The following is a 288,358-nucleotide window of genomic DNA, read 5'->3' on the forward strand; positions in this document are numbered from 1 at the left end:
CAATAACTGCCTTACAAATTTTTCACAAAGACCTTTGCATTATACAGCTCCGTAAAAAATGAAGAGACCACTGCAGACCTTTTTCTTTCCTTTCCAAAAAAAGTGAAAAAAGGAAGGTTTTTGCGTGAGGAAGAAAATGTTAGGGTTAAAAAAAAATGTAACGCCTTCTGGTTCCTCAATTCAAAAATTAAGTGGTCTCCTTAATTCTTCTCCGGGAGCTGTATATTACAAATGTGCCAACATTTGAGATTATTGTGGCATAAGCAAGTTTCATTCTTATGGCATGCAAGAATCGATCATCATCGTCTCCAGAATCTATTTTGTTTTTGTTATAAGGGATGATCAAGCTCATCACAATGCACATTCACCATCATGTTAGGTTGTTGTAACTTATTTTATTCGAAACCAAATTAACTGAATTAATTTCTATTAGGATTGAAAGGTCCAAACAACTTAGCATTGTGTGACTTCCTATGTATACTATGTATATATGAACTACATTTTACATGTACTTTGACGAGGCTTAATGCAGAGCCCTCCAGAATTGTTTTATCCATTGGCAAAGATTTTTTTTTTAAATAAAGTTTTTAACATTTTATGTAACGTTGTAATACATTGGAAATAAATACATTTTCTTGAAACATCACAACTATTGGCACCCTTCCAAATTCTTCTGAACCTAACAAATGGAAGCATCATCCGTATATTACATTTTTCATTGTCATAGGAAATCTTAAATGGCAACAACTCATATGAATCTATCAATATGGGAAAGGTCCCCCATGCTAACATTATTTTCTTATATACATTTTCTCTAAATTTAAGGTTAGATTTCTCTCATAGTTTTACAGTACGATCAAACATTTCCATAGCCTTTTTGGGCCAATCTTTACCAATCATTCTGGAGGGCACTGCATCAGCAGAAGAGAATTTGCAACTGTTATGCTCCTGATAATATAGCTTATCCATTTACAGTACTATATTATTCCCTGCATGTATCCTATACCATTAACTACCATTAACTCAAACACTCATGAATCTTTACTGTAACTATTTAAATCAGTCTTTTTTTGATAAAAAAAAATATCCTGGCTGGTAAGAAAAACTGTATGTATTTTATTACCTGATGAAGATTACGTTTCAAGTCTCTTACTCAAACTAGTAATACATTTGAAATAGTACCTCAGGGATCAAGCAGCTTGGGTGATCAGCAGCTGGTCAAACATTCAGACAATGAGAGAAGGTTCAGGGAGGGAAATTGAAGATGCACACGAACTATAACACACAGGGAAGACGTCACCAAAGTGTTGTCTATTCACACATATTTAAGATGCCTGGAACGAGCTGCATCTGTCCAATTTATTGATGTGTAAGAGGATTGCATTCAGCTTCTGTGTTCTAGAAAACCCATTGATTTTCCAAGAACCTACAAACTTGATGAATTAAAGGCCTTGTAAAAAATATATATGATGATGATAATAATAAACTAACAACATTTATTAAAATTAGGTATTTATTTATTTGGTTTATTAATGGTTTATCAATTCATTTGGTAGTGTGGCACAATAACATGCCGGATGGTACCTCTCTTTAGCCTGGAGGATCCAGCGTCCATGATTCCCAAAATAACCTTTGTCAGACCACAGGACATTTTTCCACTTCACCTCAGTCCACCTTATATTAGTTTGGACCCAGAGAGAGCAGCTGCAGGTTCTCATGAATCTTTTAATGATATTATGTACCATTGTCTTTCCAAAGAGTGGTGAACCACTCCCCCTTATTTTGAAAGAGAGTGTTTTATACCCAATCATCTTACTGACCTGTTGCCAATTTAACCTAATTACACTGCTCCAAAAAATGAAGGGGACACTTACATCACACATTGGGTCTCGATGAACGAAATATATTAAAGATCAAAATCTTTACTGTATATTGTGTAATTCATTGACAAGAAAATGATGTAAAAACAGTCAATGGAAACCAAAATCACTAACCGTTTGAGGGCTGGATTCAAACTCACACCGAAAATCAAAGTAAACCATTGAAATCACAGGCTCATCCCAGGAGATGTTAAGGGACCAGAGACCAGCAACCTACTATTTATGTAAGGTTTGTTGTGACACAGGTCTTACGGACTTACTTGGAAAAAGACAGCTCTTTGTTATTAAACAAATAGTATTTCTTCAAACATAATATGCTGCTTTTTAAAACAGATTATTATAAACTGCTTTTGAAACAGATATCTATTTTAACTTATTTTTGTATATATATATTGGTTTTTGTTAGAGACAAATTTGAACACATTCTAAAACTGCAATTAATTTGAAGGATAGCTGCATTACATGGTGGTACATAATAACACAGATGGTCTTTCTTTTTGGCTTTTGTCTCCTATTCATTAATGCAAGGTGAGTTTACTAAGGCGGTATGGAGTTCTATTGGCGTGCTAGGTTTCCATTAGCTGCCTGCTGGATACCTGCTCTAAACACTGTGCTTATTGAATACACTAGATACAGTCATGGTGCCTAATGAGACAGAGAAGAAGCAAGGTCGGTGAGCTATTGACAGGCTTCTGATCCCATCCTCTCAACCTCACTTATATCCCGGTACCACATATTGTCTACAAATACACAATCCCGATCTGCAGGCAGTGCTTAGGTTAAAAGCTTTCCTCGGCTCTGCCTTAAATTTGTCGAGATAGGGCTTGTGAAGAAGAGCGTAGTCTACGGTCTCGCACACTGCAGTCACTCCGGAGCTCACCTGGGGAATAACAGTTGACATGGGCTCTGTTCAGGCCACTGCCTGCAGCTGGAGAGGGTAAAGTGTGAAATAATGGTATCTGTACAGAACAATCTTGTCGAAAGTGAGTACCAGGCAGGCGTTAGTACTGATACCAGCATTTTCAGCATAACAGGCAATCACCATAATCAACATGAAATACATTGTCAGTATCAATATCAGTAACATGTACAGTTTTCACGACAGCAAAAGTCAAACTGGATAAGAAAAGTATGTGCATAAGTGCCACAAACAGCTTAATTCTCTTTTGTCTTGTGAGACCGTGTAACAGACAGGCTGACCGAGGTCTGTTGAACATGATCCAGTGGCCTCACACAAACTAGGGTGCTGCACAACATGTTCCTAAAAATAAAAGAAACTGAACTAATTACGCTCTGTTGTTGTTTATGTGCTGTTTGTGCTACCATGTTTTATTCATAAGGATGCCAGGCGACTACGCAATTTATTTATTATCGCTCTGTAAACCTCATTTCAAGCGAGAGACCCGTTGAGCAATTGAACTGCATTCCTAATCCCAATGAATGTGTTTTCTACATATTAAAAAGTTAAAAAACTGAAAATCTCTGTGAGAATGAAACTTCAGCATAGCAAGTCAGTTATAAAGGGGTTTCTAAGTTTTACCTGCCTTGAACTGCCACACCACAGCAAGCCAATCAGCTAAAGCAAAAAATTCACAAGAACCAAAACTTATTTTGCCAGAAAATCTTTATGTTAGAGAAGACAAGAGAAAAAATTATGAGATCACTTTGTGTTACGTGAATGGCTGGACGACAATATTATAGTTTTTTGTGGATTGTTTTCTCCATACAATTGCAGAATGTTAGTGGCCACAATTCTGTGAACAAATGGCAACAGATCAAGCACACAACCTGATGAAGTGAAGTGAAGATGAGATGTTACTAATCTTTGTGTATTTATAAATACTATTAGATTACAAATACAGGTCAGGCAGTGTTTGTTTGTGGATAGTGAATTACATTTGGGATTTTTTTTGTTTCAGAATATATATTTTTTTTAGTTTGTATCCTTTCTATTTGGCTGCGTTGTGACAAATGATAAAAATATTTAATTGTGATTAATCAAAAATTTTGAATGTTTCAAAATTTGAACCAAAGAACTAAACATAATGATGTGCAGTATGTTAGACATGATGCATTTTATTGTTATCTATGGAAATCAGTTGACTTGCCTCTGCGTACACCAACACAGACACAGTAACATGCATGAATTGTTTTTTGCCAGATATTATTCATTGGGGTTTAGCTTTTAAGTCCATAGTGGATAAACAAGGGTGAAAAAAAATGGGGTCATTATAAAATAGCTGTGAGAACTGTCTGATACTTATGTATTAAGATTAGTTTGAGATTTTCCAGTGGACAACAACATTTATTTGCAAGCAACTCATAAGCGTAAAGTTTGTCACATCGACAGAGCACAATCCAATTGTGAAAACGTACCTTTCCTTGATGACCATGCATGATATCATCCCTGGTTTTGAGCGTTTTGTAAAACATATTTTATAGTTAGTGTTTCAAGCCATGTGTACGTACAGTGATGAACCGTGTTGGTTATGCACAATACATCTTTTCGAATTAAGTCCAAAATGATCAGACCATAACACATTTTTCCAGATGGTTTTGGGAGAATGTGTGTTCTTGCAAAAATTTACAAAGACTATAATTTTTTGTGAGAATCTGTCTTGCCACTCTACTACACAGGGAGTGCCTTGTTCCAGTCAGAAATTCCCACAATTCCTTTAAGGTTGCCATTGACCCACTGCTAGCCTCCATTATGAGTTTTCTCTTTGCCCTATTATACATATATAAGGACATCGTGATTTTTACAATGTTGTGGTGGTGCTGTCTTGCCCCCACTTCTTAATAATGTTCTTAACAGCGGTCAATGTACATACACTCACCTAAAGGATTATTAACAACACCTGTTCAATTTCTCATTAATGCAATTATCTAATCAACCAATCACATGGCAGTTGCTTCAATGCATTTAGGGGTGTGGTCCTGGTCAAGACAATCTCCTGAACTCCAAACTGAATGTCAGAATGGGAAAGAAAGGTGATTTAAGCAATTTTGAGCGTGGCATGGTTGTTGGTGCCAGACGGGCCGGTCTGAGTATTTCACAATCCGCTCAGTTACTGGGATTTTCACACACAACCATGTCTAGGGTTTACAAAGAATGGTGTGAAAAGGGTAAAACATCCAGTATGCAGCAGTCCTGTGGGCGAAAATGCCTTGTTGATGCTAGAGGTCAGAGGAGAATGGGCCGACTGATTGAAGCTGATAGAAGAGCAACTTTGACTGAAATAACCACTCGTTACAACCGAGGTATGCAGCAAAGCATTTGTGAAGCCACAACATGCACAACCTTGAGGCGGATGGGCTACAACAGCAGAAGACCCCACCGGGTACCACTCATCTTTGCACGAGCTCACCAAAATTGGACAGTTGAAGAATGGAAGAATGTTGCCTGGTCTGATGAGTCTCGATTTCTGTTGAGACATTCAGATGGTAGTGTCAGAATTTGGTGTAAACAGAATGAGAACATGGATCCATCATGCCTTGTTACCACTTTGCAGGCTGGTGGTGGTTGTGTAATGGTGTGGGGGATGTTTTGTTGGCACACTTTAGGCCCCTTAGTGCCAATTGGGCATTGTTTAAATGCCACGGCCTACCTGAGCATTGTTTCTGGACCCATGTCCATCCCTTTATGACCACCATGTACCCATCCTCTGATGGCTACTTCTAGCAGGATAATGCACCATGTCACAAGCTCTAATCATTTCAAATTGGTTTCTTGAACATGACAATGAGTTCACTGTAGCTGAAATGGCCCCCACAGTCACCAGATCTCAACCAGATAGAGCATCCTTTGGGATGTGGTGGAACGGGAGCTTCGTCCCCTGGATGTGCATCCACAAATCTCCAACAACTGCAAGATGCTATCCTATCAATATGGGCCAAAAATTTCTAAAGAATGCTATTGCAGGCACCTTATTGAATCAATGCCACGTAGAATTAAGGCCAGTTCTGAAGGCGAAAGGGAGTCAAAACACAGATATTAGTATGGTGTTCCTAATAATCCTTTAGGTGAGTGTATAATGCCTTTGAAATGATTGTATAGCCCTATATATATATTTTTTAGCTCTTTTTAGACCATTGGCTGTTTCTACAGTATGCAACTTAGAAACCTTTATGAGAATCCTGATATGGGGATCCTGTGAATCCTGATATGGATTTTATCCTGATATGTTTTGAAAAAAAAAAAATTTGATGTTTGACTTTCATTTAATTGCTCTATTTTATATTTTAGACTTATTTTATTTACTTGAACTTTGAATTAGGTTATGTCGTTTGTTTTAAAGTATCATATCACCGCCATGGGATGATTTATTTGTATCTATTATTATTAAAAAAAAAAATCAGATTTTCAAGCGTTTCTTACATTTTTGTTTCACACAAATTTTGAGTAAGCACTTTTTGCAGTGTCGATGGCTCATCGCATATGACCCCACAAGCAGAAGAAGCCGGATATGAAGGATAGGGGCTGGCATGGTAACATCTGGTCCCTGAGTTGTTAGGGCCCGTTGTACATACTGCCCACATTCGTGGCATTGTATTTTGCCCACCTTTTTTTTTTCAGCTTTTTGATGTGCCACACCTGTCTAGTGGATAGATTGTCTTGGCATAGTAGAAATGCTCAGGGATGTAAAGAAATGTGTACACAACATTTCAGATAAATATATATTTTTAATCTGGGATCTGTTATTTCAGTACAGTTTATGTTTACTGTTGGCTATGGTGAGTTTGTGACATAACCGTCGCATGTTGCTTCAAAAGTGTGTTTATTTCTTTATTTATTTCTGTAGTTTCCTTCTGTACAAATCTTCTGGCACATCATGTGCCCTAGCGTGCCTTTCATTATTATATTGTTGTACTGGTTTTGTAAACTCAGTAATGTTGATATATTTGCTGAAAGAAGCATTCTGAAATGTTTGGCCACTTGTTTTTAAAGTGACACTGTTTAGCCGAAAAGTGTCCCGGGAAATTGTGTACTATGTCATGAATGGATTTGTGCCCCGTATCATTAAAATTATAGTGATTCCACTTATAGATTATACATGTACTGTAATATACACCATATTACACAAGCAGGACCCATGTGGGAGGATTCAAAAATTACTCTTTTACACTTTGAGAGTCCCAATTTCCATTTGTAGATGTTCTATAGATAGTATTACTATCAACACATTTCTGTTGATAAGAAACTGCTTGCTAAGGTTAGTGTTAGTTTAAAATAATGGTTAGGGTAAGAGTTAGGGTGAGTAGATTGTTAAAATGTTACTAATATTCGGTATATAATCTGTACAGCATCTACCGAAACACTTCTTGGCCCCTCAGTGCGTTAACAATTGTTAACTGCAAAAGTCCTGAAATGCATCTTTTACTGTAATACAATGAATTACTTTTAAATATGAAGACTAAGATATTTCTTTTTACTTTAAGTTATTGTTATGAATCAAATACTGTATAGCCAAATTGTCTGTGTACTCTAGTACATTCAATCAAAGTTCAGATTGAACCCCATTCTAGAACTGCAGGCCCTGCTACGATCCCCCTTGGTTTTCACTGCTCTCATTACCCATTGTCTCCCTAGACATCATGCCCTCAACCTTTCCCCTCCCTCTGTGGTACTTCCAGAGTGGAGCTTTGGATCAGACCAGACAAATGTTGCGTGTGTCATAGCTGCCAGGCACACAGGCAGACAGGTGGAGGGATGGATCCATAGTCTCAGTGTCATGCCAGGCTTAAAGGGGGACTGCAGCCAGTCTCCGACATTCTCCGGCTTTAGGAAGGAAGAGCTTGATCAATAGCCATGTTTGTGGAGAAGGCAGACGGGACAAAGAGGCCAAAGCGTTTATTTTGTTGGCCATCAATTTCACAAGGGACATGCACCCATTGTTTTGCAGGACAATGTGACAGAACCATCAGTAAAACATAAGCCATTTAAAGTCTGGTATACTTCAGAAATGTAATAATGTGCTACCCAGATAGTACAACGTTTATGTTTCTGTAGCGGCGTCGTGTATTGGATGTGGAACGTGAATATGCTGGGACCCTAAGACACTTGCGCATGATAATGATCAAAATATCAAGGGAAACCATAGCTCTCGACTTGAGATCAACATGATAAAATTATAAGACATGGATAATGACCACAATTTACCTACACATCTCACAAACGGACTGATAATTTTATATAGTTCTTCCCAACTAGTCATGTAATATATTTTCAAGCAGTGCTTTGGTAAATTCTTGAAGGATTACAAATGAGTCTTCTTTGGACTTTGGCTCCTTTTTGTGATTTTTGCTATCAAGTAATCCTAGCAGTTTCAGTTATGTTGAGGTTGGGGCTTTAATTTGTCTAATAGTAAGAGTATTTAATCTGCAGACCTCTGCTCCAGTATGGTTTTAATAGTATTTTTTGTGTGTTTGGGTCATAATTGTGCTGAAAGATTCCACTGTGCTAGAAAAGTTTGCCACAGAGAATTGGGGTAACATGTGTACCATTTGTAAAGAAAACATGAGTGAGCAGGCAAAACATGTCTTTTATTTCTTATGGGGTTCACGTTCAACTGTAGGTCATAACAGAATGGCACAATCATAAAACAAAACATGGCAGCAAAGAAAAAAAAAAAAATTTGACCCCTGTTCAAATGTTAATAGTTCTTAATAGTGTGTACTGCCCCCTTTAGCATCAATGACAGCGTGCAGTCTTTTGTAATAGTTGTCTATGAGGAACCAAATTCTTGCAGGTGGTATAGCTGTCTTGGCAAAATGCCTCCAGGTCTTTTGTCATCTTACATGAATCACATGTTTGAGATCACTCCAGGGTGGCTTGGTGATATTAAGGTCAGGAGACTGTGATGGCCACTCCAGAACCTTCAGCTCTTTCTGCTGTAACCACTGGAGGGTCAACTTGGCCTTGGCCTTGCAGAAGAATGCAAATTGTCTACCAGTATTTTCTGATAACATTCTGCATTCATTCTGATGCAATTATAAATGCCTTCTTTCTAGCAACTCGACCATGCCGCTAATTTTTGTTCAAGTATCATCATATTGTGCACCTTGAAACAACCACATTGTCTTTTTTCAGACCAGCCTGTATTTCTCCTTAGGTTACCTGAGGGGTTTTCTTTGTATCCCAAATAATTATTCTGTCAGTTCTGGCTGAAATCTTTCTTGGTCAACCTGACCTTGGCTTGGTATCAAGAGATCCCCAAATTGTCCACTTCTTAATGAGTGATTGAACAGTACTGACTGGCATTTGCAAGGCTTTGGATATCTTTTTATATCCTTTTCCACTTTATAAAGTTCCATTACCTTTTTACACATGTCTTTTGACATTTCTTCTCTGCTCCCCATGGCTCAGTATCTACCTGACTCAGTGCATCCACTTGAGAGCTAAGAAACTCATTGACTATTTATACACAGACACTAATTGCATTTTAAAAAGCCACAGGTCTGGGAAATAAACCTTTAATTGTCATTTTAACCTGTGTGTGTCAAATATTCAAGGTTATATAAACTTTTGATCATGGCCACACTTATATATTCCCCTGAGAAAGATCAAAACTCACTCTTCTTTTGTTAAACATTCAGGTTTGAGGTTCAATTATATTTTGGAATGACAAAGCATTGTGATTGTTCAACAATAAAATAAATCTTGAGAAATACGATGTGCCTAATAATTGTACATGCAGTGTATGCTTCAACATGTGAATTTATTCAGTGGTGGTCTTTTTTCAGCCTTCTTGACCTTGGCCATGTCTCTGAGCATTTGACACCTTGTACTTCTGGACACTCCAGGTAGGTTGCAGTTCTGGAATATGGAGGATAATGGGTTCCTGGTAGCTTCACGTTTAATTCTTCTCACGTCTTTTGCAGTTAATTTTATTATTTTCTTGACTATTGGCAACAAAACGTTTGAGGGTCCGGTGGTCACGCCTCAATAGTTTAGCTATTTCAAGAGTGTTGCATCCGTCTGAAAGGCATTTTACATATTATGACTTTTCAGTGTCAGTTAAATCTCTTTTTTGGCCCATTTTACCTGAGGTCATGAAGTTGCCTAATAATTATGCACACCTTGATATAAGGTGTTATTCACTGTTGCCACACCCTCCCTCATTACACAAAAACATATCACCTGAAAATGATTAAATCTAATGAGCATTCAAGTTTATATGGTTTGGAGTTGGAAAACGTGCATAGAAATAATAATATGATCAGAATACACACTTGCCTAATTAATTGTGCACCCAGTGTACTAACTCAGCTAACTAAGAACAATTGTCACACAATTTCTCAGTAATCTCACAAATTTCTCTCTTGCAACAAAGTGACATCATTCGTTCAAAGTTGTTGGTATTGTCACCTTCTTTTTCAAAACCTGAGATTGTCATTTGTTTGACACTAAACCGACACAGGTTTTGTTCAATATTATGTGACAGCATTTTAAAAAAATGGCGTGACCAGAATTGTTTTGGAACACTACATGAAACATTGTTCCGATGCAGTGAGTGTGTGTCGAGAAGATTGGAACAGTACTGCGCTTGAGTGCCGAGCAGCCCATCACTACTTCCGATTTACTGTTAATAAATGACCTCCAGGGCCAAGAACACTGGCACTGTGGCTGTTTTTTCTTTGTCAATAAAGTGGGCAAAAAAGTGGTATTGCATTTTAAATTGTACTAATTTAGCAGACGCTTTTATCCAGAGATAGGTGCAACAACCACACACTTTAGTAGTGAGTGCATTGAAATCATTCAGTAATCAGCAAAAGTTATTGCTGGAAAGAAGACCCTACAAATAAACATAAAACACAAGTATTTCAGGTATCATTTGGAGTGCAGATTTCTATAGGATATGCCGATAGTGAGGCGCAAGCAGAGTAGGGATTTGGCTAGGAATGATTGGTACCAGTGAGTCTGACGTTGTGCATGCAGAACAGGCCAGTTTACCAGAGCATAAAGATCACTGTGGTGATTACTGTTGGAGACACTTGACTGAGTGGATGGCATTGTGAAAACTACATCTAATGTATCGAGGTTGCTGTTAACGGCAACCCTGTAAATTACATTACCAAAGTTTAGGGTTGTTAATTTTTACAACTGGGTGTTTTGCATCATGGGTGATGAAGGAGACTTTGTTTCAAAACAGAAAATGTATTATAGATTGGATTTTCAGGGGTGGTGGCAAATGTGGGCCTGGAAGGAGAGTGAGTGGTCAAACCATATACCAAAATAGACTTGTGGGTATCCACATATCAGATCCATTTAGGCTGAGAATGTTTGTAGGGTGCGCCAGGACAGGTAGGTTCCAGTTGAAGAGTATGCATTTCTGTTTTACTAGAATTGAGAGGTAGTTGGAGATCAAGGAACATGTGTTTTTATTGAAGCTATGATGAAGGGTAGTCAACACCAATGTCAACGAGGGGCCAGATGTGTGCTAAATAGTTTTATATTTGCCAAGGTGAATGAGAGTGTAACCAGTAGCATGTGCATTATAACTGACATGTAACAAATATGAGAATCTATTGATTCTGAGAGTCTGAGGCTGCTGACTATTGATTAAGATGAGGTGATTATTAGCATAATGAGATGAGACTGGTCAGGTCAATAAAAACAGCTTCAGAGTACTGCTGGCAGTCTATCGCAGTTATGATGGAGCCTATAGCTTTGTGCCAGAGACTTTTTTAGTGCTGGAGTTAGATCTGCTCAGCCAATTTCAGTGGTAAACCAGGGGCTGTAGCAAATCTTTTTATCTAATTTTACTAAGCCTAGCATATTTATTAACGGCAGTGAGGAGGTTTTGAAAGGCGTGATAAGTCCCATTCTATGAATCAGAGACCTTTTGAGGAGGCCTGTGTTTTAGCTAACCTTTGACAATAATGATAGGAGGGTGTTAAATGTGGTACTCTTGCAGACACAGACAATGGTAAAATGATCACTATGTGTAGGTGATGACCGGTTGGACTTTGCATTGTAGGTATCTTGCCCTTAATGTTTCCCTCCCGAGTGCAGGTAAGGGCACAGATAACAGACAGGTATGATTGCTATTTAATAGGATTAAATATATTTGCACAGACGCACAGTGATGTGACATGGACACTAGGTTATAGCTTGCCATTGGTTAAACTGAAAGGTGTGTATGGGTGTGTGTTATAATAAAAGGAGAACATAAATGCTGTAGTTGATGACAAGGGTAGGCTTAATATGCTTTCAATTACATAGGCGATAATCAGTTACATGTTAACAACATCACTGTCACGTTCGGTCGTAGTGAAGTAGGAGTCAGACTCAGGGGGATAGCTTGCTTCCTTTTACTTAGTAGTTCAAGCAAGCTTAAGAATGGCCTAAACAGGCAAATACAAAAGCTGTGCGATGAGCTGCGCGACATCCAGGACCCTGGGGGGCGACACAGAAGACGTGGTGCCGGGCGATCCGGTGAATCTATTGATTCTGAGAGTCTGAAGCTGCTGACTGTTGATTAAGATGAAGTGATTATTAGCATAATGAGATGTCACTCTGGTCTGTCGGGTGCTTGAACAGCTGCTGGAGCATGACTTGTACATCAACGCTGAGAAGTGTCTTTTCTTCCAGGATTTCATTTCCTTTCTGGGATAACGCTTTCCCGCATCTGGGGTGGAAATGGAGGCGGACCGCACGGGCACAGACCACCATCCTTCCTCTGCACAAAAATAAACTTGAGGCAGGTGAAACAGAGGGGTGTGCGTACCCCTGACGCAGGGATTCCGAAACATACGTCTCCATAGCCTCCGCATGTGACAGGGGATACACGTGACCCCTGGGCAGCACCCAACCTGGTAGGAGGTCAATGGCACAATCCCAGGGCCGATGGGGTGGCAATTTAATGGCCTTGGATTTGGAAAAGGCATGTGATCGGTTCGAATACTCAATAGGAACGGGACTGTCGGAGGCACTGTCTGGAATTCCACCGTGGTGGCCCTCAGCGAAACCGGAGCACACCTTCCCAGACCCTCATGCGACCACCCCTCAATGGACCTACAGGGCCAAGACACAGAAGGGTTATGCAGGGACAACCAGGGAAGCCCTAACACTACATGACTGGAGGGAATGGATATGACATATAGAGAGATTTGCTAAGTGTGTGTGTGTTGGGTTGTCATGGCAACAGGGATGGTGGCCTGATACACTAACCCGGACCCCAGGGGTCCACCGTCCAAAGCACGGATGGGCTCGGGTTGTTTCAGTGTGGTGATTGGTATGCATAATGAATGTGCTAGAGTCTCGTCTATGAAATTCCCTGCTGCCCCCGAGTCTATGAGGCCCTTAAGCGGGGTGGAGCTGGGAAACCCAGGGAAAGCTATGGTGATAAGCAGTTGTGATATAGACAGAGGGGCTGAGGACTGTACCTGGGATGGTGCATGAGTGCCTGTGCTGCCGCTGCCCGGACCCAAGAGGCGCCGGTGGCAATAGGCCACATAATGCCCCCTTCTGCCACAGAAGTTCTCCCGACGCCTCCCAGGTCCCCTCTCGGTCTCCCAGACTCCCGTACTGCCCACTTCCATGGGCACAACCCCAGCCGGCGGGGGGGACGGTATGAGCGCGGAACTCCGGTGTGCCCTCTCGCCTGCAGGAGGCTGTCCAGCCGGATGGCCATGTCTACCCGCTAATTGAAACCAAGCGTGGTGTCAAGGCATGCCAGCTCCCGCCAGACATTCTCCTGCAGGCTGCACTGGAAGTGGTCCATGCGCGCACGCTGGTTCCATCCCGACCCCGCGGCCAGGGTGCGGAACTCCAGGGCAAATTCCCTAGGTCCAGGCAGCGAGGGTGCGGTGGTGGTATTCGGGGCAGACTCCTCGCTGTCCTGGGCCTGGTTGAGGCAGCTGGCCACTTGGAGAACCAGGTTTCATTGCTGACCCGAGGCTCTCTAGCATGTCCCCGTGTTCCTTAACTCATGCTATGACCCCAGAGAGCTTGGGCATCCCCCGCTGACTTCATCGTGGGTGGGTTATTCTGTCACGTTCTGTCGTAGTGAAGTAGGAGTCAGACGCAGGGGGATAGCTTGCTTCCTTAAATTCTGTAGTTCAAGCAAGCTTAAGAATGGCCTAAACAGGCAAAGACAAAATAACCGGGCAACAGTGAACCAAGTGAACTTAAGTTAGAACCAAAACAGATTTGTTTGGCAGGACTAGTTGTTTGGCTAAGCACAGGCTCAGAAACAACCCTGACAAATAAAATGAACGATACAACAAACAATAACCAACAAAACCCCGACCTAACCAACGGACAGATATACACCTACACTAATGACATAAGATAAAACCGGTGGGCCTGGTAATGATGCAGGGGGAGGGGCGGTGGCTTCAGAAAGCCGGTGAAACCAACTGCCGGAGCCCAGGCGCACCAGCAGGGAGAGCCACAGGGGAGGGAGTCATGACAATCACCAACATAATAGCACTACTAGGATCAAAGCATACCCTCATGAGACCATACAAAACCGCATTATCATCAATTGCATGAAGATCATTGTTTTTTTATTAGTATTTATATACTTAAGTAATTACATACAACAACATATCTATAGTTGCAGGACCACATAACAAGGGCATACTATATGGTTAAAGCTAATCAGCAGTATGTTAACAAGAAATTGAGATGGCAAGATTCCTGTTGTTAGCTTTCATAATTTGCGGTAATATGCATCATTAGCACATTAAAGAAATACAAAGTTAAATTGCTGTGTGTGCCCCTGAGCATGGAAACGTCAAGGGAAGCAAATACATATATTTGTACTCACATCTCTCAGGGACGCACACTGAACTGAGTTAACTCGATGATGTCTAGTGTAGAAGACCACGACGATCTAAAACTTTCCTTGACTACGACTTCACATTTACCTCAAAGTTAGCCAACCCCCATCATGCGCTGCTTCTCTTTGCTCTTTGGCAGAGTAACAGTCCTTCGGAATTACAATATAATTATGAGCTCATTTTTATTGTATTTTTTTTTGCAGAAAATTGAAGAGGTGTACTGGGCAGGCATGTTAGTTAGGTTAAAATCAATGAAAGTGCTCTTAAAGTACTCAGATATTAGGTTGTATCTGGTGGGTTCCTGAAGGATTTGATAGAGATTTAGGGCATTAAGCTGTAGCTTAACATGGGAAGAGCATTGAGCATGTGCTAGTTCAAATCACCTTATAATGTGAATTCTGAGGATGGGTGGGGAGCATTTAGTTCACAGAATGCGGTCTGGCAACTAGGAGCCGATGGATAGGAGCCAATCAGAGCCTATAGTATGCAGTCTCACTTAGTAAATCGTTTTTTGAGGATTTGATTTTTACCAGTAGATGCTCAAAGTGTTTAGGGAAAAAACGCAATAGGAAAAAAGATCATCGCAGATTCTCTTTACAAAATATGGCCAACCCAACATCATTTTATTTTTCAAATTTTGGTGCTATTGAATGTTATACTGTTCACACATACAGTTAGGTCCGGAAATATTTGGACACTGACTCAATTTCATTATTTTGGGCCTCTACGTTACCACAATGGATTTGAATGGAAACAACCGAGATGCCATTGAGGTGCTGACTTTCAGCTTTAATTCAAGGGGTTGAAAAAAACATTGTATGAAACGTTTAGGAATTGTAACCATTTTCAAACACAGTCCCCTTATTTCTTGGGCTCATGTGTAATTGGACAAATTAACACAATCATAAATACATTTTTCATTTTTAATACTTTGTTAAGAATCCTTTGCAGGCAATGACTGCTTCATGTCTGGAACACATCAACAAACGCTGTTTTTCCTTTGTGATGCTTTGCCAGGCCTTTACTGCAGCTGTCTACCCAAAAATGTAAGCAGAAAGACTGCACTTTAAGCCCATATTCATTATTTAACTGTAACCTGAATGTGTTGGTAATCAGCCAAAAATAACAAAACTTGTGTCAGTGTCCAATTATTTCTGGACCTAACTGCATGTAGTGCAAAGTGATATGACTCCACCAACAAAGTTGACTTTCTCCTAAACCTAAGAGAAATTCATACAAAACATATATTTAGTTCACACTTGAGTATGGCTATGTTCTCTGCTGTGGGAGCCTGCGGGGCTAAAGGATGCCTTGCTCATTCATATACTACAAGGTTATGAAGAACATGATTAACTGTTATGTAAAACGTGTAATTTCTCCAGGAAATGATGGGTGAACCAACAGATCTCTCTCCTGATGTTTGTATCTGCTTATGCAACAGCACATGAGTCACAAATTCATCTATTGAACCAGAGGGAAGAACATATCTTTCTAAAGGGAGGCTCTAAGCATTTTAGATGTTCTGGTCCATTTTTCTTTTTCATTTTTCTGTAGTGGGAGTTTAATCTCATTCTTATTGACATATCCCCAGGCAGGGGTTGTCAGAAAAAAATGTAAACAACAGAAATTAGGACAGAGTGATGATTTAATGCATTTTTTGGGGTTTATTTGGGATGGTGTGTTTTTCCTCAGCTCTCTTTGTTTCTCTCTCACTCCCTCTGTCTCTCCACAGACCATATTTACAGAGATTATTTCATTTTATTTTCTTGGTTTTGGCCAAGCTGGCTGTGGGGCAGAGGCAGCTTTAATGGACTAATCCCCAACAAATCCATTAATAGCCTGTCAGTTCATCCCAGCCATTCCTCACTCTTAAAATGAATTGGTGCTAGTTGGAACCAATTATGGTTTCTCTGAGATATACTGTATGGAGAGAGTTTAGGATCTTTAAAAAACAAAATAGTGGGATTTATAAAGAACTTTTCCACCCAAGATCCTTTATATATATATACAGTACAGGCCAAAAGTTTGGACACACTTTCTCATTCAATGTGTTTTCTTTATTTTCATTGTAGATTCTCACTGAAGGCATCAAAACTATGAATGAACACATATGGAATTATATACTTAACAAAAAAGTGTGAAATAACTGAAAACATATCTTATATTTTAGATTCCTCAAAGTAGCCACCCTTTGCTTTTTTGATAGTGCTGCAAACCCTTGGTGTTCTCTCAATGAGCTTCAAGAGCTAGTCACCTGAAATGGTTTTCAGGTGACTACCTCAGGCTGTGTAAGGGCTATTTGTAGACCTGCACCAGGCTTGGAAGACTGAATCTGCAATAGGTAAGCAGCTTGGTGTGAAGAAATCAACTGTGGGAGCAATTAAAAGAAAATGTAAGACATACAAGGCCACTGATAATCTCCCTCAATCCGGGGCTCCACGCAAGATCTCACCTCGTGGGGTCAAAATGATCACAAGAACGGTGAGCAAAAATCCCAGAACCACACGGGGGGACCTAGTGAATGACCTGCAGAGAGCTGGGACCAAAGTAACAAAGGCTAACATCAGTAACACACTACACCGCCAGGGACTCAAATCCTGCAGTGCCAGACGTGTCTCCCTGCTTAAGCCAGAACATGTCCAGGCCCGTCTGAGGTTTGCTAGAGAGCATTTGGATGGTCCCGAAGAGGATTGGGAGAATATCATATGGTCAGATGAAACCAAAATATAACTTTTTGGTAAAAACTCAACTCATCGTGTTTGGAGGAGAAAGAATGCTGAGTTGCATCCAAAGAACACCATACTTACTGTGAAGCATGGGGGTGGAAACATCATGCATTGGGGCTGTTTTTCTGCAAAAGGACCAGGACGACTGATCCGTGGAAAGAATGAATGGGGCAATGTATCTTGAGATTTTGAGTGATAACCTCCTTCCATCAGCAAGAGCATTGAAGATGAAACATAGCTGGCTCTTTCAGCATGACAATGATCCCAAACACACTGCCCGGGCAACGAAGGAGTGGCTTCGTAAGATGCATTTCAAGGTCCTGGAGTGGCCTAGCCAGTCACCAGATCTCAACCCCATAGAAAATCTTTGGAGGGAGTTGAAAGTCCGTGTTGCCCAGCGACAGCCCCAAAACATCACTGCTCTAGAGGAGATCTGCATGGAGGAATGGGCCAAAATACCAGCAACAGTGTGTGAAAACCTTGTGAAGACTTACTGAAAACGTTTGACCTCTGTCATTGCCAACAAAGGGTATATAACAAAGTATTGAGATTTTTGTTATTGACCATCATTTATGGTCTATATGAGGTAGACAGTATATGTGTATATGCATTAGGGGTGGAGCCGAACCCGAATACGGTATTCGGAAAGCCACAAATAACCTGTTTTTTACAAATACTTATTTCAAACAAATACTTGTCGGGGGAGGGGAAAAGAATAAAAGCGGTAACTGACACAGGCTGCTCCACACATCTCCATTCTCCACACAGCAACAGAGAGCGCTCGGCTGAGCGAAAAAACTTAACTGCGTCACAATTTTGTTTAATAGATTTTTGTACCTTAACTGGGTTCCAAAGGCAATTTATAACTTTCACGAAGCGGAGTTTGATCGCGATATTATTTCATTACGCTGCACACTGAACCAGCCCTAACGCAAAAAAACCCCGGCTATTTTGAATTTTACTCGAATACAAATACAAATACATTTTCCCCCTTAACAAATACAAATACAGATACAAATACTGGCTGCTTTGCACACCCCTAATATGTATGTATGTATGTATGTATATGTGTATATGTATATATATATATATATATATATATATATATATATATATATATATATATATATGTATGTATGTGTATATATATGTATGTATGTGTATCGGTATATATATTTAAATAAGCACAGAGGAGCTACAGTTCATTGAGGGAACCATGAATTCCACTGTACTGTGACACACTAAAGCAGAGCATGATCCCTTCCCTTCGGAGACTGGGCCGCAGGGCAGTATTCCAACATGATAACGACCCCAAACATACCTCCAAGATGACCACTGCCTTGCTAAAGAAGCTGAGGGTAAAGGTGATGGACTGGCAACGCATGTCTCCAGACCTAAACCCTATTGAGCATCTGTGGGGCATCCTCAAACGGAAGGTGGGGAGCGCAAGATCTCTAACATCCACCAGCTCCGTGATGTCGTCATGGAGGAGTGGAAGAGGACTCCAGTGGCAACCTGTGAAGCTCTGGTGAACTCCATGCCCAGGAGGGTTAAGGCAGTGCTGGAAAATAATGGTGACCACACAAAATATTGACGCTTTGCGCCCAATTTGGACATTTTCACTTAGGGGTGTACTCACTTTTGTTGCCAGCGGTTTAGATATTAATGGCTGTGCATTGTTATAATCAAATATTAACAGAAATGTGAGTGGTGTACTCATTATAACATATAATGTTTATATGTATGTAATGTCTATATGTATCTGTGTATATATATATATATATATATATATATATATATATATATATATGTGTGTGTGTGTGTGGGGCTACGTTCACCTGCTTTTTCATTTCAATGCCCCAAGGTGGTCCATTAACTGTGCTATAAAAGTAATCTAATAAAATCCCTGGTGTCTCATTGGTGCAGCTCTCTCCCATAGGCAAGCAATTTATATGCATTCCAAGCACTGGGCGTCTGGTCCAATGCACAGACCTGTGCACCTACTGGTTAATGACAAAGCAGGTAACTGAAGCCCTTCTTTAACAATATGATTTTTCGACACTAAACACATTTACCACACTTAAGATTTTTTTACCATCATTGTATCATAAAATCTATTTATATTTTAACAATAACAAGTTGAGCACCACCCCCTATACCTTAATGGCCAGGCAGCTTCTGTTATCAATGGCAGTGCTGCAGAAGACGGGCCCTCCCTGACAGTTTCTCCTGCTTGGATGTCACAGCCCCTAGTCACTGCCCTTGAATGAGTGGGCCTCATTTAGTGTGGTCAGGCTTGAGCGAGATGCTTATAACCTTTTAAATAGGGCTCCCAGCTGTTTTTCTGTACTGGTATGTGGTTGTAAGCTCTCCTGGTGTGTTGTACATTGTTCACTTGCTGAGGATTAATTTAGTTAGATAATTGCAAAGCAATGGTTTTATGCTAAACACAGGCTGTATCATTGTTCCACGTCTGTTTGTTTGGTGTCTCTCAGCCATGGCTTCAAGGGCTTGAAATTATTTTTCTCCCACACACGTATGGTCTTTGTCTGATCTGTCATCCCTCCGCATGACTGTGTCTGAACACTTTAGCCATTTTGAGACATCATCCAAACATGCTGAATGAATTCTCATACAAAATAAATAGCCTAAGCCTCTGATTAATTTCAGGCGTCCTCGCCTAAATGTTATTTGGGTGATTTACAAGCATAACCCAAGGCAATTCCAAATAACAAGCACTTTCATGGGGAATAAAGACATCTATACATATCCAAAGAAAGTTGCTGCAATTTGTATCCGGGGATGCATATGCTACTATGATAATAGGATTTATGAAAGCAAACATACCACGCATATCAATGGAAGGCTTTTGTCAGGCAACCATATTTCCCATTTAATGAGCTAGTAAGTTTGAATGCTTGTGTTGCTTATTGTTAGCATAAGATTACAGTATATGCATAGCAATGAGATATTGGGTATTTGAACCGCAGATGCTGACACGTTCAAAAGTGAATTGCCATCATTGGGAATTATATGATTATCATACTGAAAAGCAATTCAGCAATAAAATGGACACTGCAGAGATTTGGTTTGTCATTTTTTATTACCGCATCATTGCAGTTTAAACTCATTCAGGTATAAAAAGTAGGCATTTTTTATTTGTCACTTTTTATCATTGTCATGTGTGCATAACCAAAATCCATAGAAACTCCTGTGAATAGAGCTCAAGTGCTGTAGCCAATGCTCCTAAAATCCAATCTATTCACAGCATTGTAAAGATGAATGTAGTGCAAAGTGAACCGATACATTTTCTGAGAGTACACAAGAACCTGGCTGAAGGATGACATCGTAACTAATTTTACATTCAGATGACAAATGTTGAGCCTCTTATTCAGCAAAATGCAACAGTTCTCTGTTGTCAAATCAGGGCTTGATTGTTGTTGTCAACACCAGGTATTGAACGCTGACATCCAGGACCTGTCCATCTTACAACAAACAGGTTCATGGGAAAAAGATAACCACATCTGGATGCTGTATACTTCTTTTATATATTTTTTCAACTTTGATAAAGTATTTTCTGGAATCACCCTTTAACCTTGGGAATTAATAAGCCATTAGAAAAAGATCAAATAATTGTCAGATCCAACTCTCATATATTTTTGAATTTCCCCACTCTGTATCTCCTGGACCTTAACTACATGGTGTTGAATTGTGTTACATGTAATACATAAATTATATTCTACTTGATTCAGATATAATATGTATTAAGGTTATATTATCTATAGCATGGCATACTTTGAGTGCAAAAAATATCTACATTTTACATTGTCATCAGTGAAATAATGAAATTATAATAAGTAATAATGCAGATATCACTTTAAGGTTTTATCCTACTAATGATAGAACAAATCATAATCATGTTTATACCTAGAGATAAATAAAAATATGAACTATGTGGATTTTTACAGGAAACAGAATTCATATACCCCTTGCATCTCAATAACCGTTTAACTGTCCACACAGAGGAGCGGACGAGAAAGAGAAATAGAGAGGACAGTAAGAACTAGCCCTTGAGGGAGTGGAAGGGAGGGATGGGAGGACAACAAGAGAAAGAATACAGAAGGAGAGACTAACAATAAACCAGCAAACAAACAGCTTTTTATGTGTTCAGGCTACTGAAGCAGGACAGATGGATGTAGCTGAACATAATATAACCACAATATGTAGTTTAGAATTACCACAGCTATAGCCTTTCCTGCTTGTGCTATGTAACTATAACCAAGTGAACAATCACATTTTGTATATGTGTCCTAGGCTAGTGGTGGTGGACAGAGTGGCTTACTAAGTAGCTAGCCAGATTGCGTTTGAAGGTGTGTCACTTTGCAGGTCCAAAACAGCTCGTGTATTCTTCCCAAAGCTCGAAAGCAATGCCTATGCCAAAATATTCCATTCACCTGACAAGTGTGGCATTATCAAGAAGCAGATTAAACAACATGTGCTTCACTCACACGGGTGCACCTTGTTCTGGGAACACAAAAACAAGGCCCCTTGGTTCCACAATAAAATGGGCCATTTTGTTACACAACATAAGGCCAGAGCTAACAATAATTTTGAGGAAGTATGCAATAGGTGCCAGAGCGGTTGCCAGTGAATTGAATGCTAATTTCTTTGCAATGAGGCGTCCCTATCGTCGTTTTGTCAGTACTTCCAACCGGCCTAACAACCACAAACCACATGAAACCCTGGCAGTCGAGGACCTGCACATTCAGCCTCATCCCCTCTGGAATTATCCAAGACCAGGTACCCGGGCAGTTTTCAGAACTGTGGGTTTGTACAACAGAATCATTCATGCAATTCTGCCAATTGAGTTATTGATCAGGCATTACTTTTTTTGTGTTCTCGTGTTGTTTTTTCTTCTTCTTGTAAATTAGAAGTGTAACCTTTATTCATTTAAATAGATGGTCATTGATTTCAGTTTTGGGTACTTTTATTTTTACAGACGAGCATAAACAGTATATTTTTTTATGTCTAGGCAACAAAATCATGGACATGTGACTTGATACAACTGGGCATGCTTGTTGCATCTTTACAGCCTGGGGGCAAGGTTAGAGAACTTTTAACCCTATCCAGTTCAAACTTGACCAAAGAATGTTAGGTTCTGTTTTTTTTCTGTTTGGTTTTGTTCTTGAATGTTGTCTTTTTGTCATTATTGTTTACACCTGTGTCTTGTTAGCTCTCTATTTAGTCTGCCCAGTTCTATTCAGCCCTTGTTGAGTTACTGTGTGTGTCTTTCCTGCTGTTATATTTCTGACTGCCTGCCTTGTTCCTGACGTTTTTAATTTTTTTCAGTTTAGTTATTAGACTCTTCGTTGTTCGTGAACACTGCACTTGGCGTTCTGTTTACAAAATCGTTATAAAGATGTAATGCTCGCCCAACGGCAGCAGATGCCCATCAACAAAGCATGACATGATTTCTCGCTTTCCCACAATATAAATTTGCCAAATTTCATTTGCTTTTGAGGCAATGTCAAGTAAATAATCTGGGCAATAATATAATATGTGAGCTTGGTATAAGCCATACAATAGTATCCTGCCTAGTGCTCATAAGTTAGCCTTATCAGTGAAAAAGCAATAGATTAGGCAATCTAATCAAAATAATGAATAAATAAAAAAAATTACATTCTGTCAATACATATAATAGTAATATTTATTAACAAATGTTCTAACCAAATGTTGAGTTTAAAAGGAGTTCAAATGTAAAAGAATATTAACGCATCACTGTGGAATGAAACAATTCTCACTACTGGATGGAGTGCCTACACCTTTTGTCTAAAGGCAGTGTAACGTCAGAAATACCATCACTAACTAAATCCAACAAAACAAAGCGGAATGACTGAAGACCAGGGACGTGTTTGAGAACAGAGATACAACACCAATAGTATCTCACAAAATAAACAAAACAGATGGTCCAAAAAAATTCTGGTCCTGGTCCATGTAAAACCAAAGAAATCAGAACTTGAGGGAGGGCGTGTGTGTGTGTGTGTGTCAGCCTGTGGGCAAAATGATAAATCAATGTTATCTCAGTTTGAGTAAATATGTACAGTCTTTTTGTGACGACTGCGCCCTCTGCTGCCTCTCCTCCCCCTGCAGCGGGCAGGCTCCCGCGGTCGACGTCACCTGCCTTCTCATCGATTCCTCTCACCTGTTGTCTTGTTTAGAACACCTGGTCCTCATTCACATCATTCGCCCCAGAATTTATGTTCCCTCTGCTCCCCTGGTCTTTGTGTGTTATTGTCATTTTGAGCATTGTTGGGCTACGCCATTTTTGCTGTCATTAAAAGACAGTTACCTTCACGACTTCAGTTGAATTATAATCATAATAATGATTTACATTTTCTGTAAAAAAACAACAACCCAATGCAATTCTCTCAAGACCCCACTTGGGGTTGCGATCCCATGTTTGAATACCTCTGCTCAATCCTGTTCTGACTTCCAAACTGAAGTGTAGATTGTGAAACTAGATCACATGTTTCCTATTGCACCTTCACTCTTTACTCATGTCAGCACAGTTCTTTGATAAGGTTAATATACATCCACAATTAAATTAGAAAGAAGTGCAGTATAATAGGTTGACCTGAATAACTGACTGCAAATCCTTAAATACATCCCCTTCCCTCCCGATTTTAATTAACCATGGCCTAGAGAGAGCTGGGAAGTCAGTCCTTAAATAACTGGGAGCTGTTTTAAAAGTAGATTACTTTTCTGCTGAGTGCAATTATAGTGATTAGAACTGATTAGTTCTAGGCAAATTCAGAGGTAGCATAATTTCCTAACAATTTAATGTAATACAATATCAGGTGTCACTATTTACTTGGCTGAATTGAAATAGACTGGATTGAAATAGTTGTCTAATTTCCCTAAATGGGCTATTTGTCAACTCCTGTATTATTTGATTAGTAGTAAATGGTATTTTAAGCAACTTCCAGAATACGTATTTAATTAAACTCAGTTTTTCCTCCATGGTCAGACAAGGAAATCCATTTGTACAGATCAGAAACTTAACCATTTAGTTTATGTAGTGAATCATTTTACAGGGTAAATTAGTAAAAATATGGTTTTAAAAAACATTAGGAATAGTGTCCTATTAAATTTAAACTGTGGATGATTGATCTACCGTGTATTGAGTGATTCCATTTATAATTAATCTTACACAGACAGAAATGCCACAGAGGCGAAAGAGGACAATGGAATGAAATGTAGACAATGATGCATATTTTCTATTGCTGCTTCTGCATTTTTAGATACTGAAAACAATGATGAATTGTGACGATTGATCACTCCAATCACTGACAAGCAAGTGCATTCTAAACAGAGTAAACAATGACATGTCTACAAACTGTCCCAGACAAGATGCTCCAACGAAATGTAAAGTAAATAGGGAAAACATTGGGTTATTCGATGATTGATTGGCCTATGCATCCTGCACCAAAGTACATTGCTACATGGCCTAAAGTATGTGGGCAACCCCAAACTAGTGGATTTGGCTAGTCAGCCACACTCATTGCTGACAGATGAATATGCATACAGCCATGCAGTCTCCATTGACAAACACTGACAGTAGAATGGCCCGTACTAAAGAGCTCAGTGACTTTAAATGTGGCACCGCCATAGGAGGCCACCAAACTCCTGCCCTGTTTGATCTGCCCCAGTTAAATGTAAAAGCTGTTATTGTGAAGAGATAACATCTGAAGTGGTAAGCCACACAATTTCACAGAGCAGGACTGCAGAGTTCTGAATCGTGGAGCATGTATAACTCATCTATCTGTGGTTGCAACAGTCCCGACTTCTGTCCTTCCAACTTTTCTGGCAAAAGCTTGGGGTAATGTAGGCCAGCCCATCAAAGCTTTGTCCATGCAGAAATGTTTTGTCAGCGTGGAAGAACTTACAGTGGCCGGCACAGAGACCTGACCTCAACCCCCACCTTTGAGATTAATTGGAGCCAGTGGCTGCCCGCCCATTACTGCCGAACAGCCAGTGCCCCATTTGTGATTTTAAAATAAAATTGTCTGTGCATTCTTGAAAATTGTTCTCTATATCAGGTATTGCCCAGATGGAGCCAATGAGCAAGCAATATAGTCCTCAGTCACTGTTATAGTGGCGATGCCACAGGGCTAGAAAGAGATTGAACCAGATAAACATTAAATCGGCATCAAACAAGCTGCAGCATAAAATTACAGTGGACAGAGGAAATCAGTAAACTCATAACTTGGAAACTGTTTTTACTGGAATGGAAGAGAAGAGAATGGCGGTTAGGCTGCACACTTTGGGAATATTTTGCAAAGCTTAGCAAACTTTTTGCAAAGCTCAGCTAAATATTAAAAAGCTATGTTAATTAAAGCTAAAATAGGATTCAGTTAGAGTAGGCTGAAAGAAAATAGTCAACAAATTGACTGCCATGTTCAACTTGGCAGTTAGGGGACAAGAAACTAATGAATTCGAGATCCTAGCACAACGAAGTGGAAAAGGTCAGGGATGACCAGATGGGCAGTGACAGCAGGAGACATCATCAGGCAGCAACTAGATCCCCAACAAAACAGAGGATTTTGCACAGGGACAGCTATGAATTGTCAGGCGAGTTAGTCTTGAAGCACTGTGGCCCCATCTGAAGATAACCCTGGACAATGTCAACCAGACAGAAATAATTCCACTCTCTCACCAGACCAGAGGGACAACCAACCAATCACAACCACCCTGAGAGAGGGCTGAGAATAGCCCACATACATTACCATCACGAGTGTTAGGGAAGGCATGGGGATAGCAAGTGACTCCCCAAATGGCACTGGACATCTCAGTGGAGAGGGGAGCCCACCAAGCAGACACCGGGGATATATATTTTCTTTCTAGTTAGGAGAACAGCTTTGCAATATTATTATCTTGAAGTGACAAATATAATTATTATGAAGTTTGAAAGAGACAGTTATCATTTCAATTACAAATATTTCAAAACCTTGTCAATGACTTTATTTCCAATTCATTTTGCTATAATTCCTATTCAAAATCCTTTAATGTAAGTTTCATGGAAAAAAATGACATTTGTAAGTGAACCTAAACTTGTGAATGGTGTATATTTGTTCTGAATATCTGGGACCCTGCCCCAAAAGTGGCCAGCTGACACTTGGCTGAAAAAATTATGTATTTAATCCAATTAGGGCTCAGGTTTATGCTTACTGACAGCAGTATTTGGAATAGTCGTAAGTGATTGTTTGCACACACTGCAACAGTGTTTGGCAGTTACCTTTGTTCTTCAAGTCATGTCTACTGTAGCTAGTTGCGCAGCTTTGTTCAAAATGCCAGAATAATGTATGAGAGATGGATCATGTGGAACAGCTCCTAGTCACACCCCCAGACAGCTGGACTCATAGCAAAGGACAAGATTAGTCTGCTTTACAGTTTTATTGTAACTATGAATATAACTTTGATTAGATTCCAATCTCATGTTCTCACAAATGGGAAGAAATAAGCACTTACTTCATTTATATAAGAGTTTTGAATAGGGCCTGTAGGGAGTGAAGTGGTTTCAAATTTGGTACATTAATACCAGAGGAGCAATTGTACTTTTAGGGAGGACGACTTGAGGGCTTGGGGCACTTAAATCGCGAAGACAGGCAGGGAACGCAGCAGTGTTCCATTGTGGAAGACAGAAATACAGTTGAATTATTGCGTTATGCTGACTAGTGAGTGAGCGATAATGTTAACACCTCCCTGTTAAAATCAGAGTGGGCCTTAATGTCTTGTACGGTAGGTTATCTTTCTCATCAGTTTAACTAATCAATACAGTGGACTTTGCAAATGTAGAGATGTATTTCAATTGAATAAATGTACTAATATTATTATAGTGATAATTATAGTAATATTTATCAAATAATCAATCCACAAGGATTAGACTGTATGAGCCTCTCATATCAATTACTGTGAGTCAGTAGATATGGTCTTTATGCAGTTTGTGTTGAATTATTTTATAAATTGGTGGCAACATTCACATGAGTAACTTCAAGATGTGTCTCCATGCTATATGTGCCCAAAGGAAAGCATGCATAGGGAAGTGGCTTAAGCAGGGACCATATAGACAAATTGATAAATAAACATGTCTAATCATCTCTTAATAATGTACTGACAACCAGCCAAACCAGATCATATTATATCAAATCACTGTTTGTGTATGAGTTAAGAATTTTTGATAGGTGTAGATATCATTGCAATGTTTTCAACCCAGAAAAATTACTCATAGGATACAGAAATAAAAATTTCAATAATGGATGCATTCATCCAAAGCAACTTACATTGAAGTGCCAGACATGTAAAGCAAACACAACAGCTATGGTAACACATGGCTCTGGTGCCCATACGTTGTTGGTATTGAAAATAAATCAACTTGATTACAGTGCACACTGTCTGAAATAGCTAACAGCTAGAGAACTGTGTGTTCAATAATGAGGGGTGACAGCCTTGTTACTTTCAAATTCAATGGGTTGCTTTTTACAGGAACTATTTGCTCAAATGAAAATGTTCACAGTATAGAAACAGAATAGTCCAACTACCTCCAACTACAGTTTCACTGTTTTTAATGTATGTGAATGCCACCATCAAGCAGAACCTACAACTTCCAAACTGCTTCTGTTTAGACTGGATAAGCCTTCCAGGCCTTCTGGGACCTCAGGGCCAAGTTCCTTGAGGTCATCACCAGGCGGGCCAAGATTTGGATTCCAGCAGCCCCCTGGCAACAGGACTAACAGATGCCCTGCCTACAAAATCTCCATGATGACCATTCTATGTGAAGCATATGGCTTTATCTTTTCCCTGCACCAGTGTTCAGCGTTGGGTCATGGGTGTCATATGAGAAGTAAATATTGTATGGGAATGTCCATATCCATGTCAAACATTTAGTATGGCGGTTACATGAATACATTCATAATGTTAACCATATGGGCTACCTTATGCTGAGGATTTGATGTTCTTTTGTTCATGTAATGAAACAGGCATTGAACTTGATCAAGTGGGCCACAATGTGAATGTGCTGTAGGGGGAAAATGACAGATGAAACTTAACACAGCATATTTAACATCCATAAGACTGATAACTTCCATGTTAATACTGTCAGGTTCAAAAACACTAATGTGTAAGGCTCTGATCTATCTTCTATATATGCCACAAACCCAAATCAAAATAATCACTCAATACATCGAACTGGTCTTAACCATTTATTCAGAGGGCTCTAATACAATTGGAAAAACACATACATTTTATAGTCGTCAGTAGACAACTCTGAATACTTCCTCGTCTCACCCTGTCCTACTTCTCTTCCTTCATATTGGTTACACATTTCTGAGACGGTTATAATGTGACACATGGGGCGGGTTGCACTTTGTCTGCCCTTTTTCTACTTGGCAATATACGGGGAAAACAGGAAACACGTTAAGAAGAAGAAACAAGTGTGTGCAGTTTTATCACCCCTTAACCACAACACTGCTCTTCTAAACAGTTCATCAGGTCATTTCTACCCTTAGAAGTCTTATTTCCGGTTTTCCTGTAAATAACAAAAGCAACGCTTCTATTTTACTCTCTTATGCTGTAAGATAATCAATTCACGTTTGCTATGATCTATGATAAAAGAATAAGATATTTAAAAAATGTCCAACAAATACATACACTCACCTAAAGGATTATCAGGAACACCTGTTAAATTTCTCATTAATGCAATTATCTAATCAACCAATCACATGGCAGTTGCTTCAATGCATTTAGGGGTGTGGTCCTGGTCAAGACAATCTCCTGAACTCCAAACTGAATGTCAGAATGGGAAAGAAAGGAGATTTAAGCAATTTTGAGCATGGCATGGTTGTTGGTGCCAGACGGGCCGGTCTGAGTATTTCACAATCTGCTCAGTTACTGGGATTTTCACGCACAACCATTTCTAGGGTTTACAAAGAATGGTGTGAAAAGGGAAAAACATCCAGTATGCGGCAGTCCTGTGGGCGAAAATGCCTTGTTTGATGCTAGAGGTCAGAGGAGAATGGGCCGACTGATTCAAGCTGATAGAAGAGCAACTTTGACTGAAATAACCACTCGCTACAACCAAGGTATGCAGCAAAGCATTTGTGAAGCCACAACATGCACAACCTTGAGGCGGATGGGCTACAACGGCAGAAGACCCCACCGGGTACCACTCATCTCCACTACAAATAGAAAAAAGAGGATACAATTTGCACGAGCTCACCAAAATTGGACAGTTGAAGACTGGAAGAATGTTGCCTGGTCTGATGAGTCTTGAATTCTGTTGAGACATTCAGATGGTAGAGTCAGAATTTGGCATAAACAGAATGAGAACATGGATCCATCATGCCTTGTTACCACTGTGCAGGCTGGTGGTGGTGGTGTAATGGTGTGGGGGATGTTTTCTTGACACACTTTAGGCCCCTTAGTGCCAATTGGGCATCGTTTAAATCCCACAGCCTACCTGAGCATGGTGGCAGGTAGGCAGGACATGAGTCGCAGGGCTGTAATACATCCTTCAATGTTCTTCTTTACAAATTACAGAAAGCAAAAGGCGGTACACCAACCTGAGACCAATAACTACAACACAAACAATGAACCACACAGAGTGTGGAAAAAGACTGAACCTAAATGGAATCCCCAATTTGAGGCAATGCAGGACAGCTGCCTCTAATTGGGGACAACCAAAATTGACACACAGAGATGCCTAGTTGCACCCCATCCAGAATCTGACATTGTCTATGCAATCTCTATGTAAAATCCATTTTGCAAAACGTACAACCTCTTCAGTGGCCTGTTGGAATCATTGTAGTGACTTACTCTAATTGAGGCTGCATTATACCAATTGGTTGTCTTTTAACCTGAGTGTTCTTAGCCCTGTGCTCCAGGAGGTCAGTGTCTCCTTCCAGCACACGGAGGATGTGCATGTTTCCCTTGTTCACCACCTCTAGAAATTCAAGTTAGTTGATGTTGTCACAGTACTGTAAGTAAGCCTCCATTAAAACCGATAGTTGATCAATCTTCTTCTAGAAAAAAATCATATAGCCTACAGTACACAAAATCATAACTAAAACCCATAAAACACTTACTTGAACAGCTATATCCTTGATTGATGCAGGACCAAGTGTTTGATGCAGGTGACAGAAACACAGGCAGGGCTCATAATCTTTTAATGCATCTTCTTTTGGCAAATCGTAACTGGTGCTAAAATGATTTGGGCAAATCTACCCTGAGAATACCACAATCTACATGAGAGCGCATGAGTGAGTTTCAGTTATCCTTCTGTGTGTGCATGTGCCTCTAACTTGTCCAAAAAATATGAGTGAAAAAAATTATCGTCTCCAAGGACAATTCATGGAAAAATTCAAAGGCTATTTTTTTCATTAAAAAATAAAATAAATCGTCTCTTTGGGATTGTTTTTTATTGACTTCACCACGGCCAGTTGCATTGGAATAGTCTCTTTGGGCTCTGAAAGCTCATTGGTTGCAGTACCACTAGTCACCATTGCTTCCACTGATTTCCCACCATAACCCTGACCCCTTGGGGGGTCTTAGGAAGATGTGGGTATGTTTAGATTTTCGGTAAAATGGCCATACTCCATGCTATCAACTGGATCATCCCCTCTAAATCACTGATGCTTACAAATATATTCCTTAAAAGTTGACAGTTGGAAAAACAATACAATAACACTATTGGCTAAAAGTATGTGGACACCGGACCATCACACCTATATGAGCTTTTTGGACATCCCATTCCAAAACATGGGAATTAATATGGAGTTGGCCCCACCTTTGCAACTACAACAGCCGCCCCTCCTCTGGGAAGTGTTTCTAGAAAATGTTGGAGTATGTGGGAATTTGTGCCCATTCACATTAAAGAGCATATGTGAGGTCAGGCACCAATGTTGGACTAGAAGGCCTAGCTCGAAATCACTGTTCAAATTCATCCCAAAGGTGTTCAATGGGGTTGAGGTCAGGGCTCAGCAGGCATCTGCGATGCCTTTTGGGGGCTGAGTCACTGACTTGCTGTTGTCTCTCTGTTGCATCCATCGTGCAATTGGAGTGAACTCTGCTGGCAATACTCAGCCCTCATTTCAATGTGGTTGCGGTTGGTTGGTGTCCCTTTGGTTGATGTTTGGCAATGTGGGTGGATTTACTTCCTGTCCGTTGGGCCCTGTCCGTGGCCTCCCCCGGATAGGGCCACAGTGTCACTGGATCCTCCTATCTCAGCCCCAAGGTTTCACACTGCTATATTATTGTGCCAGAGAGTAGGGTCAGTTCTGCTTCTCCACTGTAAATTCTTGTAAATTTAAGTAATGTGCTCTCAAAATGTTCCTAGTCTCCTACTCCGTTTAAACTTAGGAGGACTTGGCCCACACCTCTGGAGTACCAGGCTCAAAAGTCTCATTGCTGTCCCTGTCCAAAGTCTTCCTGGTTGTGTTGCAGATCAAGATGATATCTGATGATTCCAGCTGCCACTCTGCTGACCATTCCTCCCTGGGTTGTCCCTGTCCTTGTCCATCTAGTCATGCTTCTGACCTGGATTAGTTTTTATAGACTCTGGACACAGCCCACATGCATTTATAAATTATTACTTCTCTTAAAAAGTTCACCCGGCACAGCCAGAAGTGGACTGGTCACCCCTCTGAGCCTGGTTCCTCTCTAGGTTTCTTCCTAAATGTCTGACCCTTTTAGGGAGTTTTTCCTGGCCACTGTGCTTCAAACACTGTTGTTGTTTGCTCCTTGAGACTTCAGGCTGGGTGTTTTGTAAAAGCACTTTGTGACAACTTCCGGTTTTATAAATTCATTTGATTGATTGAAAAACATTTGATTGATGGAAACGCATTTCATGAAGCTCCTGGCATATGTTTTTGTCCTGCTGTTCCTTCCAAAGGAATCTGGAACTCTGTGGGGAGTGATAGAACAGATGATGGGCAAAAGGTGGCCTCACTCTGTGAGTTCGCTTGCTCAACCATTACGTGCCTGGGCTGTTGTTTCTTCTAGACACTTCCACTTCACAATTATAGAGCTTACAGTTGACCGGGGCAGATCTAGTAGGGCAGAAATGTCACAAACTGGTTTATGGCAGTGGTGGCATCCTATAAGAGTGCCTTGTTTAAAGTCACTGAGCTCTTCAGTACAACCCATTGTACTGCTAATGTTTGTCTATGAAGATTTTCATGATGGATTGTATGCACCTGTGGTAGAATTTTTAGAGCAATGGGTGTGGTTGGTTTTTTACAGATATTTTTGATTAGTTGTAAAATTTATAGAATCCACTTGTAAGCAGGATAAATACTAAGGGCACTTTCATTGCTATCTCTAATACCAGATTAAAATGTTGCGCCTGCTACTCCAATAGTAATTTGTGCTCCGGTCACTCAGCCTATACTTTCTTCGGTTGACACTTATTTCAGTTGGCTGCTGACAACGACAAAAATTAGTTGAAAAGACCCTTAAGCTTGACACTCTTTTACACCTGACTCTTTCAAAAATAAAATAAACAAGCTACTATGATAATTGTGCCAGCTGAATCCCTTATTCGTATCTGTATGGGTTAACCTCAAACTGCCCCATCCCCTGACACACTTGCTTGGAAAGCCCTGTGATGGAAATTAAGGTTCACTGAGAGGAACTTCAGGGCAGGTCAGATAGAGACCCAATTCTCTTTGCACAAGAGTAATTATTCATTATACTTTCAAGCAGAGAGACACACTAATACAAGACCAGCAAAATCTCTGGGGCACAGCTCAGCAGCATTCCTCTAAATATTCATAAGGGGCGTGTCTATGTCTTCCACACAGAGACCCAGAAATCATCAAAACATTTGTCCACTTCAGGCTAGTTTCAACCAGTTCCTCTTCCTCAGTTGCACTCTGCACCCTGTTGTTTAGGTGTGAGATAGGGCTGCGCCTCAGCATCTGTAGAAGCTGTTAGCCACAGTTCCCTCCCTGTCCTTGGACATGAGGAGAACAGCGAGTGCTTGAGTTAAATAACAATCACTTCAGTTTAATAACTATCACTTGACCTAACATAACAGAGCAGGATGGCACCTAGTAATTTTCCACCCTGTCGGCACCTGCATCCAAAGTTTCAACAGTAGTTCAGCAAATTTCCATAACAGCTATCCTGTGTTACAGAGTTAGTACCAAATCATGAATGTCAGTCTAGTGTAAAATGTTTCTTTCAATGTAGGACTGCATTGAACAGCACATAAAGACTTTGTTAGGACAATCATATTGACTAATTATCTTAAAAGGAGTGTCTATTTGCACCCGGGTAAGAATAGCCACATGACAGCTAATCGGCTATTTACACCCACCCAAATAAATGACGCAATATGTGATGTGTAGCTATGTGCATCAATGGCAGCAGTCACTTAAGGATAAAGGTCAGTGTGTAGTGGGTAGGGTGTCAGTCTCAGGATCTTTAGGTTGTGAGTTTGATCCTCACATTGGGCATGGGTTTTAATTATACTGTACTTGTACTTGTTCAATGACTTTAAAGTTAAAAAAATACAAAAGTGGATAGCTATGTACCTCAACAGCCAAAAGAGTATTCAATAAAAAAAAGTAGGCTACATTAAAATATAACCTTTTCAACAACGTTGTGTTTTCTCGCTGTTTATATAATTAACTAAAATGATCCAATGTTCAAACTTCTATGGTTAGCTATGCCCAGCTAATTTATCAAATGTTAGACGTTAACCAAGTAATTTAGCAAGCATTAGCCAGCAATGATGAAGGCATATAGGAATTTTGCTAACTAGTAGTGTTTGCGCTAGTTAGCTAGCTTTAACTGGCTACAGCTAAACATGCTTGGGCACAACTGCTTGGGCAGTTAATGAAAATACTCTGCTGTGTTGCCATATAGCTATATTAAGTTTTTAACCACAAAAATAGGTCTAATGGTTTGATTTTAAACTGTAGTAACAAATTTGTGCAATTATGTTAGCTAGCTAACGTTAGATGGGGACATTGTGGAATGTGGAATTGCATATTATCAAAGGTTCATTTGATTACCAGAATTTGACTTGATACATTGATTATTGTGACATATATGATTAATAATTCCAAGGCCCAGAACAGATATGCATGTTTTGTGCTATCCAGCCAAGGCCGAAGTGTGAATATAGTGCTCATGTGCATCATGCAAAAAATTACTCACAACAGGTAGAACTAGGAATTCTGGGTGTTTTTTGTATTAGTGACATGCATACACAAGCTGTAGTAATAAACCTGATACTTACAGATGAATGAAATCATTTCCTCACCAAATCATAGGGTGCTTTCCATGTAATAGTCAAAGTAAATGTAGATCAATGCAATTAGTATTCGGTTGTGATTAGTTAGAGCATTTGCACTCGGGCAGTTGGCTACAGACACATGGGTACAAATTGTCTGCCATTATATACACCTGGGTGTAAATAGATACATGGGCTATTTACACCCCGGGTGCAAATATCATTGTTGGCTACAGACACCTGGGTGCAAATATCATTGTTGGCTACAGACACCTGGAAATAGCATCTGCCTTATGTAAACCAAAAGCTTCTGTATTTCTATATGAAAATGCTTTGGATTCACTGAAACATTGGTGTGAGTGTTAGAATGCAGCTGTTACATTTAGTGATTAAATAATAGAGAACCCGTTCAAATCAAGGGTGAAAATACATTCAGTATTTATTGGAATAATGCAGCTGAGTTGTCCTTATAAATGAATGTTCTAAAATGTTGTCAATGCAAAGATGGTTGCAAGCGGTTACATACATTGAAGGGTGTGTTTACCTAGCACAGATCACATTTTTATAAGAACTCCTGTGCCAAACGGTCAATATAAACAGTCTACATTCCTGAGGTTGGCAGAGTGTGACCTACAGAGAGAGAATCATTTGTCTCATTATCTAGGCACATTTAACTTCCAATGAAACATACAATCATATAGTTCGACATGGGGAATATTTTTGGACCCGCATCAGGCCCCTTAATACCAACTGAGCCACATCGTACCTAAGCCTTGTTGTTAACCATGTGCATCCATTCATGCCATGTGCATCCCATTCATAGTCAAATGAATACTTCCAGAATGAGAATGTGCCATGTCACAAAACACACATCTTCTCAAGCTTGTCCCTGGAGCAGGACAGTTTACTCCAATGGCTGCAGGGACAGTGTTATAATATTGAGTCAGAATGGACCAAAATTCCTAATGAATGTCTTAATCCTCTTGTTGAATCAATGCTGCAAATAATTCAGGCTGTTCTAGAGGCGAAATGTACTAGAAACGATGTGTACTTTAAAAAGAAGCAACTGAGTGTATGCTTTGCCAAGCCTTCATTGCAGCTATTTTGAGCTGTTACTTGTTTTGGGGGAGTTTCTGACTTCACTCACCTCTTCAACGTGTGAAATGCAAGTTCAGTCAGATTCAAATTAAGAGATGAACCCGGCCAATCTAAAACTTTACACTTTTTTTTCACTGATTAACTTATTGATTGCACGGGCAGTATGTTTTTTGTACTGTTGTCTTGTTGCACTTTCCCTCACAATGAGTTTAGTGGCATTTTCTTGTACTTTGGTTGTCAAGAGGCTTCATTACACTTCTGAAATTATTCTGCTGCCTCCATCATTTGTTACATCATCAATAAAGATGATGTAACCTAAAGTAGAGGCAGCCATGCATGCCTATGCCACTGACAGTTTGGGGTTGTTTTTCCTCTGCTGTGGTCATATTTCAACTGCTGTTGTTTTCCTTGGCTGACAAGATTGTTGCCAATTGCTGATGACACCAGTGGTTTCTTCTTTCTATGTGAGTTTCTCTTTTCGTTTAACATTCAAAGTGCTTGCTGGTCTTCTTGTCGCCGCCCTAGACTTCATGTTGGATTCTGCCAAAGGCCGTTTCCAAAGGCAAAAACAAATGATAAGACTGAGACTACACATTCACAACTCTTATGTGTTAACAATCAGTGCAACAGGAAACATCCGGTCAATTCGAAACACCTGTGAACTAAATGTTCTATTACTTATGCTCACATAAACTGAGGGGATGGAACTCAACAGTTCTGTTACTCTAAGTTGATAAAATATGTTGAAACGAACATTGCTTCATATTCATCTTTTAATTATATTTCACGTGCCTTGATGTCACTGTCCCAATACTCATGAGGGTACTGTATATAAGGCCACGAAATGTTGTGGTATTGCAGAATTCCAGAAGTTGATTCATGCGGTCCCCACCAAATGACACCACAATTAGATATATTGCCAGAAATAAGTCTCTATTCTCATCAAAATATAAACATCAGCTCCTGGAGTTTGTTGAACATCATTGGAACTTTGATTGGAATTGCATTATATGGTCATATTAGATAAATTAGCTTTTTGGCCACAAACAACAGAGGTCATGCAGAAAACAACCTTATCCACACCTTTAAGTATGATGGTAAATATGTGATATTGTGGGGCTGTGGTCTTCCAAAGGCCCTGGGAATCTAGTAAAGATACATGGCATAATGTACTTAAGACCAAAATCTTTCAGGAGGATAAAAACAGGTTTTTGATGGATCTTCCAGCAGGACAATAATTCAAAACATCATCCAGATAGACACAATAATGTCTCACTGACATCAGAAACCCTATCATGTGACATAAACCTAATTGAAAACATGCAGGTTGAGCTAAAGAGGAGAGTCCACAAGGTCTGATCGGGAGAGATTCCAAATGGATCACTGTTCTGGGAAGAGACTATGCTATCTTGGCAATGGGAGGGTGCAAAAGGTATTACAGGTTGGTGCTAATAATCATGAAATGTGTGCTGTTGAGAGTTTTTATTTTATTTGCTTAATTGTTAAGAATTTTACCTCAATTGAAGGTTTGATTTCTATCATAATTTGAATGAACTGATAAACAAAAATTACTTTTTTCGTAGTCTTTTTTGCTCATCTTTAAGAAGCGGTCCAATAATTTTATTGGGCACTGTGATGTGAACTCCCACAGTAGTCACCTACTACTAAAGTCAGGACAGAGTTTAACATTTTAATACAGTAATCAATTTAATATACAGATCTGGAAAAAATAAAGAGACCACTGCAAAATAATCAGTTTCTTTGGTTTTACTATTCATAGGTATGTGTTTGAGTAAAATGAACAGTTTTGTTTTATTCTATAAACTACTACAACATGACTCCCCAAAAAAAATATTGTCATTAGAGTATTTATTTGGAGAAAACAACAACTGGTCAAAATAACCAAAAAAGATTGCAGTGTTTTCAGACCTCAAATAATGCAAACAACACAAATTCAAATTCATTTTTCAACAGCAAAATACTAATGTTTTAACTTAAAAAGTGTTCAGAAATCAATATTTGGTGGAATAAACCTGATTTTTTATCACAGCTTTCCTGCATCTTGGCATGCTCTCCATCAGTCTGTCACATTGCTGTTGGGTGATTTTATGTCACTTCTGGCATAAAAAGTATAGTAGCTTGGCTTTGTTTGACGCCTTGTGACCATCCATCTTCCTCTTGATCAAATTCCAGAGGTTTTCAATGGGGTTCAGGTCTGGAGATTGGGCTGGCCATGACAGGGTCTTGATCTGCTAGTCCTCCATCCATACCTTGATTGACCTGGCTGTATGGCATGGAGCATTGTCCTGCTGGAAAAAACAATTCACAGAGTTGGGGAACATTGTCAGAGCAGAAGGAAGCAGGTGTTCTTCCAAAATGAACGTGTACTTGGCTTGATTCATGTGTCCTTCACAAAGACAAATCAGCCCGATTCCAGCCTTGCTGAAGCATCCCCAGATCATCACCAATCCTCCACCAAATTTCTCAGTAGGTGCGAGACACTGTGGCTTGTAGGCATCTCCAGGTCTCTGTCTAACCATTAGACGACCAGGTGTTTGGCAAAGCTGAACATTTGACTTGGCAGAGAAGATGACCGTACTCCATTCCTCTATGGTCCAATCCTTATGGTCTTTTGCAAACTTCAGCCTGGATCTTCTTTGCGTCTCATTGATGTAGGACTTTTTTCTAACTTTGCACAACTTCAGCCCTGCCCCTAGGAGCCTGTTTCGAACCGTCCTCGCAGTGCACTTCATCCCAGCTGCTGTTTCCCATTCTTTTTACAGGCACTTGGTGTCATACTACGGTTGTTGAGTGACATTCGAATGAGTTGACTGTCATCTTGGTCAGTCATTTTCCCCCTCTGCCAGTCTGTAGCTTTGTTGTCTGTTGCTTGACCTTGTTCTTATGAAGCACCATCTTTGACATTTTCAGGATGGAAGCAACCTGACACTCATTGTATCCCTCTGCCAGTAAAGCCAGAATTAAACCCTTCTTTTCCTCACTCAAAGCTCTTCTTTTCAACTCTGTTGAATAGTTATTTATTTATTCAAATTACCTTGGAGGTACTACTTGCACAGTTTTTGCCATCCAGCTGTTCCTATTGCAAGAGGATAGTGATGACCACAGCAGTGGTTTTTATACTTTTCCTCATTAAATTAGATTTGGTTCAGGCAATTACCTAATCAGTACCTTATTAAGTAAAATGAGGTGTGCCTTTGTTGGAATTTAACAGACACTGGAATGGAATGGCTGCCATACATGTAGAGATGCTGATTTAAGAAAAATTAGGAGTGTCTCTTAATTTTTTCCAGAGCCGTATAACTCAGAAATATTTCATATGTTTGAAAGTGTTATGGTTAACTGAGAAGAACACCTAAGCCCACAAATTATGGGCTTATTTATTTCATAATGCATACAAAATTGTAATCATTTAAATATGTTATCAAAGTTAGAATCCAATCTCAAAAAGCATGAATGGCTCAGCACTGGCTTGGTGAGAGCACATGTTAATCGAGCATATTAAATATGTGTAAATAGAGAAAATGTACACCTGCCTATTGGGCTATGGCACTTTGTCCCTTTTGATAACTGTCTGAAAAAATAAAAAAATTGAAAAGTTTATGAAAATGTTATGATATTTTTGAGTGCATAGCAGCTAATGACATTGTATTCTGATTTTTAACTATAATTAATTTACTCTCTATGTGGCAAACTCAATTATTCAAACTGGGATCTGATACTGTTGAATTATTGTTCAATGTTAGGCATCAAGCCAGGGAGGAAAGCTGCAATTTTGTTAGTTAATGTCTGTGTTGTCCGTGGTCTTTGCAGCCGATCCTATTTTAATTATATTTGGAGGATCTTCCAGCTTGCCTATCCTGTGATGGTAGTCCTAGTTCCCAGAGATTAGAGCTGATTCCCCGAGCCATTCACTGAAGCAGCCATGCAGACAGAGCGAGGAGAAAGAGAGAGGGAGTTGGAGGGAGGAGTCTTATTGTGGAATCCAGCCTTACCCAGGCTTGCTACCGGCTGAGTGAGTGGGTAAGCAAGAAACAGACCGTGTGAGAGACTTGGAGAGTGAGGAGGGGTGTGAGTAAAGACACTGATGCTCTGAGGTTGAGAATGGTATGGCACTTGGCAAGTGTGAGAGTGTGAGAGAGCGAGAGAAAGCTCACACAGAGTCAACACATCAACAGGAGTGCAGCAAAACTGACAATCGGAACCTCTGAGAGTGAAAGACAGAGGAAGGAAAAGAGGTGATTACAGAAGGAATACAGTACTGAAGAGTTAAAGCCATATCCCTTACACAAGGGACGCCATCAAGGGATTGAGGCACTCATCCAGAACTGCACAGAAGAGCTGATTTGCCCAACTTCAATTTCATACACTGCCCACTGTGTTAAAGGTTTAATCTCTTACTCTTCTGTTATGATCTTCTGGGTCATTGTGTTCCGGTGGATCTCTGGACATGGTAAGTTCACTGGCTCTTGCCCTTATATCCATTAAATTTTTCTTGTAGGCTACACTTCTGTTGTAATCTGTGTAAGCTTGTAACTGTATGTGAGAATTTTCCCTAAGCAGTCTCTCCTGTCAGCTGTCAGTGCTGAAGCTGTCAGTTCTGCTTTTTTTTCCCTAAGATCAGTCATTTTAAATGTTAGATACAGTACACCGGGGAGTAACTGCTAGATGAAATTGTATATTATATTTAGAGCTGTGAACAGTTGTAGTTTGTGCTACCCTGTCTCTGCAGATCATTATGAATTCTGTCCTGACAGACTGGTTAGATGCTCATTCTCTACCTTATTGTACTCATCAGGTATATTAATTGGATTGCTATCATCTCACCACAGAAACTTGCGCTTAAGAATGTAGATAATTCTGGAAAACACTAAACGATTCAACAAAATCTGCTAGTTGTTTTAATTATTGTAGATGGTGTGAAGAGTATGAGGATTAATTAATTGGTTGTTTCTTATACTTGCCACTAGGTGGTTGTCTTTAGAAAACAATACAACTCTCACTGTAAATAAACTTTGAGATGTTGGGCACATCATTTCAATGTGTGTTCTTTTGAGATGTGGCTGGACTGAGGGCTGGACTGCCTCTAGCCTTTTACAGGTCCTCAGCGAGGTTTGTTCACATCATGTACATAACACTGTAAATTGAAACATTACTGATTTAAAATCTCCAATAACAGCAACGCTGTTGCAGATCGTAACCAATAGTGTGCAACATATATGTATAAAGAGATTATTCTTTATAACCCTTTTATCTTTGGAGTGTTCTTCCTATACCACTTCATTAATGCTGAACCGGCCTTATTAACCTATGTATTCTGTTTAATAAGGATTGACTTTGAGGGAATAGTTAAGCATACCTGTATACATGGTGTTACAAAAATCCTGGTTTAAAGTTTATTTATGCTGGCTTGCAAAAGTGTCTGGAATTTCTACTGGAATTTAGCCAGAGTACATCTAACATGCAACCTTTACATCAACTGCAACTGTTACACCTTTATATTTTTTAGCTGATTGTGGCTAATTCTACCTGATGATAGCTGCTGAAATATTAAATCTCTCATAATACAGACTGGGAGGACATTTTCTGAGTTATGATAAAATAATATAATCCCTGGTAAACATAACAACCTTATTCTGCTTCCACTTTGCCTGTCCCCCGTAACTAATTCCAATTTTACAAATAATTTGTTTATATTGTTTGATAATGTCACCAGAAAGCACACAAGAAAATATTTTTTTAAAATGATAAGCGGGGAAATTATAACAACTGGTAAGAGCCATCTTCTAGTGAGACTCAGAGTGAGATGGAGAACTGATCTAAATTGTGCTGCTCTCAATCCAGCCTGTAGGCCTACTGTATGTAGGGCATCTTCCATAGCTCCATGGCAGTCACCTCATATGCCACTGAGTATGACATGTGTGAGGCAGGAGGATCCTAAGAGGAGGTACCCATGAAGGCAGTCACTGCAGTATGATTGAACACCATCTCTGCTGTCAGGCTGGAATATCTGAGTGCAGAAAGTCCCTGAAGAGGGAGCCAGTTTAAGAATAGAGTCTTACGCTGAATGTGCTTGTTTCTGTGGCAGAAAGTCTCTCCCAGCTGCTGCCTTTCTTTCCTTCCTTCATTCCTTCTCTCTAGACCCAGATCCCTGGGCTTATTATTCCAGTAGTTACTTGGATGCTAGGCTACTTAAGCAACACATTTTATCAGTCTGTTGGCCTGGGGTTTGTGCACAGTCCCACAGAGTAAGGAACTCCATTCCTCTCACACTCCATGTTTTCTGGCTTCATTCCTTAGCTCACAATCACACACTTCAGTCAACACCCGCCACAACACTAAGCTGTTTCTTAACCCTGGAAAGTCCGTTTTAGCACACCACAATCCTGTATTTCATTAAATACTATTAACTATCTGCCTATTCTGAGACTTAAACCCGCTTTTCACAGAACACAGGCTTTGATGCCAAATTCATAATAGCTTCAAAATGAAATGTTGAGCGAATGTCACATTTGGATCTGGATTTCTTTTGGTGAAATCTTTTAGCTTCAATAAAGAAAAAGACATGATACTCCACATAAAAAATCCCCACATACAATTGTGTTGCCTTCTTTGTGCTGTACCATCAAGGCTAGCATCACAAGTAACTTCAGTTGTCCATGCTCAGTTCTGTGTCATACCCAATCCAATAAACAATAAGGGTAAACTCTGAGGGTTATGGTGGTACTATGTAAAGATATTAATATATACACTGAACAAAATTATAAATCCAACACTTTTGTTTTTGCCCCCATTTATCATGATCTGAACTCAAAGATCTAAGACTTTCTCTATGTACACAAAAGGCCTATTTCTCTCAAATATTGTTCACAAATCTGTCTAAATCTGTGTTAGTGAGCACATCTCTTTTGCGAAGATAATCCATCCCCCTCACAGGTGTGGCATATCAAAATGCTGATTAGACAGCATGATTATTGCACAGGTGTGCCTTAGGCTGGCCACAATAAAAGGCCATTCTAAAATGTGCAGATCCTGAGGCCCATTGTTGTGCCATTAATCCATGATCATCACCTCATGTTGCTGCATGATAATGCACGGCCCCATGTTGCAAGGATCTGTACACAATTCCTGGAAGCTGAAAACATCCCAGTTCTTGCATGGCCAGCATACTCACTCACCCATTGAGCATGTTTGGGATGCTCTAGATCGACGTATACGACAGTGTGTTCCAGGTCCTGCCAATATCCAGCAACTTCGCACAGCCTTTAAAGAGGAGTGGACCAACATTCCACAGGCCACAATCAACAACCTGATCAACTCTATGTGTTGCACGGCATGAGTCAAATGATGGTCACACCAGATACTGACTGGTTTTCGGACCCCCCCCCCCCGGACCCTCCCAATGCAGTGAAACTGCCAGAAAAGTGGCCTTTTATTATGGCCAATAAACCTGTGCAATAATCATGCTGTCTAATCAGCATCTTTATATGCCACACCTGTGAGGTGGGTGGATTATCTCGGCAAAGGAGAAGTGCTCACTAACACAGATTAAGACAGATTTGTGAAGAATATTGTTGCGTTTATAATTTTTTTCAGTGTAATAAAGACCTTGAAAACATTGTTTTTCTCTGTTAAAATTTTCTCTCACTCCCAGTGGTTGGTAATTTATAGGCCTTCATAGTAGGATATTTTCAGAAATGTCACTTGGAACAATATCAGATGAGGTTACAGATCGACTCTCTGTTATAAATGGAATTTGACATTTGTGTATAATTGCTGCCAGTAGAAGTAACGTTTTGATAAAAACAAATACAATTAGCATTATTTTCTCAATAAATTGGCATGCATTTCTAAAAGGCATTGTATATCTACATATGTGTGTGTTGCTTGGAATTGTGCTTGACATCATTGTTCTGCTTAAAGATGGATTTCCTCCCAAACATCATATTTTTTTAACGGACTGTAGCAAGTTGTTTTGCAATTTTGCTGTATTTGCTTCCATTCTTCCAACAATTTTAACATGATGTAAAGTCCCCGATTAGAAGCAACCACACATCATGATGCTACAACTACCATACTTCACTCTAGAGGTGATGTGAATTGAAGCATGACAGTATTAGGTTCATGTCACACGTATGGCTTTGAGTCTCTGTCTTGGTCTCATCTGAGCACATCACAGCTGGGACACTGTCAGTGCTTTCAGATGGTAATTTTTGAGTAACTGCTTTTTCCTTGCCACACTCAAATACAGACCATATTTACTTACATATTCAATTTGTATTTTCTTCTATTATAATTTTATGATGATAAATAATAATGAATCCCTGCTTCCCACTGTCAGGAAGTTGAAGTAAAAGAATAACTTCACCTTTCAGCATGAAAACCAAGACAAACAAGGAATGGCTTGCAAAAATAAATATAATCTACCTGGACTGACCTTGTCAGAGGCCATACCTCAATCATACAATAACTATGTGGACTGACCTGAACAGGGTCAGTGGGACAGAATTGAACTCTGCCAAGAATAGTGGGATAGATAGACCTGCGAAATTCAAATGTACTAGGTTTCCAAACACACTTATTGCGCTAATCCAACCAAAACATGCTTCAACAAAGTATTAGTTCTGGGGTACACCCTTATCCAACCAAGGCATTGAAAGTTTTTTTTTATTTCTTATTATCTTTCAAAGTATGACGTTTTTTGTCTTAAATATTGTTTCTTAAAGATTAAATATGATCTACATGGTTTGTTTTGATTTCGGCCTTTACATCCAGAAAGGCTACTTTTTGCCAGACCGCGTAAGCGAATCCGGCTGAGATGAGCGTATGTCTCTTACTCAGTGAGTGAGTGAGCGAGCAAGCGACTGACTGGCTACCCATTGTTAAACAGCGCTGTGGTAAAAAGCGCGAACTGTCACATAAGCGACCGACATTCGATCTTTGCCACAGACCAAACAAATTAAGCATTAGGGTTTGTTCAAGATAGACAAAAGCTTTGCTGACTACAAGCTTCAGGAGCTAAGATATAATAAGCCTAAAATAAAACTGTTTTTCAGTTATATTGCAAGGAACAAACTGCATCAAAGGAACATGTTGCTTGCGATTTTGATTTACATAGGGTAGTTCACATAGTGCAGTGGAACCAGCCATGGAGTGATTGGAGTCATTGTTTTCATTACTGTATAGCTATAAGCTAGCCATCTACATCAATCTCTTTCTAATGTAACAAGTTGAATGTAATGTTATACCTGGTGTTGGTTTGGATGTTAGCTAATGTAGGGAACTAGTTTCAAGATCCGTGGAGTTTTGACAAATTGGTTTAACACTGCAGAAGTAAACAGACACCACATCCCTACACATGCTTCACATGCTACAACACCTGCTGTTTAAATAGCGTAGTGGTTGAAGACACAGTCAGCCACATAAGAAACTGCAGATCGAATCCAGCCAGGGGCAGCAACACACATCCTTCTAATCGCAGGCCTGCAGAACTAGGCTTGCCTGCTTCCTTTTCTTGTTTCAAAAAGAGTGTGTAGCCTTTTGATATCAAATGTAGTATATATGTAATTCTGAATAGAAGTGCATGAGGTTCTTTGAAGTGATGCGATTGCAGAATTTCCATGAATTCCAGTAAACAAGTATTTTTAGAGCTTAAAACTGCACTGTGGGATCTTAAGCATTTTAATTGATTCACTGTGTGTGTTGGTGTGTGTGTGTGCGTGTGTGTGTGTGTGCAATTTGTATGTTATGAATCAACTAAGATGCTTAAGATCCCACAGTGCCTCTTTAAGCCGTCAACAAAAACAAACTGTGTTTGCTGGAGTTCAATACAATTCTCGAAAGGCATCACTCCTTAGGTTCTCCAAAGACCCCCTCCCTTCCATTAAGAATTGCATCCAGTACCAGCCTATCCCCTAGCCCCCAGCCTTCTCTTCCCCTCTTAGCTCTTGGATCTCATTCCAAGGGGAGGAATTTATTCAGATTTGAAAAAGGGCATTATCCTGGATTACATGTCTGCTGGGCGCAATGTTAAGTAATTCAAGCAGATGTTGTTGTGATCATGAGGTCACCTACGGGGTGACAGTTAGCATTCACCCACACTCTTCCATCCACCCATCCCCCATTCCAGTAATTTTGCAGATGCTCTTATCCAGAGAAATTTACAATAATGAGTTCATATCTTTTTGTACTGGCCACCCACTGGAATTTAACCCAGAACCCGGTTGTTTTAAGCGCCATGCTCTACCAACTGAGCTTGATGGGTAGCCCTTCTGTCACTCATAGGGAGTGTTAGGATACAGGGAGATGGCAGAATGGGGATGACAAGCACACTGTGAAACTCGTCAGGATTTCTTGACAGATTATGTCAAAGAGATTAATGTTTTTCTAAAGTGCAGCCTAATGCACAGATAACTGCAGACTGTTATGCCCTCAAGGGGAAAGAGTGGAAACAATACTGCACAACACATACTCCAGTGGGGAATCAACATGAAAATTATGGTGTGATATTCAATACTGGGCCAGTTTGTATGAGTCCAGCCTTTTTAACATGAACTCATTGTCAAATACATGGAGTATGTAAATCACACCATTATTATTATTATTATTATTTACAAACTGAGTGCTTCAAATCCTGAATGCTGATACTGTACCTGAGGACCAAATACCATAGATATGATATCACATCACTTTTTGCTGCTCTTATTGAGTTGGTAACCAGTTTATAAGAGCAGTAAGGCATCTTGGGAATTTGTGATATATTACAAATATGCCACGGCTTAGCGCTGTGACCAGGCTCTCCATGATGACTTATGCCTAATAACTGCTCATAGCCGTGGTATATTGGTCATATACCACACTCCCTTGTGCCATATTGCTTAAATATACAGCTGTTCAGTTGTCTCTTAATTTTTTTCAGAGCCAAAGACCAATGGTACTTTTTTTTTAAGATTAAGAAAGCTGGGCCTACATTTACCCGGTTAAAATACTGTAAAAGTCATAGTCCCCAGGAATCTAGCAACCAGGATTCCTGGTAAATGAGAATGTAAATGCCATTCAGTGATTATCAAAAAGGGTCATGGGTGGCCAAGACTCATTGATACATGTGGGGAGCGAAGGCTGTGTGGTCTGATCCAACAGACGAGCTACTGTAGCTCAAATTGCTGAAATGGTTAATGCTGGTACTGACAGAAAGGTGACTGAACACACAGTGCATTGTCGTTTGTTTTGTATGGGGCTGCGTAGCCGCAGACCAGTCAGGATGCCCGTGCTGACCCATGTCCACTGCCGAAAGCGGCTACTACAGTGGGGAGAACAAGTATTTGATACACTACCGATTTTGCAGGTTTTCCTACTTACAAGGCATGTAGAGGTCTGTAATTTTTATCATAGGTACAGTTCAACTGTGAGAGACGGAATCTAAAACAAAAATCCATAAAATCACATTGTATTATTTTTAAATAATGAATTTACATTTTATTGCATGACATCACCTACCAACCAGTAAGAATTCCCGTCTCTCACAGACCTGTTAGTTTTTCTTTAAGAAGCCCTCCTGTTCTTCACTCATTACCTGTATTAATTGCACCTATTTGAACTCGTTACCTGAATAAAAGACACCTGTCTACACACTCAATCAAACAGACTCCAACCTCTCCACAATGGCCATGACCAGAGAGCTGTGTAAGGACATCAGGGATAGAATTGTAAACCTGCACAAGGCTGGGATGGGCTACAGGACAATAGGCAAGCAGCTTGGTGAGAAGGCAACAACTGTTGGCGTAATTATTAGAAAATGGAAGAAGTTTAAGATGACGGTTAATCTCCCTCGATCTGTGGCTCCATGCAAGATCTCACCTCATGGGGCATCAATGATCATGAGGAAGGTGAGGGATCAGCCCAGAACTACACGGCAGGACCTGGTCAATGACCTGAAGAGAGCTGGGACCACAGTATCAAAGAAAACCATTAGTAACACACTATGCCGCCATGGATTAAAATCCTCCAGCGCACGCAAGGTCCCACTGCTCAAGCCAGCGCATGTCCAGGCCCATCTAAAGTTTGCCAATGACCATCTGGATGATCCAGAGGAGCAATGGGAGAAGGTCATGTGATCAGATGAGACAAAAATAGAGCTTTTTGGTCTAAAATCCACTCGCCGTGTTTGGCGGAAGAAGAAGGATGAGTACAACCCCAAGATCACCATCCCAACCGTGAAGCATGGAGGTGGAAACATAATTCTTTGGGGATGCTTTTCTGCAAAGGGGATAGGACGACTGCACCGTATTGAGGGGAGTATGGATGGGGCCTTGTATCGCAACTTCTTGGCCAACAACCTCCTTCCCTCAGTATGAGCATTGAAGATGGGTCATGGCTGGGTCTTCCAGCATGACAACGACCCGAAACACACAGCCAGGGCGACTAAGGAGTGGCTCCGTAAGAAGCATCTCAAGGTCCTGGATTGGCCTAGCCAGTCTCCAGACCTGAACCCAATAGAAAATCTTTGGAGGGAGATGAAAGTCTGTATTGCCCAGCGAGAGCCCCGAAACCTGAAGGATCTGGAGAAGGTCTGTATGGAGGAGTGGGCTAATATTTAAATTTGGAATTTGGGTGTAATGTTGTCAGTAGTTTATAAAATAAAACAAACATTTTCATTTTACTCAAACACATACCTATGAATAGTAAAACCAGAGAAACTGATAATTTAGCAGTGGTCTTTTAATTTGTTTCAGTGCTGTATATATATTTACACTCACACACACACATACACACACACACACACACACACACACACACACACACACAAGGAAACTGATTTAACTATCTTAAGAAGTTGTTTACTGAAAATATTTCATGTTAACTTTTATAGCATTTTGTTCTATAAAAAAGTGCAAATATGATCAGTTTAAGGAAATACATAGCATCTTTTATGGTTTCAGAGCAATGTTCTATTCAGGTATAATCTATATATTCTTGAATGGTCCCTAATAGTGCAATAAGTGCTATAGCAAAGGAACAATTATCAAATTAGGTCTGTCAAATACATATTCAATAGTAAAAGGATACTTCAATATTAAATAACATAGGCCATTCAATTGCAAAAAGCAATATTCAAATATTTGGGTATTTGGGTCTGCCTGACATTTGTTGCACATCTGTTCTAAAATCCCCCCCCCTCCCCACTTGCTAACATACTCATTCTCTGTAAGACTTTAGGCAATGACAGCTCATGATTGGTTTTGTTGTAGTGGTGTTGCCGAATGGTGACAGAAATGTTAGCAACAGATATGCACATCAGTCCCTTCAAACAATCAATTATTGTTTTTGCCTAAAAATATCAATCCACATGATTTTATGCTTCAGATATTTTTGCTTCAAATTTTTCTTGCAGAGTGGGAAAAATGTTGCTCCCCACATCAGTATTCTTATCTGTACAAATCTGGAGTTATTACCTTGGCTATGTCACATGCCATCTTCTTCGCAGCATAGTCCTGCCAATATAATGAAGTGTATCTTGGAAGCAGCTGAAGCATTTGAGTAAACCACACAGTAAATGCATTAACATGATTTTTACAGACTGTGTTGGAGGGAGGCCAGAAGATTCATGTTAGTTTCAACACTGGAGGTACTTGAGGAACTGGGTTGCTGATCTGATTTGTGTTTTAGTGTTTTGAGGGACTTTTCTGGGGCAATGTAATATTAAAACAGTATAAACTCTAACCTCTTCCATGAAAATGTTTAATAAATTAGGTGGAATAGCTTTCAATTCAAAATAGTTAGTAGAATGTATGTTTACCATGTAGGGTTGAGAAGCTGTGTTGTCAATAGGCTCTTGGTCAACCAAGATTTTTCTAGTCAAGCAGTAAACATTATGCATTTTCTGTCTACAAGCATTCCTTTGCCACTTAGCTACTTGAATGGAAACACTTCTAACAAGATGACGTCATTCAAATCAAAACCATAACGTTACTGTTACCGTGACCCACAAACCATGATACATACCGAACCGTGGGCCCACTGTACCGTGGCATCCCTAGAGTGTATATATGAGCAGGCAGATGCTTGACACCTCACCTGTGAACTCTTCTGTGTGTCCTTCCTTGCTGTTACAACACATGTATCAATCTGAAAACAAATGAAGAGCAGCAAAATATAACTAGCTTTTCCCAGTGATTCCTTGCGTCAGAGAGTAAAAGCAGCTCACAGCCTCGGATAACACGAGTTGCCGTGTGGATCTGGATATGGGTAACAGAAACAGGCCTTCAAAAGAAACAGTACCCCTGGCACTATTGGGTTATAGCCCTTTGAGAACAGTGCTTTCCTTAACAAACATGAACAATTGTTCATAGACGTGATATTCTTTAAACAAACATTGAATCCCACACTGATGAAAAAGATATACATAACAATCATTATTCACAACATCCAATCTTAGTTTTCATATAAACTTTTGAAATCTGATGGCTACACATGCTTTGAAAATCAGGATACCCAAATAGTGTCAGGACCCACCTCCAGCCTGTTAATGCTTACAGAGTTTTAGTTGTTACCAAATGGAATTGGACATTTAAGCAAACTGGCTGTCCCACTAGAACTATTATTAGGCAATTAGGCATTTCAGGGACAGGCCCATTTAGTGATCATGACCAGAATGCTGTTATTACAGCCAGCCAGCGCCCAATCACCTAGTGTCTACAACCAACAGTGCCATGTTGACAGTTTTCTATTGCACAAACTGTAGGAGTGTTTGACATCAGGTTTAAGAAATACATCAGATGGAGCACTTGGTTTGGTCTTAGAAAAGACCCATTGCCCCTACACAATCTCTACACAAAGGTCCTTATCACTGTGCCATTATGGAGTTAGTCTAAACATTATAAATTGAATTAATTGAAGTTGGTATTTCATTACATTAATTATTTGGACTGTGCCACAAGATGTGTCAAGGGAACATGCTCTAGTCCGCAACCTGAACAATGCAGACTGCAATGTAATGGTCTCTGTCATACATTTTGACAGGAGAGCTGACTTCTACTAACTCTTTCCTAGATGAAGGAGAGATAAAAGAAACTTCAAGGGAAGGGGGGATTGTTGAAAGAATTTAAACCTTTTTCTAAAGTGTACACTGTTTGAGAAATAGCAGACTCATCAGTTTTGCTAAAATGTTCAACACAATTATGCTCATTGTTGAAAAGTAAGAAAATAATAATGGGTTGAAAATGACCTTGTATGACTTTTGAATGAAGTTTGGCAGTGATTAAAGCAGCATCGCAGGAATAACATACATATGTAACTACACTGTTAAAAAAAAAAATCACCATATAACACCAAGTCAATAAAACTTCAAGGATATCAATCTGTCCAGTTAGGAAACATAAGTGATTGTGAATCAATGTCACCTGGTTTGGGGCAAATGAAAGTGACAACAGGTGCACTGGAGAGGCAACAGCAAGACAACCTCCAAAAAGGGAATGGTTTTGCAGGTGGTGGCCACATAAAATTGCTCTTTCCTTATCCTTCCTGACTGATTCTTCTCTAGTTTAGTACCCGCAGCCTATTCAGGTTGCACAGGTAGTCCATCTCCTCCAGGATGGCACATCCATATGTGCCAACACAAGAAGGTTTCTGTGTCTCCCAATACAGTCTCAGGAGCATGGAGTAGATACCGGGAGACGTTAAACAAGGAGAGCTGGACAGGGCCGTAGAAGGGCATCAACCCAGCAGCAGGACCGGTATCTGCTCCTTTGTGCGAGGAGGAACAGGAGGAGCACTGCCAGAGCCCTATAAAATGACCTTAATGACTCGCAATTATGTTCACTCTTTACATTATGAGAAGTGCTGTTTACTTACCATCAGAAACCGGCCACTAGGGGTGGTCAGTTAAGAAGGTATTCATAGTTAAACAGAGAAGGAGTTTTCTAATGCATTGTGGTCAAGAGTTGGGTTTGTGTTTCCACAACAGATTTTCAGTCCGATAGTGGCAAATTCGTTTAGAGCAGGAGAAGATCATTTTTTGGGGGGGAAATTGTTTTGTTTAGACAAATGTCTTTCTGTTCTTGTAACCATAACCTTCATCCTAACTTTAACCTCAGTACTTTGATGCTTAACCTTAAAGGGCCAATATATAATAGTTTTACTGTACTACTAGCAGACATAGAAGTAGAAATGACCAGGTAGACATCTGCAGTAAATGTTTTAAGTTATTGTTTCAAATTATCTTTTTAGACAAAATTGCTCTGACTGCCTGTGGTATTCCCCAGTAAAAAAAAATCTCAATGTCTATCAGTTTGCAGTGAGTTGTTATCTAATTTTTATTATAGCAAATGTAATCGCAGTTTACAAAATAGTTCCATACGAACGTTCCTGAGCGGTATGGTTGGTAGTAACCTGATGTGAAGGGGAGTGCAGGATGGTGCACGCCTCTGGGCCAATGCTGTTTCACACTAGCATTGCAGAATAATAAACTTAGAAGGGTGTCAAGATGAACATGACACTGTAGTGTGGTATGTTCAGAGGTGTCACCAATAACCAATGTCCCTCCTCTGAGCCTAAACATATCCAGGTCTTGGTTTCCATGAAGAGCATCTTTAAATTATTAACACAATTGAATTAAAATGCATTTTCTGGAGTGGAGAAGGAGAAACTAGGGCTAACTGGACTTGTTTAGATTAAAGGAGACAGCACCACGTTAGAGTTCCCTTTCAGTCAGTCACACACGTGCAAGGTAGCAAAAACCGTTCTGTGAGATTTTCTGAACATGGACAGTGCATGTGAAGAGAGTAAAATCCGTGAGGTCAGGTGTACATTGGGTATTTATAGCACAGGGGGTGGGGCCACCGGTTGCTGTGCACCTGGAGTTCCATAACAGGTTTAATTGTCACCAGGCATGTGCATGCACATTAGTATTTCCTCTCATGTTGCACCTCATTCCCTCCCTCAGAGAACAAAGGTTATGTACATAAACAAATATTTGCAGAAAGAACAGTTGGATGTCCTGCATCCCAGAGTGTTTCGTCCAGATGGGCATGTTCCACGCTGAGTGGGGAGTTAATGGCTTGGAGTAGGTGGTTGGTACTAACCTGCTGCTGCTCTGTAAATGCAGGAAGGTAATTACTCTCTACTCTTCTCTCTTCTTCCATGGATAGCTATAGCTATACTGCCCTGATTGTTTCAACCCAAATAATTTGTGTTATTTGTTTGGAACAGCAGATATTAATAGTGTCTTCATTCCTACAGAATTCAGTAGAGAGAACTTTTTTTTTTTTACATGAGCCAAAGTACCAGCACAACATTAATGAGAAGTGCCTGTGTGGGTTCTGGCATTGTGCAGTAGTGTATGTACTGTAATTGTTCTCCCAAAAGCAGCTGTCTTTGCTTCTTCTCTGCTGTGCTCCTCTTTATCACCTCCACATTGGGAGAAATTGGGACATAGGTGACTTTAAGTGCCTCTGAGTTCTTTGATGGCTGCTAACCATGTATTTTATCTTAAAACTTACAGAAATAATAACACAGACAGTTCTGCAGTATCAAGGCATAGGAGATGAAAAAATAAAGAATGTTGTATCTCTTTATGTCCCTATCCTTTTAGGCTCCCTCGGGAAATGGAATCTACTCCATAGTTTCTCCACAAAATTATTTCAATCTTTTATTTGGACATTTGTTTGGAACCACTGCAGTCAGAATTATGCTTTCTCTGGGGTTTTATGTAATTCTCCAACCACTGATGATTTTTTTTCTCTCAGATCTGATCAAATTCAGAAAATACCTTTTCACAGCACTGTAGTTATGTACATATAATGTATATAATGTGGCCCATGTCATAAAAAAAAGTCAATTCTAAACCTGGAATTTATATCATGACTAACTAAGGTATGATAGTGATTCTTCTTATATATTATGCATATACAAACATCATATTATACATCCAGCCCAAAATGGGACATTTTACATTTTCTCTTTTTTTTTGCAAAGTTCCATACTTTAGGAAGTGATTGTCATTTGCCAAGCAGTTTTCCCAACTATTCTTTTAAATAACATGTTATATATAAACACTATACAACATACACATACAAATCAAACGAAAAGAAGCAAAGCTAGCAATGCAGCCCAGAGGGCTGACATCCATTTTGTCAATCAACCAAGCTCAAACTTCACTATCCTTGGGCTCTAAACAACCAGAACCATTAAGCTTCTAAGCGCCTGGATTTCATCATGCCTCGAGAGTGCATTACCTCCCGGTGGGCAGCCACCTAGAACACAAAAACAAGGGGCTTTAAATATGCAGCCTAAAGTCAAATTACCTTTCAATTAACCAATCAAATTATTTGTTAGGTTAAACCATGCAAGTAGTCACACCTGTGAAACATTCATCAGGCGTGAAGATTTGAACCCAGTCATACCCAAGTCAGGTTAAATGAAGCCCGAGCCCAGGCCCAGTGCAATTTTATTGGAAAGTAATGAGATTAAAATCTTAAAAAGCCAGAAAAAATTTGAATAATTAATAAGGCAAAGTAGCTTTTTTACTAACATGACACAGAATGGAAGTGATGAGAAAGAGAGAGGAACGAGACATAGCAGTGCAAGTAAATTTATGTCACCAAATAACAAACAGTTGTGAAGCTGCATTCCACAAAAGGCGGTTGCTGTGCATTTTGTGCATTCAAGCTGTTTGTATTAGAACAATACTGTAAGTGAAAGCAGGGTGGGAACTGAGGGACAAAGGTGTCTGGTGCGTGCACACATTTGCTATGTGCATGTATGCGTGTGCACATGTATGTGTGTGTTTAAAGGGACCACAGAGGCTGTGTAGAACCATTGAATTGCGAAAGGTGCCACAGTAGGTTTGTCATGGGGAGTGTAAAGCTGAGGAGAAAGGACACCACAGAGACAGACTTTCCCCAGGCAGCCAGAGTCTGTCAGCCTGATTAAATCATGTGTGCAGAGTGAGAGCTAGTAAATTGAATCAGTGCATGCTGTTGGGTGAGCGTATGACGACAAAAAAATAAATAAATACAAACATAAAAGTATTAACATGATGGTACATCAGATATGCACTTATACCTGGCCCCAAAGGCCCCCTAGGCCCCAGCGCACCAGTGTGTTCCCATTCCCCTGCCCCAAGGTACATAAAACAGGTCAAGACATCTTAAAGTTCACCAATCGCAACATGACAGGACAACTTCGACATATGGCCTGTGTGACAGCTAGTGCTGTGGAAAAATGAGTGATGCTGGCCTGTCTTGTCTCAGCGGAAGAAATATGAAAGCCTTGTGGCAAGATAAGGACTTCACCTCACAGCGGAGAGACATACTAAAAAACTGTTAGTGAACCACAAAACTATGGAAGTGTCTAAGATAAACTTTCAAATATGTCTGATTATGAATTTGCCAAAACAGCTACCCACTCAGAATGAGGATGTTTATTATTTTATGTTGTGAGGTATAGTACTAAAGACCACTGAGATATCTGTACAGAGAAAACCAGCAGTAAGGCAGTTTGATAGAATGAGTTTTTCCAAGATTGCTTTGCTAGTTAGAAGCTTCAGGATGTCACGTCCACAGCATGGCTATCATTTACAACATGGTGATACATTAACGTAGAATTTCTAATCATAGTTTCAGAAGCCAATGTAAAAAATGAGCCAACTGGCTAGTTTAGCAACTCATTACCAGTTCCTTTCCAAACATTACGTTCCATTCATGGCTATAGCAAGGCTACTTCCCCTGACCACTGAATTACATACTGTAGCTAAAAATGTGCTCAAACGAGAAACAGAGGGCTTGTGTAATGACTTCAATACCACAAAAGCATTCATGATAATTTGTTGCAAGATATAGTATATTTCTCAAAACTGAGAAAATAATCAACTGCGTAACCATAAATCTCTATTTTGGTTTCGTCACTCCAAATTACAGTGCGCTAGAATCTGTGAGGCATGTAAAGGATTGTTGCAATTTAAAATGCCGCAGGTGTGGGAAATGTCAGCAAATAACTGCATCACCAATGGATAATACAACGCTGAGTGTGTTTTCGACTTCAGGCAACTTACTTAAGCACAGTAAGTTATGTCACCCTACATCTGGTTGGCTAGCTAGCCAGCTAGCTACTGTTGCTTAACTCTAGTAATGAAGCCATGTATCTAACCCCAACGCGCGACTGACAAGATAACGGGATGTTGTAGACTTGCACAGGTGCATTCTTTTCATTTAGTATGAGTCTTGCACATAGTGCTAACTTTAGCTGTTATAAAAGAAAAACTGTATGCATGTGTTAGTCCTCAGAATGTGTGAAAGTACAGAGTGATAGCACACCAACATCATGGTTCACCTACATCTTTACTATGTTAGAAGTGTATGTACTTTTTATTTGGCAAGTATTGGTCACCACTTGTCAACCTTTCATCACACATCCAATCAGAGATATAATTATATCTACTGCACAACACTTGCACTTCTGGCTTTCACAGGTTATTTGAGAAGGGTTCCCAAGATGCTTTAAGTTTAAAACAAACTGAAACATTGGATCTTTTTATCAGGAGTAATCCTTAATATAATGTGTTTGTATTTCTCTTTGTTTCCCTCCTACTTTAGCTTTTGTTAGTGTCCCCACACAATGTCCTCCAACGTCCCTCACACTAAACCTCAAGGAAAATAGTTGAACACTCTGCAGTTCCTTTACAGTATTTTTAGAATGACATTCCCTAATATTCAAAGAACTATAATGTAGTGATCTTTGCTGACTTCTACACTACCTGAATCTCAGTGTTCTTACCATTGATTTGATACTGTTACTTAATTCCACAAAAAAGATCCATCAATCATGTGACATTACCCTGCTTCTCTGTCCTTCTTTTTTCAGCAACGTGTTTTAACGACCATCCTCTTTGCCACCACCACCACATTATGGCCTATCGTTGAACTCCTAAAATAATCTGTCTCCAAGTCATCAGGAACTAAGGATTATTTCTTCACAGAGAAGACTATAAATAAAAAAATACTGTATAGTAATTAATATTGCTTTTATTATTATAATTATATTTTGTTGAATGAACCATCACGTTGTCAGTATGATTGTACAAAATACTCTGTATATATTAAATCCCCATGAATTCAAATTAGTAATTACATACTGGAGTATCCTTGTATTCAAAAATATAAACTTTGCTTTGAGAATGCCCGATGTCATCCTCCATTCACTACTGTCAATGAGCAATTACAGTTCAAAAGTTTGCATACCCTTGGAGAATTGGTAATATACAGTGGGGAGAACAAGTATTTGATACACTGCCGATTTTGCAGGTTTTCCTACTTACAAAGCATGTAGAGGTCTGTAATTTTTGATGATAGGTACACATCAACTGTGAGAGACGGAATCTAAAACAAAAATCCAGAAAATCTCATTGCATGATTTTTAAATAATTAATTTGCATTTTAGTGCATGACATTAGTATTTGATCACCTACCAACCAGTAAGAATTCCGGCTCTCACAGACCTGTTAGTTTTTCTTTAAGAAGCCCTTTGAACTTGTTACCTGTATAAAAGACACCTGTCCACACACTCAATCAAACAGACTCCAACCTCTCCACAATGGCCTAGACCAGAGAGCTGTGATCATCAATGATCATGTGGAAGGTGAGGGATCAGCCCAGAACTACACGGCAGGACCTGGTCAATGACCTGAAAAGAGCTGGGACCACTGTCCCAAAGAAAACCATTAGTTACACACATTAAAATCCTGCAGCGCACGTAAGGTCCCCCAGCTCAAGCCAGCGCATGTCCAGAGGATGATCCAGAGGAGGAATAGGAGAAGGTCATGTGTTCTGATGAGACAAAAATAGAGCTTTTTGGTCTAAACTCCACTCGCCGTCTTTGGAGGAAGAAGAAGGAGGAGTACAACCCCAAGAACACCATCCCAACCTTGAAGCATGGAGGTGGAAACATTGTTCTTTGGGGATGCTTTTCTGCAAAGGGGACAGGACGACTGCACCGTATTGAAGGGAGGATGGATGGGGCCATGTATCGTGAGATCTTGGCCAACAACCTCCTTCCCTCAGTAAGAGCATTGCCGTATTGCCCAGCGACAGCCCCGAAACCTGAAGGATCTGGAGAAGGTCTGGTCAACTTCTCTGTAATTGCAAACAAAGGTTTCTGTACCAAATATTAAGTTCTGCTTTTCTGATGTATCAAATACTTATGTCATGCAATGAAATGCAAATTCATTACTTAAAAATCATACAATGTGATTTTCTGGATTTGTGTTTTAGATTCCGTCACTCACAGTTGAAGAGTACCTATGATAAAAATTAGTGTGGAAACCTGCAAAATCGGCAGTGTATCAAATACTTGTTCTCCCCTCTGTATGTACTATTTTAAAAGAAAACATGGGTGAGCAGGCAAAACACATTTATTAAATGTTTTATGGGATTCATATTCAACTGTAGGTTATAACAGAATGGCACAATCATAAAACAAAACATGTCAATAAAGTGAAAAATGAAATGATCCCTGTTCAAAAGGCAGGATAACTTTAGTTCTTAATACTGTGTATTGCCCCCTTTAGCATAAATGGTAGCGTGCAGTCTTTTGTAATAGTTGTCTATGAGGCCTTGAATTCTTGTAGCTGCACATTCGTCTTGGTAAAATGCTTCCAGGTCATGAAAAGGTCGTCATGCATGAACTGCAGGTTTGAGATCTCCCGAGAGTGGCTCAATGATATTAAGGTCAGGAGACTGATATGGCTACTCCAGAACCTTCACCTTTTTCAACACTAATTGCAATTTAAAAAGCCAGAGGTGTGGGAATTTACCCTTTAATTGCCATTTTAACCTGTGTGTGTCACCTTGTGTGTCTGTAACAAGGCCAAACATTCAAGGGTATGTCTTTTGATCAGGGCCATTTGGGTGATTGCTGTTATCATTATGATTTCAAAAGGAGCCAAACAACTGTGATAATAAATGGCTTCATATTATCACTATCCTTAAATAAAAGACCTTTGTATTTGCATGATCAGTCATATTTCCAAAATCAATCCCAAAATTGCACAATTTCTGCCAGGGTATGCAAACTTATAAGCACAACTGTATAACCACTAACATTAGCTAGATGTTCAAGACTCATACTGAATGAACCAACTGCAGCTGTGCAAGTCAACAACACACTGTGGGGTAAGATTAGGGTTGCCACTTTCAATGTGGAAAATGAAGGGACACCTTGCCAGTGACCCAAAACCCAGGGGACACAAATGGGGGTCCTCCCAAATGAGAGTGTCAGATGCTTCTTTCCCTGTATTCTGGTGAATTTCTATTCACCAATTTGTATGCATTTCTATTCATCATTTTCAAAGTCCTCTGCTACTGTGAACATGAATGTAATGGATATAGAGTAAAGAAGAGTAAAGAACAGTTGCATCAATTATATTAAGGATTAAAACATCAGATCATAGACATAGACAAGATGTTTGGTCTTTCAAAATAAACTATTTGGAAGACTTGGAAGAAGTAAGAACCCACCCTCCAGGAAGGATGAGGTAGCCTAGTTTTGTCTGTTGCTGCTCCCATGCTCTGGAATAGTCTCCCATCCCACATTAAGTCCCGTTTCACCATTGACAAATTTAAATCAAATTTAAATACTCAAAAAATGTTCTCATGCTTTTAGTTCAGTCTGTTGTCCCTTGGTTTTTGTCAAGTCCACTCATTATTTATTTTTAACGTCCTCTCACTGTGTTTTAATCTGTTGTTGGTTTTATTTGATTTCTCTTAACTTCTTATTGATTTGATTTTACATATTTACATAATTGTGTTTTCCATTTTAGTCTTGCCCGTATATGTATTATATGTACTATTGTATTCTATTATGTATGGTTGCAAAAATTCTTTGCCCTCCAAAAATAGTTTGGGTAATGCTTCCCAATACTGTACTTCACTAATAACTGTTGAGAATGTAGGCTAGCTCTCTTGCCTTCAACTGCTGTTGGGAATGTAGGCTAGCTCTCTTGCCTTCATCTGCTAATCCGAGATCGAAGATGTGCTTTAAGTGTAACTACTGCAGTTACTAGAGCTTTCAAATTAGATTGACAGCTCAGTATTTTGCTAGTATATAGACTATTTGCTTTCCGTCCTTCGTGCTTTAGCTACTATTCTATGTTTATAGGTAGGACAAATGTGCCCGTCCATGGCAATCAAAAGCCCGCCCAAAACGTTTGTTCTAGCGCCTGCATGTAGACCTGTTTTGAGGCAGATTTTAATCCATCTTTGTGTCAACTACTGTTGTTTATAAATGTGCTATATAAATAAAAGTGACTTTCCACCAAGTGGGTTATTGGTTACATTTCTCTCACACATACACACACAGCTTGTGCGTGCAGAGGGTCGTATCTTCTGCTTAGAGAACTGTCAACTTATCTGGGAGAACCGCACTGCTGCTGTTACCGTGCGTCTTAGTCTCCGTAACCAGGGCAACGACGTTCAGTGACAGACAACTCGCCTGTCATTCTGATTAAATACTTTCCCGCTATGTTTCATGAAACTTATTTCGGTTTTCCTATTTTTCGTGGCAATCAAAGCTTAATCAGAATTGATTGAATTGATTGAATTGATGCTGTAAGGGACAGTGCATTTTATTTTTCAATACGGGCGATCCCGTATTATACGGGATGGGTGGCAACCCTAGGTTAGATACCTTCATTACTTTAGTAGCCTACTGGCTAGCTAGCCAACCAGATGTAGGCTGACATAACTGTGCTTAAGTTAGTTGCCTGAATGTCGAAAACACGCTCGGCGTTGTATTACCCATTGGTGATGCAGTCAAATTTACACAAATAAACTTTATTTCAGGAAAAACGTGTCCTAGCTACGTATAGACTCCAATCTACCAGGCCCCAGTCCGGATATTCCATAAGTCCCACCAAGCGTGCCTTCTGACTGAAACCACGCACACGAGATCTTGTTGACCGAAGGAAAATGTGTCTCAAAAATGTGTAAATATAAAATTCTGATCCGTAAATAAACATAAGATTTGTAAATGTAAGTCAACACTTGTAAATGTTAAGCAATAGTAGATTTGTGTTTTATTTGCGAAATATGTTTTTACATATTCACAAATTGCATTTATATTTGTATAATATTGATACAATGCTCGTTCTGTAAAAAAAATTCAGGGCGGACACCGATATCATTACACCATGGCCTTCCCATTTTGGAAAACCGAATGTATCATATATTTTGGAATGATACATAGGTTGCCCCGTTCAGTTCCATTTTAGCCTAGAGAGACTGCAGGAAAAATCTGAAAAACTCAAAACTGAAATGATTTATGAATGAAAAATGTCTCTATGAACTAGGGTCATGCTAGATAATCTGTAAATAGGCCCCAGGTTAAAAAATAGCAAACTTTTCCTATAGCAGTCATGAAGGTACACTTTTTATACAATTTGTGATACATTTGATACATTTGTGATACAATGATACATTTTGAGATTTCTGTCAGAGTTTACATGTAGCCTTAATGACTTGCAAGAGCAGAACAATGAAGAAAGTTACGCTAGACAGTGAAGAAAGACAGAAACATTAGACAAGTGGAGGAGGATAGGTAGACACCATTTAATCATCTCCATTAGTGGACTCCATTGCCTGGGAGGAACTGGGGCTTTTGATTTAATGTCTGAAATAAACCCTGCTCCTTGGGAAATTAAACCTGATGATGGAGATCAGTGACAATGTTGGGGGATAATCACGCCCAAATCACAGCCATCTGCTCTCAATCTCCATCCCAATCCACATGCACCACCATCAATCCCTCCTACCAAATCCTTAAATCCACCTCAGTTTAGGGCTGTCCTAATCTGCATCCCCACCTTCCCCTCCCAGCCTAAGAAAAGCCACTAAATATATGCTCTGATTCCAACACCTTGTAGCTCTTTTCAAACATCGGAACTAGTCATGCTAGTTCATGCTAAAATCAACACAACTAACCTTACTGGGTCTTATTTGTCCCACTGCCATGGAAGTTAAAGAGGGCTATGTTTCATTCACAAAGAATGCTAGTGATGGTTTTACAAAAGCGAATGATGGTGTGTTTTGCTATAATGATTTGTGACAAGTGTTTTGAATATTTTTGTTCATGTGCATCAGTCCAGTCTTAATGGAATAAGGGAGACAGCTGAATAACACAAGAGAGAATCACTCCAGCAGAAACCAGTTTAAAGCAATTTGATGTAAATATGTTTTGTTAGGCAATGCGTTTCTAGCTAGCTATCTGTCAAAAAAGTTACTTATTAAAATGGCACATACAGGGGTAGACAAATTAACAGAAACCCCACATTGAAATAGATTGTTACTTTGAAGTAACTTAATCACAGTTACAAACACAGCTGCAGAGTTCACATTAGGTTGATTACCAATTAGCAATACACACGTCAGCTATGAAAAGAGGTCTCACAATTAGCAACATTTGGCAAATAACCAATAAATAGCCTGTGCCTGAATTCCAAGCACATTTGTTGTTGAAAAATGGTGCAATATCCCACTACACACAGTTCAGGACAGCATTCCAAGGACTAGAGCTGTTCTGAATGCAAAAGTGTCTCCTTATCAGGTCCCTGATATTATTGTTAGGTGTTTGTTATTTTGTCCACCCCTAATATTAGTGCTTTATAAATAAATAAGTAAATATATATATATATATATATATATATATATATATATATATATATATATATATATATATATATATATATATATATATATATATATATAGTGGCTTCTACAGGGCTTAAGAGCCAGCAGTGTCTTCTCCGGGATAGGGAAGGGACATCAGGGCAAACGGGGGACACCTGGGGAAGTAATTGCCTGTCTCCATGCCCCTATAAAACAGGTGCAGTCAGTGAGCTGGGGGAGAATGCCCAACGGATGTGTAAGGCATGTGGGAATGCTTCCCGTTAGGCACCCTGAGCCGGAAGTGCTGTGGCAGTGTGTTATTTTTAGTTTGCTATTATGTGAGCATCCCCATTTTGGGAAGTATTTTGAGTTTTGAATGATTGCCAGGAACACAAATTAACACAAGAGGATTGAAATTTGACTTGTTTCTTTCCACCGTCCCGCTTAGTTTAGAAAGGCCATACTTAGGTCCTGTCACTATAAATTAGGGGTGGGACGATATGAGAATTTCATGCCACAATTATCCTGGCCAAAATGATCCCAATTTACGATTTTATCCCGATTAATAACAATGCCAATAACAACTCTGGTTTCTACCTCAAAACGGCTGATTAGATATTCTTCCATTACATAAATATTGTTCTTGTGAATAATTAACTAATACTCTAAAAACATGTAAATCGCTACATATGGTATATAGTTGCCAACTTCATTGACAATACATTGCAGAGGATGTTTAGTGGCATTTAGAATTGCCATTTGTTCTGCATTTGCCTTCATTGCACATATATACATTGCACATCTGTATGTTACATAGGTAACATAAATTATACCTAATACAAGTACATTTTCTGCCCTCTTCTATTCACACTTCTTGTTAGATGCTAATTGCATTTCGTTGTACTGTACTTGTACTTGTTCAGTGACAAAGTTGAATTTAATCTAAAAACAATTTAGATATGCCCTCCACCAGTTAAATAAAACAAGTAGTCAGGAACACTTCAGTGACTGGCAAGAGATTTTTCAAGTCACTTTTCTGAGGATCAGAATTCATTTTTTACCTGTACTGACCAGTGGGTGCATGCACTTCTGTGAGCATTGTATGTGCCTTATTAGCGAATAATAGGCCTATTTGATGTGTCGACTCTTTATAATAACTTTATAATTCATTATAACAGCTCCCTGTTATGTTGTGCACATTGTTTATTGTGCAGATAGACAATGTTATTTGGGCCCGCGAAAAGTTCTATTTGTCTTCTCTTGTCTTCTCTTGTCATTTTCAGTAGGAAAACATTACCAATTAGCCTACAATATAAACAAAAGTATAATTAAATAGACATATACAGGTGCTGGTCATAACATTTGAATATCATCAAAAAGTTGATTTATTTTAGTAATTCCATTCAAAAAGAGAAACTTGTATAATGTATACATTCATTCCACACAGACTGATATATTTTTTGGCTCACAGAATCCATGTTGCTTGAACTCCAGTGTAAGGTTTCCACAGTCAGTGATGGTTTGGGGTGCCATGTCATCTGCTGGTGCTGGTCAACTGTGTTTTCTGAGGTCCAAGGTCAACGCAGCCGTCTACCAGGAAGTTTTAGAGCACTTCCTGCTGCTGACCAACTTTATGGAGATGCAGATTTCATTTTCCAACAGGACTTGGCACCTGCACATAGTGCCAAAGCAACCAGTACCTGGTTTAAGGACCATGGTATCCCTGTTCTTAATTGGCCAGCAAACTCGCCTGACCTTAACCCTATAGAAAATCTATGGGGTATTGTGAAGAGGAAGATGCGATATGCCAGACCCAACAATGTAGAAGAGCAGAAGGCCACTATCAGAGCAACCTGGGCTCTCATAACACCTGAGCAGTGCCACAGACTCCATGCCATGCCGCATTGCTGCAGTAATTCAGGCAAAAGGAGCCCCAACTAAGTATTGAGTGCTGTATGCTCATACTTTTCAGTTGGCAAACATTTCTAAAAAAAAAAAAAAAAATTCTACAAGTTTGTTAACAGTTTTTTTCTGTATGCATCTCTCGTAGCTTCATGCCTTCTAGGATAAATATCATTGGTTTGCTTGAGCTCAACAATTGTTTCAACAGCTTATTTTCTGCGGTAATGGAATGGACAGGTATTTGCATATAGCGGGAAGTGGAGACCTGATCAGAAGCTTTTTTTGTAGCCTGGTAAGCAGTGCCGGCCCTAGCCTTCTGGGGCCCCAAGCAAAATTAGATTTTGGGCCCCCTCTCTCCTAGTAATCTGGGGCTCACTAGCAGTCTGGGGCCCCCTGGCAGTCGGGGGCCCTAAGCGGCTGCTTATGTTGTTTGTGCCTAGGGCCGGTCCTGCTGGTAAGTGTAGTGGTTAGACTAGTACTGTTTTTAAGGAATTGGAAAACTAATTTATTATTTTATATCATACAATCTCAACTCATAACAAAATGTATTAATTTAATTTCAATGTTTATTGTAATTGACAATATTCTTCTATTTAAGCTAGCAGAGCCATTCGGCTTCATTGACCATACATTGCAGAGGATGTTTAGTGGTGTACGTGAGATGTGATGTGCACTCCACTTGTAAAATAAAACAAGCAGTCAGGGAAACATATACATAGTTTAGACATTTTAAATGTAGACATTTTATATCACACCCACCCAGCCAATTGTTTTTTGGCTAGTGCCAGCTATTGAGCGAGGTTGTTTCATGGTGATTGGCTCTAGTTCCAACTGAGCCCTGGGCAAATGGGGCAACTGATGGAACCATGATTTTCACAGCATGAACCAGTTGTGGAAAAAAGGCTTCAATCACATCTCTGGCCCAGTTCCATCAATGATCCTACTATCATTAGAACCACCATTTTGAGGACCACCAAGCTTTTTAGGACATTTAGGGCTGCCTTTTAGCTCAGAAATGTTTTGGAAGCGCTTTGAACCAGTCGATCATCCTTGTCAGCAACCTTCTTGGGCCAGTGAATAACCTTCTTTGAAAAGCAGAATTATATTTGACAGTTCAATAAATATGTATTTTAAGTTATTTTAGCAGTTTTAAAAATGTTACTCCTCTGTAATTATGTCCTTGTGATTTAATTTTCTCTGTTACCAGTCATCTTAATTCAATGTGGTAATATCATGTGTGCTTGTTTTGAGCATTACATTTTGGTTTTACTGTAGTTTTCCATACAAAGCATTTCATTACAGAGAACAATTTCTTTGCTTGATTTCTTATTTAAAAACACAATACAATAACCTCAAAAAATGTCCCACATTTCAACATCACTAATGTCATGACTGACTGTACTATAGGATACAAATTTAGATGAGCACTATAGAAGGAACTAGTCAGTAAGCAGCTCTTCTCTGCAAACAGATGTCACCCCTCTCCTTCCTGCTAAGGCATACAATCGCTGATGGATAAATACAGAACTTGCCCACTTAGTAGTTTTATATAAAATAAAGCAGCCTAGTCTGCTTTTGCACAGGATTTACTAATGCAGTTAGGTTCACATTAGCAGCTTTAGAGCTCACAGCATAGTGCCAGCTGCATTGACTATGGTGTCTGTGATGAATTATATGTATATTTTTACCAATTCTGGGGAAAGAGCTGTAACATAGGTTAAAATTACAGTAATTCTTTAGTATGTATGGGAGTTTTTAGATGATATGGTAATACCTGAGACAAGTTGAATGTCGGAAAGGGACATTGTCGTGCACGGAACGCATGAACATGGCTAGATTTGGAGATGCTGAAATCGTATCTCAACATAAGATTGTGCAATTATTAATAAATTAGGGAACTGAACATAGGTCAACATCTCCCTGTTTAAGGGTGTTCCATGGATGTAACCTGAAATTTTAAGTTGCCTCACCACAGCAAATCCACAGCACAAGTGTGATGGTCAAATATGTCGCCACATGTTCCATGGCCACAGGAAGATGTTTTGAGCTGGGGGTGCTGTTATTGCTTGATTGTGTGGCCATAATTATGGAAGTCTTAAAGTATGACAAACGGGCTGCCTACAGTGCCTTGCGAAAGTATTCGGCCCCCTTGAACTTTTCGACCTTTTGCCACATTTCAGGCCTCAAACATAAAGATATAACATTTAATTTTTTTGTGAAGAATCAACAACAAGTGGGACACAATTATGAAGTGGAACGAAATTCATTGGATATTTCAAACCTTTTTAACAAATAAAAAACGGAAAAATTGGGCGTGCAAAATTATTCAGCCCCCTTAAGTTAATACAGAAGCTCGTCAGCACCCCCTGCACACCTACGTTCCACGGTTATGATTGCATCCTAGAATCTGGTACCCATGTGCTAAGCTAACACATTCCCAAATACACAACAACAATGTGTGTTTGCACCACATTATGAAGGCAGTCACGTCGCTGAGTTCATCAAGCAACCAGGAAGCAAATTCTGGCCATTGTGACGCAAGTGCTAACCGACATCTCAAATCCAATCTACATCGCAGGATATCCGCAAGTCTTAAATTAATTTATCTAAATAAAAGTCCTGGAAAAGTCTTAGATTGTCTTATTTTGTCTATTTAAAGGGCTTAAAAAATATTCATTAAGTTCTGTTAGCATTAGGCGATGCAAGAGGTTTGTGAAAGCATTTTTGCTCTGGTCCGGTGCAAAGAGGAATCCCGATTTCAGTCAGATTGTTAGATGTCTGCAAGACACATGACGGTTGGCTGCTTTTCTCCCAACACTGTTGTTCATGGGATAGATAGCTAGCACCAAGCTAGGTAATTTAGCTTGCAACATAGTAGACATTGGCTGTTAAACTTCCGGTAGATTTCTCTCCCGGCATTTCTCTGTTCTGTTTGATCATCACAGACAACAGTCCCACGGAGTACAGTCAGTAACGTTATTGTTAGCAGTAGGCTTCCCGCTCTAACAACTGTGGGTACAGGCACTTACAGACAGATCGCGATAAGTGACAATTGATCCGAGAGCAAATTCTGCCTATGGGGTGTACACCCATGCGGGTGTCCCATTATCTCATTATAATCCAGTTGGGCACTATGAAGAGAATTTACTTAATAAAAAAATTAAATATGCATTGTGTGATGGGATGGGACGGAGTTGATCGTTTAAAATACAATCAACTTTTGGAAAGCCTATTGATTACATCAGTGAAACAGTCAACTAGAAGCTTGTTTGCTGATGTCTTCCATCCACAACCTCATCAAACTGGCACCACACTAAATTCATGCTACAGTAGATTCTTCATACAGCAAGTTATTAGGAGACATCTAGCCAATGTACTTGTTATTTACGTTTGTATGTTGCAGGATAAAAACTATTGAGATCTGTTGAGAAACCAGCTCATTCTCAATGAGCTGATCACAACCTGGCTCTCAATGCAAAGAAAACTAAGGAGCTCCTTGTGGATTACAGGAAATCTAAAGGCTGCAGTCACGCCCCAGTTCTCATCGTTGGACACACACTCCACCTCAGTGCCAACTTCAAATTCCTTGGTGTCCAGATCTCCGAGGGCCTCTCCTGGTTCCTCAACACCTCAGCCCTGGACAAAAAGGCACGGCAGCGCCTGTACTTGTTCAGGAGGCTGAAGAAGGCCTGCATGTCTGCCAAGATCCTTGTGAACCTTTACCGCTGCACAGTGTAGAGCCTTTTGACTAACTGCGCCACAATGTGATTTAGTGGTTGCTTTGTAGCTGACCGGAAGGCCCTGCAACGGTGATGAAAACCGCTCAGCACATCACGTGTACCCAACTCCCATCGTAGACCTCCAGCACAAGCGGTGTCTGCGCAGGGTGCCTGGCATCAACATCCATGCCACAAACTGTTTGTTCTCCACCCATCAGGCAGACAGTACAGGTCTCTCCATTCTCTCTCCAGCAGGCTCAGGAACAGTTTCTTTCCATCTGCTTTAACCCTGCTGAACTCTGTGATCCATCACTAACCATACCCACCCTTTGTACTACTGGACTCTGTCACGGCCTTACAAAGTCTGATTAGAAAGTTTTCAGGTGTCTACGGGTATGTGTCATTGCTGCTATTCCTGTATTTCATTTTGCAGATACCGACTTGAACCTTAAAATGTTCAAGTCGGCATTTTAACTTCCACTGTACTTGCATTTTCAATTGTTACATACACATGTCTACCTATGGAACGTCATTGCTGCCATCCCTGCATTTCAGTTGCACATGGTACCCTACTCCTTCAATTGGCTTCGATTGCAAATTCAGAATGCCATTGAGAACTGCCACTTGTACCTACTTGTACATACATTACACTTAGTACTTGTAAATGTTCTGCTCTCCTCTATTTGCACTTCTAGTTGGTTGTACTGTTCTTGAATTGAATCTAATCTAAACCATATGGAAACCTTTAAAACTTAAGAAATTCTCTTGAATGAATAGGTCCAAACAATTGACTGGGACTATTTATGAACACATTATAGTTCTAGGTTGAACATGAAGGCGTGCTACTCTCATGGTTTTTAATTCTTCATAATTTCCTTATGAAGATGCACACACAGAGAGGTGAACAAAGCCTCACATTAATCAAATCAATCAGTCAAATGTATTTTATTAAGCCCCTTTTGAATCAGTAGTTGTCCAAAAGTGCTTATACAGATTCCGAGCCTGAAACCCAAAAGATCAAGCAAAAACAAGAATTGATGCACAGTAGCAAGTATGAGTAGGGTCGGCTTGGGGTGATAAGAGTAAGCCAGTAACTCAGTCCCCAAATAGCATCGGGGAGAGTATGTCCCTTATTCCTGGGGAGGGGGAGCCCACCAGGAAAAGGATGGTTTGAAAATCTAGTTCCTTGCCATTTTATCTTAACACCCTTAGGCCAGACTATACTTAATCATAGACCCTTCTGAATAGATTAGTCTTCAGTAAACAAAGGCCTCTCACATTAATTGGCAGATCATTAAACGATATTTGAACTCAGTGGGAGATTGCCTTGCCTCCAGCAATTGGTTTTGAATTTTTAGGTGTAGTAAAGTGGCCTGCGTCTTGTGACCATATGACCGTATGTGTAGGTGTGTACAAACTGACCAATTCAGACAAGTAGGAGCAAGTCCATGTAATCCTTCGTAGGTCTACTGTAAAGCGTTCATATCAGCCTAGCCTTAACAGGAAGGCTGTGTATAGAGGCTATTATTGAAATTATGTTTTTTTCATTTTAGTTAAGATCCTAGCTGGTGTATTTAGCTCTTATTGATGTTTATTTAGTGTCTAGTGTCAGAGTAACTGGAGAAGTGCATTGAAATAGTTTAATCTTTAAGTAACAAAAGTGTGGATTAGATTTTCTCCATAGACAAAAATGCTATTTCATTATTTAAAAAATCATACAATGTGATTTTCTGGATTTTTGTTTACAGACCTCTACATGCTTTGTAAGTAGGAAAACCTGCAAAATCGGCAGTGTATCAAATACTTGTTCTCCCCACTGTAAGAGTTGAGGAACATTGTCGGAGCAGAAGGAAGCAGGTGTTCTTCCAGGATAACCTTGTACTTGGCTTGATTCAATGTGTCCTTTACAAAGACAAACCTGCCTGATTCCAGCCTTGCTGAAGCATCCCCAGATCATTACCAATCCTCCACCTAATTTCACAGTGGGTGCGAAACATTGTGGCTTGTAGGCCTCTCCAGGTCTCCGTCTAACCATTAGACAACCAGGTGTTGGGCAAATCTGAAAATTTGACTTGCCAGAGAAGATGACCGTACTCCATTCCTCTATGGTCCTATCCTTATGGTCTTTTGCAAACTTCAGCCTGGCTCTTCTTTGCTTCTCATTGATGAAGGTTTTTTTTCTAGCTTTGCACGACTTTAGCCATACCACTAGGTGCCTGTTTCGAACCGTCCTCGTCATGTACTTCATCCCAGCTGCTGTTTTGCCATTCTTTTTGTAGGTCACTTGATGTCATCCTACGGTCCTGTCATCCTTACCTAAGGTAATCTCGGTCAGTGGACAGTCGTTTTCGCCCTCTGCCCGTCTGTAGCTTTGTTGTCCCCAATGTCTGTTGCTTGATCTTGTTCTTATGAAGCACCATTTATGAAATTTGTATCCCTCTTCCAGTAAAGCCAGAATGTAACCCTTCTTTTCCTCACTCAAAGCTTTTCTTTTCAACTCTTTTGTCATGCTAACTAGTTATTTGTCTTTATTTTCACCAAACGGAAAATCTTCCTTCAGTTGGCACTCCGCAGGTTTTAATTTTGGACCCTGGTGGTTGTGATGCTAAACGTAATAAGATGGTGATTCAATATTCCAGGATTATTAGGAAAAAGAGTGATATCCACATTATTTATTTCAGAAGTTCCTGGTATTAGTATCGCAGTGTGTACATCACGAAACATGTTGGACAAAACCCACTGAGGCAATAATGGCTCCAAAGACAAGGGTCATTGGACTCCTCCTGAATATTGAATTCACTAAAGACTTAAATGTTCTCTGCCATGACTACAAGGCCCTATAATAATTCTGGGCACTCTGAGCAGCATGCATTGCTTTCCTGACTTAAACATGTAAAGACAGCAACCCAGCCATTGGTTGAGTGTACATTTATATTTGGTGTCATAAATATTAGAAACACCTCCCCCTTTGCAGGATGCACAGCTCACTAGTGTAACCATGGGGGAGAGGCCTCATTTAGGGCAATACATTCATCAGGCTTGAGCCAGGTTTCATCACATCCAGTTTATGTTTAACAATGATTCATCCACTGACTGTGGTAGACTTTGAAGTATGCGATCTAACATTAAGTAGTACTATGTTGAGGTTCACGGAATTAATAATCGGTTTTGTTGATTACTGAAATGGAAGAGGGCAGAACTCTGTTTTGAGCCAGTAACTCTGGATTCTCCAGAGTGAATATGCTTTAAATCTCATCACTTCACCTAGCGGGGAGGGGGCCAGAGAAAATGACTGGATGCCACCATCTTTCTAGCTAATCTTTCTAACATAAACGGTGCCAAGATGGAACACCAATATCTCTATACACTCTATATTTGCTAGTTTTAGACTTTGCCAGCACTAACCCCAGATTGGCCTCTATATTGGTAGCCCAGCCCCCTGGTAAACAGTGCATGATCAACGTCTGATTCTCCAGTCTAATATCGTGGGTAATGGAGTCACCGATGACTCATCTGTTCAGTTTTTCAGGGTAGAAACTGAATGCCACTTAACCCCATAAGGGACGACTCAGGATCAGTCTCCTTCATTTTAAAATGACAACAACTTCAATAAAAAGGCACAATGCTACTTAGCTTTGGTCAGGGTTGAGTAGACCCATCAATGTATAGATTGTGTCCTGGTGTGATTTTCTTTTAATGAAAAAGTAAAAACCTTGGTAGACTGATAAATACAGACGTTAAACTACATTTGTTTATAAATAATTAAATCAAAAATGTTTGGCAGATGGCCATGTAGACACCAAAACCGGAAGTGAACAGGAACATTTAGTGTTGTTTTCCAAACCGTACAATATCTAAGGTGTCAACATTTGAATTCATGTAACAGCATGCATTAAAGCAATTAAATGACTATCATTACCAAGCACAGAGCATGGATTTACACAGAAAAATTGCAGTACTGGGAAACTGCATTTGACTGATCCGACATAGTATATTTTTATATTGGAATTATGTGAAAAGGAGGAATTTTCATAGATTGGATACTGTTTGTGATGGTAGTTGGGAAGGAGGGGATATAAATAGGAATATTACAGGACAAAACCCCCAATAACTCACATACTGTAGCTCAGTAATGGTAGTTGGAAAGTAATGTATTCTCTATCCGGTTTTATCATTTTGAGCATAGATGAAATACAAGTTGGAAATTTAATTTACTCAAGAACTTCTTTTACCACTTCTCTACCACTGCAATGTCTGCATCAAAGAAGGCTATCAATGTTCCTCTTCAAAGGTATTCACAGCTCTCTCTTTATTAATTATGGTGGGAACATTTACCTATAACAGTTTCTTCAACTATGTTCAATCTGAGTACAGTTTGTTTCAGGTCTATGGAGGAACATAACATTCACACCACCCTGAGCTCTTCTGTTTGTTTACACTGGTGCTGTAAAATTCTCCCATATCCACATCCTTTTCCCTTTTTCAGCATTGATTTATGCATTATTAATTCCCCTGTCTGTGCTGGGTGATTCATCTAGTTTATCTGGATTGGAGACTGAGCCCTCTTTTAGAGTCTGTGTGTGACAATGGGGAGGGCCTCAAAGCCTGCAATCATGCAGTTCATTAGCAGATGGGCTGATTGTTCATTACAATTAGTTATGATTCAATTAGACAAGGTCAACAACTTCATCAATCACCATGGCTGGGCCAGCCATGCTGTTTCCGAGGTTAATGTATGATGAAGCTGGATTGTTGTACATTTACTTGTTGGGGTTTTTAAGTCACAACAGGGGAGAAAACAGTATGTGTATGTATCTGTCATTTGATGTATGCCAATAATGTATTCTGGTGTGCTAGTGTTGTTGGCAATTGAGTAGTCTGGAAACTTTGCCATGAATGATGGATTAGGAATGTGTATGCCTTTCTCATTTTTCTACTGATCTAAGACATAAATTCATAGCACAGTAGATTGCCCTCCCACCCAAAAGCTGTTTCCGAATTTCCTAATTACTTGGTAAATACCGAAGGCATGTAAGCTTTATGTGGATGACTTTCTCCTACTAAACTGCTACTCTCAATTAAAAAAGAGATTGGTTTCATTGGATAGAGCCTGGTGATTAATCAGTGTGAGTGTGCACTCATTTGTGCAAGTGCGTGTGCATGGAGGCATGTAGTTTCGGGTGGTTTCTCTGATGAAGGTCATCCTAGAGTAGAATCAGATTAAGTGATTTGTGCCCATCAGAAGCCTATTTAACAGCCTCTCTCTCACACCACCATCTATTGACTATGGTCTTGATTCAATCAAGAATTTACTGAGGTGTACCGCTCCAACACTTATTGCTATTGTTATGATACACTGCAAAACATACTCACATAAAAATAAATACATCTAATTACACTGAAAAAAATTATGAACTCAACACTTTTGTTTTTGACCCCATTTATCATGAGCTGATCTCAAATATCTAGGACTTTCTCTATGTACTCAAAAGGCCTATTTCTCTCAATTATTGTTCACAAATCTGCACTTCTCCTTTGCCGAGATAATCCATCCACCTCGCATGGTATTTTTATATGGGCTGAAGTCAAATAATATTTCATGGATGACCGTTGATATTAGCTGTGATTTTTAATAACAGTACAGTCACAACAAAATAACATGGCATAACACAGCAACAATGTTTAGCCATTTAATAACCAGAGGTCCCTCCATACAAATTAGTTATGTTCAAGAATAGCATATCAGGACTGGCATATCAGAAAACCGTTGCTTTGGTCTTACTGTGACACCCCACAGCCTTCATATACAGTCAAAGCATCAAGAGTTATACTTTTCTACTGATGTTTTGAGGAATGTGAAGAGGCGAGGCATCTGTAAACATTTGATAAAATATGGCTTTACTATTCAATATTTAAAATAGAGCGTTTTATTACGGCTTGAAAAGGGGTGTCTCCCCTTTCATGTAATCGCCCAAAACATAATCGCCCAATACATATACAATTTTCCTCCTTTCTTCTCTATTCCTCCCTTTCCTCCACTCTCAGCATTTACCAGCAGCATGATAATGGCCCAAAGTTCACTCTCTCCACTTGCTGCCGCTCAGATTAATCTGAGGCACTCGCCATGAAATTAGGAATCGATTATTGTAGGACGCTTCTGCTTGGTTAACTCCATTCAGCGCTATTCACTCACACACTCCGCCATCCTCTTCCCCAGGCCAGGCATTAATTCTCTAAAATCTGTGCAGATGACACGTCTGTTAAAAGATTTACACTGGCAAGCCTTTCTTCGCCTGCTTGTGTCCTTGCTACCCAGTGCTCAGGATTCAGGCTCCACAAGCCTCCGGAGACCACTGAATGGAAGAACTCTTTCACAAGAATTCTTCTGTTTTACACATCTCAAAGTGGACCATATTCACTGTATTGCTCACCTACACAAATCTTAACACACTATGTCTACAGCAGGTGGACAAAATTACGTAAATGCCTCACAATATATGAAGCACCTAATGGAGCAGGGTCATCACTTGCCTTCAGAACAGCTTCAATCATTCTTGGAATGCTTTCATACAAGTCCTGAACTGTGTGTATTGGGATATTGCAACATTCCTCAAGAAGAAAAAAAAGAATTCAACTTGAGCTCCAGAACGTCTCCTAAAGGTTCAATTATGTTCAGATGTGGTGATTTGGGTTCTCATGAAAGACATTTGATGGCATCCAGGTGTTCATAAAACCACTCATGAGTTTCTTTAGTATTGTTTATGTATTATCATCCTGGAATATTGGAGAACAGCTTCATATTTATTGGCTGTTACAAGGCCATGCAGAGCAATCTCTGGACCCAGTGACTCCCACGAGATGGCTGCCATCAAGGATCCTCCACCATGTTTAACAGTAGGAAGAATACATGGGCTGAAGGCATCCTTTGACTTTTTCCAAATGTAAACCTGTCCTGATATAGGAAATTGGGTGAAAGATGACTAAAAGGTTTTCCCATTGCTCAGGGGTTGACGTTTTGTGCTCCTCTCACAAAATTATTCTTTGTGCGTTGTCCTTGGATACACATGGTTTTCAAATGGCAGCATATAACATTTGGTTGAGACTGGGTCAGAGAGACACTGATTCAATTTTGTGGTAATTTTTGAGGCTGTGCTTTTGGGGCATTGAGCGACTATTCTGTTAAGTCCATCTATCCCAGCCAGTCAGACCCAACTTAAGACCACTGTTCCTCTTTGCCCGTGGAATTCATCCATGTTTGTCATATTTTGACATGCGACACTTCCCTTTGTCACATTGAGTAATTTAGCATTTTTTTGTAGGCGATGCATCATTTGAAACTCTATTAGAGGCTTTGTATATTTAATTGCTAATTGGCATTCAACCTAATACAACCTCTGCATCAGCATTTATAATTGTGAGTTACTTACAAAGTTATAGTCCTATTCCACGTTATTCTGTTATTCTGTCCAATCTCTGTATATGTAACTTTATTTAGAGGAATTAAAACAATAAAGGATGCAGACTGACCCCTTAACGTTTTTGAATACTCAATATAAACTGAGTAGTAAATATCCACTTCTAACAAGTAGGTCACTTTGCATATGATTCAGGGGGGCGATTATGGTCTGACCAGTTTGATGCAAGTGTTTACAAGGCCATATTTACGTTATCTGAATTTCTAGATGAGTCAATAATCATAACACAAGATTTTCCTCATATTTTAAGTGTAAGTTGAAGATAAGATGATATCAATGACATTTTTTCATTGCTTGCTTTTTTACTTGTTACATGGGGGAAGGGTAAAATGTAGGCTCCACAGACAGTGGTTCAAACTGTCAATTCAGCATGTTAACAGTCAAAGCATCCATGTCCACAAAATGAAGGGTGAGGATGCCATACTTAGGAATGCAAGACTGCATGGTGTTGGTGAATACTGGAGTCCTGATCAAGACAGTTTCCCAACTGGCTGCAAAACGGTATTATTATAATGGTGTTATTGAAGTCAAAAGAACCACATTCTGACAAGACTGTGGTATTGTGCAAGGTAGCTCAGTTTCTTGACACGTGAATTGCAGAGTATAGGCATGCTATACTCTCTCTGTAGCTGTACAGTATGTCAAAAAATGAAACATTAAATGAGAAATTGACAAATTCCTCTCTTTAGTGTCTCCAATGCAATGCAGAAACAATGTATTTATAACTATAGATAACCTTAACAGCTGCCTATGTGACAACTAGATTGCTCATAATGTTTAGTTATGAATTCCTGCTTTTATAGCCTATCTTGCCTGTGGTATAACAGTAATAGGTTTTGTATACTGTTTTGTATACTGTCCTAGGCCATTTAGCCCTGCTGGACAGACAAAGCTTCCTATGTTTAGGTTTGAGTTGACAATTTACCGTGGCATGAATATATATCAATTAATTACATATAGATGGGAGTTTTAATCCAGTTATTTGGGGACTATCTTTTTAACAGTGTGCGTCGCTATTGCTTGAAATCACATGTAGCCATGTAAGCATTTAACTTTGTTTTGAAGACTTGTTTTGTTAAAGGCTTATTCTAAACTGTATAAAAAAATATCCTCATCAATCCACTCAAAATACCTGATATTTACTCAGCAAAAACAGGTTTAGAATTGTTCCTAAAAAGCAGAAATATCTAATTTACATAAGGATTCAGACTAATTTACTCATTACCTTGTTGAACACCGTTGGCAGTGATTGCAGCCTTGAGTCTTTCTGGGTATGAAGTAGAGAGCTTCTACCATTTGTCTCTGCAGATCCTCTCTATCTCTGTGAGGTTGGATGGGGAACATTGCTGCACAGCCATCTTCAGGTATCTCCAGAAATGGTTGATCGGGTTGAAGTGTGTGTTCTGGCTGGGCTACTCAAGGTTATTCACAGAATTGTCCTGAAGCCATTCATGCATTGCCTTGGCAGTGTGCTTAGAGTTGTTGTTTTGTGGGAAGGTGAATCTCGCCCCAGCCTGAAGTCCTGAGCACTTTGGAGCAGGTTTTCATCAAGGATCTGCCTGCTTTTTTGTCTGTTCATCTTCAGTCCCTGCCTCTGAAAAACATCCCCACAGCATTAAGCTGCCACCACTTTGCTTCACCGTAGGGATGGTATTGCCCAGGTGATGAGTGGTGCCTGGCAAATATACATTACAGTAAACACAAAGAAACCTTTAATACAATGAAAACTAAGAAAACATCTTGTGTTTCAAAATCAATTAAGTGTTTTTTGTGGCCTCCATTAAAACACAGAATTGAAGTAATTCTCTTTGTTAGAATGTTTTTAAATATTTCTCTTCTTCCAGGTTTTGCCATAACTCTTCTTTTGGCTTTATCCGTGTTTTCTGTCTTCAACTTGTCCAGCGTCCTCAAATGTCATTATGATATTTTTTCTAACCATATCAGAAGATATGAATTACCTCACAAGACAATATGGTTTGTATTATGTATTTTTAGAGATGAGTTTGACCATATGGGTAATTAGTAGCGTTTCAATAGGTGAATAGCCATTCTAGTCATGCATGAGCACTGAATATGCGAAGTGGGATTTATCAATGATGATTTTCTCCCGGAGTGCCTAAAATGGATCGTTTAATGAATCCCACTTTTTCTTTGCGTATGCACGTTCTTAATTCCATTAATGAGTACAAATGTAGGATATTTTCTGCGCAATATTGATAAATGAGGACCCAGGACCATATCAAGCAGTCGCTTGCTGAAGCTCAAGTTTACCCTTCCTCTCCTCTCTGCAGGCCAGCCACACCAATTACCAATGCCATGGAGGAATTGTTATATCATACATGGTAACAGCATTTTTAAGCTGCTGAATTTTTTTTGTGTATTGCAAAATCTTTTTGAAGAATAACTTGAGAAGTTTTAGTGATTTTACATTGGTTTGAACTGTGTATCATTGGAGTACTGCCTACTGTAATATATTTTGTCAAGACTTGTGAACCTCCCACACTACACTGTTTGGCCAGGAATTAAATGTAGGCTTTCTTATACCAGACAAGGGTAATTATCTTGTCGTTAGAGGGTGAAATTTCCATGTACTTCAGGCCCACAATTAAGCTTCTTGGATTCCATGACTGTTGTGCATGTGTATATGGCCAAACCATGTTCAGCTGCCTTTATTCTGCATATTTAAGAGCAGGGAACCATATCAAATTAACTACTTAGAAATGTGAATCAGAATAAACCATTGCATTCAGGGAATATGTGAGCTTTCAGAACTCAAACACTTATTTGGTTTATCTCCCAAATTTTTAATAAGCAATAAAGCTAACAGATTAGGACCCAGCTCACATATATTTTCGAAGACTCACTTTGCAAGCCGCTTGAATCTCAGATATCTTATTTCATTTGGTGGAAAACTACAGGTATCTCATTCTTCTTTCAGCACAAGATAAAATGTACTACTTCAGGAAAACAAAATATTTTCTTCTGTTATCTTCTCTTTATCAGGAATTATGTACACCCCACTCATCCCAATTATATGTGGTGGTGTCTATTTTAAAGCACTAACCTTTCCATTATCGGTAATGAAGGTATACTTGCAAAGTGTATGACAGATTAAAAGGTAGAGATGAGCAATTGTGTGTAAATAAACAGTAACATCTTTCATTTAAAAGCATTAAACAAACCCTACCCACAAGGTTTTGCATGCTGTTATTAGTATAAAATCTTGATAAAAACAGAAGAATATGTGGGCAAAAAATAATCTAAAACAGCTGATGTAACAAAGTGGGAACCATGCTGGGAAACGGAGTGCCAGAGGTGTGTGTCCAGGGAAAAAGGCCAGGTTGTTCTCATTCCCTGTCACATGTTGACACTTTCCTTGTGTGTGCCAAGCAGACACCATTCTATGGCCTCATTTCCAATGACATTTGCAAACTTGAAAAAGCCTGGGTGTCCATGTAAAACATCACAGAAAGACTTGCATGAAGTGACCCATTCCCCCCACTTCGTTTGAGGGTTGTCAGGGTAAAATTAGGTTGGGAGAAAAGCCTAGGTTTATTTTTGACCTGTAGTTGCTTGAATATCATTTGATGTAGATGAGTTTCCTGTCAAAAAGTGCTCTGAATTCTTCTCATATTTTTTTATTAGATTTTTCCAAAGAGCTCTTTACTTTTACTATAAGCATGCAACCTATTTCAATAAGAAAAAATTATATTCACTCAGTTAAAATTGTTCTGTCTGCTTGGCAAGAATTCGCTGAACAGCCAGTTGAAATAGAAATGTACTCAAATATGCATTCTCACATTTTTGTAAAAGTGGTTCTGAAAATGTGTATAATGTCATGCATGTGCCAACATGTGCCCCATGTAATCAAAACCACTCATTCAAATTTGGAACATCATTGTTGTTTTTCCATTCAGAACCTAATATATACAAATAAAAATAAATAAACAAAAATGGCATTGAAAATTATTATAGACTCATTGTAATTTATAGCCCAAACTTTGCCTGAAATCATTACAACAAAGATCTTCCAATAGCCATTCCTGCACCCCTGTATTTTCAGTTTGAGCCACTCTTGTGGGAACTGCTCCAATTCTTTAAGTCGCTCCACAGGTTTTCAATGGGAATTAGGTATGGACTCATTGCTGGCAACTCCCAAAGTGTCCAGCATTTTGCCTTGAATGCCAACAGGGTGCTTTTTGAAGTGTGTTTGGGGTCACTGTCCTGCTGGAAGACCTATCACCTTTGACATAGACCCAACTTTCTGTCACTTGGTTCAACATTCTGCTCCAAAATGCCTTAGTACTCTCCTGATTTCATTAGGTGCAAAAGAAATCACTGAACGTGATCCATGTTTGACTGTGGACAATACGTTCTTTTCTTTGAAGGCTACATTTTGTTTCTGTCATACCTACAGTGGATATAAAAACTCTACACACCCCTGTTAAAACGCCAGGTTCTAGTGATGTAAAAGAATGAGACAAAGATAAATAATGTCAGAACATTTTCCACCTTTAATGGGACCTATAACATGAACAATTCAATTGAAAAACAAACAAAAAACTTTAAGAATAAAAAAAAATAATAATCCCAATACCTGGTTGCATAAGTGTGCACACCCTTAAACTAATACTTTGTTGAAGCACCTTTTGATTTTATTAGAGTACTCCGTTTTTTTAGGTAGGAGTCTATTAGCATGGCACATCTTGACGTGGCAATATTTGCCCACTCTTCTTTGCAAAAGCACTCCAAATCTGTCAGATTGCAAGGATATCTCATGTGCTTCAGATCTGGGCTCTGGCTGGTTCATTCCAAAACATACATTTTCTTCTGGTGAAGCCATGCTTTTGTGGATGTGTGCTTTTGGGTCGTTGTCATGCTGAAAGGTGAACTTCCTCTTCATCTTCAGCTTTCTAACGGACGCCTGTAGGTTTTGTGCCAAAATTGCCTGGTATTTGGAACTGTTCATAATTCCCTCCACCCTGACTAAGGCCCCGGTTCCAGCTGAAGAAAAACAGCCCCAAAGCATGATGCTGCCACCACCATTCTTCACTGTGGGTATGGTGTTCTTTGGGTGATGTGCAGTGTTGTTTTTGCGCCAAACATACCTTTTGGAATTATGGCCAAAAAGTTCAACCTTGGTTTCATCAGACCATAACACATTTTCCCACTGGCTTTTGGGGGACAGCCGGGGCTTGGATGTTTTTCTTTGTAAGAAAAGGCTTCCGTCTTGCCACCCTACCCCATAGCCCATTCTTATGAAAAATATGGGCGATTGTTTTCACATGCAGCACACAGCCAGTACTTGCCAGAATTTCCTGAAGTTCCTTTAATGTTGCTTTAGGCCTCTTGGAAGCCTCACTGACCAGTTTTCTTCTCATCTTTTCAAACATTTTGGAGGGACATCCAGTTCTTGGTAATGTCTCTGTTGTGCCATATTTTCTCCACTTGATGATGACTGTCTTCACTGTGTTCCATGGTATATCTAATGCTTTGGAAATTATTTTGTACCCTTCTCCTGACTGATATCTTTCAAAAATGAGATCCCTCTGATGCTTTGGAAGCTCTCTGCGGACCATGACTTCTGCTCTGAGATGCAACTAAGAAAACTGAACTTAATTTTTGATTAATCAGTGTCACTTTAATTGATGGCAGGTGTGTAATGACTTCTATTTAACATGAGTTTGAATGTGATTGGTTAATTCAGAACACAGCCACATCCCCAGTTATAAGAGAGTGTGCACACTTATGCAGACAGGTTATTGTAAGGTTTTTAGGGTTAGGGTTAGGGTTAGGGGTTAGGGTTAGGGTTAGGGTTAGGGGTTAGGGTTAGGGTTTAGGGTTAGGGTTAGGGTTAACATTTAAAATGTTTCCCTCTCGAAGATTTCAGTTTGTTTTTCAATTGAATTGTTCACATTATAGGTCACATTAAAAGTGGAAAATGTTCTGACATGATTTATCTTTGTCTCATTCTTTTACATCACAAAACCCTGGCATTTTCACAGGGGTGTGTAGACTTTTTATATCCACTTTATAGACAGTGTGCTTTACAGACAAGCTCTAATTTGGTCTCATCTGCCCACATTTGTAAAAGGATTATGGCATGTGTGTTTTGGCAAAATAGGGTCTAGTGTCTTTCTTATCTCTGAATCTCTGAAGGTCAGCTTGAATCTGGCAACATTTGCATTTATTAATAAATGAAAATTAAGAGAAATTGGGAAACGTAGCACAAAACGGATTTAATAGAGTTTGCACTGTTTGCTGAGTTGGGCTTTGAAACCAACATTCACTACATTCCAGTGATGCAGAAGATATTTGACAAAAATGCCTTGCTTCCTTAAGTAAAACCACACAGAGGCAAAAGAATAGTAGTAAAGCTGGTTAACTCAATGTTGTGTTTATTCCCCACTCTTTCTCTCCATCTCAGCCTTACTCCTTTCTCTTGAACCTGGCTGCTTTTATGTGCATGTGCCAGGATGGTGCGCAGTGGTTGAGGTAGTAGGAACAAAGTTAAGTCTAATGGCTGTGATGGGAAGGAACCACTGTTGAGATGGTTCAGAAGTGGAGTTGCAGAATTTGATTTATTAAGTGCAGATCCCCACCTGACTGTTGGTAACTTGTCAGTCCCCATATAATGAATGGTGCTTACATCTTTCTGCGATATGACTGTCTTTTTTCCCCCTGGACAGCTGGAAGTTCCTTTACCTATTCTGCAACAAAAGTAGTATTCGTAATTCACAACCTGAACCACTTCCCACATTTGCTATCTGGTGAGAAAGACCCAGTTAATCCTTTTTACATCCTTTCTCCATCCTTTCTCCCATTTTATTGTATTTCTGTAGAATTATGTAGAGTCATGTCAATATCTGTATAGTTTTCCTATATATAGAGTCAATCACCAGAGATATGTATATTATGCTTTCACATGTGAGTCAATGAAAGAAGAATGGCTTTAAACACAGGGCTTTTAACCAACTGTTGCGCTGGATAGTGTCCAGTCACACATTTCCTGAGCTTTCATTTTAGTTTTTAACCCCCTTTTCCTCCATTAATTAATTTTGTCAAAATCAATTGTATGTAACGGCCTTTCTCATCACAACCACTCCCAACAAATGTGATAGAGCTGCAGGTCACTCAGCTTGGTTTGTACAAAAGAGCACATTAGGCTGCTGGACCACTTGGAGTTTTTATTAAAATTAATGTGCTGACGTGAACCTAATCCTGAGGAATTTTTTCAATATTAGGAGCTAGTTCTTATTATTAAATACATATTCATAATGAGAAACAACAAAGCACTATCTGAAAGCTTTTGCAATTAATGTGCAAATGTCAACCTAATCCAGGGATATTTGCCAATATCTCTTGACCTGTTGGAATCCTGAAACACATACTGAGATGCTACGAAGGAGGAAACAAGAAAGTGATTGCACTAAAACAGCTTTGGTCATTTCCAATTTGAGAGACTTACAAATAGCCAAAGGCACAATTCATGAAGGCTGGTAAAATATATTCTATCAAGATAATAAATTAACAATGGCAAGCATGTTCAAAGTACAGTGGATACGGTATCACTGTATTTGAAGTGTTAATAATAAACTAGACGCAGAATGATTCAGGATGCATAACATAACTCAAATTGTCTATTAGAACAAACTCTAATAGGCAATAACTTATATGAAACTATAAGAGGCAACTACCCAGACCTGCTGTATTAGTTTGTCATGTAGAGTCATAGAAAATGGGCAACAATTTATGTAACACTTGCCAAAGCATTGTAAGCTGTGAACAGACTTCCCAGTTGCTCCAGGAGCTTTAAAACACACATATACACACAGACACATTACAGAACAAGATAGAGAAGTACATCTGTATAGTATTTGACCTACAGCCTAGCTTCTGGTCATACATGAACATATAACACCCAGCATGAGCCCAGCTTACTTGAGGTCGCCCTGTCCAAAGTAATCCCTATCATTAACACTCCCCATCCTCCAGTATTCGTTTGTCTTCATCCAAATAGGATGCAACGCATAGGCCTAGAGGATGTAGCACAGCATGTTAAATTAATACATTAGCTCTGGGCACAGCGCAATTGCACACTTTAAATGTACAATTCAAAAAGATTATGTTGTTCTTCTGTCAGCGTTGAACACATTTATGAACTATTGAATTCACAATACACATCTTTGTATGCAACATCAATAATTAAACACAGTCAAAACTATTCATGGGTATTGCATGTATGCAGAGATTGCAGTTGTTAGTTTTTACACTGAACTTTGTGGCCCAAATTGAATGAGACGGGTCATGATTCATCACTTAATTAACTCACTCTAGTTGTTCTGGATGCGTGGGAGAGGGAATTTGTTATAAGAATGCAACAGAGTTACAAAACATACGTGGCACAATCAGACAGCTCTAGTGTCTATTGTTTTGCTAAGTATTTAGTCTAAAGGGCAGTTTGTCATTCAGGAGAATCAGCTTTTAAATAGCCTCAAACAAAAATAAAATTTTTGTCTTTTGATATAAAAAGTGACTTGGATGTGGCTCTCTGTAATGACATGAAGGTCACAGTTTGGGAGTTCCATTTATTATGTTTTTATCTCTCTCAACTTAAATCCAGACAATTTTCTGTCAGAAATTGTGGGGCTTTCAAGTGTTAATATCATTTATTGTGGGTAGAATAAGCAATTTTGGCTCATAAATATACAGTGCTTTGCAAAAGTTTTCTAATCCCGGACCAATATTCACATGTTTTTTTCACATATATTAATGCAGGGGTGGTGTGTCTTGATGCAGGGGCATTAGGTTTGGATTAGATTTCCCAATGTATGTATGTATTTGTGTACTCTAACTTCTGTAGAATGTTCTTTGGTTTTCATTTTCTTAATTCTTAACCGTGGGATTCTTTGCTGTGATCTTTTTCTCAGATTTAAATGCTTCACAGGTGAAAGAAAATGGTATGACTGTGTCCTCATTAGGGCGATTTCTTTCATCTGTGTAAATGGGAAGATTACATAGCACAGGGGTAAAATATGCAAGCAGCATATTTAATTTTTATTTTCTTACAAATATTAGCTACCTAACATTATACCAATTTTACCTAACAATAATATATTTTGAGTCAGTGTTTAAAATAACATTGACATTAAATCTAATGTCAATGTTCCATTTGTAATTAGATTAAGGGTTTTAATATTATATACACGCATAATATACACTGCTCAAAAATCTATGGGACCATGTAATCATCACAGTACAACATCAAGTCAATTAAACTTCAGGGATATCAATCTGTCTAGTTAGGAAGTATAAGTGGTTGTGAATCAATGTCACCTTTTTTGGTGCAAATGAAAGTGACAACATGTGCACTGGAGAGGCAACAAGACAACCCTGAACAAAGGAATGGTTTTGCAGGTGGTGGCCACAGACAATTGCTCTCTATTCTTCCTGACAGATTTTTCTCTAGTTTTGTGTTTTGCTAATGTACTAATGTCACTACTAGTAGAATGAGGCGGTATATATACAGTGGGGCAAAAAAGTATTTAGTCTGCCACCAATTGTGCAAGTTCTCCCACTTAAAAAGATGAGAGAGGCCTGTAATTTTCATCATAGGTACACTTCAACTATGAGAGACAAAAAGAGAAAAGAAAATCCAGAAATTCACATTGAATTTATTGGTAAATTCCTCTGTAAAATAAGTTTTTGGTCACCTACAAACAAGCAAGTTTTCGGGCTCTCACAAACCTGTAACATCTTCTTTATGAGGCTCCTCTGTCCTCCACTCATTACCTGTATTAATGGCACCTTTTTGAACTTGTTATCAGTATAAAAAACACCTGTCCACAACCTCAAACAGTCACACTCCAAACTCCACTATGGCCAAGACCAAAGAGCTGTCAAAGGACACCAGAAACAAAATTGTAGACCTGCACCAGGCTGGGAAGACTGAATCTGCAATAGGTAAGCAGCTTGGTGTGAAGAAATCAACTGTGGGAGCAATTATAAGAAAATGGAATACATACAAGACCACTGATAATCTCCCTCGATCCGGGGCTCCACGCAAGATAATACATTTTATTTATATAGCGCTTTTCTTAGACTCAAAGTCACTTTACAATGCAGGTAGGTTATAAAAACAGAACAAAACAAAACAAACAAAACAAGTCAAGATTCAGACACAGATGAGAAGGGAGGGGGGCGTGGGGCTACGGATAGGCAGAGGTGAAGAGATGGGTCTTGAAGTGGGACTGGAAGATGGTGAGGGACTCAGAGGTGCGGATCTCTTGGGGGAGGGAGTTCCAGAGCCTGGGAGCTGCCCAGGAGAAGGCTCTGTCCCCAAAACTGCAGGGGTTGGATTTATGGATGGAGAGGAGACCAGCTGAGAAGGATCTGAGGGACTGTGAGGGTTGGTACGGGGAGAGGAGGTCAGTGAGGTATGAGGGGACCAGATGGTGGAGGGCTTTGTAGGTGAGGACCAGGTTTTTGTAGGTGATCTGGTGGGAGATAGGAAGCCAATGGAGTTGTTTTAGGACTGGAGTGATGTGGTGCCAGGATTTGGAGCGGGTGATGAGTCGTGCTGCTGCGTTTTGGACCAGTTGGAGTCGGTTGATGTTGGTAGAGCTGATGCCGAGGAGAAGTGAGTTGCAGTAGTCCTGTCGGGAGGAGATGTAGGCGTGAATGAGTCTTTCAGTAGCAGGGGGTGTGAGAGAGGGTCTGATTTTGGCGATGTTGCGGAGGTGAAAGACGGAGGTTTTAATGAGTTGACGGATGTGAGGCTCAAGGGAGAGGGTAGAATCAAAGATAACGCCAAGGTTTTGGGCCTGGGGAGATTGGGAGATAATGGTGCCGTCGATGGTGAGAGTGGGGTTATTGGTTTCGCTGAGTGTGGATTTGGAGCCTATGAGGAGAAATTCTGTTTTTGAGTTTGAGGAAGTTGTGTTGCATCCAGGTTTTAATAGCTGACAGACAGGAGTTGATGTGGGAGAGGGGAGGATTGTGGGGGGATTTGATGCTGAGGTAGATTTGGGCGTCATCGGCATCGCAGTGGAAGTCCAGGTTAAAGTGGCGGAGAATCTGACCAAGAGGGAGGATGTAGAAGATGAAGAGGAGTGGGCTGAGTACGGAGCCTTGGGGAACACCTTGAGTGACTGGCTGTGGCAGAGGTGTGGTTATGGAGAGAGATGAAGTGGGATCTGTTGGATAGGTAGGAGTGGAGCCAGCTGAGTGCAGTACCTTCGATACCGAGGTCTTTGAGTCTGGTGAGCAGGATGTTAAGGCTCACGGTATCGAAGGCTGCACTCAGGGCGTCTTTGTAGGCAGTGAGACAGAGTTTATAGGCTTCATGATGGACTGTGAGGGATGATTTCTTTGTCAGACGTTCAAGTTGGCGGCCAGTTTGTTTCATTTTCAGGTGTGTACCAGGGTGAAGAGGTGTTAAAAGAGACAGTTTTTATTTTGAGGGGGGCCAGAGTGTTGAAGGAGGTAGATAAGGTGGAGTTGAGGTGGTTTGTGAGATCATCAGGTGAGGTGAGGGTTGAGTCCAGGTGGAGAGTGGTGGAGAGCAGGTCAGAGAGATGGTGGGGATCGATTGATTTAAGGTTGCGGAAGGTGATCTCTCTGAGGAGGCAGGGGCGTGGGGATGGAGAAGGGATGGTGAAACATATCAGTTTGTGATCAGAGAGAGGAAAGAGGGATGGATGGAGGTCGAGCACCAGTTGGTTAGTGGAGCAGACCAAGTCGAGGATGTGTCCTTTTTCATGGCTGGGGGAATGTGACATGTTGGGTGAGAGAGAAGGTTATCCAGTAAAATTGTGAATTCTGATGAGAGCTTGCAGGTGGGGGAGTCCATGTGGATGTTTAAGTCACAGAGTAGCAGCAGACGTGGAGAGAGAGATGAGGCTAGTGTGAGGATTTCAGTAAAATCAGAGAGGAAGGAGGGATTTGGTTTAGGTGGCCGGTAAATGAGGATGACTGTCGTGGAGGAAAGAGCTTTGAAGGCTAAATATTCAAATGATGATACTGTGGGGAGGGTGAGTTCTGTGATCCGAAAGTTTTGATTAATGATAACAGCGAGGCCACCTCCACAGCGGGAGGGACGGGGTTTGCAAATGTAGTTGTAGCCAGGGGGGGATGCTTGGTTGAGGGAGAAGAAGTAATTGGGTTGTTGCCAGGTTTCAGTGAGCAGAAGGAAGTCCAGAGTGTTGTCTAGCATTCGTTCATGGAGGGCAGGGGCTTTATTGTTGAGCGATCGGGTGTTGAGGAGGGCAAAGTTGGCATGGTGAGAGGGTGGTGGGATGGGGGCAGGCTGGAGAGATCTGATGTTGTCCTGGTTAGCAGTGCATGTGGTCGGTGGGTGTGGGGGTATTGCATTTGCCGGGGGACAGTGAGCGGATTTGCAAATGATTGGAGAGTATGATTAAGTGTATATGAAGTGCGGAAGGCACTGTAGTCCAGTCCGGGTTTTCTGTGCAGCCAGATGGTGCATTCAGCCTTATGTGATCCAGTGGGTGCAGTATTCTGATAACGTGAGACAGGTGTGACAGAGCATGCAGGTGATCAGATGGATGGAATGGATTGTCCGTGGTGGAAGAAAACAAACTTGCGGCGAGAACTTCTGTGGATGTAACGGGGTCGACGTAGAAGTCCGAGCTGTTTGATGACTGGGATGCAGGATGGAATGGAGTAGTTGACGAGTTCGACCAGTTGCAGAGTTGAATATTTGAACATGATGCTGGGCGGAGGGACTGAGAGCTCCGTGGTAGCGGTTAGCCGTGGGCTAGGGGCACAGAGGTGGATAAATGATGCAAGTGCCAGAATGATCCACGGCATGACAGGAGGAGATGAAAGTCACGGCTTGCATCTGGTGGAGGTTGCCTGTGTAGATATATTGATTGTATAAGTTATTGAACTGTTGTAAGCAATGAAGCAAAATATTAAGTGTTTGTAACATGAGCTAAAACTGAAGGTGCAAGTAGGAGAACAGGAAATCCTGTTCAAGCTGTTGCCGGGGAGAGAAAGATTTAGCATGTCTGTCTTTGACAAAAACAGGAAACAGGTTAACGACACACACACATAGTCTGGAACTGAGTTCAGAAAAGACAGACAGAAAACCACAAAGGGCAAAGATGACGCTTGGGGCTGCATTTACACATATGAGGTATAGAACATAAATTGGACCAATGGCACACTTGCTTTGCTAACTTAACGCCTCTATCTTTTGGGCGTATTTGAAGTATAAATAATGCTGTTTTGACTGTTGATCCTTGGACATTGTGGGGCGACACTCTGTCTCCAGAAGCTTCTGTAATAAACGGATGATACGGAATTGGAATTGACCTGACTCCTGGTGTGTTATTCTCCTTTCCAATAAACCAACTTGGGGAAGTGTTAGACTTCAACACCTGTGAGAAGGAGGTCTGCAATCGGGCCGCTGTAGCAGGTAGGATTAGCCGCCACGCGTTTGGTGAACGGGGGCAGCCAGTTAGCGGCTAACTGACGAGGCGACGGTCTGGTCGAGGAGCACAGGTGGCTTCGGGAACCAGCTGAGAAGCTGTCCAGAGATACAGAGGCTGTCCAGAGGAAGGGGTACAGCGAACACAAACAAACAGGAACACAAGAGTAGCAGACGGAGAAGCGGCGAATAAGCAGCGCCAGCATCCTCTCACACCTCTGACATAACGGTAATTACGCTGTTGTTGCATGTGATACGTGTGTAGAGATGTGGTGTCTGTTTGATCTCACCCCCGTGGAGTCAAAATGATCACAAGAATGGTGAGCAAAAATCCCAGAACCACACTGGGGGACCTAGTGAATGACCTGCAGAGAGCTGGGACCAAAGTAACAAAGGCTACCATCAGTAACACACTACGCCGCCAGGGACTCAAATCCTGCAGTGCCAGACATGTCCCCCTGCTTAAGCCAGTGCATGTCAAGGCCCGTCTTAGGTTTGCTAGAGAGCATTTGGATGATCCAGAAGAGGATTGGGAGAATGTCATATGGTCAGATGAAACCAAAATAGAACTTTTTGGTAAAAACACAACTTGTCGTGTATGGAGGAGAAAGAATGCTGAGTTGCATCCAAAGTTTACCAATAAGTTCATAAAAAACCTACAATGTGATTTTCTGGATTTTTTTCTCCTCATTTTGTCTCTCATAGTTGAAGTGTACCAATGATGAAAATTACAGGTCTCTCTCATCTTTTTGAGTTGGAGAACTTGCACAATTGGTGGCTGACTAAAAACCTTTTGGCCCCAATGTATATATTTAGGCACATCTCAAAAAATTTGAATATCATGGAAAAATCAATTTATTTCTGTAATTCAAATCAAAAGGAGACACCATATATTCTAGATACATTGCACATAAATTGAAACATTTCAAGCCTTTTTTGTTTCAGTCTTAGTAATTATAGCTGACTGTTCATGGTAATAAAAAAAACTGCATCTCAAAAGATTAGAATAAAAACCTTATAATACAGAAATGAGAAGAGCTCTAATCAGCTAATTAATTCGAAACACCTGCAAAGGTTTCTTAAGGTTGTTAATTTATGCACTCAATACATGGTCGGGGCTCCTTTTGCACAAATTACTGCATCAATGCGACATGGCATGGAGGCAATCAGCCTATGGCTCTGCTGAGGTGTTATGGAAGCATAGTTTGCATTGATAGCGGCCTTCAGCTCATCTGTGTTTTTGGGTCTGGTGTATCTAATTTTCCTCTTGACAATACCCCATAGATTCTCTATGGGGTTCAGGTCAGGCGAGTTGGCTGGCCAGTCAAACAGAGTTATACCATGGGCAGCAAACCAGTTACAAGTCATTCTGGTACTGTGGGCAGGTGCCAAGTCCTGCTGGAAAAGTACATCAGAATCTCCATAAATCTTGACAGCAGATGGAACCAAGAGCTTTAAAATCTACTGGTAGACGGCTACATTGACTCTGGACTTGATAAAACACAGTGGACCAACACCACCAGATGACATGGCATCCTAAATCCTCACTGACTGTGGAAACCTCACACTGGACTTAAAGCAAATTGGATTCTGTGCCTCTCCACTCTTCCTCCAGACTCTGGGACCTTGATTTCCAAATAAAATGCAAAATGTACTTTCATCTGAAGAGAGGACTTTGGACCACTGAGCAACGGTCCAGTTCTTTTTCTCCTTCGCCCAGGTAAGACACTTCTGACGTGTTCTCTGGTTCAGGAGAGGCTTGATACTAGGAATGCGACCATTTCCTAGACATGTCTGTGCGTGGTGGCTCTTGATGCACTGACTCAAGTCCACTACTTGTGAAGCTCCCCAAAGTTCTTGAATTAGCTTTGCTTGACAATCCTATCAAGGCTGCGGTCACCCTGTTTCTTGTGAATCTTTTCCTACCACACTTTCCCATCTAGTCAACTTTCCATGAAGATGCTTTGATACAGCATTCTGCTGTATCAAACAGCCAGACCTTTCAGCAATGACCTTCTGTCAAGTCAGTAGTCTTCCCCATGATTGTGATTGTGTGTACTGAACCAAACTGAGTGATTGAATGTTCAGGGAGTTAATTAACTGATTAGAGCTCTGCTCAGGTCGACATTTCTTTTTTGCCAATTTTTTATTCTAATATTTTGAGATACTGTATTTTTGTGAGGGAATATATTTTGTACGTTTCTGCTGATTTTGTACGTTTGCCCACTGACTGTCACAAACAGGGTGGTGTAGTGCAGTGTTGCATGGACAAGGAACCAGGTGCAGGCAGGGGTAGTCGGTGTTGACACTTTAATTTATAAGAAATAAACAAAACACCGAGCACAAAACACACAAAGCAAAGGGCTGACTAAAGCAGCAAAAACGACAATAAGAAATGACACAACTACTTACAAATACCGGCAACACACACGACATCCAAACACGACAAGAACAATGAGCCACAATGTGGGGAGCAGAGGGGAAACATATATACACATACAAACGAGCTAGATTGGGACCTGGTGTGGAAGATTGGAAACATGTGACAGTCCGGGATGTGTTCGTGAGATATGGGAACTTGTGAAAACATGGCACGGTGGCGCTGCTGCTCACCGCACCATGACAGTACCCCCCCCCAAAGGCCCGGCCACCGGACGGGCCAAGACAAACCCCAGCCCAAGGGAGGGGGGGCGGGGCAGCGCAGTACCCCCATCGGCACAAACCCGCCGAGGGGGCGGAACAGCCGCGACTAACCAGGGTGGCGGAGCCGTCGGGACAGGAAGCGGTGTGCGCCTAATTGCCAGCCTACAGCCTGGCCAGCCTGCACGGGGTCGAGGAGGCCCCGGACATAGAGGGGGCGCCGTCGGGGCTTCCCTCGGGCACCCACTCAGCCCCCCCCCTAAAATTTTCCTGGGGGGACCTCGGGCTGAGCGTTGGGCGCCTTGCCCTCTTCTGTGCTTTCCCAGACGAAGGGAAGATGTCCCTCCGCAGACGGAATGGGTACCGGGCCAGCAGCTCCTTCGTGCTGGTGATGGCCCGTTGTCTGCACGCCTCCGCGAGTACACGCTCGACACGCTCCACCGTAAAGGGAGCTTCCCGCTCCATGTCTCGGTAGAGGAACGTGCCGAGCATGCATGAGAGGAGGCGGCGATTCCATAGGTGGTCCTCCTCCGTCATAGCCTGCGGGTTCCAGATTAGGTGGCTCATTCTGTCACAAACAGGGTGGTGTAGTGCAGTGTTGCATGGACAAGGAACCAGGTGCAGGCAGGGGTAGTCGGTGTTGACACTTTAATTTATAAGAAATAAACAAAACACCGAGCACAAAACACACAAAGCAAAGGGCTGACTAAAGCAGCAAAAACGACAATAAGAAATGACACAACTACTTACAAATACCGGCAACACACACGACATCCAAACACGACAAGAACAATGAGCCACAATGTGGGGAGCAGAGGGGAAACATATATACACATACAAACGAGCTAGATTGGGACCTGGTGTGGAAGATTGGAAACATGTGACAGTCCGGGATGTGTTCGTGAGATATGGGAACTTGTGAAAACATGGCACGGTGGCGCTGCTGCTCACCGCACCATGACACTGACAAAGAAATGATCAGTCCATAATTTTTATGGTAGGTTTATTTGAATAGTGAGAGACTGAATAACAACCAAAAAAATCCAGAAAAACGCATGTCAAAAATTTTATAAATTGATTAGCATTTTAATGAGTGAAATAAGTATTCGACACTTCTGCAAAACATGACTTAGTACTTGGTTGCAAAACCCTTGTTGGCAATCACAGAGGTCAGGTGTTTCTTGTAGTTGGCCACCAGGTTTGCACACATCTCAGGAGGGATCTTGTCCCACTCCTCTTTGCAGATCTTCTCCAAGAAGCTGACGTTTGGCAACTTGAACCTTCAGCTCCCTCCATAGATTTTCTATGGGATTAAGGTCTGGAGACTGGCTAGGCCACTCCAGGACCTTAATGTGCTTCTTCTTGAGCCACTCCTTTGTTGCCTTGGCCGTGTGTTTTGGAATATCCATCCACAATCCATTTTCAACGCCCTGGCTGAGGGAAGGAGGTTTTCACCCAAGATTTGACAATACATAGCCCCGTCCATCGTCCCTTTGATGTGATGAAGTTGCCCTGTCCCCTTAGCAGAAAAACACCCCCAAAGCATAATGTTTCCACCTCCATGTTGGCCGGTGGTGATGGTGTTCTTGGGGTCATAGGCAGCATTCCTCCTTCTCCAAACACGGCGAGTTGACTTGATGCCAAAGAGCTCGATTTTGGTCTCATCTGACCACAACACTTTCACCCAGTTCTCCTCTGAATCACTCAGCTGTTCATTGGCAAACTTCAGACGGGCCTGTACATGTGCTTTCTTGAGCAGGGGTACCTTGCAGGCACTGCAGGATTTGAGTCCTTCACAGCGTAATGTGTTACCAATTGTTTTCTTGGTGACTATGGTCCCAGCTGCCTTGAGATCATTGACAAGATCCTCCTGTGTAGTTCTGGGCTGATTCCTCACCGTGCTCATGATCTTTGCAACTCAACGAGGTAAGATCATGCATGGAGCCCCAGACCGAGGGAGATTGACAGTTATTTTGTGTTTCTTCCATTTGCGAATAATCGCAAACCAACTGTTGCCACCTTCTCATCAAGCTGTTTGGTGATGGTCTTGTAGCCCATTCCAGCCTTGTTTAGGTCTACAATGTGGTCCCTGACATCCTTGGACAGCTCTTTGGTCTTGGCCATGGTGGAGAGTTTGGAATCTGATTGATTGCTTCTGTGGACAGGTGTCTTTTATACAGGTAACAAGCTGAGATTAGGAGCACTCTCTTTAAGAGTGTCCTCCTAATCTCAGCTCATTACCTGTATAAAACACACCTGGGAGCCAGAAATCTTTCTGATTGAGATGGGATCAAATACTTATTTCACTCATTAAAATGCAAATCAATTTATAAAAATTTTTACATGCATTTTTCTGGATTTTGTTGTTATTCTGTCTCTCACTGTTCAAATTAACCTACCATTAAAATTATAGACTTATCATTTTTTTGTCAATGGACAAACGTACAAAATCAGCAGGGGATCAAATAATTTCTTCCCTACACACACACACCATATTCCACATTTACAGCTGTATTAAGGCACTGCATTGTGTTGTGCAGGGACACCCCTTGCCATGAGAGATTGGCCTTACACATCCCCTCTGGCCATATTCTTTAAATATACCATTTAGCAGATGCTTTTATTCAAAGTAACTTACATGTCATTACATAACATTAGACCTACTTCTCTGTGGCCCTGGGAATAAACGCTATTCTGGTGTTTTAGTTCTCGATGTTGACGATGTTGTAAATGCTTTGTGAAAACACAATGTTACATTTATTTAATAGCCTTGATAAATCAGTTTATGGTGCAAATTCAGAACAGTGTTGTATCAACAGCATTTTTGAACTTGTGTGTATAGCCTACTACAGTGTGTGAATTGCTGAGGTCATTATGTAAAGTGTAGTTTATTAAAATTATAGAAGAATTCATTTTGAAAAACCTGAAAAATGATGACTATACAGAGGGGGAAAAAACATGCCACCCTCTCAAAGCCAAATAAATAATATTGTTAGATAGTGCTTTTGTCTGGGGTGTCTGTATACATGTGTGCTAGCTGCAGATCACTATCATCACACCACCTTTGTCCTTAAAAAGACTGTCTGGCGAATCCATTGCCTCTCCTCCCCTGTCAGATTTTTTTTTTCAGAGAGGCACACTTGCAAATTAAATGTGTCAGGCTTTCATTTTGATAGATGTGTTTGCGTGCAGAGGAAAGAAAGAAGGGGCTGCTGGATGTGCAGGGGCCTTTGCACAGGTAAATACTTCTTCAGTGATTTAGATTCTTGGCTCTTTCCTCTACGCAGGCCAGTTATATCTGGATTATTTAGTTCTCCCTGAGGAGAGGATGTGTGGCACTTTGTTTACCACATTTATATATCCCTCTCCTACTGAGATGGCTGTTTGAATTCACATGAAATGGAACTGGAGCTTTTAATCCTGACACTGAGCTAGTAACAGTTAAATTCCTGTATGTGTTTGAATGAAGCTACAGCCACTAACAAAGTGATTGTCAAATTTCAGCCTACCACCTACTATAAACATCACTTATAAGCACAAATAAAAACTGCATACAGTATTTTTTAGTTTATAATATTGCCATGGGTTTTCAGCTATCAAAATTAAAATTTCCGGTCCAATATTACAGCCACTAAATTATTGATGCTGGAATAAGTTTGGACATACCTGCAAAGGTAACTATTTTTTAAGTAATTACTTAATTATAAAATATATAGTCAAATAAAAACTTGATGACGTTTTTATAACTTTTTACTGTTTAATTTGGTGACACATCTTTCCTATACAACCCATTTCACTTAAGTACAATAAAACCCTGAAATGAACATTTGAAATGAACACAACAACAAAAAGTATATTGAATAATATCAAAACTTACAATGAAGAATTAACCTTTAGAAACATATCCCTGAAACAGGCCTTATCTGGGTTGTAAGTTTCACACTGTTGATGTCAGATAGTTGGCTCTGTTTAAAGCAGAAACCTAAGCTATGAGTACATAAGTATTATAAATTACACTACGTTAACATTAGGGATGTGGATTAGACAACATTTTATTATTCGAATAGCATTCGGTTAACTGAATATTAAACTGTGCAAATATTAAACAGTGCAGATTATTTTTACAGACTGTTACAAATGTATATACAGGAAATAATAAATATGATAGTGATTTTACAGTCTGGGTGGTCCTTATAATAAGGTCCCGCTTCCTATGCTCCTCCTCTGCTGGTCTCCTTGTCACCCCCCCATTGCGCCTCTCCACCATGGAAGGCCGTGCTTTTAGCTGCTCTGCACCCAAATTCTGGAATCCACTCCCCCTCACATATGACAGGCTGACACAGTTACCTCATTCACAACGCTCCTCAAAACACATCTATTCCGTACTGACCACAACCTTTAGCCTTTTCTATACTTGCCCTGTGCGTATGTTTGATTTGTCCCCTGATTTTAGACGTATATTTTATCTGCACTGTTGGCTAACTCACTTATATAGCCCCATTTTTATGTAAGATATCCTTGAATGATTTGAAAGGCATCCCCCAAATAAAATGTATTATTATTATAAATATCAGATTTCCAGGAATTACAAAATCCAATCAATGAAATGTATTCATTAGGCCCTAACCTATGGATTTCTAATTACTGGGAATACAGATAATGCATCTCTTGGTCACAGATTCCTTAAAACAAGACATGGGTCTGGATCAGAAAATCAGAATCTGGTGTGACCATCATTTGCCTCATGCTCCTCGACACCTGGCTATGATTGTGTTCTTCAGTGGCTGTGCAAAGTTGTTGAATATGGGCAAGAACTGGAAAACTCACACTTACAGTGTTGATATAGAGCATCCTAAACATGCTCAATGGGTGATGTCTGGTGAGTATGCATGCCATGTAAGAACTAGGACATTTTCAGAATTGCGTGCAGATCCTTGCAAGAAGGGCCTGTTCATTTTCATTCTGAAACATGAAGCGATGGCGGCGGATGGATGACTAGACAGTGGTCTTCTGTTTCTTGTGCATGCTGTCTCTGTGCATTCAAATGACCATGGATAAAATAGAATTTTGTTTGTTGTCTGTAACTTATACCATGAGTCAATCTGTTTACAACTAGCAACATGAGGCACGCAATGTTGAAATCAGCAAACCGCTTGGCCACACAACGCCATACTGACTGGTACAGTTGAAACTGGGATTCATCTGTGTTAAGCACACTTCTCCAGGGTGTCAGTTGAAGGTGTCATTAAAGGTGAGTATTTGCCCAATGAAGCTGGTTACGATGTCAAACTGCAATCAGGTCAAGACCCTAGTAAGGAAACCAAGCACACAGATTAGCTCACCTGAAATGTTTCTGAAAGCTTGAACCGAAAGTCTTCGGTGGTACAAACCCACAGTGTAATCAGCGGTCTAGGTGGCTGATCTCAGACAATCCTGGAAGTGAAGAAGCTGGATGTGGAGGTCCTGGGCTGTCATACTCTAAAACAACGTTGGAGGCGGCTTATGTTAGAGACCTAAATATTCAATACATTGTTAAGGGCTCTGGTGGAGATTCCTGCTGGAGATTTCCTCAAAATGTGAGATGTCTGTGGCATTGTGTTGTGACAAAACTGCATTGAACAGGTGGACCTGTTATCTTAGCAAATGAGACATTCTGATTAACATGCATGTCAACAAAAACAGAACATTTGAGAGAAATAAATGAGTGAATGGAACATTTCTGGGATTGTTTATTTGCACTCATGAAACATAGGACCAACACTCATGTTGTAATTAAAATGTTTGTTCAGTGTGCCTATTTTCTCAAATATATCGTAGAACAACCCAATTTTTTTAATTCTGTTTGTGAATATTTTTTATTGATATGACAAACGTTCTCGTTTGCATTGATCACGGCCCTCCTCTGGGCACTGACATAGTTTGTCTCACTCCTTTTCCCACCATCAGAGTGATACAGCTCACTTCGTTAGTCTGATAGGAGATCCAGTGGCCCCTCACTAACCCCTACTGCCTTAATGTGTTTAAAGCAGGCTGCTTGAGGAGGGTTCTGGGGTGTGGAGTAAGATGGAGCTGTAGTCGCATCCACCGGCCTGACACACTCTGGGTAATTATCAACATGATGATTCTGGACTGCGAAGTCATTTGCAAGTGGAGCATAAACAATAACATATTGCAGCAGGTATTAAATGGCATCCAATTTAGTCCAACCACAGGGACTGTTCTGATTTCTGATTACAACAATCACTGCATGTGTCGCTGGGTCAGATGAGTACACGGAATGATATTTAAGCACAAGTGGCTAATCCACATTGTAATTAATTTGCTCTTTCTGTTACCATGGCCCCATTTAATTTACTGAACAGATGAAGCCAGTTCACAACAGTCAAATATTAGAGATTGGAAAATACACTGTTTAAAGACTCCATTACCAGAGAAATAATGTTGAGAGACACATACACATTCAAATTAATGGGGGTGTCCAAACATTTGACTGCTACTGTATATTTTATTATACATCCAGTGTCAAAAATGATATGCAATTGTGTCCCAGGAAATCCAAGAGATAGGGTTAGGCTAAGGAACGATTGTAATGATATTTTTGTGGCAGTAAATCATAGATACACCATTGGTTGACAAGATGTTCAATTTAATATAGTTATATTCAGTGGTAGCTCTGTGTCCTTTGCGTATTGATGTGCTTTAATCAGGCCGCCTATGTAGTCACTTTGCCTCTTTACATTTATTTAATCTATAATATATTTAGATTTGTAAACACTAAAAAGGAATTTAGGACGCTCGTTCCACTTCAGTGAGTCAGTCATCTTCAGCAATGCTATTTCATTAATTTGCATAGATCAATATTCTGAGGGGAAACACTCTAAAGCCTGAATCATTTACACTTCCTTGCTCAGTGCAGGTCGTTACTTGAAACGGTTCCCTTACTTGCCTTTTGGGTTCTCTGATTCCTCGTCATCTGAGAGTTACAAATACAGTGCTGATACCCAGCATTTCCACATGCAAGAGAAATTAAAGATCCATGTACATTATTCTTCAAATAAATGTAGACATACTGGAGGTTTACAGCCTTTCAATAAGAAACTTTATCGTTCCATTTATTATTATTTATTATAATACATGCACAGGGGGCCAAAAGTTTGTAATAATATACACTTTTATTCACCAAAGTGGCATTTAACTGATCACAGTGAAGTCAGGACATTAATAACGTGAAAGTTTACAATTACAATTTGAACTAATTTTCTCATCAAAAAATACTTCACATGCAGCGATGACAAATTGCAGATCCTTGGCATTCTAGCTGTCATTATTTCCATATACTCTGGTGAAATGTCTTCTTACTTCCTGTAGCACTTGCTATAGATATGGCTGGCTTGTCGGGCACTTCTCACACACCTTACAGTCTAGCTGATCCCACAAAAGCTCAGTGGGGTTAAGATGAGGCGGAATATGGGACTGTGACAGTTTTTGCATAACTTAGAAGTATGCTTAAGATCATTATCCTGCTGCATTACGATGTTAGCCCCTATTAAATTCTGACCACAGGGGATGGCATGGCATTGGAGAATGGAATTATATCCTTCCTTGTTAAGGGTTCCTTGCACTCTGTATACATCTCCATCTTTTCCAGCACCAAAGCACCCCCATACCATTACATTGTTAAGCATTCCTCCAACATATTTTTGGTTCCTCTTCATCTCACATATTTTGTACTGTTTCAGCCAAGAATTTCAAACTTTAAATCATCGGTCCTTAACATTATTTTCCAATAATCTGTTGTCTAATGTCTTTGCCCACTCTAACCTATTCTTTTTTTTTTCTGTTTCAAAATTGTTTTTTTCTTTGCAATTCTTCCCATAAGGCCTGCACCCCTGAGTGTTCTCGTTACTGTTGTACATGAAACTGTTGTTGAGGGGGTAGAATTTAATGAAGCTGTGAGCTGAGGACATGTGAGACATCTATTTCTCAATCTAGAGACTCTGATGTACTTATCCTCTTGTGTAGTTGTACATCTGGGCCATCCACATCTCTTTCTGTCCTTGTTAGAGTCAGTTGTCCTTTGTCTTTGAAGACTGAAGTGTACACCTTTGAAAGAAATCTTCATTTTTTTTTTACTATTTCAAGCAGTGTATAGCCTTCATTCCTCAAAACAATAACTGACAAATTTCTAGAGAGTTTATTTGGGCAATGTTTGACTAAATATTGACCATAAGCCAGTCTATTTCATACTTTGCTGTGGCACCTCAAAAACAAACACAAAGGCAATGTTAAGCTTCATTTAACCAAATAGCTTTCAGTTGTGTTTAATAAAATGGGAAGTGATTTTGTAGTACCAAATTAGCAATTTAGCATGATTAGTCAAGGATAAGGTGTTGGGAGTGTTACCTGATGGAAATGGGGCCTGTCTAGATTTGATAAAACTAACTTTTCAAATAGTGTTGGTGCTGTTTTTTTTATATGAGTAATGTCCCAACCATAATTTGTGATCAGTTGAATGCCACTTTGGTGAACAAAAGTACCTTCTGAAACAAAATCTCTACATTATTCCAAACTTTATCTCTTTGCCATATGAAATTGTATATAAAGCCCTGTCTCCAAACAGATTTGAGTAGATCTTCTCATAGGTATCTGTTTCAAGCCATTCTGCTTTTCTGCACACGCTCATCCATGTTGGAAGTCACTTGTGTGAAGGCATGCGAGGGTATGTATACTCACCAGACCTCTGTTAGTTTTGTATGGAATGACAAAGGCATTGCTTGATTCTGACTCTTTTCTCTTTGTGCCTGGCGTCAAAACCACTGTAAGGAATCCTTTGGTAAAGTAATGAAATCTATTGTATTCTGCAGTTAACTTTGGTAAAACTGTAAAGTACTATACCCCCTGCATTAGCTTTGCTCAGGGTTAAATGGGACTACGCTCTCATGTGACGTCACTCTACTCCATTCTGCTGTCTTCATTTTATGCTGGCTGTGAACCTTCGTTAGGGATAGGATGAATGAAAGTGAAGTTCCGAAGCACCGTTAAGTTTTCCGAACTCTACTGTTTGGATGCAATGTACCAGAAGCTCCTTTCAAAGTACAACACCACGTGAACAATGGTGTTCGAAGCTTCGGACGTCACAAAATAACCTCTTGAGTTCCAACCTGTGCAGTTTTCACATTCGAGTTCCAACTGTGCTGTTTTGAAACCGAATCTAGGTTAATGAAATCCGATCACTTCGACGGCTGTCAATAGGAGCTTGAGACACGCATAGTGAATGGAAATTAGAGATAATTATTTGAAAGAGCAAGTAAGTCAAGAGTCATAACATATTTGTTATTTGATAGTAGTCATTCAGTCATTTGAAAGCCATACAAGAGAATAATTTGGAGTGTTGGTTAGCTAGTTTTATGAGAGTCATACAAAATTTGGTAATTTTGAGGAATAGACAAGATAATGAATAAAAGTGTTGCTATAGGTTCTTGGAAAGGTTATTAGGATAGTGTATTAGAGAGCAATGGAGAATGTGTTTATGAATGTGTGTATATTTGTAACTGAAGGCCTTTGCGACGACTTGAGTTGTGGACTCATTGGCTGGAATTTTATTGCTTTTTATTGTTATTTATGTAGTCATTACACATTGCCAAACTACAATGGCTACGGTCTGTGTCCAGGCCCTCAGCAATCTGTCATGCCTGAAAAGGTCTAAGCAAGAACATCCAAAAGTTAATATTGTCATCTGTTCTGAAAGCTTCAGTAGTTTGTTGGCTTAGATGCAAGATGGCTGACAATAGCATCTGGAAAATATGTTGGCATGTAGAGATTACAGGTTCAAATCCCAGGTTAGGCAACTTTTTATAAATGTTTTGTTTTAATAACTCACCTTTTAATAACAACAACAACAGCCTACTGTTCTAATGGAGAGCTTTTGAAGGACCAAACAATGCTTTAGAACTAGTACAAAATCAAAACTAAAGTAGGAAAGAGTAATAACACACACGCACACACACAAACACCACAGAGGAAAATAATACCAGTATTAGACAGGAAACAAAACGAGGGAAGGAGGTGTGGGAGTGAATGAAGACATTGACACATCTTTACACCTTCAAAGGGACGTAATCATGTGATCAATGACATCCGAACTTCGCCAGGCCAAGTTCTTTTCAAACCTGAAAGCAATACTGCACAGTGCACCAATGACCAAAGAACAAATACCAAAGCAACACGCTTTGATATTTCTAATTCTGTGGCACAACCGTACTATTCCAGATTACTGTTCAAATGGTTAGGGGTTTGATTATTCCACAATACGATTACGGGTAATACGATTTTGTTGAACACAAAATGTCAGCCTTTTTTCGTCATCAAATTCCTGTTTTTTTTAGGTTAACCTTTTCAATGGTCTTTATTATTCCTTACCATTGCTTCAAATGCACCGATAACGACAGAGAAAAGGGCTGGTGGCTGCGATCCCCACAAAAATATGTACCGCTCTGGGTTAAATACAATGTCTATATCAAACATGTCATATTACATTTTGTCCAGCAGATGTCCCTGCTGTGCTCTGTAACAGAAACTTTCGAGCAATGAAGTGTTTTTTCGAAACAAGCCTCAATGGTTCAGAAAGCATTGGGTTCCCATCCCTAGTGAAATCCTTGTCTCTCCACTCGGACTCTGCATGATTCCCCTGCCGATACTTTGGCCGCTATATGCAGCAGGTGTCCAATCAACACCTGCCTCACACCTGTTCCCCATTGTCCCTTTTGGTGCCACTAATTACCTAGTGGCACATCAGTCCACACACATACTGTCCATCACCCCGCACATAGTTCACATATCACCCCACATATATTTCCCACATGTGATGAAATCATTTATTTTTGGTATATAATAAGCCACAGTAAGACTCAAATAAGAATGTGGCAGTCAGCAGTTTCCATCTTACTCATCACTTTCTGATTGGCTATCAAGTAAAAAAAATAGAGTTAGGTGAATCAAGTTGGCCTCTTGGAGTATTGTTCAAGATGGATTCCTGGCTATATGATCCTGGAACACATACCATTCTCAGTTGGCGTTTGGGTAGGGGCCATATCATTCTATGGGAGTAAATAGTATTTCTCATCTTTTGACATGTGAATACTGAGAGGTGTGGCATCAAATGGAGCTGTATTTCTGACTTTGATCATGTATTCCATTCAGTGTATTCTGAGCCAGCCACGTCATACTACTATACCAGCTATTAGTCTACAACACTTACAATAAAGCTCAAGTTTTAATGAAGCAAGAACGGCCTTGTTATGCTGCAAGTCTGCGCTAGTGATTTGTGTTTTCGTGAAAACATCTGCACACAAAAACGCATGACAATGTGTACAGTAGAAGTTCATGCTATAACTTACAGGAAAAGAGACAGAGATAGAAAGAGAACGGACATGCGGGAATAATGACAAAGGAGGATCCTGGAGAGTTGGAAATTGAAGATTGCAGTCCATTATTTTTCAAACAATATAAAACAAATGCATTGCTGAATTTTACCTATTGATGTTTTAAAGTGTGATTTGAAAGTTTGTAAATAGTGTCCACGCTACAAATACAACCCTATTTCCCAAGAAGTTGGGACACTGTGTAAAATATAATGAAAAACAGAATGCAATGATGTGCAAACCATTTAAACCTTATATTCAAAAGAAAATAGAACAAATGTAACATTAGGTTGAGACTGAGACATGTTTTTGTTTCTTGAAAAGTATATCAGGTCAGTAACATGATTGGGTGTAAAAAGAACGTCCCAGAGAGGATGCGTTTTTCAGAAGTAAAGAGGGGGGAGAAAGAAAGAAGAAACCAGATATAAACAAGAACAAGAAACACTGCCGCATTCTCTGGGCCCAAGCTCATATAAGATGGACTGAGGCAAAGTGGAAAACTGTCCTGTGGTCTGACAAATCAATATTTGAATTTCATTTTGGGAATCATGGAGGCCGCGTCCTCTGGGCTAAAGAGGAGAGGGACCATCTGGCTTCTTAACAGCACACAGTTCAAAAGCCAGCATCTGTGATGGTGTGGGGTACATTAGTGCACATGGCATGGGTGACTTGCACATCTGTGAAGGCACCTTTAATGCTGAACAACATAAACAGGTTTTGGAGCAACATTTGGTGCCATCCAGACAACTTCTTTTTCAGGGAAGGCCTTGCTTATTTCAGCAAGGCAATGCCAAAAAGCAATTTGCACATATCACAACAGCATAGCTCCATGGTAAAAGAGTCCAGGTGCTAAACTGGCCTGTCTGCAGTTCAGACCTGTCACCCATTGAAAACATGAAACAAAAAATACGACAAAGGAGACTCTGAAGTGTTGGGCAGCTGAAGTCCTATATCAAGCAAGAATGGGTTAACATTTAACTTTCAAAACTACAGCAGTTGGTCGCCTCAGTTCCCAAACACCTACTGAGTATTGTTAAAAGAAGAGATGATGCAACAGTGATAAACATGCCCGTCCCACCTTTGAAACGTGTTGCTGGCATTCATTTCTAAATGGGTATGAATATTTCAACATCAAAAAAATCTCAATTACAACAATTGATTTGTTGTCCTTGTTCTATTTTCTATTAAATATAGGGATGAATGATTGACACATCATTGCATTCTGTTTCTATTTGCAGCTTCCCATCCCAGCTTTTTTGGAAACAGGGTTGTAGTAACCTAGGCTACACTGCATAATAAAACAATCCCAGTAAGTAAGTTTGTCTTTTGGGTGGACTGACTGTATTGTTTAGCATTAATAATGATTGGTTTTATGCTCAGTAAACTTTCTATCCAAGCGAAGATGCTTTCTTGTTAGGATATCGGCCAAAACAGGTATAAGCTTATTTTAAAATATAAATGAAATTGCTTTCTAATAATGTTGCATTAAAAATGCTTTGTACCATGTGCAATGGTCAAAATTGCAGCACTATAGATACTGATCGTTCAACTATTCTTTGTGAGTGTCGATGCATTGAAACCCTTTTTTTTACTCCAACATGTGGTGGGGGATCCAGCAACATAGCGCTATGCCAGCGGCCAGTGGCGTCTTTAGGATCTTTTATGAATAGCCCCGGATCTCAAATTGACCAAAAAATATTAATAATACAAAAATATCCCATGATCTATTCATCTATAAATCCGATTGCGCATCATGACAATGTAGACGTGTAGGCCACTAGCGTGTACATCCACATTTTCGGCATTTGCATTCATACCCCTGTACTTTCTGTCCCGGGTGGGGCGGGTGGTTGGGCTAAGCCCTGAATGTATTGTGATCCTAGCAACGCCTCTGCCAGCGGCTTTAGTGCTCACATTAACTGATGACAAGCCTAGCAAAGGTTAAACCGCTCCTATTCATTCATGGCACTGATTACGAAAGCAATGACAAATTGCCCTGCCCCTTAAACCTACTTGAACTGTCAACAGCCAGCAAGCATCAAATTATTAAGTCAACAGTTTACAGTAAACACAGAAAGTACATAAAGTAGACGGTTCAAGCTAGCAGGATACAGTAATAGACGTCATTAGATTGAAGACATGAACATACCTCCCTTTAGTAGAGAATAATTAATCATGCTACATATTATCCAACCATGGTGCTCAAACTTAAAACCACCTAATATTAATACAAAAAAGTTGTTACAGTTTTAGTTATGCAGACTGCACCATCTATAAACTACCAGACGTCCCTTTTTTACAGATAGAGGGGTCTAGTGATGGCATAAGAGTTAACACATTTCATGATGATTACCATGATTGTTAAAGGTCTGCATTTTGAAAAAATCTTCAGTGATGTCATTGTAGCCTAGTATTGACTGGACAAATATATTTTAACCATGCCATTCCAAACACCTCCAGCAAAAGTAATATGAGCAAAATACAAACACAGTGGAGTACCATACAGGAGAACAACACATCTTTAGGGCCTGTAATGAAGAGACTCATTCCAAAATGGTATGATATGTTGTCTTTTGTTCCCATTATCCCTCAATATGGTAAACATAAGAAGGCTGAGATCCTAAGGAGGATCCTAAATGAACAGCCTACGTAGATCACCCCCCCCCCCCCACCCCCCCATGAAGATTTAGAGCTTTCACAGGCATGGTAAACAGCTATGACTTATGGCAGATCAGGGTGGTGGGTGGGCGTTTGGCAGCGGTTTGATGTTGTTTTGGATAATATAGTGCTGTCTCACTGTCAATGGACTATCGTTAAAGACATGATTAGCATTACATACCTTCTGTTCATGAATTTGCATTAGCATTTGAATGTGAATCAGTGGAAGGAAAACACATAGAGATAAGGAAAACAACAGAAAAACTGTAGAGAGAAATGAAATGACACCGTAGCTTTAGCCTTGGGCCAACGAGCACTGACCTCCGCCATGAGTGCATCAGTGTAGACAGTGGCCAGACATCAGAGACACTCCCTAAGGTCCAACCTGTCCACAATGCTGAGAGAGAGGAGACCAGATGCTTGCTCACACCCACCCGCTGTCATGGCTAACACAACACCATATGGTATCATATCACTCACAAAGCACATGCAGCCATACTGACTGACTGACTGAGACAAGTTCCTCCAGTGGGCTTTAATCTCAGTGGGATGCCCGGCACCAGTCAGGAAAGATATGATACCAGAACAAACACAAAAGCACCAACATCAATGCATAGCATTGTTAGCCATCCACTCCAATATAAACTTCGAAGCTGAATCTCCTTCATCCCTTTTCAGGATTTTGTGTATGCTTTCTAACGAATGTTGCAGATTGTAGAAAAGGCTTGTATTGTGTTTGGATACAGAGCCAGTTTGTTATGTAAACTTTTGTGTTATATTGTGAACTAGACTCTGATGTCCGAATGGCTCAAAATTCCAGCTTTGCTTGAGCAATTTATATTATATTTATCTCCCTATATACACTGATGAGCCATAACATTATGACCACTCACAGGTCAAACAAATAACATTGATCATCTCCTAACAAGGGCACATGCCAAGGTCTGGGTAGATTAGATGGTAAGTGAACAAACAGTTCTCGTAGTCAACAGAAGAAATGGGCAGGAGTGAAGACCTGAGCGACTTTGACAAGGCCAGATTGTTATGGCCAGACGACTGGGTCAGAGCAGTTCTGAAACAACAAGGCTTGTGTGGTGCTCCCAGTCAGCAGTGGTGAGTACCTACCAAGCGTGCCGCACAAGCCCTGAAAAGTGAAGCCAAAACGTCTCGATCGCCCCCTGGTGAGTGGTCCCAGTATAGGTCATAATCCCCGCCCTCCCCATGTTATTCAATGGGACGCGAGACCAACTAAACAATTAAATTACCCTTCAAATATATTTTTTCCGAAGCTGGTTTCTGTCATTTACTGTAGTTTGTATGACGCTAATGTAAATTCAAGATTTTGTTTTTAAAATAAGTTTGTTTTTAGTTAGTTATTTAATGCTCTAAAAACGGTGGTGTGACGTCGTGATTCACAGCTGTGATTGACAGCTATCTGAGCCGAGGAGCCACTGAATCTTCGGAGGACTGAGGAGATTGGAACTTTACATTTAATCTCAAAATTTCTATAATTTATATAATTTCACACGGACATAATGGGTTGTTCTGCAGTACATTGTGCTAACCGATCTGGCATTTCCAATCGATCTTTGAATTTTTTTCGGTAAGTTAAATTTACAAGCTATTTAATTAGTAAATAAATGTAATGGGCTAGCTAACGTTAGCTAAAAGACAACAAGCCTCGTTAATAGCCATGTTAATAGCTAGCAGGTGATCGTTAGCTAGAAGTTACCAATTATTTTTGTATTAGGCCTATTCTAAATTAAGGTTAAACATGATGTAAGTTAGGCTATAACATATCGTCTAGGTTTAACAAGCAAAGGTTGTGCTGTACTTGGACTTGCGATTGATTACGGTATGCGCATTCTGCGAGGGAGAGTGAGGGCGGGGCACAGAGGTGGGGCCGTTGATTTCGCGGCTTTACGGCTTTACTTCCTTCTCGCTACTGCGCATAACTACTGCGCAGAACTGGTCCCAAGATCGCTATCTGCGCAGACGCAAGTCCAAGATGTCAGCGCCGTATCAGGACACTGGTGGCTTCATTTTTCACCAATGGAAAAGAGCGAAAGGGCGTCGTCCATTTTATATACAGTCTATGGTACCTACTGACAATGATCCAAGGAGGGACAAACCACAAACTGGCAACAGAGTGTTGGGCGCCCAAGGCTCATCGATACGTGAGGGAAACAAAGGCTGTCCTGTCTGGTCCGAACTGACAGAAGTCTACTGTGACAGAAGGTTTAAGTAATAAAAAATATTAATGATGGTTACAGGAGAAATGTGTCACAACACACAGTGCATCGCACCCTGCTGCATATGGGGCTGCGTAGCCGCAGGTCAGAGTACCCATGATGACCCATGTACACCGTAGAATGGGCCTACAATGGGAATGCGAGCGTCGGAACTGGACCTTCGAGCAGTGGAAGAAGGTCGTCTGGTCTGATGAGTCCCGTTTTCTTTTACATCATGTAAACGTTTATCTGGGGAAGTGACAGCATCAGGATGCACTGTGGGAAGACAACAAGCTGGTGAAGGGAGTGTGATGCTCTGGACAATGTTATTCCCGGGAAACCCTGGGTCCGGGCATTCATGTGGACGTCAATTTGACATGTGCCACCTACCTAAACATTGTTGCATTGGTATTCCCTGATGGTAGTGGCCTCTTTCAGCAGGATATTGCGCCCTGCCACACTGCACACATTTTTGGGAATGGTTTGTGGAACATGATGAAGAGTTCAAGGTGTTGCCCAGGCCTCCAAATTCCCTAGATACAATTGAGCATGTAAAATGTACTGGACCAACAAGTCCGATCCATGGCAGCTCCACCTCGCAATTTAAAGGACTTGAAGGATCTGTTGTTAAAGTCTTGGTGCCAGATACCTCAGGACACCGTCTGCACTGTATTGGCGGCACCCAGCAACAGCATATTAGGCAGGTGGTAATACTGTTTTGGCTCGTCAGTGTATATTCACTTGAATGGGCGTGTCAATATTTTGAATGGTACTGTATGTATATGTACAGGGGAACTTTTATAGCATCCACCCAATTTAATCAGTATCTTTTCAGCTAATTGGAAAAGAAGACCCAAGGAAACAAACAAATAAATCACTTCATTTGAAATGGCATCACACACTGTTGGCTTTCCCTAGATTTTATGTATTCATAAATTGGCCTCTGACTTGAATTAATTCCTATATGGTAATTAATCCATGCATAATCATATTCCACACCATAGAGAGAAAAAGTTTCCCTCTGCTTACATAAATGTCCATGATCTTATTATGCAATAAACGTGGCAATTCATTTTATGGTAATAAGAGACAAATTTTCCCAAGGTTATTTGCAGACCTAATTTTGGTCTCTTTCAGTCTGTGATGTAATGTTACAATGCAATAAAATTATTTTCAAATTTTCAGATGAAGTGATAATGGGGGAGACATTCAGGATATTTGTTCATTAGTCTGTATTTTTACTTGGCAGATGCTGGATCGGATGAACCATTTGTAAGTGCATGTGCAGGTCCCCCAACACTTTCATCATGCTGTTCCATCATTAATTGTGCATACATAATTTTTAAATCATCCTGAAATGTTGCCCAGGAAAATCTTATGAAAAAGGATAGATTTTCTGAGCAATTTGGTCTAAAATGTTCTGTGGAAGTAGAACTTATGTTAAAAGTAATTTAACAGTGCATATTCACAATTCTTGAGCCAACTATTGTCTTGCTATATGCAAGCTAGTTCACAATATGCTCAGCAGTTAGTTTAACAACCATAACACACTCTTTAAATTTCAGGTGAACACATCCATACCTTTACTGTAGCTCAGAATAAGCATTCAGTGAAAGAATCATTATTATCTCCATGTTTGGGCTTCCTGTTAATGAATAGTTGTGTGATCTCTCGAGTACTGTGAGTCTAATGCTTTGTGGCAGGCCCAGCACTTGACTGTCCAAACACATTGTTCATGCCATGTCACAGACACAGTAAACAGTTAAACCTAGCTCCCACCTTTATATGACAGTAGCTTATATCTCACACACACGAAACACACACACCTTTCCTTGGTCTAGCTAGCCTACATATTTCTGTTTTTGCTACTGAATTCAAAACTACCAACTCTCAAAAGAGTTAAGAATCAAAGTTTATAGTCAAAAATGCCTTTTTTGCAGGGATAATTCCGTGGGAAGAGAATTGGTCATTTGAATAATTTTGTTATTTGAATAATTTTGTTAGGAAATATATGGATAATGACATTTCACTCATATTTCATCTTTCATATTTTTTTGCCGGACCGCATAAGTGGAGCCGGACTAGAAGAGTTTGAATTATGCATTAGGATTTGTCAGTTTAACGTTAGTCAGTTTAACACAATGCTTAATGTTGTCTAGCGAAATTTTGAATCTTTGCATGATGTTCATGTGTGACAAAATGATCTAATGTCGAGATACTATACCGACACTTGATAAGCGTGCAGTTTTGTGGTGTAGTGGCTAAAGACATAGCTTCTCATGTGGGCGACCCCGGTTTGAATGCAGTGCGGGCAACAACATTCGTCACATTCAATTGCGGGCCAGCTGAACTCAGCTTTTCTGGTTACTCATAGAAAGTGCTCCTGGTGTTTCTTTTTTCTTTCACAGCTGTCCCTACAGTAAGTATTCTTAGAATATGACATTTTAAAGAACCAATACAAAATAAAAGGAAATTATTTAAATGGGACCGGCAATGTAAGATCATTACCTGTTTTGATAACACTTCGTATTAACATGACCTAATAACTACTAACTGGAGTAACAACACTGAAGGTTTTACAATTGCGGAGTCAGTTAGTACACAGTGTAAACAGGAAATGTAATGTTTTTTTTAATACATGAAAGTCACATTGAAATAAAATAATAGACCTATTGTGTCCATTTCAAGTGTGTTCTGAATGAGAACTGTCTTCTGCTTTAGTTCATTAAATTATTACTAGATGAACTCAAACACATAGCTTAGATGTGCCACATCCATAGATGCACCATAAAATATTTAGTCACCTAATTTCAACAAGTTACTTCCTACTTTTAAATGGTGCTACTGCATATTTGCTTTGACAGTTTTAACATGGCTGAGCATTCATTTTTTATAACTGTGTAACAGCAGATGCTGCAACAAGCATATCCTTATCAATTGTGAGCCCCCTGGATTCCGTTCCCTCACAATAGATAAAGAACCAAATACTGCCTTGCCCAAAGCAAAAGCTGAAGCTACAGCTGCTATGTACGATTCCACACAAGCTTTAGATTCAGTGGCAAACCATGACTACTGGAGCTAGGCCTTCAGCTACGAAAAAGATCTGACGTCATACATATATATAGAGAACTCGGATATGGAGCATGATTTGAAAATGTTATTTTGCAGACCTATGTACGAGAAGCAATTCTTTCATAACAGAGTTAAACGGTCCTAAACCACGCCTCGGCTGTGGCTCACAAAAGCAGCACACAGAGGTTGCAAATATCGATATCAGGAACCACGTTAGAAGAAAATACCATCGCTTCAAAGACAGTCACTCAAATAGTGACGTGAATAAATTCAACCACACATCTACTCACATTGTTTTAAGACCAGAGAGAAAAAGGTGCTGTATTCTGTTCTCCAGCACGCAACAATAAAAATGTACCATTACAACATGTCATGTACCCAGTGCTTCCAATTGCAAAGTCATTACCCTTGTTTTACCACATACTCTGTGATGAAGTTGAAAGAATATTTTACACATTGCATTAAAAATGATATGAATGGATAGCAACAAAATGCAAGCTGTAGATAAAAACAAGTCCACTCACCATTAAGATTATAATTTAAAAATGAAGTCCATTCTCCTGTCATTGTGAGGGCCTTGAGTCCTCATACAATTGTCCCACCTATTACAAGACAATTTGTGATTGGTTGATTCTACTGTCATTCCAAAATGCTACTCTGACTGAAGTTAATTCCAAAGACTTTGGCTGGTGCCTTTTATTCAAAGCTTGAGGGCCTAGCCAATGAGCGTTGAGCCCAACTAGATTATTTCTACCAAGAGACTATCAAAGAAACTTTTGGATTGAATATTTTTCCCCCTGGATATTAACCCCTCCTTTTTCCAACACAAATTGAAGAAAAGTAATAGGAAGATCATTACAATTAAGACAAAAAAAGATTAAATCAATGAAAACAAAGTTATAATAGATAAAAAATATATACAGATTTGTATCTGTCTTTAGGCCCTGACGGTTCCCCACTGTACTGTTTAGATTATATAACAGAATCTATAAAGCCTAAAGCAGTATCTCCTGTCACAGTCTTTTATTTCAATTTGAAATTAGTGTAAATGGCGTACAAAGATTTGGTAAACACAGAACATTCAACATTGAACGCATCACATTGAACTGGCACATTTCCAGTGCTCCTTTGAAACAATTTTTTAAATGCTGCTACTCAAAAAGCACTTTGCTGTTTCCAGTGGAAAATGTATTTTATGGCTTATAGGAATCTGGAATAAAAAGTGACGACATTCACAAAGGTATAACTTAACATGAGCTCACTCATTCAAACCCAAACTCTATGCAGTATTCGTTGACGTTCTTTCTCTAGTAATGCTTTTTGACATAGTGAAATCTTACAGTATACATTTTTGCCCTGTAGTATCTCTGTATACATGAAATAAGAATACCTGCATGCAGGGCAGTTAAAATAAGTGCACCAAGCAGAACAAATGTGAAACGATAATACTTTATAATTATTTTGTAGATTTTAGAATTCCAAGAGATATCAAACTGTACTGGCTCAATCTGCTATTTCATTTTTTCTTTACTTCCTTGTGTCAAACAACCTCCCAAGCACACCAGTGAGCTCATTTACTAAGCAATTACAGAACGATTAGTGTTAGTCGTCATACATTTTAATAAAAATAATGTTCCATTTACAGTACATGGACTCCCACATTGTTCCTCACAGCAGCAGCTTGTAGAATATGACATCGACAAGTTTGGCCATGCCATGCTAAATGGCTGGAGACCAGCACAGACACTCTCCAGTAATACAAACTGGGTGAGGCAGGTGGCAATTAGATCCCATAACATATATTGTAAATTATCAGACAGGTATCAAATCTGGCATACATTTAAATTATTGGGAATTCATAAACCAGAATATCCTCTAATCCAGAGAAAAGGACATAACAGGATGGGTTTCTTTCCATAAATTCCAAGGTGATGTTAAATGGAACATTAAAATTACATACATGATTTATCTTTAGAAAGTAGTCATGCTAAAGGGGTAGTTCTATCATAATATAATGGACTTAAGCCATGATTTACCTTCTCAGAGGGCATTTATGTTGTCATCAATGTGTCTTGCTCCTAATGTTTTTTGTGGTTTGCAGCTTTGTCTCAAAATGTCCTATCCCCTCTTCTTTCCATCCTGTCATCATTCTTCACAGGTCAGCATGCCCTCAATCCGCCTCCTCTCAAAATGGATTATCAATTCACTTAATTATAACTAACCCTTTAGTCACAGAACAGACAGACAGAAATCAGAGAAAAATTATGTCCAGCTCATTGCAGACAATAATAAAGTTGACATTGACCCTTTGTTGTCCTTGAAACCAGCAACTGTTTAGCTACTGTATGGTAACTCTATCCTGAAGGACAGAATGGCTTAACAGTCACACCCACCCATCTGGAGCAATCCAGCAATGAATATTAAAAATCAGGTGGCAAAAAGAAGTTACTACACGGAAACATTAATGTAGCAGCAAACCCAATCGTTCCTCTTCCCTCAGGCACATACTCTTTCAGATGATTTTTTAAAACTACACATGGCTTCCCTTCACCAAGAGAAAACATTGTAGTGTTACATCCAAACAATGTACAGACACAATGATGCTGCCTAACCAACCTTGCAGGGAGAATGGATGCTCTTCTGTTCATATTATGTTGGTGGAGGACCTTTCAGCCAGGCCCTGGGCTAACAGATGCTGGGGAGGAGTATAGAGACTGACTGGCCACAGAGGGGATGGAGTGAAGAAAGATACAGGCTGGAGGAGAGATTAACTACTGGTATGAGAGAGAAGAGAGACCTCAGCGGTAGAGCTTGGCTATAGGGGGAGAAGAGATTTAGGAGACGCACATCAGCAGTTACCAGCCATATATCTGCAATCAACCAGTTCCCTCTCCAGTCAGTGATACTGAGATTAAATCAAAGGGAAAAGGACCTCCTTCTAAGCTTATCTCAATACAACGTTGCAACTACATTGTAGTGTGTAACTACAAAAAGAACAAGGCCATACATATTTTCGAAGAATTTGCGCTTTCTGTACTTGCTTTGTGGTAACTGAGTCCTCTCTGATGGATAGTTGGTTCCTATTCTTTGGATTTCTTAGGCTTGCTCTCCAGCTCATTTGATGAGCCAACTAACAACAGAATCTGTAAACACTGCATAGGCAAAGTGTACTCAGACCCAAAGCCCCAGCTCTGAAGACCACACCTAGCTAGATATGCATGCAAAATGATGACCACAGGGTGGGGAAAATATTGTTGAGCAAGATCTATATGAGCCCCCAGTCACTTGGCAACTGGAACATTTGTCTTTTCATACAGCTATAATCATGATGTGGGCTTGCAGTAGAGTGAAACAGAAACTGCCCTAATATCAGGTACTGCTCCAAGCCAAGCTCATAAGCACTTTCACTAAACACTTACTAAAGCTATTAATTCCACTGTCACTAAAAACTGAAATAATTCAGAATAACTTGTGAAAGTCAGTGATATTGCTGGCATATGGTCAGTACTAAGCTTCATAATCACACAGAATTGAATTTAGAAAGCATTGAAGTATATGTTTTTTTTTTTGTATATGCAAATAACTTTTGTATATGCAATACTGTGCATACTCTTGTATATGCAAATAAATCTGAATCTGAATGTTCAGCCTGACACAGGGGAGACATTAACATCCTCTTCTGTACTATTGGGGTTTTTCATGAAAGAGACAAAACCAAGATGTTGTTCGGCAATATGCATCCACAATATTAAGCCATTATTATTCTTTAATGTTAGGTTAGCATGATCTACAGTAATGCACGCTGACTTCGCCTATCTGCACAGTTTCATAAATACAATGCCAGCTATTGGTGGTAGATGAGGTGTGTGTAGGAGATAGCAGCAAGTGCTTGCGGGTAGGGAGTTGCACATGATTGTGCATTCGGAAAGTTTTCAGACCCCTTCACATTTTTGGCTTTATGTTACATTACATAAAATGTATGTGTTTCCTTGGTAATCAACACACAGGGCCACAGTGTCACTGGACCCTCTGTCTCAGCCCCAAGGTTTTACACTGCAGTGTTATTGTGCCGTGTGAGTAGGGTGAGTTCTCATTCTTGAATCCAAGGAATGCGCTCTATAAACTTTCCTTGTGTCCTGTTCTGTTTCGACTTAGGAGGACATGAGCCCTTGGACCACACCTCAGGCCTACCCAGCCTGAATAGCTCATAGTTGTCCCTGTCCAAAGTCCTCCTGGTTGTGTTGCAGATCAAGGTGCTGCCTGATGACTAAGGCTGACGAGGACTGGCCACCCCTCACAGTCTGGTTCCTAGTTCTCTAGGTTTTCTTCCTAAAATTACATATTTGAGGATGCAGGGGAAATTAACAACATTTGGGCAGACAGGAGAAGTTGCTTCAGCAAAGGTAAAAAGTTACTCAGACAGCTGTCCTTACTCAGCTGGCTTCGTGCAAGAAGAGGGGAGTCTCGTTGTTTTTCCAGGGGGGTCGCTCTCTTCAACTGGAATTCACTGTTCTTTTCCTATTCCAAGCAAAGCTGGCATTTTGAATTCCACAGTTGTCAGGAGCTTGGATGTTGTGGTTTAATCACACAACCAGAATTGGCCTGAGAACAAAATGCTTCTCAAGAATATCTGGAGTACTGCTGTCTTTAACTACTTGCTTGTTCCCCCCCGCCCGGTCCAGCCATCTCTGCTGTATTGAAGAACTTCCAGCTGTTTGTCACAAAGTAAGAGAAATTGCAGACACCCTGTCAACAGAATATTCATATTCTTTGGTCCTTCCTCCCTAACCGTAACAAGTAGATTCATACTAGCACCAACCGGGGGACGTTCACTCTGCTTTAATAAAAGGTTTTGTTCCAACCTGGCACAAGACGACTGCAGTCAGTGTTTCCCAGATGCTATAGTGTGAAAGCGGATGGGGGAGGAGGTGAGGGTTGCTCAGGAGATAAAGTGTTCATACTAATTGCAAATAAAATATGTTGATTGCTTTGTATATCTCTGATGAACACAGGAAGTGACTATACTGTACATCAGGTTTTTTGTCATCTCCATAGTAAGGAACATCATATGGTGTGTTATTGTTGGCTGTCCTTGCCTTTCAACTTTACTCTTTTCTTCTAAAACACAATTGCCCTGGAGTAGACTATACATTTTTGGTGAAAAAATATGCTTTAAGTGTAAGCATTCTCCTGAAGGGACATTCCATATTTTGGGGTCTTGTGTGCATATACAGCCCCGGAAAAAAGAGACCACTGCACAGAAAGGTTAAAATTGAGAGACCACTGCAAATTTCTGTTCCTCGCTCAAAACTTTCCTTTTCAACTTTTTTGGAAGGGAAAGAAAAAGGTGCAGTGGTCTCTTAATCTTTTCCAGAGCTGCATCTTACACTGCATATATAATACACTTACAACAGCCCCCCCCCCCCCCCCCCCCCCCCCCCCTTTGGCATCATTTGAAAGTGGAGTAATCCGGGGGCACCCAGTGGTCATGTTGGATTGTATCGCACTTACGTAATTCTCCAACCTGTGACAACATGTCTGCTGCTTGTTGGCCAGAAGGCAGAGTGCTGGATCTGTACTGAAATTTTGTGGGGAGCTGACAGGCCAATGTGCCTGTAGATTAGCATTGTCTGTTTGGGTGGATGCATTAATTAGGCCAATCTGTTGACAATGCTGAAACTTGGCCTGCTGCTCAGAAACCTCTTCTCAGTTTACTTTTACATCTCATCTTCTTTGTCATCATATATATGAACTACACTTGAAATAGGGGTTGTTAGCCAAGATTAAAGTTTACAGTACCTCAAGTGTTCAGGTATTCTGATATAGAACACAGTTTAATAAACATGAAATCCCTTATGAAAGCAGTAAACACAAGTATAACATAAAAGTGGACATCTACACACATAAACTATAATAACAAAGCAAAAACATAATTTCTAAATTAGTGCAAATTGATTGAAAATGAACATTTAAATATCTCATTCAGGCCCTTTATTCAGCACATTGTAGAAGCATCTTTGGTAGTGATAACAACAAGTCTTCTCGGGTATGTCTACAAGTTTAAAACTTCTGAATTTGGGCAGTTCCTCCCATTATTCCTTATAGATCCTCTCATGCTTTGTCAGATTGGATGGCGAACATCGGTCAACAGCAATCTTCAGGTCTCCCCATTGTTCAATGCGATTCATTTTCAGGTTTTTCCTTCCCTCAATCGTGACCAGTCTCCCAGTCGCTGCCTCTGAGAAGGATTGCCATAGCATGATGCTCCCACTTCCATGCCTCATCGTGGTGTTAACCAAGTCATGAGAGTTACCTTGTTGTCACCAGATGTAGTTTTTGGTGCCTAATAATTTGATTATGGCCTCATATGTCCAGAGTCCTTCATGAGGCATGTTATTTGCCCTTTACTCAGGAGTAGCTTCTATATAAAGGTCTGATTAATTGAGTGCTTCAGAGATAGTTGTCCTAATGGAAGGTTCTCCCATCTCTGCAGAGAAACTTTGTAAGTGTGGTCATTGGGATCTTGCTCACCTCCCTGACCAAGGACCTTCTTGCTGGTTACTTAGTTTGTATGCATGGCCTACTACTAGGAAGAGCCTTGGTGGTTCCAAAGCATTTTTTGATGACCTTCCCAATACCTATCCCTCAACACAATTCTATCTTGGATATTTAGGGATCAAGGAATCCTAGGACTTAATGGCTTGGCATTTGCTTTGACATACAATATAAAGTGGGTTAGACTTGTACAGACAGGTGTGTGTCTTTCTAAATCATCCAATCAACTGAGTTTTCCACATGAGTTCTACAGACATCTCAAGGAATATCAATGGACACAGGATGCATCTGAGCCCAAATTGCAGTTACAGATGGTCTGAATACTGAATACTTTTACATTTTCATATAAACTGGCATAATTCTAAGTGAAGACCAACAAAAGGTCATCTGTTTCCCACAATGTTCTGACATATAGTGCAAAACTCACAGTCCCTGCCGGTCCATCTGTAATTTTGAAAAGTGATCAGTCAGATAATGTGAAACTGTAGCTGCTGAGCGTTAACCCCTGAAAACTCACTGATAACTCTTGATCCTGGGGATCATTAAAATGTGCTGTGACTGACAGCTGCACAAAGAAGAACAAGTCCTCTGGATGGATATGTAATAACATTGTATTTTTTCAATGGTAAAAAATAGCTGTGTTAATTTAAACTAGAGATACAAGAGGGAGAAAAATAGCAAGGCAGAAAGAGAGCCATTGTAAAGCCATGGCAACAAACAGATTTTTAAGCAGCAAAAACAATTAACTCCAAAAATATATGGACTCTTTATTCTTTATTCCAACATTTTGGATTTGAAATTATATAAAAACTATGGGGTTAAAGCACAGATTGACAGCTTACATTTTAGGGTATTTTCATTCATATCAGATTAATCATTTAGAAATTCATGGTCCCCACATTTTAAGATAGCAAAAATAGTTATACTTATTTATATACGTATTTATTTGCAGACTCTGGAAGTAGGAAATACACTTTTAGCCGGTCCGTTAGATATTTATTCAATACCACCAAATGCTCAACAGTTGCCAACACCCCCTGATCAAAATATCTTCCAGGAGCTATGTAGTTATATATAGCATATAATGATGTAGTGCATAATTCATCACATTCAGAAATTAATGCATTTGGGCAAAGAAGAGCAGAACATCTTGGGGATACATCAAATATACTCAGAAATTAGGTGTTTGTAATCAATAAAGATTTAATTAACAGAGAGTGGACAACAATACATTGATTTTACGGTTTAATTCAGTTCTAAAGCACATTTGTGCACTCTCTCAAATTAACGTTCCTTATGCTTATCGGCAATAAAATTAAACCTAGTGGGCTGGTCCTGTTATTGTGGATAATTACAAATCTTGGGTCTCTATTCTTAGCATGGACAATTCATTAATGTAGAGGAGTGCAGAGGCAGGCAACAGTAATATATATATTTTTTAAACTGCACATGCAAATTAAACCCATATCCTACCTGTGTAAAGCATAAAAAAAATAAAAATTACGCTCAACATTACCGCATATTTTAACAACCTAAAACCCATTAATCATGCATTTCTTCAAGGTTACAGTTGAATGTGAAGAGGATACCTGGGTAATAAGGACGCCACTACAAGAGGCTACAAATATATATTAATGGATATCACTGTCATGTTAGCAAAAACCCATCGGCATGCTCGAGCATTTAAATCAGGTAGCCTCTTCTCATTGTTTAGTTCATTATCCTGTTTGTATTTGTTACTTAGTTGGATGGCTTGACCTGTCATGTTAATGTGGATGCGAAGTTGTTATTAACTCCTCATTATTATGGTCCTCCCAGGCACACTGACTTACCTTGCCTTGCCTTAAGTAAAATCTAGTTGCCCTTAAGGATTAAAGCATGAATAAAAGCAGGGTGGCACAATATGGGGGACAGCTGAGCAGCATCTTGTGCTTCATCTTCTGCCTATTTCCTTATACACCTACAGTAGACGTTTGGCTTCTTTTGGTCAACAGTAAGCTCTGCTAATTGGGGGCTGGAGAGATGGGTTATGGCACAGCTTGTCACCCTGACCAGGGATGGCTAAGTCATATCGCAGCCAGCGGGGTCATGGAGGGAGGAGGTGGTAAGGTGAAACAGTAGAGGGAGAGAATAAATAGAGGGAGAGATAGAGAAAGGGAGAGAGAGTGCTCAGACTATGCATCTTAATTACAGCGGAAGCCTTTTTCTCTCCAGTCATGAAGACGTGGGAGAGAGTTGTCAGTCTGTTGCTTGCGGGGGTTTGAATAGAAAAAGCCAGGGAGAGTCAGACACCTCTACTCTACTCCCTCTTTCTTCACACCCCACTCCCTGAAACACACTGGAGACTAACAAACATGCTTTCACCTTTTAAAGTATACAAACACATGGACTAAGAGATGTGTTCTAACAGAGGACCTCCAGAGATTTCTCACATGGAACTTCCTCAAGCATGTACATTACTTAAGCATGGTGTTTGTCAGTGACATCACCAATAGGTGCGCTTAACAGAATTCTCTCCCCTTCGACTTTTCCACAATTTGTGTTACAACAAGAAATCAAAATGGATTTAATTAGAAGTTAACTTAGGGTGAATATACAGTGGATATAAAAAGTCTACACATCCCAGTTAAAATGCCAGGTTCTTGTGATGTATAAGAATGAGACAAAGATAAATCATGTCAGAACTTTTTCCACCTTTAATGTGACCTATAACGTGAACAATTCAATTGAAAAACAAACTGAAATATTTGTGTTTGAATGTGATTGGTTAATTCTGAACACAGCCTGTTGTGGAAATTCTGAAACCTGATGCATTCTTACTGTTTAAAGGACTGAGTTCCATTGTTTGGATGTGAGAATGAATGAGTTACTAGTTAGATATGCTGAGAGGGATTTGGTATTTGTCCTAGGGGGGCATCCTTAACCGGCACCAGCAGATTATAGGGTTAATCATAAATCTGCCCATCTGTATAACCCTTTAGTGTCTCTGTTATTTGTCCAGATGTTTAAGGTCCCCTTCAAGGGTTGAGAAAGTTAACCAGATGGGGGAGGACAACATGTGACATGTGTCAAGCCCAGGACATGTGATAGAACAGAGGGAATGTGTTTCATTGACAAGACAGATGGGCAACAACTTACCACACCCCTTTTCTATGTAATATATACTGTTGAATGAGCTATATTGAGTTAGAGACTCCTCGGGTGATTATGTTTGTAAGCATTTGACGCGTCTCTCATATTTGCAAATATTAATAAAACTGTTAGAATATTTCGTCTCTGTACTTCCTTATTCATAAGTTTGATGAAATTACCATCACAAGCACATCCCCATTTATAAGAGGGTGTGCACACTTATGCTTACAGGTTATTGTAAGTTTTTTTTTTTTTTTTTTCTCCCTCGAAGATTTCTGTTTGTTTTTCAATTGAATTAGGTCACATTAAAAGTGGAAAAAGTTCTGACATGATTTATCTTTGTCTCATTCTTTTACATCACAAAAACCTGGCATTTTAACAGGGGTGTGTAGACTTTTTATATCCACTGTATACAGTGAGTATACAGCCTGAGAACAAGGGAGTAAACCGTTTGCCAAGAATTCCGCTTGGATCTCTGCCCAACAGATTAAGAATAAGAAATACAGTATTTTTGTGATGAACACAAAAAAATCTAAATTAATACAAAAAAAGATAATAATTGATTGTGTAAGTATTAATCGTTCATTGCATGCCCCCCTTTAGTCATTATTTGGTAGAGGTACCTTTCGCAGCAATGACTGCCATTACCTATTCTCTATTAGGATTGAACATCTTTACACATACAATTGCTCGCCCTCTATCAAGTTGAATGGTAACATTTGAGGGACAGCAATATTCAACTTTTTCCACACAATCTCAATTGTATTGAGGTCCAGGCATTGACTGGGCCACTCCACGACATTTAACTTTTCATATCCACTCTAATATGGCTTTGGCTGTATGATTGGGGTCATTGTCCTTCTGGAAGATTAATCTTTTTCCAAGTCCTAGGTCTCTTGCAGGCTTCAGCTGAATTCTTCCACAATTTCTTGGTACTTTGCTGCATTCATTCTGCCCTCTATCTTCGAATGCTGATGCAGGGAAGCATTCCCACAGCATGATGCTGCCACCACCATGCTTCATAGTAGGAATGGTGTTCTCATGATGATGCGCCAAACATAATGCTTAGCATTGAAGCCAAAATGGTCGCTTTTGGTTTCATTAGACCAGAGACTCTTCTTACACTAGCCTTTTGGCAAACTTTAGCTGATATATGATGAGCGTTCTTTAAAAATGGCTTTCTATTTGCAATTCTTCTATTAAGGCAACTATTGTGGACCACATTGTTGCAATATGGTGAGTGTTTCCCAAATCAGCCATGGAACAATATAACTCCTTTAGAGTTGCAATACGTCTCTTGGTGGCCTCCCTAACAAATTTGCTTCTCGTCTAGATACTCAGTTTTTGAAGAAGGCCAGTTCTATTCAGATTCACAATGGTGCCATATACACTACACTTCTTATTATATAATTAATAGACTTTAATGTCCTGCTGGTGATTTTCAATGCTTGGAAATGTTTGTATATCCTAACCCTGATTGGTGTTTTTGAAGAACCTAATATTCTGGATATGATTTGAATGTTCCTTTGTTTTTATAATGTTGTCTTTGTTAGAAAGTGTACTAGCTGTGAGACCAGTGCATTTAACCTGAAATGATGTGAAACACCTTGATTGCACACAGGTGGACATGATATAACTAACTACATATTATCTTAAGACAACTGGCTGCACCCCAGCTCATTAGGGGCTAAAGCAAAGGGGGTAAGCCCTGAATGTATTGTGATCCTAGCGACACCTCTGGTGTAGACATTGTAAATGCACAACTGAGCAAGAGGACAAATACATCAGAGTGTCTAGTTTGAGAAACAGACTCCTCAGAGGTCCTCAACTGGCAGCTTCGTTAAATAGAAACCTCAAAACACCACTCTGACAGTCAAGAGGCGACTCCAGTATGCTGGCCTTCTAGACAGAGTTGCAAAGAAAAACCCATTTCTCATACTGGCCAATAAAAAGAAAAGATTAAGAACGGCAATAGAACATAGACATTGGACACAGACAGAGGAAGAACTCTGCCTAGAAGGCTGGCGTCCCAGAGTATATCTCTGAGTTGTTAACTAGTAACACCACTCACTATTTTTCCACTGCTCCTAAAGTCCTAATAACTATTAATGGTTTCAACTGAAATGTGGTATGTAGATCATGTAAATCTACTGTACATTAGCTGAAACAGTACCACCAGCATATGCCCCCACTGGTATGGACACCTAATCTGAGCATATGGAATACTGTTAGAACATCTGTTTTTCTCACAGCTAATTTCACTGAGCTGTGCTCTAGTCCTTCACCTACAGTGGAAAAGCCACATCTGTCCACACGTGGCAGTAAGGTGTCAAAGGTCTGTTTGTCCACTACAAGGGTCCAGTCCAACTCTATCAGTGTGGCTGGAACAGCATTTCCACTTAACAGAAGCATTTTCACAGTGTCTGCCAGTGCCTATTTGAGTTAGAGTGAGGTGAGTACCCCTCCTTCCCGGAGAGAAGTTGCCAGTCAAGGAGGCCCTTAAAGAGGGGGCTGGGAAGCATCCTTCCCGCAAGGATTACACTGCCAAAGGTCAGAGCAGGGTACACATTCTAAACTCCCTCAGTCCTGACCTAAACCCTTCTTGATCTGAGTGGACCAGGGTGGACACCACCTTATCTATGATAAGATTATTTGATCACAGTTAATGAGACAAATTATCTGTAACTCTCATTCTTAATCTGTTGGGCAGAGATCCAAGCGCTATTATTGATAAACAATTTATTTACTTGTTCTCAGGCTGAACGCTTACTGTATGTATTCACCCTAAGTTAGCTCCTAATTAAATCAATTTTAATTTGATGTTGAAACACAATAAAATGTGGAAAGATCGAAGGGGGTGAATACTTTTGAGAAAATCAAGGTCAACTGGGTCTGCTCAGTATTTTTATACATGCAACAAAGTACGGTAGGGTGTTAACTGCTTAATTGTATCATGCAGTACACCTGCATGAATTCATATGCATTTGTTATGTTCCTTCAAAACTTTCTTCAAGTTTCTCTTTCATTTGTCACCCCTCTTTATATATACAGTATATGTTAATGCCAGAATAACTGGTGAGGCTCTGCCCCATTTGCTCTGAATGATGCATCACCACTGATCACATCCAGTAGCTTCTACACTGTTATGGGGGCTTCAGGGGAATCATTTTGGTCGCTAGACAGAGTAGGAAGATTTAACCTGCTTAAAAAGGATTCAATTTCCCTGGGTTCTGCATCATACTCTAAGCTTTGCAGGCCAAGTCTGAGCTATACAAGCTTTTGCATTCCATTGATCACGGCACTGAATGCTTCAGCGGGCTCCTAGCATTTCACAACTGCTACAGGTTTACTGCAAATCTATCAGAGTAACTGTTTTAGACAACTTTGATACTTTCTGGAAGTAAAAGTTGTTTTATAAAGAGGACGGTATCCACTCAAATTAACTAGAGTAGGAGTTTGGATTTTAACTCAACACTACAATTCAGCCTTGAGTGATTGATGAACTCTGTAAAGCCCATCACTGACATCAGTTTGCAGCTCATATTTTGCATCTGCTTCTGATGATAATAGAGGGATTTACAGTTGTGATGTCCCATAAAACAGTTGTGATGATTACAATTTAGAGAATGTTAAGAAAATTTGGAAAAATGAGCCAAAGCGATTGAGAAAAACAGTAAATGCATTTCTGCATTTCCTTTACCTGAGTCAATACAAAGAAAAATAAATTGATGCTTTATTAGTTATTGACACCAAGAAAAGCAAAGCAACCAACCAACATGACTCAGATCTGTCAGTTACTATTGCTGGAGTTATAAAAAAAATATATATTAAATTCTGGGGTTATTTCAAAAGTCTGGAAAAGCACCCATATGCTGCTAATACATAAAGTTGTGAAAAGTTTGGGCCTGGATATTCACTGTCCCATCTTTAATTGTGGGATTGAACATTCTCCACACATGAACCAAATCTAGGGCCTTAGACTGGCTGTCAATACCCTGACTGACTTACATGAGCCAGAGGGAGATAGGTTACTATGGATCCTGAACATTTTTATAGTCTCCAGCTAACACAACTGGGGTAAGCTATATTTGGGGCATGTATTGGCTATAATCAAAGCATTTCCTTGAATTCTCAGCGAGAACAATTACTATCCACCCACTGTCATCCTTAAAGACTTATTTAATTTGTAGATGTTGATGGACTAAAATATCTACGACCCTGCACTTACTAGACCGAGTAGAGAAAAACATGTGACCCACTCAACCCTTACATAATTATTCCTGTCTTCCTATTTCATTTGAGTGTAAATAAGACTTTTTCCTCTTAATAAACAGACTCTTTGCATTTCTTTTAAACTTCTTCATTTCAGCTCCTATTTCCATAAGCAAAGGGCATTCGTGGTAACGGATATGTGACTTAACCCTGCAGAAACAAAAGTAACAACAAAAAGCAAGTAAAGAAGAACAGCAAAATAATGGGGTAAAAAGTGTATGGAACAAATCTATTTTGCAATAAGCTACACAACATATTTGGCCTGTGATTCACAAACTAAACCTGCCAAAAGGAGGGCACCATCTTATCTAATAATATGTTTTAATCATAATGTTTTTTTTATACTTCCATCACAACCTAAAAGCGGATGCAGAGGAAAAAGCTGCTGTTTTGTCAGCCTAATACTGAGTGTTAGTGTTCAGTGTTCCCCCTTGACTTCACTTATGGCAATCAAGAGCCTACAAAACAAAGGTCTACCTCCACAAATAGTGAGAATTAGTAAATGGATATGGTTATCACATGGAGTTGAATTGAATGGTAGCACTTCATTTAGGTCACTGAACTGGTGCTGTCTATCCCCATATATCACCTATACGCTTAGCATGTCTGTCTGGTTCTGGACATTATTGCTTTAGTCCTGGTTAATGTTGACGTGGAGGTCTTGCCAGAGGATGTCCTTCTTTACACATGATGCCCTCCTTATGTGAACAACATCTTGGAAACAAACAAAGTTTGATATTATTGGTTGGTCAGCCTGAGTCATTGTGGATTCCTTGTGCCGTGCGCCCATCCAACCATTAGCTTAGTGGGTAAGTTGATGCCAATGATCTCTGAAATGTTTTTTTCAAAGAAGGTTAGAGCATCAGCTTCCTACAATCCTCTGGGAAGATCCTAAAATGTAATTGATTGCATTTAGAAAAGCTACCTTGACTGTACACTGTCTGAGGTTCCAGGTGTAAATCGGATTTCAGCATTTGAGAGGCATTCAAAGGCATTGTCCCTTGAGCGTTATGGAAGTTCTGGTTTTCTTGAGATCGTTCATGTTGCCTTTCTGGGCTTCTTTGTACTGTATGTATCAAGAGCAAGTGAATACCCGTCAATTATTTAGTCAGGTTATCTAGCCATTTCTATTAACATCAGCGTCTCCAGGTTGCGTCACGTCTTCTAATATGGCCTTATTATATACAGTTAGGCTAAAGTATATTGAAAACATGCTCTTCTTAGCCATGCCATGCACAGACTGACGCAACTTCAACGCATCTTCAAAAGAGCAGTTTACAAAAGTGTTAAGTTTAAATAATTTGAATTTAAAATATCTTCAACATGCAAAAGTTATTTTTGTGTTTCTAGATTGAATGGTTCAAGAGTAAATGTTTCATATAGAGATGCGATTTACAATTCTAAAATACAGCATCACAATCTGAAGTTTTGGCAGTTTCATCTCATCCTCCCAAAAAACGTAACCGAAACTATTAGGATGAGTGCTATTATAACAAGCAAGAGGCAGTGTGACTAACAGGAAGTCATGGAAACTGGAAATAGGTATCCTGCAAGATTTCAATTTAAAAGTATCTTCTTTCTTCATGCATTCATAGTGAATGTTGATTTTCATGTGCATAACTGCTCTTTGTGCATAGGTTTCATGGGTAATAAAAATCACTCAAACTTATAGAAATTGTATTATTGTGTAGGCCTACACACTTGTTGTGGTCCCAAATACTCAAACAGCGTTTCTTTAAGTATTTTTACCTAACGCCTAAATGCTTGATAGCCTACTGGTGTAATGTTGTTAAGCAGCCTTAAAAAAAAACAGCTATGGACTTTTGAACATGATATCCGGACTGGCAATGCTATGGTTGAACACTGGGCTAGCAGTCCAACTTATTGTTGCTAGCGTTACAGTTCGGATCTTATCATTGCAAATGCCAAATTACTGACAAAGGTTTGTATGTAGAAAACGGATTTGTAAACAAATAAATGGTGACATAAAGTAAGAATTTAACGTGTGGAAAGTCGTAAAAGGGTGTTGGTATGTTCAGATTTAATTTCATGCTTACGTTTAATGTTTTTTGTCTAACCTTTTTTACGATCATACCAATTTACGGATCTATTTTCCTATGATCCTAACAATACGTACGCTTAACCTTTTGGCAGATATTTAACTCCATATATGTGTACCAACAAGGGCTGGAACCATTCTGTTTATTGTGGTCTGCTGTGTGTATTTGGGTATATCCTTGTCAATGAATTTGTTTTGTATTTGTATTTCATTTTAATAATATAAAAGCTCAAGGTCAACAGTCTCAAAAACAATATGTTGGAATAAATGTTCATCCACAAAACACACCTTGAAAATTGTTGATATAAGTAATGGTATTGATAAAAGATGATTAAACAAAAGTGATTAGTAGTTTTAGCAGTTCTCATTGATATTGAAAAAAAATAAAAATGTCATGACATTGAGCATGAAACACAGTGCCTTTGTGCTTTATGTCAACCTAATTAATTGTTCCAACTTAAAGCATGGTTCTCTAAGGTGGTCGAATTAGTGATTGCGTTCCAGGTAATTAATTGTGTCAAACATGGCCCCCGGCACTGTCATTGAGAGAGTTTTGAAGTAGTTTTGACTGATCAGTGTCCCAATGAAGGGCGAAAAAAGAGGGGAATGCATTATAAATCTCTGCTGTCAGTCACAACGTGGCATTTTACTCGAATAAGCAAAGCCAAATGATTAGAGTTAAGAGTAGAAAAGCCATTCAATGATAAAACAAAAATGTTTAGTGTACTGTGGGCGTATAAGTTGTTTTGTGCCTTATTATAGCATAATCTTGTTGCTGTTAAAGATGCCTTCAGCAGTTAGGGGTGCCTTGTTGGAGACTGAGTGAGTACAATTAGTGAGCCAAAAAGATGCATTGGGAGATAAGCTGGAAGGATGAGCAGTAGATAAAGATTTGGCTATGGAACTATAGGCAGAGATGGATAGCTCAGATTGATCTAGCCATCAGGCCAAGCCCAACAGGCAGAATTCAATTAGAGAGATAGGCTTAGATACAGTAATCTATATTGCTTGGGTTTGTTTACGTTGGTCCTCAGGCTTGGATTAGTGGAGAACTGCTGGAGTCCTTTAACCATTATAATATCCTCAAATAACTAACTTAGCTTTGGCACAGAAAGCCTGTTTCGGTGTTTAGATCATATCCTTTTACGTCTTCTGTCAGGCACTTTTCATCGGGGGCAAGAGGAAATGGAACAGTGAGTGCACTCTAGCCAAGTGTTTCTAATTTGACTGAGGTCGTCTTTGATGTTGAAAAGAAAAACAAACAATAGTGATGGTGTGAACATCTGGGGCACTGCAATAAAATACTTTTCTTTTCACCCAAATTTATGTCTGGCGAGGCGGTAAGGAGATCTGTTGTTATTTGAAAGGAAAATTGAATCACAAAACAAGTTATGTAACATATGTTGGCAGTAATGTATGTTTTTATTAAACAGTTGGATTTATTTAGCATAATCCAGAGTTTTGTGTTAAAGGGGGTGCAGAGACACACTGAAGTATATTGTAATGTATGCTCATCATGAACTATCCGATCACATCCATTGGAAAGGTGCACTCTTCAAGACACTAAATTGATTCAAAAATCTCTTGATATTCATGTGCGATGAGAACACCTCACATGGCCTCCTACCGCACTACCTTTAAATGCAGGAATAAACCAAATGGGGCCTGCTAATTGCCCAATTGGGACAAGACCTCAAAACAGCTAAATCTAGCTGCAACCCCAAGAAACATTTCACCGCCACTAAGAACTTTAACTGCAGAAAGGTGCACGTGACAAGCCAGACAGGTCATGTAGCCACACATATGATGTGTGGCTACATGATATGTAATTCAATGAAAACAGCCAAATGATGTTATCCCACATGTTTGATACTGAAATTGGTAGCCACTGAGCCAATACTAACGTTTTTCCTATGGTACAGATGTTGATGTACCTAATTGCTTGTCTGTTACAATCTGATGCTGAGTTATTTAAAAAGTCCAATTGAAGGTGTTCCCTATTTTACTTGTTGCTAGGCCAACTTCCTTTCGGCTTAAATCAGAGCCTCCTTACGTGCTATATTGTAAAATAAACACTTCTAAATAAAAGCTTTTTCTTCCCTCCAAATTCTGTGATGTCCAAATTTGCTCCACCCTATGCTTTACCTTAGGGCTTTGTTTTCATGCCGCAACCAGGATTTGAACATCTGGCAACAAAGATGTAATAGTACTGCATGACAGTAATTTAGACCAAATGTTTCCCACCATAAAACCATACAATAATTCATTTTGTGTGTCAGTATCATCCGTTCATGTGTAAATATGGACCTTGATTTAGTCTGATTAGTGCTTTATTAAGGTCAAACGTTTTACTAGACATTCAGAAACCACGACCCATGCTTTCTAAATAGAGTAGTGTTGCATGCTTTTGTAACAGCTGTGGAATGCCTAGTCAGATAGCGGCGTGGTCAGCGGCGATAGCATTTCAATCAGTTACGTCACTCGCTCTGAAACCTTGAAGTAGTTATTTCCCCTGCCCAGCAGCAGCAGTGGCTTTTGTGGGGCCATGCTAACGATTGTTTGTGGGTGACAGTTGTCACTGTGTTCAAACGACCACCGGTTTGAGCCCTGCGTAACTCTCCACCTCATTTTAACCAATAACCTTTAAAATCAAACCCCACTTTGACTGGACTCCACCTGGGTTGAATTGATTTGATTTACATGCTATGAAAAATGTATAGGAAATAGTAATGTATAGGAAATAGTTTCTGCAGGTTAACTCAAGTCTGTGGGGTGGTGAATAACAAAGCAAACAAACACTCAATTATGAGCACCAATTACTTTTCAAAAGAACCAAGGGACAAAGTTGTCAAACGACGAAGGTGTCGGAATGGATATGAAACAATTTCAAAGGCATTGAATGTCTTAAATAGTCCTTGAAGCATGGTCAGGAATAGTATTAAGAATTGGAAGGTGTGTGGCAACACCAAGACCCTGACTAGATCCCTCCATATTAGATGACTAAGTAGGAGAGTGACCAGAGAGGCTTCCAAGAGGCGGGAGCTGTAGCTTTTATGGCCAAGACTGGTCACAGTGTGCAAGTAACAACAATATCCCGTGCACTCCACATGTCTGACATTATTCAAGCACTGTATCAAATTCTACCAGGTTTGCCATTTTCAGACCAATGGTTCAAAACAATGATTTTAGTAAAATTAGAGAAATATGGGAACCTGATAAGTCTAAAATAAATAAAATCTTGACAGTTTTACACACACAGACCTGATACCTCCAATTAGGCCCCATTTAGCTCAGCACACAGCTCAGTTTAGAAATGTAATCTGCCTCCATTATCATTTTTTTAATGTATGTTATTTATGTAGGATCTCTGCTCTCTTTGACATTTGCCAACAACTGAGCCTGACTGAAATTAGCCCTCTCTCTGGCTACGGGCACCTCCAAAACTGGTAAAGAACATACAGCAACATTTTGAAAATGATACTCTAAAATGTTTTTTTTCACTTCACTTTTTCATCATCTAGTTTTACTGACCCCCCCATTTTTCTTCCAGGGATAGGAAGAGGAAAGGCAGGCAAAATAGGAGAGGAATTGGTTGTATTCACTTCACCGCGCATCATGCTCAGTTGCCCCTACAGCTGGCTAGGAGAGAAAGAGGAGGAAAATGAGCTGCCCTGTTGTTCATTGGAGTGGAAAGATGGCAGATGCGAAAAAGCCTTGTACACCAAACAGTGCTGTCATTTCACCAATACTGCAAAAAGACCTCCAGTCGTATGTGGGGCTTATTCTTTCCCTACTCCATACACTCCCTAACCCCCACACTTACTCTGTTCTTATTTGCTTCTCTGGTGACCTACATACGTAAACTGCCACTGATACCTTTTTTTACGTGAATGAAGTTGCTGTTGTAGTGGCCACACCAGGTGGAGGGTGATTCATGGGTTTCACTGTGAAAAGGTCCCTCTCAATTTTCCAGACCTTTTCTCCCTTCCTATCTCTACCAGTAAAGTCTGCAGCCCTCCTGTGTCTGCAATGTCTTCAAGGATGTTTGGGAAACTTCAGTGCACTTTTATTCCTTTCATAAAATGTGGGGGTGTTTTGTATATACTGAGGAATTCAATAGCTTTGGTGCTCTTTGATCCAGTCGCTATTCATTCACCTAGTCAAGCTGGGATGTGTGCATGTGTGGGTGATCATGTGTATATATCTCTGCAAATTATTTACAAAATATTCCATATGCATACTTTACAAGTGGTTCACAGAAAGTGACTTGAAACTGAGAATCTCCTGAAGGGAATATTTAGGTTAGCATGTTTCTGTTGAAATACAGTACCTATCAACATGTTTAAAAAAATACTTATCCACAAAGTTAGATATACCCGAAAGTGGTTATAATCCCTGTTTTTTCATGTTCCATTAACTCAGCCAAGTGTGTCTGGGTAAGGCTTGGATAATATACAAAGATTCTCTGCTATTTGTCTTTGAGGACAATCATTGGAAATCTTTGGCTTGTTACTAGACTACCATACTCGAAATGTGATAAGCAGGACCACGAGTTGGTGCCCAATTCATGTGTTATCACCAAGACTCACTATCTTTACCAAGATACACGAGCTGTACAAAAGAAAGTGGAGGAGCTGAAAAATACACTGTTTACCACATTAGAGACCACAGGACATTGATAAGTTACCACTACTACCTCTGGGTTATGGCATATAACAATACTGACATTTGGAATGTGCTCTGACCATTCTGCAACTGAAGGAAGGGCACTATGTTGAAACACGTGCCAGACATTTCATAGATGCAGTAAAGCAGTGGAACAGTGAACACAAATTGCTATGTGTGAGTGAGTGTGTACGTGAAAGAGAGAATGCAAGTGTACATGCGTTTAAAGTTAATTACAGTGAACTTCTTAAAAAATTATACAGAAACACATTGTTGTGTTTTTCTTTCCCTGACAATTTAACAAAGCATTTTTGTATTTTATTTAGGGACACATTAAAGCTAATTCTGGAATAGTGTAGTCTTGATGAACAAATTCATATTATGTGATTAATTGTGATTATTTTATTGTTTGACAGCATTATTGATAATACATTGCTTTTGCATTACTATAATATATTTTTATCCCTCTCCCTGCTTCGTGCTATAGTGAAACAAGCTTTTCTCTTCTTTATAATTACAGTTTTGTTATTACCTTCAGCAAATGTAAAAATAACAATCCAATCCAAAAGAATGAAAAGTGGATTATTATAAGCAAATTCAATATGTTGTGTGTGGATAGACATATTAAATACAGCCAAATAATATCATACGTATGCTGTTATTATCATTGCTTTTATTGCAATGTATTACATTTCCTCTCCTTTCTGACACTTTTACTCCCCTTGGAGATATTGCAATGGCATTATCAGGAGAGGAAGCACATATCTCTTTGTTCTTTTCTGTGTGTGGGTTTGGGTGTGTGTGTGTGTGTGTGTGTGTGTGTGTGTGTGTGTGTGTATGGATGAAAACACAACGAGGTAGCCAAGGCCGTTCTAAGCTTTACACAAAAAATCTGAAACAGAACAGTCGAGTCGAGAAATCAAAGAAGAGACAATCTTAGTGATCCCAGAAACCACAAGTGCCACTTGTTAGCCATATATCAGATTCCTGCCTTATCCCCGGATTGCCCCATCCCAAGATCCATTGCCTGTCTTTACAGTAAGCCACAGTCCGTGTTTTAGCTACTGATAAACAGAATGTTCTGGATATGTGGACACATCACAAAACCCTGCTTAAGATGGTGGCAGCAAGAAAAGGCAGACGGGGGTTATGGCACAGATGAAAGGCAGTCTGTAAACCTTTTTTCTTTAGCTTTTTCTAACCGTTATTTCTATCACAATGCATTCCACTTACTCCAGTGGTCTTTTTTGTGATAGTGTGGTATTCCAAGAAGGGGAAGGGGATGGGGGCTGCTGTTTAGGTGGACTCAGGTGGTGATGGTTTAAAAGATATCTGTGGCCAACATGTTCCCCAACAGTGCATGTCAGCCACACTTCTCAGTAAGTGCCATTCCCTGCTGTTTTCTTCAGCACGCCCCTCTACCCCTAACGAGTTGGCCACTGTGTGCCTAATAATGGTGAAAGCTAAAGTACATGAGTGTGAGGTAGTGTGCCTGTGACATGGTGTTGGCAGACAGAGCCGTGATTTAGATATTTATGCCATACTAGCTTTCAATCTACATAGTGGAATCCTATGTATATAAAAAGGCTTTTATTATTTTCAAGTAGTTTCCACATAGCGGAGTACACCTAATGTACCTATCTTGTTGTTAGGTGTTTGCAGCTATCTTGTTTCGTTAGGTGTTTTGAAGCTAGTGGACAGTATGTGAATGGTTTCGAAAGAACTCAGTTAAAACTTGGTTTTCAAAATTGTACTGATTATTCAAATGTCTACCAATGTCTATATCTCTATGTGTGTTTCTCCAGGGGTCCAGGCCATGTTCTCCCAGCAGCCCCAGGACCTGGTGGTGGTGGCAGGTCAGCCTGTCACCCTGCCCTGCTCCATTCCTGGTTACCATGGTGTGGTCCTGTGGATCAAAGATGGCCTAGCTCTAGGAGTTGGCAGAGACCTATCAGGTAACAAAAGACGTTTCTCAAACAGCGTGACTCTGCATCTCCTCCATGCCTAACTCCACTCCCTTTTCCAATCTGTTATAATACCAAAAAATCTTTCATCGGCAAAATTTTTATCAGCAATTTCATTAAGAAAAATGTAAACGATAATTTTTGTTAAACATCACCTTTTCAAAGGAAAACTGATGAAACGGCCACCATTTTTCCTCCTTTTATAATTACAAGACATGGAACGCAACTAGCTTTGAAATGATCCCTCGTCATTTTTCAACTCGAAAACCACCAATACAAAAATAAGGCACAAAACCAAAATGTATAATTAACCGGACATACGGATCCCACACATCTGGTTACATTTCACTATGCACTCTGTCTTTCAAATTATTAATGATATTAGTTACAACAGAGTCTTCGGAGAGGATGAAAGTACAACTCACCAATCAGAATTGAGAGACCCCCTGCTTTTGTCAGAATGTAATCTAATGCTACACAATTTTACATGAAGACCTAACAGTTGGTTTTAACAGTAAGGGCTAATGCTTCAAACCTTTCAGTGAAGTCACGACGTGCGCACACATTACCACAAGCTGCATGGGGCTGCTGCAGGTAAAAACAACAGATGCTCTTAACTAAAGGATAACATCCTAGCAAGACATTTGGAAGGTATGTATACACATTTTAACCACACACCCAGTAATTATAATTGTGAGTCTGTGCCCCCACTGGGGACTGGGGTCAGGGCCAGCCTTCTATTAGTATTACAGTTTTCCCCAGTTGTTTATACACCGTGACTGAAAGCACACACAGAGTGATTGCATGTTCAAGCCTCTGTAACATCCCAAAACCATGAACCATTTCTGCGGAACCAAGCACACTTGCTTCAACTCAATTTGCTATTCCAGTTCACTTATGTCGCAGAACACTACACACAACTCTCAGTGTTTTAGCACAACTGCCATTGAGAAAACACCTGTGCCATTTGTGAGAATACATGAGTCACCAGACAAAACTGAAAGCCCCAACACATTACAACACACCTCACCTGTGCAAACCCAACTAATCAAATTGTTCACTCAGTTAGTTTTGTTCTGTCAGGTATAAAAAAAAGGGCACACAAGGACTCATTATTGTACACGATAAATGGAGCAAAAAATAGCACTAAGAAGAAGAGGTAGGGGTAGACACAGAGGAGGAGGAAGGATTCAATCTGACCAAGAAGCGGCGCTGGGGAAGGAACCAAGGCTACCGAGAAAGGGAGGAGGTCCCAGACCAAAGTGGTGGAAACATCACCAAAGGAGGTGGAAACCTCACCAAGGGAGGAGGTCCCAGGCCAAAGTGGTGGAAATATCACCAAGGGAGGTGGAAACATCACCAAAGGAGGAGGTCCCAGGCCAAACACAGAGACATCCAGATAGGATGTCTCTGTGTATGATTCTGACACAATTATTAGATTTTGAGGGCTGTGTGTATAATATTTGGGCCAGAATTTAATTTTTCCCTGGGTGTTTAAGGTTTGGGAGACGTGACTTTTTATAATGGTCATTGTGTTAAGGTTTCAGGTTTGCGGAATTATTCAGAGAATAGTGTGTATTCAATTGGGAATAACTGTGAGCAAACCAGATATGAATAGCATAGATGATTGCACCATGCAATGACCTAACGTGATGTTAATCAAGACACGTTGCTGCAGTGTTTCATTTCACTGTAATGGTAATATCTGTTAGACTGTGTGACACTAATTTCTATGCTACCATTGGTTAGATAATGGAAGCAGGGGAAACACTGAAAATGTCTAGTTATGTTCATATTCACCTGACATGTTGTTTTGCTATTCAACAGAATTCCACACGAAGTGGCCACCAGAATAGTCAAGCGTATCCTTTGCAATCAGAGTTTGAGATGCCATGGGGAGTCCACAGAATGAGGAACAGCTACACATTCATAACGTGACTCATTAGTATATTTCAGTGCAGTAAAAATAAAAAAGGAGCAGCAACTGATTCTAGAATGTACTGGCTCTTTGCATGGTCCAAAATTGGCCAAACCTGTGAATATGAGTAGCAGTTGTTTAGAGTACATCCTGCCGTAGGACAGTGGAGGTAGAATTACTCAGCCTTGATTACACTGGGTCAATCCTGCGATTGGGGAGCAGTGCAATGGTCAGCAGGTCAAAGCAGACTGCTGCCATTAGCAGAATGTGGATCCTCTTCCTTGCCCGGCTGTAGGCACCTCTCCTTTGGGTTCTGGAAAAATACTGTGGCCGGTGTGTATATTTTACCACCACAAAATCACCAAGCCCAGTATTGTGGTTGCCTCTTGAATGGCATTGACTCTGGGGAAAAGGATTTTCAGGTCATTATTAAGACTTCAAAAGTTCTCATTCATGCCATCATCCATTCCCGGGAGAGAGAATATATTGTAGCAAAAGGGTGTTAGTCATTCTCATGAGTTGTCTGGTGACAACTTCATGAGGGTACAAGCCAGTGGCCGAATATGTTCTGCCATGCATGTTCATCAGAATCAATGGTAACAACTGTATTCAGGTTAACCCTGACTCAGCCTGCAATTTCGGCAATTTCAATGTCATCGTGCAACTAACATGCTCTACTGCCCCTCCTGACTGAGGGTAGTAACTGCATTGTGTCCTCAAATTAATTTGCAAGGCTTTTGACATTGAAGTTATCTGGAGTCACCAAACGGAGTCACCAATAACAACATTGTAAGCAGCACAATGTTGCAAAATGTCTCAGCAAAAACATTATATTATACATTTCCAATGGACATAACCATGTATCAATTTAGCCAGGAATGGAAAACTGGACCTTGGTAGAGCTGGGCGCAAGCCCACAGCCAGCCACACACCAGAGGCATCATTAAGAGAGCGGAAACCGAGTCAGTGTTAGAAGTATGAGCTTTACATTACATAACAGAAATTGACTGAGGGTGCGAAATGGAATCTAGTAAGAGGGTCACTAGAGTGGAATAATAAGTGTACCAGATAATGTGGGGAAGCCACATTGTTTCCACAAAGTGCCAAAATCATGTACTAGACTAAATGCACAACTACAGTCAGTATAAATTGTACTTGTGTCACCTGTGGCTAAAATACAGTACATGCTCAGATAAGGGCAAATAGCTCAGTTGCTTGTGCAGAGAGGTGAGAGGGTCGATGTACACTTTCCACAAAGTCATGTGCAGTAACAATCGCATATGCCATGGTGGGGTGGCCAGAGTAAATACAGGAAGCTGAACTGTCAACAATATACTGTTAGTTAGGGTTGTCAGTGGGGACCTCAGTCAAACCGACATGAGGTGTAGTACTTAACTCAATGAGTAATTCACAGTCATGTTCTTCTCCAGCATCAGCTGCAGGGAGTAAAGTGACAGTTAAGAACAGTGCAATGTTGCAATGAAACATGGGACATGGTTAATAGCATGTTCTAGTATTGCAGTAGCCAAGCGGGAGTGAGATGTGCAGTCTTGGCCTGGTTGATAATGGAATGAACAGCATGTGGAACAAGCACAACCAGTTCAGTCATTGCAACAAGATCAGCACAGGACAGGGACGCACGCCTTAGCTGTCGCAGCAATCAAACGTAGGCAGGAAACAGGTCCTGGAATAATAACCTACAGCACAATATGACACAATAATGTTGGGTGAGAACATCTGGCATGAAAGTGGCCTTTTCAGATACTAACAGACAGAAAGGGCGGGAGTGTTCGTGTAGGCCCAAACATGGAGCAGACAAGAGAGCACGTTTAGTTCCTGGAAGGCTTAATCCGCTTCTGGAGTGCAGTCAATAAGATCAGAGGATACCATTCAGGTGGTGTCAGAGTCGCAATGTCCACAGCCATGGGCGGCAATACCCAGCCACACACTAGACAGACATCATGTGCTGTTTGGCGATGTGTGTAGCCATCTTGTGGATAGCTTGTACCCTGTCTGTAGAGAGGGAGCAACCCCCAGGAATGACATCGTAGCAAGGTACCTTATACCAGTTTGACAAAGCTGAGCTGTGGAGCAAGATACTTTGTGGCCATTGTCAGCAAGAAACGATAGGAGAGACAAAGTGTCAGCCTCAGAAGCCTCCTTTGTGGTGGAACAAAACAAGAATCGTTGACATGTTGAACCAATTTGCAGCCCTTGTGGAGGAACAAATGCCTCCAAATTGTGAAACATTAAATGGAAAAACAAGGCAGGGGCCTCAATGCACCCCTGTTGGCAACAGTCCAAATCCATTTATTCCCTTCAAATGTAAATGCAAGACAAAACTGTTAATCCGGGTGCATGCGTTGGCCAAATCTATAAATATTTAAAACTTACCATCAGACGGTACTTGAGAAAGGATGCAAAAAATGATAGGCATAAAAAGTGCTCTAGCATAAACAGACACATTTGAGACTCTTATATTTCGTACAATAGCAACACTCACCAGGTTTTCTTACTGGGTGAGTCTGTGCACTACATGGAGAGTCGTAGGACTCACGGATCGCACCATGATCAACCAATGCATCAGAAACGAGCTTAGTCCTTTTCTCGGCTGCTGCACTCAAGAGATATTGAGATTTAGTAGTCCAGCCAGCGTGGGTAGAATTATAATATATTCAGTGTTACATATCTTGCCAATGTCCATTGGACCCTCAGTCCATTAATGTTCAGAAACTGTGCTTATTCAGGTTCAGGGAGGAGCGGCATGTGCTCAGTAGTATCATCTGTGGAGTGGGGCTTCTCGAGTTAAATCGAAAAGGCAGGAACGTGGAAATGTTGTCTGTAAGCGTCAGTCGATGGGAATAGGATTGTATTCCACTCATCTTACTCATATTCCTTCACTTCGAATTACAAACTAGTCAAAGTATTGTATATGGTAACATTATAGAATCCAATAACAGGAAAAAATACAAAAGAAAAACCCCACTACCAACTTCCTATAGAGTAATGATAATAACAACAAAATGTCATCCTCTGGTTTTCATGTTCAGATTTCCAGCATACCTCTTATGCATCATTCAAAATAGTTAAGTTGGTATTTTCAATTGATGATTTAACTATTCCAGCAAATGGTATTCATATTATAACAGATTGTATGGTTCAACTAAACATATAGACAATTACTCTATTTTGTTATTCACCCTTATTTTTAAAGATTGTGATCAAATTAATTGCTGGATGTGTGAAAACATACATTGTTATTGCATTCAAATAGTGTTATAAGTATGTCCTTAACAGGATGGCCATATTTAATGTTCTTGTGTGAGTAATTCACATTAATTTATAAAGATTTTGGTGCCAATAGGTTTTTTACAGACAGTCAAACATGGCCGTTTTCTGACAGCATATAAGACAGATTTAAAGTATTTATTTTTCCCAAGCTGTAGTGAGTCGTTCGAAAGGTTTACCACTTAGAAGGTAACCGGGGGACAGCTAGAGTGCACACTAAGGTGTCATTCCCTTGCACTGGAAATGAGTGACAAATAAATATAAATATATAATCTGACTCCATATTGTTAGTAAATAAAAGTTATCGTAAATTACCATATGTAGGAAGTCCTTAGAAAAGGTTAGCTACTCCTTTCGTCACGAGCCTAACACTATATTAACATGTGTTTCTGGATACATCCAGACTAGTCAGAAACACAGAACTCAGGGATGGCAAGTGTGGTCACTTCAAATTACGGATGTGTGTGATTATCAGTAGCCTTAGGAGCTTGAGTGTGAAGATGAACGAGGAGTGCCGTAGTAATCCATATTCCAAAGTAATACAATTAGTTCCAATCAAGTAATAAAGTTACAATAAAAAACATACCAACACGATTCAACGTCCTCCCAAATAACCTAACAGTCTACTAAGTATACCATAAGACACACTATAGAACGAAGGTGTGCTAGGAGCTTCTGTTAACAACAGAGTCCTAAATATGACTAAAACACAATGTGTTGGGAGGTCTCTAACAATGACATACTCTTAATTATGACTTCAACACAACGTGTTGGGATGTCTCTAACGATGACATACTCTTAAATATGACTACAACACAATGTGTTGGAAGGTCTGTTTAACGAAGAATAACTCCTAAATATGACTACAACACAACATGTTGGGAGTTCTCTTTAACAATGATAAACTCAAATAACCTTTTAGAGACATGGCTATTTATCCTAAAATCAGACATATCTAAAACACTCCCCCAAACAGTCATTAGCATTACTTTACCTTGGCAAACACAATGAACACAAAGGACAGGAACTGTCCCACTTAATCAATCACCTGCTCTAACTTATCGAATGGACGAGGCGTTGCCACCGGTTGTTGTCTGACATGCAACAAGGACAAACATTTCTACATTGTTCTTGTGAAGTTTGATCCATAACCCATACAGTACAATAAAGCATATCAGCCTATTCTGCCCTTTATGGGGAACAAGGGAAATCCAAACACTACAGTATGCATTTAGTTACATTCTAATTTGTTTTACAATTCTCCAGGTGAGCTCAGGAGGGTGGGGCTGATGGCCCACACCTGGTGTTCCAGATCTTTAGAGAAGAAAATGTTATGCAGGACCCCTGATTAACATTATCAAGGGTCTGTTGGAGACTTGGCCAGACGCACATCTTCGTTGAATACACTTCCACTCTTCCTCAACAGACATGTCTTATTACACTACAAAGTCATAACAATACCTCTAATATATTTCACAGACGAGGTAGTATGCTTTGATCTAAAGCACTTTCTTTCTTTCTACACACTCTTTCCATCACGCTACAGGTTAATCTGTCCACAGGACTGTGTCTGGAGCTGTACAGTGTTTCCTTGCTCTCTTTCACAAACTCTAATCATGAACCCATCTTTATGGTACTCTTCTACACATCAATGCCTACATCCTGAAGTCCTCTTGATTATTTTGTTCTTCAAAATTAATTTCTTTTTTTGATCATCTACTGTACCATTTCTGTGTTCTACCGGTTCAACCAGGTAATTTGCTATTGGTGAGCTCACCAGTCCATTCTTGTTTCTTCACATTTTACCAAACAGTTGATTTTGACACACCTAACATATTAGCTACAGTATGTCTCTGATCAATTTGTTTTCCGATGTTTCAGCCTCATGATCGCCTGGTTCACTGGTACTGAACTGTCTTTGCCTTCATGTTGACAGACAACAGACTCAAAATGCAAATGCCATCCTTACAATCACCCTTAAACGATGTGTGGATGAATTAACAGTGCAATGACACACTTGGAACAGCTGAGCACCAAATTGTCAAATGACTTCTGGTCCACGAATATTTGGGGACTGTGCTTGTAGTAAGGGTTTTAATAAACAAATACTTGAGCAAACACAAAACACGGCTTGGAGCGTTATTACAAATAGAAAACTGGATAAGTAACAGAGGCAGAGAGTGACCTGGGCTATGACCAAAAAAATACCCGACAATGAATCAGTGACAAAGCTGTGTCTAAATAGTGGTGAAAACAAACATAACAGGTGCACTCAATAAACGGGAGACAACGATCGTGGCAACGGGGAAACTGTGGGACGTGGTGTGCTGGGAACCGAAGGCCTGTGCTTGTGGTGGTGCTGCCATGACAGACTGTGTATAAAGGAATGCATTTCTCTCTCAAATACCCTGACATTAAAACCGACGGTCTGAACTTTAAGGTCACTGTTTTATTTAAAATACATGGGCAATTATTTTTTAAACTTATGTCACTGTCCAAATACTCATATTGACTGCTCTGAGTATATTGCATCTAACTGCTGGAGATTAACAGAATTTGAGGGCAGTATAATTCTGAGGACCACAGCATGGATAAATATACAGCTAAGGTGGATTTTTTTTTGGTTGATTGACCTGTACTGGAATATATCATTAATACCTTCATTCAGTTCCGATTGCCTGCATTTTGGAATTGCTGAACTATGTTGTGATATCATGCCTTTTCCTAAAAGTTCAATTGGATTGAAAAATATGCTGATATAGGTTTAAATAGACTTCAGGTTCTGACAGGGAATATGTTGTGTTTCAGGTTACCCTCGTTACACTGTAATTGGCGACCAAAGTACAGGGGAACATCACCTCCGGATCCAACATGTTGAGATAATGGATGATGCGGTCTTTGAGTGTCAGGCAATCCAGGCAGCCATGAGGTCCCGTCCTGCCCGGCTGACTGTGCTGGGTAAGTGAGGATTAAGCTGGGATCTACACATAAGAATGTGGACAGAGAAACGGGAAATGGAAATGTGTTATTCGTATTGCTTTTCCTCTCCATCAACTTTAAAAGGTTCCCCACCCAGAACCACAAATTGATATATATTGTTAAATATTGCCAATTTATAACAACGATAAATGTAGTGACATGTTTTTACATTGCATAGTTATAATACATTAGCAATCATCACTCAACATTCGTTAGCAACCATCAGTCAACAAAAATGAAAACAGTGAGCCATTTTAGTCATCAACAGTGCCCTTACATTTTAATACTAATTTAGTCAAAGAAAAGAGAAATCTAAACTAAAGACATAATTTGTTGTGGATTGATGGATGTGTTCTAGACAGGTATGCTCATATAATCTACTGACTGACATGTACAGCATCTCTAACTTTGCAATTACCTGATGATTTCACATTCATTTCCAGCAACATACTCAACCATCTCCATTATTAGGCCTGTGAGCTTACTGATTCTGAATTCACCTTTATTGGGTTATCATTCAGAGTTGCCTTATTTGGCAGAATTAGTATAATCATTCTCTATAGTCCTGTTGGCTCTCTCCCTATTCCTCTGCCCTCCACCATGTATACCTATCAACAGTGGAGAATTATGGCCAATATGAGGGGGAGCTGGAGTTAATGACGAAGCCAAAGAACAAGGGAGAAGCAATGAGGGGAAAGGAGATGAGAAAGTGGTAGGTCCATGGAGCAGAGCATCCTCGCCACAAGCGACTGATCCGCCTTATTGATCTCCGCTAATGAAAAGTGAAACTAATGATCTGTATGGGTGAAGCCAGCCAGGGAAAGAAGAAAAGTATGAAGGTGAAATGGTGACTTATGTCTTGTAGCTGTAAAAAAGGTTTGCGAACTTCTACCATTATAGTTGTACCTGCATAATCAGTTTTGTAGTTGTAAAAGATATTTACTGACTTGTAACTGGTAACTGAAGAGTCATACTTATATAATCACTTTTGTAGTTTTTATATTTGCAATCATCTAACTTTTTTTTTTTTAAGAAACTAAACTCAAAAACAAATAACTTATATTTGAAAAAAATGCCACTCATTCTACGAATCAGAATTACACTTGTCATTGTCAAATGTTCACTCTCAGAGTTTTGTCACTAACTTTTTATTGAACAATTTTATTTGTAGTTGTAAAACAAAGTATGTGCATGTATGTTTTGCTAAGGGGAAACATACACTCACCTAAAGGATTATTAGGAACACCTGTTCAATTTCTCATTAATGCAATTATCTAATCAACCAATCACATGGCAGTTGCTTCAATGCATTTAGGGGTGTGGTCCTGGTCATGACAATCTCCTGAACTCCAAACTGAATGTCAGAATGGGAAAGAAAGGTGATTTAAGCAATTTTGAGCGTGGCATGGTTGTTGGTGCCAGACGGGCCGGTCTGAGTATTTCACAATCTGCTCAGTTACTGGGATTTTCACGCACAACCATTTCTAGGGTTTACAAAGAATGGTGTGAAAAGGGAAAAACATCCAGTATGCAGAAGTCCTGTGGGCGAAAATGCCTTGTTGATGCTAGAGGTCAGAGGAGAATGGGCCGACTAATTCAAGCTGATAGAAGAACAACTTTGACTGAAATAACCACTCTTTACAACCGAGGTATGCAGCAAAGCATTTGTGAAGCCACAACACGCACAACCTTGAGGCGGATGGGCTACAACAGCAGAAGACCCCACCGGGTACCACTCATCTCTACTACAAATAGGAAAAAGAGGCTACAATTTGCACGTGCTCACCAAAATTGGTCAGTTGAAGACTGGAAGAATGTTGCCTGGTCTGATGAGTCTCGATTTCTGTTGAGACATTCAGATGGCAGAGTCAGAATTTGGCGTAAACCGAATGAGAACATGGATCCATCATGCCTTTTTACCACTGTGCAGGCTGGTGGTGGTGGTGTGATGGTGTGGGGGATGTTTCCTTGGCACACTTTAGGCCCCTTAGTGCCAAATGGGCATCGTTTAAATGCCACGGCCTACCTGAAGCTTTGTTTCTGACCATGTCCATCCCTTTATGACCACCATGTACCCATCCTCTGATGGCTACTTCCAGCAGGATAATGCACCATGTCACAAAGCTCGAATCCTTTCAAATTGGTTTCTTGAACATGACAATGAGTTCACTGTACTGAAATGGCCCCCACAGTCACCAGATCTCAAACCAATAGAGCATCTTTGGGATGTGGTGGAACGGGAGTTTCGTGCCCTGGATGTGCATCCCACAAATCTCCATCAACTGCAAGATGCTATCCTATCAATATGGGCCAACATTTCTGAAGAATGCTTTCAGCACCTTGTTGAATCAATGCCACGTAGAATTAAAGCAGTTCTGATGGCGAAAGAGGGTCAAACACATTATTAGTATGGTGTTCCTAGTAATCTTTTAGGTGAGTGTACATAGCTACGCATGTATACGTGGCTACACCCTTAACCTGTTCTTGGTGAACATCACACTTCCTGATATATATTCACCAAAGCACCACACACGGAGCATTGTATACCCATTTGCAACTTTTTCAACCGTTTTCCATTTAAACCCTTCAAGATGCCAATCACCTGCTCTATAGCAAATTCAAATGAATATTTCTTATTTGGTTTTTGTTCATGAAACATGATGTGAAATACGTGAGGTTGTAAGGCTTCACAGCTATCAGGATGCAAAATAAGTTATTATATTTACATAGCCTTGGTACTGTGTATTTTTTTATGTTAATGGTGTCAAGGTTGTATCTAGTACTCCAGAAATACTGAGGTCGTAAGTCAAAGCACCCTGACAAGAAAATGTTGATTAGTTTTCTGGTTGGGTTTAGAGAGCAGAAACGGAATATTAAACAGAATAAACTTTGACAGTGTAATACATAATCTTGACATTATATACACAATGCTTATATTTTTTGTGAACACTATAATGTTTAAAATAAACCCAGAGAACTCTATACCAAACACTCCAAAGACAAACTGAAAACATAATCCCATCAGAGATATACAGAGGCAGTCATTGTTGAGTTCTTAAAAGTGTAAACATGTTGCATTACCATCACCACCATCCATCATCTTCTTCCGCTTATCCGGGGCCGGGTCGCGGGGGCAGCAGTCCAAGCAGGGATGCCCAGACTTCCCTCTCCCCAGACACTTCCTCCAGCTCTTCCGGGGGGACACCGAGGCGTTCCCAGGCCAGCCGGGAGACATAGTCCCTCCAGCGTGTCCTAGGTCTTCCCCGGGGTCTCCTCCCGGTGGGACGGGACCGGAACACCTTCCCAGGAAGGCGTTCCGGAGGCATCCGAAACAGATGCCCAAGTCACCTCAGCTGACCCCTCTCGATGTGGAGGAGCAGCGGCTCTACTCTGAGCTCCTCCCGGGTGACCGAGCTTCTCACCCTATCTCTAAGGGATCGCCCAGCCACCCTGCGGAGAAAGCTCATTTCGGCCGCCTGTATCCGGGATCTTGTCCTTTCGGTCATGACCCAAAGCTCATGACCATAGGTGAGAGTAGGAACGTAGATTGACCGGTAAATCGAGAACTTCGCCTTGCGGCTCAGCTCTTTCTTCACCACGACAGACCGATACATCAACCGCATTACTGCAGAAGCTGCACCGATCCGTCTGTCAATCTCCCGTTCCTTCCTTCCCTCACTCGTGAACAGGACCCCTAGATACTTAAACTCCTCCACTTGAGGCAGGCACTCTCCACCAACCTGAAGTGGGCAAGCCACCCTTTTCCGACTGAGGACCATGGCCTCGGATTTGGAGGTACTGATTTTCATCCCCACTGCTTCACACTCGGCTCCAAACCGTCCAATGTTGCATTACCTACATGCAATATAGATTGGATTACTTTTAAAACTAAAAGGTTTGTCAGGAACAGCACATACTGTATAGCTATGAAATGAATAATATTGCAGCCGGCCTGCAATATAAAGTTACTCTCCCAGGATTTAAACAAGGGTCTCACACATAAGAGACTATGAACTGTATGACTTTTGCCACTGGCCATTTTAAAAGCTTATTAGCCAGTAATATTTCTCTACACACCATTATGCATTGTGTTAAACTGACTAACATTTCTTATTAAGTTTACCTCCACCACAAATAGCATCTACGATCTGTATGGCTTTTGCCACAGCTTATTAGCCATTCGTGAATGACATTGATACAATAACTATCAACATAGGTGACAATAACCAGGGGTGAGTAGTAACGCGTTACAAGTAACGCAAATGAGTAAAAGAGTACAGTTTCAGAAGAAAGAGTACTTTTCTGGTTACTTTCTGGGGGCTGTACTCTTTACTCTTACTCAAGTATTTATTTTTAAATAAATCATACTCTTTACTCCGTTACATTTCATATACTCTTTCTTAACAATTTTGTCTTCCGTCGCTCCCGTTCCACCACATCCCAAAGGTGACTGTGGGGGCCATTTCAGTACAGTGAACTCATTGTCTTGTTCAAGAAACCAATTTGAAATGATTCGAGCTTTGTGACATGGTGCATTATCCTGCTGGAAGTAGCCATCAGAGGATGGGTACATGGTGGTCATAAAGGGATGGACATGGTCAGAAACAATGCTCAGGTAGGCCGTGGCATTTAAACGATGCCCATTTGGCACTAAGGGGCCTAAAGTGTGCCAAGAAAACATCCCCCACACCATCACACCACCACCACCAGCCTGCACAGTGGTAACAAGGCATGATGGATCCATGTTCTCATTCTGTTCACGCCAAATTCTGACTCTACCATCTGAATGTCTCAACAGAAATCGAGACTCATCAGACCAGGCAACATTCTTCCAGTCTTCAACTGACCAATTTTGGTGAGCTTGTGCAAATTGTAGCCTTTTTTCCTATTTGTAGTGGAGATGAGTGGTACCCGGTGGGGTCTTCTGCTGTTGTAGCCCATCCGCCTCAAGGTTGTGCATGTTGTGGCTTCACAAATGCTTTGCTGCATACCTCGGTTGTAACGAGTGGTTATTTCAGTCAAAGTTGCTCTTCTATCAGCTTGAATCAGTCGGCCCATTCTCCTCTGACCTCTAGCATCAACAAGGCATTTTCTCCCACAGGACTGCCGCATACTGGATGTTTTCCCTTTTCACACCATTCTTTGTAAACCCTAGAAATGGTTGTGCGTGAAAATCCCAGTAACTGAGCAGTTGTGAAATACTCAGACCGGCCCGTCTGGCACCAACAAACATGCCACTCTCAAAATTGCTTAAATCACCTTTCTTTCCCATTCTGACATTAAGTTTGGAGTTCAGGAGATTGTCTTGACCAGGACCACACCCCTAAATGCATTGAAGCAACTGCCATGTGATTGGTCGATTAGATAATTGCATTATTGAGAAATTGAACAGGTGTTCCTAATAATCCTTTAGGTGAGTGTATATAACTAGTACTCAAGTACTCTTTTACTCTTACTTGAGTAGTTTTTTCAGGTGGTACTTAAACTTTTTTGTTGAGTACATTTTAAGACAATAGTACTTTTACTTGAGTACAGATTTTCAGTACTCTACCCACCCCTGACGATAACTTACTTTTTCATCAAGTGAAAAGACGAGAGTATTGTGTAGCCAGTGACGTTTTTGTCTATCCTCAACAAATCCTTATACGTAATTTGAAAATCCACCAGAAATAATCACAATATAACAGTAAACTGTTTTATTTTAGGCTTCCTACAACATAGCCACTGAAGGTTGCAGCCAGTGAAGTTTTTGTGTGTCCTGAACAAATTCTAAGGCATAATGTGTTTTAACTGGGATGGGAGTCGAACACAGAACCTGTTTTTCCATAGTTCGTGTCTCAAACCACAACGCAATTTAACAAGAGTCAGTCAGTGGGTCAGTTAGAGACATTCGCTCTTCTAGGCCGGCTCCACTTATGCGGTCCGGCAAAAAAGTAATAGATGTCTAAATGCTGTGAATTGCTGTGATACAATTCTCTGTGATTAATAGGGCCACCAACGATGGATTTTCAAAGAGCGAATTACAGAAATAAACCTGCACTCTTAGTTTAATATCAATGTCACCTGCACTCTAAAAGTCAATGTTGTTAGCAGTCAATCATCACACTTTTCTGAAATGCAAAGCAAGCAGAATCACGGCCTACCTGTGTGGAGTTGAGGTGGCTGCATCAAATGCAAATCATCTTCCTTTGGCAGAATGCTTCCCGACACCTTTCCTCCTCAAATATTGTGATAAATTCTGTATAATGTTTTATCTTGAAGGCAGTGCCATGTTACAGCTATCTGACAAGTTGCCTAATCTTCTAAACAAGTCCTATCTGAAAAAGATTAAACACAAGGTATCGCCTATCATTGTTCTGTGAAAGATGCGTCAATAGTAGATTACTAAATCACATTGTATATGGGTCGGCTAATATTATTGTAGACATACTCTGTTTTTACCAGCCAAAACAATAGAAAATTTAACTAGACACTAATCTGGTTATGCACCCCACCCATACATACATATATATATAGTGGCAGTCTCTAAACCTAGTGGTCACTTACATTTCTGACGAGCTAAGAAGTTTGAGCATGAACAAAATAAGTAGGCAGCATTTCTAAATGTTACTTTCTCAGCAATATCTGCGTTTTCTCTCTCTTCCATGCCCTCATCTCTCTTTTTGTCTCTCCTCCTGTGTCTCTTGCCTTCCCAATGTTTTGTATTTCAGCTGTATTCTTCAATTTTCCCATGTTAGTGAAAAAAGGAAACTCAGGGTCTGTCACTGTGTTGATGTAAAGGGAAGTCTTTCACAAAATATTAAATTCAACTTAAATAATTGAAATACAACAAATGGTAAAGATTTCATTAAACAAGCTTCAAGATAATTGTTGCTAAAAACTCTACAGTTATACATTTGTAACAGCTACATAACATCATCACCATTTTACCTTTATATACTGTAGAGGAAAGACACATTTCAGCCCAATGTCTCCTTAACCCTGCAAAGTTAAGATATACTCCGTTATATCTTACTCCCCCGCCTGCTAAGTTGTTTTTGCCCAAATCCAAAGTGCTGGAATACAGAGACAAAAAAATAATTTACATCAAGAAACATTCTTTTTGGAGTTCACTAACTGTGCAAGTGTTGATGCTTTTTAAAAATGCAGGCCTGTTGAGCTGGTATTACATTCCCTGACAAAGTAAAGCAGCCTATTAAGAGTGAAGAGCTTGTTTATTTAAGCCCCTTTAATATAAGAAGTCATCAATAAACTATGCAAACTATTTGTCTCTGTTCCTCTTTGGCTATTCAAGGGTAAAATACATATCATCCTTTCTCAAAAGCCCTGCCAAAAGTAGTTTGTTTACTCCTCTGCCTAACTGGTTGACTGCTTAATACAGTACATTTGAGGAGCCCAGGCAGGCATGGATGCAAGGTAATGGAATAAATATATGCAAGCCTGTGTCACAGCAAACTTTTAGCTGTCAATTATCTGCCAGTGATAACAGAGTATGTCTATCGATTTGGAAGGTAGCAGCACACATATATATAGAGATCTTACTGTTATTTAACCAGAAAAGTTCATTTAGAATCAACTGATATTTACAACGACAACTGGGGGGAATGTTTTGGGGGAGGAGGAGCAGTTGGGTTTAACTGTCATGCTCAGGTCAGAACAACCTTGGTGTAAGAGGTTCTAGACACAGGAAATGTTTGGACCCTGGTCAGATGCCCTAAACACTAGGCCACCTTGCAGCCCTCAAACAGATGTATATAGCACCTGTTTTTCTCAGACCAATTTCTTATTGCTAAGAAGAGTGGTAAATTATTATCTGTCATCAAAAGTAACAAGTTTATGTCCAAGCTTGATTTTTCCCAGACAATAATTTTGACTACAGATGAACAATTGTAATGTAACAGATGTGCTTGCTTTGTTTTCATTTCAGTCAAATCAGGTGTGTAACTTGCGTATCACTTACAGAGTTCAGTCTATTTCTGTGCTTTGTCTTTATCTTTGTAAGAGTGGAAAATCAGCCTTTGTGAACTGCGTTTAAATTTGGAGAAGTAGCTGTCTGTAAATACAAGCCCAGGTGCGGTCCATTCAGTTCCATGGAGGCAGTTCCACAATATTAGTATGCTATCTGCATTAGTTAGTCATGTTTGTTTACCACTGCAATATTCTATTGATGTCTGTCAATATTAGGACCAAAGCAATGTACAATGGCTTTCAAATGTATTCACCTGCCTTGGAGTTTTATACAACTTATTGCATCACAACTAAATTAGTTTTTTGGCTTCTCACCCAGACACACTGTTTTAGAAGATGCTGTGTTCTAGACAGATTCACAGTTGTGCCATATTGTAGCAATTTCCTAATCCTTTAGACCCCAACCGAACTCTAGAATGCTGCTGTAGAATCCAGAGAATCTGGATAATAAATAAACATTCTCACACATTTCAAACAAACAGCAATAGCAGAACAAAAAAGCAGGCAAGCCTGCTTTCTATAGAAAATTTTGCCACCTCAAGATTTGAACCCAGGACACTCACGTGAAAAGCTGTGTCGTTAACCACCACATCATGAAACTGTAATGTTGCTGGGTGTCAGTATAGCTTCTTGTCTCTATCCTGAACAAATTATCTTTTGCCACAGTTCATTTTAATACTTAATTGGCCATTTATTACTATGTATTGCGTTTGAACAGCATATTAGCCAGTAATAATACTTACACACAGGGTGGTTGCGGTTGGTGGGTGTCCCTTAGGTTGATGCCTGGCAATGTGGGTGGATTGATTTCCTGCCTATTGGGCCCTGTCCGGGGCCTCCCCCGGGTAGGGCCACAGTGTCACCGGACCCCCCCGTCTCAGTCCCAAGGTCTTACGCTGCTATACAATTGTGCTGGGGGATTGGGTCAGTTCTCCTTCTCCACTAAGTTCTCCTTCTCTACTATAAATCGTTGATATGAGGAATGCATTTTCTGAATTTTCCCAGTCTCCTCCTCGTTTTAAACTTTAGGAGGACATGAGATCCTGGTCCACACCTGCGGAGTACCTGGTTTGGGGGGGTCCGTTGCTGTCCCTGTCCATCTGGTCATTCTTCTGACCAAGTCTAAATTTAAATAGACTCTGGATTTAGCCCACATGCATTTATAAATTATTCCAATTGGATTCTTAATATCTCACCCGGCACAGCCAGAAGAGGACTGGTCACCCCTCTGAGCCTGTGTCCTCTCTAGGTTTCTTTCACAATGTCAGCCTTCTTAGGGAGTTTTTCCTAGCCACTGAAATTCAACACTACTTTTGTTTGCTCCTTGGGGTTTTAGGCCGGGTGTTTCTGTAAAAGCACATTGTGACAACTGCTGTTGTAAAAAGGGCTTTTTAAATAAATGTGATTTGATTTGAATAAGCTTTACCGGTATCTACTAACTTACTGGAATAGTCATAAGAATTGAGCAATTGCTAGCGAGTCTGCCAAAGCTATTTCATTTCATGGCATAAGAACATACTTTTTTCTTTCATTCGTGAATTACATTTATACAATAACTATCAAAAAAGGCGACGATAACTAACTTTTTCATCAAGTGAAAAGACGAGAGAATCGTGGAATCTACCAGAAATAATTAATAAATGTCATTGCTCTCAATAGATTCGAACTTAGGTCTTCCAAATGAGAGGCACTGTCTTTAACCATTCGGCATTACATGTTTCAGCAGTCGCTAGACTCCATTGAGGATTGTGTAAAACTGACTAACGTTTCTTATTAAGTTTACCTCCAACACAATTAGCGTATATGAACTGTATTACTTTTGCCACTTGCCGTTTTAACAGCTTATTAGCCAGTAATAGGCTTACTACTGGCCGTTTTAACAGCTTATTAGCCAGTAATAAGCTTACTAGTATCTACTAACTTCTTAGGAATAATCATAAGAATTGAGCAATTTCTAGCAAGACTGAAGATGAACTATTCCATGCCAGAAACAGCCGCAATATAACCGCAAACAGTTTCAGGTTGGGATTTAGCCAGTGAAGTTGTCGCCAATACGGAATAAATCACAATGCGTACTTCACTTTGCCTGTTAGGAGATATGAACTCAGGGCCTATAGTTCACAAGTCCGCTTCTCTAACCACTACGCTAATTAACAAGGGTCAGTCAGTCAGTCAGTCACCCACCAAGACCAAATGACATGACAAGTTTACTTTGTTTTAAATAACACATACATTTCTTAATTTGACAGCAAATTCATAGGAATAATTAAATTAGTTTTCTCCCATTGTGAAGACGTGATAAAAAAAACAAATCACACTCAACACAACAAAGAATTGGGAATGTAGGTTCCCCTCTCTGGTGTGTTCTCCCACTTCCCATCCTGGTCCCTCACCATCCACCTCTCACTCTTCCTCCTCCTATTCCTCCTTGCCCTCTCACTCACCCTCTGCAAGTGCATTGCACATTTCCTAACACACAACTTCTCTGACAGATGAACCAGATAATTAGCTAGCTACAGCAAGCAGCTGTGATCGTTTCTATATGATTGGCATCTGTAGAAAAATCAAGACATTACCACCTCCGCTCATGACTAACTATTGAAAGTGACACTTTCAATTGCAGGCAAAGCACACCTTGGAGGCCCCACAACTTTTCTAGATAGTCTAACAGAAAAAGCTGGCTAGTTAGCTATGGCAGTGTCCAAACATGAATGGAATCTAAAGAAACACGAGAAAACATCCAACTAGTTAGCCAACTACACATCTAAAGAATGCATTTCTTTCCATTATGAGACTCAGCAAGCAATCATTGGAACTCCACAGATGATGTGCTCGTTTATCAATTGATCACAACAGGGATGCTGCTGACATCTCAAAAATATTACCAAAATGTTATAAAATCAAACATAGACAACGCCAAACATGTTTGCTGTTTATTTGTTACTCATCTCGACAGTATTAACGTTTTCAAAGAGCAAGGACATTTCCAGCTCAGTATCACCAAACAATATGAAAACAGTATCTTCTATTGTGAAAAGTCCTACCCACTTTGGCTCTGTCATTTTGAGTAATGAAATAAATTAAACTCTAAAAAGTCAAGTGACGGCATACTTTCTTTGGTTGACACCATCCACAGAGGCTCATCAACGACCCTCCTTTAAATTACTGTGGAGAACCTTGTTTCTTTAAAAATAATATTTGTGTAAACATTACAAAAGCTTCACAATAAATAGCAGTTACTGTATTGTTAGTAACAACATTCACCTGAATACAGTAACAGGTTCTTATCAAGTAGATTTTGTGATATTTACACAAACATGATTGTTAAAGAAACAAGGCCATCCACGGTTGTTACAGTCATTTAAAGGAGGTTTGCTGATGAGCACTATTAAAGGTTTAATAATGTACTTTACAGTGCTCCAGTGGATATTCAGTGCCTTGGAAATGTAATCATATTCTAACCCTGATTTGTTTTTGAAGAATCTAGGATGCTTTGAATGTTTCTTTGTCTTGATGATGTTGTTTTTGTTAGCAATTGTACAAACCAACTGTGGAACCTCACCAGACACTGACCAAAAGAACCAGTGAACATTGGACAAGAAGCAAGAGTCATCATGCAGAACAGTTGGACAGAGGAAGGAGTTGTCAGGTCTTATTGTCTGGAGGTGTGGTCCTAGGGCTCTGCAGACTCAAAAAACATCACATTCTATAGCCTAAAAGCTGTTTGGTTACAGATCACAGGTTCCAAGTGGGCACTTTTTAAAATTTTAATCTAAATAAAGAAAACAATAAGGACAGATGAAGATGTGTTGAGACCAGCTAAAAACCTTGTTTGTACCAACTGTTTTTGTGTTTGCCACATATTTGCCACAGTTTTACACACCCACTAGCTGATGGTTAGTGACAATATCAATGCCCTCCCAATCTTTTGAGATCAGCATTGGCACTGCACATCGCTTCATGCTGCTGACAACTCCGGCAACTCACCACTCCTCCTATGTCTCCACAAAACCTCCCCATCCCTACCTTCACAATCCCTCTTTGGGCCTGTGCATGCGCATGCACACACGCATGCACGCACACACGCATGCACGCACACACACACACACACACACACACACCATCATAGCTTTACTCACATTCATCCTTCAGTCATGTATCATTTGGATAATGCCAAATATAATAATTTGAAATGGCATCATCCATGTATACGACTATGAGACAATAAAAACATTTAAATTAACTGGAGCAGCTTTTGTATTTACAAGACCGGGAGAGATGTTGACTAGAATATTGGATCCTACAAACAAGTATGTAAGTGACAGCACTTCTGTGACTTGCTGGACCGTGCTGGAGTGTGCTGGATATTGTTTTTTATCTATTGCAACCATTGCAAGCTGACTTGGCTGCTGCATTGGGGTATTCTGCAAAACACACGGGTAGAGCCGGCTCATTGTTGTTCCAGACACGTCGGCAGCACAGCACAGAATTGTGCCCACTTAATTTCCAGATCCCCCTGCCCCCTCTCCATCTCAGATCTTCTTCTGAGGGACCCTCTCATTCACTCACCTCCAAATTGCTTTTTCCCCAAGACTGCTGCTTCTGGAAGGGGGTGTATAGTAATACAGGCTGCTTCGGTTTGGCTATTAATAACTCAGCTGGTCCATCATCAGTGGTAATAGACTGGATTTTTTTTTATTTCCTTCTCTGTGAAGGCACCATCAAGGTGTTTTCTCAGAACAGGCTAATTCCAGATTTTCTGAGATATTGAAATATATCCCCGGACACTTGATAGGCTAATACAGAAACTTTATTTAGATAAGCCTTGTGCATGACAGACACAACACCATTGGGTTATTTACGAATCCATATGTCTCAGTGTGATTTATAGTTATCTTTGATTATGGATGCTGTTTCAGTGATCCTATTGAAACACAAATTATCTGACTTTTTTTCCCTGCCTTCTCAGAGTTTTATGGTAAAATGTCTCTGGGTTTGGTAAAACATGAAACAAAGTGGTTCTCATTTTGAACAGAAAGGGGCCAGGCAATCACATATAACTATTTATATAGCAGTGCTCTTAATGAACTTCAGTTGAATCTTTTATGTAAGTCATATGGCTGTCCCCTGTAAGCATACACTGTCTAGTACTTTCTAGTACTGTCTAGTAATGTAATAGGAGAATACATATGCTTAAACTCCAAATTAATCTCTGTCCCTTCCCCTGTGCCAAAGATGTAACCACCATGAGGTACATGGAATACCATATAGTACCACATTATTTTTAAGTCAGACACATTAAGTATAAAATAACATTATACATTTTTCTATTCTTGATATTAGCTCTTATATTTGCATATGCAGCACTTTTGACTGTACAAGACTTTTTGTTAGGGTAAATTACTTTTTTTCATAGAGCAAACTTCAAAATCAGCCCAGTTGAGTGTAGCACTATGCTGTACATTATTAGAGAATAGATTAAAAATAGAAGCGTTTATACAGTGCCACATATGACAGACAACAATCAATTTCTGCAACGGCATCACAATCGATCAATCAATAACATTTATTTTTAAAGCCCTTTTTACATCAGCAGCTGTCACAAAGTGCTTTTACAAAACACTTAAACCCCATGGAGAAAACAACAGTAGTGTTGAATTTCCGTGGCTAGGAAAAACTCCCTAAGAAGGGCGAATTTTAGGAAGAAACCTAGAGAGGACCCAGGCTCAGAGGGGTGACCAGTCCTCTTCTGGCTGTGCCGGGTGAACTTATTAAGAGTACAAATTGTAACAATTAAAAAATGCTTGTGGGTTGAGTGCACAATCTATTTAAACTTAGTCCAGGTCCGAAGCATGATCAGATGGACAAGGACAGGGACAACATGGGGGAGGGGTCCTTGTCCATCTGATCATACACAGTGGCAGCTGAAATCATCAGGTATCGTCTTGATCTGCAACACAACCATGAGGACTTTGGACAGGGACAGCAACGGGTCTTTCAAGCCTGGTACTACTCAGGTGTAGGCCAAGACCTCATGTCCGCCTTAGTTTAAAAAAAGGCATTCCTTAGATCTACAGGGATTTATAGTGGAGAAGGAGAACTGACCCTACTCCCCCAGCACAATAATACAGCAGCGTAAGACCTTGGGGCTGAGTCCAGTGACACTGTGGCCCTATCCAGGGGAGGCCACGGACAGGGCCCAACAGGCAGGAAATCAATTCACCCACATTGCCAAGCATCAACCAAAAGGACCCCCACCAACTGCAACCACCCTGAATGAGAGCCAAGTATTGCCAGCAGAGTACAGCCCAATTGCACAAGTGCGCAACAGAGAGACAACAACAAGCAAGTTATTCCACCCCTAAATAGCATTGGAGGGAGGGCATCCCAGTGGCGATGAGAGCCCACCTGGCAAGACAGCAAGGGTGGACAGTATCAAGCCTGGTCACCTACACACCCCTGGGCCAGATTACACTTTATCATAGACCATGCTGTAGAGATGATTCTTTAGTAAACACTCGAGTTTGCATTTCTAACCTTAATTGGTAAATCATTCCACAGTAGTGGAGCTCTATGAGAGAAGGCCCTGCCTCCAGTTGTTCAGAAATTCTTGGTACAATTAAAAGGCCTGCATCTTGCGATCTAAGGTTACGTGTAGGTATGTATGGCTGAATAATTTAAGCGAGGTAAGTAGGAGCAAGTTCATGTATTGATTTATAGGTTAACAATAAAACCTTAAAATCAGCCCTAACCCTAACAGGCAGCCAGTGTAAAGAGGCTAGTAGTGGAGTAATGTGTTCACATTTTTTTGTTCTAGATAGGATTCTAGCAGCCGTGTGCAGCACTATTTGAAGTAATTAGAAGTAGCAAACACAGGGTTTAGTTTTTCTGCATCAGTTTTCGATAGAAAGTTTCTGATTTTTGTAATGTTTCGAAGATGAAAATAAGCAACTCAAGACATATTTTATATGGTCATCAAAGGAGAGGTCAGGGTCAAGGGTAATGCCGAGGTTTCTTACAGTTTTTTGGGATACGACCATGCAGCCGTCAAGATTCACAGTGAGATCTGCCAACAAAGCTCTTTGTTTCTTGTGTCCTAAAACATATTTATTTTGTTTTTAGTGGTGCAACCGTATCTAAAGTATTTCGCAGTGTTGAGTTTAAATCCTCGATTTGATCATTTGCGGATTTATTTGATGAGCAAGCTCGCTCATCAAATAAATCCGCAAATGATCAAATCGAGGATTTAAACTCAACACTGCGAAATACTTTAGATACGGATATCAAGACATCTATTTGTAGTCTGAGAATTTATAGTACAGCTTTTGAAACTCATTGTTTGTAGAGCAAGAGGATTTCTTGTTTTAACGGTAAATATAATAAGACAGTGATCCAATATTCCAGGATTTTGGGGGGAAATTATTAGATCTACAATATCTATTTCTCGTGACAGGGCAAAATCTAAGGTATGATTGTGGCAGTGCGTTGGACCTGAGACATGCTGGATAAAACCCATTGAGTCAATTATTGCTTCAAAGGCTTTTTGAAGAGGGTCATTGGACTTTTCCATATGAATATTGAAATCTCCAAAAATTAGAGTGACTACATTTAGACAAGAATTCTGGAAACTCATTGAGGAACATTGTGTATGGCCCGGGGGGCCTGTAAATGGTAGCTATGTAAAACAATTTATCAGCCTGGTTAACTTTCATGAGTAAAACTTAAAAAGAATGAAAACAAGTGATGTGTTTAAGAGTAAATATATTTACTGTCATAAATATTAGCAACACTCCTTTCTGGGATGCATGATCAATAGTATAGCCAGGAGGAGATGCCTCATTTAGGACAGTAAATTCATCAGGCTTTACGTTGGTAGCTCGCCGGCTGATTCTTTAGTGTAATACTGGGGGTAATGGAATCAGAATTCTGTGCCCCCATGCAAAAATAACTCATGCTGTAATAGTCATACTATACACTTAAATAGTCAATGTGCCATCACCCCTAAAAATCAGTGGCAAAATGTACACATTTCACCATTCATTTATCACAAATAATTTTAGAGTCACTTCAAATAAATATTGTGTGAATCTCGTAAGGACAAGGTGACATTGCTCAACATGTTTGCTTCAATTAACTCAACAAAAATATCATAACCTATATTTTGCCAGGATGGCTGAAAGTCAACTTCTACTGATATTTACACAGTTACTGAGGTGTAAAAAGTACAGAGTAATCAACTGGGTTTGGCTGTGTTCAGCACTTTAGGGAAGTATCTAATTAAGATCCTAGTAACCAGGTAAAGGCAGTTCAAAACTAACCAGTGATATCTTAAATAAAAAGGAAGATTGTTAATTATTTAGTTATGAACTCTGTTTACCTGGTCATTTAACTCTTTCTTAGGAACATCCCAAAACAGATGAACACAGCTGACTACTTTTACTTTGTACTTTTTACACCTCTGCAGTTATCAAAACTGTTGGTGTAAGCCTACACAACTGTTGGTGTAAGCCTACACAAAACACAGACCATATTTGAAGTGGCTCTACAAATCCCCTACGGAAAAAAATATTAAGAACACAAAGAGACCACTGTTCCAGTTTTGCCGCAATGTTTTATTGGGATAATGATTGATGTAGCAACATAAATACATATTATTTTTAAATATATTTTTTAAATATGTTTTTATAAAAGAAAAGGACAAATGTAACTTTACAACAAAGTTATTTTTTTAATTAAAATCTTTTTATATTAATGACTATTAGGATCTTTGACAGTTATGCCAGTAGAAAGGTCAAAATGCATATTTGAGTGAGGATATTCCCTTTGTTAAAGATAAGGGTAAAAGGGATATCTAACAAGCTCTAAAATACCCACGAAATAATGCACATTGGACATATTGATTCCTCTCTATGATATTCTGAAGCTGAGCAGTAGCCTATAATATTTGCTGAGATAATATAATATTATTATTAGGGATATTCTGTCCCCATTAATTTGAGCTTTCCTCTTTCTGAAAATGTAAGATGTTTGTTTAAACCCAGGCCACTTTCAGGGAAGCCCTCCTGTTGTTGGGTTATACAAGGGACGAGTAGCGAGAAGTAGAAGCTTACATTTTTCTGCGTTGGATAAGCCTCTGTCGGGGTGGCAAGGTAACTTTTGTAAGTGCCATGGTTGATGCTTAGATTCATACGAATATCTATTACTTTTCAAACAACGTTGCAAACAGGACACTGAGAAATGTGTGAGTGTGTGTGTGTCTGTGTGGTGGAGGGGTAGATTTTTGTCTTGCCTGGGCCGGTCCTGTACTACACTACGCAGTTCGTCCATCGCAATATAACCATAAACTGGTTTACTTAGGCTTACTATAATGGCTTACTTAGGCATACTATAATGAATCTGCTGAAGCTTGTAACTAGCAAAGTATTAGTCTAGCTATACAGTACCTATTATGAAAACGACTCCCATCACTCAATGGCTGGTTCGTTTCTTAAGAAAACAATGATAGTGGAATAGCCAGCCACTACGCTATATGAACAACGCTAAGTAAATTGAAATTGCAAGCAATATGTTCCTTGTCAGTGCAGTTTGTCCATCGCAATATTACCCTAAACAGTTTTGTTTTAGGCTTATTATAACGTAGCTACTGAAGCTTGTAGCCAGCGAAATTCATCCTGAACAAATCCTAATGCCTAATTTATTTTGTCCATGGTGAGGATCAAACGCTGGTCGCCTATGTGGCAGTTCGCATCTCTAACCACTATGCTATTTAACAATGGGTAGTCAGTCAGTCAGCCACTCAGTAAGAGACATTCGCTCTTCTTATGTCATCTTGCAAAAAAGAAAAGCCAGTTAATTATTCTGCTGGCCAAATTCTCTGGAAGAAAAGAAAATCTACTGAAGTTTTAAAACATCCAAACTATTCACAGTCCTCATGTGGGACTTCAGGGAAGCGTACTCTAACTGGGCAAAACTGACAATGAATGCCAGAATTATCCCAATTTACATTTTACCCACAGAAAGAGATTCCCTCTTCAAAACTGAACAATGAAAGCCTAAAGGAGTTGGGCTGTTTCAATTTCTCTCTATTAGCTCAGTTTGAACAGGCTGAGATCCGCGGCAAATGCAAACATTCTCCACTTATACGGTAAACAAGACTGTGCAAGTTTGCGCGCTGAATGCAAACCACTCAACATGTCCAGTTGAGCGTGTTTGATAACACTAGTTGCATCAATGTCTGCTCGCAAAACATTCAAAGTTAATTAAAAAACATCCAAGACTAGAGCCCCAAAAGCATGCCTTGTGACACTTCTGGGTTTTAAGGCAATTGTCGGATTGATTTTCAACTTGGTGAAATTATTTTCTCCACAGTTCTAGATTAAAATAATTTAATTCCCCTACACCAGTGGTTTTCAAAGTTTTTACACAGCATACCCCCTCAGAAAATCTTTCACTGAATATGTATCCACTGGTTAGTACGCCATGGTACCACACATCTATGGTACTATAGTTTGAAAACCATTGGCCCACACAAATAGCTTTGTTATGCTATTTATTTGGCTCATTGAAATGCTTAAACAGACTGGATCTATTACTGTGTAGGATATAGGTGTATTTCTCTATTAAAACATGATTTATCAATTAAGACTCAGATTAATTAAATGTTAATTAAATATTTTAAAAGATTAATTAAAGATTTTTTGTTATAAAAACAGCATTTTGTGTTGTATCGTACAGTATGAATGTTTTGCTAACATTTGAAAACAATTACAGAGAAAACTTTTCTTTTTCGTTAGTTGGTGCTGAGGCTGCGTCCGGTACATTTCTCAAATATTTGTGAAAATAAAATGCTGCCGGTCACATTGTCCAGCAACATCTTTTCCTAACGGAAGATTTGGGCCATATGTGTAAGGAACATTACAAGGGAATGTAAATTGCTTTGTATTTTATGTGCTTGACATAAAGCCAAGGGTGCCTGCTTTAAATGGGTGGTAATACCAACACATATGAATAAGTTGGCCTTCCTAAACTTCAGGTATTTTCTGGAGAATTCATGTTGCACAGCAATCCAACCTTTATCTTACAGTGTAACTGATGATCAGGGAGTGGTACTGTAGATATACGAGCAAGGCTTGCCCTACTCTACCGCTCAGGGGGTTCTCTGGGAGCAATTTGCTGTACCACGTGAAATGAGAAAAAGAGTCTGTAATAGCCGCCATTTCCATTGACATAGACTATTTTTTTTATTTGGCATGAAATAAACTATACTTTCCTGTGCACTTATTACATTCAAAACATTACCATATTATTGAAATCATATGTCAGTTGGCAATTGCTAAGCTCAAAGCATCATGATTAAAGTCTCTAAAAAACATATCAAACTACTATAATGAAATAAAGCAATTACTGAAAATCTGAAATTAAATGTGATAATCTGAACTTCAACCCCATAGAACCTCAACCCTTATCATTTCCTCATCTGGTACACTCTGTCCCCATTCTTTACAATGGCTTGTTGTTGTAGGAATGAGTAAAGTCTTCCATGCAAGGGTCATAGTACAGAAAGCCCAAATGTTTCCGTGAGAAATACATCTGCTTTCAGGACATGTGTATCATACACTATTTTTTTTTTACATTTGCTGTACGAGCAGCCCAGCTCTGCTTATTAATTCACAATTTTTTCAACTATTTGCGTTTTTCTTAAATATTTGTTTTTATTTTATTTACAGTGGGGAGAACAAGTATTTGATACACTGCCGATTTTGCAGGTTTTCCCACTTACAAAGCATGTAGAAGTCTGTAATTTTTTATCATAGGTACTCTTCAACTGTGAGTGACGGAATCTAAACCAAAATCCAGAAAATCCCATTGTATGATTTTTAAGTAATTAATTTGCATTTTATTACATGACATAAGTATTTGATACATCAGAAAAGCAGAACTTAATATTTGGTACAGAAACCTTTGTTTGGAATTACAGAGATCATATGTTTCCTGTAGTTCTTGACCAGGTTTGCACACACTGCAGCAGGGATTTTGGTCCACTCTTCCATACAGACCTTCTCCAGATCCTTCAGGTTTCGGAGCTGTCGCTGGGCAATACGGACTCTCAGCTCCCTCCCAAGATTTTCTATTGGGTTCAGGTCTGGAGACTGGCTAGGCCACTCCAGGACCTTGAGATGCTTCTTACGGAGCCACTCCTTAGTTGCCCTGGCTGTGTGTTGCAGAAAAGCATCCCCAAAGAATGATGTTTCCACCTCCATGCTTCACGGTTGGGATGGTGTTCTTGGGGTTGTACTCCTCCTTCTTCTTCCTCCAAACACGGCGATTGGAGTTTAGACCAAAAAGCTCTATTTTTGTCTCATCAGGCCACATGATTTTCTCCCATTCCTCCTCTGGATCATCCAGATGGTCATTGCCAAACTTCAGACGGGCCTGGACATGCGCTGGCTTGAGCAGGGGGACCTTGCGTGCACTGCAGGATTTTAATCCATGACAGCGTAGTGTGTTACTAATGGTTTTCTTTGAGACTGTGGTCCCAGCTCTCTTCAGGTCATTGATCAGGTCCTGCTGTGTAGTTCTGGGATGATCCCTCACCTTCCCCATGATCATTGATGCTCCACGAGGTGAGATCTTGCATGGAGCCCCAGACCAAGGGAGATTGACCGTCATCTTGAACTTCTTCCATTTTCTAATAATTGCACCAACAGTTGTTGCCTTCTCACCAAGCTGCTTGTCTATTGTCCTGTAGCCCATCCCAGCCTTGTGCAGGTCTACAACTTTATCCTTGATGTCCTTACACAGCTCTCTGGTCTTGGCCATTGTGGAGAGGTTGGAGTCTGTTTGATTGAGTGTGTGGACAGGTGTCTTTTATACAGGTAATGAGTTCAAACTGGTGCAGTTAATACAGGTAATGGGTGGAGAACATGAGGGCTTCTAAAAGAAAAACTAACAGGTCTTATAGAGCCGGAATTCTTACTGGTTGGTAGGTGATCAAATACTTATGTCATGCAATAAAATGCTAATTAATTATTAAAAACTCATACAATGTGATTTTCTGGATTTTTGTTTTAGATTCAGTCTCTCACAGTTGAAGTGTACCTATGATAAAAATTACAGACTTCTACATGCTTTGTAAGTAGGAAAACCTGCAAAATCGTCAGTGTATCAAATACTTGTTCTCCCCACTGTATTTATTGCTTTAACCATTGATATACAGCTCTGGAAAAAATGAAGAGACTGCTGCACCTTTTTCTTTCCTTTCCAAAAAAGTTGAAAAGGAAAGTTTTGAGTGAGGAACTGAAGCATTCAATTTGCAGTGGTCTCTTAATGTTAACCCTTCTGTTCCTCACTCAGTATCTTCCTTTTCGACTTTTTTGGAAAGGAAAGAAAAAGGTTGAGTGGTCTCTTCATTTTTTCCGGAGCGATATACTGCATTGTTAAAAATATTGGGGTCACACTGAAATGTATGCTTTGAAAGAAAAGCATTTTTTTTGTCCATTAAAACAACATAAAATGTATCTGAAATATAGTGTAGACATTGTTAATGTTGGCAGTAACTATTTTTTATGGAATATCTACATAGGCGTGCAGAGGCCGTTTTTCAGCAACCATCAGTGTGTTCCAATGGCATGTTGTGTTTTCTCTAAAACGTTCATCATTTAAAAGGCTATGTGATCATTAAAAATAAAACTTTTGCAATTGTGTTGGCATAGCCAATACAACCCCTTCTTCAAACTAGTTGAGTGTCTGAAGCGTCAGTAATTGTAGGTTCGATTGCAGGCTCAAAATGGCTGGAACCAAAGAAATGTCTTCTGAAACTCAACAGTCTATTCTTGTTTTGAGAAATAAAGGCTATTCGATGCAAGAAATTGCCAAGAAACTGAAGATCTCGTACAATGTTTTGTACTACTCCCTTCAAAGAACAGCACAAACTGGCTCTAACCAGGATAGAAAGAAGAGTGGGAGGCCCCAGTGCACAACTGAGCAAGATGACATATGCTAGCTGTTAAAATCCAAACATTCTGGCCCTCAGAAGTTAAACAGCTACTCTGGGTGAACTAAAACAAGCTGACATCCATGCATTTATCAGCATGTTTTGTTAATATAAGGGTTATAAAATAAGACAGGTGCATTGGCCATTTTAGCTGTCAAGATTTATTTTCATCAAAGTTCACTCTTTCCACAGCGCTTCTTTAGGGTTTGAGCTCAATATTTTCTTGTGATGTTGGGCCAAGCCTGGGCCCAGGCTTCATGTAATAGTGCTTGGGTCTGACCAGTTGAAATGTTCAGGCTGTTTGACAACTGTAGCCCAGTTAGAATTTTTTTTTGCTTGTGAATAAGAGTTTGAGCAAGCTGTGCCCAGATAATTAATATGCTCCTGATAATAACCACAATGCTTACTTAATATATATTGAAGGAGGTTCTAACTAAATATACTAAACAATAAATTGCTGGAATCCGTGAAGGAATTCAGAACTGCTAAATTTCTTAGTGCCTTTGTTGAGTCTGGTCATGTGACGCAGATGGGGTGATATTGAGATGTTGTGCTAAATTAACAAGTTGATTTCATTATCCTCACATGCACACATTGGCTACGAAGCACCGATAAAAACTATTTTCATTTTTTATGTAGTCATTATTTATTTATTTAGAGGGGGAGGGTTTTGCAACTTTTTTAAGTACAAGGCGACGATCAAGTGGAAAGTAATTTTTTATGTTGGAGGGAGGATTTTTTTTTTTTTATTGCAACCATGAGTTTCACTTGCCTTACAAGAATAAATAACACATCGGCCCCTTATACAGTTAGGTTCACGTTTGGTGGTTTTCAATGTAGTTTTAGCTTACACTGGAACAACTGGTGAAGACATTATATTACTACAGCATAGTCAGATTCAAGGTAGCGAGTGGCACTGGAAGAAATTCTCACACAGATGTGCTGTTGCTCAGTTACCACGGCAACATACTGCAATATATAAATGCGGGTGAAAATGTCTCATTGGTTATATTTTGGCTTAGACTTACTCAGGCACGTGTTGCTAGAAATAAATATATTCTTTAGGAAACATTAAACAGCATACTCATTTGTTTTATGCTATATTGTAGCAGGGTAAGGGGTATTTTGGCTTGTAAAAAAATCGCACTGTTTGATCTTTAAAGTGACTAACAAAAAAAAAAAAAAAAGATATTCCTGTTTAGACTTTGAATGAATGTTTACACTAAAATACATGACTCCCATAAGTGCGACAAAGCCTGTTTTCAACAAGAAATGCTGCTCTTTAAAAGCAGCTGAATTAAGGATCCTGTATTTTTTACTCCAGTCTTGCAGGTTAAACATGAACAAAGTGTGTGTGTTTTATGTGTGTGAAATAACGCGTGGAGCAGGATTGCATTACACCCTCCCAGAGTGGGGAAGGAGGATGGATTTGCAAGGAGCCATCTGGTAATTAAAGAGGAGCAATCAATCCAATCAGCTGACGGGCTTGTGAAAAATCCATTGCATGGCCGCAGTACAGTGCTAATTTGGCACCATTAGGGGCTGCCATTTTAGAAAGCAGGCATGTAATGATAATGGCTGGAGTGGTTCCAGGCCTTTGAGCTGCTGTCAGACTAGACCGCCAGCAGGACAGTGGTGGTGGATAGATGGTTTTTAAAGAGCCGAGGGTGAAAGAGCTGGAATTACACTTTAATTAAAGTTACTTTTATAATTGTCTTGGTACTGTAGTTACACTGTGTGTGTGTTAATTTGCACACTACTATGCTCCACACTGATGCTCTGAATGCATATTTTATGACTTTCTCTTTAGTATGCTCTTGTGTGGAAGAGTGTGGAGAACCATACAATATAACATGTGAGGAGGACTTGCAATCCACTAGCTGTTGAATATTTGCTCTGTTATGCTAGATCTCTTTGATAGGTGGCCAGATAAAAGATTGTTCAATCATTGAGCAATGAGACAATAAATCGCTTATAGATATGTGCTTCTACTAAATGAAGCGCAACTAGTTCAGCCAGGGAACCCGAGTGGGCATTCGGACCACTCCAACCACAGTCTCAAGTATCCCTTATCTGGTCAATTTAAGCCGGTTGATGTACTCATTCTGTCTGCTGCTCTGATGGTTATTTTAGCATGTGGTTGCTATACCCAGCCACCACATCTGTGGTTTGGGTTCCTTCTGTGTGGGGATTGGTAATGCGTACCTTGCCACGTATTGCTACTAGTATTATTACAGTGTTAAAGTTGTTAACACTGATTTTCCCCACCAGATTGTCCCTGTCCATGTCCACATGGTTAAGCAGCTGACTTGGATTCTATTTAAGGACTCTGAACACAGCCCACATGCATTTATTGACCTGCTTGTTTTTTGATTATGCAAGAACTTTGATGCTCAAAAGGTCATGCACTCTTAAAATCACAGCAAGAAAAGGACTGGCCACTCAGAGTATGGTTCCTTTCTAGTTTTCCTTTCTAAGTGGACCCTACTAGGGAGTTTTTCCTAGTGCATTAACTCTTGTTGCTCGCTCTTTGGGGTTTCAAGCAGGGAAATGTAAAAGCACTTTGTGACAATGGCTGATATAAAAAGGGCTTTATAAAATAAATGTGATTGATTGGCTGGCTGGTTATTAGTAGTATTGTATACCACTATCCTGGAATGTCAGTTTGACCTCAAAATGACAGAGCCTAATGTCAAGACATCCTATGTGGATTGCAATGCATTGTTTCTCTAATAAATGGTTGAACCAAATGGTTAGCTGTCTGAAATGACTGCAATGTATATATTGAACTAATCTTAAGTAAGACACATGCTGTCTGAGTATCCAGGGCGAGAATGGCACAAGAAAGTGTGGCCACCATAAGACCTATGGCATCTCTAAAGGAGTTCCAGCCTACCACGTCTGAGCTGGGAGACACATAATGCGACAACAGCCCAGGTGCTTCAAAAAAGCTGCCTTTATGGGAGACTGGCAAAAAGAAAACAACTCACATCAAATCTTAGCTAGAGTTTGCCAGAAGGCATGTGGGAGACTCAATTCTATGGTCTTATGAGACCAAAATAGAGCTGGGAATGGTTATGCTTCTATGCATCAGGGGCTGGAAATCTTGTGAAGATAGAGGGAAAAAAATGGATGCAGCGAAGTACACAGAAATCCTGTGATTTCAAGAGACTAGGGACTTGGGAGAAGATTCAGACAAAGCTGGGACCTCAATTGAATGGAGAATAAGTGGAAAGAGCTGCTGTTCAGCAAAGGTCTCCAATCAACTTGACGGATCATGAGCAATTTTGCAAAGAAGAATGAGCAAAATTGTTGTGTCCAGATGTGCAAAGCTGGTAGAGACTTATCCAAATAGACTCATTAAGTGAATAGGGTGTGTAGATAAGTTGATGAAATCCCTGGAATTCTGAGGCACTGACATGACCAAGTGTAAAAACCACTATCTATGGGGTGTATTACAGTGCAGTATGCATTTACTCATCAAGATAAAACATTGTAGTCAGTCAATAGAGAGCTTTTGAAGTGGCATATTCATTAGTGTCATATTTATGGATACTTTACATTGAATCTTGAATAAACTTCAAAATATATATGAATGTGATGTGTGTGATTAATTTGGACTCATTCTATCAATTTTGTATGCATGGAGCACAGTAGTATGTAAATTGAGAAATACCCTATAACTCTAAGCTACTGCTTCAATTTCCACTCTAGAATGTACAAACATATCTATGGCATGTAATGTAAACATTGAAGAAAGCTACCTTTTTCATCATGCAATACTCACAGTATGTCTGAGTGAAACCTTTGTTTTGTTTGACTGCCCCTGTGTTCCTGAAAGGGGAACCACAGTGGTTGCTTGAGGAGTGCAGATGGCGAGCATGCCACATGTGCCAATTACTAGCTTTACACTTTTACTCAGACTCTCAGTGTTGTCCCTGTGACAAACATCAAACGCATGCAGGAAATGAAAAAAAAAAAGAACTGTTGGAGGCAGCCAAGCATCCCTTTTCTTTTCATCTGTTTTCAATCCACCCTTGACTAATCACCGCCAATTTCCTAGAGCAGTGCAAGTATAGGGTATTACAGTCTCCTTTTAATTACCAACCCGTGGCCGTTTGACAATAGACCTGCTGCCACCCTCTCTCTCTCACAGGCGAACATGACAGCTGCTTGCAGCTTTTGATTTACTCTTGTACCAGATCTGCACTATAATGAGCATGCAGGCCAATCAGTAATTTACCAGTTTGGATAAAAACAGATTGACTGAGAAAAACAGATTTTTTTCAGTCAATCATTTGTTACACTCCACACATAATTGTGAGTTGACTAAAATATGCCAAATATTCCACTCACGTCTTTCCATCAGTGAACATGGACACTGAAGATTTCAATTACACAAAAAAGCAGAGTGAGACAAAATAAAAGCCCTCATACCAACTTTACTTCACAAAGTTGCATTGTTGTTGAAACACACTCTATAATTGGCTAGGCCCGGAATTATTTTAAAAGAATGAACAGGCAGTTTTACAGTCACATAGATCACACACATCTTTCCTTATATGATTTTCATCAATAACGTCAACAGTTTACAAATTACTGCCATGAAAAATAATGTTTGGAATTATATGACATTAAATGTATAACAATCTCACTGTCATTTCTGTAAAGTTCCTCCTGAGGATCCAGTGATCAGTGGTGGTCCGATGGTCAGTCTGAGAGCAGGAGACCCACTCAACTTGACCTGCCACGCTGACAATGCTAAGCCAGCTGCATCCATCATCTGGATCCGCAATGGAGAGGTCCTCAATGGAGCCATGTACTCCAAGGTAAGCAATGTAGTTTGTATTACACAGTTAGGGAGGTGTTAGGACAGATGTTTGATGGCATGGTCGTAAGATGGTAAGTCTCACATCAATATCCAGCAGTGCTAGTCAGTCAACCTGCTCCTTGATGCTTGTTGTGAATAGACACTTTAAAAGCACTACCAAAAAACTGATTATTGCTTATGCCATCTATTAACATTGCCCTTGTGCTCAGCCTATAGTTTGATTGAAATCCAATCCCTTGGACATCCGTGGTCTTTGGAGCATCTGGAATATCTAATTCACCCTGAAAATGCATCTATTCAAATAAACAGATAGCTGAAAGATAAGAGTTTACTCTCCAATAACAAAGAGATCTGTTCTGTATCTGTTTGCTATCACTGATCTGTGAATGCAACAGACAAGGATCTGCCAACCAACACTAGGTTACTCAGACCATATTCCACACCAGTAAAGCCACACCAGCTACTCACTGCTGCCTGACCCTGCTGTCACTTTAATTATACTAACCTGCCACCTAAAGGTGTGATCAATAGTGTTTAGATTGAACTTACTTGAAAAGGTAACACTACATGCAACATTTAAGTAATTGATTATGTTAAAATATAATTTTCTACAGAAAATAGGGCTGTCAATTGCTGAATTTAATTGCATGCAATTAAATTGGGGATTAATCAGATTATTATTAATTTTTTTGCCAGAATCTGGATGAATTGACTTCCGCTGTATTCATCTGTTCATAGAATAGCACAAGGTCTAGAACGTAGAGCGGAGATACTTCCCTTGTAGGAAAATGGCCATAGGTGAATATGAGAATAGAAAGTAATAGATTACCAAACTTTTTGTGACACATCAACAGTGTCCTGTCTGTGTGGTGTTCTCTGCTTGGCTGTACTAATTAAGATTAAATGCAAAAAGGAATGCTCTATCACCGTTTTGTCTTGTGGTTAACATATAAACACCAACCTTCTTTACCTTGGAAATAATTGACGACACGCCTCGTCCCTTCGCTAAGTTTATTCTGCTTATACCGCAGTTGCGACAACAACAATATTAATACTCCTTAATTAATTCTGACACGCAAATTCATGCTTTCTTAACTTTCCACTAAACCTGGTTGTTAAGTCATACCTCAAGGACGACCAGCCACTGGCATCTTGGAAACCCCCACAGCCACCGCGAGGCGGGGGGTCCCCACACCCCAAGGGCCCCACTCTGCATTGCAAAAATGAAGCTAGGCCTATATAAAAAAAACTAAAAAAGCAAAAAGCTTAGAGGGTGTGAAAACTGCTTGCTGAGAGCCCCTGAGTTTCAACTGCGATGTAAAGGAAGCCCATGACATAGGCTACATAACAGATATTCCACCCCCTTCCAGTCGAAAAGCGGGTAATGTATCTTACATGCATTACACCATTACGCCGCTTTAAAAACTGCTAATCATTATGTTTTGATAGATGACGGTAGACTTGAATTAAAATTTTAAAAATGACATTCTTATTTAGACAAGCGAGATAGGAAGCTACGGTATCATCAGCACCTCCACAGGCTAAACACTGTTGCCGCTGGTAGCTAGCAGCAGCAGGTCTTCACCAGCAACCAGCTTTCCCAACATCACATCAGTGTTGATTTCATCTACAAATATAGAGAAAATAATATTCATTAAATACCTATTTTTCTATGGCAGTTGATGAGTAACAGAAAAAACTCAAATGAAATGAAAATGTATTTTCATTTTGGTTGACAGAAACGAGATTAGATGAAATTATCTTTGTGACAATAGTCAAATAAAACTACAATTGTTGCACAGGAGGATTTTAGAAAGAGAGGTTCTCAGTGTCTTTTTTCATCTTAAATGTTTCCACAGCTGTATGTTAATATCTTAGTTTATGTTCATTCAAAATTTCTGGTTACACTGTATGTGAATGGATAGACCTGGTACCAACTCATTTAAATTGTGTAAAATATGTGCAATTTTGTACTCCTTGCCTACAGAATCGAATCAGAGTAGAATCATCGGATGAAAGAAAACCTTGCTGGCTTCAAGCTTCAATAGCAATGTTATATAGTAAGCCTAAAATAAAACTGTTTATTTCAAGGCTGTAGCCATGGAGTCAACATTGGGGTGGGGGGGGGGGGGGGGACAAAAACAGCCAAGGGTCTGAGCGTCCCCCAAGTAAAACATTCAAAAAAAATTACAATATTAAGACTCTTAAACATCAATATTCACACAATCAGATATCACTGTGGTGTTAATGTTGCTCCAGGACCATCATTACAACTGATCTGTAGTTAGTTGGTTACCCCAGTCCACAGACAGAATATTCCACTGCTCCCCACCCTTTGACCTAACCCTAACATCAGAGACACCTGTGTCTAAACCTAACCTCAGTGGTACCTGTGCCTAAACCTAACCTCAGATGTGCCAAAATTAAATATGATGTTGTCGAAACAACACCAACATGGCGATATAAGATCGGTCATCAATATTTGCTCATTTTCTCACTCACCTCCATGTCACATGTTCTCCTCATGCTCTCTCTTGCTCTCCCTCTCTTTCTTTACTCTGAACGCACCATAGTGAACATGAAATAAATATTATCAGTAAACAATTTACTTTGCCATGATATTCAGGAATGGATTACTAACCATTTCTGATCTGAATGGCAATGATTATTATATCAATAAACATTAACTAAACTCTTGTGCTACTGTACAATTCAATCATCTGACTGGTACTCATTTCCTCACTGCTCTCAGCTTACTTTTCTTTTCTGAGGCTGCCCAAAAAACTGATGAATGTCACTGCCACCTGTCCTCGTGCTCATGATGACACTCACTGTGAATGAAAGCTGACACAATAGAACTGCTTGCACTTTAATCAAACAAACACTAATAATGACATGTATCATACAGTAAGCAAATACAACTATCCAGTATACTATACGAATATGCAATCAATGAAAATGACTACTGTCTGCATAATTTACACATTAAGCGCAACATAAATGATTGACACTTTACTCAGACTTCATGTGGGCATTCTGACAAATCTAACAAAATCCTTCACGCAAGACATTAACGTCAGTTGAATACGCACATGAGCACCATTGTTGGTCGCTGGGTGAATGTGTGGCTAATTATCTTTCCAGGTAACAGCTATTATAGATAACATTTGTGACGCAAATCGGCACTTTTCACCAAAAACATTTGTTTACGCTCCATGCAATTACTGACACTTTTTAGCAAACTATTATTTCCACACTTACAGTTCCAGCACAAAATGACGTGCAGATGTTAAAACTATCACAATCGACAACAAGATAGTCTGTGTAACACTCATATTACATTCCCCACCACGGAAACACGTTTTAAAATGCGGTATAGACACATGTGAAGCCGTAGCTGACGTCTGACTGATAATAGCATAGAAACACACGATATAGAATATAAAGACAGAAATTGTGCGTCGGTGAAATTCAAAAGTAGGGCAAAAATCTGCCACCAGCGACCAATTTTCACCCGCGACGTTGTTTGAAAATATATATTATTTTTTTTGTGAAAACTGCAAATGTGGCAACACTGTTTACTGCCTTTGACCAACGGCTTCTGCTGGGGTACGGCAACAGCACCTGGACAAACTACACGCAGAACTGTAGTAAACCGTAAAACTAAAACCGGTCGTAATAATAACGGACATTTGTTTCGTTATGATCGTTTACATTTTCTAATGATTATCTTGGACGGCGGTGGATGGTTGCGTGTCGTAGAATATCGCATTTTTATTTTATTATATAATTTATATATCAATTTATTGGGGGGAACATTTTGAGCATATTTGGATGGGGAGATGTGCCCCCATCAATATACAGCTCTGGAAAAAATTCATAGACCCCTGCAAAATTATCAGTTTCTCTGGTTTCACTATTCATAGGTATGTGTTTGAGTAAAATTTATATTTTTGTTTTATTCTATAAACTACTGACAATATTAAACCCAAATTCCAAATAAAAATAATTTTGAGTATTTATTTGTAGAAAACAACAACTGGTCAAAATAACCCCAAAAATATGCATTGTTTTCAGACCTCAAATAATGCAAAGAAAACTAATTCATATTCATTTTTCAACAACAAAATACTAATGATTTAACTTAGGAAGAGTTCAGAAATCAATATTTGGTGGAATAACTAGCAATGGATATTATGCTGGCAACACTCAGATTTTCTTTATCACAATAAAGGCCATCATTGAAATGTATAAGGCAATATGGTTAACAATCTAGTCTGTGAAAAAACCCCAGACAGGAATAACATTGGAACAGACATTAAACATACAATGTACAGACTAGATTGTTAACTATATTACCTTATATATTTCAATTATGGCTTTTATTTTGAAAAAGGAAATCGGAGTTAGCACTGCTAGCACAATATCCTGCTGCTAGAAGAACAGTAATGAAGCCTTGAATGGCCATCACTAGGAATAACCCAGATTTTTAATCACAGCTTTCATGCGTCTTAGCATGCTCTCCACCAGTCTGTCACATTGCTGTTGGGTGACTTTATGCCACTCCTGGCACAAAAATTCAAGTAGCTCAGCTTTGTTTGATGGCTTGTGACCATCCATCTTCTTCTTGATAAAATTCCAGAGGTTTTCAATGGGGTTCAGGTCTGGAGATTGGGCTGGCCATGACAGGGTCTTGATCTGGTGGTTCTCCATCCACAACTTGATTGACCTAGCTGTGTGGTATGGAGCATTGTCCTGCTGGAAAAAACAATTCTCAAGTTGGGGAACATTGTTAGAGCAGAAGGAAGCAGGTGTTCTTCCAGGATAACCTTTTACTTGGCTTGAGTCATGCATCCTTCACAAAGACAAATCTGCCAGATTCCAGCCTTGCTGAAGCATCCTCAGATCATCACCGATCCTCCACCAAATTTGGGTGCAAGACACCTTGGGTTGTAAGCCTCTCCAGGTCTTCATCTAACCGTTAGACGACCAGGTGTTGGGTTAAGCTGAATATTTGACCTGTCAGAGAAGATGACCATACTCAATTCCTCTACGGCACAATCCTTATGGTCTTTTGTAAACTTCAGCCTAGCTCTTCTTTGCATCTCACTGATGAAGGGTTATTTTCTAGCTTTGTACAACTTCAGCCCTGCCCCTAGGAGCCTGTTTCAAACTATCCTTGCAGTGCATTTCACCCCAGCTGCTGTTTGCCATTCTTTTTATTGGTCACTTGATGTCATACTACGGTTGTTGAGTGACATTCGAATGAGTTGACTGTCATATCGGTCAGTCGACAGTCGTTTTCGCCCTCTGCCAGTCTGTAAAATGTAATGGCTAAGATAAAGGTTGCTTCTGGAGTCTCTATGGAGGTGGACTGATTACCAGCAAACTGGGTTCTTGTGAAATCAACCCTGCCCTTCAAAATGTTAACCCTGGTTCGATTCCCCTCTCAGACGTTCCAATTTTTGTCACTCAGAAATATTTATCCAGTCAGTTCTTTTCAGCCGTCGCACAACCATATACAGTAAATCCACTCTGTAATACCATGAATCTCATATATTTTGAGAATAATTGTATTACGTGATCCTTTTATACTGTTGCTGTTTTTTAAAGAAACTGATCAGCCATGGAGTGATTGGAGACATTGTTTTCAGTATAGGTAGGCTGTTTAGCTATTAGCAAGCCATCTACAGTAATCTTTGTACAAGAGTACACTTTAGTTCCATTACAAAACATTCTGTTGCCCATGTCATTTCAGTAAAAATTTAATGGCTGGGGTAAAAGTTACATTTGGAGATGACACAGAGCTGAAATGAGTACGAGCAGATTGTGTAGTCTTGTGGGAACATCCCCAACCTCTCCGACAGCCACGTTTTGTCTCTCAGAAATATTTATCCACTCTGTACTTTTCAGTGGTCGTACCACTATATCCATTATGTAATACCATGAATCTCATTTATTTAAAATAATAATTGTACTACGTAACCATTTTATATTTGTATTGTTTTCTAAAAAACGAACCAGCCATGCAGTGATTGAAGTCATTGTTCTCATTGTAGGTACTGTATAGCCATAGATGCCATACATTTTAAACCCATAGATCTACTGTCATCTTTGTACAATAGAAAACTAGTTCCGTTAATAAACGTTCTGTTGTCCACGTCATTTCAGCAAAAATTTAATGGCTGAGGTAAAAGTTTCATTCCTGCTGTTCAAATAATGTAATGGTTAAAGACACAGTCTTTCACATAGAAAACAGGATTGAAACAAGCCAGGGGCAACCACATTCATCCATTCTAATCGCGGGCCAGCTGATCTAGGCTTGCCTGGTTCTTTTTCTGGTTTCTCATTTGTAGAATTAGGTGGTACAGAGTCTCTGCAATTCTTCTAATTTCTAAATTACATTAATATCCAGTAATGGGCTTTGAAATGTGCTGCTGGTGTGGTCTGCAATTAAGAACCTGTTGATTTAATTGAACCTAGAGCCACATTTCATGTTTGAACATATCAAAGGTTTGTTAGATTAACAACAGAATATTAATGTCAGCCAATTTATTAGCATAAGCAGTGCCTAGACATCGCTGTGGGGCTTGCTCCAGATTGACTTTCAATGGGCTGCTAACCTACACTAATGAAGGCATTTCACTAATGCATACAAGGTGAAAACGGTTCATGTTTCATTGTATTACTCTTCCTGTTAATAATTGTAATATACAGTCTAAACGGCAAAGGTGCCCAAACCGCTTCCACGGAAGGCCAAATGTCTGCAGGTTTTTGCTCTCACCTTGTACTTGATTGATTAATTAGGTCATTGATAGGTTAATCTCTACCCTCGCCTGGTTGTTTAGGTCTGAACTGGGAACCAGTTTATAGCAAAACCCAAAAACCTGCAGACACATGGCCCTCCGTGGAACCGGTTTGACACCCCTGGTGTTTGGTATGGATTCATCTGGTGAATAAGTTGTCAGGGTAAAACATCAATCGTGATGACACACAAATTCTCCAGTTTTAACAAGTTGATTGTAGCTACCAAGGTATGGCTGCATATGGTAGACAAATCTAGATGATGACGCAAGACTCCAGATTTTATAGCCGAAGTGAATGGGTTTCCCCCTGACTGATTGCTTGAATCCTGCCTTGCAAAGTACTCAATTATCCTCTCATCCACTGCCAGATGTTCCTGAAGTCATAATCTTTTTGACTTCATTCAGCTCCTTAAACACAGAATGCATCTGTGATATTTGTGTTATCCACAAAATGAATGAAAGCCATAATAACATCAAATATGTTGTTTCTGCATGGCCTCTTTAATGCTTTTATTCTTCACATTATCATTATCTGACCAAGGAACATTGGTGAGCTGTACCTAGTGGGCAAAGGAAAACCATTAAATTGAGGGATGCCCCTTTTCTGCAGCTGAAATATTCTGCGTTTACTGGTTTATATCCCGTAGTGATGTGACAAGATCATCATATAATAATGGGACTGCATATCATGACTGGGAGAGAATGACGATTTTTGTATAGTTTTATTTGGCACTTGTCTTGATTTTCAAAGAGTCTGATTATTACCCTTTTAGCTGTGATTTAGTTTCAAGGTTCTTTTTTTCTCACTTATGGATGAATAGGGATATTTCTGGAGACTAGCCTAGGACATGCCAAACAAAATAGAGACAGTCTTTGTTACCTTAGTGAAAGATAATTACAAACCCGATTCCAAAAAAGTTGGGACACTGTACAATTGTGAATAAAAACAGAATGCAATGATGTGGGAGTTTCAAATTTAAATATTTTAATCAGAATACAACATAGATGACATATCAAATGTTTAATCTGAAAAAATGTATCACTTTAAGGGAAAAATAAGTTGATTTTACATTTCATGGCATTAACACATCTCAAAAAAGTTGGGACAAGGCCATGTTTACCACTGTGTGGCATCCCTTCTTCTTTTTATAACAGACTGCGGTGAATGGCACGGATTGTGTTCACCAACAATCATGTTGCCAATTGACATAATAAGTTGCAAATTGGTCCTCCAGCTGTTCCTTATCTGTACATTTAAGTTTTCCGGCTTATTGCTACCTGTCCCAACTTTTTTGGAATGTGTAGCTCTCATGAAATCCAAAATAAGCCAATATTTGGCATGACATTACAAAATGTCTCACTTTCATCATTCGATATGTTATCTATATTCTATTGTGAATTAAATATAAGTTTATGAGATTTGTAAATTATTCCATTCCTTTTTTACTCACAATTTGTACAGTGCCCCAACATTTTTTGAATCAGGTTTGTATATAAGGACTAAAGTATTGCAGAATTTGGAGGGAGGGGTCACTACAGGTTGTCAATCCAGTTCCTTGCCGTTTGCCTTCATACATTTGGGCCAGACTAAACTTCATTATAGGCTCTAATGGAGAGATGAGTCTTCAGTAAATACTAAAAGTTGAGAGTCTGCGTTTGTCCATGAATCGGCATATCATTTCTCAATAATGGAACTCTCTGGGAGAGAGCCCTACCTCTTGCTGGATCTTAAATCATTCTTGGAACAGTAAGGACGTCAGCATCTTGTGACCACAGCATATTTATAGGTGCATTGTCTCTCAGAACTATTCACTCCCTGTGAGGGCTGTGTTGGCTTGTGTGGTTTTGTTTTTGTTTTGTTGCGTTGTTTCTGTGCTGTCTTGTGTAGCCTGATTACCTGTATTAGTCCCTATAAGTTTCACCTGTGTTTCTGTTCCTGTTTAGTTCAGTCCTGTTTGTAGCGTCCTTTGTGAGGTATTGTGTTTGGCCACCCTACTGAGCCCTTTGTTTGCATTCCATTCAAGTATAGTTTCTTTGTGTACCAGACATTTGCCAGGCCGTTGTATTTCGACTTTGATTCTTGCTCTCGTCCTTCTGTGCCTCTGCCTGATTCTGACTGACCTGTGTACCGACCATTGCCTGCCCTGTTTGCCCTGTTTTCGGATTGTGATTAAACACAGCGCTCTGCGCTTGGATCCTGTTCCCTGTCCGTGCCTTCATGACACTCCCCTTGGGAATGTCCACCTTTTATTGTGTTAACATCAACATGGATTTAATTAGTGAGTTTTTGATAAAAAACAAAAGAGCAATAAAAGTTTTAAAAATATCTACAAATTGTTATAATCTTATAACAAATACAAAACAGAATTGTATTGATTGCATAAGAATTTAGCCCCTTTAATCAATATTTGGTAGAGATACCTTTGGCAGCAATTACAGACATGAGTCTATTTTGATGAGCCTCTACCAGCTTTTGTGAACAGCAATTTTCAACGCTAAATTTTTGAGTGACACTGCCAGAACAAAAATATTATATTGGAAAAGTTATTGCTGTAAATCCCAGTATTCTATTCATTATTTTAAAGCTAAGCTGGGGGTTAAAGATGCAGTCTGCCCATCGGTTTTAAAAGTGCCGCTGTCAAAAAAGGTCTGGCAGCCATTCCAACCTTTCCAGAGCTATCATATCTGAACTAATTATCACTCCCTTCAATAGGGAATCGGATTAGCCAGTACAGGGCTACAACTAAAATAAGGACAGGTTTGAGAACTGCAGTACATGTCATGTATGTTGACGATTTGGGTCCAATGTCATCAAAACCACTCACCTTTCATGGCTGACTGAGGTATGGTAGTGATTCAACATTTAGATTATAAACCACATATTTAGATTATAAACTACATATTAATAGCTTGCAGTAGTCCCAGACTGCATCTATAATAAACAATATTTGTATCAAGCGACAGTAGAGTATAATTTGATGCTGTGTCAGGTTGGCAACATAGTGCATCTGGCCTTTTTGTTCTGGTGGTGGTTTACTCTGTGCTGTGGTATGGTGGTTAACAGGGCTCCCACAGTCCTTCCTGAGCACTGAGCAAGGAAGAATTGGATGAGGATGAGCACAGAAAAGAAGATTGATTTCCTTTTTGGTGTACAACAAGCCATGCACCAGAGCACAGCTCTCCAGACACACAAAAGAGGCTAAAAAAAGATTTATTTTTTCAATCAATCAGCCTTGAAGCAAGAATACAGGCTTAGTGTGCCAGGGTTTATTTTTCTGTGTTGTCCACTGGGCATGTCTGTGAATTGTAGCGTTTGGGTTCCAGGCCTTGTGTTTCAATTGATGATGCTGCGTTATTCAGAATGTTTCACTACCTCCACTACCACATGATTGGTATGGCCTGGGCCACATGGTAATTTATTATTGTTTTATCTTTCAGACCCTTCTCCGTGATGGGATGAGGGAGAGAACAGTGAGCACCCTATACCTGTCTGCCTCCAACATTGAGACAGGCCAACAGATCATCTGTCGAGCATCCAACAAGGCTGTGCCCAATGGCAAGGAGACTAGCGTCATCATCGATATCCAGCGTGAGTTTTGGTCCCTGACCAAAATGTAATCTGCTCTGTGTTTCTCATTACTTCAATGTCAGCCCTGTGACTCAATGTTTCATTGTTGTTATGTGTTTACCGTTTCTACTTTAGTTGCAGTTATATACCTGTTGTGAACATCTACAGTTGTGCTCGAAAGTTTACATACCCTTGGATTATTGGTAATATGTACCATTTGTAAAGAAAACATGAGTAATCAGGCAAAACACAATCATGTCTTTTATTTCTTATGGGATTCACATTCAACTGTATGTCATAACAAAATGGCACAATCGTAAAACAAAACACAGCAACAAAGATTTTTTTTTACTGACCCCTGTTCAAAAGTCTGCATACCCTTAGTTCTTAATACTGTATATTTCCCCCTTAGCATCAATGACAGCGAGCAGTCTTTTGTAATAGTTGTTTTTTGAGGCCCTGAATTCCTGCAGGTGGTATAGCTGCCCATTCGTCTTGGCAAAATGCCTCCAGGTCATGCAAAGTCTTTGGTCGTCTTGCATGATCCTAGAGTGGCTCAATGATATTAAGGTCAGGAGACTGTGATGGCCACTCCAGAACCTTCACCTTTTTCTGCGGTAACCACTTGAGGGTCAACTTGGCCTTGTGCTTAGGGTCATTGTCGTACTGGAAGGTCCAAGAGCGTCCCATACACAGCTTTCGTGCAGAAGAATGCAAATTGTATGCCAGTATTGTCTGGTCACATGCTGCATTCATCTTGCCATATATTTTCACAAGATTCATTCACTATTGTATGTAACTGTATGTAAACATCTATTGCAGTTGCTCTTCCTGAAACTCTTTCACTTGATTGAGGGGAGGGGAGCTGTAATCACTTGTACCTTTACTCTCAAAGCCCCTCCAAGTACTCTCCTGTTACAGTTCTCCGAGGCGCTCTTCTGATGTGCCCCTTCTCCCTTTGGGGGACAGCTAAGGCCTCTCTCACCTCTTCCCCTTGACGGCATGTTTGCCTTTTCTGTTTTGGGCTTCTACAGGAGGGCTCAGAGTGTGCCAATGCTTGGCCCGCCGAGCTGCTCTGTCCCTTATTCCTAGTTTCTGTAGGTCCCTGTTACATATTCTGCCTCAAACGCTCAATGAAAGAGAAGTCAAGTCTCAGCAGTATCATAACCTTGAGATGGGAGACAACTCTGTGGTGACCTTCCCTCCTGGCAATGTGAGAGTAGCGCGAACTGCAGGGTAGCGATGTTTGTCCCTGTGTATACAAGCCACAGCAGTGTTTGGTCTAAATGGGGCAGTGACTAAATCCCGTGTGAGGGCAGTGTTGGCCCGTTTTTCTCCGACTGGCCTTGTACTGTCTCAGATCTGATTTATTAAAGATCATCTCTGGCAGTTTGTGATTACTCTGTATTATAATGACTTCTCTGCCATGCAGAAAATTATCACAATTGTCACAAGCAAAAACAATGCTGGAACATTCTTTGTTCTATAAGCCAATGCAAAAGGTTGTCCTTTCTGTTGAAAGGCCTGGCTCTCTAGTAACACACTGTAGGGTGACTTCAGATGATATTGATTTAGAACAGGCTTTGTGTCACAAATCATTGTTATAGTTCAACTTTGTGTTTCTGTGATACTCATGCCGATTCAATGTCTTGGTTGTTCAGCCATTTAAATGGCGCCCACACATCAGATAATTTAATATCAGATAAATCACAAATCTCAACAGCTGTTAGAGTAACTTTACTTTTGTTGCGGTCTCCATGGTCTAAATGACAGTTATCTTCTTTGGGTCGTTTGTAAAGAGTTAACCAATATATGTATTGCTTGGTAGCTTTAATCAAGGTTTATTTGTGTTCAAATTGACATCTCTGGCTCTATTCAGGAGTGCTGCAAGGTTTCTGTCAATCTGCTATTATTTATTTGCTTTTGTTGTCATGTCCTTAGAGTAGAATGTCATATGCAATCACAGTCAAAACTTTTAGTCTGTCTAATACTTCACACAATCTCAGCTGGTATTCTTCATCTGCTAGCTTTTTTCCCAATGTCATTGTTAGTCTTCTATATATGCCTGTGGGTTTCCAGAAAGTTGTCAGATAGTTACTCATTTCATCAACTTTGACTTTTTAATATCCATTGGGTATTTGCAAGTGTTATGTGACAAGTGCTTTTTTTTTTAATATGGGTGTTGCGTGACTAATGGGTGTTGTCGTTTTCATAGTCACACATCAGATAGACGGGACATTAATTTACGATATTTCACAAATCCCAACAGCTGTTGGAGTGACTTTCTCTGTTGGTGTCTGCATGTTCTGAATGGCAGTTATCATCTTTGTGCCTGTAAGACAAATTGTTTTTCAATAATGGCCAAATTGCTGATTTCGCTGGACGCTCAGTGACTGCCCTGATGGTATTCGCTTTTTCCATTGATTGTATGGTGTTTGTAGTTTTATTATTTTGGTGGAATCCTTATCTGCTGCAATGCCAATTTGCTTGAAATTAATTTGTGCTTGACTGACGTGTCTATGACTCTCTTTGATTCAGTTTTCATGCCTGATGCCTATGACAAGACTGACACTTTTTCTCTCGTAACACACCAAATTCACTTGTCTGCATACTTTCTCAGATTTGCAGTGTACTGATATTTTCAACTTAACCATTGACAAGCATTGAACGCATCCTGTACAGTGCATTTGGAAAGTACCAAGACCCCTTCACTTTTCCCCTTATCAATTAATTACATGTTGCATCACCCCTGTACCAATGAGCCAGGTTGAGGACAGATGATACAAGCAGGCCAGTGGAACACTTAATACAGCAGGGGCAACTGCTTGTACAAGGTAGTTCTCAAACCTGTCTTGGTGGACCTACAGCCGGTCCATGTATTTGATGTTTTCCAGATCTAGCACACCTGAATCAACTGGGATTTAATCATCAAGCTCTTCCGTGCTTCATTCAGGTGAACTTGTTCAGGACTATAACAACATTGTTAGGTGGCTAGGTGTCCCCTGGAGAACCACTGATTTAGGCAGCCCAGATAAACCTATTACTACTGTAACTGATGTTTGGCAGCGTCATGTGCTGTGGTAGATAGAAGACTCGTGTTGTATTTATAGTAGGTTTTTGTCTCATAAAAAAAACTGTCATGACATCTGAACACAAATATACTTACTATATATTAGTATTTGTCCCGAATTAAAATCTATTAAAAATGTTGAATAATTTCTCTTGGGTTTAATCTCAATCAAATCTTTATCTTGAAGTCCACCAGGTTGGACTTGGTGTCTTTTTGCCCTAGAAAGACTACTGGCACGGGGGTGAGTGAGTGCATTATGGGGGCTGGTATGGCTGAAGTGCCAGGGCAGAATGTATTTCCCAGTCCAACCCAGTTAGGGTATTTTGTGTAGATTGATGAGGTAAAAATTAAGTTTATACATTATAGAACATAACAAAATGTGGAAAATTCTCTTTTGTCTAACTACATCTCTTTGGCAATATGGAAACGTATATCCCTGGCTCATTTATTTGCTATGCCATACGTGTTTTTTGAGTAGACCATGCCCAATTCCCCTTCAAAATAGGGAAGGTACTGTAAGCTCATAGATCCTTATTTTTTCAATTAAGAACTGCACAGTAAGGGAGGGATAGTGAACAAAAGAAATTAACATAACTCAAAACCAGCCCCTTCAACACCATTAAGTATGATTAATAAAGTTGCAAATGCTATTTAGAAATCCATTACAAGTGACGGCTCAATTATTTTTGTTATGTGTTTCCTGACAGGAGCTTTCTGGCTCAATGCAAGTATACAGGGAAATTGAAGTATGGTTGTAGAAATGATTAACATTTGTTGGTGTTTGCAACCTTTGCAGTTTTTTCTAAAATCTTGTCAAAGTGAGGCGGAGGTGCAGTGTGTGGTGTTTGTGTGACACAAAGCTTAAGAAGGAGCTACAATATGATGGATGGAACAGGATGTTCTCTCTGAGCTCCCCATTTCTGTGACACAAGGATGTACAACGAGAAGGAGTAGCTTCTAACAAACAATCTCTCAAAAAGTTTCTTTTCACTTCCAAAACGGGGACTTCAATTACAGCTTTTCACAGTGTGCCGAACAAATGAGCGTAGGCAGGAGCAAATTATTAAGTAAGGGGATCTTGTGTCCCACTTACCCCTCAAATAACCCTCTAGCACTCTCCACCCCCATCAACTGTGGACAAGTAACAATGCTGGTGTTACCTACTGCTATCTATAATCCTCATGCTAAGATCCACACTGTGCTTAATTAAGCTGCACCATAAATAAACAACTCTATAATTTTACTGAATCAGTGGTGCTGGGTATCAGTTTGATAACTCTTTGATCATATGATAACTAATGCTGATTAATTTGATAATGATGTTGTTTATTAGGCAACTGGATATCAAATGCTTTAAGAAATATACGGCTCTGGAAAAAATTAAGAGGGCGGTTAGGGAAGTTTTAGAAACTCCAATAAACAGCTTGCCAATAGATAGTCCAAAACCACAATTTTGGAACTTAATTGTTTAGTAAAGGGGGTGTAAAAAAGGATCCAGCCATAAATCTCTGACTTCCTATTTTTGCTAGTGAAAACACAAGTTTAATTTATAATAATGGATAAATAGTAGATATGCACCTTCCTACCTGATTTAACCTCCTGTTGGATGAGTATTTATGAAACAGGCCTTGTTCTCTTTTACAAAGGGGGCAGCGTGCAAGGTACGTGGCAGTAAATACTGATGAGACAGCTGTCTGCTTACAAAAGAGTAAGGTACGTGGGGGTGCAGAATAGTGGAGAAAGGATAAAAAATAATAAACATTCTAAAGGGGGCCAATTTAAGTAATCACTTCCCAGATAAAAATAGAGGGGGGCTTTCATAATTTTTCTGTCCACTGAAGTGGAGATCATGTAGAGTGGCTTGAAAAGTATTTACCTCCCTTGGACTTTTCCACAGTTCATTAACTTTGACATTATGCAATTTTTTTGCTGATCAGTAGCAAAAACTCCTAATTAAATCCATGATGATGTCATGTTAAGAAACACAATAAAATGTGGAAAAGTCCAAGTGGGTGAATAGTTTTGAGAGCCACTGTAATTTAAATAATTATGAAATTCCAATATATCCCGTTTTAGAATGTGTTGCTATTCTCATCATGTGCCCGTTCCTGCTTGCATACCCTATTTACCAGGCTATTCAGTTTGGACAGGCCAGGGCTTATGATATTCTCAGTATGGTAGTGTTGAGACTAAACTTTCTTTTAATAGCTAGAATGGGGAATATAGGAAAGGTGTTGGGATGATACATTGAAATATATTTGCCGAAGTTATATACAGAGGATTAAATAATTGGTCATAATGCTGACTCATCAGTAAATATTTTAGAATGCGACTTTAGGAAAAGTTGTTGCCTAGATGTGAATTTCCTATAGCCCGACCACGATGTAAAAAAGAAACGTGACAAATATGTCAAGTGAAAACAGGTTGGAAAACCAATGGCTACTGATAGATACCACATCATTTTAAAAGAGAAATGCATTTGACAGCACCTGCGACAGCTGCACAGCACAAGATGTGAGTTAGAAACTGGAAAGCTTGTTAATAGAGATACTTTATTTCCCTCATTTCCTTAATATTTGTCTGACCACACACATTAGTCATTAAAGGATTCAAGATAATTTTATATAGATATTAGATTTTCCAATAATTGTCAGTGACAAAGTACCCCATCATTTCAATCATTTGTTCAGTATTAAAATAATGATCCATGTAGTCGCCATCCTTGTAAAATCAGGTAATTTTTTTTAGATGTATTTAGAAAGGCCCCATTTTCCTCTGATCTTATTGACCAATTTGTGACTTAAAATGCTCCTCTATACCTTTCTAAAAATGTTATGCATTATTTATTTTAAAAAACACAACTTTTACCCTCCTGTATTCCTAAAAGACATAGAATTTCCCCATACCCCTTTTATGAGTTAAAGGCACATGGCCACTTCTGAGTAAAAGGCATATGACATGCAACCTGAAGGCAAAGCACTGTGCCTGCATAAACAAGGTAAAGCTGTTGTGTGAGAAACACTTAAAATGAAGTGCTTCTGATATGTTAGTATTGGACACATACATTGGGGAGAACAAGTATTTGATACACTGCCGATTTTGCAGGTTTTCCCACTTACAAAGCATGTAGAAGTTTGTAATTTTTATCATAGGTACTCTTCAACTGTGAGTGACGGAATCTAAAACAAAAATCCAGAAAATCACAATGTATGATTTTTAAGTAATTAATTTGCATTTTATTGCATGACATAAGTATTTGATACATCAGAAAAGCAGAACTTAATATTTGGTACAAAAACCTTTGTTTGCAATTACAGAGATCATACGTTTCCTGTAGTTCTTGACTAGGTTTGCACACACTGCAGCAGGGATTTTGGCCCACTCCTCCATACAGACCTTCTCCAGATCTTTCAGGTTTCAGGCCTGTCGCTGGGCAATATGGACTTTCAGATCCCTCCAAAGATTTTCTATTGGGTTCAGGTCAGGAGACTGGCTAGGCCACTCCAGGACCTTGAGATGCTTCTTACGGAGCCACTCCTTTGTTGCCCTGGCTGTGTGTTTAGGGTCGTTGTCATGCTGGAAGACCCAGTCACGACCCATCTTCAATGCTCTTACTGAGGGAAGGAGGTTGTTGGCCAAGATCTCGCGATACATGGCCCATCCATCCTCCCCTCAATACAGTGCAGTCGTCCTGTCCCCTTTGCAGAAAAGCATCCCCAAAGAATGATGTTTCCACCTCCATGCTTCACGGTTGGGATGGTGTTCGTGGGGTTGTACTCAACCTTCTTTTTCCTCCAAACAAGGCGAGTGGAGTTTAGACCAAAAAGCTAAATTTTTGTCTCATTAGACCACATTACCTTCCCCCAGTCCTCCTCTGGATCATCCAGATGGTCATTGGCAAACTTCAGACAGGTCTAGACATGCGCTGGCTTGAGCAGGGGGACCTTGCGTGCACTGCAGGATTTTAATCCATGATGGCGTAGTGTGTTATTAATTATTTTCTTTGAGACTGTGGTCCCAGCTCTCTTCAGGTCATTGACCAGGTCCTGCCATGTAATTCTGGACTGATCCCTCACCTTCCTCATGATCATTGATGCCCCACGAGGTGAGATCTTGCATGGAGCCCCAGACCGAGGGAGATTGACGGTCATCTTGAACTTCTTCCATTTTCTAATAATTGCGCCAAGCTGCTTGCCAATTGTCCTGTAGCCCATCCCAGCCTTGTGCAGGTCTACAATTTTATCCCTGATGTCCTTACACAGCTCTCTGGTCTTGGCCATTGTGGTGAGGTTGGAGTCTGTTTGATTGAGTGTGCGGACAGGTGTCTTTTATTCAGGTAAGGTGTTCAAACAGGTGCAGTTAATACACGTAATGAGTGGAGAACAGGAGGGCTTCTTAAAGAAAAACTAACAGGTCTGTGAGAGCCAGAATTCTTACTTGTTGGTAGGTGATCAAATACTTATGTCATGCAATAAAATGCAAATTAATTATGAAAAAATCATACAATGTGATTTTCTGGATTTTTGTTTCTCTCACAGTTGAAGTGTACCTATGATAAAAATTACAGACCTCTACATGCTTTGTAAGTAGGAAAACCTGCAAAATCGGCAATGTATCAAATACTTCTCCCCACTGTAACTGTGTATTGGTAATCGTAAAGGGATTGATGAGAATGATGCTAGAAACATTGTATATATTTATATTAGCATTTATCATGATTGTGATACCAAAAATAACCTCAAAGTCTCTACATGTTGGAATGTTCAATAAACATTGAGGTATTGTTCCAAAATATTCTCTTTGTTATCATATACGCATGTTGTTTAACCCACAATCGTCACTGAAAGATGAAAAATGTGAGAATATTTAAACACGAGCTACTCAAGGAATCACTAGCCTATTCTATTTGTTAAATGAACATTGCAAGAAATTTTAAGTCGCTTAAAGGTTTTTACATTGGATAATTTATTTTCTTTCTCTGGTGTGTCCATACAGATTTGCCACTTGTCAATCTGTCAGTGGAGCCACAGCCCATTCTGGAAGGAAACATGATCCAGTTCCACTGCTCTGCCAAAGCAAACCCACCCGTCACAATGTATAGGTGAGAGACCAACTGACATCTCTCACGTGTGCCTACTCATGGTTGGCTGTTCCAAAAAAGTTTGTTATTTTGTTATAAATGCAGGATGTTTACATTGACGAACTCATGTAGCTTGCAGTAGTATGATGTCAATCCACTATTAGAGCAAATGTAATGATAATGGATAAATAGGTTAATGAAGAGAAACCAAATAAATCATAATAAAAATAGCCTGACACTGAGAAAATCACCACAGTATAGTAGTAGCTAGTGTAGTGTTTGTGTATTTAATGACAATGTATTGTGGCGACCCTGGACTATGGACAGTTTGAGATTGTTCTAGGGCTGGACTTACTGGGTGGGTGACAATTATGCTGGCGGGATGTCGTGCTGCTAGCTAACTCTGTGGGTGGCCAGTTGGCTGTGGGGGGTGGCATCTTAGGGTTCCCGTGTAGGAGCCTTCATAAGGGGAGTTTTGGCGGGGAGTAAAGGAGTCTTGGAGTTCCTCATGTTGTGTGATACAGATCTGTGTACCTGCGAAATAGCAATCTGGTGTTAGCATCATCCTGATTTGTGTTTCATTCAGTTAGGGGTAGGCAATAGCCTATTGGTTGGAAACCATATCTACTTCTCCGGTTCATTTTGTTGTCTAAGACGTTACAGTATTATACTAGCTCACAAGCTTGATGGTGGTAGGAAAGATTGTATTGGATTCCTGGCTTGGCATGCTGCCTGGTATCTGTTTCCGGCACTGCCCACCAGGCATGTTGGCTTTTCGCATGCCTATGCTTGGTTCCAATTGGGGGTGTATGTTTGTTCAGAAAAGTTTGTTGTTTTGTAATCAATGAAGGACTAGCTTATGTAGTTAGCTGTAGTATGATGTCAATCCAATTATATGAGCACAAGTAAGGATATGGGATAATTACATTCATGAAAAGTAACCAAATTAATCCTAATTCAAATTGTTCTATAGGCAGAGAAAGTAGCTAGAGTTGTAGTGCAGTAGCTAGTGTAGTGTTTCTGTATTTGATGACAATGTATTAGTCATCTTCAATAAAACCCACCAGGTAGATAGCCTCGGGCACCTTTACCCATACAGCTTTCTATATGAATGGACATTATACAGCCCTGGACATCCGGGCACCGCAATGATGAACTTTTCAATGTTTGTTGTAGGAAAGATAGTATAGTAGGAACTTTTCACAGAGATACTGTGAACAGGAGGAACAGACACACCTTTTCTTATTGGTTGTCCTTTTCTTATTTGCTGGCTAGCAAAATGAGTCTCAAATTTGCATATTATAGAGGGGAGCTCTATTTTCCAGCACCTCCCACGCCAAGCTGTGAAACGTACTACCGTAGACTGATTTACAAAAAATAATTTTGTCACATTTCTAGCGACATTTTGGTGACAAAACTCTGAGCGTCTGTATTTTACATTGGCAAGTGATATTAATGAGTTGCATGATTCCAAATATCAAGTTAGTTACAATAATGCAAATTTTTATACAACTACAAAAGTAAGTTGGCAAATTACAGTAGTAATTCCTAGTTTGCAAATATTTTCTACAAGTGTGCAAAACATTTTGCAACCTAATTTACAACAATCAAAAAAACGTATGTTGCTGTTTTACCTTCATAAAAATTGATAGCCGGTGATGTCTTTTCTTCCTGTCTGCTGTTTTCCTGGGAAAAGTTCTTATCATACAGTCCTTCCAATTTTTCATTATCTAACTATCCCACATCCTCATCTGCGCTCAGAAAAGTGTATTGACACACAAGCTGCATGTGCTCATTAACATAAACTTTCTCATTTAATAACAGAAACACACACTTTTATGAACAAACATACATGCCCACAAGTGGCCAGGAAAATGCAGACAAAATGCCCATTGGACACGGCATTTTATTGCGCTCATTACTCTGCACGGTGTGAAATAAGAACAGGCCAATCTCTCGGGCGAGGGGGCGGGGTCACATTGGGAGGAATTAAAATGTTTACCTCTATTTTTAACACAACAATGGCAATTTGCATTATTCATCTTGTTTGTACAACATGATGTAGCAAATGTATTTTTTTAGCAAATCTTTTTTTTTAAGGTAGGTTATCAATGTTTGACTGGGGGCTAACGTTAGCTAGAAGTAGTTGTGCTGCCAGCTACAAACATGCAAGGCATATCCTTTAGTCTTTGTTTAATTTGCTATGTATAAGACAGTAGTTAATAATGGTTGTTCATTTCTAGTGATGTACTTACCATTCTTTATGATTAAAATGAAGCTCAGTTGAAATGCATCTTGTGATGTGTAAAATATCATAGGAAGAAGGAAGGTAGATGGAAGAGGAAGATACATGTTAGGGTTTGTTACTGTTATTGTGGATTTCACCAAAAACTTAGCGGTTGAATCATTGATCTTGTGGTGAAAGATGTTTACAACCCAAATGAAAGCAAAATCAGTTGGTTTGCAAGTATGATCTGTTTTGAGTTTTGTGTTAAGAGTTTTGAAACACAGCACCTTAATATGAATACTAGTACCAAAGTGACAAAGAAAACTAAACTGTAACAGATTGCCTTTAGTACTTCAAAGATTAATTTTATTACATGTCTTTTGATAATAGTACCAACATTCCTAAACTAACAGTAACCAGAATTGAAAATCCATTATAAATATAGGAATGTTTCTAGCATATTGTTGAATACAGTACATGCCATGAAGTAATTCAGGCTGTTCTGGAGGTAAAAGGAGTTCTATCCAAAACTAGATAGATATAATTTGGGATTGAGACTCAAATGTTTTTACTTGATACTTAAACGGCAAGTCTATGCCTCATATTACGGTTGCATTTCTGCCTGGTAGTGCAGCTGCATGAACACATTAAATACAATCTTTAGCTCATGTTCAACTACTACCTCTACAACTACTACTAATAATATAAAAACTTACTGTACAATTTGAGAATACCCTTTTGTTTTGGGTCATTTGGATCCGATGAAAAAAGTTGGAAAACCAATGCTCTAATGCAATGCAATGTCTTCTGCTGTTCTATAGATGGGCGAAAGGAGGCAATGTCATCAAGGAGATATCTGGCAATACCTATGAGGTTATGGTGGACCACTCTTTCTTCACTGAGCCTGTCTCCTGTGAGGTCACCAACCCTTTGGGCAACACAAACATTAGTCGCAATGTTGACGTTTACTGTGAGTCACCTCTGTTGGTAGCTATCAAAATTATGTAAATCAAATGTTATGCATTCTACTCAGTATATAGTGAAAATATGTACACTATTTTACAGTAGGCATTTTTTCACAAAAAAATGACTTATACTGGACCCATCGAGAACAACTCCATATGTCTAGGAAAGCAATTCTGGTGTGTCTTTTGCATAACAGTGTGTACCCAATTGTCTCATGTAAACATGTAAGACCAAACATTTATGTTTTTGCCAGTGTTATATACTGGCTTGGTTGCAACAGAATTAATCATTTCGGTATATCTTAATTTCCTATTTTCACATTGTGACACAGCATGCCAAAGACAAATAGAAATGGCTTTCCAATAAGTGATGAGTTTTCATGTATAGTCCAGTCTCAGCACTAAATTAAAGGGAAACAAACTGTCTATGTGCCTAAACCTCCATGATTTAGACTGTCAAAGAGTGGTAGATCAACAGTGTGTGCTAATTAATTAATTAGCACTGTAAAACATCTCAGCGCAATGCGCTTCTTACGTCCAGCCAGCCATGGCATTCACACAGGCAATGAATGTAGGCTTGAATCTCGGAGTGGCGGTTGGCACCAATAGTCAGGATGTGCACCACAGGGCACTATGCATTCACAACGCGCATTTGCTTTGTATGAGCCCACAGTCACAAGCCACTGTTGTGGAGCTGGAGAAGTGCTTTTAACGACAACGGAACGTTGTTTGCACTCAGTGACAGTTCAATCAATCAATCAAATGTATTTATAAAGCCCTTTTTACATCAGCAGATGTCACAAAGTGCTTTTACAAAACACCTGGCCTTAAACCCCAAGGAGCAAACAACAGTAGTGTTGAATTTCATTTCTACTCTGATGAAATTGGCACAACATAGATGAGAGAAACTGAAACTGCTTTGATACTATAATCAATCTTCAAAAATGAGACATAGTATCTGTAGTATCGATATTTTGAAATCGATCGCCCACCCCTAGCTTTTGACCTTCCTAAATATGGCAATTGCTGTAATAAAATGGCTACAGGACTTAAAATAGTGTCTGGAACAGGACTCAAGTGTATTTTACCCCCACCCAGAGTGAAGCTGATGGTTCAAGTGGAAAAAACTGTCAAACGATCACAATTGGAGGATTTTGTTGAATCTTGGCCACACAATGTCAAGTCCTGGCTGTGAGGATGCCCCCAGGCCATCTCTGCACTGGTCTGGGGGACCATAGTCAGGAACTGGCAGAAGATATGCCTCTAGGACTCTCTGCGCAGTTGCAGACTTTACATCATTGCCAGTGGCAGCTGTACACCGTTGCCTCTAATTGGGGACCCTATATTAGTTGAATTTGTCCACACCACTATGTGGATCATTGTTTATGCCTTTTGTGTTGGTTGTTCTGCTCCTTTTTTTTTGTTGTTTTTGCAAGCCTAAATTAAAAGTGAATGTCTTGCTACCACTCTGAACCTGTGTCCTGCCTCTGTGATTGTGACATAAAACATCCATACAAACAACCTATTTAAAAATCTTCCTCAAAGAAACCCTCTAATTTCATCAGAATTGGGACAAAACAGAACAAAAAATAGCCCCCCAGTTTGAAGTATTGTGATGCATATTTTATGTTGTGGGGCTGCTTTGCTTCTAAGGGTACTGGGCTCAGGTCAAGTACAAGGAGATTTTAGAAAAAGACCTGGCTGTCAGGAGGCTAAAACTCATTTGTTGTTGGATCTTCCAGCAGGACAACCATCTACAATTTCCTGAAAATCCATAAAAAATGACTAATTGACTATAAAATCAACCTTTTGCAACCTTTGGCATGAATGTTGAGTGGAAGGTCATAAAATAAGTTGCTCACCAAGGCTGCCAATCATCTTGGAGGGCACAGTACACATTTGATACCTATAGTAACACTATATGTAGAATTACCTCTGTTAATGGTCATATTATATTGATGAGATGGTGACTTGCTTTAACTGTATTTCTGTAGTTGGTCCACGCATGGCTGCAGAGCCTCAGTCCTTACAAGTGGATTTGGGAACTGATGCTGTATTCAACTGTGGCTGGACGGGAAACCCTTCCCTTACTATCGTCTGGATGAAGAAAGGCTCTGGAGTGGTAAATATCTCCATATTCAATGTCTTTAATGTAACACATTATTTATATTTTGAACATGTACAATGAACTTTAAATTTGGATCCATTGTATGTAGGAAGAAATATGCCATTATGAAATAAATAAAACTACGTTATTAAAAAATGAATAAAGGTATAAATAATACACACAGCAAAACAGAACCACACAACGTGTTCCTTTTTAGTGTAGTATTAGGCAAGACAATAGAACACATAAAAATTCACCCTAGCCTCAAAAACGGCAAAAGAACGCTGGCTGAGCTGGAACGCTAGCGCATCCCCATAGCAAGTGAATTGAAACGAACCTTCGTTCAGCCTCTTCAACCTGAATGAAGCTTAAAATTCCATAGACTCAAAACTGAAAAATAACAACTGGCATAGGAAGTAAACATCTGGTCCTATATGGTATTAATTGCGCTTAAACCTGCGTTACGTGGAAGTATATAAAACATCGCCTTTTCTGACTATTTCAAGTCTAGCGTTTGAAGTCATTGAATGGCGCAAGCCATATTTTATTAAAAAGAAGATATTCTCCTGATTAAAATGATTTGTACCTTGAAACTTAAATGAGTCACGTACATTATATTTCTTTTTTTTTTCGTACAACAGCATCACTCATCTTGTTGTGAGTTTAGGTGTTTACTAATGCGGATGAGTATTAGTAAGTAAACCGGAAACTACAATACCGACTTCTAGACAAAAGCGGAAGTTCGTCACTACGCTGGTGCACAGAGTCTATTCGAATCAGTGTGGCTTTAGGACCACACGCGGGCACTTTGCTTGAAGCACTGTAGTTGCTGGATAGGTGTGGTTACAGTAGTAGAGTAGAGACTACGGTTGGAACTAGCAACTGCGATCTCTGGCCCATGTAAGTTTGGTGACCTAGCTGCCATTACCTCTAGCTAATTACCTCCCATAACGTATGAATGAGGTAGATATTTATCTTATCAGAGGGTTTTTCTAAAACCGGTAAGGTGCAGTTAATTTAACGTTATATATGGATGATATTGATAGTTGCAAAATATATATTAACTTGCCAGCTAACGTTATTTCACTAGCTAGCAAACAGTTCACCTCACTCACTAGGTTCACCTCACTCACAGCTAGCACCATATGACACCAGCCATAAAAAGCCTGAAGTTAGACAAACAGGCATTTGTTTAATGCAAAGACAAAGTGAGTAGTACAGCTAGCTATGAGACATTAAAATATATAGCTAAGTAACTAGCTTAATAGTTGATCTCTTAAAGATGGCTAAGGTGTTAGTTCCCTACAGAAGTAGCTGAATTTGACATGACAACCTAATGTGGGTCTTATAGATCAAACATTGCCATCTGGTTCTGCATTCGTCAATGTAGCTCAAGTTGTTCATGTCATAATATGTCCTGCATTTTAGCAGGATCAGATGCTGACCGTGAGACGGTCCTTGTCATAGCAGGATCAGACAGCCATGGAGAAAAGGTCAACTGTGGAGCTGAGGTGAAATGTTGTCTTTTAAGGTGGATAACTCCAATAAAATGAGTTATGTTATGTGTCGCCCATGTGTTGAATATTCATATTTATTAGCAGAACCAGAAGGATGTTCATTCAAGCAGTGTAGTCATGCAAGAGAATGGTGGAGCTTGAGAGGTGAGGTTGTGAAATTCAAGTACAGTACTGGCAAAATGTACAATATGTAGATCACATATCAGCCACACACATTGAAATACAGAGGTCTGTAGTAGCTCTTCACTAAGAGTACACATCAGAGAAAATATGTTAACTAAGTAATATTAAATGAAATGGCTGAAGGCTGTATTTTTGCATCGGGGGGGGGGGGCAGCTTGCACCCCGGCGTAACCATGCTACGCCAGTGTTTGTCCCCCTTCACATTTGAAATCAAACCTACGCCTCTGGAACATGGAGTGGTTGGGCTATTATATTTTCTACATTAATTTAAATGTTTCAATATTTATTTTACTGTTAGGTAATTAGTTTTAATTGTATTTTTTTATTCATTCATGTAGACCAGTGGCAAACCGTGACTACTGAAGCTAGGCCCTCAGTAGTGTAAAAATATCTGATATCATACATATAAATAGAGAACTCAGATGCCAGTGTATACAGAGCATGACTTGAGACCTTTCTTTTGCAGACCTATGTAAGAGAAGCAATTCTTTGATGACAGAGTCAAGCGGTCCTAAGCCACGCCTCTGCTATGGCTCACAAAAGCAGAACACGTACACAACGGTTGCAAATATCGATAACAGAAACTACGTTAGAAGAAAATACGATTGTGTCGTTTCAAAGAAACATTCACCAAAACAGTCACTCAAATAGTGGCGGAATAAATTCAACCATACAATACAAATTTTTTCAAGACCACAGACAGTATATGAAAAATGTTGCGCGGTATTTGACAATAAAAAAAAAGCACAACACGAAATGTCATGTACTCAGTACTTCCTATTGCAACGTCATCACCTTTGATTTTACCACACAACTGATCTAAAGTTGAAAAAATATTGTACATATTGTATGATGTGTACTGAAATGAAATGAACAAGATAACAACAAAAAGCAAGCTGTAGAGGAAAACAAAAAGTCCACTCACCATTATGATTTTAATTTTAAAAACAAAGTCCATCCTTTATGAAATAGATAATGGCAGGTTCTTGTAGCTTGTCTTTTGATTTTTAATCCGGACAAAGTTCTTTTTTGATTGAGATCAAAGCCGGCCCATTGCCAGCAAGCTGGCCCACAGACAGTCGGCCCATTGCCAGCAACTGTGTGCATGAAATCCCACCTCACTGTAACAACCATCCATGAAGGCAATGTTATTTGTTTGAGTAAATTTTGCATTAAAGTGCACAACTTTCTATGATAAACTCATTAAAGACAAGCGGACACTGAGAAAGATTGCTCTTGTGAAAAGTACATCAGGCCACCATACTCCACACCCCCCGAATTAAATGAGCAAAATGACTAGGCATAATTATGTTACTTTGTTACAGGTGCTGCTGTGTACACCTGAAACATAGGCTGTAGTAATTTTTCAGAGCATAATGTGCCCATGTTATCCAGAGTGCAAACGCTCTTTTGTTGTTGTTTCAATCTAATTAATTAACTTATCACGTATGCAATATTTTGTTATAGTATAACTGTTCATCTTTGCCAGTGAGACACATAGTGTTGTCCTGAGTAAAACACTTTTTTGTTGCTTCAATCCAATTCATTCAGTGCAAACACAATAGAATGTATTTGTGTATTTGATAATACAATTTGATGTACGGTAAAATAGTAGGCCCTACTTTGTTGTGCATTGTGTGTAGGTGGTGGGTGTGTGTGCGTGGGGTTGGGGTTGTTGGGGGCACCCTGACTGTCCCATATTTCACCCTATTGAATCTAGTCAACCTATCTAGAGGGCCTTGAGGCGTCATACAATTGTCTCACCTATTACAGGACAATATGTGATTGGTTCATTCTACTGTTATTGCAAAATGCTGCTCTAATTTAAGTCAATGTCTATGATGTTGGCTGGTGCCTTCTGTTCAAAGCCTCAGGGCCTAGCCAATGAGCATTGAGCCCAGTTAGATAATTTCTACCAAGATATTACCGAATGGAAAAATCTGATTAGAAATGTTTTCCTCTTGGATATTAACCCTTATTTTTTCAACACAAACTGAAGAAATTCAATAGGAGGATCATAACAATTAAGACAAAAAAAGATTAAATCAATGAAAACAAAATTGCCAATTATTTAATATCAACATGTATCTATCCTCAGGCCCTCTCTGGGGGTGTAGAGGGCCCTGATGGTTCCCCACTGCTGTAGTGTATATTTATTTCTTTCATTTGATTTATTTAACAGTGTGGCACATTTCGTCTTGCAAGCCATTGTTGCAAGAACGTCATCTGTCATATGAGACTTGTCTTACACTGGATTTATAATTGAATAGAGGTGGACGTTAGATATTTAGAGGTAGACAGGCTATGTTGTGCAGCCCATAAAGTGAAGGTGACTACTTGCTTCTTGAATTTGTTTAGTAAACCTTGACTTTTGTGTGGCAGGTACTAAGCAATAAGAACATCCTGACACTGAAGGCTGTGCGACAGGAAGATGCTGGGAAATATGTATGCCGTGCTGTAGTACCGAAAGTTGGTGCCGGTGAGAAGGAGGTTTCACTCACAGTCAATGGTAAGTATAATGCTGGCTAGGGATGTTTGGGAAGTCACAGCTATAAAGGTTCACACCAAAACACAACTGTACCCCAAGTACTCTGTATCAGTGCACATGGACAAATCCCCTGCTTCATACTCCAAGTTATGCTTCCACTTTTGATGCCTATTTCCGCTTCCAAGTCACTGCTTTATAAATATGTACTCTTAATTAAAATGATTTAATATCAATCATGCCTTTCTAAAAGAATGTTTTCTCAACAATTTCTCCTTTTGATTAGTTGTGTATACTGCAGCAGAAGTGTGAACTAGCAAAAACTATTGTGTGTGCATTGCATTTAGAATTTCTCACGTTAGCTTTAACTTGGTACCTAGCTAAAACCTGCCAGAACGATGACCATAAAGGTTGGTCAATTTCAATATTCTTAAGATGAATTTACACATGTTATTGTAGTCCCTTGTTGTTTTATTTAAATGTAGAATTTAAAATAACTAAATAAATGGACAGTCAGTTCAGTTCAAGTGTTGAGTAGTCTAATGGCTTGCAAATAGCAACAGTCCATAAATCTATTGGCATGTGAACTCAAAAGCTAATATAGACCTTAGCTGTTCAAAGGTAAGTCAATGAATAGTATGTACTAGGGGTGTATGGAGTCCCTATAATGCTACTGGCTCCATCAGACAGCTTCAGATATTTTGAGTGAATGCAACGTCTTGAAAAGCAGGTGTGAAGAGTAATTTAAACAATGTTTCTAAAATGCAGGGGACTGTCTATGCTGTCCTTACACAACACATTCATGTCTTCTAGGGAAAATCATAAGCTCAGAGTTTGGTGGTGGAAGTGGAGGATTGGGCAAGTTCTCTTTGAGAGCTTCTGTTTTCTGATGCTGTCAAGTCCACAAAACGTTGTCATTGCCCCACAATAGCTGTGGCCCATTGGAAAAAAATTATGAATTCTTTATGACACTGCACATTATACAGTCACACACCTTTTGTCATTCCTAACACACACCCCAATGATGTTGTCACGTATCCCTCTTTGGCGGTCGACCTCACCAGTTTTCTAGCCGCCACTGTACCCTTGTGTCACCACAAGTGTCACAACACTGTCTTGTACGCACCACGGACTGTCCTGTCTCTGACGACACACACTTGATCCACATTTCATCATTACTAAGTGGAAATCTGTTCCCTTTGCTACCATAGTGCTATACTCATGTTGCTGTTTTTTTAATATCTATTTCATAGATATTATTCTACTGTTGAAATCGTGTTTAGCGATTGTTTGGCGCCAACATAAAAAATACCAAACTCTCCGTATCCTGTGCCTGGCTCCTTCCTCATCCACACCACATCACAGATGTAAACACTTCACACTGGGGGAAGAGATTTCTAGTGCTGTGAGATTTATCTAGTACATAATTGGCCAAAAGGAGTGAAGGTTTTTTTGCACATCAAAACCCCCACATTATTACAATACAGTGTGGATTGAAGGGTGAGCAATATCTGAAAAATGTATGTAGTCGCTACAAGTACATTTTATGTGTAGTGTTGGTTGGCCTGGATTGATAGAGCAAGCGGATTTCATTCAGCGAAGTCCATATCTGCAGATACATTGTGAAATGTACAAAGGGTCAACATTTCCCTTTTTGCCAGACCGTGTAAGCAGAGCCAGCCTAGAAGAGCGATTGTCTCTTACTGACTGACTGAGTGGGTGAGTAACTGACTGACAGACTACCCCTTGATAAATACCGTAGGGGTTAGAGACCAGGGATGGTTGTAACACAGGTTAGTTGTAACACTTCCAGTTTCTCTAATCAGGAACAAGTTACGAATCATCCGATTCATTCTGCATAATGTTTGTGATAGTATTGCCAGCTATGTAATAAAATGCAATAAAATTAAATCATGTTTATTGTGTATCTAGATATCTTTCATGCAAGTTGTTAGTGATAATGTTTTACCTGTTAGCTGTAAGGTAAGCTAGTTCATGACTATAGGAGTCTGGGTTAGTTCTAACAACAAGGGTCTGGTTTAGTTCTAACAACAAGGGTCTGGTTTAGTTCTAACAACAATTAAAATGTAAGAACCTACTATATGCAACATTTTTGTTGTAGGCCTATATATGTTTTCTTTGAATTCCAGTATGCCTAGACTGACGGTAACAAAAAAGCACAAACACACAAACTAATATTCAGTAATGCTCATTTTGTTGAAATGTATTATGTTCAAATGTCTCACTACTATGACTGACAGTAACTAACATATTTCACACACACACACACAAACACCAATTATGTTAAAAAGTAATTTAAGTTTTGAAATAAAAAGCTTTCTTTATAATGTCAAGACTTACTCACCCCAGTGGTATATCATAATGTTCCATTTCACCACAGGGTATGCTACAGCTGACCTAGGCTATGTGGTGAATTGTAACATTTCACTCCTTGTGTTTGAGACTAAACCACGCATTTTTTGTTTGTGTTACAGATTTAACAGCTACGCCATCTAATAGCAGACACATGTAACTAGTTTGTATACAATTTTGAATGCACTGGCTTAAAAGACCTTCAAGATACAGACAGAAATGTCCAGAATGTTACAACTATCCCTGGTCTCCCCTACAGTATCAGTGTCATTCACAAATGGCTAATTAGCTGTTAAAACAACCAGTGGCAAAACACCATTTGTTCAGGATAGATAAAAAAACATAGCTGGCTACAACCTTCAGTAGCAACGTTATAGGAAGCCTAAAATGGAATTGTTTACTGTTATATTGGGTAACTCTTCAAATTACAGCCCGTTACTTACCGAGTAAGCCTCAGAAATTACTTAGCTGTTAGGTGTCCTACAGCCCCCAATACTTCTCCTCATAATAGGTGGCCACATAAAGTTTTTTTCTCCAATATGCCGGAACGAAAGCGCTCCAACATAGGCTCTTATTTTGTCAAGTTGAAAGCGAGAAGCTGATGAATGAAACATCCTTAACAAATAAGACTATACAGGACGAGATCTCTTCTAAGAGGGAGAACTTTTGGACTCCCCCTCTATGCCAAGCTGGATAGAGGCTGTGTGGTTACAAAGAATTTCAAATAGAATTTCAAATTGGTAATATATATCATTTGTAAAGAAAACATGAGTGCTCAGCAAAACACATGTCTTCTATTTCTTATTGGATTTACATTCAACTGTAGGTCATAACAGAATGGCACAATCATTTTTTTTATTTAAATGAACTGACCCCTGTTCAAAAAACTGCATACTGTACCCATAGTTCTTAATACTGTGTATTGTCCCCTTTAGCATCAATGACAGCATGCAGTCTTTTGTAATAGCTGTCTATGAGGCCTTGAATTCTTGCAGGTGGTATTGTATAGCTGCCCATTCGTCTTGGCAAAATGCCTCCAGGTCATGCAAAGTCTTTGGTCGTCTTGCATGAACTGCACGTTTAAGATCTCCCCAGTGTGGCTCGATGATATTAAGGTCAGGAGACTGTGATGGCCACTCCAGAACCTTCACTTTTTTCTGCTGTAACCACTAGAGGGTCAACTTGGCCTTGTGCTTAGGGTCATTTTCGTGCTGGAAAGTCCAAAAGCATCCCATGCGCAGCTTGAATGCAAATTGTCTGCCAGTATTTTCTGATAACATGCTGCATTCAACTTGCCATACATTTTCACAAGATTGCCCATGCCTTTATAGCTCACACCCCCCCAAACATCAGTGAGCCACCACTATGCTTCACAATGGGTCTCGTCACTCGAAATTACAGTGTGCCAGAAGCTGAGACGTGTCAAGGTGTTGTCGGGCATATGGTAACCGGGATTTTTTGTGGCATTGGCGCAGTAAAGGCTTCTTTCTGGCAAATTGACCATGCAGCTCATTTTTGTTCAAGTATCGTCGTATTGTGCTCCTTGAAATAACCACACCGTCTTTTTCCAGAGCAGCCTGTATTTCTCCTGAGGTTACCTGTGGCTTTTTCTTTGTATCCCAAACAATTCTTTGGCTGAAAGTAGTTTTGGCTGAAATCTTTCTTGGTCTACCTGACCTTTGATTCATATCAAGCGATCCCCGAATTTTCCACTTAAGTGATTGAATAGTACTGACTGGCATTTGTAAGGCTTTGGATATCTTTTTATATCCTTTTCCATCTTTATAAAGTTACATTACCTTGTGACTGTTCTTTTCTGCTCCCCATGGCTCATTATCTAGCCTGCTTAGTGCATCCATGTGAGAGCTAACAAACTCATTGACTACTTATATACAGACGCTAATTGCAATTTAAAAGGCCACGTGTGGGAAATTCACCTTGAGTTGCCATTTTCACTTGTGTGTGTCACCTTGTTGTCTGTAACAAGATATTTCACAATTTCTGCCAGAGTATGCAAACTTATGAGCACAACTGTAGTTACCATTTGTGCTTACTACAATGGGTGGCAATCATGTTCTGTATTTGACAGTGTTTTTTTGTGGCTCACTCTTTCAACAAGGTTGTGGGTTTGAATCCCTCTGAGATCAAATTCTGCACTTTTCAATCTGCATTTAGATAGCAAAACAATTTAAAATGCATACAGTATATTCATCAAATGGTTGAGTGATGATTGATTAGGAACAATGAGCATGGTGATATTAAAAGGTAATTCAACAATACAGAGCAAAATCTTAACAATAGTTATGCAAGTACTTTGTATGAACATGTATTTCAACATGAAACATGTCTTTGCAGATGTTTGTTGCACTCGGCCATTGTCAGATGTGCTTAAAGTTTGAGAAAATGCCTTTTTTGATGATCTGTTGGGTTCTTTGTACCAAGAATCATGAAATATTAGCACATCATTATGTGAATAGAACCAAATCTATAGAATGCTCATTTGGAAAAAGAAAACATACATTTTTTCTATGCAGACTCAAGAATGACATATTTTTACTATTGTATGTTGCTTTCATAAATATTCAGCCATGACACATTCTTACTGGGAAGAGACAAGTTTTACTGCAATAACAGCTTTAATTATATTGGTAAGTAGATACCAGCATTGCACAGGGATGATGTTGACAATTTTTGCAGATTTGCTCCAGGTTGTTCAGGTTTGGTTGGACTAATCTTGTGGGCCACCATTTTCGAATAGTGCCACAGACTCTCATAGGGATTGAGGTTTGGCCTTTGACTATACTACTGAACATTACTTACCTTTTTGTTCTTGAGCCACTCCAATGTTGCTTTAGCAATGTACTTGAGATCATTTTCCTGCAGGTTCTCCTGTGGCATTTCCCTGTATTTTGATCCATCATTTATTCCTTTGATTTGAAGATTTCTTGTCCGTGCTGATGAGTATCATTCCCACAGCATGATGCTGCCACCAAAACATTTCAGTGTAGGAAAGGTGTGTGTGTGTGTTGGGGCTTGGACAGTGTCCACATATAGCACTCTAGTTTAGAATTGTGGTCAAAAATACCAATCTTTGATTTATCTGGCCACAAAACTTTCCCACATCACATCTGGGTTTCTCCCATGCTACTTTTTGACTAATGGCTTCTTTCTGGCCACTCTCCAATATGGGATAGTTTAATGCAGAGCTCTTGATTTGTTTGGTAGGTGCACCATTCCTCCATTCCCAGCCAATTCATTTTGTTGCTGCTTTAAAATGATTGTTGGCCTCTCTGTTGATCTGTCACAAGTTTCCTTCTTGTTTGAGTGCTGCGTTTTGATGCAAAGACATTTCTTGGCAGCATGCATACTGGGCTATCCTGACCCTAGGATATTATTTTGTAGCTTTTTCCTAGTCTATGCCTTTTTATTACTTTATCTGTAACTTCTGTAGAATTCTACTTGGTCTGATTTTACTTCAGATTTACAGCCTGCTCAATGATCTTTCAACAGTCAGGTTTTCATCCAGAAAATGTGACAGCAACTTTAATGGTTCACAAGTGGATGCCTATGGTAGGTTAAGTGTGTCCTTATTAGGGCAATTTCACTTTTTCTTATCTGTGTACACTTGGATTCCAGATCACAGTGGTTGAATAGTTATGCAAGCGACATAGTATATCAGTTTTCATTGTTAGAAGTATTTCCCAACATAAAACCGATGTCACCATTCAATAATTCATCGTTTTAAAGTAAGATATGAAACAAAACATAAGTACTGTCAGTGTGTAATTTATGATTCAATAATATGAGAGCATTGGTCAGGGGTTTACATTTTTTTCAAAATACTATTTATGTACAATGTACAGTAAATGGAATAGTCCTCAGTCAACATGTTCATAAAATGTTCTACCCTATCCAGTCGTCTCTGCTACCGCAAATGGACTACGACCTAAGCCTTTGGATTGAAATCACTTGAAAATAACTCCCAGCAGTTGACTGCTTCATTGTTTTTAACCTGCAGTCTTACAGTGAGATAAAAGCCTGGCTGATGACACATTTCTGGAGGCTGCCTTGATTATGACTGAGGAATACTCTTTATTATTATGTGTAGTATGGGGGTGGGTGTATGTGTTTGCATGTTTTGCTATTTGTTTCCTGTCACATTTGCTAATAATTAAAATACATGTGTATATTTTCTTTTGTTTTGTTGCATGTCAGCAACTCACACTTTTCAGCAAAACTGAATTCAACCCATTCCCTGTGGACTGGTGTATTTTAATTATAACCAAGTAGTTCCAGTCGAATGGGGGGCAGTTTATGTTGAAAACAGTAATGGATTAATATTGCTCACTTTAGTTTAACATCCCCACTCAATTTGATTTCAGTAAAGCTATTGTGTATTGTGCTTGCTATTTATATTGTGCAATGCATCTGTGTGTTGCAGAGAGAAAGACAATTAGTTGGAATATACATCCCTTTATACTTGAGATTTGTAGCCTGAACAATATGTTTCCCTATCAATTTACATGGTGTATTTGAGCATATTTGTTTGTGCGTAGAGGCATGAGTCTGTTCGTCTCTCAGCCTTTGAATGTCTTGGTAATTTTGTGTTCCTGTCTATATGTCTGTTTGTGTGTATAATCAGACTTATACTTTTATAGGCAGCCCTAGGAGAGGAAGCACATTAATGATAAATTGTGCTGATGTCCTTTTCGTCACCATATATGTATTTATTTTTCTGTAACAAAAAAAGTGAAGTGTAGTGTCATAACTCTGTCATAACCATGTCATACGGTGTCATGTCAGCTGATAGAACATGTCATATCCTTTCATAACATGGTCACATATTTTTAAATATTATGACATGTTTTTATGATTGGTTATGACACCTACGCAACTCTGTCAAAACATAAACCATTCTGCAAAACCAGTCTTCTTATAAACAGTATTTTAATATAATTTTGTTTATATTTTTTATACAAAGTATTTCATTATAAATGCTATATATCAATATAATTATGCATGAAGTGATATCAGATATTTACCTTCCCCGATGTAACGTTTCTCATGACTAGGATGCCAGCAGTAGATTTCAGGAGCAGGACTTGGAGGCCATTCTTACATTTGCATGGTCTATGTATTAACTCAATGCAATTTCCTTGCACGAGCTAACAAAATAATCAAATGTCTGCTGCAATTCATACATCCTAGTTAACATAATTAGCAACATATGGTAATAAATATGCTACTGTTTGCTGCTAACGTACACCCTATAGCTTATCCTATTTTTAAATATTTAAATATTTCCAATTATCCGTCATCATCATCATCGTCCGCTTATCCGGGGCCAGGTCGCGGGGGCAGCAGTCTAAGCAGAGATGCCCAGACATCCCTCTCCCTAGACACTTCCTCCAGCTCTTCCGGGGGGACACCGAGGCGTTCCCAGTGTCTCCTCTTGGTGGGACGGGACCGGAACACCTTCCCAGGAAGGCGTTCCGGAGGCATCCGAAACAGATGCCCAAGCCACCTCAGCTGACCCCTCTCGATGTGGAGGAGCAGCGGCTCTACTCTGAGCTCCTCCCAGGTGACAGAGCTTCTCACCTTATCTCTAAGGGATCGCCCAGCCACCCTGCGGAGAAAGCTCATTTCGGCCGCCTGTATCCGGGATCTTGTCCTTTCGGTCATGACCCAAAACTCATGACCATAGGTGACAGTAGGAACATAGATTGACCGGTAAATCGAGAGCTTCGCCGTGCGGCTCAGCTCTTTCTTCACCACGACAGACCGATACATCGACCGCATTACTGCAGAAGCTGCACCGATCCGTCTGTCAATCTCCCGTTCCATCCTTCCCTCACTCATGAAAAAGACCCCTAGATACTTAAACTCCTCCACTTGAGGCAGGCACTCTCCACCAACCTGAAGTGGGCAAGCCACCCTTTTCCGATTGAGGACCATGGCCTCGGATTTGGAGGTACTGATTCTCATCCCCACTGCTTCACACTCGGCTGCAAACTGTCCCAGTGCATGCTGAAGGTCCTGGTTTGAAGGGGCCAACACGACAACATCATCCGCAAAGAGCAGAGACGAAATCGTGTGGTCCCCAAACCTGACACCCTCCGGCCCCTGGCTGCGCCTAGAAATTCTGTCCATAAAAATTACGAACAGAACCGGCGACAAAGGGCAGCACTGGGAACAAGTCTGACTTACTGCCGGCAATGCGGACCAAGCTCCTGCTTCGGTCGTACAGGGACCTGACAGCCCTTAGCAAAGGACCCAGGACCCCATATTCCCGAAGCACTCTCCACAGGATGCCGCGACACAGTCGAATGCCTTCTCCAAGTCCACAAAACACATGTGGATTGGTTGGGCAAACTCCCATGAACCTTCCAACACCCCGTAGAGGGTATAGAGCTGGTCCAGTGTTCCACGGCCCGGACGAAAACCACACTGTTCCTCCTGAATCCGAGGTTCTACTATCGGCCGTATTCTCCTCTCCAGAACCCTGGCATAGACTTTCCCTGGGAGGCTGAGAAGTGTGATCCCCCTATAGTTGGAACACACCCTCCAGTCCCCCTTCTCAAAAAGAGGGACCACCACCCCGGTCTGCCATCCCAGGGGCACTGTCCCGACCGCCATGCGATGTTGCACAGGCGTGTCAACCAAGACAGCCCCACAACATCCAGAGACTTGAGGTACTCAGGACGGATCTCATCCACCCCCGGTGCCTTGCCACTGGGGAGTTTCTTGACTACCTCTGTGACTTCAGCCCAGGTGGTGGACGAGTCCACCTCTGAGCCCTCATCCTCTGCTTCCTCAATGGAAGACGTGACAGCGGGATTGAGGAGATCCTCGAAGTATTCCTTCCACCGCCCGACGACATCCCCAGTTGAGGTCAACAGCTGCCCACCTCTACTGTAAACAGCGTTGGTAGGGCACTGTTTCCCTCTCCTGAGGCGCCGGACGGTTTGCCAGAATCTTCGAGGCCAGCCGATAGTCCTTCTCCATGGCCTCACTGAACTCCTCCCAGGCCCGAGTTTTTGCCTCCACAACTACCCGGGCTGCAGTCCGCTTGGCCTGCCGATACCCATCAGCTACCTCAGGAGTCCCACAAGCCAACCAGGCCTGATAGGACTCCTTCTTCAGCTTGACTGCATCCCTTACATCAGGTGTCCACCACCGGGTTCGGGGATTGCCGCCTCGACCGGCACCGGAGACCTTACGGCCACAGCTCCGAGCCCACGTGGGGGTTGAAGTCCCCCAGTAGAACGATAGAGTCCCCAGTCGGAGCACTTTCCAGCACCCCTCCCAGAGACTCCAAGAAGGTTGAGTACTCTGCACTGCCGTTCGGCCCGTAGGCACAAACAACAGTGAGAAACCTATTCCCTATCCCCAGGGAAACGGCCCTCTCGTTCACCGGGTTAAACTCCAACACATGGCAGCAGAGCGGGGGAGCTATAAGCAAACCCACACCAGCCCGCCGCCTCTCACCATGGGCAACTCCAGAGTGGTGAAGAGTCCATCCTCTCTCAAGGAGTGTGGTTCCAGAGCCCAAGCCGTGCGTAGAGGTGATCCTACCTCTAGTCAGAACCTCTCAACCTCTCGCACGATCTCAGGCTCCTTCCCCGCCAGCGAGGTGACATTCCACTAGAGCTAGTTTCCGTGTCCAGGGATCGAGACGTCTTAAAAAGAGACGTCTTATTCTGATTTCAAATCTTGATGGTCCCAGAGATATAGCCAAGCATCGTTGTTTGATAAAATCAGTTTTTATATTGACAACGATTCATGTTCTTCACAGCGAAATCCAACTCGATCAACTCAGCACAAAACTATTCATGATATTCAAAACCCTTACTAGGTTTTAACACAGGATAATTGTATTTCTGAAAAGAAGAGAGTCTCTAGCATTTAACTAGCCATAGTTTATCATTCTACGTGGCCTCTATGCTTCGCACGACGTCAACAAAGACATGCAGTCTGGCACCGTTTACGCACAGGCTTTTGTGTTTTGTAGCATGTATCTTCCTCAAAAGACGACCAATGGATTTGAGACTTGCTAGGTTGAGAGCACACAAGCCACACTTTACGGCAAGTGTTGAATGATCACCTTGAGACGCACACACAGGACACACCAAAAGTGCGCACCTCCCCTAACTTGACTATTGCGCAAAACGCATAGCTGTCGCTGTTCACGAAACTATACTCAGCATTTAAAGTTTAAATGGCTACTCCTTGATGGAAAAGCAGCATAGGAGACCAATTTGGACTAGATTTTTTGAAGAAATCATGGACTGTGAGTCAAGCAACTTGGTGAGTACAATAAGATAGATTACCCAAGACATACAGTATATTAGCATAGAGTATATGTGGTGATCTAACATATGATGCAAATACCACATATGATGTTAGATCACCACATATGATGTTAGATCACCACATATGATGCAAAAACCACATATGTTAGATCACCACATATGATGCAAACACCAAATATGATGTTAGATCACCACATATGATGCAAACACCACAAGTTAGATCATTGGATCCACCTGCTTGTTGCGCCTCCTGTTAGTACCTTTATGAAGGGAAGCTAATTTTCCATCATGTACAACATTCCTGGGAGTGTGTAACCCTTATTTTAATCACCTTTGCACTGTTTGTTCTGGGTAGGTATGAACTTGAAAATTAATAATGTATCCAAAGTGTCCAAATTGGCACAAATTGGCCAATCTGGAAAGGACACTTTGGCCTTGCTTTAAAAATGACTAAGTAGATCACTGAAACTTTACCCAGATCCTGCTGACATCTATTTAATCAAGTGGAAAGTTCCTCCAGGTTCTTAATCCATGTTTGACCTTCCCCACTGCAATTCAAACATGAGGAGGAATTTAGTTTTTTACAAAAAACAAGTTTTTGGTTTGTTTTATCTTCTGCCAAATCTATTGTGTTATACTTTCCTGCATTCATTTATAATTCCTACAAACTACAGAGTGTCTCCTTTCAAATGGAACCAAACATATGTTTCTACTATATTCAGGTCATGAGCTACAAGCATTTAGATTTGGGTACACCTTTTTAGACGGAAATTGACTTTTTTTGCCTGATCCATGAGAGGCTAACCGGACATGTACCCCCCGGAAAAACACAACTGTTAGCAACCCGGACATAAATTAACAACCATAAAAAAAAAAAAATCATAATCCTTTTGACCTAACCCCTTTCATCCCACAGAATCACTTGCACTACCCCTCCCTCTCTAACTGGACCCACCGACAAAACAACTGCCACCATCCGGTCATAAATCATAAAATCATATTCTCACACATATGCAGCTGCCAAGAGGTGAAAGGTCAAAGCAATAAATCACTCGGAGTTGTGGTGCCGTATACTTTATTCTTCTAAGGTGACAAACTACAGTTTATGAAAATGTCATGACAACATTATGACCATCCTGTGTCACTTGAACTGACAAAATACAGATTATGACTAAACAAAAGACGCATTATGACCATAATTATTCAAACCAAATAGGCCTATCACCTAGCTATACATGCCCTTATGTTGGTCAGTAGTCACAAAGAGGATATAATGTCCAGCTCCTGAAATCTACTGCTGGCATCCTAGTCAAGAGAAACATTAAATTGGGGTAAATATCTGACATCAATTCATCCTTAATTACATTTATATATAGTATTTTTTTAACCCCCTGTTAAAACCCCCAATAGCCTTTTTAAGCCCAATCAATTAATATAAAATGTATTTTCTAACTGAAAAGTCGCAGCTTAAAGAAACTAGTGCAAAATAATAAATAGATAAAGAAAGGCCATTAAAATGGATGCAACAAATATTGTAAAAAATTGCAACAGCTATTACAACAGAGGTGTTTTAAGAATAGCTGCAAGAAAGCACAAAAAGTCACATCTTTTCAAAGCTCAGACTATACTCTGTATGGAAATAAACAGCCAGTCTTTATGTAGGCTCTTGTGACAAGGTGATGACTAATCGATAAAACAGAATTATATTCTGAGGCAGCCCACTCAATTGCTTCCTTGCCTCTTTGAAAAAAAATACCATACTAGTGAGAACAGTGTAGTTCTGCCACTTGCACCACCCAACAACTCCCTCTCTCTGTATTATACAATCTGAGCACACACACACACACAAACTCCTTCTACTCCTATCTGGAGGAGTCACCCCACCCCAGCAGTCTGAGGCAGGGAGATAAAGCCATCTAATTATATTCCTCATTTGCTGCCCTGATCCACAATGTAGATTCTCCAGAGTCACCAGAACTCGCCTTGGGCATTTCATAAGGAATTGATCTGTCCGTATTTACCTCAGGAACACATTCTAGCCAAACACTACCCACCGCACCCCCCATACATAGATGAGTATAGAGTGGTTTCCCAAAAAATGTAATTATTTAATCATGATTAATCACAATCTTCTGTAGTTAGTTGCAATTGATACACATTTTAGAATTTAAAATCAATGCATTATGTGACATTTGCTGTGTTGTATTGTAAAGGAAAGACAAAAAACACAAATACAAAATGATCTGTATCATAATTTTACTTCTGACAATTTTTTTTAAGTTTGATCACGTACTCTCTCCATCTCTCTCTCTCTTTCTCTCTCTCTGTCACACACACACACATAAACACACACACACAAAGCAATTTAGGTTCAGTGTTCCACTGCTTTGCTACCTGCATAAAATATTTGTTGCATGTTTCAACATAGTGCCTTCATGTCTGAGCCTGAGAATAAAGTTTCCAGTTGTCAATGATGTAATGCGCTATAAACCGGATGTAGTTGTGGTTACTTATCAATTTCCAATGGTCTACAGTTAGAGCAACTGCCTGTGTATTTTTCTACTTTTCTTAGCCTACTTTGTACAGCTTGTCTGTCCTTGTAACAGTGTTTGTCTCTCAATAACTCATGTGACTCACCACTTTAATCATGTCTTTTAAATGCTTTGTACTGTAGATTAGGGTTACAGTAAACAGCAAAAACTAAAAATGTGCCCTATTGTTTTAGGTCATCAAGTGTAGATTCTAGTATATAAGTATTGTGAACTTTTTTGTCTTATCAGGGTAGCCAGAGAAAATAATGTTGCAATAGTCTAATATTGTATTAACACCATATTTAACAAAACGTTTTCAGAGTTCCAGAGTTCTTATTATTGTAATGCAATAAGAAATATGTTTTATGTTTAGAGAGAGATCTGGATCCAGAGTAATGCCGAGTTCCCTCAGAGTTATTTATTTTAAATGATTCTACATCTGTCAAGGATAATTTTTTCCTTGACTTTGTTTCTTGGGACCTAAAATGAGCAGTTCAGTTTTTTTTCATAGTTTAGAAATAAAAAAACACTTCTGTCATCCATTTCCTTATATCTGAAACACCCACAGCTAGGATTGTACATTTTGAAGCTTTGCTATGTTTTGTTGAAATGTACAACTGTGTCATTTTCATAGCAGTGAAAGTTGACTTTGTGCTTCCAGTTGACATCACCAAGAGCAGCATAAATAGTGAAAACTAAAGTGGTCACAAAAGTGGTCTCAGTACTATAATTGGGTCCAAAGGCGTGCACAGGAGCCCCTGCCTTTTTCCCCTTAGACACAACAAATGCTCATTTTGCCAATTGGTGCCTGCATTCTTTCTGCATGACACATGGCATTTACGTAGACGGGCATGCATGCTTCATCCGTTCGACGCGTGTCACTCGAGCAGATGGGCATGCGTCGCCAGTCCGCCTAAAGCGCATTGCGGAAGCTGACAGTCATGAGGAATTCGACGATTGCATTGCGCCCAATGTCCATGCATGTATCTAAGAAGTCTTTTTTTGTCATTTTTGCCCATGCCCCCGAAAGATCTGTGCACGGCCCAGATGGGGTTTAAAACTGGACTGGAGTGTTTCAGAAATATTAGTGGTCTTTAGATAGGCAGCGATTTGCTGGGAAACCACATTTTATTACATTTCTGAGAAGAACAATAGATTTGACCGATAATTATTTAAGCTTTTTCATTGAAGAGGCTTTATTATTGCCACGTTTAGAGGTTTGGGACACTCCCTGAGGATATGGGGCAGTTTATTATGTCCAAGCACAGGAAGTAGCTCATTTCGTAGTTTAGTTGGAATCAGATCCAGATGACAGCGGGTAGGTGTAGGCCTCATTTTAATGGACGTATAAAGTGATAAAATACTTATTTTAGTTATTCTGGTTTTTCATAATTTATTTCCGTTATTTTTTATGAAATGTCCCTAATAATTTGTTGTTGTTTTGCCAGTTGACTGAAAACACATTCTCATTTTGAGTAAAACTTACTTTTCCACCGAATTGCCTCTTCACTACATACACAGTGATATTATGACATAGTGCTCAATGCAGTGCTGTTAGTTTGCAGCTATCATTCCACAGCAGTCGTAACCTACTGTAGCACCCAGTCTCATTCATCCATTGGCATACCAAGACACCATCTGCCTAATTTATTTTTAATAAGAGACAAGTAATAAACTGCAGTTATGTACCAACAGAAAGATGACAGGGAATGGGATAGAGGGGAGCTGGTGGTAAGCTCACCTTAATAATTGAAGTTGTTCCCCCAGTACGTAATATTCTTTTGTTTACATGGTGTTACTATCCATTGAAGCAAATAGACTAGTTTATATTTTCTCTGTTGTTGAAGGACAGCGTGTTCTCCAATCTATGATATCACTGCGTTGCACCACTCTGGGAAGCGAAAACAAATGTGCTGAAACTCAGGGAGGCATGTTATATCTGAAAATCAGGGAGGCATGTTATATCTGAAAATCAGGGAGGCATGTTATATCTGAGAATCAGGGAGGCATGTTATATGTTTTTTCTTCCATCTTTGTAGTCATTATTACGCTCAGTGTGTAATGCTATTGTGACCCATATCTTAGTTGGAGAAATCAAGAGCACCTTGAATAACCTATTGAATTTCACGATTTCAGAAAGAGGGCTAGGCCAATATGGAAGCTGTTCATACTGTTCTAATATGCCCTTGGTGATTTTGTTGAGGTTCGACAAGGCATTCGTTTTGAACCTAAATGCACTCATCTGTCAGAATTGCTGTTTAGTGCCTGCATTCATAGTCAAGTTGGTTAGAAATTCGAAGTAGGAATTATTTTGAGAAAATGCAGTTGGTTTTCAACCTCTTAATTGATTGCGGCATAACTTTATTAAACCTTTGTTACATGACACTGACTTTAGCCCACAGGAATCTAATAGTGGTTTATTATGTTTATGCGAGGGTTTGTGATTGACCTTCATGGCTGATGTTATGTTGTTCTCTGTGCCCTTTCCACAGGCCCACCCACCATCTCCAGTACCCAGACACAACAGGCTCTACACGGGGAGAAGGGCCAGATCAAGTGCTTCATCCAGAGCACTCCACCTCCAGATCGCATCGTATGTAAAACCAACACCACTTTCTTCAATATCTAAATCTTAAATTTTCTTTGCCGGCCACAGCAACAAATCGTTTATGGGTTGCAAATGCAGCAATGGATCCCTGACAACTGTTGCTTTATTAGAATATTAACAACCCATGCATTACAACTAAGAATAAAACAATTGGATGATAACACTAGCATTCCTTAATATAATTTTTTGTATTAAAGAAGGAGCTGAAAGAATGGCAAGAATGGCAAGCTTAAAGAATCAGCATGCTTATGCTCAGTGGTTAGGAAAGACCCAATTAAGAGATATGTAAAGCCCTTAGGTAAACAACTTAATCAAATTCATCTCTTGTACTGTGTGGGTGGGTATTTTTCTGATTTGGAAATAAATAAATAATTGTAATACTCTGTCTACTAATGTGTTTTGTGGGTTGATGCTGAGCATTAACATTCTGCATAATTAATATGTAGTTGATTTGATGGGGGTAGTATAAAGTGCTACTGGCACTATAATGTGATTAATGTGAAAGAAATGTTTCTTCCATGATACTTTTTTTCTTTTTCTTGCAGTTCATATTTCTTGTGTATAATCTGTTATTGTCAATTATAAGAGTATGTCCTACTACAGATCATTCATGGAAAGATACTGCCTGTTTAACTTACCCCTTACAGGCCTGGTCATGGAAGGAGACAGTGCTGGAGTCGGGGACTTCAGGTCGTTACACGGTAGAGACAGTCAGCACTGAGGAAGGAGTAATCTCTACTCTGACCATGAGTAACATCGTCCCTGCTGATTTCCAGACCATCTACAACTGCACAGCCTGGAATAGTTTTGGTTCGGACACAGAGATCATCCGCCTCAAGGAACAAGGTGGGAGCAATGGTTTGGCAATCTGGTAAATACCCAGATTTTGAAGATTTTGAGAAGTAGAAACATTTTGATATCACAGGACACGTTCAAACCCTCGGCTGTTAAGCAGCTCATAGAGATTATTGACATGCCATTTACACTCACCTAAAGGATTATTAGGAACACCTGTTCAATTTCTCATTAATGCAATTATCTAATCAACCAATCACATGGCAGTTGCTTCAATGCATTTACGGGTGTGGTCCTGGTCAAGACAATCTCCTGAACTCCAAACTGAATATCAGAATGGGAAAGAAAGGTGATTTAAGCAATTTTGAGAGTGGCATGGTTGTTGGTGCCAGACGGGCCGGTCTGAGTATTTCACAATCTTCTCAGTTACTGGGATTTTCACGCACAACCATTTCTAGGGTTTACAAAGAATGGTGTGAAAAGGGAAAAACGTCCAGTATGGGGCAGTCCTGTGGGGGCGAAAACGCCTTGTTGATGCTAGAGGTCAGAGGAGAATGGGCCGACTGATTCAAGCTGATAGAAGAGCAACTTTGACTGAAATAACCACTCGTTGCAACCGAGGTATGCAGCAAAGCATTTGTGAAGCCACAACACGCACAACCTTGAGGCGGATGGGCTACAACAGCAGAAGACCCCACCCGGTACCACTCATCTCCACTACAAATAGGAAAAAGAGGCTACAATTTGCACCAAAATTGGACAGTTGAAGACTGGAAGAATGTTGCCTGGTCTGATGAGTCTCGATTTCTGTTGAGACATTCAGATGGTAGAGTCAGAATTTGGCGTAAACAGAATCAGAACATGGATCTATCATGCCTTGTTACCACTGTACAGGCTGGTGGTGTTGGTGTAATGGTGTGGGGGATGTTTTCTTGGCACACTTTAGGCCCCTAGTGCCAATTGGGCCTCGTTTAAATTGTTTCTGATCATGTCCATCCCTTTATGACCACCATGTACCCATCCTCTGATGGCTACTTCCAGCAAGATAATGCACCATGTCACAAAGCTTGAATCATTTCAAATTGGTTTCTTGAACATGACAATGAGTTCACTGTACTGAAATGGCTCCCACAGTCACCAGATCTCAACCCAATAGAGCATCTTTGGGATGTGGTGGAACGGGAGCTTCGTGCCCTGGATGTGCATCCCACAAATCTCCATCAACTGCAAGATGCTTTCCTATCAATATGGGCCAACATTTCTAAAGAATGCTTTCAGCACCTTGTTAAATCAATGCCACATAGAATTAATGCAGTTCTGAAGGCGAAAGGGGGTCAAACACAGTATTAGTATGGTGTTCCTATTAATCCTTTAGGTGAGTGTACATGCTACAGTAACAAATAATAAGATAATTCCGTAGTTGCAAACATAGCTACATTTGCGCATGCTTGAAGCACTTACCTTATGCTCCTGCTGGAAATGTGTTTTTGTTAAATTTTTTTGTCAATTTTTTTTATCCATGTATGTAAACACAATCAAGTGTTGGGAATTATATATGTTTTATGCTTTTTGAAAACATTCCCTTAGCTTCCTAATAGTAACAACAAAATACATGGACGATTTGTCCAAAGCAAAATCGTCTTACAAATCTGTTTAAATTAGATGCTGAAACAGTAGCCCAACGAGCACTCACTGACCAAAGACATACATGGCCAACAATTATTGGGCAATCCTGGTCTGGCCTTAATTAGCCAAAGAAAATTGATACATATTTGGTCTTTCCTGACCATCCTTGATCTGACCCAAATTATAGACGTCCATGATTGGTCCATATTAAGACCGTCCGGACTAGCCTTGATTTGGACCTAACTTTTATGTTCGTTACTGTTCCACGTGTATTCTGTATCCTTATAGTTTTTTGAACACTTAGTGAGCAAAAGTGTGACAGCAATATCTAGTGATTTTTTTGTTGTTGGAGGATTCAAGTAATCCTACAAATGTGTACATTGGTTTACAGAAGTACAGTATTATGGCCATGATAGACCACTTCTGAATATCTACATACTTCAGAGAGAGAACACATAGAGAAGGACAATACTTGTATTCAGTATGCAGTATGCACTTGTATGCAGACACCATATAGCTCTGCCATGTATTTAAATGCAGCTTATTGCAAACTACTTGATGCATTCGACATACTAAGACAAAATCTTGTTCGTTCTAAATTGGTTTAAAATGTGTTTTCAAGTCAAAGATCCAATCCTCAAATACAACCATAAGCTTAAGTTGAGCCAATAGAGGTAAAATCTTGTATTACATTTTTTATGGGAAGTTTTTTTTATGTTTACTGTTTGCCAAGAAGATAAAATGTATTGGGCTACTATTTTAAAACAATTATGTCCTGTTTTTCTTAGCAAGACAAATTGGTTTCCGACACTTTTCCCTAAGTATGGCAATATGAAAGTCATATTTTCAAACATGACTTCCACTAACAACATGGCTATCTGTTTGCAAGATGGCCCTCGCTGTGGGAGATTCACTGATATATTTTTATGTACAGTATCATCATATCCATGAATTTTAACCCATTCATATTATAGAAGACCTAGCTTGAGATCCGATAATTGTTTTTCATTTGAAGTGAGATCACTTTGACAGAACTAGTTATTAAAATACAATATTATCTAGGTATGCTTTACAATCATATTATTATGGAGCTTTCAACTAAATGCAAATAGCTGCAGGTACAGTATGTTTCTATGGTCATTGTTCTTCATAGTCCTCTGTTTTTGTATCGTGGTGGAAACTATTGTGCTCTGCTTCAAGTCTTGAGATCTAAATAAGAATATTGGCTTAAGTTGTTCTTTTTTTCACATACATAAATTATGCCTTCTATAGAATCATAAAAGATGTAGCACAAACTGTCGTTGAGACCAAAATTTGCAAGTAAAAAAACCCAGTCTGAGACAGTTAATGTCTTTTTCATGTCTTTTCTTTGGCTTTGTGATTTTTGGGCATGTTTTGTGGAGAAAATCAGTTCATTATCATCCCTCACGAACACAGCATACTTAATTTGTTTATCCTGCAAAGTACAGACAGATATCCTGGTCAATTATCTACATTGAAGTGTAGATCATTTCCAAAACAGTTGGGACGCTGCATAAAATGTAAATTAAAACAGAATGCAATGATGTGCAAATCATTTAAACCCCTATATTCAATATAAAATAGTACAAAGACGACATATCAAATGTTGAAACTGAAAATGTTTATTGTTTCTTGGAAAATACATGCTCACTTGATGCCAGCAGCACGTTTAAAAAAAACTGGGACAGAGGCAACAAAAGACTTGAAATGTTGTGTAATGCTAAAAAACTAAACCTGGTGGAGCATCACATAATTAATTAGGTCAATTGGCAACAGGTCAGTAACATGATTGGGTATCATTCCAGAGAGGATGGGACTGTCAGAAGTGAGGATGGGCAAATAGTGAAACAATTTAAGATGGTTCTCAACGTACAATTGCAAAGAGTTTTGGGATCACATCATCTACAGTACATAAAATCATTAAAAGATTCGGAAAATCTGGAGAAATCTCTGTACCCAAGGCCGAAAACCAATATTGGATGGCCGTGATCTTCAGGCCCCCAGACGGCACTGCATGACATGATTCTGTAGTGGAAATCACTGCATGGGCTCAGGAACACGTCTGAAAACCATTGTTGGTGAACACAGTGTCGCTGCAGGTTTTGGATGGTAGCAACATATGCTGCCATCCAAATGGCATCTTTTTCAATGCCAAACCACATTCTGCACACATTAACAGCATGGCTCCGTAGTAAAAGGGTCCGGGTGCTAAACTGGCCTGCTTGCAGTCCAGACCTGTCACCGATTGAAAACATTTGGCACATTATGAAACGAAAAATACAACAAAGGAGATCCCAAAGTGTTGAGCAGCTGAAATTCTATATCAAGCAAGAATGGGAATACATTCCTCTTTCAAAACTACAGCAATTAGTCTCCTCAGTTTCCAAACACTTACAGAGTCTTGGTAAAAGAAGAGGTGATGCAACACAGCGGAAAATATTTTTCCAAAAACAATAACATTTCACAGTTTCAACATTTGATATGTTGTCTTTCTACTATTTTCAATTAAATATAGGGAGAAATTATTTGCACATCATTGCATTCTGTTCGTATTTGCATTTTACGCAGCGTCCCAACTTTTTTGGGACGCTGCGTACATCCAATCACAAATTTTGGACCCGGAGTTATGAGATCCATACAGAACGGTTTGTGTGCCCAGTTGAAGTTTGCGGTGTAGCAGGTTCAATTGCTGTGCTGAGTTAACTTTTACGGATTATGCACACGCAAGGCTGGATTAGCTCTTATAAGATGACCATACCGACAGACAGGAGCAGCATGCTGAAAATAAATTTGCCAGCAACTGTGTTAGGTTTTTCTTTGTGTGGGATCATTTAGAATAGATGGGAGCCTGAAGTGTCTAAAATGTAACATTTACTAAGAGATTTTGCAGTGGATCAGTAGAAAAAGTACTTGAGAACTGTTTCACAAGTTGCTAATGAGTGGAATATAAGCTACCAGGAGCTCACAATCTACGTTTGAGATCCTTGCTTTATGTTTTGTAGTGTACAGGTTGTTTTTGCAAGTGTTATTGTAGAAAGAAAACTTTTTGTTGTCTGCAGAGACTCTTCCAGTGGTTGTCATCATTGGGGTGGCAGTCGGGGCCATTGTGGCTTGTATAATCCTCATGGCGACCATCGGAGCCTTCTGCTGTACCAGCTCTCAGAGAAGTAAGTATCCCTTTGCCTTTCACCCACTCTATATCAAAGCTAAAACAGATATGGTTCTCATCTATTAAAGGTGTAAAGGCTCAGGTCTCGTAGCTGTTCAGTATATCTTAACACACTTATTTACAACCCTGTTTCCAAAAAAGTTAGGACGCTGCGTAAAATGCAAATTAAAACAGAATGGAATGATTGGCAAATCATTTATCCCTATATTTAATTGAAAATAGTACAAAGATGACATATCAAATGTTGAAATTGAGAAATTGTATTGTTTTTGGAAAACGACCCATTTTGAATTTGATGTTGGGACAGGGGCATGTTTACCACTATGTTGCATCACCTCTTCTTTTAAGCATTTGGGAACTGAGGAGACCGTAGTAATGTTAAATTTTTTAGCTTTTCCAGTCTTTTGTTGCCTCAACTTTTTTGAAACATGTTTTATGGCATCAAATTCAAAGTGGGCATTTATTTTTCAAGAAACAATAAAATGTTTCAGTTTCAACATTAAACAAGTTTTCTTAGTACTATTTTCTATTGAATTTAGGGTTTACATGATTTGCACATCTTTGCATTGTGTTTTTTTACACTTTTTACACTTTGGAAACTGGGTTGTTTTAGGAGAATTATGTCCATCCTGTCTATGGTTCAAATACAGACCTCCATAACAGTGACACAGGTTAGATACTGTCAGCCACTCCATTTTTCCCATACTGCTGCTGCTTGCATCCCTGCGTGGGATCATTTACTTGCATTCAGTATGTTATTGTTGTATACCACAGAAGATGTGCACCTGGTTATGCCCTCACTACCGGTCTCCATCTGTGCCCACCAGAGAGAACTTCCAAGCAAAATTAAGACAGAAAGTAAGACTTTGTTATATAACAGTATGCAATGAGTCAGAGTCAGGTTGTGATGTGATTATGTATACAGAAGGTCATTGTATCTTTGACATGAAGCATGTACATTAACCTGCATAACTTGCTATGTATTATTAAGGAAGTGGACTCCAATCTCTCAAAGATATTATGTTCTGTGGGAGCACAATGACTTGATATATTTTGTGTCTCAGCATTTGAGCTATATCTGACTTGTATTTCCACCAGATCTGAAAGGTGTTGTGTTGGCCAAGAATGACATTAGAGTTGAGATTGTCCACAAAGACCACAACATGGCTCAGGAAAAAGTGGAGCACACCGGCATCAAGCAACTGATGGTGAGTGGTGTCCTCCCATGCAAGCATTATTTCTATCCAGAGTAACACCAGAGATTCAAATCCCTTCCAGACCATTTTTGCTATATATAAATCACTCTTTTAGAATGTTAGAAGTTGGCCCCAATGAACAATTTTCTGTTCAAAAAGCAATGCTTTATGTTAAAGACAGACACATATGTGTACTATAGCCAATCAGAGCTACAAAAAGCCAATATGCAAATTAGCTGAACAGTATGTTCTCATTTGCTGAATTGTAGCAAAAGCTGCACATAGATTAAAAGTTTACTTTTTGCTTGCACTCTGTTATGTACAGTTAAACAAAACACATTATAATTTAAAAATGTAAGGAATTTAAATTCCAGCAGTCTTAAGACACATGACCAAATTGTTTTTAATTAGTTTGTAATTCTGGGGGCTATTCATGACATTTTCAACCACCTTTTGGGGCCATTATCGACTTCCATCTTGAGCTGGACTGGCTGCTTTGGACGGAATGATTAGAAAGGTCCTTGTTTTCCATGAAAACATATATGAAATAAGGAAATTGGCACCAATCAAGCGCCACCCACAGAGTATGGCATTGCGTGACAGCATGGAGTGATAGCCTTCCTTCTTCAAGATCCCTTTAACCCTGTACACATCTCTTACTTTACCACCACCAAAGCACCCACAGACTATTACATTGCCTCCACCATGCTTGACAGATGGCATCAAGCACACCTCCAGCATCCCAGAGTCACCTCTTCACTGTTGACGTTGACTGGTGTTCTGTGGGTACTATTTAATGAAGCTGCCAGTTGAGGACCTGTGAGGCATCTGTTTCTCAAACTAGACAAAAATGGATTTGTCCTTTTGCTCAGTTGTACACCAGGGCCTCCCACTCCTCTTTCTATTCTGGTTAGGGCCAGTATGTGCTGTTCTGTAAAGGGAGTAGTACACTCACCTAAAGGATTATTAGGAACACCTGTTCAATTTCTCATTAATGCAATTATCTAATCAACCAATCACATGGCAGTTGCTTCAATGCATTTAGGGGTGTGGTCCTGGTCAAGACAATCTCCTGAACTCCAAACTGAATATCAGAATGGGAAAGAAAGGTGATTTAAGCAATTTTGAGAGTGGCATGTTTGTTGGTGCCAGACGGGCCAGTCTGAGTATTTCACAACTGCTCAGTTACTGGGATTTTCACGCACAACCATTTCTAGGGTTTACAAAGAATGGTGTGAAAAGGGAAAAACATCCAGTATGCGGCAGTCCTGTGGGGGCGAAAATGCCTTGTTGATGCTAGAGGTCAGAGGAGAATGGGCCGACTGATTCAAGCTGATAGAAGAGCAACTTTGACTGAAATAATCACTCAACCGAGGTATGCAGAAAAGCATTTGTGAAGCCACAACACGCAAAACCTTGAGGAGGATGGGCTATAACAGCAGAAGACCCCACCCGGTACCACTCATCTCCACTACAAATAGGAAAAAGAGGCTACAATTTGCACGAGCTCACCAAAATTGGACAGTTGAAGACTGGAAGAATGTTGCCTGGTCTGATGAGTCTCGATTTCTGTTGAGACATTCAGATGGTAGAGTCAGAATTTGGCGTAAACAGATTGAGAACATGGATCTATCATGCCTTGTTACCACTGTGCAGGCTGGTGGTGTTGGTGTAATGGTGTGGGGGATGTTTTCTTGGCACACTTTAGGCCCCTTAGTGCCAATTGGGCCTCGTTTAAATTGTTTCTGATCATGTCCATCCCTTTATGACCACCATGTACCCATCCTCTGATGGCTACTTCCAGCAGGATAATGCACCATGTCACAAAGCTCGAATCATTTCAAATTGGTCTCTTGAACATGACAATGAGTTCACTGTACTGAAATGGCCCCCACAGTCACCAGATCTCAACCCAATAGAGCATCTTTGGGATGTGGTGGAACGGGAGCTTCGTGCCCTGGATGTGCATCCCACAAATCTCCATCAACTGCAAGATGCTATCCTATCAATATGGGCCAACATTTCTAAAGAATGCTTTCAGCACCTTGTTGAATCAATGCCATGTAGAATTAAGGCAGTTCTGAAGGCGAAAGGGGGTCAAACACAGTATTAGTATGGTGTTCCTAATAATCCTTTAGGTGAGTGTAAATAGCTTTGTACGAGATTTTCAGTTTCTTTGCAGTTTCTCACATGGAATAGCCTTCATTTCTCAGAACAAGACAAATGAGTTTTAGAAGATTTTTGGGCCTGTAATCAAACCCACAATTGCTAATGCACAAAATACTCAACTAGTCTAAAGGCCATTTTTATTGCTCCTTTAATCACAACAGTTTCACCTGTACTAACATAATTGCAAAAGGGTTTTGTAACGATCATTTTTAAAATGATTAACTTGGATTAGCAAACACAACGTGCAGTTGGAACACAACACTGATGGTTGCTGATAATATGCCTCTGTATGCCTATGGATATATTCCATTAAAATCCACCTTCTTTTGATTATATCTAGAATCTTTTGGACCTTACAAAAAATTAACTTACCTCATATTTATTTTGATAGAATTACAAAAAATGTTTTTGAAGTAGCCCACTCTTTTGCTGTCTAGGCTATGTTTTAAAGCTGGCTAAATAAATAGTTATGAAACTCAAAAAAATGATTAGCTAGCCTCGTCATCAATTATTTACGATCATAACTGCCCTGACTAGTTTAATTGTGTTGACATTCCTAGGCATTTCATCACAGTGAACATTAAACAGATGAACATATCCATCGTCACCCTGTCACTCCACCAGTCGGTGCAGCTGGGCAAATTGGACGTTGGGCAGTACCCCCCCGGTGTGTGTGGCCTGTAATGGATTAGGCGGCCTGCCACCCCCACTGGTCCAGCCGAGCCAGGATGTCCTCTTTGAGCCAGGGGCAATCGTGAACGTGCTGGAGTGGCAAGGTGTGATACGCCTGCTGGGCCTCTCCAGTCAGGAACAGCCCCAGACAAGCAGAAGGTGGCGGGTGGTGGGTCTGGCCATCCAGGCCTCCACTTCAAGACATCTGTTGTGCTCACCGTATGCACACTGTGGTGATTCATGCTCTCCAAGGACCTGAGCCTCCATGGCCTGAATGCCCTTCGCTCAGTGGTAGCGATACACGCCTAGGACCTGGGTGCCACAACACATTATTTAGAGTTACTTGCCATGAGTCTAGTTTACATGTCTGACAGAGGCTCCCAATTGGCGTGAATGTCAATGTCGCTGCCCAGCATTGCATTGTACATTGTTGCAAGGAGTTCAAATCCTGGTTGTGAGATTCTGACAGTACCAGCTGTTGATGCAGAGGGAGGTGCAAATTGGTTTATCTGAAGCAGATGTTGGACAGCGCTGCCTTGCCTGTGGCACACTAATGACTCTTTGTGATGGATCGGGATCCTACAAACTCAATCGTGGCTTTTGGATGGTGAAACTCCTTGAACTGTCTAATTGAATGAGCAGTGTAATAAGAAGCATTGGAGAAATGTGCACCAGAGGACCCATCAATCTTCAAACTTTCTGGGAATTGCTGTAGTCATGATTTGGACATCTTACATTACAGTATATTATTCTAAAAGAATACAAATGAAAACGTGTCAGAATATTGCTTTTTTTATTAATTATTTATATTAAATCCCTGTGTCAGGACTATGTTTCCATAGTGTCAGGACAGTTTTGGTAATGTATGGAACACCTTTTTTTTTCAAATTTCTAATGCGTTCCCTGCATTTCTTTGTACAGGTTGAACGTGGGGAGTTCCAGCAGGAGTCAGTGCTGAAACAGCTGGAGGTACTGCAGGAGGAGGAGAAAGAGTACCAGCATGTCAAGGTTGGTCCATAAGCATGGTAAAGTTAGGCCCAAAGAAAATAGAAGAAGGGAAGAAGAAGGGAAATGAGGGAAGTCAGGCAAGAGAGATAAGGTTGATCTTCAACTGAGGACCATTTTCCATTCACCTTGGCTTTGAAGGGGATATAGCCGGGGGTAAAATATATTCATCAGCATCTGTCTGGCCCTTGATGTGCAAAGTGCAGCAGCCATGCTGTAGAATGCACAATACACAGGAAGCACCATTTAATAATTACTTAGAAATTAAACCATACTACTACATGTATAACAGTTTGTAACACGTGTTTGCCAAAATGGTAATTGTAAGCATTGACAGATGGTTTGGAAAGATCTATGAGGCAATTCCTTACCAGACAGACAATCATATGATGCACTGTTTGTTATATTCACTAGTCACATTTATAATGAAAGTTCACCATTTCTCCAATTAAATGACATTAACATGTGGAAACATTTCCAGACTGAAAGTACAACCCTGTTTCCAAAAATGTTGGGAAACTTTAAATTGTAAAGAAAGACAGAATGCAATGATGTGCAAATCATTTATAACCTACATTCAAAAGAAAATGGTACAAAGACAGCATATCAAATGTTGAAACAGACATTTTATTGTTTCTTGAAAAATATATGCCCACTTTGAATTTGATGCCAGCAACAAGTTGGGACCATGGCAACAAAAGACTGGAAAGTTGTGTAATGCTAAAAAATAAACCTGGAGTAACATCTAAGAACTAATTAGGTTAATTGGCAACGAATCAATAACATAATTGGGCATAAAAAATGCATCCCAGGGAGAATGAGTTCAGATGGGGAGGGGTTCATCACTCTGTATGCGAGGGATAAGGCCAAAACCAAAATTGGATGGCCACGATCTTCAGACCCTCAGACGGCACTGCATTAAAAACAGACAATTCTGTAGTGGACATCAATATTACAACAGCACGGCTCCATAGTAGAAGAGTCTGGTTGCTAAACTGGCCTGTCTACAGTGCAGACTTGTCAGCCATTGAAAACATTTGGCGCATTATGAAACCAAAAATATTACAAAGGAGACCCCGAACTGTTGATCAGCTGAAATCGTAAATCAAGCAAGAATGGGAAAACATCTCACTTTCAGAACTCCAGCAGTTGTTCCTCTCAGTTCCCAAATGCTTACAGAGTATCGTTAAAAGAAGAGGTGATGCAACACAGTGGTAATCATGCCCCTGTCCTAACTTTTTTGAAACATGTTACTGACATCAAATTCAAAATGGGAATGTCGTTTTCCAAAAACAATACAATTTCTCAGTTTCAACATTTGATATGTTGTCTTTGTACTATTTTCAATTAAATACAGGGATAAATGATTTGCACATCATTGCATTATGTCTTCATTTGCATTTTATGCAGAATACAACTTTTTGGGAAATGGGGTTGTAATTAACCAAAATAAGTAAAATATAATTCAGCAAGGTAATTGCCTTCATCATGTGTGTATTGCATTGTAAGAGCACTTAATGTGACTAAAGTTTATTGAAAGGGGTTGTAGAGTTACATTATGCTCATTTACTTGTACTAGACATATCCCATCATTGCTACTTAAGTTTTGTTTCGTAAGGTAGAAACGTTGACCCTTAATCTACACACAATGCCTCAAAAAGGAAAAAAAATCTAGACATTTTCAAATTTGTTTAAGAAAAACAGTAATGTCACATTTTCATAATTTTTCATAGTCTTTGATGTCTGGCGAAGTTGAGCTCAGGTGCATCCTGTTTCCATTGATCTTCTTGAGATTCTCTTGATTGGAGTTTACTTCTGGTAAATTCATTTGATTGGAAAGGCACAGAATGGCACATACTTGTCAGAGACCTGATTGTGTCGAGGTAAAGATTTAAGAAAAGGTACCCAAAAATATCTTCAGTATTGAATGGTTCCAAGAACACAGTGTCCTTCATCAATCATAAATGGAAGAAGTTTGGAACAAGGAACACTCTTCCTACAACCTGGCAAAACTGAGCAATCGGATGAGGAGGGCCTTGGTCAGGGAGGTGACCAAAAACCTGATGGTCACTGACAGAGCTCCAAAGTTCCTGTGTGGAGATAGGAGAACTTTCCAGAAGGACAACCATTTCTGCAGCTCTCCAGTAATCAGGCATTGATGGTACAGTGGCCAAAGGGAAGCCACTGCATAGTAAAATGCACATTATAGTCTGCTAAAAGTTCTACAGGTCCTTTGGGGCGCTTGTGAGCCACTCTTTAGTCTGTGCGACTTCTGTTGTCAGCTACACGGTGTGTACACTCATGCAGCTCGTTTTGTCACTGCTGTGTTTGAGATGGGTTGTGTCTTTTCTTCCTCTTTATTCAGTCTCCCTCAAAGCTGCCATGTCAGGAGGACGGTTTTTACTGCTAGTTTCGCATTCAGAGAGGCTCAGTTGGTCGACGGAGAGAGATCTTCTTCCTGTGTTTTTGCATTTAGATCACTAAAATGGATTTAAAAATGCAGCACTTGATGTTTAGAACAATTGGTCAAAAATGTATGGGCAATATGAAGCAATCCCAAAAGTACTCTCTTGAATTCCCAGTCTGGCCTGGTTTTATGAGCATAGACAAAAGCGCAATCATTAATAACAGCCATCAGTTGTGCTCTGCTCATGGCCACCACGCTACCCAACAATTTACTTTAAGTTACATGATAAAGCAAATGTTCCATCTAGTTAAAAGATATCTCTGATATGCTTGCATTATCATTCCATGGACAAACTTGGCACTTTTCCCCTTGACTTATTCAACCACAAGCCCTTGTATGGTCTTCTTGTGCAATCATTCCAAATCTTTTTTGCATTTTTGTATCTCAAACATTAGCTAGCAAGCAGCATTTCAAATAGGCTGCGCTATTGTCTTACAGCAAAATGAATGTGTATGAAAGAAAAAATAAACTGTCTCAATTGTTGAATTATAACTGTAATCGGATTTAGTTGCATTAAATAAATTAGTCAGCAGTGTTTTTGATCTATGCTGCCTCAGTAACATCTTGCAGGCCCTGCAGATTTTTCATTCATGCTGCAAGCTTCCAGTTCCACCTCATCACAAAGGTCCTCTATTGGATTGAGATTTGGGGACTGTGCAGGCCATTGGAGTAAACTAAAATCACTGTCATATATGTAGAACCAGCTTGATCAGTGCTTTCTGACGCCGCGCATTGTCCTACTTTGAGAACTGGTAGACTGTGAAAATAAAGGGCTGCAAATGATCATCAACAATGCTAAGGCAGGATGTGGCATTCAAATGATGCCTAAATTGGTATTAAGGAGCATGACATGTGCCAAGAAAACATACCCCGCACCATTAAACCACAACCAGACTGTACAGTTGGGACGAGACAGGATGGATCATGGATTCATGCGGTTTTGTCAGATTTCTGCACATAGTATTTGCATGTTGCTGCAGAACTAGTGATTGATCGAACTACGCAAAACTTTTCCAATGTTCAATCATCTGGTGATGGTAATCATATGCCCGATGTGATGCTTGATGCGCCACCTGCACAAACTGTGAAAAGAGTCTTCAAATTGAATTTCAAAAACAGCTCTTGGAAATACAACATTTATTTGTTAATGTTTATTTTTTTTATGAATGTAGATAATTGAAAATACAACATATTATTGTGAAATTAATAAAGTATGATTAAATGATTTTGCAAAATATACAAAATAATTTAATCGTGTCCAATGCAATGGACACGATCTTCAAAATGTGAATGTGAATATTTACCTATGTCATTGTTTATTTGATATTGAGTTGTTTGGCTTTCCATACCTATTAAAATGTATGTAGTAGTGAACTCTAAGGGGAGTTGTTGGATGCCATACTATGAATCATTCATTCCTGTTAATTAGCAGTTAAAATTATTGTAGAGGTGTATGCAAAAGATGACTAAATCATAAAGTGAGCTACTTTTTTACAGTTCAGACCTGACCCATGCAGCAGACTTAATTTATTTGACAATTTAAATGGTAATTAATGCCATTTTGACCTTGAGACTGAGAGAAGAATAAATGCATATAAACAAGGGGATGACTTTTCCCTGTTTCTCTCCAGAGATACTGCTTTTCAGACTTTCTGCCATACAAAAATGTTTTAGTAATTGTTGATATCTACAGTCTGGTCATTTGTAAAGAATAATAAAACAATTTTTACTCTTCTTTCCTCTCCCCCTTTCTTCCCTCAAAAAGGACCCCACCAATGGATACTACAGTGTCAACAACTTCAAGGAACACAACTCCACCCCCACTATCACCATGCAAGGTAACCAGACTACAGAGATGCAGAATTCCACCACTGACACAACTAGGGGCAAGCAGCGGGTACCCACGGGCATGTCCTTCACCAACATCTACTCCACCCTAGGTGCTGGGCCAAACCGCCTGTACGACTACAGCCAGCGCTTTGTGCTGGGCATGGGCAGCAGCTCCATCGAACTGTGCGAGAGGGAATTCCAGAGAGGATCACTCAGCGACTCCAGTTCCTTCGTCGACACGCAGTGTGACAGCAGTGTTAGCAGCTACAGCAAGCAGGATGGCTATGTGCAGTTCGACAAGGACAGCAAGACATCCGCCTCTTCCTCCTCCCACTACTCTCAGTCCTCCTCCCAAAACTCAGACCTTACACGGCCCCTCCAGAAGCGCATGCAGACCCATGTTTGACCTGACCGCTAGGGGCTGCATGTGTTTGTTCTGGGGTAACCATATTTTGGAACTATGGGAAACAAACAGCTTCTTGAGACAAAACATACTTAAATTCAAAGCAGAAAGTATGTTTCTGGGAAGCCTTGAAATGCTCAACTTGGATTTGTCTAAACAGTAAATCAAGAAGCCTTTACATTCCCCCGTATCCCATTCTAAGATCATCACCACCTCCTGCTGCCCAGTTTTTCACTTAGAAAATAAAGGCCTAAGCTGTGGCTAAAAGCTAGCGGTCTTGGTATCCAATGAGGTGTATTAAAAAAAAAGTCTGACCATTCTCTCTTATAGGTGGCAAACATCACATCAATTGGTATGTGTAATCCAATATTATGCTATCTCTTGCGGTTTTAATTACAACTGTGATGTGCATGTGAGTTAATTTTCAACGCTTCTCCTCTCCCTACCCTCACTAACAGTATATGTTAAACTTGGTTGATCCAACTTCATCCCTTGTGTGGGTGGAGTAAAACTTATACATTTGCCCAAAGACTTGCCAAACAATGTTGCCAGTCTTTTCCACGGGCTCCCAGTTCTCAGAACTCTGCAGATAAGGAGGCCCGCAATCTCACCCGGAAAGTCTGTGTCGTCTTTTCACACTTTGCTTCTCTTGTGATAAAGAAATAAAATCAGTGTACATTATGCTTTTTTTCTTTCTGTTTGACATATATTGTTTTGAGGACTGGGAAATGTATCTCTGCAAGAGATACATTTCACTTTTGAATTCAGAATCTGGGGAATGGGGTTGGATATTCTTTCAACCTGTTAGGACCATGCTTGCTTAAACAGTGGAGGGTATATACCACTAACTGTAATGTGTGCTCTAACCATGTAATATGAAATCTTGCACACTAAAGGCTTTTCATTATCAGTCATGTCTACAGGATTGGATGCTGCCTGTTGAACCTGTTACACTGCTTATCATCACATGCCTTTTCCAAGTGTTTTCAATATCATGTTTACGCTGGAACTCAATCTAGACTTTTTGCTTACTGTGATCTAGCTGTTATTCAAAGGAAATTAATAGGAAAAATATGTATTTCCTGTCTTGTTCCTTCAAATGCTAAGAGACTGTATAAACTGACTGTATTCTGTATGTAGACTTTCTCATTGATAATTGTACATTTTCTTGTTTTAGTTGAGAGAATAGGAAAACAGAAGAAAGGATATACAATGGCTGTGGTGGGCCAAATTGTCACCTGAAGCACAGTGAATGCCACATACAGTACAACTAGTATCCCACCAGAAAAGACCAACCATGATAATCCGGTACAGAAGTTTTGGATGAGATGGTCAATGTGAATGTGATATTGATAATTAATGAAATATTGTATTGAATATACAGTACATCGTTTTGCCACCTCACAACGTAGCACCACTATCCAGTGGTGTGAACGCCATAAGGTACACTTGTAAAGGTTGTTTGCCTGTGGGCAGCTTGTAGGACTGGACATCAGCTTAATCAGTATTAGATATAACAGAGAGCCCTGTGACAGGAAAACATCATGGTCTTTTACTGGCATACATTTTCAAGTCCTCTCAAGCATTTTTAAAATCTAACACGGTTGTCATACCTAATCATTTTGCACGTGTTCTGTTTGCTTGAATACCCACAGAATATGGAGATACCAAATGTACTGAAATGGTCATTCATTAGTATTTTCTTGTTTAATCTTATTTTTGTCAGTTCATGTAAGAATTAGGGCCTATTCACACTCCGTATGAGGTCTAGCTTCAAATGTCAATGGATGTCTAAGGTATATGTATCAAAAGACAGCGATAGAAATTCAGCAGAGAAGCTAATGACATTATTGACATACATTAAGTTAACTAGCTAGAAGTAACTGGCTCACTCTACCTCTTCAAAAACAAACTGCTTGAATCACTTGCATATTCATACAATCTTTAACATACTGTCTAAAATAAGAGTAAATCTCTGAAAACAAACAGCAGACAGCTGCTTTGTGAAAACTCAAGTTAGCTAGCTAGTTAATAATTAATTGACGTTAGTTGTGTTATGTTGTACCTATCAGGTCTGTCAGTGTGATACCCTTTGTAAATGTGAATAGGAAAGTATGTATACTTTATTTTTTTATTATTTTATTCCTATGTTGTCCTGATAACTGGTGTAATCTGAAAAGGCCATTAGATAGTACCTTTGGCAAATAAGCTTCCAAACAAAAACATTTCATTAACTCTCCGGAATGTCCTTAGACATACCTGGTTTGCTGAAAAGTTATTTTGTTAAGCACTTTACATATGTTTATATTCAAAGCAGTTACATGGGTTTTTATACTTCATTAGTGGTTGTTGACAAATTTTACAAAAGGATTGATGCCCAATGTACAGCTTAAACACAAAAAGCTATTTTTCAATGCTGAAACGCCAGCTTGGCGCTCAGCACAGTGTGGTTAGATCTCCAATACCCTGTTTATAATGTTGCTGTATTTTGTTTTCAGTTTAGGGTAAAAGCAATCCCATGCCTTCAGCATTTTACAGTCAGACCATTATTTTCCTTTCATTCCCCTCTTCATTCACTAACATCTCCAACCAAGCTTGTCTTTGCAAACCAGTGGTTCGTGTGAGCAGTTTGAGCATTTTTTGTTTATTTTTAAATCTTTTTGTGGTAGTCTCTATAAAAGTCATACAATCAAAGCTGTTTGTATCTTGAGTGTGGAACAGGAAATGGTCACTGAGTAAGATGGAGAAGCTACAATGTAATGTAGACTGTTTTCAACTTGTATTGCTTCCCAGAAACAGCCTTTATCTCACTGATAATTAGGATAGAGTGACTTGGTCTGGAGTGCAGCAAATCCATACATTCTGTAACGTGGTGGTAGTGTAGGAGGAACCTTGCATTCGATTGTTAAATTTAATGAAAACAAAAAACTGAATAGTAAACATAAACTGATACAAAGTAAAGTGCTGATATATTACAGCGAAAACGCAACACTCACCAGGCACATGCAACATATAGCGACAATAACCGACAACTGGAGGGAGCAGAGGAGAAACATTTAAACATATATTGATGGGATGATTGGGACCTGGTGTGCATGATTATGGGAGACAAGACAATGAATGAGTCTGGGGTGAGTTCATGAAGTGACTGGAAGGCTTGAAAAGTCACTGTGTGACAAACAAAGTGCGTGGATTACTAATTTTTATTCCTTGGCCAGACATAAATAAATGCCCTACAGCTCTAGCATCAGGTTGCTTCTTACCCAGATAAGGCACAGCACCTATTTACCAGGGTCATAAAGTAAAGGTGGTGTAGAAGACAAGTTTTGGTGCACCCCTGAATGATTGCTGTGATAAAGTAGGGCCTTAATCACAATTGGGGGTGGGGGGGTGGGGGGGGGTGGCGGCGGGGAATACCCGTTTCTGGGAGTAGGGACGGATTTGTTTTTATTTTGCTTGGGAATTATTTTGGGGCTATACATCAGTGACTTGTGCACCACAAAACCTTTTGCTTTGTCTGAATTGAATATAAATAAAGAAACCTACCAATCAGTATGTTCTTAGTCTTATGCTGCAAAAAGCTAGTTACACAGAACTTACAATAGTCAATATAAACAGTGACTCGTGAACACAAAACAAATTCTAAAATAAATTATAGTGGGGAAAAGTTCATTTTCTACCATAATTAAAATAACTAAGTGACACCTTCATATGTTCTAGGTTCATTACACATAAAGTGAAACATTTCAAACCTTTTTTGTTTCAATCTTCATGATTACGGCTTACAGCTCATGGAAATCAAAAATCCAGTATGTAAAAACATTAGAATAAAAAATGAATAATACAGAAATGTCAACCTGACAAGAGCTCTAATCAGCTAATTACCTCAGAACTATCCGAAATCCGAATCTCCATAAAGCTTGTCAGCAGATGGAAGCATGAAGTGCTCTAAAATCTCCTGGTAGATGGCTGCATTGACTCTGGACTTGATAAAACACAGAGGACCAACACCAGCAGGTGACATTGCATCCCAAATCATCACTGACTGTGGAAACTTCATACTGAACTTCAAGCAACTTGGATTCTGCGCTTCTCCGCTCTTCCTCGAGACACTGGGACCTTGATTTCCAAATTAAATGCAAAATGTACTTTCATCTGAAGAGAGGACTTTGCACCAGTTCTTTCCTAGTGGCTTGACACTTGTAACTGAATTCCTGGACATGTCTTTACAATTGTCAAGTCAGCAGTCTTCCCCATGACTGCGGTTGTGTGTACTGAAGGCTCAGGGAGTTAATTAGCCGATTAGAGCTCTTCGCTGGTCGGCATTTCTGTATTGTAAAGGTTTTATTCTAATAATTTGAGATGCTGGATTTCTGATTTACATGCCATAATCATCAGGATTAAAACAAAAAAGGCTTGAAATGTTTCACTTTGTGTAATGAATCTAGAATATATGAAGGTATCACTTTTTCATTTGAATTATGGAACAAAATGAACTTTTACACGATTTCAAATCTTTTGAGACACACCTGTACTGCAATGTTAAGACAAAATGATAAACATTATGAATAAATATTTGATATAAAGTGCCCCTTTATATCAAAGTTACTATTGTTATTTAACTTTTCCCATACTGCAAATCTATGATGCTTATCAGGAAGAAAAACAAAAACACGGAATGTATCTTTATTTCACCTTTAAGAATCATTGAGGAAGCAGTAAGGTGACATCTATGACTAAGAATCGTATGATTATCTTTATAGCTGTATGATTTATAATGCCCTTCTTGGCCTATAACACTTCACTAACCTCACCATTAGCCTAGAAGTAGAATCCCAACACAAGATACAATATGTGAGAAGGGAAAAAGACTAAGACAGAACAGATGTTTACTGAATAATTAACCTTCTCACAGTGTTAGCTACAGTCTTTTTGAGCCCTGAAGAAGGGCTTTCTCTGCATCAAACAGAGCACTTGTTCTTCCTGCATGCATTTTTTTTCCTTCAAAGCCAATGTCTGGGCAACTTCTCAAGTTCTCTTGGTCTTGAAATGTAACACTCATCCCTGATAGAAAAGGTTTTAGAATTTATTTTTAATGTTAAACAGCATTCTCAGAGATGGAAAAACAGGTTTTAAATATTTTTTTCTTGTGAAACATAAATACCTTTAATGCCTTCATGAGCTTTACATAAATGTGTTACAAAGCATGTACAACCATATGTCATGCTTTATAATAGGTTAATAAATGTGACATACCATTCTGACATAATGTCCAATGTTACATAACCACTATGTCAAATATGACAACATTCTGTGCTTTTTAAATTGTGGCATAAATCATGATTAAAACATCTTAAACGTAAGTACCCCAGATCTGGGGTACTAGAACCTTTAGAACCCTTAGAACCCAGTAGCTGCTTTTCTTCCCTCTCAGGCAGAGTATAGCATATCTGCTATTGGTCTCACTACCTTTAAGACTTTTATGACCCCTTTCCTCCCCTCCCCTCCGCAGCGTGGGTCCGTGCTCTTGCTGGCTCAGACTCCAAGTAGTAAACAGAGGAGCTGTCCGACAAACAGGCTAAAGTTGAATTCGCAATGAAGCCAGACACAATCGATCATAAGGACATATATTTTGGATGCCTGGGACTTACCTTTATCGATCCAGCCATCTGAGGCGCCATCTTTATTGGAAAATCGAACACTTTTCTCATCACAAGGTAAGCTCTGGTTTGAACTGTGCTTGTGATAAAGCTTCCATTTTGGTTTCAAATGAATTGTTAGGTTCTTAGAACTTTAACCAGCCTATTGGCAATGTTATACGATCATGTATGACTGATAAAACATCGATTGTCTGGAGGGTCAGTATGCGTTATTGCGTGTGGATGCCTTAGTTTTAGGTTGGATTGACAAGTCTAGTAGCCAATTAGATTGTCCTTTCAGTGGTAGGCTGATTTCCTACGCGAGGGAGAGCCTTTTGCAATAGGTCGAAGGTCACATGGAAAATCACTGGGATAAAAATGTTGTGTTTTTATTGTAAAAAATTGGTTTCTATACTAAACAAATAGCAGATCTACATCAAACTGTGGAATGACGTAATTTACAGACTTGAAGTAAAGGGACACTTGGAAAAGGCTCCTGACACCTAACTAAACCTTACTAAATTAGCTGCCCAGATCTAGTACTTATGTCTATCAATCCCCAATGTTTGGGTTACAAACATAGGATGTGTGTAAAGCTGGTTATATCAATATTAGAGTTGTAGCCTGTCCATGAAATAATATAAAAAGTTTTTTCTTTGTTGTGTTTTCCAGCTTGTGCCTGAAAAACCTTATTTCTTCCAATCTACATTCTGCTGAATTCCTCATAATCTCTCATGTGTATTTTATACAGAATACCTTCACTGTGCATGTCCTGACAACATATGTGCACATAAATTGCGGTTATAATGGGCAAGGGCAGTATAGGTGGAATTCTCAATTTCTTCATTTACTCTTAAGAGTTAATAAAGGCTTCATATCATTAAAGCTTTACATTATTATGACACTCATCGTTCTTGAAAAAGTATTAAATCACACATCAGGTCTCGATGAAATTAAATATATTAAAGATCAATATCTTTACTGTACTTGTGCAGTTTGGAAACAACTGAAATCACAGGCTGTTCCAACTTGTGTGAATTTCATCACGACAACTAACAATCTGACTCAGCAGCGAATGGCCCTCACGTGCCTATATGCACTCCTGACAGCGTCTGGGCATGCTCCTGATGAAAAGGCGGATTGTGTCCTGGGGGATCTCCTCCGAGACCTGGATCAGGGCATCAGTGAGCTCCTGAACAATCTGTGGCACTACTTGGCGGTGTTGAATGCACTGATGCATGACGTCCCAGATGTTCTAAATAGGATTCAGGTTTGTGGAACGTGAGGGCCAGTCAATGACATCAAAGCCTTCGTGAACTAGGAACTGCCTACACATTCTGGCCTTGTGAGGCCGGGCATTATCCTGCACCAGGAGGAACCCAGGGCCCACTGCACCAGCTTATGGTCTGACAATGGGTCTGAGGATTTCATCCGGGTACCTAACAGCAGTAAGGGAACCTTTGGCTGGATGATGTTGCAAGCAGCATAACGTTCACCCTGGCGTCTCCAGGCTCTTTTACGTTTGTCACATGCTCATCTGTGAAGAGAACAGGACGCCAATTGCGTACCTGCTAATTCAGGTGTTCTCTGGCAAATGCCAATCGAGCTGCATGGTGCTGGGCTATGAGCGCAGGTCCCACGATAGGACGTCGGGCCTTCAGGCCACCTTCATGGAGTCTGTTTCTGACAGTTTGGCCAGAAACATGCACACCAGTAGCCCGCTGGAGGTCATTTTGTAGGGCTCTGGCAGTGCTCCTCCTGTTCTTCCTCACACAAAGGAGCAGATACCGGTCCTGTTGCTGGGTTGATGCCCTTATACGGCCCTGTCCTGCTCTCCTCATGTAATGGCCCATCTTCTGGCATCTCCTCCATGCTGTTGAGACTGTACTGGGAGACACAGCAAACCTTCTTGCGATGGTACGTATGGATGTGCCATCCTGGAGGAGATGGACTACCTGTGCAACCTGAATGGGCTGCAGGTACCGCCTCATGCTACCAGTAGTGACAAGGACACTAACAAAAGGCAAAATTAGAGAAGAATCAGTCTGGAAGGATAAAGAGAGAGCAATTGTCTTTGGCCACCATCTGCAAAACCTTTTTAGAGGTTATCTTGCTGTTGCCTCTCCAGTGCATCCACCAAAACAGGTGACATTGATTCACAATCGCTTATGCTTCCCTAACTAGACAGACTGATATCCCTGAAGTTGAATTGACAGTGTTATACTGTGATGATTATGTTTTCCCTTAATTTTTTTGAGTAGTGTATTTATTCTGAACCCCCTATGAACAAAAGTTGTTACAGTTCATCTCTGTTGCCTGGCAGCTCCTTTGCTTTTCATCACTCAATATGTACACAACTTTAAAACCTACATGGTCTGGAGCCTGCTGAATTTATGTTCTATTTCTGATCAGTAATCAATAGAACCTAAACAGTTCCTAATAACAGAATAACAATTAAATAATTGCCGTAAAACTGGCTTCTCGATCGAGAGTGGCGTTTCAGAGCTATGATCTCCCTTTGCGTGTCCATAGCCTGTTACGTTACTACTGCTAGTACAAAATAGAATTTGTGATCAAGGCCGTTCATGATGTTGAAATATTTTAGATATTTGTTTACATTTAATTGAAAATGCTAAGACCTCAGTGTATATTTCCTTAATGACATGCAACGTGCCTTGTTCTTTTGCTTTAATGATATTTAGGCCAGACGTACAAAATCCTTAGTCACGACATCGGTTATGAATTCTTGGTCTTCTTCTGTGGTGTCGAATGGAGGTTTATTTTTTTTAAATCTAATTTAGACAACTGGTCAGAGATAGAAGTCATCAATTTTGCCTCCCAATCTTTGCATAGGCATTGTTCTCAGAGAGAATATCATAAATGGCGTCTTCCAGGCTTATCAACTACCTCAGTCAATGCCAGAAAGGGGTAACATCACGTGTCCCAGTGGGATCCAACTCCCCCTCTCCCTCATTTGGAGCAGAGACACCTGTTTGTTGTTATTGCCCTCACCTGTGTTCCTGATCAGTGTCTCGATTTAAGTTCCTTGTTGTCTCTTGTTATTCATTATTTTGCATTGCATTCCATTCCATATGTAACTTTGTTCTGTTTTGTTGTGTTCTTTTTATTAAAAGACCTCCGTTCTCACCGCACCTGTGTCCTGCCTCTTAAACTGAAACATTACAGGGCTGTAAATAGAAATAAGGGATTGTGAGTACTATCAAAATGTCAAATATGTTCACTGAAGATAATACATTTTAATGTTTAATAATACTATTAAACCTATCTAGGATGATCCAACCAAGCGTTTTTTGGTTTCCCATAGTTCTTTAACAGTTTTGACAGTTTCTTTAAACATTTTGACAACAAACTCAAAATGAGATATTTTGTCCCATCCATGTTGGAAGCACAAAGATTTAACTGAACAATCAATTAAAGGTCACTGTAATTGGAAACAACTTTGTGTCTGGATGAGAGATATAAGCTCTGTCTTAAGAGAATACTTTGCTATTTTTGAACCTGGGGCCTATTTACAGATTATCTAGCATGATCCTAGTTCATTGAGATTTTTTCCCCCCGTAAATTATTTTAGTTTTGAGGTTTTCAGATTTTTCCTGCAGTCTCTCTCTGGGCTAAAATGGAACTGAACGGGGCAACCAATTTAGCATTTACAAATATATGATACATTCATTTTTCCAAAACGGGAAGGCCACGGTGTATTGATATAGGTGTCCGTAAGTTCTCCTGAAAAATGTGTGCCAAAACGAGCATTGTATCAATGGTTATGTTCTATGTGAAACCAACATTTCTTTTCTAAAGAATGCACTACCTCACAACATCTGTAAACTTCTGCATTCGAGCTAACAGCCCGGTGCTGTATCAAAACAGTTTAACTACAGCGTTGACTTCATTGGAGTTTCCTAGCTAGCAACAAGCACAATTTACATACATTTATCAAAATGTCCAATGTGCAGTGTTAATAAAATGGAATCTAGCTAATTGTCAAAAAGACAATAATTCCGGAATGTTATCAGTCAGAGAAAATAACTGACATGGCCGTTCCCAACAGTATCAAAATCGTGCCAATGCTCGATTGGTAGTAGTAATAGTTTCAGTACCTCCCCATACTATTCCTGCAGAATGTTATTTATTTCAGTTTCTTTGGGGACGTGGAAGGTTTCCAAAACTGCCATGGATAAGAGCTTGAAAGTCAATGCCATTTGTTACACACGCTAGAGCCAATTCAGCCTCATCCACAGACACATCAAGGTTCTCGATGACATTAGGTAGCAATAAATCCAAATCCTAATGTGAGCTAAAGTTTTGTAAACAAAGGTAGCTGGATAAATCCTGCTTGCAAAACAGATTTGCGACGGTTTACCAGCAGCTAATACAACTTGTTGGCATTTGTCTTTGAGCTTGTAGTCTAGTCTATATAGTCTATATATAGTCTATATATACTAGCTAATGAGAGCTACATTTTTGGAAACAAAGCTGGTTGTCGGATAAATCCTCCTCGCAGACAGATTTGCGTCAGTTTATTAGCAGCTAATACAACTTGCAAGCATTTTTGTTTGAGCTCGTAGTCTATACTAGCTAATGTGAACTACAGTTTTGTAAACAAAGCCGGTTGCCGGATAAATCCTCAGCACAGACTGATTTGCGTCGGTTTACTAGCAGCTAATACAACTTGCTGGAATTTTTGTTTGAAGTCATAGTCTATACTAGCTAACGTGAGCTACAGTTCTTTAAGCCGGTTACGGATACAGCCTCCTCACAGACAGATTCATCTGCGCGGTACCTGCTTATACATTTTCCAGAAATAATTAACAGCGATCACCATTGTGATACAATGCTTGTTTTGGCACAAATTGTATTCGGAGGACATATGGAGACATATATCAATATACCCTGGCCTTCTCGTTATGGAAAACCAAATAGATCATATATTTGTGAATGCAATATCGGTTCCCCCGTTCACTTCCATTGTAGCCAGAGCAAGGCATCCTTTAAATAATCGAAACTCAAAACTATAATAATTCCAAAGAAATATTTCTCTACAGTCCAGGATTATGCTAGATAGTCTGAAAAATGGCCCCACGTAGCGAACCTTTAAGAACCCAGAAAGAGAAAACACTGCACCACCAAAAAGACGTAGCACACTGGAGTTTGCAACATCACAACATAACTGGAGCCCAATGCTCTACGGTGCACTTTTAACTTCCACTACATTTGGCTGGTGAGTGCTTGCTTATGGAAAAGGGGTTCTAATGTGACATAAAATGTTCACTGTATTCCCCAAATCATTCTCCAGAAATGAGCATGCTGGGTGCCAATGCATTCCTCAATCCTAATTATTTGGATGAATTCGCTTGTGAAGCCAGCCTGCCTGTCTTGTCTAAAATAATGTGACAGGGCAAAACATAGCTGGTTACACTTTTCGATAAGGGTACATGAACTAGCATTAACAAATACCCTAGTTAGCCTTAACAACAGATTAACATAGACATAAACAAACCACTGATTATGATAACCCATACTTGATTAATGATGTACAAATGCGTCAACTAACAGTGTGTGCAAAAATGTGTTCATGTTGACACAAGACATTTTTTGCAGCATAGTTCATAGCCTACAGAAATGTGTCACGCCCTGATGTGTTTCACCTGTTGTCTTGTCCCCGCCCCTCACCAGGTGTTCCTGGTTCCCTATTAGCCCCGTGTATTTAAACCCTGTTCTCTGTTTGGCAGTTGCCAGATCGTCTTGTCCCGTACAGTCGTTTCCAGCGTTCTATGTGTGCCTCATCCAGTCTACCTGTCCTTCCGTTCCCCGGTTACGAGCCTGCCTGCCCTCCCCTGTACCTTCGACCATCCGACCGCCCGACAACGAACACTGCCTGTCCCCCACCACGAGCCTGCCTGCCCTCTCCTGTACCTTCGAGCATCTGATCGTCCGATAACGACCCCAGCCTGTCCACCACTACGAGCCTGCCCACTGCCTGGTTGTTCAATAAATACTTTGGACCGCCCTCCTCTGCCTCTGTGTCCGCATTTGGGTCCCCACTCGTTCATCGTTGTGTCAGAAATGTATTAGTTTTGGTACAGGACATGCATTCATGTAGCTAGTTGTTTGCATGACTAGGCTAAGCAATTTTAACTATTCATGAAGTAATACAAATGGTTACAGTGGGATAACCATTATTAATCAGGTAGGTTAGATAATGATAATTTAACATTCATTTATATTAACAAAAGCTGGAGTATCAGTTATAAATGTCCCTGTCCATTTCTATTTGAAAGTCAGACATTAAACTCATGATTAGACCAGAAGTAATCTGGTTTTAATTTGGTGTTAGTTGTTAATGTGCAAGTGAAACTGGCCTTAATTGGTAAAACATGGGTCAAATACCTGTATCACAATTGACTACTCCTATCCACATCTCATTAGAATAGGAGTGGAACTAACCATGGTGGTAAAGAAACCAGACTAGGTTTGTCATGCAAGTAGCTCTCATTCATGTGCTTTATTGTCCAAAGGTGATGCTGTGGCTGAGTGTCTGTGGGAGAAAAATCACTTCAGCAATGTATTACCGAAGAGGGCAACTAGCATCTGAGTGTATTGTACTCACCGTTGTAATGAATGCACTCTGAGAAACAAAGATTAGATTAGATTCAGAGAGGCGGTTGAATCCAAGCGCAAAATGTTTATTTGAAATCCAACAAAACCCCAGGAGTAGGCTGGCCTGTAGTAGTAGGGCAGGCAGAATGTCAGTACAAGGGAGTTGGATAGAGGAGCAAAGGGATGGTGGTCAGAAAATGCAGGCACAAGTCAGGACACTAGGAAGCTAGTCAGACTTTCTATAACAAGGGCTGTAGAAGGACCTCACAACTTTCTATATCTATATCTCTGGAGACGGACCTCACAATCTTGTTTAATTTTACTTAAAAAAAACAGAAGTGTACGATGTTATATTGCTATAGTGTACATACAGTGGGGAGAACAAGTATTTGATACACTGCCGATTTTGCAGGTTTTCCTACTTACAAAGCATGTAGAGATCTGTAATTTTTATCATAGGTACACTTCAACTGTGAGAGACGGAATCTAAAACAAAAATACAGAAAATCACATTATATGATTTTTAAATATCAATTTACATTTTATTGCATGATATAAGTATTTGATCACCTACCAACCTGTAAGAATTCCGTCTCTAACAGACCTGTAGGTTTTTCTTTAAGAAGCCCTGCTGTTCTCCACTCATTACCTTTATTAACTGCACCTGTTTGAACTCGTTACCTGTATAAAACACAGCTGTCTACACAATTAATCAAATCAAATGACAGACTTCTACATGCTTTGTAAGTGGGAAAACCTGCAAAATCGGCAGTGTATCAGATATTTGTTCTCCCCACTGTAGATATAACGCAGAGACCGTAAATGGTATTTAGCTTGTTACATTTCTTAGCTATCTAGTTGTAAAAATCACTGAGGCCTAGGTGCTTATTCAAAGTAATTTTAAGACAGCAAGCAACACAATGGCTAACTAAGCCAAACGTTACATTACCTCTCTCTGCCACTTCTTGGCAAACTTATTAAGCCTTGGTAAGATGACCAGCACGAGCACCAGACTGAGTGAACACACTGCCAAACTTAAATAGACTGCCATAATCGATAAAGAAATCATGAGACTGTGGTAGATGTGAAGACTTTTTACATCAGCAGTTGTTATAAAGTGCTTATACACATATCCAACCCAAACCCAACATCAAATATATGTCCATGTATATTATACACCGATCAGCCATAACATTATGACCACCTGCCTAATATTTTGTAGGTCCCCCTTTGGCCACCAAAACAGCCCTGACCCGGTATCCCATTCCCGTTGGTATGGGATACCAACCCTCACCCTGAAGGGCGCTGTGGTATCCCATACCAACATTGCCCAAAGCATCACACTGCCTCTGCCGACTTGCCTCCTTCCCATAGAGCATCCTGGTGCCATGTGTTCTCTAGGTAAATGGGATTCATCAGATCAGGCCACCTTCTTCCATTGCTCCATAGTCCAGTTCTGATGCCTACGTGCCCATTGTAGGCGCTTCCGGCATTGGTTACAGGGGTCTGCATTGGCACCCTGACTGGTCTGCGTCTATGCAGTCCCATACACAACAAACTGCGATGCACTGTGTGTTCTGACACCTTTCTATCAGTACCAGCACTAACTTTTTCAGCAATTTGAGCTACAGTAGCTCGTCTGTTGGGTGAGACCACATTAGCCAACCTTTGTTCCCCACGTGCATCAGTGAGCACATGACCCTGTCGCTGGTTCACCGCCTTTCTTTCCTTGGACCACTTTTGATAGGTACTGACCACTGCAGACTGGGAACACCCCAAAATGGCTGCTTTGACCCAGTCGTTTAGCCATCACAATTAGGCCCTTGTCAAAGTCGCTCAGATCCTTACGCTTGCCCAATTTTCCTGCTTCTAACACATCAACTTTGAGGACAGAATGTTCACCTGCTGCCTAATATATCTCACCCACTTACAGGTGCCATGATAACGAGATTATCAGTGTCATTCACTTCACCTGTAAGTCGTCATAATGTTATGGCTGATTGGTGTATACTCACAGATCTGTCATTATATTATATGCTCACGACCCATTTGTAAATAACTGAATGCCAACTTTGTGAGTTGGCATTCTGTATCTACACTCACCTACAGGATTATTAGGAACACCTGTTAAATGTCTCATTAATGCAATTATCTAATCAACCAATCACATGGCAGTTGCTTCAATGCATTTAAGGGTGTGGTCCCGGTCAAGACAATCTCCTGAACTCCAAACTGAATGTCAGAATGGGAAAGAAAGGTGATTTAAGCAATTCTGAGCGTGGCATGGTTGTTGATGCCAGACGGGCCGGTCTGAGTATTTCACAATCTGCTCAGTTACTGGGATTTTCATGTACAACCATTTCTAGGGTTTACAAAGAATGGTGTGAAAAGGGAAAAACATCCAGTATGCGGCAGTCCTGTGGGCGAAAATGCCTTGTTGATGCTGGAGGTCAGAGGAGAATGGGCCGACTGATTCAAGCTGATAGAAGAGCAACTTTGACTGAAATAACCACTTGTTACAACCGAGGTATGCAGCAAAGCATTTGTGAAGCCACGACACGCACATCCACGACACGCTCTGCAGATGTAACCGGGTTCTAATTAGCCTTCAACGTCTATTATCTAAGCCTCTGAGGACGTTGTGGGATTGTTCCTGAGACGAACTGCATTGTGGGATTGTTGACGTGCTGTACTCTGCCTGCTGTTACCTACCTGGCTACCTGCCAAACATTTTCGAATTTACTCGATATAAACTAATTGGTCAAAATTCTATTTTAGAGTTTTACCAACGCAATATTTATCTGTTGACCTCTTACCCAACTTTTCTACACCGGGACTCTTTTTGGACATAATTAACAGAACTACTCACCCCTGAACACCCGAGGCTAAGTATCATTACAATGCCTTTTCACTGTAATTGTTGTAGCAACAACACGGAGGAGAATGTTCGTCTTAAGTTAAAGATAGCAGAGTTAGAGGCTCGGCTTCTGACGCAAATGCCAGGCAAGGATTATGCTAGTGTAGAAATAGAAAAATCTGCGTCAGTGCCACCAGGTAGAAACGATAGTTTTGTTAGCCCCCCGGCACAGCTCCTGCAGCCGGGCAATAACTTTCTCTTGGTCACTGGGAAGAAATGCCGTCGATCAGTTAAACCTGAATCGTTGCTAAAACCAACTGAGACTTTGAACAGGTTTTCCCCCCTGGAGTCGGAGTCAAGGCCCGAGCCGTCTTCGGAGGGGAATGGTCGGCAGGCATGTTCTACCGGTGGACTTGAAAAACTGAAAACTTTAGTCATTGGCGATTCCATCACACGCAGTATTAGACTAAAGAATCAGCCGGCGATCGTACATTGTTTACCGGGGGGCAGAACCACCGACGTAGCTGCAAATCTGGGGTTGGTGCTAGCGAAGTCTAAAACTGGCAAGTATAGAGAGTACAGAGATATTGTTATCCACGTTGGCACCAACGATGTTAGGATGAAACAGTCAGAGGTTACGAAGCAGAACATAGCATCAGCGTGTAAATTAGCTAGAAAGATGTGTCGGCATCGAGTAATTGTCTCTGGCCCCCTCCCAGCTAGGGGTGGTGACGAGCTCTACAGCAGACTTGCGCAACTCAATCGCTGGCTGAAAATGGAGTTCTGCCCGTCGCAGGAGGTAGAGTTTGTAGATAACTGGCCTTCTTTTTGGGACTCTCTCAGAAATAGGGCCAGGCCTGATCTGCTGAGGAGCGACGGACTCCATCCTAGCTGGAGTGGTGCTCTTCTTTTGTCTAAGAACATTGACAGGAGTCTCACTCCTATAGCTTTAACATGAGATAGGGTGCAGGTCAGGCTGCAGGCTGTTAGCCAGCCTCCTAGCATAGTGGAGTCTGTCAATAGCATAGCCAGAGTAGTTAGTACAGCTTTACCTATTGTCACTGTGACTTGTTCCAGGCTGAGAAAAGTTAAACAAGGTAGTGCTAACAAAAACAACCTTATTAAGATAAAGCCTTCCTCCACCTCGGTCAAAAATAAAAATAATTGTATCACTTCGCATCTCAAAATGGGACTCCTAAATATTAGATCTCTTGCTCCAAAGGCAGTTGCAGTAAATGAATTAATCTCTGATCATAAACTAGATGCTATTGGTTTATGTGAAACGTGGCTAAAGCCTAATGAATTCACTGCCTTAAATGAGGCCTCTCCTCCTGGCTATACTAGTGATCATATCCCTCATGCGTCCCGAAAAGGAGGGGGTGTCGCTAATATTTATGACAGTAAATATAAACTTACTCTCAAACATATCACAGAGTTTCATTCTTTCGAAGTTTTACTCATGAAAGTTAACCAGGCCGATAAATCATTTTACATAGCTACTATTTATAGGCCCCCCGGGCCAAACACAATGTTCCTCAATGAGTTTCCAGAATTATTGTCTAACCTTGTAGTCATGACAGATAGTATTAACATTTTTGGCGATTTCAATATTCATATGGAAAATTCCAATGATCCTCTTCAAAAAGCCTTCGAAGCCATAATTGACTCAATGGGTTTCATCCAACATGTCTCAGGTCCAACACATTGCCACAATCATACCTTAGATTTAGTCCTGTCACGAGAAGTAGATATTGTAGATCTAATAATTTACCCCCAAAATCCTGGATTATCGGATCACTGTCTTATTATATTTACCGTTAAAACAAGAAATCCACTTGCCCCCCAAACAATGAGTTTCAAAAGCCGTACTATAAATTCTCGGATTACAAATAAATTCCTTGATATTCTTACTAGTTCGCTCATAAATGACAGAGTAAATAAATCTGTAAACGATCAAATCGAGGATCTAAACTCAATACTGCGAAATACATTAGACATAGTTGCACCACTAAAAACTAAAGAAATACGCAACAAGAAACTTGCTCCTTGGTACACCGACAATACTAGAGCACTTAAGCAAGCCTCCAGAAAATTGGAGCGAAAGTGGCGCTCCACCAAGTTGGAAGTATTTAGACTAGCCTGGATAGACAGTACAGTACAATACCGAAAATCACTCACGTCTGCTCGATCAGCTTATTTCTCCAACCTGATTGAGGCGAACAAAAACAATCCAAAATTTCTCTTTGATACAGTTGCAAAGTTAACAAAAAAGCAAAGCTTAGCAAGTGAAGTGGGTCTTCACTTTAGTTGTAATGAATACATGAACTACTTTGATGAAAAGATCGTCACCATTAGAAAACAAATAACTGAATCCTTAAATAGTTATGGTCCTAAAAATCTCAGTTGTCCAAAAAATTTCCGGAACCTCCCTGATCAGGTGTCAATGGGGACACTTGAACATTTTTGATACCGTATCGCTCGACACATTTACAAAATTTGTAATGAGTTCTAAACCCACAAACTCTCAGCTAGACCCGATTCCTACAAAATTACTTAAGGAGTTATTTCCTGTGCTAGGTCAGCCAATGCTGAACATAATAAATTGCTCCCTTTCCTCCGGATGCGTACCAAACTCACTAAAAATTGCGGAAATTAAGCCTCTTCTAAAAAAATCTAATCTAGATCCCGACATATTAAACAATTATAGGCCAATATCGAACCTCCCGTTCCTCTCAAAAATCTTAGAAAAATGTGTTTCCCAACAACTGAATGCCTTCCTAAAGACAAAAAACATTTATGAAATATTCCAGTCCGGTTTTAGATCCCATCATAGTACTGAGACTGCACTCGTGAAGGTAACAAATGACCTTCTAATGGCCTCAGACAAAGGTTCCGCATCCGTCCTGTTGCTTCTTGATCTTAGTGCTGCTTTTGACACTATTGATCACTCCCTTCTCTTAGAGAGACTGGAAACCAATATTGGGCTACGTGGACATGTTCTAGCCTGGTTTAAATCTTATTTATCTGAAAGATATCAGTTCGTTAGTGTGGATGGCATATCCTCTGACAAGTCAAAGTATGCTTTGGAGTTCCTCAAGGCTCGGTTCTGGGCCCATTACTTTTCTCACTATACATGCTCCCTCTGGGCGATGTAATCTGAAATCACAATATTAACTTTCACTGTTATGCTGATGACACACAGTTATATATTTCAATGAAGCATGGAGAAGCCCCTAAATTAGCTATTTTGGAAGCATGCGTTTCAGATATTAGGAAGTGGATGACAGAGAATTTCTTGCTCTTAAACTCAAATAAAACAGAAATGCTCCTTTTAGGAACCAAAAAACAAAGAGCGTTGTTAGCAGATCTCACTGTGAACCTCGACGGCTGCATGGTCGTATCCCAAAAAACTGTAAAAAACCTTGGCGTTACCCTTGACCCTGACCTCTCCTTTGAAGAACATATAAAATATGTCACAAGAGTTGCTTATTTTCATCTTCGAAACATCGCAAAAATTAGAAACTTTCTATCAAAAACTGATGCAGAAAAATTAATCCATGCTTTCGTTACTTCTAGATTAGATTACTGCAATGCTCTTCTCTCTGGTTATCCAGACAAATTAATAAATAAACTTCAATTAGTGCTGCACACAGCTGCTAGAATCCTAACTAGAACAAAAAAGTTTTAACACATTACTCCTGTCCTGGCATCCTTACATTGGCTGCCTGTTAGGGTTAGGGCTGATTTTAAGGTTTTACTCTTAACCTATAAATCAATACATGGACTTGCTCCTACTTACCTTGCTGAAATGATCCAGCCATACATACCTACACGTAACCTTAGATCGCAAGATGCAGGCCTTTTAATTGTACCTAGAATTTCTAAACAAACAGTTGGCGGCAGGGCCTTTTCTCATAGAGCTCCACTCCTGTGGAATGATCTGCCAATTAAGGTTAGAAATGCAAACTCAGTGCAAACTTTCAAGTGTCTACTAAAAACTCATCTCTACAGCACGGTTTATAATTAGGTGTAGCCTGGCCCGGGGGCGTGAAGGTGACCAGTAGGCTTGATACTGTCCACCCTTGCTGTCTTGCCAGGTGGGCTCTCATCGCCACTGGGATGCCCTCCCTCCAATGCCCTTCGGGGGAAGAGTCACTGGCTTGTTGTTGACTCTCTATTGCGCACTTGTGCATTTGGGCTGTACGCTGCTAGCAATACTCGGCCCTCATTCAGGGGGGTTGCGGTTGGTGGGTGTCCCTTTGGTTGATGCCTGGCAATGTGGTTGGATTGATTTCCTGCCTGTTGGGCCTTGTCCGGGGCCTCCCCCGGGTAGGGCCACAGTGTCACCGGACCCCCCCGTCTCAGTTTCCAAGGTGTTACGCTGCTATATTATTGTGCTGGGGGACATGAGGGATGTACTACTAACTTTTCTCAGTTTCCTCCAATTTTAAATTTTAGAAGGAGATGAGGTCCTGGTCCACACCTGCGGATTACCTGGTTTGGGGGGACAGTTGCTGTTCCTGTCCTTGTCCACCTGGTCATACTTCTGACCTAGTCTAAAATCAAATATACTCTGGATTTAGCCCAGAGAAATGCATTTATTATTCCAACTGGACTCTTAATATCTCACCCGGCACAGCCAGAAGAGGACTGGTCACCCCTCTGAGCCTGGGTCCTCTCTAGGTTTCTTCCTAAAATTCGACCTTCTTAGGGAGTTTTTCCTAGCCACTGAAATTCAACACTACTGTTGTTTGCTCCTTGGGGTTTAAGGCCGGGTGTCTCTGTAAAGCACTTTGTGACAACTGCTGTTGTAAAAAGCGCTTTATAAATACATTTTGATTGATTGATTGATTGAGGCGGATGGGCTACAACAGCAGAAGACCCCACTGGGTACCACTCATCTCCACTACAAATAGGAAAAAGAGGCTACAATTTGCACGAGCTCACCAAAATTGGACAGTTGAAGACTGGAAGAATATTGCCTGGTCTGATGAGTCTCGATTTCTGTTGAGACATTCAGATGGTAGAGTCAGAATTTTGCATAAACAGAATGAGAACATGCCATCATGCCTTGTTACCACTGTGCAGGCTGGTGGTGGTGGTGTAATGGTGTGGGGGATGTTTTCTTGGCACACTTTAGGCCCCTTAGTGCCAATTGGGCATCGTTTAAATGCCACGGCCTACCTGAGCATTGTTTCTGACCATGTCCATCCCTTTATGACCACCATGTACCCATCCTCTGATGTCTACTTCTAGCAGGATAATGCACCATGTCACAAAGCTCGAATCATTTCAAATTGGTTTCTTGAACATGACAATGAGTTCACTGTACTGACATGGCCCCCACAGTCACCAGATTCCAACCCAATAGAGCATCTTTGGGATGTCGTGGAACGGGAGCTTCGTGCCCTGGATGTGCATCCCACAAATCTCCATCAACTGCAAGATGCTATCCTATCAATATGGGCCAACATTTCTAAAGAATGCTTTCAGCACCTTGTTGAATCAATGCCATGTAGAATGAAGGCAGTTCTGAAGGCGAAAGGGGGTCAAACACAGTATTAGTATAGTGTTCCTAATAATCCTTTAGGTGAGTGTATGTCAGCTGTACTTGGATGTTGGCCTACCAACACAAGCCCAATAAGACTTGGGCCGCTCTTCCTCTCTGGGAACCCTTGTGTGCTCTCAATCAAGGTTGACAACTCTAACATGACCTTGGACAACTCTGTATTCTCTGCTGTGATCAAGGTGGGGACTTCCTCCTGCAGGTTCATGCTCTACAACATACATAGAGTAAAACCTTACCTTACACAGGAAGCGGGGGAGGTAATAATTAAGATTCTTGTCATCTAGATTAATGTAATTCACTGTTGGTAGGGCTCTCTGCCTGTGCCATAAAATCCTAGGAACTTGTCCAAAATGCTGCGGTCTTGCTAATGTTCTAACTCTAGAAGTCCTCTCATTTCACCCCATTCCTTTGCACACTCCACTGGCTTCCATTTAAAGGCTGCCTCCACTACAAGATTATAACCTATGAAGTAGTAAGGCAAACTGCCTATTTTCCAGGCAATGCTCAAACCCAATATGATATCCCTATCCAAGCACTCTGTTTCGCCATCTTTGGTCTCTTGGTCATCACAATCCTAATGGAGGCAGCTCCCGCACAATTCCAGATTCTACCATCCCCCCTTGATGATGCAGAGATAAAAAACAGAGAGCAACTATAACAATAAATGAAATGCATGATTTCTGGCTAAATAGGTTTTCCAGACGTTTTGAACAACAGAACACATTGTCCTTGACATGAAATTACAAAGGAGAAAATCAACACGTTTTAATGGGTATTGAAAAATAAATGTGACCAATATTAAACTTAATAAAATTTTCCATCATGCATTGTGAATTCAACATGGCTTGGGAGTGGGAGTATGGATGTCAGATCTTTTGTTCACCAGTTAATCAACAGCTGATGGTCAAGTGAATGATGCAAGCTTCTTGACATATAATTTACAGTTTACAGATGTAATGACATTTGGGAAATGTCAAGGCATGGTGTCTCTTAATTTGCAAGCGCTCAAGAAGTGACAGAGCCAAATTTAAAGGAAACTGCCCAGTATAAAATTATAATTTTCTATACATTTGCAAAAGGCTCTTTTTGCTAAAGGCTCAAATAGCTTTTCAGTGCATTTAAAAACTGCTTTTCAGTGCATACAATACAAATGGAACAGCAGGCAGACTTGTATACCTCTCAGTTTGGAAGGAACTTATTACCAGTCAGTTATTCAGGAACTCCCAGCCTATAATGACTACATAGATCTAAAATCAGAGTTGGACTGGTTGAAGATGTAACATCTAATCTCTGAAGAATCAATCATTGAAATATATTTGTTCAAAACCTTTAAATATGCAGCCCACAATTTTGCCCACTGGTTGTAAAAGTGGCACCGTTGAGCCAAAAATTGTGCCTGAAAATTGTCAACTATGTCATGGTATTTGCTGATTTGTGCTACACGTCATCAAACCACTCACTTTCAAACTAGGAATTAAAAGGCTAACTTAGTTAAGATGGTGATTCTACTCACATTATGCACATGACGGCTAATGTGCTGTTGCTAACAGTATTGCTTCTTCCCCAACAGTTTGTCTCGCCCTGGTCTGCATTGCAACACGTGACTGGTCTGCCTGACAATGTTACACCAATTTGAGCTTTATAAAAGGTACCAATTATACAGTCCCATCAACGACATTTAAGCTAGCTATGGAGTGAGCTTCAAACACAACACAGCAAGCTATGCTGACTGTTGAGCTGATGCACAAACCCACAAATGTGTTGTTGCTAACAGTATCGCTTCTTCTTTTACATGTTGACTTGCCCCTCACTGGGCGGAAACTTGGGCCTCTGCTCTGCAACACAACATTCTATATCCAGTCCAAACTAAGAGGTTTAAAACAATCTTTTGTTGAAAAGTACCAGTCTACAACTTAAATAGGAGAGATCCTGGCCAGATGCTTTAAAATGTGCTGTGGATTGTTTTGCCTGTGACTTTCACTCACTTCGTGAGATCAGATTGAATTCATGAAATTTGCCATCTTACCACACTGATTGTCACAACCAATGTATTGTCTGCCATGCTCACAAGCTTTAGAAAAGCTGTTTATATCCAGGCATGTACTTTTGATTTTCAATTAAGAGATTACATTACATTACAGTTTTGCTTTGATATTTATCATATTTATTTTTCTAAAACCTGTTTGAATAAGAAACATGTGTGTGTGTGTGTATGTGGGGGGGGGGGGGGGTTGGGGGTTTCAGGGGGTGCTAAAATTCCAAATGAAATGTCCAAATGATCAGTGTTATGAACATTAATCAACATTAAGAAGGGAACACTTTTTTTAGTGTAAATATATTATGCTAGTGATTTGTTTACAGACAGTCATCCTGTATTTAAATTGTGTGAACCCCTGATAGTAGTCATAAATATGAGATTGAAGTAGATCTAAAGTGAATGATGTTGACAAGAGGGGTTGAGTTACAGAGTGCATCTGTCACCACAGATCTTTTGAGTTGAAGTCCCTGTACAACTGACTCAGTATAAAGACCTAAGACAGATGACTTCGCTCACAACAACTACTGTGACAGAGGTAAAGGGAAGCAGAAGGGAAGGCAGATGAGAAGGAGAATGGGTGTTTCTGACATGACACTTTGGCGCTTCAGGCCATGCACTCACTGCCACTCTGGCAGATGAGGAGTGCCCATGTGGCTGCCAAAACACAGCTGTTGGCACGAACGTGGCACATGATGCAATGGCTCTGCCCAATGGGGGAGGAAAGTCTACCGGGGCAAAATGGGTCAGAGATGAGGAGGGGGTTGCCAGGGTTTCACAGTTGTGAAGGAGAGGGAGAGTGGTGGGGAAGAAGATAGTATGGGGGAAAGTCCCCCTGGTTGAGCCTTGACCTTTGAGTCCAGTGGGTGTTGTACTGATGTCATAATCGTGCCATGTATGGGAATGTGTACTAACTGACATAAAAGCTGGGAGTGCCAGCAGTCAAGATGCCGGTGCTCTGTGAAGAGTGTGCCCTAAAAAGCATTGGGCATTTTCGTTTTAAAACCGTCGTGCAGACATGAACCAAACATAATAAGAAAGCATCTGCCTATGGAACATGACATTAAGGATGACTAATCAGTTTAAATCCTAGAAACATTTAGCTGTTGAAGTATTATAATGTTGTAGTTATATTGGATATTAGATTATTAGATTATTACAGACATTGCATGTGGTTATAGTGTACAGTAGTAATAATTATATAACTTGTGGCCATAGTAGTCGAAGTTCTATTGCAAAAATAGGAAGTGGGTTGAAGGATGTCCATTAGAAGGTGACCCTATTGTTGCAGTGATATAGAATACTTAACAAATAATGACGACATGATGGACATTAACATGTTGTGTCACTTTTAATGCAGTGAATCCCTACTGCCCCTGTGTGGTGCAACTACACTATGACAAGTCTCTTTTTGCTTGACAACAATATGTTATCTCAGACTTAAAACTAGGATGTCTAGACAAAGTAAACTATGTATACCCACTCTATAGAATGTGTAGAATTTTTTTTTTTGAGAGAGAATTATAACATATTTTATTTTGAGACAATTGGGGACCCCAGGATTATAACAACTTCTGCATTGGATGGAATCATTTTCAGGTGATATGTATTTGTGTAATGAGGGAGGGTGTGGCAACAGTTAATAACACCATACATCAAGTTGTGCATAATTATTAGGCAGCTTCATGACCTCAGGTAAAATGGGTGAAAAAAGGGATTTAACTGACACTGAAAAGTCATAATATGTAAAATGCCTTTCAGACGGATGCAACACTCTTGAAATAGCTAAACTATTGAGGCGTGACCACCGGACACCATATTCCAGAACTGCAACCTACCTGGAGTTTCCAGAAGTACAAGGTGTCAAGTTCTCAGAGACATGGCCAAGGTCAAGAAGGCTGAAAGAAGACCACTACTGAATAAGAGTCACACGTTGAAGCGTATAGATTGGGCAAAGAAATACCTGAAGACAGATTTTATGAACAGATGAAATGAGAGTGACTCTTGATGGACCAGATGGATGGGCCTGTGGCCATCACGAATGGACACAGGGCAACACTTCGAGTCAGGCGCCAGCAAGGTGGAGGAGGGGTACTGGTATGGGCTCCTATCATTAAGGATGAGGTAGTTGGAACTTTTCGGGTTGAAGATGGACTGAAACTCAAATCCCATACCTACTGCCAGTTTCTGGAAGATACTTTCTTCAAGCAGTGGTACAGGAATAAGTCCTCAGCATTCAAGAAGGCCATGTTCTTTATGCAGAACAATGCTCCATCACATGCATCCAAGTACTCCACTGCTTGGCTAGCAAGCAAGGGCCACAAAGATGAGATTTACAGTCAGGAAAGACAATACACCTCTTTGAACAGCATTTGGGACACTGTGGTTGCTGATTCAGTAAAAGTTGATCGTAAACAGATCAAGAAACTGACAGACCGCATGGATGGAAGGCTCATGGCAGATATTGATAAGAAGGGTGGCTATATCGGTAACTGAAGGCCAAGAACGTTATTTAATTTTCATTTTGTGTTACTTATTTTTTGCACTTACTCTAAAAATTGAGAATAAACAAGTGAGTTAGAGAAATTATTTGTGTAATTTAGTTACCTAATAATTCTGCACATTAATTGTTGCCTAATAATTGTAATTATGTATTCCCATGAGAAAGATCAAAACACATTTTTCTTTTGTTAAACATTCAGGTTTGAGGTTCATTGATATTTTGGATTGACTGAGAACTTTGTTTGTTCAACAATAAAATAAATCTTGAGGAATACGATTTACCTAATAATTGTGCATGCAGTGTATAGGCCATATATTGACTTCCTATTGGCTAATGAGAGGGTAGCTCAGTTTGTAGAGCAGGGTGCTTTTACGGTTATATGTTGTTGGATCGAAACACGCAGTAGGATGTTGAAGTTTAGTAATTTTGGGGAAAAGCCCTTCCGATTAATAGTAGGGCAAAGTAATTTCCTGTGCCAGACAGAAATGGTGTCCCTTTTTTATTGAATGTATATATACACTCACCTAAAAGATTATTAGGAACACCTGTTCAATTTCTCATTAATGCAATTATCTAATCAACCAATCACATGGCAGTTGCTTCAGTGCATTTAGGGGTGTGGTCCTGGTCAAGACAATCTCCTGATCTCCAAACTTAACGTCAGAATAGGAAAGAAAGGTGATTTAAGTAATTTTGAGCATGGCATGGTTGTTGGTGCCAGACGGGCCGGTCTGAGTATTTCACAATCTGCTCAGTAACTGGGATTTTCAAGCACAACCATTTCTAGGGTTTACAAAGAATGGTGTGAAAAGGGAAAAACATCCAGTATGCGGCAGTCCTGTGGGGGCGAAAATGCCTTGTTGATGCTAGAGGTCAGAGGAGAATGGGCCGACTGATTCAAGCTGATAGAAGAGCAACTTTGACTGAAATAACCACTTGTTACAACCGAGGTATGCAGCAAAGCATTTGTGAAGCCACAACACGCACAACCTTGAGGCGGATGGGCTACAACAGCAGAAGACCCCACCGGGTACCACTCATCTCCACTACAAACAGGAAAAAGAGGCTACAATTTGCAGGAGCTCACCAAAATTGGACAGTTGAAGACTGGAAGAATGTTGCCTGGTCAGATGAGTCTCGATTTCTGTTGAGACATTCAGATGGTAGAGTCAGAATTTGCCGTAAACAGAATGAGAACATGGATCCATCATGCCTTGTTACCACTGTGCAGGCTGGTGGTGGTGGTGTAATGGTGTGGGGGATGTTTTCTTGGCACACTTTAGGCCCCTTAGTGCCAATTGGGCATTGTTTAAATGCCACAGCCTACCTGAGCATTGTTTCTGACCATGTCCATCCCTTTATAACCACTATGTACTCATTCTCTGATGGCTATTTCAGCAGGATAATGCACCATGTCACAAAGCTCGAATAATTTCATATTGGTTTCTTGAACATGACAATGAGTTCACTCTACTAAAATGGCCCCCACAGTCACCAGATCTCAACCCAATAGAGCATCTTTGGGATGTGGTGGAATGGGAGCTTCGTGCCCTGGATGTGTATTCCACAAATCTCCATCAACTGCAAGATGCTATCCTATCAATATGGGCCAACATTTCTAAAGAATGCTTTCAGCACCTTGTTGAATCAATGCCACATAGAATTAAGGCAGTTCTGAAGGCGAAAGGGGGTCAAACACAGTATTAGTATGGTGTTCCTAATAATCCTTTAGGTGAGTGTATATTACCCCAAAAAGCATGCACGGATGCGCATTTGGAAAATCCACCAGAAATAGTCGCAACATAACTTTAAACAGTTTTAGGCTTACTATAACGTAGCTACTAAAGCTTGTAGGCAGCAAATTTTTGTCTATCCTGAAAAAATATTAACACATAATTTGTTTTGACTTTGGCGAAATTCAAACGCCTGTTCTGCTTATGATGCCCAGCAAAAACATGCATGCTATTGACCAATGAACGTGTGCATGGGTGTGGTTTTGCAGAAGAATTGCTGAAAAAAGCCCCAATATGCCTAATTTATTATAGCCTAATTCTTATTGGTACATTATGCTGACAACAATTAGTGCAAGCATTTTTCCGTCAACTACACGGGGCGCTATTAAGTCTTGCACATTTGCAAGGTCACAACACTCACCCCGTTCTAGATAAAATTTGGAAAAGTGGTGTATATGTCCAAATCCTACCAAGGAACATATCTGCAATTGGGACCCATTAACCGTAATGTTTTCTTTGCTAATCTGAATTTGTGAAAAACGCTGAACTCAAAGGGGTTGCACTTCAGAGTTGAGACCAGAGGAGCATAGCCTTCCTCAGTGATTCCACAACCTGAGAGTCTGGAGAAAGAATATTAGACTATTTAGATGAAACATCAGAACATGATAATATTACAGAAATGTCATGTCAACTCCTCTTTTGTGTATACTTTCAAAACTGAAATTACTACACTAGAATGTAACTTCCTATATATAATAGAAACTTCCTACATAGAATATCATCAAAAACGTTCTGTTTCCAAATGTTATATAACTGTCTAACTGCTCAAGCACATGGAAACAAAAGTCCCCGTAGTAACACTTCATTAATGTATCATTTTCGATTGCAGTTCCGAAGCACTACTTGTATAATATCAAAAGACCGATCATAAGTGTGATTTCATTTGGTGCAAATGATCAGGGTTGTGAGTTTAGTTTGTTTATTAATGATGTTTCCATTTGTCCACATGGAGATACTACTAAAAAGGAAAAACTATGAAAGCCATATTGTGTGCAACTATGTGTCACATCCTGGCTATGCCCCTAGCCATCTCTGCACTGGGCTGGGGCCATAGTCAGGACAGGACGAAAGGTGTTCCTCTAGCCACCTCTGACCCTTTTGGTCTCCCCAATTGGAGGCAGGTGTAGATCGTTGACTCCAATTGGGGACCCTATTTAGGTTCTATGTGTGGCCCCACCTTGTGTGGTTAATTTTGGTTTTTGCTGAAACTAGGGGTGTCACAATGTACCGGTATTGACGATAACCTTGATATAAAAAAATCTAATATTGATATCATGTTAATAATACACATGATAATATCGTATTCACTAGGCAAAACTGAAGTTGTGTTTTTCCAGAAACACCTCTAACTTTTTTGACACCTTATTAATGTCAATTATAGATATTATTAAACAAGGAGACTGGACCTATGAACTAGCTAGCCTATTCACATGGAAAAAAGGAAGTTGTATTGTATTCCAAAAACTGTTTTTCTATAGCTTATTCATGGATAAACGATGCATGTCCCTGAAGTACGAGTCTGAACCTTTCACTTGCATTTGAATTAACACCTTTTCATAGCCTATTCACAAGGCAAAAAGGTTTTGTATTTTTACTAACTCTTCTCGGTGTTGGGCCTTCTGGATCTTTTGTCTATCAGTTCATCAAGTTTCCTTTTCACTATCCATTAAGCGTAATTGTTCTTTTTGTACGCTTTTATTTTTGTATTTGTACAGTTATTGTTACAAACTGTCTCAACCTCCATACACTTGTAATTCATTTGCCAAAAGAGGGAATAAAAAAAAAACATTTAACATAGTTGAAGATTAATTTGACTGATTTAATTTTATTTAGATACCGTGATAATATCGTTACATTTTGGCCATGATAATTGTGTAGTAAAAATCTGATATTGTGACAGCCCTAGCTGAAACCCCAATAAATGCTGCTTGCAGCTTTTCATTTATTTAAGTTATCCTACACACTGTATCTGATATAATGACAAATGCACTGAAGAAAATAGACTAAAGTAGATTCTCTAAGGGATTAATTTACATAAAATATAGACTAATAATGCACACCTTTGGTCATGAGATATTTTGTTTAGAGAGCACTTCAGTTAGATTTGCTTTTTAATATAAATATATTCCCCATCATATGTTATGTGTAGATGCAGCATTGTCTCTAAACCAAGGAATCTCACCCAGCAGCCACCTGATCGGGCCACCGGTACCTTAAGAGCACCTGATGTGTGACTTTTGACGGTCAGACTGACAAGCCGCCATTTTTAAGCTTGTGGTTTTGGAGGACTTTAGTAGGATTGTGTAATGAAAATAATGAGACAGCTGGCCGGGCAGAGTTTTTTTTTAGAATAACGTATTTGAGCAGCTGGGAGTAGAAAGGGATTGCCTCTTCACTCCTTAATAGCTACTAGATGACAGAGTCACTTTGTGGGCCTTAAGTGAGCTAATTAGTCCTTGTCTCCTTTCCAAAATGGCTCCTAAAAGTGGCGATATGCAACTGAAAGAGGGAATCCAACTGGCTCTCATGTAACCTGAGCCCAATAGTGTTGACAGGTGTGTTCATTGCTGGGTATCTTTATCAAAGAAAGAGAAAATATAGGCATTCAGTTTCGGTGAAGTGTGGGTTTGCTGATGTTCATACAGTATATCAGATTTTTCATCATAAAACATGATGTTTTTGGCATCTCCAGCAGAGGGCATTAGTGATTCACCAGTGTGATATTACCTTGGCATGTCTGCCTCACAATTTATTGACATCTCAATACACTATACATTTTATATCTTCATAATATTTTTATGTATCCCTCTGAGCATGGTATCCAGCTTCATCTATCTTTTGCTGTTAAAGCTTTAAATGTTGTAATTAGAGTAAGCTAATTACCAGCATTGCAGTTTACAATGGTAGAACTACTTTCTTAAATTTGATAATTATGTTTGTAATATTTATATGACAAAATCAATGCCGTTATTAGTGAAAAAAACAAAACAAACAGCCTTTACTTGTTATTTAACTTGGGCTGAAATCCAGACTACATAAAAAATTTCAAAAAGTGTCTGTTTCACACCATACAGATTAAGACTGCAAATTGGGCCAGCGCCTAAGTCCCCAGCATTTGGTGACCCTCTCTTTGCCTGACCCCTCCCGATCCTGATCAGAGGCAAACTTGCCGACGCCACAGTGTCGCATTCTGGGGATAGCAACACAGTGGGAAACTGTGATGTGCCACCTGGCCCTTGGCCCTGTTTGCCGGAAACTCTCCCTGACCTCCCCACAAAATCTAGTTTGCCATCGGAGCCACGTCAAGTAGAGTCTCTGAGGGCCCTGTGCATGCATTCCCCCCTGTGATGAGGACAGACCAGAGGGAGATTGCCGACATCCATTGGTAAAGCTTATCTGACCTCCTCTTAGCTGCCCAACAGCCTGGACTGAGAACAACTACATAACTGCACATCAAAGATTGTCCATTTGGTGTGGAGCCAGGAGACTCCTAGCTCTTAGCCCCAGTATTATCACACAGCATGAGCACACACAACCGTTAAAAAACAATACATAGCCTCTGTCCAAGATGGCAGAACAGTCAGAAGATAGAGATGGGATTTAATCAAAATAAATGTTTTAGCCCTTTGAATATGAAATGAAAATAATTTAGTTAAAATAAAAAGTTTAATTTGATCATACAATCACATGCTGAAAGTAGCATGTATACAATACAATCCAATGTCATTCTATATAGGCCTATTACTGCTCTATAACGACTCTTATTAATAAATTTTTATGCTCATGTTCAGTTTTTAAGAAATGTATTTTACACCATTTTGACTCAGTACTTACTCTCTTAATGAGGGTGTTGTGTGCATCTAAAACTGAGACAGGTGTTGTTTTGTTTTTTTGCATGATGTACCTTCTCTTTCTAGATGCTCTATATGTCCAGACACAGCATTCAACCCTAGAGAACATGTGTTATTGGACCTCACATGTAGTCCGCAACATCCTTGTCTGGGCAGTCCTCAGCAAAATGATAATATTTTTCTAGAGAGCTCAGAGGTGATGCAAGTGGCCCCTCACACTTGCTCCAAATCTCTGAAAAGACACTCTCTCCACCTGTCACAAGTCAAAGGCTAATGCTTTAAGGTCAGAGGTTGTTTCCACATGACTGGGTTAGTTACCGTTTTCTCTTGCTGTAAAAGTTTCCACCCAAGGGTAGAACACTTCAATCAACAGACAAGCTCAATGAGTGAAGTAAAAATTGAGTAAAGCAACTTATAAACATGGTAACCAACTAGTGGTGCGCCAGAGCTGTAGTTATTGATCTGCTTATAATAACATTTTGATCATTAACATTTATATGTGAATAAATATAAATGACCATAATAATGAACATGAAATATTCAGTAAATTGAGTTTGATAATAATGACAACATGATACTAGCATGAGCATTATGGTAAAGGTTTCCTCAAATCAGATTTTTTCAGACCAAGTACAGTCTTTTGCATCAGGGATTTGATTGATTGATTTAGTGTGTATGAATAAAATTTACAGCCCTTATGAATTTGTAAACGGTAAAAGGCCACAGTCCATACCACCCCTCCTGTTGCCAAATCCTTTGCTCGACTCAAGTGTCAGTTGTAGATGGGACAATGTGAATTGGCTACAGACATAAAAGATTAAGAGAGCCACATTAAACCTTCCTAAAAGCAAAAACAAATGCCTTGTGGTGAGGACACCCTGCTCTCTAAGTGCCTGGTTGAATCTGGGCCTGCCATCATCAGGCCATATAATGACCAGATAACTGGGCCATCACGTAACATGTCCCCAAATACCATGGACTTGTAGGGCTCTTATTTTTAATGGTACTGGGGACACATGCCGCTTTTAGCTGTCGGTTAACTCTGGGGGCACACCTCAGAGGATTCGTAGCCATGGTTGAGGTCTAATTAACTTGAAAAACAATAGCTCCCGGATCGCCATTCCATTGTGCTCTCTGGCACTGTGGGACAGATCCAGTTACAAACTCATGATAAACCGGGGGCTAAATTAGATGTGCAGTTGTTGCTATTGTCCAAGGTTTCTGATATTTAAGCTCCCTGCGTCTCTGCTACCCAAAGCAGTGGCAGGACAGCCTGAAAGTGTCTAACGTTCCTGATGGGATTTAGGTGTAGGGTAAATGACAAGAAAAGGGCTGATACAATGAGGTTGTCTTCTTCTGGCATGACCCAAAGTATTTAAAACAGAGCACAGCAGAAGGCGATTTAGAATATTAATGTTGCTTTGATGGATGGAGTCAAAAGTGATTTGTTTAGGATGAGCGTGGTGCTGGTTATTAGCCAGCTGGTCCCAGGTCATAGAGCTGGACTGAGGTTGGGATTAAGTCCCTCTCAGCCTCTCTCTGCTGATGGAGCACAATTGATTAATGCCCCCCAATTAGAACCACATTAAAAGTCATGTTTTCAAAGAACAATTGAGGGTCTTGTAACACATGCGGGGCATATAGTAGGCTATATATTACCTTGCCAGTAGACAAAGAGGGTAGCTCACTTTTCATAGAATCCACACTTGGCAATGGTCTGCCATATTAACTGCCTAGCATGTGGAGAGTTGTTCTTAATGTGTAGGTTTTGGAAAGGACAACTGACATTTTTATTGGTAGACATCATGTGAAGTCACTCACAATACATAGTATATTGTGTTAGTATGCTTTATATGAGAAAAAAAGTAGATTTTTAAAAATGATTTGTGGTTTACATTGTTCCATAACCTCTGACTTGCAAATATTAATCAAAAACTGTTATTCTTATAATTTGTGGCTAATGAATATTGGTCCATTATTTTTCTTCCAACACAAACAAACCTTGTATTTTATTAACCTATGTATGTGTCTAATGGTTTGACATAAGTATGTGTCTTTTCTATGGCAAAGCTTTTTTCTGCCCTGGCAGCAAAATCTTTCTCTATCCAGACAGCAGATCACATCTCTCAAAAACATCTGAAAGCCTATATTTTAACAAGTATTTATGTAATCCCACAGCACCTGATGTCTGCCTATTTTCTTTTAATTTGTTTTGTTTTGTTAAAGACACTGCTTGTCCATGTCCTCCCAAACAACGTATGGTTATGTAGGTGGCAAACAAATGATAGCCCCACTAAGCATAAACAAGATGGCATGGCGTATCATTGCAGAATGCTAGATTAGTCATACTGGTTGAGTTTGTCTTGAATTCTAAAAAAAATCAGTGTCACCAGTAAAGCAACCCCACACCAGCACGCCTTGTCCTCCAAATTTGAAGGAGGAAATTTAAAATTTTCTGTCCATTAAAATAACATCAAATTGATCAGAAGTACAGTGTAGACATTGTTAATGTTGTAAATTACTATTGTAACTGGAATCTGATGATTTTCAATGGAATATACAGAGGCATACAGAGGCCCATATTCAGCAACCATCAGTCCTGTGTTCCAATTCCACTAGTGTCTAGTTTGAGAAACTGACTCCTCGCAGGTCCCCAATTGGCAGCTTCATTAACCTTTTCACGCGTGAGTTTCAAATATGCCTTAACGGCCCCCCAGAGTGAGTTTTTTTGCGCGTGAGTTCAGCACTCACTCAGAGTTCCAGAATTTGATTGTGTCGTCACAAAACATTTAATCTGCAGCTTCCCAAAAACACTACGCTGCTTACTAGTTATGCATCTAATTTTTTATTTAAATTATATTAACAAACTTCTACAGGTAGTAACTGTTAAAAATGTATATTGAATAATTATGAACCAATCTTAAAAATGCTGTCCTATTTCTAAAGATCGCGGCGAGAAAGATACTGAAACGCTTCACTTGTTGTTTCAATAAAACATACGCAATCTATCAGGCAATAGGTGGTGTGTAAATAGTTTTACGCAATTATTCAGAAGCTCTCAAAAAATTATAGATTCCGATTATTGCATTTAGTAATGGACAAATGCGATCAGTGAAAAGGTAGATTTTTTAAGATTATGAGCTTTTTTCTCAACAAAAGTAGTGCTGTAATACTGTTTTAGTTTGCGCCATCGGTTTGCTACTAGATCTGCCAATTGAACTATTGTGCGTGAACCCTACCAAAACAAACTGACTGGATTAACCCCACGTTAGCTACATGCATTGAGTGGCGTTCAGACGGTTGACATGAAGTCACTTTGCCAGGTAAGGAACACTAAATACATTGCATTGCAAGCTTCTCTTTTTGACTCAAATTCAAAGAGCTGCAAAAAGCTGATTTATGTGTAACTGTAGCTAGCTAGCAAACGTCAGCTAACCGCTAGCAAACGTCAGCTAACCGCTAGCAAACGTCAGCTAACCGCTAGCTAACAAAGTTTGAACTGTAATGCAGTGCACCTAAAATGAAGATCATAGTTTTCCCAGGATGGCAAATCTGTCCGAAAGACTGGCAAATGTAAATGACCATCAGGTGTTAGAGTTACTCACCTTTCTTTATCTTTGATTGATAAAAAGCATAGCAGCACCCTCAACAGGTAACGTAACTTTAAAGTTTTTACACAATGATTTTGACAGGTTGTCAGCTCTTTCAGGAAATGGTTAGATGCTCTATAGTAGTCGCTAATAGAATTCGTTTTTGCGTATTATGTTTATTGTAGAAAATCTAACTTCTAGTGTTGCCTACCTGTTGGTACGTAAGTAACACTTTTTTATGCTTGCTACCTGGTTAATAACATAGTGTGGTCTTGAAACAATTACAATCAGGAAATGAAGTTATAAATGCTGTTTGAGCTAAATGTGAGTAAATAACAGCGCAGTCTGACCAGCCATTGTTACGTCACTCGTACCTAGGCGTTCTAATGATGCGTTCTAAACAATACGTTCTAATCACACCGGTGTGATCGTACGCTTCAGGGACCACTCTAGACTGATCACACCGGTGTGATCGTACGCGTCAAAGGGTTAAATACCCATAAATCACCAGTCTCAATGTCAACAGGGATGAGGCGACTCCGGGATGCTGGCCTTCTAGGAAGAGTTCTTCCTCTGTCCAGTGTCTGCATTATTTTGCCCATCTTAATCTTTTCTTTTTATTGGTCAATCTGAGGGTTTTTCTTTGCAACACTCAATGCTTTTCTTTGAATGTTTTTTAAACACAACATTTCGATTTTTAGATTTACTGATGAGTGGCATTTTGTTTTTGGCAGATGTAACGCTTGGAATTTAGCTCTAATACATCTTGCAGGTTCTCGCACTTGCACAGAAACTTTGCTTTGAAGCTCTGTTAGAGTGGCCATTGGGAACTTTAAATGCTTTTTCATAATTTTCCCATAGATATGCCTCAACACAATGCTATTTTGGAAGTCTATGGAGAGTTCCTAGGATGTCATGGCTTGGTTTTTGCTCTGCCTCTGTGATATGTGGGACCTTATATAGATGTGTGTGCCTCATATCCAATAAATTGGATTTGCCACAGGAGGACTCCAATCAGGAATTTTCTATGGACACAGGATGCATCTGAGCTTCACATTTTCTGAATACTAGATCTTCCCCGACCCGGCTCTGAGCCTCTATATATTCCTCCTGACAAGCTGGACATAATTGGGGCTGGTCCTGCTGGCTACCCCTGGAAGATTCTAGAATATGCCAGCTTTCTTCCTTGGGGGAATTGGTGTGATGCTGATGAAGCACACAGGGGGTCATTCCGCCACTCAATAAATGTATGTACTGTATATTTAACCAATTATAAATTACATCCATACAACAAATTGAGAAGAAAGTGAAAGGGTCTCAAAACTTTCCAATGGAGCAATAATGTTTTTTTTTTACTAACAACACAAGCTGGCTTTCAAAGGAATACCGTGCTCACAATCAGGAGGCAGCAACCCGGTTCCAAAATGAAGGCAATCACTTTTCTCCTGGAGCAGTGTCCACCCACATGAACAAGCTTAATCTAATCCCATCATTGTAATTTTTCTGTAGCCCACTGACACAGGATTATGTTTATAGGCGGCTGAGAAAGCATGATGGGCACCTGACAATTCTCCACTGTTTTCTTCTGAAAGTGTGCACTTTATCTGCTGTGGAGCTCAAATAATAGCTGTCACTTTTGGAGCACAAATTAAAGCTGTCACTTTCACTAGCTAACCATGAGTGTAGGTGGTAATGTCGTGCTTTGCTCACTTGATCGTGATTATGTGCTGAATCTGCAGAAAGATGTGCCACATGCTGTGCTTTCACTTATCTATAAAAAGTCAGACATCTTGAGATTTGTGTGCCTTATGGTAACTTTATGATCACATTAGCTGTGGAGTTCAAAAGATTGCTGGCTCGATCCCGTCATGAATAGAATTGCCATTTTTTATTTTATGTAGTCAGCAAAATTGTTGGATGCTTGTTATTGTTTCTACCAATGTCATTCATATAGAAAATACCCCATCTGCTAACTAACTATCTGTTTTTTCTTTCAGACTATCTAGAAAGGTTGTGAAGGCAAATGTGTGCTGGGCTCACAGAGGGAGAGTAGGAATCAGAGGGAGAAGAAGAGAAAGAGGGAGAAGAGGAGGAAGAGAGAGAGGTGGATGGAGAGGGACAGCTGTAAGAAGCGGGAAGAGGATACCAGAGAGAGGAATGTACATTCCTAGGTCTTTATAGTGTAGAGTGTGAATATTTTATATTTGATCACACTTGTCTAGACAAGGGGAAGAAAATAACATAATTCCAATTTGCATGAATGAATGTGGTGTCAAATTAAAACAAAGTAATGTTGTGTTTGTAAGTTGTTCTTGGTTTTTGTATAGTCTGTTTGTTTTTAATGTCTATGAAATATTTGTTAAGTTGAAAAATCTCAGTAATCTACAGCAGCATTCTAGAATTCTGGAGTAGAAAGGGCACATTTGAATTGTGAGTTTCCTAAGACTTTTACACAGTACTGTAACATCCTGAGCTTTTAAGTCTTGGGAAAGTATTTTAGAATTTTCTTTGGAATATGGTGTGTGGTTAGCTAGCTAATGTTAACTAACTCTCTGTGAAATGGAGTCAAATGCAAATTGTTAGCCGCTTGAAATTGTGACTTTGAACAAGACTGAATGTTGATTTGATGAGGGTGGATTAATGAGGGTAGATTTTTGAACTCCATTGTCAAGTAGGGAAAATAAGCTGTAAGCAGTAAAAGGAAGTTGACAGACTATAACCACAGGTAAAATATAGTAGCTAACTCCAAAAATATTTTAATTTGTTCTTATTATCTAGCTGTAACGCTGACTGAATATCTGGTTAATGCAGGTTTTATTCATAAATGCATAGTTAGTTTATAGTTAGTTTATTACTTTGCCCATAACAAAAATGTGGTGTTTTTACATTTATGTTCCTTCGAGTACCAAATTGTAGGGCTCCCCCACCTCCAAAACCCCAATTTAACCACTGGGTTAGGGTTGAAGTTAGGTTTAGTCCTCTCCGCGTTAGCCTAGTGGTCAAAGGCATAGGGGTTTCACAATTACAAATCTTTGTGTTCTAAAAAGATGATCTTACCTTGTCTACTCTTGACTGCACCTTGTCTCAGGCAGATCACCAACATTCACAATCAAAATGAGTTTCAGGTGTGTAGCAGGTTGTTTTGTGATCATGCACTGGTCTCTCTATAAATAGGAAAGTCGTTGTCACTACTGTAGACGACATAATGGATTTCAGTATGTGATCCATTGCATCCCAGAGGACTGCCAGGAGCCAGAGAATATATCTGTGTTACTCCAAAGCACAGCCTGATATGGTCAGGCTTGTAATGGGAGGCTGTAGCTGAGACATTTCATGGCCTGTCGAACACAGGGGCTTTGTCTGTCCGTCTGTCTCTCTGTCTATCGCTGAGTGATACGTCCCCATTGTAGTAGTAGGCTACTAAAGCCCTTCTCTCTTGATAGATCTGGTAAAAATCCCAAAATGTGTCTAATTTTTACATTTTCTTTAAAGCATGTAACAAAAAAGTATGCTAAGATATTTTTATACAGTAGTATGTGTAGCACCAGTATCGCACCACTTACTGCGCCACTGGACCAGTTCTAGGTTCTAAGGAGTTGCACCTAATTTAGAATTCCTATTTTTCTTCCTGAGTTAACTCCTATTTTCCTTTCTTTTAAAGGTAAAAGAATACCTTCAATTACACAATCAAATCAAAGTGGACCACAATCATTTCGGATCACATTCAAAAATATGAACTCTAAATGAAAATAAAAGTATAACACCTTAAATTCAAGTTCAAGTCCAAATGTGAGTTCAATTATTCAGTTCAATTAAAAGTTTCAGTTCGATTCAGTCCAAAAATATTAATTCAATCAGCTCCCAGTTCAGTTCAAAAACAATTCCTGACACTCCTACCACTCTGGCAGCGAGTCACCATACGCAGGAGATTTCCTCAATGGTGCGATGGAGAAGATGAATTGAAGGTCTGGGCCTGGCTCGCCATCTTGAATCACGTCTATGCACGTGCACGCCTGCACGCAGCAGACCAATCCTCGCTTCAACACAAAAAAAAAACGTACTATAACCGGTGTGGCTTAGTTCTCATAAAATCCCTGTCAGTTCCCGACCAGGTAAGTTATGTTTTTCAACTGCAAAATCAACCTTTCTACTCTTTTCCCTGCTTATTAGCCACCACTCGTTCTCCCGATTTTCCTCCCGCTCTTTCTCTCAGGTCTCTACTGCAGCGTCACTCAGGTGCTGCTTCTAGCGTCACTAGTCCCTTAAAGGGGCAGCGACATACATTTTCTGTCGGCGTATTTTTAAATCTTAAACATGAAATTATTGTTGTAAATTTTTTTAATTAACTCTGATGAATTAACTTACATAAAATTAATCACTTTTACCTTCCAACTTATTTATGCTTTTAAACTATTTATTCATACTTATGTCATATTTTAACATGGGTTTCATCTGTCATAATGTCCAGAGCCTCCCTGCTGTCGAAGCTCCATATGTGTCTTAAGAGAAAGGGTCAAGGCCAGAGACAACTAGAAGATTCTTGTTAAGTGTCAGAGGCTCGTGCCGCAGAGACCCCTGAGCAATGCTTGGCATGCTGCTAGAGTGTGCCCTTCCCCAGCGCAGCACGTCTGGGGGGTCTTGTCCCCTACCACCCATTTTTATCCATCTCCGCCATATTATGTCTAGTGTCCCCCTACTCAGAGTAGGGGGACACTAGACAAACAAATCAAACAAAAGGGAAGTGGATACATAAGTGAGGCAGAGCTTCACTGTCACTAAATTTATCTTAAAATGTGACTTTTGGCTAAGAAGCAAATCTACACCAACAGCACTACCACCTACCCACCCCAAGTACCCTTAAAACCTACTGAACCTACTATCGTCCTTGAACATATTGTTGGGTAGGCCTCCCTGCTATTGAGTTGGTTCAAGGTCAGGCTAGCTATATGAAATACATTGACATTTAGTTGTGTGTGCCTGTTAACCTTACTGGGTTGATTGCATTACTATTGTGAATGTAGTTCACAGAAGATTGCCTGTGGTTTTGAAGGAGGTCACTTTTTGTTAAATTTTGTTTTATTCTGTTTTCGTTACCAGGGTTAAATGACCCTTTATTATATACAGTATCTCACAAAGGTGAGTACACCCTTCACATTTTTGTAAATATTTGATTATATCTTTTGATGTGACAACACGGAAGAAATGACACTTTGCTACAATGTAAAGTAGTGAGTGTACAGCTTGTATAACAGTGTAAATTTGCTGTCCCCTCAAAATAACACAACACACAGCCATTAATGTCTTAACCACTGGCAACAAAAGTGAGTACACCCCTAAGTGAAAATGTCCAAATTGGGCCCAAAGTGTCAATATTTTGTGTGGCCACCATTATTTTCCAGTACTGCCTTAACCATCTTGGGCATGGAGTTCACGAGAGTTTCACAGTTTGCCACTTGAGTCCTCTTCCACTCCTCCATGACGACATTATGGAGCTGGTGGATGTTAGAGACCTTGCGCTCCTCCACCTTCTGTTTGAGGATGCCCCACAGATGCTCAATAGGATTTAGGTCTGGAGACATGCTTGGCCAGTCCATCACCTTTAACCTAAGCTTCTTTCGCAAGGCAGTGGTCATCTTGGAGGTGTGTTTGGGGTCGTTTTCATGTTGGAAAACTGCCCTCCGAAGGGAGGGGATCATGCTCTGCTTCAGTATGTCACGGTACATGTTGTCATTCATGGTTCCCTCAATGAACTGTAGCTCCCCAGTGCCGGCAGCCCTCATGCAGCCCCAGACCATGACACTCCCACCACCATTCTTGACTGTAGGTAAGACACACATCTTTCTACTCTTCACCTGGTTGCCACCACACACGCTTGACACCATCTGAATCAAATAAGTTTATTTTTGTCTCATCAGACCACAAGACATGGTTCCAGTAATCTATGTCCTTAGCCTGCTTGTCCTCAGCAAACTGTTTGCAGGCTTTCTTGTGCATCATCTTTAGAAGAGGCTTCTTTCTGGGATGACAGCCATGCAGACCAATTTGATGCAGTGTGCGGCGTATGGTCTGAGCACTGACATGCTGACCCGTGTTAGAAATCTGCCATTTCGTATAGTGGTTGTAATAATTATCGCATACCCGTTTGTCAAGGGAGAGAGTGATAAAATTATTTTTTGCAACATTAGATTGTCTTGTTCATGAGGTTACGGACCTGGTATTCCTTACACAACCTCAATCTCATCTCACTCAATTTCTTCTCACTGTAATATTGGTTACAAGCTGCTATATACATTGAAGGGTGTGTCTACCTAGCAAAGATCAGGTTTCCATGCCAAATGGTCAATGTGAACATTCCTGGGGTTATCAGAGCGTAACTTACAGAGAGATAAACTAAACAGAGAGGTTTCTGTTGTTCTCATTATCTAGGCACATTCACTTCCAATGAAACGTACATTCACATTGTAATTGTTAATGCTCAGATTCTACACCCCCCCACCTATTCAACCTCTGCAGCAATGCTGGCAGCACTCATACATCTATTTCCCGAAGACAACCTCTGGATATAACGCTTAGCACATGCACTCAACTTCTTTGGTCGACCATGGCGAGGCCATTTCTGAGTGGAACCTGTTCTGTTAAACAACTGTATGGTCTTGGCCACTGTGCTGCAGCTCAGTTTCAGGGTCTTGGCATTCTTCTTATAGCCTAGGGCATCTTTATGTAGAGCAACAATTCTTTTTTTCTTTGCCATGAGGTGCCATGTTGAACTTCCAGTGACCAGTATGAGGGTGTGTGAGAGCGATGACACCAGATTTAAAACACCTGTTCCCCATTCACACTTGAGACCTTGTTACACTAACGAGTCGCATAACATCGGGGAGGGAAAATGGCTAATTGGGCCCATTTTGGACATTTTCACTTAGGGGTGTACTAACTTTTGTTGCCATCAGTTTAGACATTAATGGCTGTGTGTTGAGTTATTTTGAGGGGACAGCCAATATTCACTGTTATACAAGCTGTACACTCACTACTTTACATTGTAGCAAAGTGACATTTCTTCAGTGTTTTCACATGAAAAGATATAATCAAATATTTACAAAAATGTGAGGGGTGTACTCACTTTTGTGAGATACTGTATATTGTAGTGCAATGAAGCATTGGCACACTATATTCAAAGTATTGACAATGGCTGTCTGCAGATATAATCTAATAGCAAATATAATAATCCATAGAAAGCTCTGAGTCTATTGGTTTGTATAAACAAAGCTGAATATGAACACCTGCTAAGCACTGATAGTTAATTATGTTATCCATCATTCAGTGTTCAGTGATGGGTGTCATATTAGCATATCATTTCATCCCCATTTACCAAGATTATCTAAACAGTTTAGATTTCACAATTAAATGTGTTAAAGAGATGACTCTTTTGTGGCTTTATCCAGGTTAATATGTATTCTAATATGAGCCATAACTGAAGGGCTATGGTAAATGTAGAAGGCAAACTTGCTTGTATTAATTACTGTCTTTTAACCAAACTACGCAATAAAACTTAGTCTCTATATTAAATTTCATAAAGAATAGTACTGCAAAATGCATTTTAAGGCTTTGCCTCGAAAATGTCAATGAAAGTTTAAAAGTTATTTCAACAGTTGGTTTTGTATCAAAGAATGCAATCAAGGTTGAAGGTTGAGGCCTTCTGAAATATGGAGATAAAGAATAGGTTATTTGTTCAGTTATGCACAAGCCTTCGAAGTCTACAGTGAAGATGTTTAAAGCTATGCTCCTAATGACAGATGACTAGCCATCTAATCTATAATAAAAGTCCAATAATGTTCTCTTTAAATTGGCTATACAACAGGTTTCCATAATATATATATATACTGTACAGTATCTCACAAAGGTGAGTACACCCCTCACATCTTTGTAAATATTTGATTATATCTTTTCATTTGACAACACTGAAGAAATGACACTTTGCTACAATGTAAAGTAGTGAGTGTACAGCTTGTATAACAGTGTAAATTTGCTGTCCCCTCAAAATAACACAACACACAGCCATTAATGTCTAAACCACTGGCAACAAAATTTTGTACACCCCTAAGTGAAAATGTCCAAATTGGGCCCAAAGTGTCAATATTTTGTGTGGCCTTATTTTCCAGCACTGCCTTAACCCTCTTGGCATGGACTTCACCAGAGCTTCACAGGTTGCCACTGGAGTCCTCTTCCACTCCTCCATGACGACATCACGGAGCTGGTGGATGTTAGAGCCTTGCGCTCTGCCACCTTACATTTGAGGATGCCCCACAGTTGCCCAATAGGGCTTAGGTCTGGAGACATGCTTGACCAGTCCATCACCTTTAACCTCAGCTTCTTTAGCAAGGCAGTGGTCGTCTTGAAGGTGTGTTTGGGGTCATTCTCATGTTGGAATACTGCCCTGCGGCCCAGTCTCCAAAGGGAGGGGAAAATGCTCTGCTTCAGTATGTCACAGTACATGTTGGCATTCATGGTTCCCCCAAAGAACTGTAGCTCCCCGGTGCTGGCAGCACTCATGCAGCCCCAGACCATGACACTCCCACCACCATGCTTGACTGTAGGCAAGACACACTTGTCTTTGTACTCCTCACCTGGTTGCCGCCACACATGCTTGACACCATCTGAACCAAATAAGTTTATCTTGGTCTCATCAAGCCACAGGACAAAACTGCCATGAGGTGCCATGTTGAACTTCCAGTGACCAGTATGAGGGAATGTGAGAGAGATGACACCAGATTTAACACACCTGCTCCCCATTCACACCTGAGACCTTGTAACACTAACGAGTCACATGACACCGGGGAGGGAAAATTTATTATTGGGCCCAATTTGGACATTTTCACTTAGGGGTGTACTCACTTTTGTTGCCAGTGTTTTAGACATTAATGGCTGTGTGTTGAGTTATTTTGAGGGGACAGCAAATGTACACTGTTATACTATATAAATGCTGTTCAAAAAAATGAAGGGAAAACTGAAACACTGAAACAGGTCTCAATGAACTAAATATATAAAAAATCTATTCTTTGCTGTACATTGTGTAATTATTTGAGAACAAAATTACGTAACAAGTGTCAATTGAGACCAAAATCACAAATTGATTGAGGGCTGGATTCAAACACACACCGAAAAGCAAAGTAAACAATTGAAATCACAGGCTGTTCCAACTTGCATGAATTCCATCACAGCAACTCATTATGTGACTCACTAGTGTGTATGGCCCCCACGTGCCTGTATGCACTCCCGACAACGTCTGGGCATGCTCCTGATAAGACAGCGGATGGTGTGCTGGTGGATCTCCTCCCAGACCTGGATCAGGGCATCAGTGAGCTCCTGGACAGTCTGTGGCACTATTTGGCAGCGTCAGATGCACAGATACATAAAGTCCCAGAGGTTCTTAATTGGATTCAGGTCTAGAGAATGTGAGGGCCAGTCAATGGCATCAATGCCTTCGACATCCAGGAACTGCCTACACACTCTGGTCACATGAGGCCGGGCATGGTCTTGCACCAGGAGGAACCCAGGGCCCACTACACCAGTGTAAGGTCTGACGATTGGTCTGAGGATTTCATACTGGTACTTAACAGCAGTCAGGGTACCATCAGCTTGCACATGGAGGTATGTGCGACCCTCCAAGGATATGCCTCCCCACACCGCCAAACTGGTCATGCTGGATGGTGTTGCAGGCTGCATAACGTAAACCACGGCGTCTTCAGACTCTTTCACGCCTGTCATATGTGTCTGACCTGACAACTCTAGTGTTCTCTGGCAAATGCCAGTTGAGCTGCACAGTGCTGTGCTGTGAGCACATGTCCCACTAGAGGACATTGGGCCCTCATGCCACCATCTTGGAGTCTGTTTCTGAAAGAAACAGAGGAAGGGGATGGTCATAAACATGCACACCTGTAGCCCTCTAGGTCATTTTGTAGGGCTCTGGCAGCGCTCATCTTGTTCTTCTTTGCACAAAGGAGCAGATACCGGTACTTCTGCTGGGTTGATACCCTTCTATGGCCCTGTCCAGTGTAACGGCCCATCTCCAGGTATCTCCTCCATGCTCTTGGGAGACACAGCAAACCTTCTTGTGATGGCACATATGGATGTGCCATCCTGGAGAAGCTGTTCTACCTGTGCAACCTGAATGAGCGGCAGGTAATGCTTCATGCTACCAGTAGTGACAAGGATACTAGCAAAGTGCAAAACTAGAGAAGAATCAGTCAGGAAGGATAAGGAGAGTGCAATTGTCTGTGGCCACCACCAGCAAAACCATTCCTTTTTCGGGGTTGTCTTGCTGTTGCCTCTCCAGTGCACCTGTTGTCGCTTTCATTTGCACCAAAACAGGTGATATTGATTGACAATCGCTTATGCTTACTGACTGGACAGAATGATATCCCTGAAGTTGAATTGACTTGTTGTTATACATTTAATGATTATGTGTCCCCTTAATCTTTTTGAGAAGCGTTTAACACTAGAACACTTCTGTGAAGGGAGTAGTAAACATCGTTGTACAATACGAGATCTCCAGTTTCTTGGCAATTTCTCACATTGAATAGCCTTCATTTCTCAGAAAAATACTAGACTGATGAGTTTCAGAAGAAAATTCTTTGTTTCTGGCCATTTTGAGCTCGTTATCAAACCTACAAATGCTGACGCTGAAGATAATAAACTAGTCTTAAGAAGGCACATTTTATTGCTTCTTTAATCTGCACAACAGGTTTCACCTGTGCTAACATAATAGCAGAAGGGTTTTCTAAATATCAATTAGCCTTTTCAATTACAAACTTGGATTAGCACACACAATATGCCATTGGTATACAGAGCTGATGGTTGCTGATATTGGCCCTCTACTCCTATGTAGAGCCTCCATTGAAAATCAGCTGTTTACAGATACAATTTACAACATTGTCTACCCTGTAATTCTGATCAATTTGATGTTATTTTAATGGACAACAAATCAGCTTTTCTTTCTAAAACAATGAAAATTGTAAGTGACCCCACATTTTTAACCGGTGTGTGGAAAATCTGTGAGAGAAATATAAAGGTGATAATGTGTTGCATGTTGTGTTATTCCATTTTATTTGACTGGAAACAGTGTAATTCGTATTTCATTCCTCCCTATAAATCAGTAACACTGGAATAAACTTGACGTTTATTTTTAAATGGCTAATTGCCAATGTCTTGTTTAAAGTACTTTATATGAAGGGGTGGATTGTTGTGAGCAAAATCACGCTTCGTCCGGTTGCATGGACTACCCTGCATGGAATCTTTAATGAATGGTTATCAAACTCCATGTAACAAGTTACTACAACAGCACACCTGGAAAGACAACTCCCACTCATCTGGAAAGACTGCCATTATCTGACACCCGCTGCAGTTGCTTTTAGTGAGTCAGAAATATTACATCAATAACTGCCATGTTGAATTAATAAGAAAAGGAAAGGAGACTGCCACAAACTAGGTGTTAATGGCATGCCATCTGGCTCATAGGTCCTCAAGCTACCATGATGACATTGAATCCTGGTGATTGTTATTAGGAAGCACTCATTGTGATAAACACAGGTTAGATAAGTCACGCGTATTGGAAAAAGTAAATGTATGGTTGCCTTGGCTGTTTGAATAGGAAGTGGATGACAATGGCCAATAGAAGGGATCACTGGTGATGACCAGTGGACAGAGCAGCATTTTGAGCTAAAAGGTGAGTGGGTGTTAGAAATCCATTGTTTCCCAAACCAAACACTAATGCACTGGCTATTGTGGTGGCTAACAAGGAATGCTCCAGAAGCAACCACTACATATTGTCTTCTTGTTATAGAGGAAGGGGGTGGTCAAATTCTTCTACCATCACACCAAGGCCAACGAGCTAATAACAGACGCCTATGTCCCCCACAGATCTGGCCAGGCCATACGGGAGGTCAGGGCCACACTGAAGCACAGGATCAACCATGATGTCTCTCTACTACTCAAAATCTCCACAGTCATGAAGGGCATCATGATTACAGAACATGTGTTCTATTATTTTCTTTTATCTATGATTTGACAGTTGTTAGAATCGGGTATTCCTCAGTCATTGTCAGAACTGAAACACAGCTCTTTGAGCTAGGGCATCACCTGAACAAGTGGCGTACAAGTGTCTCTAAGGAGGTAGGAAGAATCTGTATAGGACATAGTGCCATCACATGCCCAAACCATGATGCCCCCCCATCACCACTAGGCACCCTACAGTGCCCCCACTCCATACCCCCAACCGATTGATGGGTAACTGGAGTCGCCTTTAGAGAAGCCCTCTGAAGCGCAATTGGGGAGGGTGGGGGTGCGAACAGCGGCAGAGATGCCTTTGGGGTCAAGCCTTTAATAATGATTACAAACTGGAGCTGGCTGCTGGAGCGACAGGCTGCAGCTGTGAACCGGCCCCGCTTTGAAGTACCCCCCGCCTGTTGCAGGGTCCCAGGCCCCCTTGCATGAGAAGACGCTGGAACTATGTGACTGCCTGTGGGAAAGAATGTCACGCGACGCCAGGGTGACGGACGATGGTGGAGGGTGGACCATGGATGGCGCTGTTGGTGCTGGCAGCAGCGGATCGGCAAGCTTTTTTGAAGATAAGTGGTGATAGTGGGGACGCTGGAGCAGGCGACAAGGAGAAAGTGACCAGAGCGAGGGTGTACAATATATGCACAATGTATATACCAGTGTAGCCACAAGTCTCCTCACTTCCACCCAAAACATTCAGGGCTCCTCCACTTTGTGGTTAGATTTTTTTAATACAGAACCTACTAAACCTACTAAATACTAAACCTGTTTTAGTTCAATTGCTACAGTACATTTACCTCTAAATATATGAAAGAACAAAGAGAAGGGGATGTTTTTATAATGTTATTAGATCAGACATAGCAATTGTTCATCTAAAATGTACTCTGGCAGGAACAAAATTGCAGTTTAATCTGAATTATTGAGATTAAGCAAGAGTGATGGTGTTTTTCCCATTACACAAGGTCTAAAACACTGTTGACACACTGTATCTGTTCCTTTGTGCCAATAGGGAAATACATAACAGCTGTGAGTGATAAAACTTTTGCCTGTAGGCTTGAGACTGCAGGCAAACTGTAAACATCCTATCAAACTGAATGTGTTTACAATCCCATAACTGATAGAGAACATCTCTACTGAACAAGCAGAGTTCACGTCATGCCTAACTATTATCTGCCAATTGTATGTGAATGTGTAATTATTAATCATATTCATATCTTAATGCAGTTGTATGTAAGATGGCATATGGTCTTACTGTTCAATGAATGCATTATAACTTTAATATGATTGTTTTACTGAATAATGCCTAAATTATTAGGGTTAATGTCTTTCTTCAACAGTGACCAAAACATTCTTCCAAATCTGCCAGTATAAGTCATTTGGGCATTGTATTAAAGAGGCCAGCTGGGCGCTGTGTATAATTAGAGTGAGAACTTCCGGAAACAACAGCCACAGAATCGTTTGTAAAACCTAACAGATCTACAAACTACAAACTAATATGTTTAAAATGTGAAAGAAGGGACTCTAGACAACAACGTGTTGTTGTAGTTTTTCACATGCCTTTTGCTTTATAAAATAGATTTCTTAATTCCTGCATCTTTTTTTCCCCCAAAATGTTCTTACAAAATTTACTGGAAGGACTACACAGTTTGAGCATAAACAATAATCATATTTAACACTCAGTGGATTTATATAGGCCATGTTAAAATCTCACCTAGAATAGGAGCTACGAAACACCAACACTACAATGTAAATGAAAGACTCCTACAAGGGGTGGACAACATAATGGAAACGCCACATAGAAAAGGACTGTTGCTTTGAAGTAATTAAATCAACATTACAAATGCAGTTACAGAGGTCATATGTGTCTTACAATTAGCATTTTGACATTTGAATTTATAAATACTGAGTTTATTGACATTGTGCCTTCCGCTCACAATGTCTGCTGCCAACTGTTAAACGTGGCAGGGGGATCTGTAATGGTATGGGCAGCCATCTTGAGGGAGTCATTGGGTCTGATGATTGCTCTGCTATTTAGTATAATGGCCAAGGAATATTACAGGACAAGGTGCTGCAAACACTGTTCCCTCATAAAGCTCCAATACTCCAGGATGACAATGCCCCCATACACACTGCTAACCTAATTAAAGAGTTGTTTCATGAAATCCAGAATGACATCAAATGCCTTCCATGGACTCCCAGATCACCAGCTCTGAACATCATTGAACATTTATGGGAAGTTATGGAGCACAGCGCAAAGATTTCCACCTTCCTCACTCAAAAAACTGCAGGTTTTTCCTCCTGAAAAATTTTGCAATATCCCACGACACTCAGTTCAGGACTTGACAGCATTCCAAGAAGGATTGGAGCTGTTCTGAAGGCAAAGTGTGGCCCTACTCCTTATTAGGTCCTTGATATTAATATGTTGTTAGGTTGTTATGTCCATCCGTCCATCATCTTCCGCTTATCCGGGGCCGGGTCGCAGGGACAGCAGTTTATGCAGAGATGCCCAGACTTCCCTCACCCTAGACACTTCCTCCAGCTCTTCCGGGGGGACACAGAGGCATTCCCAGGCCAGCCGGGAGACATAGTCCCTCCAGTGTGTCCTAGGTCTTCCCCGGGGTCTCCTCCCGGTGGGACGGGACCGGAACACCTTCCCGGGAAGGCGTCCAGGAGGCATCCGGAACAGATGCCCAAGCCACCTCAGCTGACCCCTCTCGATGTGGAGGAGCAGCGGCTCTACTCTGAGCTCCTCCCGGGTGACCGAGCTTCTCACCCTATCTCTAAGGGATCGCCCAGCCACCCTGCGGAGAAAACTCATTTCGGCCGCCTGTATCCGGGATCTTGTCCTTTCGGTCATGACCCAAAGCTCATGACCATAGGTGAGAGTAGGAACGTAGATTGACCGGTAAATCGAGAGCTTCGCCTTACGGCTCAGCTCTTTCTTCACCACGACAGACCGATACATCGACCGCATTTCTGCAGAAGCTGCACCGATCTGTCTGTCAATCTCCCGTTCCATTCCCTCATTCGTGAACAGGACTCCTAGATACTTAAACTCATCCACTTGAGGCAGGCACTCTCCACCAACCTGAAGTGGGCAAGCCACCCTTTTCCGACTGAGGACCATGGCCTCGGATTTGGAGGTACTGATTTTCATCCCCACCGCTTAACACTCGGCTGCAAACCGTCCAAGTGCATGCTGAAGGTCCTGGCTTGAAAGGGCCAACACGACAACGTCATCCGCAAAGAGCAGAGACGAAATCGTGTGGTCCCCAAACCTGACACCCTCCGGCCCCTGGCTGCGCCTAGAAATTCTGTCCATAAAAATTACGAACAGAACCGGTGACAAAGGACAGCCCTGCCGGAGTCCAACATGCACAGGGAACAAGTTTGACTTACTGTCGGCCATGCGGACCAAGCTCCTGCTTCGGTCGTACAGGGACCTGACAGCCCTTAGCAAAGGACCCAGGACCCCATATTCCCGAAGCACCCTCCACAGGATGCCGCGAGGGACACAGTCGAATGCCTTCTCCAAATCCACAAAACACATGTGGATTGGTTGGGCAAACTCCCATGAACTCTCCATCACCCTGTAGAGGGTATAGAGCTGGTCCAGTGTTCCACGGCCTGGACGAAAACCACACTGTTCCTCCTGAATCCGAGGTTCTACTATCGGCCGTATTCTCCTCTCCAGAACCCTGGCATAGACTTTCCCGGGGAGGCTGAGTAGTGTGATCCCCCTATAATTGGAACACACCCTCCGGTCCCCCTTCTTAAAAAGAGGGACCACCACCCCGGTCTGCCATCCCAGGGGCACTGTCCCCCGACTGCCACGCGATGTTGCACAGGCGTGTCAGCCAAGACAGCCCCACAACATCCAGAGACTTGAGGTACTCAGGGCGGATCTCATCCACCCCCGGTGCCTTGCCACCGAGGAGTTTCCTAACCACCTCTGTGACTTCAGCCCGGGTGATGGACGAGTCCACCTCTGAGCCCTCATCCTCTGCTTCCTCAATGGAAGACGTGACGGCGGGATTGAGGAGATGGACACGGAAAGGTTGTTATGTGTTTCTGTTATTCTGTCAATCCCTTAATCTCCTCACCATGACTCAATTTGCTGACACAAGATTCTACAGAAAGGAGACGACTGCAGGACTAGTGTACAAAATGATTATGTTCAATTCTCCTGAGCAAAGGCAATACTGTGTAGGCTTTTCTGTTGCACAGCTTCCAATTACCACAGAGACTCTACTTCACTCAAAACTGCATTTTTAGTCATGCACTTATAGCCATGGGTTACATCCCATAACTGACAAAAAAAAATCTAACAGAGATCACATCATGACTCCTTTTTAATTATCTGCCTGTTGTATGTGAATTATTGAACGTGTAATTTTTAATCTCATTCAAATCTTAATGTGGTTGCATGTAAGATGGCATATGGTCTTACTGTTCAATTAATGAATAATAATGTTAATATGATTGTTTTCCGGAAAGATGCCTAAATTATGTATTAATTAATTGACAGGTGTGCAGGAGAAAGGGAATATTAATAGAAAAATCGTTTTTAATAGTCAGTGGTTCTCAAGCTTTTTTGGGTCAGCGCCCCCCTATCCATTATCCAGGTCCCTTACCGCCCCACATCAAATAAGATGTAGGTTAATTGCCTGAATACTAATGATGATGATTATTATTATTATTGGTATTATCATTGTTTTTAATATTGTTATAATCAAACATCATCAAAAAAGCACATAATTGAATGACAAACAATAGATGTATTAGTTTCTGAGGGAAACAAACAGCAGCCAATCAGAAATAGCTATCAATTTAACATTCAAATCTTAATTAACCAACAGCCAATCAGAAATGCCAAACAATAATCATTGTTATGTTCCAACGGAAAACAAGCTGTCAATTACCAAGGGGTAAAAGCACAAGGATTACATTTCAAAGGAAATAAGTTAAAAACCTATGAAAGTTAGTGAGAGCCCTGCAGTCATGTCAAAAAAGCCACTGATTGAACGTGTTGAATAGTGTTTTAATGTGCGTCTGGATGCTGGACGCTAAGTTGCTTTCAGGGAAGTCCGACGGGCAGAATATCCCTCTTATAAATGTGTAACCACTGCGATAACAAGGTGTTCACGGTGTATCCCTCAGAGAAATTAACGCTTTTGAGAGAAAAAAATTATTCCACAGGTAATACCAAGAAAGAGAGCATCCATTTTCCAGAGTTGACACAGTAAACACCATGTGGGTGAAATTTTATAGAGGATACTCTGACGTCCCGTTCCCGTGAAGGCAGCAGGACGGCAGCAGGAGCTGCGCCACAAGATGCTGACAGAAACACTGAAGAGAAGGATAGTTACAATATACCGTCTCGTCCAGTCACAGTGGTGTAAACTGGCAGGTTTTATGTTGCAGATCATTGTTTTTTGCAAGTAGTTGAAACTTTAAACACGTATGGTTATGAATCTTTGAGGTAAACTCACCTTAAAACAAACGCCCCCCAAGGGCACCTCAACACCCCCCTTTCCAAAATATTGCTTCCAGTGCCCCCTGTCATCCTCTGAACACCCCCTGGGGGGTGGTATCACCCCTGTTGAGAAAAACTTGTATAGATGCTTTATAGACTATCTACAGGTCAGTAACATTTCAAATAACTATCTACTAACACTAACACTAAGCTTAAACCTCATCCTATTTCTGACCTTAACCCTTTCCCTAACCCATAAGCTAACATATATTCTAAACCTAAACTTAACCTTAGCACACGTTTACGTGAATTTACTATGTTATTAATAGTTTGTTAATAGTATAAACATCTGTAGCTATGTACAGATAGAAATTCTGACTATCCAAATAAAGTGAAAGCGAAATAAAATCCCCAACCGCACATTGTCTCTGCATTATATTTAGTTAGATAAACACTTAGGCCATTTTGAATTAATCGGATGCATTTTCTTTGATTCTTGTGATGTTGCCAGGCGAGACGTAATTGTTAGTTCTCTTGGCACAGTTGTTATGTAAAATTTCTGGTTGTCAATATGATGGCTGCTCCGTGGGGCTCCGTGATCTTTCCCTCTCCGGCACACCACCTGGCCAGTGTACTAACCCCCGGCTGGAGCAGATGGAACCCAACACGCCTGTTTTCAGTTAGCCATTACAATGTCTATTTAGGTTCCTCATCCGCACCTCACCGGTTATTGTGTCTGTTGAGACCGTGTGGTGCTGCTATTTTTGATGAAGACAAGAAATGTGAGTCCTCGTGTCCTTGTTACTACTGTTTTTGCCTCTCCATTACGCACTCGTTACCCTCACACCTCACAGAATAACCCGTCACCATTTTTTCCCCCTTTTTTCGATAAATTAGTTTGCTTTCTGGTTTTCTTTTTGTTTTCCCTGCACTGCCTAGTTTGAGATGAGTCGGGGTGGGCACGGGGACGGAACTGGAGCCTCGAGTCGTGCGTCGGAGCTAGAGCACCATGGAGGGACAGATCATGGAGGCGAGATGATGTCGCACATGGCACCACGGTCGGGAAGGGAGAGCCCTATTGAGCCAGCCAGTGTTGCTGCGCCTCCCACTGTCGACCGTGGAGTCTAGCCTTGCCCAGGTAAGAAAACTCCGGAGAGCCTTGCCTTAAAAATACGATGGTTATCCGGAGGGTTGTCGTGGCCTTCTCCAAGGTGAGTTGTAATTTGGAGATGAACATTATCAGGATTACGAGAAGGTATCCACGATAATCACCCTCTTAACTGGGTGCACCCTCGAATGGGTAACGGGGGGTCAGGGGCAGGTGGCGGGACAAGTGGAGGCTCCGCCCCTGGAGCAGGACGCGGGACTGGGACAGGTGGAGGCTCCACCCCCAGAGTAGGACATGAAGCGGGGACAGGTGGAGGCTCTCTATATAAATAAGTTTGAATAGGAAATATAGCAAAATGAATAGTAAATATAATAACTGACAGGGTTAGAAATAGTGATTTTAAGTTAATAATTGTGTCCTTCAAACTTTGCTTCCATCAAAGAATCCTGTATTTGCAACAATTATAGCCTTGCAGACCTTTGGCATTCTAGCTGTAAATATTGTGAGGTAATCTGAAGAGATTTCACCCTGTGCTTCCGGTAGCACTTCCCTCAAGTTGGATTTGTTTGGTGGGCACTTCTAACATACCATACGGTGAAGCTGTTACCACAACAGCTCAATTGGGTTGAGATCAGGTGACTGTGGCCATTATAGACAGAATACCTGCTGACTGCTTCTTCTTTTATTAATTATTGCATAGTTTGGAACATCAATGTCCTGTTGTTGGAGGAAATTGTCTCAAATTAAGTGCTGTCCACAGGCAATGGCATGGCGTTGGAAAATGGATAAATAGAATGTTGAAACTGAAAATGTTTATTGTTTCTTGCAAAATACATACTCACTTTGAATTTTATGCCAGCAACACACTTCAAAAAAGCTGGGACAGAGGCACCAATAGACTGGAAAAACTAAACCTGGTGGAATACAACTAATAAATTTGGTCACTTGGCCAGAGGTCAGTAACATGATGGGTGTTAAAATATCATTCCAGAGATGATGGGTCTGTTGGAATTGAGGATGGGGAGGGGTTCAACACTGTGAAAGACTGCAGTGGCAAATAGTGCCACATTCAGGAATAAGGTATCACAACATAAAATTGCAAAGTGTTTGGAGATATCAACAACTACGGTAGACACTATCATTAAAAGATTGAGAGAATCTGGAGTAATTTCTACTCAACGGACAAGGGCAAAAACCATTATTAGATGGCCATGATCTTCAAGCCCTCAGGTGGCAATGCATTATAAACAGACATGATTCTGTAGAGGAAATGACTGAATGAGCTCCGGAAAACTTCTAAAAACCATTGTCTGTGAATACAGTACGTCACAGCATCCACAAATGTAAGTTAAAACTACCATGCAAAGAAGAAACCATAGACAAACAACATCCAGAAACTCCAACGCCTTCTCTGGGCCTGAGCTCATTTTAGATGGACTGAGGCAATGTGGAAAACTGTCCTCTGGTTTGATGAATCAAATTTGAGATTCTTTTCGGGAATCATGGATGCTGCGTCCTCTGGACTAAAGAGGAGAGGGACCATCCTGCTTGCTATCAGTGCACAGTTCAAAAGCCAGTGTCTGTGATGTATTGGGGTGTATTAGTGCACATGGCATGGGTGGCTTGCACATCTGTGAAGGAACCATTAATGCTGAACAATATATACAGGTTTTGGAGAAATGCCTATTACAACAGCATAGCTCTTGTCCCGGTGCTAAACTGTCCGGCCTGCAGTCCAATACATCTTAGACCCCAAACTGTTTAGCAGCTGCAATCCTATATCAATCAAGAATGGGACAACACTCCACTTTCAAAACTACAGCAATTGACCTCCTCAGTTCCCAAATGCTTACAGAGTTTTGTTAAACGTAAAGGTGATGCAACACAGTGGTAAAGATTCCCCTGTCCCAACTTTTTTGAAACGTGTTGCTGGCATTATATTCATAATGGTCAAATTGTACTATTTTCAAGAAAAAAATAGGGATAAATGATTTGCACATCATTGCATTCTGGTTTTATTAACATTTTATGCAGCATCCCAACATTTTTGGAGACGGGGCGTATTATGCTAGACAAGTACTGTACAATAATGATGAGATACATACTCCAAAGTAAATAAATTGTATGTACGAAAGCCTGTGAGAGAACAGCTTTGTGCTCACTCCAGCTGGTTTTTGTTATTTTTATTGTGACGCATCCAGCAATAGCCAGTTTGGGAGCAACCAGATTTACAAAAATCAAGCACACCCATGATGCCACTAAAAGTATTGGGTCAGAATCTAATCAACTGAATTCCAAGGTCCACACTGTCAGCCTTTATAGCATTTAGGAACATAGCCTGCCATGTTGGAACCCTGCAATTAAAGACATCAGTGTGTGTGATTAGGGCTAAACAAAAATATTTGCACTCATGTATCCAAGTTGACCTAGAGTCTGCTAAATTAAATAATTGTAATGGGAATGACAGTTTACCAAACAAAAGGGGTAGCTGGAGCATTGTGTCAATGGACCCTGAACATCTGGGGCCGTATTCACAATATAGCCTAAGGCTGAAAGTAGCTCTTAACTTGCTAATTTAGAAGTAAATATTTAAAAAAATGGGCCTGTCAGTCCTAACCTTAGGACTCTAAAAGTGTATTTCACAAAGCATTTTAGCACTAAAAACAGCTTGTAAATCTGAGAAAAGTTAGGAGTAGTCAAGAGGACTTCTAAGTCACTAAGACCAAATCACAAACAATCCTAAAAGAGCAGACTGCCTTGTAATCAGGTTGACGTTTTAGAAACATTTATTAATACCAAGCTTTTAACAAGGTATCGCCTTAATAGCGAGGGTATTATGATCACAGTAGAGCTAGTCAGGGATTCTGTCACTTCACCACCAAACAGAAACAACCCAATAACATCGGACATCAGGGTTTTGACAACTCTACGCTATTTGGCCACAGGGAAAATGCAGCTATGCAGCGCAGATGATCAACGTATACTGTATCTCCGTGATCTGTCAGTAGAATATTACATAAAACAATAAACGCCCCCCCCCAGACGCAATATTGCAGGACAAATATTTTGGTTTCCTCATTTGCCAACTACAAATAAACCAAGCCGACTGCATGGCCATAGCTTGACCACCCGGTGTAGTTGGTACTATTGATGGGACACATAATTGCACAAATTATTGCACCATCAAAAGATTAACGCGCATTTCTTTACAACCTGCCAGACATGTAAGAGACTGACAATTAGCTGAACACATCTTGACTAGTTAGTATATCTTTCTTCTTTTCATGTTCATGCAGTGACACTTAGCCTATATCATAATTTTAATATCTTTATTTCAATATGGCAATGTGACACATTCTACAGTATTTCTATATTGAATTCACTGACAAAGACCCCTCCCTTATCAGCAAATCACTGTAGGCATCGTAAGTAAGCTTTTTCATGGAACACGACATCATCCATAGCAACGGGGTCAACCCCGCCCTTTCTTTTAGCTTAGATTTCTCCCCTTCCTTAGTAAAAGTTGATCTTAGCAGCTTTGTGAATAGGTTTTAAGAGTAAACTATTAGCTAAGAACTTTTAGTGCTGTTTAGTAGGCCTCCTAGTAGTAAGATAAAATGTTTTGTGAATACGGCCCCTGGGGAACAGATCTTTGGTTGGGAGTTCACCAGAGTATGCAGCCTCTTCAGGCTGTAGGTTCAGGAATTACATCTGAAAAGTAAGAGTATGTTACTATAATGTAGAGTTGGGTATTCTGAGTGGGGCACACTTAGCATATGTTGCACACTTAATACAGGACAACTACATTTGTGTTTAGTAACTCTTTTTCCCCAGTGCTATGTAATTTTTTTTTTATATTATTGGTCACAGAGCAATCGGTCTCATTTTCATACCTTCATGTTCTCTACAAAAAAACTGTTTCTTTCTCCCTCTTTCCTCCCCATTCCTGCGCCTGCGTGTTAAAGTGACACTACACTATTTTTATCCATGAATTGCACTAAACCACAGAAAGAGAATAGACTTAACAGTAAACAAGGAATACATGTGTAGTACATCTCAACCCAAAATACTGATATCACTCTGGCAACAGCTACTTACATTTGACAAAACCCATATATATTCTAGCCCGCAACACATATGTAGGTATGAAGTGTACTTTTCTGCGCCCCAACTAGTTAGCATCCACCAGTTTTGGGCAAAAAGACCATGACTCACATTTCTACAGTACTCATTTCCAAACGGTACAGCTAGTTAAGCACAATATACTAATAACAAGGTAAATAGCTAAGTAGCTGCCGTACATGGGTTACACATTTACATTCTAACATAGCAAGGTGATGGATGACACAAGGTTAAACTAGCTACTGTAGGTAATAACAACACTGACAGCTGTAAACTTGGCAACACGATGATAGACATTTTTATCCTACAAAATGTTACTTTATTACAATGTAATCATATTTCCAAGTAACTACTTTACTATTAGACAAAACATGAGTCACATTACACTTCAGTCTAGGTCAGATTAGCCCCCGTCTTCGTACAGTATTAGCTAACTGTTGGCTGTGCTTGTCTGTACAGTAGCTATTATGCAGTGTGTGGCCGTGTCCTTTTAGGGTAATCCTTATAATGTCCAGACATAGCAACTTAACTTATTATGAAAAAAACTAAGACGGCAGGACAGAAGAGCACAAAATGCACATTGCATGAGACCAATCATTGAGTTTCGCCATTTGTAACTCCACATACGCTTTTGAGCAACCAGAAATCAAACATGGTCGAAAGAGAATGGCTGTAGTTAAACTCGATTTGATGGCTTTACTGAACATAATCCAAGAAAAATAGTAATGTTTTTTTATGATCTGACGTTGCCATACCTACGCATACTCCTCCTGTTTTTTCAGCCTGATTCATAAAAGAAACCACTCTCTGTATTTGCCTAATTCCTCTCCAGTGACCAATAATAGCACTTTGGTCTGATCAGGAGCACTTTTGATCACAGAAAAAAACATAACTTTATTTTCCTTGGATTCTAATTCACTGTTTCTTTGTTCTCAGTTCAATCAAGATTTAGTCTAATGTTTCCCACTACCAACATTAATGTCAAGGTCCTTAAAGGAGAATTTCATGGTTTAACCACTTTATGTTAGATGGCACCTTCCACTTAATATAATTGATGGGATGAAAGAACTAGTAATCATGCTTGAATTTTCTTTGAAAAACTATTACAAAAAATACAATACAGGGAATGGGTGTAGGTTTTTATTTATTTATTGCCAAATAACCTTTACTATCCTACAAATTGTGGAGTTGATTTCAGGTGATTTGGACATGTTTTTATATGTTTTATATGCTCACATGCCTGTATTACATTGAATATTGTTTCCGTCTGATTGTAATAACAGCGGCGGCCCACTGCTGCTAAAATGTAATGCACTGCCACAGAAAAACAGAATATTTTTATGAAATAATGTTTTTTTTCCATGCAGAGGGCAGTTTACTATCACATGAGCATCAGAGCAACAACATCCTGCACCTGATGTTCAGACAACCAAGCTAGCGAGTGAGGTCAGAGAAACGTAACTGGCACAGACCCTATGAGGCGATTAATGAATAGTTTTAGAGAATGGTTACTTGATAATGAGTAGTTAGTTAGGTTATTAGATAATGATGTTAAAACACTTGATGTTAAAACAATGTTAAGAATATAAAGTAGACAAACAAGAAAGACTGGTGTACTTTTGTGTCATTGATGCTGGCGTGTCGGCTATGCAAGGCTAGAATGGGCTACAAGACCATCGCAGGCAGCTTGGTGAGAAGGTGACAACAGTTGGTGAGATTGTTCGCAAATGGAAGAAACACAAAAGAACTGTCAATCTCCCTTGGTCTGGGGCTCCATGCAAGATCTCACCTCGTGGAGTTGCAATGATCATGAGAACAGTGAGGAATCAGCCTAGAACTACACAGGAAGGTCAATGATCTCAAGGCAGCTAGGACCATAGTCACCAAGAAAACAATTGGTAACACATTACGCCGTGAAGGACTGAAATCCTGCAGCGCCCGCAAGGTACCCCTGCTCAAGAAAGCAAATGTACAGGCCCGTCTGAAGTGTGCCAGTGAACATCTGAATGATTCAGAGGAGAACTGGGTGAAAGTGTTGTGGTCATATGAGACCGAAAGCTCTTTGGTATTAACTCAACTCGCCGTGTTTGGAGGTGGAGGAATGCTGCCTATGACCCCAAGAATAGCATACCCACCGTCAAAGGAGGTGGAAACATTATGCTTTGGGGGTGTTTTTCTGCTAAGGTGAAAGGACAACTTCACAGCATCAAAAGGATGATGGACAGGGCCATGTACCGTCAAATCTTGGATGAAAACCTCCTTCCCTCAGCCAGGGCATTGACAATGGGTCGTGGATGGGTATTCCAGCATGACAATGACCCAAAACACGGTGCCAAGTCAACAAAGGAGTAGCTCAAGAAGAAGCACATTAAGGTCCTGGAGTGGCCTAGCCAGTCTCCAGACCTTAATCCCATAGAAAATCTGTGGAGGGAGATGAAGGTTCGAGTGGCCAAATGTCAGCCTCGAAACCTTAATGACTTGGAGAAGATCTGCAAAGAGGAGTGGGACAAAATCCCTCCTGAGATGTGCGCAAACCTGGGGTGGCCAACTTCAAGAAACGTCTGAACTCAGTGATTGCCAACAAGGGTTTTGCCACCAAGTACTAAGTCATGTTTTGCAGAGGGGTCAAATACTTATTTCACTCATTAAAATGAAAATCAATTTATAACATTTCTGACATGCTTTTTCTGGATTTTTTTGTTGTTTTTTTGTCTCACACTGTTAAAATGAACCTACCATGAAAATTATAGACTTTGTCAATGGGCAAATCTACAAAATCAGCAGGGGATCTAATTCTTTTCTCCCTCACTGTATCTGCTCCTTTGTGCGAGGAGGAACAGAAGGAGCACTGCCAGTGCTCTTACAAAATGACCTCCAGCGGGCTACTGGTGTGCATGTTTCTGATCAAACTGTTAGAAACCGATTCCATGAGGGTGGCATGAGGGCCTGATGTTCTCTGGAGGGACCTGTGCTCACAGCTCACAGCTCAATTCGCATTCGCCAGAAAACACCAGAATTGCCAGGTCTGCCATTAGCAGCCCGGTCTTTTAATTGATGAGAGCAGGCTCACAGTAAAAACATGTGACAGACGTGAAAGTGTCTGGAGACGCTGTGGTAAATGTTATGCTGCCTGCAACATCATCCAGATGACAGACCTCCACGTGCTAGCCAACGGTACCCTGACTGCTGTTAGGTATCCTCAGACCAATCGTCAGAACTTATGCTGGTGCATTGGGCCCTGGCTTCCTCCTGGTGCAGGAAAATGCCCAGCCCCACGTGACCAGATTGTGTAGGCAGTTCCTGGATGAA

At 40.1% G+C, this 288,358-nt stretch overlaps 1 protein-coding gene across 3 annotated transcripts; it reads left to right on the forward strand.

Annotated features, from left to right (window-relative positions):
* Window positions 1-39,796: 39,796 nt before the first annotated feature.
* kirrel3b (kirre like nephrin family adhesion molecule 3b) lies at window positions 39,797-231,197 on the forward strand. Of its 3 annotated transcripts, XM_010893311.5 has the most exons (17): window positions 39,799-40,257; window positions 133,514-133,663; window positions 141,687-141,836; window positions 168,490-168,647; window positions 178,894-179,044; window positions 187,089-187,194; window positions 190,222-190,370; window positions 192,360-192,487; window positions 196,555-196,681; window positions 212,366-212,466; window positions 213,129-213,327; window positions 217,983-218,090; window positions 218,867-218,950; window positions 219,191-219,300; window positions 223,051-223,137; window positions 227,367-227,439; window positions 227,542-231,197. In XM_010893311.5, exons 1-17 carry the CDS (start codon window positions 40,215-40,217, stop codon window positions 227,835-227,837), a joined length of 2,220 nt encoding a protein of 739 aa, XP_010891613.3. In that variant the 5' UTR covers window positions 39,799-40,214; the 3' UTR covers window positions 227,838-231,197. The 3 variants fall into 3 exon arrangements, with proteins under 3 accessions (XP_034147985.1, XP_019896888.2, XP_010891613.3); XM_034292094.1 differs by having other exon boundaries at window positions 39,797-40,257; window positions 218,870-218,950; window positions 227,367-231,197; XM_020041329.3 differs by having other exon boundaries at window positions 39,798-40,257; window positions 227,367-231,197.
* The last annotated feature ends 57,161 nt before the right edge of the window (window positions 231,198-288,358 follow it).

The sequence above is a fragment of the Esox lucius genome, chromosome 1, assembly GCF_011004845.1.
Source record: "Esox lucius isolate fEsoLuc1 chromosome 1, fEsoLuc1.pri, whole genome shotgun sequence".
Lineage (NCBI taxonomy): Eukaryota > Metazoa > Chordata > Actinopteri > Esociformes > Esocidae > Esox > Esox lucius.

Coding starts and splice junctions, on each gene's coding strand:
- kirrel3b (XM_020041329.3), top strand. CDS start 40,215: ATGATCTTCTGGGTCATTGTGTTCCGGTGGATCTCTGGACATG. Junction 141,837..168,489: donor TGCCCGGCTGACTGTGCTGG/GTAAGTGAGGAT, acceptor ATTTCTGTAAAG/TTCCTCCTGAGGATCCAGTG. Junction 192,488..196,554: donor TGAAGAAAGGCTCTGGAGTG/GTAAATATCTCC, acceptor TTTGTGTGGCAG/GTACTAAGCAATAAGAACAT.